Source organism: Oncorhynchus clarkii, chromosome 5 (assembly GCF_045791955.1).
Source record: "Oncorhynchus clarkii lewisi isolate Uvic-CL-2024 chromosome 5, UVic_Ocla_1.0, whole genome shotgun sequence".
NCBI classification, from domain to species: domain Eukaryota; kingdom Metazoa; phylum Chordata; class Actinopteri; order Salmoniformes; family Salmonidae; genus Oncorhynchus; species Oncorhynchus clarkii.
This window is the reverse complement of record NC_092151.1, coordinates 60,038,151-60,287,180: the sequence shown is the minus strand read 5'-3', so window position 1 is coordinate 60,287,180 and position 249,030 is coordinate 60,038,151. Positions and strand designations below refer to the sequence as shown.

Genomic DNA, 249,030 nt, shown 5'->3' with positions numbered 1-249,030 from the left:
GGCTAAATATGGCAACTCCTCTTGCTGCGAAAATAAATGTTTGGGTTAGTTTCAAGGTCTACCCTGGTGGTGGTGCTCGTGCTTCAAAGTTATGTAGCAATCAAAGGTGACAACAATGCATGCCATGGACGTTTCCCGATTGCTTTGAATGGTCAAAATTATAGTGTACGAACACTTTTAAAGCCTCAAAGGAAAATATCATAATCCAACCTTCAAAACGAGTCATTTTTGACGAGCCACAGAGTTCAAATAGCTACTGTAGGTAACTTTGCTATTTAGCTTTCTAGCACATTCAATAACTTATTTGTAAACAATTGACAAGCTAGCTAGTTAGCTACCACATGTTCTTGTCAAACTGTCAACAGAGTAGCTAGCAAGCAACACGATATGCCATATAACAGTCTAATAACTACTTGAGGGCAAATAAATCCGATTTGTTTCTAACTTCAAACCTCCAACACAGGTAGTTTGAAATATCTTGAAAGATTCCATGTGCTTTTTGGCTGTTCAAACTGCAGGAAAAGGAACAGATTCTAAAAGGATATACAGTTGAAGTCGGAGGTTTGCATACACCTTAGCCAAATACATTTAAACTCAGTTTTTCACAATTTCTGACATTTAATCCCAGTAAAAAATTCCCTGTGTTAGGTCAGTTAGGATCACCACTATTTTAAGAATGTGAAATGTCAGAATAATAGTAGAGAATGATTTATTTCAGCTTTATTTCTTTCATTACATTCCCAGTGGGTCAGAAGTTTAAATACACTCAATTAGTATTTGGTAGCATTGCCTTTAAATTGTTTTAACTTGGGTCAAACGTTTCGGGTAGTCTTCCACAAGTTTCCCACAATAAGTTGGGTGAATTTTTCCATTCTTCCTGACAGAGCTGGTGTAACTGAGTCAGGTTTGTAGGCCTCCTTGCTCGCCCACAATTTTCTATAGGATTGAGGTCAGGGCTTTGTGATGGCCACTCCAATACCTTGACTTTGTTGTCCTTAAGCCATTTTGCCACCACAACTTTGGAAGTATGCTTTGGGTCATTGTCCATTTAGAAGACCCATTTGCAACAAAGCTTTAACTTCCTGACTGATGTCATGAGATGTTGCTTCAATATATCCACATAATTTTCCTTCCTCGTGTAACAGTATAGCTTCCGTCCCTCTCCTCGCCCCTACCTGGGCTCGAACCAGGGACCCTCTGCACATATCTACAATAGCCACCCTCGAAGCATCGCGCCACAAAAGCCATGGCCCTTGCAGAGCAAGGGGAACCACTACTTCAAGGTCTCAGAGCGAGTGACGTCACCGATTGAAACGCTATTAACGAGCACCACCGCTAACTAGCTAGCCATTCCACTGGAATTGTGATAACGTGAATTAGAAGTGAAAAAATCTGTCTGTAAAAAATAATGCTTTTAGGTCTTAATTTAAGGTTAGGGTTAGGCATAAGGTCAGCAGTGTGGTTATGGATTGGTTGGTAGCTAGTGGGCAGGACAGGATGAAAAAAGGGGACACACTTTTTTCACAGCACTTTGATACAAACTTATTTTCCCTAACCTTAACCTCAGTCTCCTAATCTGCTATGTTAATTATCCTAACCTACTGCGAAAAAGTAACTTCGGTTTAAATATCACCTGCGTCCTGCTAACCCTCAACACGGGGGCCCCACAGGGGTGTATGCTTAGTCCCCTTCTGTACTCCCTGTTCACCCACGACTGCGTGGCCACGCACGACGGTGGTAGGCCGGATCACCGGCGACGATGAGACCAGAACCACAATCTCTCCCTCAACGTTAGAAAACGGGGGGCGAGCACGTCCCATGGACGGGCTGCAGTGGATTGGGTTAAGAGCTTCAAGTTCCTCCATGTCCACTAAGAATTTTAAATGGTCCACACACACGCGCATCGTCGTAAAGAAGTCGCAACAGCTCCTCTTCCCCCTCAGGAGGTTGAAAAGACCAAATCATGTCCCCCTGCCCCCAAAAATGTAAACTGTTTTTAGATTGACGTTGCTAACTACTGTACTTATTTACCTCACCATCTAGCTAGCCAGACAGCTAAATAAAACTAACATTAGCTAGATAGCTACTGTAACTGCTATTGTATGTAGATTGCACTTCAATGGCATTCCTTGAGGAGATTTTTTATTTTATCTTTCCAACTAGGTGAAGTACTATGAAGGCACCACTTCAAGAGGCGCAACATTCAGAGAAATTTGTTAAGCAGTTAACTACTATTACATACCTGGACAGATTTAGCTTTGTACAACTATTCTTCAACAACCATTTTCCATCTAGCTAGTTGGTCATCTACATGTTGCTAGCTATACATATAGTTCAGTGGAGGCTGCTGAGGGGAGGATGGCTCATAATAATGTCTGGAATGGAGTAAATGGCATGGTATCAAACACATGTGGTTGATACCATTCCATTGACTCCATTCCAGCCATTTTTATGAGCCATCCTCCCCTCAGCAGCCTCCACTGATATAGTTATGTCTGTCATATTGAGGTATCAATCTATAAGTTAAACCTGATAAATCAAATGGATAGGTGTAAGCAATTATGGTAATTCCAAATGTCACGGCCCCTCCTCTGCAGTGCAGGGGCGGTTTCTCCTGCAGGCAGAGGAGGGTCATTAGTGATTGGAGTCACCTGGGCTCAGGGTATTTAAACTGCTTCACTAATCTCTCTGCTCCTCCAGGTATGATCCTGTTTGTTTGTTCCTTTGTAGTTTTACTTACTTTTACTTAATATTTCATATTCACACACACAGATTCATGCATCCCTGCATCCCTGCACTTTACATTATGATACTTTCACACCTCATTCCCTTTTCTTTTTTTAAAGTTAATAGTTTTGGTTTACAATAAAGAACATTTTTGATTGGCCTATACCTGTTGTTCGTGTCCCCTCATTTTTGCCACAGGCTATGAGCCGGCCTGTGACACAAATGTACTTCGACTTGAGTGTTTCAACAACTCTTCTCTTCCAACTTGTTAGGCAATCATATAGGAGGGTGATTTTTACTAAGGAGGAGAAAGAGGCCGTGCTGACCGATGCATGGTGGCAATTTCGGAGTGAAGCGCATGATTGCCAAAATCAATCTACACTTCTTCTGATGGGGAATTGTCTTTAAAAAAAAAAAAGCCCTTTCTCCCCAATTTCGTGGTATCCAATTGTTAGTAGCTACTATCTTGTCTCATCGCTACAACTCCCGTACGGGCTCGGGAGAGACGAAGGTTGAAAGTCATGCGTCCTCCGATACACAACCCAACCAAGCAGCACTGCTTCTTAAAACAGCGCGCATCCAACCCAGCCGCACCAATGTGTCGGAGGAAACACCGTGCACCTGGCAACCTTGGTTAGCGTGCACTGCACCCAACCCGCCACAGGAGTCGCTGGTGCGCGATGAGACAAGGATATCCCTACCGGCCAAACCCTCCCTAATCCGGACGCCGCTAGGCCAATTGTGCGTCGCCCCATGGACCTCTCCAGTTACGACAGAGCCTGGGCGCGAACCCGGGGTCTCTGGTGGCACAGCTGGTGCTGCAGTACAGCGCCCTTAACCACTGCGCCACCCGGGAGGCCCCCTGATGGGGAATTGTCAAGGAGGTGGACAGCTGGGCAAGGGAAGTTACCTTTTGTTTATCAATCACATTCTATTATATCTGAAATGATTATGATTTCAATTAATGTCATTTCAGAGAGCACATAATGTTTCAATTTGTCACTTTTGCTTAAAGGTCAGTACCCTGTCTACTTGCCAGAAGTTTGAGAGGGCGAAGACTGTCGCGCCGGACTTGAAGCCCATCGAAGTTGTTACACCATGGCACATGATCGGTAAGTGTCCCAATTCAAAATTTGCACTGAAGTTTTTTAATGGTTGCTTTATTTGACCACAAGCAGAGTTAAATATTATATAATATGTGTGTGTCAGCATGCTTACAAATATGAAAATATGCATACTGTATGACACAGATATGGGTAAGAATAACGTAATCTTCTCTCTAACACTTTAAATGTTAGGGGTGGACCTTATCGGACCCTTCACTGAATCCAGCAATGGCAACAGCTGGTGTCTGACGGCGACCGATCACTTTGCCAAGTGGTTGGAGGCAATATCCATTAAGGTCAGTAAAGGAAGAGTATGTGCTTAAATCTAAATTCGCTTCTGTAACTCATTAAAAAGGGTTCTTGGAACCAAAAATAGATTTTTGTTCTGCATGATACCCATCAAGGACGAGACTGGCAAGGCCATCTCCAAGGCAATGATGGACATCTTCAACACCCACGGTTCTCCTGAGGTCATCTTGAGTGACCAAGGTTAGGAACGCTGGAACAAGGTACAGATGTTATATTCTGTCACCAATTGTTTGTTTTTATTTATTTTTTACAATTTGTTGTTTTTCTATGGACATATTTCACTATCTTACATTGTCAGTAGATATCGCTTTCCTACCCCCTCCAGGTTTGGTAAATGGACCAACCAGACCCTCAAGACTGCCATGGGCAAGTCCCTTGATTGGTAACAGGAAGGGTGGGCGAACAACCTGAATGTAATTCTCTTTGAACACAACAGCAGCATCCAGGCCTCCACTGACTACGGACTGGGGGCTGCAGCTGTTGACTGAGGTAAACAATGCAATTATATATACAATTATTGCATATACTGTAGTCTTTCAAATGTGATTGACTCAGTGTTGATGGTTGTCTATTGCTATTTTTGTATAACGTACTTTCAGATCACTGAAACTCCACCTGATGTGGTGGAAGTTGTCGAACCAGATCAGAATGCCTTCGAGGACCACCTTCAGGCACGGGCTGAGAAGGATGTGGAGGTTTCTGACAAGGTAAAAATTATTGTCCGTTATTTTATTTTCTGGCCCTCCAAGGCAAATGTAAGAAATGTCTTTGTAATATGAAATATAATTGCATTTATTCCTGTTATCAATCAAGGTGACTGAACATGGACAAGACGCAGGAGAAACAGAAGGAGAACTACAAGAGCAGAATCAAGAAAGGGAACCAAGTGCTACAACATCCGGGTAAATTACTTGGTTTGGAAGAAGTGCGACAGTTAGGTGAGACCTGGAAAACCTCGCTGCTCTTTCGCTCCTAGCTGGGGGTCAACATCTGTTAAAATGAATATTAAAAAAGCTCAGATAATAACTATATGCATTTGCACACAAAATAGCTTGAAGCTAGTTTTAGTTTCCCTAACACTGATATTTTCTTTATCTTTGTCTTCCTAGGGTTACCTCGGTGAAAGCCAACAATCTTCTTCAGTTGGACGGTCAAGCACTGAAGCCCAATAGACAAAGTATGTTAAGTTTTGGTTGACATTTGAGAAGGCAAGAAATGGTAGTTTTGCTGAAAGCACGCCCCCATTCACATCGACAGGGCTGCAGGGGAACGGGTCGAGTGCTTCAAGTACCTCTGTGTCCGAATCACTAAGGACTTAAAATGGTCTGGCATGTGCCCTCAAATCCTCAAGTTCTACAGCTGTACCATTGAGAGCATCTTGACTGGCTGTATCACTGCTTATGACAATAGCACCGCCCTCGATCGCATGGCGCTACAGAGGGTTGTCTGGACAGCCCAGTACATCACTGGGGCCAAGCTCCCTGCCATCCAGGACCTCTGTATCAGGCTGTGTGAAAGAAAGGCCCGGGAAATCGTTAAACTCCAACCACCCAAGCCATAGACTGTTTGCACAGCAAGCATCAAGTCTGACACCACCAGGATCATGAACAGCTTCTATCCCATACCATAAGATTGCTAACAAAATGGTTATGCTGACTGAGTTGACCTTTGAATTTTATTATTATTTTTGCACTCTCTATGCACATTCACAGGTCCCTACAAAGTACTCCCACTGATACTCCAACACACATATAAACACGTATCCATCATTTGCTCACGCACACATAATACACTTTTATACTGACTCCACTCAAACCCACTCACATACAATCATCATATATCCTGATGCCTAGTCACCTTACCCTGTAAATATCTACCTCTCGATCCAGTATCCCTGCCCATTGTAAATACGGTAATGGAACTGACCCTGTATTTAGTATGCTTACTATACTTACTTTATCATGTTCTTATTTTTATATATCGTGTGTTTTTGTTCTACCTTGTTATTTTTAGTGCTACGTTGTTAATCACTACATTGTTGGCGTTAGAGCTTGCAAGATAGACATTTAACAGTACTTTTGTACATACGACATTCAAAACCTGAAGTTCCGTGAAAAGTGTTTCCCGAAAAAAAAGACGGGCATTGACCTACTTCCTGAAAGTCACACAACGTGCGTGATGACGTCAAGATACTCACCTGCACGCTGTACCGCCAAATGGATAAACCCCTTTATGCTCTTCAGGTAGCTTTTTCAACGATTTCATTTATTTAATGCTAAATCTGACAGCGGCAAGTGTCTAAACCACGAACTATTATTTTGAGTTGGACTTTACTGGAGTTGCTTTGACGTTTTACAGGTAGGCAACGAAAACACATTTCGAACACTTTTTCTATCTCAACAACCAATAACATTTTCATTTGAGTTCTGTCGACATGTCATATGACCAGTGGTGTAAAAATACTTAAAGTACTACATACTTAATTCGTATTTTGGGGTATCTGTACTTTACTATTTATATTTTTGACAACTTTTACTCCACTACATTCCCAAAGAAAACAATGTACATTTCCCCTGACACCCTAAAGTACTCCAAACATTTCGAATGCTTTGCAGGACAGGAAAATAGTAAAATGCACGCACTTATCAAGAGAATATCCCTGGTCATGCCTAAAGCCTGTGATCTGACTTACTCACTAAACACAAATACTTTGTAAATGATGTCTGAGTCTTGGAGTATGCCCCTGGCTATCCATAAATTAAAATAAGAAAATTGTGCGTTTGGAATGTGAAATGATTTTTACTTTTTATTCTTAAGTATATTTTTGCAATTACATTTACCTTTGATAGTTAAGTATATATGAAACCAAATACTTTTACTCCAGTGGTATTTTACAAGGTGACTTTTATTTGAGTAATTTTAAGGTATCTTCACTTTTACTCAAATATGACAATTGGGTACTTTTTCCACCACTACATATGACACTCATAGCAGCATGATAACATTTTAGTCCACAAACCATTACTGAACTGTATCCTGAACATTGTACTGTTGGGAGTTTTTGCTAGGGAAATGTCAGCGCAATACTATTCTATGTTTCGTTAAGCAATTATTAGAAGGTCCCACTGAGTAAATTGTATAAACAGATTAGGGATTACAATGACATTGTATCTAACTGCTCTACAATTCTTTGATTATTTGCTGACTCTGGCTGTCAAAGTAATCAATACAATATCTCTCATAACGCTTGCTTAAGAAAATAGCTTGCTAGAAGGCCTCATTGGACTAGTGAATGGTGTTCAGTCTGAAAGGGGTGTAAATCTGTTCAGTTGATAACTCTAGTGGGTCAGCCTCGGTGATGATAACAGTACAGGGGGTCCTGTCTACTTTGGGGTGACTGGGTTGAGAGGTAGCTGGTCTGTTTGAGAGAGGGAGGCCAGGCTGTCAGCTGAACGTCCCACTCCCCCTCGCCCGCCTCCTCACCCTACCCTACTGGTTCTGCCACACATGCAGGTTTCTGCCTGCCGAGGACTTTCACAACAGTTTCGACGCTGCATTCCCAAATGCCTGTGTCTTCTCTTATCTGTTGATTCGTTCAAAGCTGGCTTCATAAATCTATTCTCTAATCTACTAGTTTCACCTAAATCCAAGGTTGCTTTTTGGCCAATTGACTTTCTCAGGAATTGTCTCATTCAAACTATCCAGTCATGGTGTAACTGAAGCTAATGTCACAGGATGCACACACATTAACAGCAATGAGCATATTATTGAGTTAACAATAAATGTTTGTTTACATACGCTGGTAATTTAATCTATGTAAGTGGTCAGTAATCCTCAGCTCTTTAAAGCAGTTAATCTAAGGTTGAAGGCCCATGGTAATTAATCACATTCCCTAAGATTATAGGCCTATTGTAGTTGTAAAGCATGTTGTGAATGGTTGTACAATGTACACTATACATATACAGAAGTATGTGGACACTCCTTCGAATTAGTGGATTCGGCTATTTCAGCCACACTCGTGGCTGACCTATGTATAAAATCGAGCACACCGCCATGCAATCTCCATAGACAAACATTGGCAATAGAATGACCTTATAGAAAGAGCTCTGTGACTTTCAATGTATCACCATCATAGGATGCCACCTTTCCAACAAGTCAGTTCGTCAAATTTCTACCATGCTGGAGCTGCCCCAGTCAGCTGTAAGTGTTGTTATTGTGAAGTGGAAACGTCTAGGACAAACAACGGCTTAGCCGCGAAGTGGTAGGCCACACGAACTCACAGAACGGGACTGCTGAAACGTGTAGAGTGTAAAAAATGTCTGTCCTCGGTTGCAACATTCACTACCAAGTTCCAAACTGCCTCTGGAAGCAACGTCAGCACATTAACTGTTCGTCGGGAGTTTTATGAAATGGGTTTCCAGGGCCGAGCAGCCGCACACAGGCCACTTAGTTCCAGTGAAAGGAAATCTTAAGGCTACAGCATGCAATGACATTCTTGACAATGCACGGGTGCTTCCAACTTTGGGGCAGCAGTTTGGGGAAGGCCCTTTCCTATTTCAGCATAACAATGCACCCTTGCACGAAGAAAGGTCCATACAGAAATGGTTTGTCGAGCTCTGTGTGGAAGAACTTGACTGGTCTGCACAGAGCCCTGACCTCAACCCCATCGAACACCTTTGGGATGAATTGGAACGGCGACTGCGAGCCAGGCCTAATCGCCCAACATCCGTGTCCAACCTCACTAATGCTCGTGGCTGAATGGAAGCAAGTTCCCGCAGCAATGTGGAAAGCCTTCCCAGAAGAGCGGAAGCTGTTATAGCAGCAATGAGGGGACCAACTCCATATTAATTCCCATGATATTTGAATGAGATGTTTGACCAGCAGGTGTCCACATACCTTTTGTTCATGTAGTGTATATATTCTGCAAACAATGTAATTGTCAGTGGTAGCCTACGTAATCGCTCTTCTGAGTAATTAAACTGAGACTGTAGGTGCACTGTAATCACAATGTGGCTTCTGGCTCTGCAAACCACCATTTTACATTTTTGGGCTTGCCTGTTTTGCATGTTATTTTGGCATTAATACGTGTCACATATCAGTTTACAAACAATGTAAAATATATATATATAAACAGTTGAAGTCAGAAGTTTACATGCATTTAGATTGGAGTCATTAAAACTTGTTTTTCAACCACTCAAAATGTCTTGTTAACAAACTATAGTTTTGTCAAGTCGGTTAGGACATCTACTTTCTGCATGACAAGTCATTTTTCCAACAATTGTTTACAGACAGATTATTTCACTTATAATTCACTGTCTCACAATTCCAGTGGGTCAGAAGTATACATACACTGATGTCATGTCTTTAGAAGCTTCTGACAGGCTAATTGACATAGTTTGAGTCAATTGGAAGTGTATCTGTGTATGTACTTCTGTGCGAAAAGTGCAAATCAATCCCAGAACAACAGCCTTGACCTTGTGAAGAAGCTGGTGGAAACAGGTACAAAAGTATCTATATCCACAGTAAAATGAGTCCTATATCGACATAACCTGAAAGGCCGCTCAGCATGGAAGAATCCACTGCTCCAAAACCGCCATAAAAAAGCCAGACTACGGTTTGCAACTGCACATGGGGACAAAGATCGCATTTTCTGTAGAAATGTCCTCTGGTCTGATGAAACAAAAATAGAACTGTTTGGCCATAATGAGGAAAAAGGGGGAAGCTTGCAAGCCGAAGAACACCATCCCAACCGTGAAGCACGGGGTGGCAGCATCATGTTGTGCGGGTGCTTTACTGCAGGAGGGACTGGTGCACTTCACAAAATAGATGGCATCATGAGGGAGGAAAATTATGTGGATATATTGAAGCAACATCTCAAGTCAGGAAGTTAAAGCTTGGTTGCAAATGGGTCTTCCAAATGCACAATGACCCCAAGCATACTTCCAAATTTGTGGCAAAATGGCTTTAGGACAACAAAGTCAAGGTATTGGAGTGGCCATCACAAAGCCCTGACCTCAATCCTATAGAAAATGTGTGGGTAGAACTGAAAAAGTGTGTGAGCAAGGAGGCCTACAAACCTGACTCAGTTATACCAGCTCTGTCAGGAGGAATGGGCCAAAATTCACCCAATTTACTGTGGGAAGCTTGTGGAAGGCAACCCAAAACTTTTGACCCAAGTTAAACAATTTAAAGGCAATGCTACCAAATACTAATTGAGTGTATGTAAACTTCTGACCCACTGGGGATGTGATGAAAGAAATAAAAGCTGAAATATCATTCTCTCTACTATTATTCTCTTAGACTTTTCACATTCTTAAAATAAAGTGGTGGCTCTAACTGACCTAATACAGGGAATTTTTACTAGGATTAAATGTCAGGAATTGTGAACCAGAGTTTTAATGTATTTGGCTAAGGTGTATGTAAACTTCTGACTTCAACTGTGTGTGTGTGTGTGTGTAAGTTAATAAAGCCACATACAAACATGGTCTCTTTTTTTTTGTTTTCTTGAGTAAGGCAGCTCTAAAATGCCGATGTTTTAGCCTAGCTCAGTGCTTTCTGTGGTGGTGGGGCAAGCCAGCAGAAAATACGTAAATTCAAGCCCCTTTGGTGCTGCCATAGAGTTACATTAGAAGTGCCCATCCAAGAAGGCTCATTGTCATTGGCCACAAATAAAATGACGATAAATCACATACAGTAACTTTTATTGGACTGATCATGTCAACATCATACTTTCAGGCCCTAACAATTTGTAGGCCCTAACAGTTTGTGGGCACCGTTTGTCACCGTTAAAGTGCAATTAATGTATTGTTTAGTGTTATGTACTGGCTTTGCTGGAATGCATCCCACATCGCTCCAGCGTTACCCATCGCTCCACAAAAGCCGCAGCCCTTGAAAGGGGAACTCTGGTTGTTCCCCTCTGCAAGGGGAACAACCACTCCAAGTCTCAGAGCGAGTGACGTTTGAAACGCTATTAGCGTGCACCCCGCTAACTAGCTAGCCAATTCACATCGGTTACACCAGCCTAATCTCGGGAGTTGATAGGCTTTAAATCATAAACAGCTGCTGGCAAACGCACGAAAGTGCTGTTTGAATGAATGCTTACAAGCCTGCTGCTGCCTACCACCGCTCAGTCAGACTGCTCTATCAAATCATAGACTTAGTTATAACATAATAACACACAGAAATACGAGCCTTAGGTCATTAATATAGTAGAATCTGGAAACTATCATCTCGAAAACAAGACGTTTATTCTTTCAGTGAAATACAGAACCGTTCCGTATTTTATCTAAGGGGTGGCATCCATTAGTCTAAATATTCCTGTTACTTTGCACAACCTTCAATGTTTTGTCATAATTACATACAATTCTGGCAAATTAGACGGCCCAAACTGTTGCATATACACTGACTCTGCGTGCAATGAACGCAAGAGAAGTGACACAATTTCACCTGGTTAATATTGCCTGCTAACCTGGATTTCTTTTAGCTAAATATGCAGGTTTAAAAATATATACTTTTGTGTATTGATTTTCAGAAAGGCATTGATGTTCATGGTTAAGTACACATTGGAGCAATGATGCGCACCGCATTGATTATATGCAACGCAGGTCACGCTAGATAAACTAGTAATATCATCAACCATGTGTAGTTAACTAGTGATTATGATTGATTGATTGTTTTTTCTAAGATAAGTTTAATGCTAGCTAGAAACGTACCTTGGCTTACTGCATTCGCGTGACAGGCAGTCTCCTCGTGGAGTGCAATGTAATCAGCTGGTTAGAGCGTTGGACTATTTAACTGTAAGGTTGCAAGATTGAATCCCTCGAGCTGACAAGGTGAAAATCTGTCGTTCTGCCCCTGAACGAGGCAGTTAACCCACCGTTCCTAGGCCATTGAAAATAGGAATGTGTTCTTAACTGACTTGCCTAGTTAAATAAAGGTGTAAAAACTAAATTAAAAATCGGACAAATCAGTGTCCAAAAATACCGATTTCCGATTGTTATGAAAACTTGAAATCGGCCCTAATTAATCAGCCATTCCGATTAATCGGTCGACCTCTAGTCTCAATCCGTGTTTTCTTTTACATTCCAAAATATCTGAAGATTGTTGGCATGCTTGGGCAGTGTACTGTGAAGATTTCCGACTATACATTGTGGTGGAACTATGCCTAATGTAGTAAAACATTAGCCATAGTTCAGCAACCCCCACTTGCACTGAAAGCAAGCTTCCCAGTAGTAGAGCAACACTGGTTTGCTAGGTTGATGTAAACTTGAAGTACAATATTTGCTCTGCTAGGAACATGACACGTATTTGCCCCTGCGTGCTATCCTAGTGCAGCTGGGGCCTACTGACTGAAGTGCGAGTGATTGTTTACCTGCTGTAGGAGCGCCTATTCTTAAGAGGTGTTTGCTTTTTTGCAGGCCTCTAGGAATACAATGTGTTTTTTTTTTTTTTAACTCTACCTCTATTTTCCTCAGGTCTATTAATAATTCATGATTCAGTATGGGTCTGTGTTGTGACTGTCCAAAGGCCAGTAGGTAAAGTAAGCGGAGTAAAAACAGGGAGGCTATGCAGCTGTTCTGATCCTACTTCCTTATTACTACCAAAGTCTCACAATAGAGAATGCCCCCTTGGTCCTGCAATTTACCTTTGAAGGCCTTCAAATTACAAATCTCTATTTAACCCCTCCCTCCTCTTCCCCAACCAAATAGGGGAGATGGGTAGAAATAAATATCATGCATTATTATGTGGAGATACAATCTAAACCTTGTACTTCCTCATCACAAAGCACAATGACAGTGGTCTATATAAAGAGACCTTTGCTAGGGCCTTTGGTGAAGTAAACACTCTTTTAATTATTAATAGCCCAGTGTACTCATACCCTCTGGTAACCATAGTACCAGGCATGACTAATCCAGTCCCATAACCTGGGCTTCCATGGGAAAGTAGTACCTGACTGAGCTCACGCCAGAATGGGAATATCCTTCCTCTCAGTGCATAGGCCAATACCATCAATATCGGATATATGATTATGAAATAGCTTTTGCAAACTGTAGAGGCTAGGTGTCATTTGGAGACTACCTCTGTCTCTTCTGTGTCTGGATAGTATGGACAGTATGGGGACTGGGGGGTATCAGAGACGGTGGCTTGCTTAGATAAGGTGTAAAGCTCGCAGGGACAGACAACCATGTGCTTAGTACAGCTTCAGTGTGTCAGCTGGACAGAGCAGAGGTGACTCGGTCATATTCTGTCAGCCGGTTGTTGTTGAAACCAAACAGGACGTTACTGATTTGTCATGAATCTGAAACAGGCGCTAAAACTGGTCAGTTATTCGGTGACACCATCGGTAAGTGGTCTCTCTTGCCGGGGGTTATATTGTATCTGGAAAATCAAGTCCTCTGTGAAATTGCTAAATCTAATTTTATAGTGTGGTGTAAAAATTGAATCAGTTTATCCATTTTGGGGTGGTTTTACCAGTCTTGTCTACCGTCCGTGTCACCACCATTTAAGCTAACCATTAGGTTAGGGAAGTGTTTAAAGGCTTATGTACTGTTATGATCAAACAATGTGAGTTTCCTGGCTGTAACGCCCCCTTAGTAATATGATAATGTGTCTAAATGAGTATGTTATTTCTCAAGTCTTGTTTAAGTTTCACATACAACTGTTTATCTGATGACTGGACTACAGTGACTCACATACTGTAATATTTTCCATCTGAACCTTTTTAATTAAGGTGTTTCATCTTTTCCACGTGGCACTATATAGAGTTTCACACTGGCAAAATTGGTTCCGCCTTAAATCCCTGGCAACAAAGGGGCAATAGAAAGTGCTGGAAGGGGAGGAGCCTCTCATTGATCCAGGTGGGATTTGTTTCTGCTAGGTGTTTTTACCCACAAAGCTATAGTGCTCAGGACCCTTAGCTATTGATAATCCACATTTATTTGATTTGAAGCACAGGGTCTTTAATTTCTTGGCCTCCAACATGGATTATGACATGGAATAAAAACCAGGGTGTTTTTGAGTAGAGGTAATGTGAGGAAGCCACAGGTGTGTGTGTTGCTAGGCTCAACTCCCAGTGGGGAATGGAAGTGAGGTTCAGAGAAGAAGTGGTGAGTAAAAAGGACACAGCTTTTATGGTCTTTTATGAAAGGCAGGAAAGTACCTGAAGATTTTGTTGCTTCCTTTTTAAGAAAGTGTGGCCTTTTTGATCTTGTCATGTAGGCTTTACTGTGTTATCTTTTTACTTTCACTCTCCAAGCTTATCTACTTCCTATGTCTGAAAGAGTTAGCCTTGTTATGGCTGGCTAGCCTCCCTTACTTAGTATCATGCAGCCTAGTAGGTAAGAACCTAACATAGCATGTGTAAATTAAACGCCTCTTCCTGTTCAAGACGAAGAAAAAAAAACTGTTGGGGAGGTTCTCTTCTGCACTGCTCAACCAATTAAGTAAATGTGAAGGAGGAGTTCAGGTGGAGTGTTGTGACGTCCAAAAGCTTGGTTTATTCCTCATGTTGGGGCCAAGGCCAGCACACTGGCTATAGGGTGGCATTAACTGGGGCTGCCCTTGCCAATTCTGTTACACAAAGTGTTTTCCTGTGCTGGTGACCTTTTCGGCTGTTAAAGTATACATATACCGTAGTAATTGTCAAGTAGGATTATGCAGAACGTTGGGCAATTCTGTGTAGATTTCTTGATAATGTAACCTATTTGTATTATTTTGGGCACAAGTGAGTTTCAGCAACCAAAGCCAAGATTGTCGATTTGTCAGAATCCCAAGCAAAAACACTCATGAATGCTTGTTCACTACCCTTCTTTGTTAATGTTGTAGTCATGGAGACAGACATGTTTTCAGGAATAGTGACACTGATTAGACTGTAGAATGATAGCGTCAATGATATTTGCATACTGGAAGTCGGTCCCAGTCGGCCCGCAGATGAAAGGTGTCCACCGGAGGATGCATGTCAACTATATCCTCTTTATTAATTTAATTATATTACAGTAATATACTTGACCCATGATTAAAACTATGTTGCTCTAGTGTCATTTTTAGAGATAAACCACCGTAATTTGGAGTCCTTACTTATCATGGGATGATCAAATAGTTGAAGAGCTGTGGGACTGCTGATATCTAGTCCTTCAGCCTAACGTTAATTAGACTGTTGTAAGAAATTATACTAGGTTAACCCTTAGCCCAAGTATTATTGATCATAAACATACCATCTATAGCATGTATTCCACCTGCTACTCCACCATTAGTAAAATACTAGTGATTTATTCAGCATGCTTGTCCTCCTCAGTGGCTACCTGGCCATGTCTGTCTCACCTTGTTGACTGTTCTCTGACCTGTATGTTTGTCCTGACCCTGTAGGACAGTTAACAAAAGGGCAATTCCATGGTAACGGAATTATGCTGAGACTCAGATTTTTCACTTTAAAATGGATACCTAACAAAAACAATTGATTTTTAAAAGTTTAGCAAACTGCTAAACTCTATGCACAAGGACTACTTTTAACAATTTCCACAGACTATTTTACAAAAGCCCATTTACAGGAAGAACTATGCAGATACAAAGTTTGGTAACAGAATAAAACTGAGAGAGATTTTAACATAATTATTTTACCTAACTTTGCATCTGCATAATATTTCCAGTAAATGTTTTTGTAATTGATTTACTGTGTAGGTTGTTCAAAGTAGTCATTGTGCATAGTGCTGTATGGTTTGTTAGACTTTGAAATCAATCATTTTTGTTTGGCATACATTTTAAATTGGAAAATAAGTCTCAGCATAATTCCGTTATGACAACTAACACTCATCTCAATGCAACAATGCCTGTTCGTGTAATTGAACCTATGTAGAGTAGTAGGAACATGCACAATATATTTCCAGTATGTATGTTATTGAGTCAGACAGATGGTCAAGCATACACAGAATTTCTGATTTGTAAAAGTCGTCTTCTGGTTACATTTAATTTCCGATGCTGTAAATGTGTATTCTGCTGTAGTGTACATTACAACTTTCTTTGTCCCAATACATTCATTTGAATAAAGTGTGTGTGTGGGGCAAGGTTTCACACATCTCTGCAATACTTCTCTTGTCCTTCAGGGTAGTCCATCTTGCTGTACCAGTTTAGGCAACTAGTACTGTAGTAGTAGGATACTTAAGCAATAAGGCCCGAGGGTGTGCGGTATATGCCCAACATGCCACGGCTAAGGGTTGTTCTTATACGCAACGCGGAGTGCCTGGATAAAGCCCTTAGCCGTGGTATATTGGCCAAATACCACCCAGTTTAAGAACCACCCAGTTTATAATATCAGAGATATGACCTGCAATGTTGTTTAGTTTTGAAATTAGATGTGGAATGTGTTCAGTATGTTAGTGTGGCACTGTCGTCGGTTCGTGAATGTCCTCTGTTTGTATCCGGAGGCGTGTTCAATTGGATGAGGCTCGAAAAACATTGCAGATAGAAATTCATTGTGTAGCACAGACATAATTCTCTATTCCATATGACTAGAGAGCCATGGAGAACAACTCTAGTCAGCTCTATACATTGAGTTTCTACCTGCAGCGTTCTATAACGTTGCACCCCATTGAACAATGCCCTGGTGTCGGATGTCACAGCAAGGGCGGCCAGATGCGTCTCTCACTTTGTGGCCCCTCCCCCGTACCTGTCAGAGGAATGGAATGAGACAGGTGAGAGCACGCTGCAGTCGGCTCATTTTGACTCCTCTCCTCAGTCTCACAAACAACACAGTGGGGCTTGGCAACTGTCAATGTAAGGACATGAAACAACTGCTGCTTCTGTTGTGATAAAGTTGCTGAAGTTTATTCATGTTATGGTTTGTTGATGGTAAATGGAGAATGTCTGTGCTTTGCGATTGGTTTTACATGTTGTAATAGGTTTGATGTTGTTTTTCAGAAACCAGAGATGGAAGAATTAATGATATGGGAGCAGCATACTATAACACTAAGCAAAGTAAGTGTATCTTTTGTTGTTTTGTCAGTCAGCATTTGATGATATACTTTGATGTGGACCTAAAACACAACAGCATGTAGTTACAGACACTACTTTGACATACTCAAGGTGTACCGATAGAAATACTGAACCACTTCAATTGGAATGGACTTCTAAGCGATCAACCTCTGTGGCTAACTGCAGAAAGTTTGAGTAACAAAGGCACGCCCTACTGCTCCCTGTAACTCTTGGTACAGGTCAGGTGACACACTTCAGTGCTGATGGAATGTGCTCTCCCTGCCTCTTTCCTACGTCCCTTGTTCTTTATCACCCTCTCTTTTTCTCTTGCTTTTTCCATCACTCGCTCTCCCTGCTTTCTCCATCTCTCTCACCTGCTCTTTCTTTCATTTTGTTCTCTCTCTCCCTCTTTCTCGCTTATCACCCACCCTCCTCCTCTTGCTATGGCAGGATTCCAAGATGGGGTTTGGCTTTGCGATATCAGGGGGCAGAGACAAGCCGAACCCAGACTCAGGGGGCACAGCTGTGATGGTTTCAGATGTGGTGCGGAACGGACCCGCTATGGGACGGCTGTTGTAAGTGGCCTACACCCTACAGCTATACCCTTCAGGCATACAGGCACATGCCTCTAAGGGTTTTACTTGAGGGTATATACAGTAAACTTACACACACAACCAAACACATCCAAACTTAAAATTGCATGTCTTTGATCCATAGGAGTGCTCTATTACCTTGTTTTACCTCTCGTTCCTCTCCAACAGCGTCAGAGATCAGATCGTCATGGTCAATGGAGTGTCCATGGACAATGTCTACTCTACCTTCACCATCCAGAACCTTAAGTCATGTGGCAAAACAGCCAACATAGTGAGTAGCCTTATGTACTGTACTGTTAAGCATGGTTGGCTCTTCCATCTTCGTGTGATTTGTGAGCAACTCCAACCCCAGCTTATTGCTGTGAGAACATAATTTCAGTCCACTTACCAGACAAAATATAGGTAATACAGGTCTCTCTCTCTCTCAGACAGTGAAGCGTCCTCGTAAGGTCCAGCTCCCAGCCAGCACCAGACCGTCGCGTGCCGCCTCCCACTCCAACCTGCTGGATCAGGACCCCCCACGGAGGATCCGACGCTACTCTGATGGCTCCGACCAGGCCCGCACCCCTGACCACTACAGCGCTCGTAGCACTACCTCCGATCGCAACGGGACCGCTCACGCCCTGCCACTTATGTCAGGGTACAAACGGCTGCCACACCAGGACTTCCTAGACAAGCCAATCAAAACCACCCTGCTGAAGAAGAAACTCACAGATGGTAAGGATGAATAACATCTGGGTTGTGTTCAGTAGGCCACGCCGCAGCAAAAGGTTTCAAATCGTAATCACAGATCGGACGTGATTGTATAGACAAGTGAATTCAAGGCCTCCGTTACAACGATTTCATGTTGCCTTTCTCTTCCTGTTCCAGAGTATGGACTGAAGTTGGGAAGCCAAATCTTCATCAAACACATGACTGAGACGGGTCTGGCTGCCAAGGAGGGCACTCTGCAGGAGGGAGACCTCATTCTCAAGGTCTATATGATATTTCATCACAAAACATTGCATCTTTGCTTTGTACATAGATATGATTCTATACTGGGACCATAAACCAGAATGCTTTTGATGACAGATTTTCCTGCTGTTTTAATTATGTCTGTTTTCGTCAATGTCATGGTATGAAGCCAAAGGACGATTTCCGCATTCTGTGAACTTTGAAGTTTTTCTACTTCCTGTCCAGATCAATGGGATGACAACAGAGAACCTGTCCCTGCTTGAGACCAAGCACCTGGTGGAGAAGTCCCGGGGGAAGCTGACCATGATGGTCCTGAGAGACGACCGCAAGTTCCTAGTCAGCATCCCCGAGGTGGATGACAGCGCCCCCAACAGCGAGGAGGACCGCCGTAGCCACAGCAGCTCTGAACTGGAGGGTGAGGGAGCAAGGGGAAAGACAATTGGGACAGTAGTGTATGAGTGAGAGAATGTAGCATCAGCACCTCAGGATTGGAAGGGGGATGGTGGCAAGATGGGGAAGGAGAAAAGGAGGAAAGTAGTAGATGAGAGATATGAATGTAGAGTCAGAAGCAGCTCCAGAAAAGCAAAGTAAACGTTGGTTCAGCTGCTCCAGTATGTGATTCCTCAGTGTTTTAATGGCTTTCCTCTGATCTCCTCAGACATTTCAGACCTGGATACAGACATCCCCACTCCTAGAAACAGAGTGTCACGCTCCGCCACTAGAGAACGACGCACACGCAGGTAACCTCACCTGAAACATGTTTATTTCAACTATTCTGATCTACTTCTAGTATCTTCGTATTGAGACGTCTGCACTTGATCCAACATTTCCTTAAGTGACAAGTCTCCTTTTTACCTACGGTTGAAGTCGGAAGTTTACATACACTTAGGTTGTAGTCATTAAAACTTGTTTTTCAACCACTCCACAAATTTCTTGTTAACAAACTATGGTTTTGGCAAGTCGGTTAGACATCTACTTTGTGCATGACACAAGTAATTTTTCCATCAATTGTTTACAGACAGATTATTTCACTTATAACTCACTGTATCACAATTCCAGAAGTTTACATACACTAAGTTGACTGTGCTTTTAAACAGCTTGGAAAATTCCAGAAAATTATGTCATGGCTTTAGAAGCTTCTGATAGGCTAATTGACATCATTTGAGTCAATTGTAGGTGTATCTGTGGATGTATTTCAAGGCATACCTTCAAACTCAGTGCCTCTTTGCTTGACGTCATGGGAAAATCAAAATAAATCAGCCAAGACCTCAGAAAAAACATTTGTAGATGTCCACAAGTCTGGTTAATCCTTGGGAGCAATTTCCAAACGCCTGAAGGTACCACGTTCATCTGTACAAACAATAGTACGCAAGTATAAACATCATGGGACCATGCAGCCGTCATATCGCTCAGGAAGGAGACACGTTCTGTCTCCTAGAGATGAACGTACTTTGATGCGAAAAGTGCAAATCAATCCCAGAAAAAAGGCAAAGGATCTTGTGAAGATGCTGGAGGAAACAGGGCCAAAAGTATCTATATCCACAGTAAAACGAGTCCTATATTGACATAACATGAGGTCGCTCAGCAAGGAAGAAGCCACTGCTCCAAAACCGCCATTAAAAAGCCAGACTACGGTTTACAACTGCATGGGGACAAAGATCATACTTTTTGGAGAAATGTCCTCTAGTCTGATGAAACAAAAAATAGAACTGTTTGGCCATAATGACCATTGTTATGTTTGGAGGAAAAAGGGCAAGGCTTGCAAGCCGAAGAACACCATCCCAACTGTGAAGCACGGGGTGGCAGCATCATGTTGTGAGGGTGCTTTGCTGCAGGAGGGACTGGTGCACTTCACAAAATAGATGCCATCATGAGGCAGGAAAATTGTGTGGATATATTGAAGCAACATCTCAAGACATCAGTCAGGAAGTTAAAGCTTGGTTGCAAATTGGTCTTCCAAATGGACAATGACCCCAAGCATACTTCCAAAGTTGTGGCAAAATGGCTTTAGGACAACAAAGTCAAGGTATTGGAGTGGCCATCACAAAGCCCTGACCTTGTGTGGGTAGAACTGAAAATGTGTGTGAGCAAGGAGGCCTACAAACCTGACTCAGTTACACCAGCTCTGTCAGGAGGAATGGGCCAAAATTCACCCAACTTATTGTGGGAAGCTTGTGGAAGGCTACCCAAAACGTTTGACCCAAGTTCAACAATTTTAAAGGCAATGCGACCAAATACTAATTGAGTGTATGAAAACTTATGACCCACTGGGAATGTGATGAAAGAAATAAAAGCTGAAATAAATCATTCGCCCTACTATTATTCTGACATTTCACATTCTTAAAATAAAGTGGTGACCCTAACTGACCTAATACAGGGAATTTTTACTAGGATGAAATGTCAGGAATTGTGAAAAACTGAGTTTAAATGTATTTGGCTAAGGTGTATGTAAACTTCTGACTGCAACTGTACGTATGATTAGGCTTTCTCTCTCGGTTCTGTTGTAGAAGAGCTGAGCAACCTCCTCTAGTAGCTAAGTCTCGTGACCAGTCCCCGGTGCGTTCGACACTGTCCCGGCCTGCTGCTAAAGCCTACCCCTCTCGCCGAGGTCAGTCCAGAGACGAGGGTCTCAACTCCTTCATAAACATTGGCCCATCCCACTCGTGTGTAATCTGTACCGTGTCGAGCTTGACCTGAACTGTGTGTTGTTTTTCTCCAGCCCCCTCAGAGTCCGAGTCTGACCGCAGTGCCTCACCCCCTCTTGTCAGGAAGGACAGCCCAGACATAGCCGACAAATACAGGTGGGTTCAACCTCAAACCAGACACTGTTGTTTCAATGTTTTGAGATCTGTGTTTCATTGAGGTGTTTTTCTTTCTTGCTGTAGAACTCTTTCAGGGGTGTCCATGCTCCCCAACCCCAAAGCCTTACCTGCCGTCCTCGACTGGGCCGCCCCACGTCCTTCCCGTCCCTCCTCCGCCCTGCGAACTCGTAAAGGTAAACGCACAACATAGGCAATAGGGAAATCTCATCAAATGGCACATTCTCGATGAGTGGATCATAATGATAATAACATGTTCTCTCTCTCCTCCCCTGTTTATCTCTCTGTGCAGTGGTGTCAGAGTCGGACTCGGACCGCAGTGCCTCGCCACCCCCTAGAAGAGGAGAGAGTTCCAGAGTCACAGAGGACCACTCCAGATACAGAGTGCTCCCTGACCTGCCCCACCCTGGGACACTGAGCGCCTCCCCCATCTCCATTCGTCAGGATCCCCCCCGACGGGTCTCCTCTCCTGTCAAAGCCCCACCTCCAGGTCAGTAACAATACACCCCTTGCCTCAACTTCCACAACAGGAATACCTTGACATAACATTATAAGTACATTCAAAGGAAGTAGAAAGGGCCACATAATTGGAGCATTACCCTTGCTCTCTCCCCAGACTCTGAGACTGAGTCGGACAGCAGCTCCGGGCCCCCCCAGAGACAGGGCACCACCCATAGGCAGGACACCCGGAGCAGATACAGGTACAGATGAGGCCTAACACCTAACTTGTGCTAACTCAAATCAAATTGTATTTGTCACATGCGCCGAATACAACAGGTGTAGTAGACCTTACCGTGAAATGCTTACTTACAAGCCCTTAACCAACAACTCAGTTTTAAGAAAAATAAGTGTTACGTAAAAAATATAAAACTAACATAGTTAAAGAGCGGCAGTAAAATAACAGTAGCGAGGCTATATACAGGGGGTACCGGTACAGAGTCAATGTGCGGGGGCACCAGTTAGTCGAGGTAATTGAGGTAATGTGTACACTACCGTTCAAAAGTTTGGGGTCACTTAGAAATGTCCTTGTTTTTGAAAGAGAAGCTCATTTTTGGTCCATTAAAATAACATCAAATTGATCAGAAAAACAGTGTAGACATTGTTCATGTTGTACATGACTATTGTTTTATTTTGAATTTAATTTAAATAGAAAAAAAAAAAAAGGAATATCTACATAGGCGTACAGAGGCCCATTATCAGCAACCATCACTCCTGTGTTCCAATGGCACGTTGTGTTAGCTAATCCAAGTTTATAAGGCTAATTGATCATTAGAAAACCCTTTTGCAATTATGTTAGCACAGCTGAAAACTGTTGTGCTGATTTAAAGAAGCAATAAAACTGGCCTTTTTTAGACTAGTTGAGTATCTGGAGCGTCAGCATTTGTGGGTTTGATTACAGGCTCAAAATGGCCAGAAACAAATAACTTTCTTCTGAAACTCGTCAGTCTTTTCTTGTTCTTAGAAATTAAGGCTATTCCATGCGAGAAATTGCAAAGAAACTGAAGATCTCGTACAACGCTGTGTACTACTCCCTTGACAGAACACCGCAAACGGGCTCTAACCAGAATAGAGGAGTGGGAAGCCCCGGTGCACAACTGAGCAAGAGGACAAGTACATTCGAGTGTCTAGTTTGAGAAACAGAAGTCCTCAACTGGCAGCTTCATTAAATAGTACACACAAAACACCAGTCTCAACGTCAACAGTGAAGAGGCGACTCCGGGATGCTGGCCTTTCTCTGAGTTCTATTGTCTTCCTCCTCCCTCACTCTTCTATTCCAGAGCCACTCCTTTAGTAGCTGTGGAGCCCCCCAAGTGGAAGGCCCCCAGTGTCACAATGAGCAAACATGCTAAGGGTGCGTTGTGTGCATATTGACAATTACTTACGTGTAACTTATGCCTATATTATTGCTCATGTTTGGTATGTTCATGATTTGTTTTTGTTTACCTACAGTACAAAACAAAAGTTTGGACTCCTATTTATTCAAGGGTTTTACTTTATTTTTACTATTTTCTACATTGTAGAATAATAGTGAAGACATCAAAACTATGAAATAACACATATGGAATCCTGTAGTAACCAAACAAAATGTTAAACAAATCAAAATATATTTATATTTAAGATTCTTCAAAGTATCCACCCTTTGCCTTGATGACAGCTTTTCCCACTCTTGGCATTCTCTCAACCAACAGTCTTGAAGGAGTTCCCACATATGCTGAGCCCTTGTTGGCTGATTTTCCTTCACTCTGCGGTCCAACTCATCCCAAACCATCTCAAGTGGCGCAGCAGTCTACGGCACTGCATTTTAGTGCTAGAGGCATTACTACAGAACCTGGTTCGATTCCAGGCTTTATCACAACCGGCCGTGATTGGGAATCCCATAGGGCGGCGCACAATCGGCCCAACATCGGGTTAGGGTTTGGTCAGGGCAGGCCGTCATTGTAAATAAGAATTTGTTCTTAACTGACTTGCCTAGTTAAATAAAAGGTTGGGTGATTGTAGAGGCCAGGTCATCTGATGCAGCACTCCATCACTCTTCCCCTTCGTCAAATAGTCCTTACACAGCCTAGAGGTGTGTTTTGGGTCATTGTTTTGTTGAAAAACAAATGATAGTCCCACTAAGTGCAAACCAGATTGGATTGCGTATCGCTGCAGAATGCTGTGATAACCATGCTGGTTAAGTGTGCCTTGAATTCTAAATAAATCACAGACAGTGTCACCAGCAAAGCACCATCACACCACCTCCTCCATGCTTCACGGTGGGAACCATACATGCAGAGATCATCCTTTCACCTACTCTGCGTCTCACATAGACACGGCGGTTGCAACCAAAAATGTCAAATTTGGACTCATCAGACCAAAGGACAGATTACCACCGGTCCGATGTCCATGTCTTGTGTTTCTTGGCCCAACCAAGTCTCTTCTTATTATTGGTGTCCTTTTAATAGTGGGTTCTTTGCAGCTATTTGACCATGAAGGCCTGATTTCATGCAGTGTTCTCTGAATAGTTGATGTTGAGATGTTTGTTACTTGAACTCTGAAGCATTTATTTTGGCTGCGATCTGAGGTGCAGTTAACTCTAATGAACTTATCCTCTGCAGCAGAGGTAACTCTGAGTCTTCCTTTCCTGTGGCGGTCCTCATAGCGCTTGATGGTTTTTGTGACTGCACTTGAAGAAACTTTCAAAGTTCTTAATTTTCCGTATTGACTGACCTCCATGTCTTAAAGTAATGATGGACTGTTTCTCTTTGCTTATTTGAGCTGTTCTTGTCATAATATGGACTTGATATTTTACCATATAGGGCTATCTTCTGTATACCACCCCTGTCTTGTCACAACACAACTGATTGGCTCAAACGCATTAAGAATGAAAGAAATTCCACAAATTAACTTTTAACATGGCACACCTGTTAATTGAAATGCATTCCAGGTGACTACCTCATGAAGCTGGTTAAGAGAATACCAAGAGTGTGCAAAGCTGTCATCAAGGCAACGGGTGGCTACTTTGATTCTATTTGTGTTATTTCATAGTTTTGATGTCTTCACTATTATTCTACAATGTAGAAAATAGTATAAAGAAAGAAAAACCCTTGAATGAGTAGGCGTGTCCAAACTTTTGATTGGTACTGTATGTGTGTGTGTCTTGCCATGTCCACAGGGCGCTCAGGATCAGAGTCGGAGGCAAGTTATGCAACCGTACCTCGACGGGAATTTGCAGACAGTGGAGGCTCCAGTTCCCAGGGATCCAAGGACAGTTACAGGTAATGCTGACAGACGAACACACCACCCCTTTAACAGGAGAATGTGATGAAACTGGCCAAGATAATACTGCGATGCGCAAACTTAGTTGAGGGCAAAATGGCAAGTTAAAGACGTTGGTACACATACATGTTGATTAAAAGCTGTTTCAATAGCTGACTGCTTCAGAACATCATATGTTCGGTGGATAAATCCAGGATGCTAGACTGGTTGGTCTATTTGGACAAGGAACTGAATCAACATTGACACATTTAACATGCATAGTTCTGCATGCTAAGAGCACACACTGTTTGAAGTCGGTCAATGTCACACTCTTGATAACCCCTTTCAGTCCAATTAGCTAGTATTTAACTACAGGATTTCTATAGTAGTTGACACGATAAGGGCATTGTATTGAGTATGATTGCGCTCTCTCGCTCTCCTCTCTCTCCCAGAGCTCTGCCTGAGATGCAGTCTTCTCCAGCTCCAGTAGTGAGACAGGACCCCCCTCAACGAGGCATGACCCCCTCCAGAACAGTCTCAGGTCAGTGTCCCTCCTATGAAAGATGGGCACTGTCTAGTAAGATGGAACTTGTGGTTGGAAGTCTGTATCCTCATCCTCTGTGTTTTTGCTCTCTTCAGATTCCTCTGAGTCAGACCGTGCACCGTCACCCCCTCGGAGGTCTGGGAGTACCGATGTGGAGAGCAACCACAGGTAAAACACTAGAAACCACTGTAGACAACCAGGTAAAGAACGGACAGTTTAATAAACCACCATAAACAAAAGGAATGCACACCTCCAAGAAACATCCTCTGTGACAAGTCATGTCAATCTGATCACAAGTGTGTGTCTACACTTCCACCTTCTGACCTCTAACTCACTTATTGTGGAAATGTCAGTGAATGGTATCTCTTCTCTTGTAGTATTCCACGCAGAGCCAATGGAACTGTCCGCTATGGGATATCAGTGAAGAGCAACCCTCCAGCCTACTGTAAGTACCAACTCTCTTGTATCAGCTCTCCAATGTCCTCTTTATAACGTATTAGTAACTCTGTGGATGGAAGGAAGGTCTTAACTGTTATTTCCATTTCAGCCAAGACCGAGGAACCCATCTACTCCTTACCCCCAGACTCCATCCCCACACCTAACTTGGGGTAAGTTGATTTATTTATACCCATACAGTATAGCCTTAGAAGAAATGTCAAAATATAAAACATGTACAACCCATTCACAATGCAGACCACCATAAGTGATTAATTTGTTTGGTTTTCTATAGTCTATTGAATATGACTGGACAATGCTCCTTTTAATAAATACTCCTTTTGATCTGTACTATCTTCTCTCAGATACAGCTCTGATCTGAACACAGTGTCGTTTGTGAAGGAGGGCAGCGTAGGCCTGAGGCTGGTGGGGGGTAATGACGTGGGCATCTTTGTTGGGGGGGTTCAGCCCAACAGTCCTGCCCATGAGCAAGGCATGAAGGAGGGGGACCAGATCATGCAGGTGAGACTCACTGTTGCGGTCACCACCGGTACATGGTGTGCAGGCTTTTGTTCCTGCCCAGCACTAACACATCTGATTCGATTAAGATCTATATTAGTTCATTCAGTTTTTTTCTATGCCGTGCTGAAGCAAAAGCCTGTGCACACTAGCTCTCTGGGACAAGTGTTAGTGTAAATCAGCACTTCAGTGGTCACTATCTACAGTACAAGTATATGCAACACATCTCTCACCCACTTATGGGCTATGGTCTTGTTCTAGGTAAATGGGGTGGACTTTGGTCATTTCAACCGTGAGGAAGCTGCTATGTTCCTGATCAACATAAAGAGAGGGGAGCCGGTGGACATCCGTACTCAGAACAAGATGGACAGTGAGTATAACGTCCTTAAAGGCAGAAGTAGGTGCAGGGGGGGAAGATTTGTGGTTGATTTCAGAGGACTTGCCCGTGTGATAATTACTATGTAATAACTCCACCCAGTAACAAATAAGGTACATACAAATTATTAAATGATTCCTAAATGATTCTTCCTCTCTTGTCAGTATACAAGAAGATACTGAAGTCCAACTTGGGGGACTCGTTCTATATCCGGACCCACTTTGACAACGAGGCAGAGGGCCACAACAGCCTAGCCTTCACCAGGGGAGAGGTGTTCAGGGTGGTGGACACCATGCACAGGGGCAAGCTGGGGAAGTGGCTGGCTATACGCATGGGCAACGACCTGCACGAGCTGGACAAGGGCACCATCCCCAACCAGGCCGGGTGAGTTGAGACTAGAATGAGTGAGGTTTTGATTATATGATTGGTTGGATTTGGATGTTAAAAGATAAACGTTAAAAGATACATTAGGTTACAAAGGATGACATCTGATGGCAACGTATTTCCAATTTGTATACTTATGCTGCATTTATACAGTCAGACCAATTCTTATATTTTACCCAATTATTGGCAAACGAGTGATCTGATTGGTCAAAAGAAAGAAAAGATCAGAATTGAGCTGCCTACGTAAACGCAGCCTCATACTGTCATTAGGGTAGCAGTAATTCTACAATCATTCTGTCTCTCACCCAGGGCTGAGACACTGGCCAGTATGGAGCAGGCTCAGAGGGCCAGTGGAGGAGGAGGGGATCGCCAGGTCTCAGGGCCCAGGGCAGAGTTCTGGAAACTACGGGGGCTTAGAGGGGCCAAGAAGAACGTCCGCCGGACCCGCGACGACCTGCTCCAACTCACTATCCAGGGCAAATTCCCAGCGTACGAGAGAGTTCTGCTCAGAGAAGGTTATATTACATAATAGTTCACATAATAGTCAAACACTTTTAAACATTTTGTATTGTGAATCAACACATGTACGTGGACCCATGTTTATCTCCAGCTAATTTCAAACGGCCAATCGTCATCTTGGGTCCTCTGAATGATGTGGCCATGGAGAAGCTGGCCAGAGAGATGCCTGATGAATATGAGGTGGCAGAGATGGTTCCTCGTAGTAGTGGAGCAGACAGCGCTTCTACGGTCATTAAGCTGGACACAGTCCGAAGGATTGCAGAGAAGGTGATGAAACAAACTGGGATGATGTGACCTGTTGTGGTGTGAGACAGATGTACAACTATATGCTTGTTTGAATCCAGGACCAGAATGGCGGACATGCATAAAGATGGCGGCTCCCATGTACTTACCACAAATGCTTAATTTTCTAAGTTCGCCGTATTATACTGTACTCTCCATTACTCTTTTTTTGTATCCGCATTAGAAGTTAACTCTAGCTCCAAGACGGCGACAAATCGAGAGAAAGAAAACAAGTAGATTGTGCTGGTTTATTGGCACATTGAACCATGTCGCGCACCGTAGATTAAAAACTCTGTGGGTATTGCTAAAACAATTACGTAATATCTGAATTCCTCCATTTATGCACCTCGCAATTGAAGACCAATGCCTAATTGTATGTTTCTTCTCGCCTCTGTGTACAGAACAAGCACCCTCTACTGGACATTACTCCTACTGCAGTGGAGCGTCTGAACTACATCCAATACCACCCCATGGTGCTGTTCCTGGACCCACACAGCAGGAAGGACGTCAAGGTCATGAGGCAGAGGATGTGCCCCAACTCCAACAAGAGCTCCAGACGCCTCTACGCACAGGCCCTCAAGATGAGGAGGCACTGCGGCCATCTGTTCGCAGGTAAACACACACACCTGTGTTATCAAAACACATACAGTTGAAGTCGGAGGTTTACATACACCTTAGCCAAATACATTTAAACTCAGTTTTTCACAATTCCTGACATTTAATCCTTGTAAACATTCCCTGATCTTAGGATCAACACTTTATTTTAAGAATGTGAAATGTCAGAATAATAGTAGAGAGAGTGATTGATTTATTTCAGCTTTTATTTCTTTCATCACATTCCCAGTGGGTCAGAAGTTTACATACACTCAATTAGTATTTGGTAGCATTGCCTTTAAATTATTTAACTTGGGTCAAATGTTCCGGGTAGCCTTCCACAAACTTCCCACAATAAGTTGGATGAATTTTGAGATGGTGTTCTTCGGCTTGCAAGCTTCCCCCTTTTTCCTCCAAACATAACGGTGGTCATTATGGCCAAACAGTTCTATTTTTGTTTCATCAGACCAGAGGACATTTCTCCATGTGCAGTTGCAAACCGTAGTCTGGCTTTTTTTATGGTGGTTTTGGAGCAGTGGCACCTTCCTTGCTGAGCGGCCTTTCAGATTATGTCGATATAGGACTCGTTTTACTGTGGATATAGATACTTCTGTACCTGTTTCCTCCAGCATCTTCACAAGGTCATTTGCTGTTGTTCTGGGATTGATTAGCTTTTTTCACACCAAAGTACGTTCATCTCTAGGAGACAGAATGCGTCTCTTTCCTGAGCGGTACGATGGCTGCGTGGTCCCATGGCGTTTATACTTGCGTACTATTGTTTGTAGAGATTAACGTGGTACCTTCAGGCATTTGGAAATTGCTCCCAAGGATGAACCAGACTTGTGGAGGTCTCTATTTTTTTTCTGACGTCTTGGCTGATTTCTTTAGATTTTCCCATGATGTCAAGTAAAGAGGCACTGAGTTTGAAGGTATGCCTTAAAATACATCCACAGGTACACCTCCAATTGACTCAAATGATGTCAATTAGTCTATCAGAAGCTTCTAAAGCCATGACATCATTTTCTGGAATTTTCCAAGCTGTTTAAAAGCACAGTCAACTTGGTGTATGTAAACTTCTGACTTACTTGAATTGTGATAAAGTGAATTTTAAGTGAAATCCTCTGTCTGTAAACAATTGCTGGAAAAAGTACTTGTCATGCACAAAGTAGATGTCCTAACCAACTTGCCAAAACTATAGTTTGTTAACAAGACATTTGTGGAGTGGTTGAAAAACAAGTTTTAATGACTCTAACCTAAGTGTATGTAAACTTCCGACTTCAACTGTACATGTTGTTTTTGCTCTTAAGTAGTTTATCTGTTAAAAAAGGTCAAGTGGTTTTATAGTTTTATTCATAACTATGTTCCATCATTCCCATATTTCCCAGCTCGTATTGCCCTCCAGCCCAGCTCTAATGTATGGTATGAGACTCTGAAAGACAAGATCAGACACCAGCAGGCCAAACCTGTCTGGGTCTCAGAAGTCACGGTAAGACAGACAGATCCCAGCTCACAGTCAAACTGGGAATTTGCTCTCAATGAATTACCTGGCAGAATAAAGACTAAAGTAAATACATGTCTGTGTGTTTAGTTGGAGGGAGGCGGAGAGGAGGAGCTGGATGCGTTGGACCGGACTCACTCGGACTACCTGAGTGCTGCCAGTGACCTAGAGGACACGGATGGAGAGGCGTTTACAGACGGAGAGGTCTACACTGACAATGAGGACCTGGAGGAACCATTTGACTCCAGCAACCAGCCCCGGATATCCAGGCCCACCGCTCTGGCCCGCTCCTCAGAGCCTGCTGCCGAGTACCACAGCCCCGATCCATCCCCCGAGCCTCTGGGAGAGGTCCCACCCCTGATGCATGTGCCTGAGCCCAGGTCGACCCGTCGTCCATCTGACAGCTCTCCTCACGATGTCGTCACTGATGACACCCCGTCCTATCATAGCTTTTCAGATTCGGACTTCAGCGCCATTGACCCTGCTGTTCCGACCACCCACTCGGATGAACACCCTGACTTCATAGCCCCTAACCCCAGAATCTTTGTCCCTGAGCCCCCGTCAGCCGAGCTGCTGCCAGAGAGCCCCCCATCCGTCACAATGTCAGTCATAGAGAAGAAACTCCAACAGGTACTGATGGGAATGTCTCAGTCCATCATATCACTAAACTCTTACAGATCTCCCATAAGCTCTTAGTTTACTTCCAAAGGCTCAAGTACTCTGTTAACTTATGTGTCTGGTGATTTTGACCCATGACTACGTTCCCTCTTTCAGACCCATATGGCAGAACCTCAGGAGAGGAAAGCTTCCCCATCATTCATTGTGTAAGTGAAGTAGGCCTATATCTGATCATATTAATATGTGTGACGGTGTTTGTTTAATTGGATAATCATCAAAATCCATGTCTATAAACCAACCTTAGCAACTCGAAAGTGAGAAACTACTTCTAGTCCAAATTGTTCTGTCCAAGTTGAGTAAGACTGACGAGACAGTAAATTATGTGTCTTTCTCTTCTATCTCCTCATAGGTTGGCTCACCACCAGGCTGTCCAGACGAGACGCACTCAGATCCGAGGCAGTGACAGCTCCGATGACAATGACGAGACTGAGGACTTCGAGTGGGGTCCAGCTACAGAACTTTAGATTAGAAAACACAGTTCCAGGACTACAAAACAAGAATGCTGGAGCACCATTCCAGAACTGCAACTCTAATGCACAAAGTTCCAGAACTGCAGAACTACAGTTGTAGCCCATACAGTTCCAGAACTGCAGAACTACAGTTGTAGCCCATACAGTTCCAGAACTGCAGAACTACAGTTGTAGCCCATACAGTTCCAGAACTGCAGAACTACAGTTGTAGCCCATACAGTTCCAGAACTGCAGAACTACAGTTGTAGCCCATACAGTTCCAGAGCACAGACTTTGCCTCTTAAATGGGAGATGTGAAATGCTCTCAACTTCAGCCTTTGAGGATAACTTTTGGAGAGGTAGGTTGGAGGGCAACTGTCAGACCTGCCTTCAGACATGGGAATTCAGGCAATGGCTTCTGTAAACCAGGGCTCACACCTTTCTAAATGCCGAATTCCAAGAGTGGAAGTTAATTTTAATGGAAATTCTAATAAAAACCGCAGGGTTTGGTACTTGCAGTAAAGCAAACATTTTATTTGTATTGCATGTAACTTTTTAATGAATGCTATTTTTGATCAAAACTTTTGAGATTTTACCAACACGGGCAACTTTGATGTCAAGGATGTCAATTGAACTAAAAGCTGGAATCATTAATTGAAACGATAACAAAGCAGTCACACTTCCTATGTTTTGGTAAAAAGCTGAGGGATGATGGGCCTGGAGAAATGTAACAACTCTCAAATTCAAAGGAAGCACTATGGACTGACCATCCATGATATCAGAATTATAGTTTTAACCCTGTTTTGAGGCTACACAGTGTTTGTTTACAAAAATGTGATGACAAGCTTAAATTTTGGGTTCTGATGGGGTACGACAGTTGAACTAAAGCTCATTAGGCATTTATAAGTTATTCTTCAAGAATCAATGCATATAGATAGCTACATCATTCATTTATAAGTCCAATTATGTAGCAACTAAGGATTCAAGCTTTCATGAGAACTGCTTCAAAAACGGTTATGGACATTCACAGAACACTAAATATATCAAAGCTCCATTTTCTAAATTATGATTCATTTGTAAAGAGAACACATTTTGTTCATTAAATATTACAGATCTGGTGAAAAAATATCTGCTCTTGTCATTGTTTTTCATCATGTCTAGAACATAGTAGAAAATCCTCACCTCGTCCACCACCCATTACTCTTGTAATTTTAACACCACTGTGTTACCAAACATCTTGGTTGAATGATCCAACATGTTTCTGGATAGTGGAATAATGAAACGCAGCTTAGCTGTGATTTATATAATGGCAGCCTGAGCTCATTAAATTCTTAAACCCCCAAAAATGAAATCCTCTTGTTTACTTTTTTATTAACGCAAACCAATTATAACGAGGGGGAACCATCTATAATCTTAAGTGCGAGGCGCTGAGGGTCATTGGGTGCGTTCCTCTCCTCAGACTTTACTGATGCCTGACAGATCTTACAGTGCCTGGATAGGTATTTTATTTATCAGCTTACCACATCATATGTTATAGCAATCTGGTATCCAACGGCACAGTCGATGACGTGGCACGCAACCATTGGCTGATGAATGCAACGTCTAAGCAGGGGAACACAACCAGGTTGCCTTAAAGCCTCATGCACACCAACTGCGGCCACCATATGCGTTGCGGAGGAAACCCATTCATTTCATTGGGAGGCAATATGCGCTGCCGCAACTCATCTCCCGGACTAGGTTGCGGTATGTGCAGTGTGTCGCATTCGTTGGATTTTTCCAAGTTGTGGGTTGCTTTGCCGTGCGGTATCATAAACAGAAGTAGATAAACCACTGAAGAAAGTGTGTATGTGTATTGTGATAATTTTAGTTGTGATGCGCCGCATGGATTGCGACGATAAACTGGGAGACATTGAATTACATTTGTTTTTTTGGTTAGAAAATGCCAATATTGGCCTCCCGGGTGGCGCAGTGGTCTAGGGCACTGCATCACAGCGCTAGCTGTGCCACCAGAGACTCTGGGTTCTCGCCCAGGCTCTCAACGCACAATTGGCCTAGCGTTGTCCGGGTTAGGGAGGGTTTGGCCGGAAGGGATATCCTTGTCTCATCGAGCACCAGCGACTCCTGTGGCGGGCCGGGCGTAGTGCGTGCTAGCCAAGGTGGCCAGGTGCACGGTGTTTCCTCTGACACATTGGTGCGGCTGGCTTCTGGGTTGGAGGCGTACTGTGTTAAGAAGCAGTGCAGCTTGGTTGGGTTGTGTTTCGGAAGATGCATGGCTTTCGACCTTCGTCTCTCCCGAGCCCATATGGGAGTTGTAGCGATGAGACAAGATAGTATTTACTAACAATTGGATACCACGAAAAGGGGGTACAATTTAAAAGAGAAAATGCCAATATTAACAATTGGTGATAGCGGCTAACCATATGATGAACTGCAGTCTCTTCTTGTCCATAAGAAACAAACATGTAAATATGTAATTCATTTGGGTGAACTAGACTATCCCTTTTAAAATAGGACCATAGAAAATCCTGCCTGGAGATGGCTCTCCAAGTGGTTTGGCCACCCCTGATCTATGTTAACAAATACTGGGGGTTTCAATATGTTCATGTGACATTTGATTTCTGCAAATTACTCCACATTCAAGATAAATCAAATGAATATCAATCTTCAGATGGTTGAGGCTGATTTGCAAAACCTTTCCGTCATACCTTTCACCTGACTCATCTCATTGAGGGCTTGATGATTAGTTGACAAGTTGAATCCAATGTGTTTGTCTGGGGCTGCAACAGAAATGTGTGCTATTGGGGGTACTTGAGGACTCATAGCCACTGTCCATAAATGCTTACAAAAATGCAGACACGAGTTGATGTATCAAATTTCAAATAGCCTAATTACACCAGCAACATTGGTAAGAAGTGAAAAAATTAAAGTCGAATGACTAATGTTCTTGCTGAGAAAAACACTAATTAGTCCATTGTAGGGGAATTGTTCTTTTTTTTAAAATGTATTTCACCTTTATTTAACCAGGTAGGCTAGTTGAGAACAAGTTCTCATTTACAACTGCGACCTGGCCAAGATAAAGCAAAGCAGTGCGACACAAACAACAACAACCGAGTTACACATGGAATAAACAAACATACAGTCAATAACACAATAGAAAGTCTATATACAGTGTGTGCAAATTAGGTAAGATAAGGGAGGTAAGGCAATAACTAGGCCATAAGTGGTGAAATAATTACAATTTTGCAATTAAACACTGGAGTGATAGATGTGCAGAAGATTTTTGCTTTTTTCATTTCACCTTTATTTAACCAAGTAAGCTAGTTGAGAACAAGTTCTCATTTACAACTGCGACCTGGCCAAGATAAAGCAAAGCAGTGTGACAGTAACAACAACACAGAGTTACACATGGAATAAACAAGCGTACAGTCAATAACACAATAGAAAAAAAGAGTCTATATGCAGTGTGTCTAAATAGCATGAGTAGGTAAGGCAATAAATAGGCCACAGTAGCAAAGTAATTTCAATTTAGCAGATGATGGTGTGTAAGTAGTGATACTGGTGTGCAAAAGAGCAGCAAAGTAAATAAAAATGATTTGGGGATGAGGTAGGTAGATTAGGTGGGCTATTTACAGATGGACTATGTACAGCTGCAGCGATCTGTTGGCTGTTCAGATAGCTGATATTTAAAGTTAGTGAGGGAAATGTAAGTCCAGCTTCAGCGATTTTTGCAATTCGTTCCAGTCACTGGAGGACTGGAAGGAAAGGCAGCCAAAGGAGGTGTTGGCTTTGGGAATGAGTGCTACGGGTGGGTGTTGTTATCGTGACCAGTGAGCTGAGATAAGGCGGAGCTTTACCTAGCATAGACTTATAGATGACTTGGAGCCAGTGGGTCTGGCGACGAATATGTAGTCAGGGCCAGCCGACTAGAGCATACAGGTCGCAGTGGTGGGTGGTATAAGGTGCTTTGGTAACAAAACGGATGGCACTGTGATAGACTGCATCCAATTTGCTGAGTAGAGTGTTGGAGGCTATTTTGTAAATGACATCACCGAAGTCAAGGATCGGCAGGATAGTCAGTTTAACGAGGATATGTTCGGCAGCATGAGTGAAGGATGCTTTGTTGTGAAATAGGAAGCGGATTCTAGATTTGATTTTGGATTGGAGATGCTTAATGTGAGTCTGGAAGGAGAGTTTACAGTCTAACCAGACACCTAGGTATTTGTAGTTGTCCACTTATTCTACGTCAGAACCGTCCAGAGTAGCTATTGCTGGACGGGCGGGCAGGTGCGGGCAGCAATCAGTTGAAGAGCATGCATTTAGTTTTACTTGCTCTTACTTGTTCTAATGTCTTTCATCAGCTATTGTGAAAGACCAAATAAATTAAACAGATATTAAAATCTCCCAAAGACAAAATGACAGCCTAAATCTGCCGTTACACCCAACACAAATTATATTTTAATGTATTGTCCTCCACTAAAATCAGTTACACATTTGGGTTCACAATCTGTTAGGGAAAAATACTGTTCATAATGCAGTGAGCCAAACCAAGTCGCTCTACCAGAATTCCGACTGAATGCTGCCTTTTCGATGTTACAGCCTAATGAATCTAACAAGGTAAACAATGACCAAACAAGGTAAATAATGTAGCCTATGGATCTGAGCTCATGAAAGTGGTGGATTCAATCACTAGTAATAGGCTATAATATTGTCATATGCTGTCAAAAGGAAGCGTTCTGCAACAGCAACAGGAGTGACAGCAAATTAATTAGTTGACAATTGTGCACAAAACAGCGCTACATGTTGCTGTGCTGCTCTTTTGACACTTGAGATCATAAACTTTCCTTATGAAAAAACATTGCAGTCAGAGTGCAGTATAACTGCAGTCCACTAGAATAACTGTAGGTAGACTGCAGCATAATTGCAGTATGCTGCAAATACTGCTTCTAAAATAACTATTTTTTTTTACTGCGGTAATTTTGCATTCTAACTGCAGTTAGTTACAGTGCAGTATTACTGCAGTACACTGTACACTGTAATTCTGAAATTACCGTCCAAAATACCACAGTCGACTGCATAATAATGTAGCCTATGTAGTTACTGCACTTTTACAGCAGCTATCTTTTTTTGTAAGGGTTTGTTCTTTTTTGTAAGGGTTTGTTATTTTTTGTAAGGGTTTGTTCTTTTTTGTAAGGGTTTGTTCTTTTTTGTAAGGGTTTGTTCTTTTTTGTAAGGGTTTGTTCTTTTTTGTAAGGGTTTGTTCTTTTTTGTAAGGGTTTGTTCTTTTTTGTAAGGGTTTGTTCCGTGGAGAACGAACATCCCTATCCAGTGTGCCGTGGCGGTCTGCTCCACTCTTATCATGAGGGGTGTTTCTTTACAAACGCGTATCCAATCGCCTTGGTCCCAGACCCTTACTAAACCAATCACAAGTTTCAAACTGCCGCTGTTAACAGTGCGGTGGCCGGGAAATGGAGGATTTCACGGGTGATGCTGCCGCAGTTACAATGCTGGTGATGGAGAATTGCAGGCGCATATAGTCTGATATAAAAAAATATTTGGTGGCACAATTGAAAAGTTAAAGCACTGAATATACACTGGATTATTTAGAAAATAGAATGCGTGAGAAATAAAAGGTGTGAGCTTGTGAAGAGGGTCAAATGCGTACACGTGACATCCCGGCAACTTTGAGAAAAAACACTTTATATCGGAGTTGTCTGGAGACTGCTATGCACATTCATGTCATAAGGCTTAGTAGCATAGCATCTCTCTCCATTAATACAGGCGGAAGTTGTCAACATCCCTCATTGAATATAAAACATTTAATAAACAAATTGAATATTCAAAAAATATTACAATAATGAGATGTATCAACCAATCCAAAGAAAGGATAGGCGAGAGCTAGACAGCCCGCTGTGCCGCTTTGTGGACAACGACTCCCATTAGGGCGTTTGTAGGGCGGAGGGACATGTACCTTGTCAGTATATCCATCATCTTTGGAGTTGGCAGCACTGGGTGTGGCGTGTGAGAATGTGAAGAAGGTCAAATGCGGAGCAGTGGGGATGATTGCACCAGAAGAGAGGAAGAGGATAAACGTTTTGGATTAGTTTAACCATTTTTTTATTGCTCATTTGCAAAGTGAGGCTTATTTTATCGAATATATGTTTTTTTTAATGTTTAGGTTGTTATGAATTTAGTGATATGTACATGTACAAATAACCTCAACTAACCTGTACCTCCGCACACTGACTCGGTACCGGCACCCCCTGTATATAGTCTCGTTATTTTTATGCTATTGTGTTACTTTTAATAATTTTTTACTTTAGTTTGTTTGGTAAATATTTTCGGAACTCTTCTTGAAATGCACTGTTGGTTAAGTGCTTGTAAGTAAGCATTTCACGGTAAGGTCTACACTTGTTGTATTGGGCACATGTGGCAAATAAAGTTTGATTTGATATACACAATATATACAAAAGTATGTCGACACCCCTTCAAATGAATTGATTTGGCTATTTCAGCCACACCCGTTGCTAACAGATGTATTAAATCGAGCACACAACCATGCAATCTCCATAGACAAACATTGGCATTAGAATGGATTTACTGAAGAGCTCAGTGACTTTCAACGTGGCACTGTCATCGGATGCCACCTTTCCAACAAGTCAGTTCAAATTTCTGCCCTGCCAGAGCTGCCACGGGCATCTGTAAGTGCTGTTATTGTAAAGTGGAAATGTCTAGGACACACAACGGCTCAGCCGCGATGTGGTAGTTTGTCGAGAGCTTCATGAAATGGATTTCCATGGCTGAGCAGCCGCTCACAAGCCTAAAATCACCATGCGCAATGCCAAGTATCCACTGGAGTGGTGTAAAGCATGCTTCACCGTCTGACAGGAGGAATCTGGGTTTGGCGGACACCAGGAGTATGCAACCTGCCCAACTGCATAGTGCCAGCTGTAAAGTTTGGTGGAGGAGGAATAATGGTCTGGGGCTGTTTTCATGGTTCGGGCTAGCCCCCTTAGTTCCAGTGAATAGAAATCTTAACACTACAACATACAACAGACGATTCTGTGCTTCCAACTTTGTGGCAACAGTTTGGGGAAGGCCCTTTCCTATTTCAGCATGACAATGCCCCGTGCACAAAGTGAGGTTCATACAGAAATGTTGTTTGTTGAGATCGGTGTGGAAGAACTTGACTGGCCTACACAGAGCCCTGACCTCAACCCCATCGAACACCTTTGGGATGAATTGGAACACCGACTGCGAGCCAGAACACCGACTGCGAGCCGACTGCGAGCCAGGCCTAATCGCTAATGCTCTTGTGGCTGAATGGAATCCAGCCCCCGCGGCAATGTTCTAACATCTAGTGGAAAGCCTTTCCAGAAGAGTGGATGCTGTTATAGGAGCAAAGGGAGGACCAAGTCCATATTAATGACCATAATTTTGGAATGAGATGGCAAGCAGGTGTCCACATACTTTCGGTCATGTAGTGTAACTGGACGCACGTGACATCTCATTGGCTAGAATGTTCCCACCTGATCTCGCCTCCTCCCACCTGCCTTTCCGCCTTTGCGACAAAGGGAGAATCTCAATTGTATACTCCTCACGTCCTCTTTCTGTCCTTGCCTCCTTCCCAAAACCCATTGGATGAGAAAGTCCGAGGTCCCCCTCGTTGCAGACGGTGCACTACTTTTGTGAGAGAGAAAATGTTTCCAGTGCAGCATAGGGCTATATTGATCCGCTAATACAGGCAAGACTGGCTCACTTATTAGGCAGGGTTAAAGACGGTCTATGGAGGAAGATTTAAGAGGGCGACATTTCCTGAGTGGTGCAGCGGTCTAAGGCACTACATCGCAGTGCTGAGGCGCCGCTTCAGCCTTGGGTTTGATCCCAGGCAGTGTCCCAGCCGGCAGTGACCAGGAGCTCCATGGCGTGGCATACAATTGGGCCAGCATCGTCCGGGTTAGGGGAGGGTTTGGCCGGGGGAATTTCCTTGGCTCATCATGCTCTAGCAACTCCTTGTGGCGGACCAGCCCTGAATGGCCAGGACCAGCCCTGAATACTGCCGTAGTAAAGGCCCAGTGCACTACTTTTGTGAGAAAGATACATGTTTCCTGCACTCCACACATAGGTCTACTAATACAGGAGTATAAAGGCCCAGTGCACTGCTTTTGTGAGAATAAAAATATATATACACAAAACAAAAATATAAATGCAACATGCAACAATTTCAAAGATTTTACTGAGTTACAGTTCATAAGGAAATCAGTCAATTGAAATAAATGCATTAGGTGCTAATATATGGATTTCCCCCTGACTGGGAATACAGATATGCTTCTGTTGGTCACAGATACCTTAAAAAAAAGGAAGAGGCGTAGATCAGAAAACCAGTCAGTATCTGGTATGACCACCATTTGCCTCATGCTGCGACACGTCTCCTTGGCATACAGTTGATCAGGCTCTTGATTGTGATCTGTGGAATGTTGTCCCACTCCTCTTCAATGGCTGTGCGAAGTTGCTGGATATTGGTGGAAACTGGAACATGCTGTCATACATGTCGATCAGAGCATATCACACATGCTCAATGGTTGATATGTCTGGTGGGTATGCAGACCATGTAACAACTGGGACATTTTCAGCTTCCAGGAATTGTATAAAGATCCTGCATGCTGAAACATGTGATGGCGGTGGATGAATGGCACAACAATGGGCCTCAGGATCTCGTCACGATATCTCCGATATCTCTGTGCATTCAAATTGCCATCGATAATATGCAATTGTCTTCATTGTCTGTAGTTTATGCCTGCCCATACCATAACCCCACCAACACCATGGGGCACTCTGTTCACAACGTTGACATCAGCAAACCGCTCGCCCACACGATGTCATACCAACTGCCCGATACAGTTGAAACTGGGAATCATCCATGAAGAGCACACTTCTACAGCATGACAGTGGCCACCGAAGGTGAGCATTTGCCGACTGAAGTCGAACTGTTGTCAGGTCAAGACCCTTGTGAGGAAGACGAGAACACATATAAGCTTTCCTGAAACGGTTTCTGACAGTTTGTGTAGAAATTCTTGGGTTGTACAAACCACAGTTTCATCAGCTGTCTGGGTGGCTGGTCTCAGACGATCCCACAGGTGAAGAAGCCATATGTGGATGTCCTGGGCTGGGGTGGTTACAAATGGTCTGAGGTTTTGAGGCCGGTTGGACTCTAAAACAACGTTGGAGGCGGTTTATGGTAGAGAAATAACATTCAATTCTCTGTCAACAGCTCTGGTGGACATTCCTGCAGTCAGCATGCCAATTGCACACTCACTCAAATCTTGAGACATCTGTGGCATTGCATTGTGTGACAAAGCTGCACATTTTAGAGTTTAAAAAAAAAATGTTCCCAGCACAAGGTGCACCTGTGTAGTGACCGTGCCGTTTATTCAGCTTCTTGATATGCCACACCTGTCAGGTGGATGGATTATTTTGGCAAGGAGAAATGCACACAAACAGGAACGTAAACACATTTGTGCACAACATTTGAGAGAAATAAGATTTTTGTGCTTATGGAACATTTCTGGGATCTTTTATTTGAGCTCATGAAACATGGGACTAACACTTTATATGTTGCATTTATATTTTTGTTCAGTATATATGTTTTATTTTATTCCGATTTTTCAAGGGGTGCTGCAGCCCCCTCAGAGGTAGAAAATGCCAACTCATTTCCGTTTTTTATGACTACATTGTGCTTGTTGAACATTGCAGGCGACTGCCGACTGACTGATCTACAAATCACCTTGCATCATAAATAACTACTCATTGTTATTTGTAAATCAGTCAGCCAGTCGCAATTTACCTAAGATACATTACGGTTTTGATTCTCTGGAACACGGCGATATAAGTGAGTTCCAGTCCGACTATAGGTGCATTCAGTTCGCTTGATTTGTACTGAATGGCACGTTTCCACACAACCTTCTTGAACGGACGTTGAGGTACGTTTGCTCCCGTTTAGTGGGTGCTGCAAGGCGTGTCTTGAGGCAATGAGTGGCGTATTTAAAGAGCAGTGGTCATGCTGACAGCGTTTTCCAACCCACAACCTCCTCGTTTCTCAATTGGTCGTTCAGTACAGTACCCTTTCCGTTCAATTGAACGTTACAGAACATAAATCGTACTGTACGCAGCCCAGGACTGCTGCCAGACCCTTCTGACAGTATCGGATAGTGAGGCATTCTCAATCGGTGTTGGAGCTATTTAACTCTTATTGGAGGCATCGAATGCGTTGTACTTTACTGGTTTACTATATAAATGTTCTGTAAACATGTTTTATAGACATTGTATTGCAAACCTCGAGCGCCCCAATCAAATGGAGCGCATTACATCACATGCGCTTTTCTTCCCTTGAGAAAAAAAACACTGGAGCGGATGTCGCGGCGGCACTGACTGTTTGTGGTGAGCTGTCAGTGAGCTTCTACGCTCAATGTGTGGTAGCGAGGCAGCAGAAAGCGTGGCTGAAGCTTGGGACCGATGGAACAGCAGCGCCTGTAAACTGGCAGAGCACCAAAGAAGTGTAGAATCGGGGGGTGGGTGGGGGGGTTGTATGTGAATTTCAAAGAAGTCGGGATGGACGGCAAAGGTACGTTGAAGATGTTCTCCCGAAAGAAAAGGGAATTGATAAAAACCCCTTCCATCTCGAAGAAGACTCGAGCAGGAAGCCCCGGGCCACAGAGCTCATCATCAGTAAGTAGCACATCATCTCTGATTTCCTCCTGTCACTCAGACAGATTTCCTATACTGTCTGTCCGCTGCTGAGAAGCTAGGGGAGTTGGGGGACAGCATGACAGATGTCAAACTTCAGTAGATTGTTTAGACCTGACCTTCAATTAAATTGACTTCACTTATCGTAAGTTATGGACCAGCAATTACATATTTAGTGGGGTGTTTTGAAGGCTACAGGTGAGCATTTTAGGTGATTTATATGGACAGTAGCCTATCATTTAATTCATTTAAAGTAGCCTAGTGGGGGAGAGATGTTATACTATTGGGATATTTGGTTGAATATTTGAGGACGTTGTTGATGAATACTTAAAACTAGTTGGATTAGTCAATTCAAAATAAACAGTTAGTCACTGATAACTTTGCAGAATGACTCATTTTTTTTCGTTTCTCACTCATTGGAAAATATTTTTGTGGGTTAGTAAGCCAGTATTGGTTCGTCACCTGCAAGATGAGTCTAGTTTAAAAAGTGACTCCTGCTAAAGATGATGGGAAAACAATAGGGACAGAGACCATGCTGAAACGTGGTAGCAAGAATAGTTACAACCCATACTCCACGGGCCAGAGAGTTAAGAGAGAGGAGGCTAAAGCCAAGAACAAATTGGACAAACAACCCAATAGACCCAACGTCTGGCTCAAACAGGTATGTCAAACACTACCAATTAGTTAGCCACCTAGGTTTTTATACATTTTCCTCATGAGAAGGAATGAGTGTTATTATTCTCACTGCTTTGAGACCATCTGTCCTTAAAATACTTATTTCCGTTTATAAAAACATGTATCTGCTTCATACAGTATGCTACACTTTCAAGTTTAGAATACAGTACCATAAAAGGTGTTCTTGGAATAACATGATGCAAGGTCTGCTCTAGTTGTCTTAGTTGCGCCTCCTACTGGCAGGGTGTGATGCTGCCGCTATTTTCTGTTTCATAACCACACCGTGCACCTGCCATTGATACTGTTTAGACTTTAAGATGTGTACGTTTCAGGCCTCTACACTACATCACTGCATCCACGACTTGTAACAGCTAGACTCTGATTTAGCTATTATTTAATAAACTCTGGCATTTATGTTAGGTGTGTTGTAGTCCATGGACAAGTTGGGACACTTGATGAGTTGATTTCATAACTTTTCCGTCATGTCTCATCAAACCGTACAACTTGATGTTGCTTAAAGTGGCCCGAGTTTCTGTTTTCGGTGAGCTGTTTCAGGGTGTGGCAAGAAGCTGAGTCAGGAAGTGTTACACAACACAGGCTCTTGTTGAAGTCTCTGTTTGTCTGTTTACCAACAGTCTGCCAAAAATATCAGTCACATTATTGTCCTGATGTTTTTGTGTTACCACAGATGTCACAAGTCCTTCTCCCTCTCCTCTCCCCCCTTCTCTCTCTTACCCAGCTGTCTATTCTCCAGGAGCAGCCTCGTCGTGATGCTATCGACACCACCCCTTCCTCAACCTCATCCTCCTCCACCCTCTTCCCCATTCCCGGTGCCCCATCGGACTCCTCCGTGTCCTGCCCTGGCACCCCAAGTGCCCAGCATAGCAAGCTGGTGGGGGTGGGCTGCCCGACCCCAGGGGCCACCATGAAGAGGCCCACCGGCCTCAGCCGTCATGCCAGCGCCGCGGGGTTCCCTATCCACTCATGGGTGTTCACCAAGGGCCAGGGAAAGGGGGCTATCACCCCCACCACCCCCCAAGACAGCTCAGAGAGCATGGCCATCGAGGTGGAGGACATCCCCTCTCTGTTAAGTAATGTGGCCCGCTTTGCTGAGGCCGTAGAGAAGTTGAAGGACGTTGTATTGGGGGAAGGTGAGTGGTAAAAGGTTCACATAGGTTTATGCACTTCTCCTTTGTCTGGCTAAGGTTTAGCTCTCAGGGAGGTAGAGGACACAAAGGCCATGTTTGAACATGGTTGGGGGGGGGGGGTGTGTGTACCTTTTCAAAATACAGTTAACCAACTGCTATGGTCAGTCTCTGGAGTCTTGATATTCATTTGTCTCCTCTAAGACTGTTAGAGAGGCATAAGAGCTTATAGATGGGACAACTTATCTTCAGAACTCTAGTCAGATATTTCATTGTGCACATGATTGAGTGGTCCTCTGTAGGTCCATTGGTAGAATGTGGAGCTTGCAGTGCCAGGATATAGTGGGTTTTGTGTGACTGTAAGTCGCTTTGGATAAAAGTCTGCTAGATGTATTACTATTATGATATGCCTTTGTTATTGGGATTGCTTTTGGCTGCATCGTGACCATCTGCTATTGTTTCCCAGTCTTATTGTTCTCTGTGTGGATGTCTAAATTCTCCACTACTCCTACCTGATGCGCCACATGTTAGCATGCGCTCAGAACAATGCTGTTTTGGTTCCCCTCCTCACCCCCCCTGTTCACCACGTGTTGCGTGTGGGAGGGGAAGGGCGGGCTGGCTGGCTTTGCACAAGCAACCCAGTTCTCTTGCTCGAGATGTAACAGCGACCACACTCCAGCAGGAAACCAGTCTCCTGTTTACTGCAATTTCTGTCTGTACTCAAGCAAAATGGCTGGTCCAACGGTTTTTCTGCAAAAATGACTTCAAAATGACTTCAGGGAATTCGGCCCAAAAACAGTCATAGTTACCTCAGGATTTTTTTATTTTCATGAGGCAGGCTGATAATGTATAATTTATTTTATTGATGCAATAAAATACAAGATGTGCAACAAGTGATGTAACAATTTCAACTTGAGAGAGTCAGGCCAACAATTGGTCTCACTTTGGAACATGGGTTGATTGCTCTAAAAGTGATGGAATGGTTAGGGTGTCTATACTTTAACTTATTACCCCCCCCCCCCCCCCCCGTGACTGTCGTATTAATCTAAACAGGAAGCAATGATGCATGGCAGAGCGACCTCGTTCAGACTTCCTCCTCACATAGTCCACTGCGTTAGTCTGACCTGTGACACCGTCAATACCACAAGACTGCTTCCAGTCCATCCTTGTGATGTTCTGAGATTAACCTCCCCGTTTGAACCTATCACATGGTCAATATCTGACATGATGTGCTCCCTTAAGTTATGAACCTATCTCTGAATTAAATTCTGACAAACCACAACCATCTAAAACTGAAATATATTTGATACGAGATTATCCAGGAACTAAATTGACATACAAGTCTATGCACACAGTCACATAATGCCACATGTTCATTTAGCTAGTTTCAGTTTCCATAGTAAGCGTCTTGGAGCCTTTTATACATCCTCCTTCTGACATGCCCTCTAACTAGTCCACCCTCTATGGCCTCCTGGTCCCATTCCATGGGCCAGCCACTTTGACAGACATGGACATTGAGATGGAGGGCCAAAGGGGAAAAGAGGAGGAAGGAGGGCTCTACCGGCCAAAGGATCTGCTGTCTGTGAGAGAGAGACAAGAGGAAGTGGCCTGCAGACGTCACTGCTGACATCAAAGCTGTCCCTGCCGTCCGTGTTACTATTCATGGTGTCCAGAGACTGGTCATGAATCACTCCCTCTCAACCTCTAATAACCTGTAATGACCTCTAATACTGTGACCAACCCTAATAGTCTGTCTATAAAGATGATCTCCATGTTATATGGATTCCGTGTTGTGACGGTGAGCCCCGTCACAGACCTCAGACACAGCCTTCTATCTCCCCAACACCAACCCTATCACTTCCGGTTGTAACTAGTACTCGATAGATGTACAAAATGGTAGGTTAGGCTCAGTCCTCTTTGTGTGTGGCTGTAGACAAGTGGAGTGCTGTGTATTAGGAATGGCACAGGATCCATGTCTCTCCTGTCTGTGTCTCTGACTGTCCCGTCTCTTTTTTGCTCTCTCTGTCTGTAGACAAGCAGGAGAACCGTCGCCCTCTGGCCCATGAGTGCCTGGGAGAGGTCCTGAGGGTCCTACGACAGGTCATCAGCACCTACCCTCTCCTCAACACTGTGGAGACCCTTACTGCTGCAGGCAAACTCATATCTAAGGTTAAAGGTAAGACTACTGGCTGGACCAATCAGTGGTCTACTACCTAGGGTCAAAAAGTCCATGTTTTTAGCACAAAGTCAATGAGTTAAAATGGCCTAGAATGAACACATTCATTATTTTGATTGCAGGATTTCACTATGAGACTTGTAATGACACAGAAAAGAAGGACTTTGAGAAGGCCATTGAAACCATTGCAGTTGCTTTTAGTAGCAGGTAAGTATTTGGTACATCCGTTTCTCAGTATGTATTGTCATGAGCTAGTAACAGTATTTCATGGATCCTGGAATAAACCAAAGGTGACACTGTGCGTCACAATGCTCTTTCTTTTGACTTTTTATTCTCTGGCACGGAGTAATGGGACATGACCATGTGTCCTCAGTGGTAAGGTCGGGGTGGTGGTGTATGACGACAGTAGAACTGTAGAAGTACAATGTACGTGTGTGTGTGCATTTGTGCGATAGAGAAGTGGAGCTTAGAGCAAAAAACACAGTGACACATTTGCATGTGGCTCAGTAGAAAACAGGAAGTGTAGTGGTGGTTTTCTTCTCTTCTGTAACCTAGGACACAAAACCAAAACGCAGCCATTTGGCGTCTGTTGTCTCAACAGATTATCTACAGACAGAGAATAGGTGCGTCTATCCTCGGATACAATGTGTAGGTGTGATAATGGTCGTTTGGATACAAACATATCACTCTCAAAAAAATACAAATACATTTGTGACCAACTGGCTCAAATAAGTCTTCTGTTGCAACATTTTGAAATTGTGTTTTTTTTTATTTTTACATTGGATAAAAATAGAGACTCGGTGCTACAAAATGGTATATCATACACTGCATTTTAGGAACAATGGGAAAGTAATTCTGCTTTGAAAGTTGATGAACTTGTAAACTCACTTTTTGAGAAAATGGCCTTTGAATTTTGGGTACCTACTGGAGAGCTCTCCTTTGTCTACAACCATTCAGCATTGTTCACACCCTCTTAAGCCAGCCCCACCTATCTTTTTAAGGATTCACATGTGAGGTCATGTGCTAAACAGTGAGTAGTGAAGTAAAGATTAAGACTAGAAGTGGTAAAAGTAGTAGCCTACAATAAGGAACAATTCCAGTTCAACAGGAAGTGTCCAGATAAAAATATTTAGTCAATATTAGATGACGCTTACCCAGACACATTTGTCAAAATGAATGGATCATGTGAAAAAAATGATTTAACCCCCAGCCACATACTGCCAAGCTAAAACATATGCTCTGATATGGCTATTTTATGTCTATTTTAAAATTGTAAATAGGAATATACATACATAATTCAAAATAACGTTTGTTCACTTCCTGGCCATGCACAGTACATACAACCCCAACAGGGCAAAGAAGACAGAGCGGAAGTTATATGGCCGGTGCGATTGCACAGAGCCTGGCATCAACCACTTCCTGATGTTTTTTTCTCTCTCCTTGTCTCCTTTCCTTGTCTCCTTTTCTTTCCATGACCACCGGTAGGGGAAAGAACCCGAACTTTACCCTTCACATTGCTTTAACCGATCAAATCCTATTTGATCTACACATTTTCCCTTTTTATTTTAGTCCTTCCTCTCTCTCCATCTCTGATGGAAGTACTGTCAGTGTAATGGCCTCTCTCTGTCCTCCTCAGTGTGTCAGAGCTGCTGATGGGGGAGGTGGACAGTAGTACCCTACTGTCCCTGCTGCCAACAGAGAAGAGCAGGGTGAGTGGGGGTTAATTTGGCTTTCTTGGTGTGCATGTGGCAGGAGGTGTCGGCTCTCAGAGCGGATGTTTGTGGGCAGCAAGGCCAGCTTCCTGGCAGTGATACAGTGTGTCTTTATCTCTGCCTGTTCCTCTCCCTCGCTCTCCTGTTATAACAACACACACAGGCCGCCTCTGAGACTCCACATAACACAGTTCCTTCAATCTCATTCATCAATGCAGCTCCAATACTGACACACTGAATTCAACAGGCCTGCACACACACACTGGGGGGTTATTGCCTACAGTCTATGTGCCAAATCCTATTTTCATTGGAACTTTCAAGTTTGTATTAGTCATATGTACAGGATACTTACTTGCAGGTTCCTTCTCAACATTGCAACAACAAATAATGAAAGATAAGAATATGAACATAAAGTAAATGGCTCAGTAGAATATAATAAATATTTTAGCAGAAGTATGAAACAGGAAGGTGAGATTTATAGTCCAATATTTACACGTGTTTTGGGGAAGGGGGGATGAGGGAGCAAGTGTTTTAAATTGTGCAGTATTTAATATCCATCATTCAATTGTACATGCCCATCCCTGAGATGCCACTTGGCATTGCTCTGTTCCATCATTATTTGTATTGGCTCTGGTAAACACGGTGTACCGAATAATTAAGCAATAAGGTCCGAGGAGGTGTGGTATTTGGGCAATATACCACGGCTAAAGGCTGCTCTTATGTGCAACGCAGAGTTGCTGGACACAGCCCTTAGCCGTGGTATATTGGCCGTATACCCCAAACCCTGATGTGCCTTATTGCTATTATAAACTGGTTACTAACGTAATTAGAGCAGTAAAAATGCATGTCTTGTCGTACCCGTGGTATACGGTCTGATATACCACGGCTGTCAGCCAATCAGCATTCAAGACTCGAAGCACCCAGTTTATAATATACTATATAGCAGAGTTGGGGTTAATTCCACAAATTCTCCCTGTAAATTCCATTTAATTTAAGGTCAGTCTTTGAATTCAGAAAATTAAATTCCTCTCAACTCCAATGTTAGGTCATTTCCAAGAATTCAATTCCTTATTAAGGCTTTCAGGCTGATCATGGAACTGTTCAGACATCCTAGCTTTATTGGAAATATAGAAATACATGTTGAAATGATTAAAAACAAATCCTGCAGCTAATTGTTTTTATACTAAGTGCATTCATTCCAATAACTGAGAAATGTAATAATATTGAATTCCAATTCAATTACAAAGATCAAATGTTTTCACAATGTCAATTAAAATAAACTAAATAAAATAAATAAGTCTCATTCCAATTCTATTCCCATTTCATAACTTGAAGATTGTTGAAATTAGAATTCAACGTAAGCTCTTCAATTCATGATTGAATTCAATAATTGAATTGGAATTTCTGCTACAGAGTACAGAATAAGGTACTGTTCCGCAGAATTCTTGAGTGGTCTGAAACTCTTTCTCTCTGTGTGTCCAGTCTATGGAGAACCTGTACGGGGTGTCGGGTCATGGGCTAGAGGGAGCTCAGATGAGGAGTGACCTGCAGGACTTTGGCCGGGCCGAGGAGGTGGACATCATGCTGCAGCGTAGTGAAGGGGGAGTGGACTCTGCTCTGGCCTACGCTAAGACCATCTCTAAATACATGAAGGACCTGATGAGCTACGTGGAGAAGAGGACCTCACTGGGTGGGTAGACACACACCGCAGACAGTTCCCTACACACAATAGTGGAGATTTAGGTTGACTCTTATAACCTGAATGTAACGTATTATTGATTTGTTGAATCACCCATGTATCTTTCCCCATCCAGAGGTGGAGTTTGCCAAGGGCTTACAAAGACTGTACCAGTCCAGCAAGCACAGCATCACACATGTAAGCCCTAGTGATATTGTATTTTGTAGTAGAAGGAGTTAAGGAAAGGAATACCCAATTCACTCTCGTCAAAATGATTACATCCAATTCAAGAGGCTCCTGTGATGACAATGCTATTTCCCCTCTCACCACTCCCTATCTCTCAGCCCCACATGCCCTTCTACTCCATCTACTCTCTGGCTCTGGAGCAGGACTTGGAGCAGAGCAGTGGGATGCAGCAGGCCGCCACCACACTGCACAACCAGACCTTCCTACAGCCTCTGATGCAGCGTAAACACGAGCATGAGAAGAAACGCAAGGAGGTCAAAGAACAGTGGTACCGTGCCAAGAGGAAACTGGTCAGTTCCTTGCTAGTGCTATTTATGCAGTATGTTATCTCTCTATTTATATTATCTCTCTCACATTGCCATGAAGTTTACAGGTATACATGTTTTACCGTTTTGAGAATGATTTGACAATATATCAACAAAGTATCTATTAAAGAAACAACTTTGTTTTCTCCTTCAAGATGTTGCCCAATTTGTACCCAAAGACTGATTCTGTGTACCTATGTGTTTGGGATCCAGATGGAATGTGAGTCTAACCTGCGAAAGGCCAAGCATGCCTACATGGCTCGCTGTGAGGAGCACGACAAGGCCAAAGCAGCTGCTAGCAGAGCCGCAGAGGAGGATGGAGGAGGCTCTACCACCAAGTCTCTGGGCAAAAAGTTACGAGTGGAGGAAGACGCTCGCAACAAGGTCCCCATCACTGCATATGTTGTTTTTCCTCCATTCTCTCTCATCTCCACTCTTCTACTCATCTCACCTCCCCCCATCTCTCCTCCCCATATCTCGCCTAGTCTCTTCTCTCCCTCGCCTCTTCAGTGAAATCTGCTAAAAAGCAGACTGCAAGTCGTTGTCAAAGCCTATGGCCATATTTCATTGAGTATTGTATGCCATTAGCCTAGCTGAGAATTGACCACCGTGTGTGTGTGTTCAGGCTGAAGAGGCAGAGGCCACCTACAGGACATGTATAGCAGACGCCACCACCCAGCAGCAGGAGCTGGAACACGTCAAGGTCAATGTGCTCCGACTGCTGCAGGAGGTCATCAAACAGAGTGACCAGACACTGCGCTCGGTCAGTACACACACACACAGACACGCAGACAATTTGTTCAGCGCGGCCAGTCTGTTTAGCTTACATTACACTCCTTGCACTCCCTGTGATGGAATGTAAGCTAAACCTTCTCCTCCACCACATGACTAAACCATTCCTCTCCTTCCCTCCAGGCCACCATCTCGTACTACCAGATAATGCACATGCAGACGGTGGTGTTGCCGGTCCACTACCAGACTCTGTGTGAGAGCAGTAAGCTGTATGACCCGGGACAGCAGTACGCTGCCCACGTCAGAGACCTGCAGCTCACTGAGGAGCCTGAGGTCACCTACCAGTTTGAGCCCTACACTGCCACTGCAGCCTCCACACAGTGAGTCACTCCTAGCCTCAAAGCTTTTGGTTTGTTAGGTGTCTATGGGCACTCGGTCACTTTACACCAAGTAATAAATAAGAGGTAATAGATTTACATGAGTATCATGTTTTTTGGCTGGTTTTATATCTGTTAATTCAGGCATCCAGCTCGACCCCTTAATGACAGCTTCAACACAGACCAGCAGAGCAGCTCTGAGGGTCAACCCAGCACCGGAGAGACCACAACAGGGGAGGACCTCAGCGCTGAAAACGCCAGAAAGAGTATGTCATTTTGTATGATATTGATGCGGTTCTTACTGTCTTGTGCCGTCTCACTATGCAAGACAAAACAATGTAGACCTACATGAGGTATTTGTGCTGTCCATGATAACCTTTTGTCCCCTTCCCAGGACAAGGCCACAAATCGTGGGGTTCTACAGTGAGTGATGCAGACAGTGTAGAAGGGGAAGGTGGCCTGGAATCTCCTACCACCAGTTCAGGTAAGGCTTTCTCTGTCTGTCTCTCTATCTCTATGTCTCCCTCCATCTCCTTCAGTGCTATAGCTGTGTGTTATTGTTTTGTACGTTTTAGGTGACATCAGTAAAATGGCACGCACCTCCTCCACCGGGACCATGTCGTCCAACGAGGATCCAGATGAGAAGGACGGGAACGTGGCCTCCTTCGAAGCACCAAGTAAGACCGGAGGTCTACCTCCTCTCTGTTTGCCAATTATTACATAATTCATGCATTTATCAATTTATCCATCAATCTTCATCTGCAGACATAAATGGCATGGAGCCTGAGATTGCGGTTCCAACCGGACCTTTCCGTAACATTGGGCTCTCCAAAGCCGCCCAGACTCATCGGCTGCGTAAACTCCGCACCCCGTCCAAGTGTCGGGAGTGCGACAGCTACGTGTACTTCCAGGGAGCAGAGTGTGAGGAGGTGAGAGATAAGACCATCTCATTCGTCACCTTTGAAAGCAATAGACTTTGGCTGCTTGATTAGCTGATTACGTCTGTTTTTCTGTGTGAATGACATCTCTGACTTTCATTGGTTATCATCCTGACCTCTAACCTCTTGACCGACTGTATGCCCCTTGTCCTCTATACCAGTGTTTCCTGGCATGTCATAAGCGGTGTCTGGAGACGTTAGCCATCCAGTGTGGCCATAAGAAACTGCAGGGTAGACTCCAGCTGTTCGGCCGAGACTTCTCCCAGGTGTCCAGCGGCAGCTCTGACAGCATCCCATTCATCATCACTAAGTGCATTTCGGAGATTGAGAGACGAGCCCTGAAGACGAAGGTGAGGGTACGCGGGATGAAGGGTCTGTTTCTTGAAAGGAGTGTAATGGTTGGCTGTATGAATGCATTATTTTCTTTCTCCTTCTCTATCCTTCTCTCAAAACATTTTCCCTCTCTTCCCCATTGGTCTCCATCTCTCTCTGCAGGGTATCTACAGAGTAAATGGGGTGAAGACTCGTGTAGAGAAGCTGTGTCAGGCCTTTGAGAATGGCAAGGAACTAGTGGAGCTCTCGCAGTGTTCCCCCCATGACATCAGCAACGTCCTCAAGCTCTACCTCCGACAGGTACCTTGTAGCTGTTTCAGCCTCCATATTTATTTGCGCTTATCATGGGTTGTCTTTGGATAAGATGGCTACAAACGAAGATAAAAAAATCGCTCTGTCCTCTACAGCTTCCAGAGCCCATCATGCCGTTCCGCCTGTACAACAGCCTCATGGGGTTAGCCAAGGAGAGCCTGCAAACTGAGGGAGGGGAGGCCGGGACGGGGAAGGGGCCAGAGCTGGTGGACCTAGGACCAGATACGGACCCAGCGGTCCTGGCTGTGGTGGATAGACTTAGGGAGCTGGTGAAAGAGCTGCCCAAGGCTAACATAGCCACGCTGCGCTACATCGTACGTCACCTGCGCAGGTGAGCAGCTCAGAAGAGCATACTACATTGCTTACTCATTTTTTTTTTAACCTGACACAGATCATTACAAAAGAGGATTCACAACTGTGATCATGTATTACTTGTTTAAACCTCCGTCATATCATCGTTCTACCCCATCTCTGACATCAGGATTGCGGAGTTGGAGCAGGACAATAAGATGAGTCCCAGTAACCTGGGCATCGTGTTTGGCCCCTCTCTGATAAGGCCCCGGCCCACAGGGGCCACAGTGTCTCTGTCCTCTCTAGTGGACTACCCCCACCAGGCCCGCATCATAGAGACTCTCATCGTCTTCTACACAGCCATCTTCCAGTCCAAATCGTCTAGCACCAGCAGTCGCCCATCCTCCATCCTCCAACAGGTGTATTTTTGTGTGTCTGCGTGACGGTTAATAATATTTGTAACATACAGGAAGAATGTGAATGCTTTCATTTCAGCCACACCCAATAGCTCAACCAATACCAGAGTTTGAACTCAAGTTCCTTGTTTTAACTCCTGTTTGTCTCCCACTGCTGGTGCAGAGTGTCAGTGTGGATGTTGAGGAGGGCAGCAGTGCCGTGGTAGCTGAAGGAGAGGAACAGGAAGCCAAAGAGGAACAGAGCAGAACAGACTCTGACAAGATGGAGGAGGGCTGTGGTAAGAGGTGTTTAGATGGATTTGAAGAAGAATTACTACACGTTTGCCTTTTGAGTTGAGTTACATCTTTATAACTTGTATTTATCCAGGTGACCAGTGCCATTTCATTACAGCCCTTTGCTTTTTCTCCATGCAGGAAGTTTTCCAGGTTCCCTGAGCTCCAGTGAGCAGATTGTGGACTCTGACTCAGAGCTGGATGAGACTGGGAGGGGGTCCACACACCACCCACACTGCCTGGTCAAACAGGAGAGCGAGGTCAGCACAGAGGATGACCAACTGAACTGCAGGGATAGTCTGGAACTCTCCAGCCAGTCTGTACCCCAGACCGACCCGGATCCAGACCAAGACCAGGAGAGTCCTGGTCCCGATGCCTCGGACCACGACCCCCCTGAGCCCCCAGACAGCGAGCCCCCGGACCTGGAGGTGTCTGAGCAAGAGCTGAGCATCTCCCTGGCTGAGCTCAACATGAATCAGTCCAACAACTATGTTCTGGGCCATGTGTGGAGCGAATCTCAGTTTGGTGCCGAGGGACAGGGAGCCAGAGTTTGTGTAAACACGACCTGTGCAATGTGTCGACCTCACTGAAAGTCTTTCCTGGAATTGCATGATATATGAAGTTAAAGTTTTATATGTACTTCAAGAGGATGGATCCTGGTTTTAGCTTTGGTATAGAATGTCAGCATTGAATATACTACATGGCACATCCCTCATAGACACTTAGTTATAACTGTTTTCTGCCATCATTCATTATAGTTCTAACCAGCTGTGACTTAATAATTTGGAAAGTAAATACCTTCTAGATTATCGCTGTGCCAGTTTGTATTTCAAATATTTCTTTAGGGACGTTGCTCTTTAAAGCTTGAATAATGTCCAGTAGTGAGGGATCTTTGTCTTGTATGTGTGATTTGTGTGCGTGATGCATTTCTACGATAATTATTCCAGGTATTTAAAGTGCTGCTGGTTTTATTTCAGCACTAAAATTAAAAAAAAATGAATTTTTACATTTTGTGTTTTTATAAATTGTATCATTTTGCCTTGCGTTGGATGGATTTGTCATTATCGGTTTAATCACTTTTTGTCAATGTTTTGTAATAAAGAGTATGCTATTATAAATGTTATGCCTTGTCCTTGTAGCTCTTTCATTGTAACTATAGCCCCGTTAATACCTGGCGCTAACCCTTTGTCCTGATCTTATCCACATTCTGATTGGGCACATTTTAAGAACAGGTGTAGATGATTAAGACAATGTGATCACATCTTCCTGACCACCACCTGAGGTAGTCAGGCATGTATTGTCTGGATCGTTCAAGCCTGGTGGTAGGGGCTATAGGACGGGCTCATTGTAATGACTGGACTGAAATTAATGGAACCAAGTCAAACGTGGTTTCCATATGTTTGATACCGCTCCATTGATTCCATTCCAACCATTACAATGAGCCTGTCCTATAGCCCCTACCACCAGCCTCCACTGGTCTGGATTTCAATCAAGTGTAAACAGATCTGAATGGTCAAAACATTTTAAATCATTATACCGGCTTCAACTCCACTGAGTGGTAGCAGCATTAACTTAAGGCAGTATTGTCATAAAATAAATTCATATTATTTTGAAATATCTGTCAAGTAATTTGCATACAGCGAGGCACCAGCTAATCTGATCACAATGCAGACACAGTGGAAGGATAGACATTCTAATTCAATGTGTAGATGTGACAAACCTTGATCAGATAGTTATTGGATCATATTGCTCAGATCATGAAACTCACATGTTAGCATAAGGTGTAAACGAGGCTTATGGGCACTAACCAAGTACAATATTAAGTGTGATCGCGGTATCACCGTTCAATGAGAGAATGGCATTATAAAGGGAAGAAGGAACCAGAAAGTTAACCAAGCCAGTTGACTAATGTCCATCTCATACCGTGACCTCCCCCCCACTAAACAAAGAATGAAGGCTGGTTTAGTAATCAGGAAACAGTCACTGGTTAGGCAAATGCTTTAATAATAGTCCTGTAGGGCCATTGACGTAAACATTATCCACAACATTTGAATTTTGTTCAAGCCCTTTGCCAAGCTCAGTCTGAGCTGCCCACACTACAGTACACACTACAGTACACACTACAGTAGATGGCTCACTTCAGGAAAAAGGTATGTGGACATGAACTTTTTACAGTTAATTTATCATGATTCAGTATATTGTACTTTTTTTGCTACGGTCATTAGATTAACACCTTCAACTTAATGGCCCCCATGGCTTATATTTCTACTTGCTAGTTTTAAAACTTGCTATGCACTCCACCAGTTGAGGTTATCTATTAACTGTGTTCCCCTTTATATTAGCCTAACAACAATTGTGATGTGAAATTTGACACAATCAATGTGAGCAACTTCCATTTGTGTGTTGTTCCAACGATGTCTGTTTAAAGATTTATTGTACAAAATTACAAACCTGTACTAACAAAAAAATCCCTCGCTTCATCCAAAGAAATGTGAGGCCAGCTGTAGAATAATCCATGAGTAAACAACTGTATTGGCTCAGTGTTGGCTCACCCACTGCTCTTTACAAACAGCGCAGTGTAGCTAAAGGGACAAGAGTAGAATCAGAAGGAACTTTCTCAAATGTACTACAATCCCCAATACATCTGAATAAACAATGTATTGTAGTCATAAGAAATGATTAACAATGCAGAGAAACCGGTTAGGAAACAGCCCTAAAAGTGCAATCAAGATATTCACACATTGAAATCCTCACTGGACCAGCCTGTTGGTGATATGTCTCACTGGGTCTGATGATCTTTACTACCTATCACAGCAAAGAGTCAAGAGCCCAGTTAAAACACTTAACGTCATGACCGGTGTTGAGTCATTTCATTAAAATGTTTAAGACATGCTCCGGCGACTACTAAGGCTTTATTTAACCTCCCGCTTTAGGCTGGATGTACCAATGTGTAGTTTATAGATATGCATAATCTATGAGCAGAATTACTCTCTAACCCCAATTAGCCCCGAAATCCCTCGTTTGAAAGAGTCTTTCTTGAAGATGTGCTGTGCCAAGTATGACTCTAAGTATTCAAATCCCACACATACAATTATCTGTAAAGTCCCTCAGTTGACCAGTGAATTTCAAACACAGATTCAACCACAAAGACCAGGGAGGTGATCCATTGCCTTGCAAAGAAGGGCACCTATTGGTAGATGGGTAAAAAAAAAAAAAGCAGACATTGAATATCCCTTTGAGCATGTGAAGATATTAATTACACTTTGGATGGTGTATCAATTCATCGTCACTACAAAGATACAGGCATCCAGCCTAAATCAGTTGCTGGAGAGGAAGGAAACCGCTCAGGGATTTCACAATAGTGACTTTGAAACAGTTACCGTGTTTAATGGCTGCGATAGGAGAATACTGAGGTTGGATCAACAACATTGTAGATACTCCACAATACTAACCTAATTGACAAAGTGAAAAGGAAGCCTGCACAGAATATAAATGTTCCAAAGCATGCATCCTGTTAGCAACAAGGCACTAAAGTAATACTGCAAAAAAGGTGGCAAAGCTATAAACTTATTGTCCTGAATGCAAAGTGTTATGTTTGGGGCAAATGCAAAACATTACTGAGTACCACTCTCCATTCAAACATAGTGGTGCCTGCATCATGTTATGGGTATGCTTGTAATCGTTAAGAACTGGAGATTGTATCAGGATAGAAAAGAAACGGAATGGAGCTAAGTACAGGCAAAATCCTAGAGGAAAACCTGGTTCAATCTGCTTTCCACCAGACACTGGGAGACAAATTCACCTTCCAGCAGGACAATAGCTTAAAACACAAGGCCAAATCTACACTGGAGTTGCTCACCAAGAAGACAGTGAATGTTCCTGAGTGGCCGAGTTACAGTTTTGACTTAAATCTACTTGGCAAGACCTGAAATGGTTGTAGCAATGATCAACAACCAATTTGACAGAGCTTGAAGAATTTTGAAAAGAATGGGCAAATGTTGCACAGTCCAGGTGTGGAAAGCTCTGAGAAACTTACCCAGGAAGACTCACAGCAGTAATCGCGGCCAAAGGTGCTTCTACAACATATTGACTCGAGGTGTGAATACTTACAGTACCAGGCAAAAGTTTGGACACACCTATTTATTCAAGGGTTTTACTTTATTTTTTACTATTTTCTACATTGTAGAATAATAGTGAAGACATCAACACTATAAAATAGCACTCATGTAGTTACCAAAAAAGTTAAACAAATCAAAACTTCTTCAAAGTAGCCCCCTTTGCCTTGAAGACAGCTTTGTACACTCTTGGCATTCTCTCAACCAGCTTCACCTGGAATGCTTTTCCAACAGTCTTGCTGAGCACTTGTAGGCTACTTTTCCTTCACTCTGCGGTCCAACTCATCCCAAACCATCTCATTTGGGTTTAGGTTGGGTGATTGTGGAGGCCAGGTCATCTGATGCAGCACCATAACTCTCCTTCTTGGTCAAATAGCCCATTCACCGCCTGGAGGTGTGTTTTGTGCCATTGTCCTGTTGAAAAACAAATGATAGTCCCACTAAGCGCAAACCAGATATGACGGCGTATCGCTGCAGAATGCTCTGGTAACCATGCTGGTTAAGGGTGCCTTGAATTCTATATAAATCACAGACAGTGTCACCAGCAAAGCACCATCACCACACATGTGGAGATCATCCGTTCACCTACTCTGCGTCTAACAAAGACATATATTTAATCCATTTTGAATTCAAGCTGTAACAACAAAATGTGGAATAAGTCAAGGCATATAAATACTTTCTGAAGGCACTGAACGTGACATAGTACACAATTTTCAGGGACTACTTTTGGCTGGTGAGTGCTACTTTCAGAACTACAGGCTAAAAAGTATACAAAACTAACAGAGAATCTCTTTAACCGCATTTTAGGCAATAGGTCAATGAGATTAATTTGTACCTGGCCTCTTTTCAATCCAAAGTACCGGGCCACAGGGTCTCCTTGTTGGAGCCTACTGTAGGCAGCTGGCTTTCTTCAGTTGACTGAGAGACCGGTGAAGGAATCCCAACACACAACTATCTACATAATGCGATCCAGTATTAGATGAATATTTAAAAAATATCACCAATTTGTAATTTATCGAAGTGAATATACATATTTTTTTAATTTAAAAGTTTGGGGTGGCTATGCATGTTAATACAGTCCATACAATAGAGGATTTATACTCCATCCAGATATGAGTTTGTATTCCATGCTGTGAAAGAATACTGTAGTAACAGCAATTCAGACAGTTCCTCTTTTGTCATGACTATGTGTTCAGGAACCAGCTGCAACAAAAGGAAGAAAAGCAAGACAATCATATTAGATTACTGTGATATTGTTTAATGACTATATCATATCAACAAAAATCTGAATTTTTCCATCTGCTTACCTGATGCTCAGTGATGTTTATTAGAAGATCCTGCTGTAGAAACTGTTCCAGGATGTACTTGGGGGGCCATGTCAACTAGTGACTAAAATATGATATGAAAAAATAGCCTTTAATGAGTCCTCTTGGGGCTAGGGGGCAGTGTTCGGAAGTTCCAATGAATGACGTGCCCAAAGTAAAATGCCTGTTACCTAGGCCCAGAAGCTAGGATATGCATATATAATTGGTAGCTTTGGATAGACAACACTCTGACGTTTCTAAAACTGTTAAAATAATGTCTGTGAGTATAACAGAACTATTATGGCAGGTGAAAATCTGAGGAAAATCCATCCGGAAAATGTTTTTCTGAGGTCACAGTCCATTTCAATTCTTGTCTATGGGATATACAAATAAATAGCTCCCAGATTACAGTTCCTATGGTTTCCACTAGATGTCAACAGTCTTTAGAAAGGGTCTCAGGCTTGTTTTTTGAAAAATGAGGACCCTTGGGATTGTAAACAGAGGAAGATCTTCAAAGGTAAGTGATTTATCTTATGTTACTTTTGTGAAGCCTGTGCTGGTTTGGAAAAGTATTTTGGTGTGGGGCGCTGTCCTCAGCATGTTATGCTTTCGCCGTAAAGCCTTTTTGAAATCTGACAACGTGGTTGGATTAAAAAGAAGTTAAGCTTAAAAAGTTAAGCTTAAGTTAAATGATGTAGGACACTTGTATGTTCATGAATGTTTAATATTACAATTTTGTCATTTGAATTTGCCACGCTCCAGCTTCAACTGATGTTGTCGATTTTGATCCCGTTAGCGAGAATCGTGCATCAGGAGGTTTTAAATGTACACAGATGTACATCAAAGTTGTTCATTTGAAAACCTCACCTGCTTAGCGGAAGGTGTCATTCCCATCTGAACTACAGTGCAGTACAGCACGTGTGATGTTCTCCTCCTGCATCCGCTGGCAGTACATCTTTACGGTCTTGATACCAACTTTATGCTTCTCTGCATGGGTGAAAATGAAGGAATTCAATATTGTTTTAACAATTACAGGACTAAAGCAAACTGACAGGTGCCGACTCATATTTCATTTGCCTGGTTAATATTAAGGCCTACATTGGGCGACTCCCAATGTTGTGGCTACACGGTCAATAACATTACCAGAAAAGAAAACAAACATCTGGTCCGTGGGGTCATCGTTATGTACTACCAGTACGATGGGGTCTGCCGTTGTGGATGACCCTTGCTGGGTTTGTCCTCGAACTGACTTTTAAACTCATACAAGGTCTGGTCCAAATCACCTTGGCTCACCAGGTAGCCTCCGTCATTAGGTTACCTGTTCAGGAGTCTTATGGCTTGGGCGTAAAAACTGTTGAAGCCTTTTTGTCTTAGACTTGGCACTCCGGTCCCGCTTGCCATGCAGTGGTAGAGAGAACAGTCTATGACTGGGGTGGCTGGGGTCTTTTTTTAGGGCCTTCCTTTGACACCGCCTGGTGTAGAGGTCCTGGATGGCAGGCAGCTTTGACCCAGTGATGTACTGGGCCGTACGCACCACCCTCTACGTGCCTTGCGGTCGGAGGCCGAGCAATTGCCGTACCAGGCAGTGATGCAACCGGTCAGGATGCTCTCAATGTTTCAGCTGTAGAACCTTTTGAGGATCTCAGGACCGATGCCAAATCTTTTTAGTTTCCTGAGGGGGAATAGGCTTTGTCGTGCCCTCTTCACGACTGTCTTGGTGTGTTTGGACCATTCTAGTTTGTTGTTGATGTGGACACCAAGGAACTTGAAGCTCTTAACCTGCTCCACTACAGCCCCGTCGATGAGAATGGGGGAGTGCTTGGTGCTCCTTTTCCTGTAGTCCACAATCATCTTCTTAGTCTTGGTTACGTTGAGGGATAGGTTTTTATTCTGGCACAACCCGGCCAGGTCTCTGACCTCCTCCCTATAGGCTGTCTCGTCGTTGTTGGTGATCAGGCCTACCACTGTTGTGTTGTCTGCAAACTTAATGATGGTGTTGGAGTTGTGCCTGGCCATGCAGTCGTGGGTGAACAGGGAGTACAGGAGGGAACTGAGCACGCACCCTTTGGGGAGCTCCAGTGTTGAGGATCAGCGTGGCAGATGTGTTGCTACCTACCCTCACCACCTGGGGGCGGCCCATCAGGAAGTCCAGGATCCAGTTGCAGAGGGAGGTGTTTAGTTCCAGGTTCCTTAGCTTAGTGATGAGCTTTGAGGGTACTATGGTGTTGAATGCTGAGCTGTAGTCAATGAATAGCATTCTCACATAGGTGTTCCTTTTGTCCTGGTGGGAAAGGGCAGTGTGGAGTGCAATAGAGATTGCATCATCTGTGGATCTGTTTGGGCGGAATGCAAATTGGAGCCTAGGCCTACTGATGAAATGCACTGAATCAATTGAGAAACATGATAACGCTCTAAATTTATGAACGGCCTGTTTCGCAAATCACAATGTCATTGGTGATCAAAGTTACTCTATCATTACTAAATATCAGTTTCACTTGCTGTGAAACCTTTACATAGTGGTGCAGAGAATGTTTGTTTTTATTTTGGGAGAACCCTGGGTGCGATTTTTTCAAAGGTATTTCTTGGGATAAATATGATTTATTCCCGGTATTGAAACTTGGTAGATGTTCTGGAAAATATGAACAAAGATTTGTATAACTAATCTGTGATATGAATCCCTAGTCTACATAAAAATGGTGGATGCCCTCAATGGCACAGCCAATGGTAATACCCACTATAGGCCTCTATCATTCTCTATGTTCACAACCAACAAACCCTTATGTATGTAGCCATGTATTGCTACATCAATCTAGTTACAAAATATGGCAAATTAATTGTGTCTTGATATTTGGGGCATTGGCAAGCTGTGGAGTCCTTCTTGTTAGTCGTATTCAGAATGAATTTGATATCATAACATATACCATTAGCTATCTAATAAAAAACACATGTAGATTATTAGTTTACTGATTTACAAGTGTGTCTAACATTGTTGATTGTAGCTATTGTATTATTTTTGCCTTTTCTTGTTTACAGGGGACTTTATTCCACCCCTGCTACATTAGATTAACTGCGGGCATCGGATGTGTCATGAAACCATTACTTCCACTGCCCTTCTGGTTTGTACTGATAACCTGATATCAGCAAAGTGGCCTAACCTACAGTGCATATTAGGACAATTTACAGTTTGTGTTTTAGTATGTCATTATACTCTGGATGATGCATTCATCATTTGATGTCTGTGAAAAAGCTATGGAAATACAGGGTGTTAAAGGATATTGTGTCTGTAAATTGGAAAATATATGGACAAGTATCATCTGTCTGGTTTTCAGTTTAGATATTTATTTGGTATGGGGGTATACAGAGGGTATGCTATATGACTGGCGGCCAGTTGGTGATTTTTATTTGGCCCCCCAAGCCTTCTAGAAATCTGTTCCAAAGAATTCCCACGCATATTAGAAATAGAAATGTATATATACACTGAGTGTACAAAACATTAGTAACACTTTCCTAATATTGAATTGCACCCCCTTTTGCCCTCAGAACAGGCTCAATTCGTCGCAGCATGGACTCTACAAGGTCTCAAAAGCGTTCCACAGGGATGCTGGCCCATATTGACTCCAATGCTTCCCATAGTTGTGTCAAGTTGGCTGGATGTCCTTTGGATGGTGGACCATTCTTGATACACACGGGAAACTGTTGAGAACCCAGCAGCGTTGCAGTTCTTGACACACTCAAACCGGTGCGCCTGGCACCTGTTACCATACCCCGTTCAATGTCACTTAAATATTTTGTCTTGCCCATTCACCCTCTGAATGGCACACATACACAATCCATGTCTCAAGGCTTAAAAAACATTATTTAACCTGTCTCCTCCACTTCATCTACACTGATTTGAAGTGGATTTAACAAGTGAAATCAATAAGGGATTATAGCTTTGACCTGCAATCTATGTCATGTAGAAATGTGTTCCTAATGTTTTGTACACTCAGTGTATCTGACCGTATACAAATGTAAGCAGGTTTTGAAATAATTGTTTTAGTCAAATATTGTATCTGTTTGGGCTTTGCCGTCTACAAATTATTTGTAATTATGTTCCAGCCGAATCTAGTTGACGATCCCTGCTGTATGGTGTCAGAACCTTCCTTTATATCCTTAATATGTGTGAGTAGGCTATATGATGTACCTTGTTTGTTAGATGACATCAGTGAGTGGTAAAGTTGAAACATTGTGAAGGGTTCATATTTTCCTCTGGCTTCACCTTATCAGAATGGTGAAATTACCTCTACTGAATCAATTCTGTTGCCTACCACTGTCAGGCATGTTATATAAGGCATTGCCTGGCACCACCACCCTCATATGAAAATACTGATTCTCAGATCCTCTCTTGCTTCGAAAATGCAAACATAAGCACATCTGTTGTTTCTATTCTATACCATATTGTTCTAAAGATGTTATGAAGTGATATTGAACAAAAATATAATTGCAACAATGTCAAATATTTTACTAAGTTACAATTAAGATAAGGAGATTAAGATAAGCCAATTTTTCTAAAACGACGTTGGAGGCAGCTTATAGTAGAGACATTAACAGTCAATTATCTGCTAACAGCTCTGGTGGACATTCCTGCAGTCAGCATGCCAATTGCATGCTCCCTTAACATGAGACATTTGTAGCATTGTGTTGTGTGACAACTGCACATTTTAAAGTGGCCTTTTATTGTCCCCAGCACAAGGTGCACCAGTTTAATGATCATGCTGTTTAATTAGTTTCTTGCTATGCCACACCTATCAGGTGGATGGATTATATTGGCAAAGGAGAAATTCTCACTAACATGGATGTAAACAAATTTGTGCACAAAATTTTGTGAAAAAAATCTTTCAGATGGAAAAAAAATTCAAATAAATCTTGTGCAGATGGAAAATTTCGAAGATTTTTTCTTTCAGCTCATGAAACATGGAACCAACACTTTACACTTTCTTTTTGTTCAGTGTAGTTTGGTGAAATAGTAGGGTTTTGTAGCATAGGGATACTATACTTATCATGACTCAGGGTGAGACCCAGATGCAGACAAGTGAGGCAGATGGTTCAAGTCTCAGAGATTTATTGAGTACACAGGGGCAGGCAAAAAGCAGGTCGATGACAGGGATGGGTTTGTAATCCTGGTAAATAGTTGGCGGATGTAGATGGCGGGCAGGGTCAGGACAGGCAAAATAATAATCACAGTAGTTGTCGAGGGTGCAGCAAGTCAGCACCTCAGGAGTAAATGTCAGTTGGCTTTTCATAGCCGATCGTTAAAAGTATCTCTACTGCTCCTGCTGTCTCTAGAGAGATGAAAACAGCAGGTCTATATCTCACGTCTAGGAAGAGAACACTTTGTTTTTATGAGCACCACTGACTGTAGGTGTTCTCATCCTTTGCCTGTCAGTGGTCAGCATAAAAGCATCCTATCAGAGAAGAATGTTGTATCTTCCAAGTTAATTATTTACAGTGTTTCATAAATTGGAGGATTAAAGTGGACGCTGCACCGAAAGGCTCACGGTCAACAGTGTGTGAGACATAAGCTTTCTGCATTTTCATTTACTGAAAGGTAGTCATGCATCTACTAGGGTCCGCTGTCCTTTTCTCTGTCATGCTCTCGACATTGGTAAGATTACTGAGGAATGGTGAATCAAAACAGCACTTTGATTAAAATGTTTTGGAGATATTGACTATGGAAGGTTTTCTGCTGTTGAATCTGTCTGTTTCTGGACGTATGCCAAGTGCATAGTGTTTTTTGCTGAAGGGGAAAATACACCCTTGTAACCAGTAACGTTAACACATATGAATTGCTGCTTTTCTGTCATTCAAACACCTTTTCCAAATGTGTTATTACATGGATTTCTATAAGGACACAAGGCGAGACCCAAATGCAGACACAGGAAGCAGTTGGTTGAGCTCCGATATTTATTCATCCAAGGGGTAGGCAAAAGGTAGGTTGGGGACAGGAGAGAGTTCATGAACCGGGTCAGAGTCCAAAACAGTACCAGACGAAGGGCAGTCTCGAGGTCAGGCCAGACAGTGGTTCAGAAAACTAGATCCGAGTCCAAACAGTACAAGGGGATAGGCAGACTTGAAGATAGAACAGGCAGAGTGGACAGGCAGGTGGGTTCGGCAAGGGTCGAAACCAGGAGGACTAGAACCAAAAGAGGCTGGGAAAAAAATAGGAGCAAGGAAAAACGCTGGTTGACTTGGCAAACAAGACGAACTGGTATAGAGAGACAGGAAACACAGGGATATATACACTGGGGAAAATAAGGACAGTTGAAACAGATCAGGGTGTGACAGATTTCGGTGTAGAATGGATGAGCACCAAGGCATTTTATTAGAATATTGACTTTTTAATATCACTTTTTAGTATCACTTTGAGAGAGATAGTGAGGTTCGCTGACATTCTGGCTCAGGCTTAGTTTGTCTTTACAGTGAGCGTGAGAGAACGCACGTATGTGCCTGCACGCACATCAGACAGGTATTCATGAGCTAGCACCAAACAGGACACACATTCATATTTTACTCACTCTTCTTTTATTCTCTTCCTTCCCAGTCTGCTCCGACAGAGGACTGGCAGACGGCCTCGTCTATTTATGACTTCTCTGCAAAGGATATTGATGGCAACGAGGTATCCCTCGAGAAATACAGGTGAGAAGGTGGAAGAAGTTACTCAGCATTCCAAAATACTATATAATAGGGCTGTGACGATACCAGTATTGCAATATTATTTTTCATGGCAAAAATGAAAACAACTCTTTGGTCCTTTAAAAACCTGCTGTATGTTAAATATTGTGTTGTTTGTTTCCAACATTAGGACTATTTTCCTCTAGAAGTGTTTCCTTGCAACCTATACTAACGAGTATCGCGATACTTTAGTTTCCGGCCCTGCTAAATAACCACAATCATGTTATACATCATTCACCATACCCCTTCCAAAAGCCCCGAACCTGTTATCTCCTGTGTTTTGTGTGTGTGTGTGTAGGGGCGACGTTGTTATCATCGTCAATGTTGCCTCTAAATGAAGTAAAACCCCAGTCAACTACTCTCAGTTTGCGGAGATGCATTCAAAGTACGCTGAGAAAGGTTTACGCATCCTGGCCTTCCCCTCCAACCAGTTCGGGAGACAGGTAGCTACATCTCATTTTTATTTATTTCAAGTCTCAAGTCTACACCTAAAGCATTTTTACAACATGATTATTATTATGTTATTACAATGGTATATTTTGTGTTAATTTTAGGAACCTGGCACTGAATCTCAGATCAAGAATTTTGCCAAGTCCTACAATGCTGATTTCCCAATGTTCAGTAAGATCAATGTGAACGGGCCCAACGCCCACCCCGTGTGGAAGTGGCTGAAGGAGCAGCCCAAGGGGAGAAGCTTCCTGGGAAAGTAAGTGGAGACGTATTGGAGAGACGTGTAACTAATGGAGTGGTTAGACTCATCACATATGACTATTTTTGACCATACATAGAAAATATGTTAAGACTTAAAACACATGATATCTAATTTTTTACAACTGCTTACTAATGCTCAGATAAGCATAATGGCTTATATGCAGTATATAAGTAGATGTTCTAATGTAACGTGTATGAGTTTGGTTATTGCCACTGTGTTAATGATTTCTTCATCTAATGATCTTGTTTTTTTGTCTCATCAGTGGCATCAAGTGGAATTTCACTAAGGTATATATTTATTTCTTATTAGTCATCGGATATTCCCATCAGAACAAGTTGACACAGCTGAGTTGGAGTAACCCAGAGTTTTGTGCCAAGATTATATCCCTCGTGAAAGAAAAGGTTGCTCAGTGCCATGCCCATGGAGTTCAACGTTATAGCCTATGTCAGGGTTCTTCCTCCTTTTCTTGCCCAGGGACCCCCTCCCAGGAAAACCCAGGGACGCGAATCATACGTTGACAAAACATACATTTTTTCGCATGTCTTATCATCAAGTTAATGATAACGGCAAGGAAAAGTAATCAACATTTTAAAATGAATAGATTTGTTAGATAGTTTTTCATTATTTTCACCTCCCCACATTATAATTGGAAGTGTAAACTCTAACATACCTTTCTAGCTAATAGGCTAACTCCAAACATACAGTTAATTCGGAAAATATTCAGACCCCTTCAGTTTTTCCACATTTTGGTTCTTTACGGCCTTATTGCAAAACATTTCAGAAAACATGTTTTAGCTTTTGTCATTATGGGGTATTGTGTGTAGATTGAGGAAAAAAAAAAGATTTAATCAATTTTAGAATAAGGCTGTAACGTAACAAAATGTGGAAAAAGTGAAGGGGTCTGAATACTTTCTGAATGCACTGTATTTTCACTAAGAGCAGCTGTTTAACTGGTTGAAAAAAAGGTTAGCCATGTGTTGGCAAAAATGAATGTCAAAGTCAAGAAATCTTACCAGCAGCCAGCAGCCTATTCACGGGGGCTTTTTCAAAGCCTATGTCGGGTACTCCAGTGGGAGTAATTGGCTCCAATGAGTGTAATTTGCTCAATATTAGGAGTAAAGAAATAAAGTTGATATCATTGGAAAGAAATGATCATATTCTCTACTCTATGTATGTAAATAAATGTGTTTATTCTGTTGATAGCAATATTCATAAAAAAAATATTTTAAAAAGCACATTTTCCAGACCCCCTACTGTACCTCCTTGGATCCCTGATTGAATACCCCTGGCCTATGTCTATTTTTGTTTACAAAAAAAATAATTAGGTAGTCGTATTATCGTGGTCTTTCTGGGCCTAGAGTAATACAAATACAAACTTAAAGCTAGATTGCTACATCCTTAATTGCTACATCCATTTTTTACTTTAAATGAACGCTATATGTACAGTACCATAAAAATAAAGAGCGTCACACACTCCATATATTAACTCACAGTAATTTATTGGTTAAATCAGCAACGTTTCGGCATCACCTGAAGAAGGCACAGTGATGCCGAAACGTTGGTGATTTATTCAATAAATTACTGGGAGTTTATACTGTATATGGAGTGTAGTCAGCACCTCCACACAAAATAATTTTTCTTGGTGTGCGCCAGCTCATGATTTTTATATGTACACTACCAGTGAAATGTTTGGACACACCTAATCAATCAAGGGTTTTTCTTTATTTTTACTATTTTCTAAATTGTATAATAATAATAGTGTAGGCATCAAAACTATGAAAGACATCAAGACATCAAAACTATGAAATAACACATATGGAATCATGTAGTAACCAACACAAAGTGTTAAACAAATCAAAATATATTTTATATTTGAGATTCTTCAAAGTAGCCACCCTTTGCCTTGATGAGAGCTTTGCACACACAGATCAAGCTGAGCCTAACTGTTATAGGTCTATTTCTATTTTGCCCTGTTTATCAAAAGTGTTGGAAAAACTTGTCAATAATTAACTGACTGGCTTTCTTGATGGAGATAGTATTCTCTCTGGTATTTTATCTGGTTTCCTCTCAGGTTATGGATGTGTCACTGCAACCTTAAAGGTCCTCAATGATGTCACCATTGCCCTTGATTCTCAAACAATGTTGTGCTGCTATTTTTATTGACTTGGCCAAAGCTTTTGATACGGTAGACCATTCCATTCTTGTGGGCCGCCTAAGGAGTATTGGTGTCTCTGAGGGGTCTTTGGCCTGGTTTGTTAACTACCTCTCTTAAAGAGTGCAGTGTATAAAGTCAGAAAAATCTGCTGTCTCAGCCACTGCCTGTCACACCAAGGGCGTACCCCAAGGCTTGGTTTCCTCTATTGTAATCGCTTCTATTTCACCCAAGCTGCCAAACTAACCCTAATTCAGATGACCATCCTAACCATGCAAGATTACGGAGACATAATTTATAGATTGGCGGGTAAGGGTGCTCTCGAGCGGCTAGATGTTCTTTACCATTCGGCCATCAGATTTGCCACCAATGCTCCTTATAGGACACATCACTGCACCCTATACTCCTCTGTAAACTGGTCATCTCTGTATACCCATCGCAAGACCCACTGGTTGATGCTTATTTTTAAAACCCTCTTAGGCCTCACTCCCCCCTATCTGAGATATCTACTGCAGCCCTCATTCTCCACATACAACACCCATTCTGCCAGTCACATTCTGTTAAAGGTCCCCCAAAGCACACACATGCCTGGGTCACTCCTCTTTTCAGTTCGCTGCAGCTAGTGCCTGGAACGAGCTGCAACAAACACTCAAACTGGACAGTTTTATCTCAATCTTTTCATTCAAAGACTCAGTCATGGATATATTTATTTTTAATTATTTTTAATCCCAGCCCCTTTTGGTATTTTTAATCCCAGCCCCAGGAGGCCTTTTGCCTTATGGTAGGCCGTCATTGTAAATAAGAATTTGTTCTTAACTGACTTCCCTGGTTAAATAAAGGATGAATAAAAATACAAATTCTCTCAATCCAGCTTCATGAAGTAGTCACCTGGAATGCATTTCAATTAACTGCTGTGCCTTGTTAAGTTAATTTGTGGAATTTCTTTCATTTTAGCTGATGAAATCATCTTAGCTGGCTCAAACGCATTGTGTTGTGACAAGGTACTGTAGGGGTGGTATACAGAAGATAGCCCTATTTGGTAAAAGACCAAATCCATATTATGGCAAGAACAGCTCAAATAAGCAAAGAGACACGACAGTCTATCATTACTTTAAGATTTGAAGGTCAGTCAATCCGGAAAATTTCAAGAACTTTTCAAGTTCCTTCAAGTGCAGTCGCAAAAACCATCAAGCGCTATGATGAAACTGGCTCTCATGAGGACCGCCACAGGAAAGGACGACCCAGAGTTACCTCTGCTGCAGAGGATAAGTTCATTAGAGTTAACTGCACCTCAGATTGCAGCCCAAATAAATGCTTCACAGAATTCAAGTAACAGACACATCTCAACATCAGCTGTTCAGAGGAGACTGTGTGAATCAGGCCTTCATGGTCGAATTGCTGCAAAGAAACCATTTCTAAATGACACCAATAAGAAGAAACTTGCTTGGGTCAAGAAACACTAGCAATGAACATTAGACCGGTGGAAATCTGTCCTTTTGTCTGATGAGTCCAAATTTGAGAATTTTGGTTCTAACCGCCGTATCTCTGCGAGACACAGAGTAGATGAACAGATGACACACCTCCAGACTGTGTAAGGGCTATTTGACCAAGAAGGAGCGTGATGGTACTGTATCAGATGACCTGGCCGCTACAATCACCCAACCTCAACCCAATTGAGAGGGTGTGGGATGAGTTGGACCGCAGAGTGACGGAAAAGCAGCCAACAAGGGCTCATATCCAACAAGACTGTTGGAAAAGCATTCCAGTTAAAGCTGGTTGAGAGAATGCCAAGAGTGTGCAAAGCTGTCATCAAGGCAAAGGGTTGAAGAATCTCAAATATAAAATATATTTTGATTTGTTTAACACTTGGTTACTACATGATTCCATATGTGTTATTTCATAGTTTTGATGTCTTCACTATTATTCTACAATGTAGAAAATAGTAAAAATAAAGAAAAACCCTTGAATGAGTAGGTGAGTCCAGACTTTTAACTGGTACTGTATATACCCATTGATTCTTGAAAAATACAACTTATAAATGCCTCATTAGCATAGTTCAACTGTCAAACCCCAAAATAGAAGCTTTAGTACGCCTTTGTTTGTAAACAATGTAAATGTAAACAAACACTGTATAGCCTCAAAACATGATTAAAACTATACATGTTGATGTCATGGATGGTCCATCTTTGCATCCATAGCACATCCCCTTACTTTTAAACCAAAACAGTGGCAGGGTGCCCACTTTGTCATTGTTTAAATGAAGGATTCTAGCTTTAATTATAGGTTTATTTTAAGATTCATGAATTGTTGGGTTAACAAATCAAGACCTTTTGATTATTACCAGTTTTTGCAGCTAGAAACGGGATGTTAAATGCAGAATTAGTTTAAATGTCCATCCCTCAGTTCCTTTTCTCTGGCTTTATAGTTCCTTATCAACAGAGAGGGCCAGGTTATGAAGAGATATGGACCGATGGGTGATCCCAGCGTAAGTCAATTACTTTTACTCTCACACATTGAATCTAATTACAGCATAGGCCTATGATGGACTAACTGACACATCCATGTAAGACAGTACTCAATCATAACCTCAGGCCCGGCCTGGAATCACCCTTCCTAACATTATACCTTGTTACTTTGCCTCTGAAAAGCATGCATTATTGACCATTTCATGAGCTCACAACACCATAAAATTGTTGTTAGTGATGAATTTGCTCAGTTGAACAGAGTGGGGTGTTGCTGTAGCGGGGGGTTGGAAGTTCATGTGAGGGTGATGATGAGCGGGGTGTTGGCATCGGGATCAGGCAGCAATCCTCTATCAAGCACGCAGACAATGTGAATATAGGGCAGACATCGTATCTCATAATGTCCCTACAGCAAGCTGCTACTGTCATGGCTCTTACCTGAACCAGTATGCAGTGGGGCAAAAAAGTATTTAGTCATGTGTTCGTCATGTTTTAATGAACAAAATCACTGAAAACGAAAAATACTAAATTACAAATTTAAAGACAGAAACCAAAACCAAAACAGTTCCGTGTGGAACACACAGACACAGAAAACAATCACCCACGGAACACTGGTGGGAAAAGGCTACCTAAGTATGATTCTCAATCAGAGACAACTAACGACACCTGCCTCTGATTGAGAACCATACCAGGCCAAACGCAAAATACAACATAGAAAAACAAACATAGACTGCCCACCCCAACTCACGCCCTGACCATACTAAAACAAAGACAAAACAAAGGAACTAAGGTCAGAACGTGACACATTTAGCTCGTTAGCTTGCTGTTATTTTTTTTTTGCTAGCTTGCTGTTGCTAGTTCATTTGTCCTGGGATATTAACATTGTGTTGTTATTTTACAGGAAAGGTATTTTTTTCCTGGATCTTTGTAGAATTTTGACCCATATTGAGTCACACACAATCGTGTGTTCTCTACTACGACAATTAATCCAAAGATAAAAGGGGAAACCTAGTTAGTTTATTGTAATCTCTCATCCTTCAGTCTTCTTCTGTGTTCTTTATATGGCGGTTGGCAACCAACTTTAAGGTGCATTACCACCAACAACTGGACTGGAGTGTGGACCTCAGTTGAGCATTCAATCACCCAAGTGGGTATATGCTCCTAAAAACCAATGAGGAGATGGGAGAGATGGCAGCACATCGCACGCCAAAAATAGAACTAAGTTCTATTATAACGCTGGGTTACGCGGATGCTTGCGAGCAGTTTGAGTAAAATTATTAAATGACTTACAGTATGTATAAAAGTATTTTGCAACACGGGCGGTGTGGTCAGCAAGTTATAATGTGAAAATACGTTTGTTGATCACCAAATATGGAGTTTCGCTGAGCAACAATCTTCATCTATCCCCTGTTACAGCCAGTATGTACTTCCAAAAAAGGTGTAAATAAAAATGTACAAGCAACCGAAAAAGTGCCTATTCGGCACCTTCAATCTCTCATTACTTCCACTCACAGGTTGGAAGTCTAGCCTACAACAGCTCGATACATTGGAGGTGTCGAAGAGGCATTTTTTAAGTTGCTTGTAAAAACTATTTTAGAACTTTTTTGGAAGTAAATATCAGCAGTTACGTGAGTAAATGAAAATCGTTGTTCAGCGAAACGTCATATTTGGTGATCAACAAACCTATTTTGACATGACGCTTGCAGACACCGCAAACTATTACGGACTACAAAGCGAAACCCAGCCGCGAGCTGCCCAGTGATGCGAGCCTACCAGATGGGCTAAATGCCTTTTATGCTCGCTTTGAGGCAGGCAACACTGAATAATGCATGAGAGCACCAGCTGTTAAGGACGACTGTGATCACACTCTCTGTAGACCTCGAAACAGGTTAACATTCACAAGGCCGCGGGGCCAGACGGATAGCCAGGACATGTACTCAGAGCATGAGCTGACCAACTGGCAAGTGTCTTCACTGACATTTTCAACCTCTCCCTGACCGAGTCTGTAATACCTACATGTTTCAAGCAGACTTAGTGTCCAAGAACACTAAGGTAACCTGCCTAAATGACTACCACCCCGTAGCACTCACGTCGGTAGCCATGACATGCTTTGAAAGGCTGGTCATGGCTCACATCAACACCATCATCCCAGAAATGTTAGACCCACTCCAATTCGCATACTGCCTCAACAGATCCACAGATGACGCAATCTCAATCGCACTCCACACTGCCCTTTTCCACCTGGACAAAAGGAACACCTATGTGAGAATTCTGTTCATTGACTACAGCTCAGCGTTCAACACCATTGTACCCCCAAAGCTCATCACTAAGCTAAGGATCCTGGGACTTGTTGTGTCTTTGGCTATGCCAGATTAAGTGATATGACATGCTATTCTATAAAATAATTTATCCGTAATTAATATTACCTGATTGAGCTAATCATGTAAATGTAATTAACTAGAGAGTCGGGCACCACAAAATAATATTTATAGAGCTGTTATCTTCCGAATAAACTCTTAGTAATATTTTACATCAATAGCAGTCAATATTAATCGTCATCTTAATTCAGTCTCATCTGAAAGTTGTAAATTCTTGGTTATCTGCACGAACCCTGGCACACAAGTTGAATCAGCAATACAAAATTGGGTTTAATTATGTATTTACTAAATACCTAACTAATTACACATACAAATAATTAAATAATAACTTGATTACAAATTACGTCATAAAGGAAAACGTCCCTATCGGGCGGAACAGATATGACAGCTGGTTACACAAAAGAAAATGGGCTGGGTTTGAGTGAAAGAGTGGGAAGACTGAGGAACAAAGGGCAAAGCTGTGCTATTGTAAATACAGTATCTTATGCATTCTAAATTACCGCCCATTTGGAAAAGGAAAATGCAATAAATATTTACTCCGAGCTGCGCTTCGGTAGGTTGGTGGTAGATGGAAGGCAGTGTTGCCCAACCGAGTCTTTTGAAGAATGTCTCTACTGGTAAATTGAATACGTTGTAGTAACGTCATTGTGTGGTAGACGGGATACTCTGTCTGTTCCTTCCTAACCCTCGTTTGCAGCCTCCTTAATAGCTTCTATCCCCAAAACATAAGACTGCTGAGCAATTAATCAAATGGCCACCTGGACTATTTGCATTGACACCCCTTTGTTTTTACACTGCTGCTACTCGCTGTTTATTATCTATGCATAGTCACTTTACGCCAACCTACATGCACAAATTACCTCGACTAACCTGTACTTCCACACATTGACTTGGTACCGGTACCCCCTGAATATAGCCTCATTATTGTTATTTTATTTTGTTGCTTTTTTAAACTATTTTACATTTTTTTAATTGTTTATTTAGTAAATATTTTCTTAACTCTATTTTCTTAACTGCATTGTTGGTTAAGGGCTTGTAAGTAAGCTTTTCATGGTAAGGTCTACCAACACCTGTTGTATTTGGTGCATGTGACAAATACAATTTCATTTGAATAGGAATTTGAATCTGAGCTTTCTTTGTGTTAGAGATGTCTAATGCACAGATAGGCCTACTGGTTCAGCTCTTACCTAACAAATGAAATGGAATTATATTAAATCCATATAAGGAGAGAAACTAAAAGGCATGGATGCAATTCATCACAACTATTTATTCTCCATTTCAGGCGGTGGAGAAGGATCTTCCCAAGTACCTGTAATTCTTCCATCACTGACTGTCTAATGCACTGATGCTGCATCTATCCCTCCCTCTCCGGTGAGCCAATGCCTGGGAGTGGGTCCATTCCCCAGACCAGTGACAGTCTGTCCGCAAACCAGCCTGGCTGGTAGGACAGACCTGATGAAAACGGCGTGCAACCAATCCCCTGGGAGGACCCGCTTTAGGCATAGCCAGCCCCCACCGGAGAAGAATCCTGACCCCCTGAAAATATGATCTTAGTGTCATATTCCATAATAAACATAACGCTTTTGTGCTAATTCTGTTGTCCAGTGTGTTTATGGGGAATTCTATCTTTCAACGTAAAAAACAAGTGTAAACGTGCTTCAGCCCAGCTATAACAAAAAAAGAATCAGGTGGTTGACTGACTGAGGGACTTAAATTCCCCAAAACATTATACTCAATTTACTCACACTTGTTTTTAATAGCCCATGTCTAGTTGCTATCATTTTGACATGTTTGATTGACATGGCGCGTGTGACACTCCCTTGAGAGGTTATGGTGCCTCTTACCTTTTCCTACACAAGGCTCGGATGAAGGTGTTAATGCCGAAACGTAAGCCTGTTTGTATTTCCCGTTAATAAATCATTCAGATTTATGCATAAGAGTGCTCATTTATTTCCGGGGTAGTCATCGGTTGAAGTGTCCTGGGGTAAGGAATGTTTTTAGTTATTTACGTCTTTCTGTTTTTGTATTGAATTCCCACTACACAAGTAGAACAGTACTAAAATCATGGTCGCTGTTAGTAACGAGTTTTGCTATGCTGATGTTTTGCCATGAGTTGATGTGGACAAGTTTGTCCCATGTGATGCAACAAGAACTAATTCAAGTTACTAATGACCTAAAAAGCAATACATGCATTTTCACCTGAGAGCATTCCTTCATATGATAGTGGATCAGATCGTAGTGTCTGAAATTTAATTTGTGAATCTATTCTGCTGAAATACATGTTACACTGCCCTCTACTGGATTTGAGAGCAAAAAATGTTATGGTACAACCATTGTCACTTACTTGCCTGTCGTCCGTTTGCTCTGTTGAGAGAGACTGTTGGCCACTGAGTTAATATTTTCAAATGAACACACATGATGAATCTGCATTTGGTACATCATTGAACCCTAATCAGATTGAAACAAATTAGATGGACTATGGATGGGTCAGGTTAGTTGTTAGAAATGCAGTTCACATTGTCATTCACAACCTGTCTTCACCGGTTGTATTCGGCGCACGTGACAAATACACTTTGATTTGATTAGCATGGACATAGACAGTTGTGAATCTGATGCAGCTGAAGAGCTACCGCCCCCTTACCCTGGAAAGGGACATTGGACCATTGAAAACGTGCAAATATGATGAGAACTATATTGATTTGGGGTTCACTTATATTGGGAGTAGTGCCTTTCCTCAGCCACAGTGTGTTATATGTGAAAAAGTACTCTCTCACAACTCGATGAAACCTCCACTCTTGCGCAGACATTTAGAAACAAAACATGCCAATTTGAAAAATGAGCCAGTTTTTTTTTTAGAGAGAATTAAGACGACTTTCCAGTATTAAAACCAGTATAAAAGCAACAGATACCAAGAAAGGGCTAGAAGCGTCTTATATGGTGAGCTACCGAGCGGCTAGGACAGACAAGCCCCATACTATTGTGGAGGACTTAATTATTCCTGCTGCCGCGGATATGGCTGGGACAATGCTGTGGTAAAGGCCAAAAAAACTATACAGACAACGAATTCTTCAAACACTGTTTCACGATGCTTCAGTGACATGACAGGAGATATTTTGAAACAATTACTGCTTTCGTGCAAGCCAGTGAATTATATGCATTACAGATGGATGAGTCAACAGACGTGGCGAGCATGGCACAGCTCCTGGTATATGTCCATCACGTTTTTCCGGGGTTCAATTAAGGAAGACATTCTCTTCTGCAAACCACTGAAAACCAGGACAACAGGAGAGGATATTTTTAAAGTACTGGACAGCTTTGTGACATCAAATTGACTTTGGTGGTCAAGATATGTTGGTATCTGTACTGATGGCGCAAAAGCCATGACAGGGAGACATAGTGGAGTGGTAACACACGTGCAAGCAGTTGCTCCCGAGGCCACTTGGGTACACTGCAGCATCCACCGAGAGGCTCTTGCTGCCAAGGGAATGCCTGACAGCTTGAAAGACGTTTTGGACACTACAGTGAAAATGGTTAACTTTGTTAAAGCAAGGCCCCTGAACTCTTGTGTATTTTCTGCATTATGTAATGATATGGGTAGCGACCATGTAACGCTTTTACAACATACAGAAGTGCGCTGGTTATCAAGGGGCAAAGTATTGACACTTTTTGGGAATTGAGAGACAAGCTTAGAGTTTTCTTTACTGACCATAATTTATGGTGAGTTTCTCACACGACTGGCTTATCTGGGTGATGTTTTTCCTCACCTGAATGATCTGAATCTAGCATTACGGGGACTCTCCGCAACTATATTCACTGTTCGGGACAAAATTGAGTCTATGATTAAGAAGTTGGAGCTCTTCTCTATCTGTATTAACAAGGACAACACAGGTTTTTCCATCATTGTATGATTTTGTGTGTGCAAATTAACTCCAGCTTATGGACAATGTCAAATGTGATATAGCTTAGCACCTGAGTGAGTTGGGTGAGCAATTACACAGGTACTTTCCAGAGATGGATGACACAAACAACTGGATTCGTTATCCCTTTCATGCCCTGCCTCCAGTCCACTTACCGATAACTAAACAAGAGAGCCTCGTCAAAATTGCAACAAGCGGTTCTGTGAAAATGTTATTTAATCAGAAGCCACTGCCATATTTCTGGATTGGGCTGCGCTCAGAGTATCCTGTTAAGACACTGATGCCCTTTGCAACCACGTACCTATGTGAAAGTGGATTCTCAGGCCCACACTAGCATGAAAACTAAATATAGGCACAGACTGTATGTGGAAAATGATTTAAGACTGAGACTCTCTCCAATACAACCCAACATTGCAGAGTTATGTGCATCCTTTCAAGCACACCCTTCTCACTAACATGTGGTGAGTTATTCTCAATTTTCAATGAACAAATAAAGTTTTATATGTAAGATGGCTAATTAAAGAGCAAAATTATTGATTATTATATTATTATTTGTACCCTGGTCCTATAGGAGCTCTTTGTCACTTCCAACAAGCCAGGTTGTGACAAAAACTCACACTCATTCTTATGTTTAATAAATTGATCGTATAGTGTGTGTGTGGCAGGCTTACAATGATGGCAAAAAACTATATTTGAGAGCGCACTGACCCTGGTGCTAGAGAGGGTACGCAGCGGGAGGTTGAATGTTTGAAGGGGTAGGGGACTATAAAATGTTTGGGAGCCACTGGCCCACAGCAAATTGAATATATTATGCCATTGTTAGCATTAGCATCAACATACATTGTTTCATTTAATTTCACCTATATATTTAGACACTTTCATTAAATGTTTTTGTTACATGTAATCTTTGGTTCAACCATAATGCATATTAAGCATCATCAACAGGGGGAACAATACTGGGTGTATGCAGATAAACTAGAAAGAATACATTCATTTACAAGACCTGTTCACAGAAAACATAATTGGTCATAAGAAGGGCCTGAGAGCAAAGTGAATACTCAAACCACTAGGGGTCAATGTTGTACCAGGGTCAACCTGATATATGACAAAATAACAAAGGTCAGGGTCTCTTTATCCCTTTAATGCCCAGCCAGTCTACAAAATTCCAAAAACCATTTTCCTTTTTACCGTCCTACCTGCAGGTGTTTGTCAGTCATTCTGCAACATGAACTTGTTCAATGATGAAAGAGGAGCAGCACCTTGTCACAATGCCAAGGATATCTGACCTATCCAAGGCAATCCCTGGCTTTTGTTTATGGGGTTCAATCAATATGTTAGTCTGAGAGTATTCCATATTTGTGTAAGATAGATGTACGTTCGGTCATCATTCATTTTGAAAGGTCATGGACAGGGGTCAGCTACCCTCAATGCACCCACCCTTTTTGTGGATAAAACTTGTTGACCTGTTTTTCTTCATTTAAAAGAATCAATCAATCAAAGTAGTTTGTTTTGTAGGCATTTTCATTTAGTGTCCAGCTAAGTCATTTTAAACCTACAGTTGAAGTCGGAAGTTTACATACACTTAGGTTGGAGTCATTAAAACTTGTTTTTCAACCACCCCACAAATTACTTGTTAACAAACTATAGTTTTGGCAAGTCAGTTAGGACATCTACTTTGTGCATGACAAGTCATTTTTCCAACAATTGTTTACAGACAGATTATTTCACTTATAATTCACTGTATCACAATTCCAGTGGGTCAGAAGTTTACATACACTAAGCTGACTGTGCCTTTAAACAGCTTGGAAAATTCCAGAAAATGATGTCATGGCTTTAGAAACTTCTGAATGGCTAATTTACATCCTTTGATGTAAATTATTTCTGAGGTGTACCTGTGGATGTATTTCAATGCCTACCTTCAAACTCAGTGCCTCTTTGCTTGACACCATGGGAAAATCAAAATAAATCAGCCAAGACCTCAGAAAAACAATTGTAGACCTCCACAAGGCTGGTTCATCCTTGGGAGCAATTTTCAAACACCTGAGGTACCATGTTCGTCTGTACAAACAATAGTACGCAAGTATAAACACCATGGGACCACGAAGCCGTCATACCGCTCAGGAATGAGACAGGCTCTGTCTCCTAGAGATGAACGTACTTTGGTGCGAAAAGTGCAAATAAATCCCAGAACAACAGCCAAGGACCTTGTGAAGATGCTGGAGGAAACAGGGCCAAAAGTATCTATATCCACAGTAAAATGAGTCCTATATCGGCATAACCTGAAAGGCCGCTCAGCAAGAAAGAAGCCACTGCTCCAAAACCGCCATAAAAAAGCCAGATTACGGTTTGCACCTGCACATTGGGTTGTGGCAAAATTTGTGGCAAAATGGCTTAAGGACAACGAAGTCAAGGTATTGGAGTGACTATCACAAAGACCTGACCTCAATCCTATAGAAAATGTGTGGGCAGAACTGAAAAGCGTCTGCGAGCAAGGAGGCCTACAAACCTGACTCAGTTACACCAGCTCTGTCAGGAGGAATGGGCCAAAGTTCACCCAACTTATTGTGGGAAGCTTGTGGACGGCTACCCAAAACGTTTGACCCAAGTTCAACAATTTAAAGGCAATGCTACCAAATACTAATTGAGTATATGTATACTTCTGACCCACTGGGAATGTGATGAAATAAACAAAAGCTGAAATAAATAATTATCTCTACTATTATTATGACATTTCACATTCTTAAAATAAAGTGGTGATCTTAATTTACCTAAAACGGAATTTTTACTTTGCTTAAACGTCAGGAATTGTGAAAAACTGAGTTTAAATGTATTTGGCTAAGGTGCATGTAAACTTCCGACTTCAACTGTAATCCTTATCACACTTATTAACCTTATGTCGATAACCGTAACCTTAAATTAAGACCAAAAACCCCTTTTTCATCCATTTTTATAGCTAATTTTGACTTTGCGGCTATGGTAACTAGTGACAACCCAAGCCAATGGAAAGCAGCAGTTCCTCAAAAATCAGTCTGAGGCAGACGGAAAAGGGTAAACACGTGTCTACAGCAGCAAGTGCAGTCGAACTGAGAGGATTTGTGCCGCCGACGCGCTGATAACCACCACACAGATGCCTGGCCCTAGGCCATAACGGATATCACACGACATTTATTTTTTCATATCATCGTATGGTTTAGCTGTAGGACGTCGAATAGCAACCGTTTGGTTTCGCCGAGTCGCGCCATCGCTGTTGGTCTTTCATTTGGAGGGCTCGCCCTTTCTCCGGGAGTCTGAATGGAAGCAGCAGCCGAGGGAGCAGTTGGGCTGACAGAGGCGAGACCGTTATCCGGGGCTACAGCATCAGACGATGCGGACACTGTCATTGGAATTAGCTACGGAAGGGACAGTGACATGGGTAAGCATTTATTTGTATTGATAATATCTATAACCGGCATTGTATTAGCTATATTGATGCAGTTACAGCCGTGGCGGTGTTTCATCTACTTTTAGCCAGGTAACGTTAACATAGCTAGCCAATAAACCATGCATGGAACGGAAGCTAACTGTTAGCCACACTGACTCAGCTAGCTATCAGATTAGGCCGGCTGTCATTGAGATTACAGTTAGCAACAAACTAACCCACTAAATAGCACGTTAGTTTAACTGCATACAGGGGGGAAATAAGTAATTTTTCAATGGTTTTAGCTTGGACATTTCACTGCTTGTATTGCTGCCAAACCGGGGGGCTCCGGGTCGTGGTTAGCGTGGACGGTTAGAGGAAGCAAGCCTCCATAGGCTTGATGGAGAAGCATGCCAGTGCTGCTGCCCTGTAGTGTGTAAAATAGGAGCGTCATTATTTAGCTAGCTACTATCTTGGAAATTAATCTTCAAAATTATATTTTATTTGCCCTTTCCCTCCTATTTGTCTTATCTAGTACAGGATGAAATAATTGTCTGCCTGATCCTGCTTTTCTTACTGCTCCACCTGAATCATTCGCACAAGATGTAGAGAGCTACTGAATCATGAGACATTTGATTTGTATGTTTTGTCATATAACTAATCAGGTCTGATAGTCCGGGGCAGCTCAAAAAGTGAAATACAGATGCTCTTTGCAATGTATTATTTGATATTAGAAGGGGTGCCCAAAAATGAGGGCATGGCAGCCCTAATATTTATTTACATAATCCAATTTGGCTGCCAATACAGACTTTGGCAAGGTGATATTGAATTATTGTTGCCATATATAATAAAACATTATTTGAGTAGTGGACCAGACTTCAACAATATGCCAGGCATTATATTTCATAAGCAACCAGCCTACAGTGGCAGAAATGGCATGGAAACACCAGAAATCAACCTGTAAGCCACTAGAATTTTGTTGAACTATTACATGAAACACCTCAACAAATGTCTTTAAAAGGTTAAAAACACCATGTTATTAAGTGTGCAGGGTTTTTCTGTCATTGAAGTTCAGTGTTAAAAAAAATCAGAACGGAAAACACTTTCAGTATAAACTTAAACAACTAAAACCAAATATAATGTATGTAGGAAAGATAATAGAGCAATGTAATTTTAAATAATATAATATTTGAGAACTAACAATCACCAAAATAAAAGCTAGATAGTCAGGGAGAATTTACCTCAGAACAAGCTAACTATTGAAATACAAGAACGCATTTTAAAGTCCCCCAGGGATACTTGCAACTGTGATTCTTGAAATGCAGAGTATTTTTTTTAAAATCTGAAATTATACTTTTGTTATATTATTTGCTAGTTCAGTTGGTTAGCTAGCTCTGTCTCATTGACCAAAATGTTGCTAACGCTAGTTAGCTAGCCACTTAATATAACTTGTTTTCCCGACATGGCTAAGTTAGCCATGTCATTAATATAACTCCCATCTGCTGTTGACCTCAGTATATCATTTGTGAGCACTAGTTAGCTCCAAAAGTGGTTGGTTATAGCTTTGACAGCATGTTGATAGTGATATGTTGATAGTGAATTCTGCGCCATTCATTGGCTAGCTACACTAAACATTTTTTTTACCAGGTTCCGGTGAAGCAATTGTAATGACAGTCCCCTAGGCTTGGGCGGTATACCATATATACTGGGTATTTGGAAATAGCCACGGGATGGTTTTTCAATACCGTTAACTATTTTTTTGAAGTTGTAGATACTTTTTGAGTAAATACCTGCAGTCAACCTGTGCAATACGTTAGGAGATAATGCAGAATGCGTTCTTCATTTCAACTGTCACATTATTTTACATTATGAACCTTACTGTTGTTCCCCAGAACAGTTGAGACAGTCATGTGTTTGTTTGTAAATAGCACAACAGGAGAAAGCTGGAGCAGGTGAGTCTGTGTATTGACAGTGGTTGTGTTTTATATTGAAAGTCGTGTTTTTTTTTTTGCTTCAATAGAGTGATCAGGGACGTGCAACTATAGTTTTCCTTCACAGAAAATACATTAGTGCAACAAATTCGGCAGAAAATAGCTTCATATTGACTTCCGGCGCCGACAGAGATGGCCGCTTCGCGTTCCTAGGAAACTATGCAGTTTTTTGTTTTTTTACGTGTTATTTCTTACATTAGTACCCCAGGTCATCTTAGGTTTCATTACATACAGTCGAGAAGAACTACTGAATATAAGATCAGCGTCAACTCACCATCAGTACGACCAAGAATATGTTTTTCGCGACGCGGATCCTGTGTTCTGCCTTACAAACAGGACAACGGAGTGGATCCTATGCAGCGACCCAAAAAAACGACTCCGAAAGAGAGGGAAACGAGGCGGTCTTTTGGTCAGACTCCGGAGACGGGCACATCGTGCACCACTCCCTAGCATTCTTCTTGCCAATGTCCAGTCTCTTGACAACAAGGTTGATGAAATCCGAGCAAGGGTATCATTCCAGAGGGACATCAGAGACTGTAACGTCCTTTGCTTCACTGAAACATGGCTCACTGGAGAGACTCTATCCGAAGCGGTGCAGCCAACGGGTTTCTCCACGCATCGCGCTGACAGAAACAAACATCTTTCTGGTAAGAAGAGGGGCGGGGGCGTATGCCTCATGGCCAACGTGACATGGTGTGATGAAAGAAACATACAGGAACTCAAATCCTTCTGTTCACCTGATTTAGAATTCCTCACAATCAAATGTAGACCGCATTATCTACCAAGAGAATTCTCTTCGATTATAATCACAGCCGTATATATCCCCCCCCAAGCAGACACATCGATGGCTCTGAACGAACTTTATTTAACTCTCTGCAAACTGGAAACGATTTATCCGGAGGCTGCATTCATTGTAGCTGGGGATTTTAACAAGGCTAATCTGAAAACAAGACTCCCTAAATTTTATCAGCATATCGATTGCGCAACCAGGGGTGGAAAGACCTTGGATCATTGTTACTCTAACTTCCGCGACGCATATAAGGCCCTGCCCCGCCCCCCTTTCGGAAAAGCTGACCACGACTCCATTTTGTTGATCCCTGCCTACAGACAGAAACTAAAACAAGAGGCTCCCACGCTGAGGTCTGTTCAACGCTGGTCCGACCAATCTGACTCCACACTCCAAGACTGCTTCCATCACGTGGACTGGGAGATGTTTCGTATTGCGTCAGATAACAACATTGACGAATATGCTGATTCGGTGTGCGAGTTCATTAGAACGTGCGTTGAAGATGTCGTTCCCATAGCCACGATTAAAACATTCCCTAACCAGAAACCGTGGATTGATGGCAGCATTCGTGTGAAACTGAAAGCCCGAACCACTGCTTTTAATCAGGGCAAGGTGTCTGGTAACATGACCGAATACAAACAGTGCAGCTATTCCCTCCGCAAGGCTATCAAACAAGCTAAGCGCCAGTACAGAGACAAAGTAGAATCTCAATTCAACGGCTCAGACACAAGAGGCATGTGGCAGGGTCTACAGTCAATCACGGACTACAGGAAGAAATCCAGCCCAGTCACGGACCAGGATGTCTTGCTCCCAGGCAGACTAAATAACTTTTTTGCCCGCTTTGAGGACAATACAGTGCCACTGACACGGCCTGCAACGAAAACATGCGGTCTCTCCTTCACTGCAGCCGAGGTGAGTAAGACATTTAAACGTGTTAACCCTCGCAAGGCTGCAGGCCCAGACGGCATCCCCAGCCGCGCCCTCAGAGCATGCGCAGACCAGCTGGCCGGTGTGTTTACGGACATATTCAATCAATCCCTATACCAGTCTGCTGTTCCCACATGCTTCAAGAGGGCCACCATTGTTCCTGTTCCCAAGAAAGCTAAGGTAACTGAGCTAAACGACTACCGCCCCGTAGCACTCACATCCGTCATCATGAAGTGCTTTGAGAGACTAGTCAAGGACCATATCACCTCCACCCTACCTGACACCCTAGACCCACTCCAATTTGCTTACCGCCCAAATAGGTCCACAGACGATGCAATCTCAACCACACTGCACACTGCCCTAACCCATCTGGACAAGAGGAATACCTATGTGAGAATGCTGTTCATCGACTACAGCTCGGCATTCAACACCATAGTACCCTCCAAGCTCGTCATCAAGCTCGAGACCCTGGGTCTCGACCCCGCCCTGTGCAACTGGGTACTGGACTTCCTGACGGGCCGCCCCCAGGTGGTGAGGGTAGGCAACAACATCTCCTCCCCGCTGATCCTCAACACTGGGGCCCCACAAGGGTGCGTTCTGAGCCCTCTCCTGTACTCCCTGTTCACCCACGACTGCGTGGCCACGCACGCCTCCAACTCAATCATCAAGTTTGCGGACGACACAACAGTGGTAGGCTTGATTACCAACAACGACGAGACGGCCTACAGGGAGGAGGTGAGGGCCCTCGGAGTGTGGTGTCAGGAAAATAACCTCACACTCAACGTCAACAAAACTAAGGAGATGATTGTGGACTTCAGGAAACAGCAGAGGGAACACCCCCCTATCCACATCGATGGAACAGTAGTGGAGAGGGTAGCAAGATTTAAGTTCCTCGGCATACACATCACAGACAAACTGAATTGGTCCACTCACACAGACAGCATCGTGAAGAAGGCGCAGCAGCGCCTCTTCAATCTCAGGAGGCTGAAGAAATTCGGCTTGTCACCAAAAGCACTCACAAACTTCTACAGATGCACAATCGAGAGCATCCTGGCGGGCTGTATCACCGCCTGGTATGGCAACTGCACCTCCCTCAACCGTAAGGCTCTCCAGAGGGTAGTGAGGTCTGCACAACGCATCACCGGGGGCAAACTACCTGCCCTCCAGGACACCTACACCACCCGATGTCACAGGAAGGCCATAGAGATCATCAAGGACAACAACCACCCGAGCCATTGCCTGTTCACCCCGCTATCATCCAGAAGGCGAGGTCAGTACAGGTGCATCAAAGCTGGGACCGAGAGACTGAAAAACAGCTTCTATCTCAAGGCCATCAGACTGTTAAACAGCCACCACTAACACTGAGTGGCTGCTGCCAACACACTGACACTGACTCAACTCCAGCCACTTTAATAATGGGAATTGATGGGAAATGATGTAAATATATCACTAGCCACTTTAAACAATGCTACCTTATATAATGTTACTTACCCTACATTATTCATCTCATATGCATACGTATATACTGTACTCTATATCATCGACTGTATCCTTATGTAATACATGTATCACTAGCCACTTTAACTATGCCACTTTGTTTACATACTCATCTCATTTGTACATACTGTTCTCGATACCATCTACTGTATCTTGCCTATGCTGCTCTGTACCATCACTCATTAATATATCCTTATGTACATATTCTTTATCCCCTTACACTGTGTACAAGACAGTAGTTTTGGAATTGTTAGTTAGATTACTTGTTATTACTGCATTGTCGGAACTAGAAGCACAAGCATTTCGCTACACTCGCATTAACATCTGCTAACCATGTGTATGTGACAAATAAAATTTGATTTGATTTCATTTTCATCAGATGACAACAGAAGTGAAACGCAATTTGGTTGGCAGCCACACAATTAAATTAGCTTACAATGAAAAAGCATGGCATTTTTGCAAACATGCATGGCCATCATATTTCTAATCTTTATCATATAAAGAATGCCAGCTACATTTCCTAATGTTTTGCTTAAAGTTAATCTTAAACTTTTACAAGAGAACAGTAGGCTGGCTACACAGAGAAAAGTAACTACACATCAGTCAGAGTACTGTCTCCTGAAAAAATGCCCTTTTGTGAATTCTCATCTGAGTGGAGAAGTGCAACTGAAGCACAAAATTCAGCTGTCTGATGCTGAGAAAAGCATTTTAGATCTACATTTACAAAATGCATCAAGATATTTTAAGTTATCTATTTTCCTGCATGAAAAACGCAGAATTGTTAACACGACCCCTAAGTTTAACTTGCTATGTAAGTGGCTTAATTAGTAAGGTGACGGGGCATCATATTGTGTTCGCTTTGAGTCGTGTTTGAGAAGTCATAGCCCTTTTGGGTGAGTTGTTTGTACAGCTGCAACTATCTTGATTTTCTTGCGTTTTTTTCTCCTCTCTGTTTTCGGCCCATCTGCTCCTTCCCCATCTTCCCTGAACATAGCAGGCAGGCCCATTGCCCTAGCGACTCCAGACTCCACCCAGAAACAGCATGTAGGCCTACACATGCTGCTCCAGAGCCAGTACTGTTCTTACTTCAGACAAGCATGCGTCCAAACTTTGCTCATTTGCATAATGCCTCTCATTCACATTAATTAGTAAAATGTCCAAACTCAACAAAAATGACATTTGGTAGCTCCTACCTATAACTTTATGAGCTGGATTGCCTGCCTTTACAATATTTATCTTGCTGATTTAATGGAAATTTGCTACTAATTGAGTTAATTTTGTTAGCATTCTGGTAAAGGTGTTTGGCGCCGACAGAGATGGACGCCTCGCTTCGCGTTCTTAGGAAACTATGCAGTATTTAGTTTTTTACATATTATTTCTTACACCGTTACCCCAGGAAATCTTAAGTCTTATTACATACAGCCTGGAGGAACTATTGGATATAAGAGCAATGTCAACTTACCAACATTACGACCAGGAATACGACTTTCCCGAAGCGGATCCTCTGTTTGGACCACCACCCAGGACAATGGATCGAATCCCAGTAGGCGACCCAAAACAACGGTGCCGCAGAAGGGGCAGACGGAGCGGTGTTCTGGTCAGGCTCCATAGGCGGGCACACCGCCCACCGCTCCCGAGTATACTACGCGCCAATGTCCAGTCTCCTGACAACAAGGTAGACGAAAATCAAGCAAGGGTTGCCTTCCAGGGAGACCTTCCCCAACCAGAAACCGTGGATTGATGGCAGCCTTCGCGAAAAACTGAAAGCGCGAACCACTGCTTTTAATCATGGCAAGGCGACCGGAAACATGACTGAATACAAACAGTGTAGCTATTCCCTCCGCAAGGCAATCAAACAAGCTAAGCGTCAGTATAGAGATAAAGTAGAGTCGCAACTCAACGGCTCAGACGCGAGACATATGTGGCAGGGTCTACAGTCAATCACAGACTACAAAAAGAAAACCAGCCCCGTCGCGGACACCCATGTCTTGCTCCCAGACAAACTAAACAACTTCTTTGTTCACTTTGAGGACAATACAGTGCCACTGACACGGCCCGCTGCCAAAACCTGCGGGCTCTCCATCACCGCAGCCAACGTGAGTAAAACATTTACACGTGTTAACCCTCACAAGGCTGCCGGCCCAGACGGCATCCCTAGCCGCGTCCTCAGAGCATGCGCAGACCAGCTGGCTGGTGTGTTTACGGACATATTCAATCAATCCCTATCCCAGTCTGCTGTTCCCACATGCTTCAAGAGGGCCACCATTGTTCCTGTTCCCATGAAAGCTACCACACTGCACACTGCCCTAAACCATCTGGACAAGAGGAATACCTATGTAAGAATGCTGTTCATCGATTACAGCTTAGCATTTAACACCATAGTACCCTCCAAACTCGTCATTAACCTCTTGAAACTCTAGGGGCAGTATTTCATTTTTGGATGAAAAACGTTCCCGTTTTAAACAAGACATTTTGTCACAAAGATGCTTGACTATGCATATAATTGACAGCTTTGGAAAGAAAACACTCTGACGTTTCCAAAACTGCAAAGATATTATCTGTGAGTGCCACAGAACTGATGCTACAGGCGAAACCAAGATGAAACTTCAAGCAACATTTTTGAGGCGCTGTTTTCCATTGTCTCCTTATATGGCTGTGAATGCGCAAGGAATGAGCCTACACTTTCTGTCGTTTCCCCAAGGTGTTTCAGCATTGTGACGTATTTGTAGGCATATCATTGGAAGATTTACCATAAGAGACCACATTTACCAGGTGCCTGGTGTCCTGCTTCGAAATTGGTGCGTAATCTCCAGCTGCAAGTATTCTTCCATGTGATTCAGAGGAGAAACCAGACTTCCACGAACGATATATCATCGAAGAGATATGTGAAAAACACCTTGAGGATTGAATCTAAACAACGTTTGCCATGTTTCAGTCAATAATATGGAGTTAATTTTGAAAAAAGTTTGGCGTTTTGATGACTGAATTTGTTTTTTTTTGGTAGCCAAACGCGATGAACAAAACGGAGCGATTTCTCCTACACACAAAATATTTTTGGAAAAACTGAACATTTGCTATCTAACTGAGAGTCTCCTCATTGAAAACATCCAAAGTTCTTCAAAGGTAAAGAATTTTATTTGAATGCTATTCTTGTTTTTGTGAAAATGTTGCCCGCTGAATGCTACGCTAAATGCTACGCTAGCTATAAATACTCTTACACAAATGCTTGTTTTGCTATGGTTGAAAAGCATATTTTGAAAATCTGAGATGACAGTGTTGTTAACAAAAGGCTAAGCTTGAGAGCTAGCATATTTATTTCATTTCATTTGCGATTTTCATGAATAGTTAACGCTGCGTTATGGTAATGGACTTGAGGCTGTATTTACGATCCCGGATCCGGGATGGCTAGTATCGAGACACTGGGTCTAGACTCCGCCCTGTGCAACTGGGTCCTGGACTTTCTGGCGGGCTGCCCGCAGGTGGTGAGGGTAGGAAACAACATCTCCAGCCCGCTGATCCTCAACACTGGGGCCCCACAAGGGTGTTCTCAGCCCTCTCCTGTAGTCCCTGTTCACCCATGACTGCGTGGCCATGCACGCCTCCAACTCAATCAAGTTTGCAGACGACACTACATTGGTAGACTTGATTACCAACAACGATGAGATAGCCTACAGGGAGGAGGTGAGAGCCCTCGGAGTGTGGTGTCAGGAATATAACCTCACACTCAACGTCAACAAAACTAAAGAGATGATCGTGGACTTCAGGAAACAGCAGAGGGAGCACCCCCATATCCACATGCACGGGACAGTAGTGGAGAAGGTGGTAAGTTTTAAGTTCCTCGGTGTACACATCACGGACAAACTGAATTGGTCCACCCACACAGACAGCATGGTGAAGAAGGCACAAGAGTACCTCTTCAACATCAGGAGGCTGTAGAAATTTGGCTTGTCACCAAAAACACTCACAAACTTTTACAGATGCACAATCGAGAGCATCCTGTCGGGCTGTATCACCGCCTGGTACGGCAACTGCGCCGCCCACAACTGTAAGGCTCTCCAGAGGGTAGTGAGGTCTGCACAACGCATCACCGGGGGCAAACTACCTGCCCTCCAGGACACCTACACCACCCGTCACAGGAAGGCCAAAACGATCATCAAGGACAACAACCATCCGAGCCACTGCCTGTTCACCCTGCTATCATCCAGAAGGCCAGTACATGTGCATCAAAGCTGGGACAGAGAGACTGAAAAACAGCTTATTTCTCAAGGCCACCAGACTGTTAAACAGTCATCACTAACATTGAGTGGCTTCTGCCAACATACAGACTCAATCTCTAGCCACTTTGATAATTAATAATTGGATGTAATAAATATCACTAGTCACTTAAACAATGCCACTTCATATAATGTTTACATACCCTACATTACTCATCTCATGTGTATATCTACTGCATCTTGCCTATGCCGTTCGGCAATCGCTCATCCATATATTTATATGTACATATTCTTAATCATTCCTTTACACTTGTGTGTGTATAAGGTAGTTGTTGTGGAATTGTTAGATTACTTGTTAGATATTACTGCATGGTCGGAACTAGAAGCACAAGCATTTCGCTACACTTGCATTAACATCTGCTAACCATGTGTATGTGACCAATAACGATTTGATTTTAATAGACGCCCAATGGGCTTTTTTTTGTGTGTTTTTGGTGCAATGTTGTGGACCAAGCCAATAATACTGTATATTCCGAGATGTGAGAAGGACGGTATGATGATATGAAAATCTGGATATCGCCCTATCCTACAGTCCTCCACAACATACCCAATAGTTTCCTGATTAGCAAGGGGTAGTCTGTGTTTAATTACTTTCATTGTGTATTAGAAACTGTTTGAGATCACTGCGAGGGGATTTCACCAGTGATTAAATGGGGAATTGGGCTTCCCAGCAAAATGTTGTCCGAGGTTACAACAATAACCGTAGTGAAATCTCAATTGAAATTTCATGTTTTTTCTGGATCAAAAAGGAGCTTAAGTGGTGCGTGTGACAGGGTGCGGAAATGGGCGCTGTCTGCACAGCATAATGTTAGAACATTTTAAAGGCCTCACATGTTTTGTTTTTTTGTAGCAATTTCATAATTTTTAAGCCAATTGTCTGCAATTGTCCATGGAGCCAAGATACACTTTTGCAGTTTTAATGTTAATTTCCTGCAATTCTACTCATTTTGCCATGGAGCTGAGAGAAAATGTTGGTCTAACAGAGAACCCCACTGCCTTCCAGAGATGGATGGTAGCGGGACCTGAGCTGGCCAAACTACTGGTTGATTTTGAATCCCAGCTTTTGAAGTCCATCACACCAGCAAGCATTCAAAAAATAAGTGGCCAGCTTGTGCAACACAATCTCAAGCATGGGGAATAGGCACTTCTCAATATAAAAAAAATAGCCCAAGGAAGTAATTGTGGATAGGAACAGCTCCATCTATCATAACAATAAGAGGATTAATTTACCACTGCTTAAAAATGCTAAAGCAAAGCCAGTCACAAAAGAGAGAAAGCAACTATCACAATTAAAAAGTGATTGTAGACTTGTCAGCTGACACTACATTGCGTGTAAGTTCCGAGATGGAAACCTGGACGAGTTTGTCTCATTAGAATACACCAATGTCCTCCAGCCCTTTCAAATAACAGAATGCTTAACCTGCCAACCCCAAAATCTGATCTTCTAGGTTTGATCGTTGTAGATTCCTACCCACCTGTGCCCTCTTATTTTGATGCCAAAATCACTGATGGAGCTTTTATTGTCCGTTCCTTGCCTACCCACCAAGTTTCCACATTTGGCAAATATGACAGTAGTGGGCAATTCCAGTGTTATGGATGTGTCACGAACCGGCTCGAAGCCCGTAACAAAAAAATGGGAGACAACGTGGAGATAAGGAATAAAAAATATATATTTAGTAACTGAAGTAACCTATATACAATAAACAATGGTGTAAGTACTCAGTAGTGTAAGCGAGTGGTTGTTTGCAGATATGTGATAATGAGGGGTGTTGAAGGGGGCCAAAGCCACAAAAATGCCACAACCAAAATCCAACAGCGTGTGCATGGAGAGAGTCTCCTCAATGAATGGGGAAAAGGTGTATTTTCTCCCGGGACACACCCGGGCCCAGGTGTGTCCCATTTCGCTGAGGACCCTCCCGGCTCCGCCCACCGACATCCAATTAAGGAATCAAAGGGCAAAGAGAAAGAATTCGGCAGACAGAGTAGGAGGGTCGTCACAGATGTGACATTTGCAGACAAAATGAGAAACAAAATGTCTCATAGAATTGACTTATCAAAGGGGCCTCCCGAGTGGCACAGCTGTCTAAGGCACTGCATCGCAGTGCTAGAGGCGTCACTACAGACCTGGGTTCAATCCCAGACTGTTTCGTAGCCATCCGCGACCGGGAGACCCGTGAGTCGGCGCACAATTGGCCCAGCGTTGTCCGGGTTAGGGGAGGGTTTGACCGGCCAGGATGTCCTTGTCCCATCATGCTCTAGCGCCTCCTTGTGGCGGGCTGGGCGCATGTGCGCTGACTCCGGACGCCAGCTGTACGGTGTTTCCTCTGACACATTGGTGCGGCTGGCAGGGTCATGTTTCAGAGGACGCATGGCTCTTGAACTATGCCTCAGCAACTCCTGAACTTCTTACAGGAGTTGCAGTGATGGGAAAAGACTAACTACTATTTGGACATAATGGAGTTGGGGAGAAAAAAGTACCAAAAAAATAGGAAAAATAGGAATATACAGTTGAAGTCGGAAGTTTACATACACCTTAGCCAAATACATTTAAACTCAGTTTTTCACAATTCCTGACATTTAGTCCTAGTAAAACATTCCCTGTCTTAGGTCAAGTAGGATCACCACTTTATTTTAAGAATGTGAAATGTCAGAATAATAGCAAAGAGAATGATTTATTTTAGCTTTCATTTCTTCCATCACATTCCCAGTGGGTCAGAAGTTTACATACACTCAATTAGTATTTGGTCGCATTGCCTTTAAATTGTTCAACTTGGGTCAAATGTTTCAGATAGCCAAGACAAGCTTTCCACAATAAGTTGGCTGAATTTTGGCCCATTCCTCCTGACAGAGCTGGTGTAACTGAGTCAGGTTTGTAGGCCTCCTTGCTCGCACACGCTTTTTCAGTTCTGCCCACACATTTTCTATAGGATTGAGGTCAGGGCTTTGTGATGGCCACTCCAATACCTTGACTTTGTTGTCCTAAAACCATTTTTTGTGTGTTTTTTGTTGTTGTTGAATCTTCCCCTTTTTTCTCCCCAATTTCGTGGTATCCAATTGTTTTTAGTAGCTACTATCTTCTCTCATCGCTACAACTCCCATACAGGCTCGGGAGAGACGAAGGTTGAAAGTTATGCATCCTCCGATACACAACCCAACCAAGCCGAACTGCTTCTTAACACAGTGCGCATCCAACCCGGAAGCCAGCCGCACCAATGTGTCGGAGGAAACACCGTGCACCTGGCAACCTTGGTTAGCGTGCACCTTGGTTAGTGTGCACACCAAGCTTTAAAACTTCTTGGAACTACCCATCCCTCATCCGGGAGAATTGTCATCAACTACACTAATTAGAATAGCTGAAATCACAAGTGAAATATAGTGAAACACAGCTTAGCCTTTTGTTAATCACCCTGTCATCTCAGATTTTGAAATTATGCTTTACAGCCAAAGCTAGAGAAGCGTTTGTGTAAGTTTATCAATAGCCTAGCATAGCATTAGGTCCAGCTAGCAGCAGGAAGCTTTGTCACGAAAATCAGAAAAGCAATCAAATGAACCGTTTACCTTTGATGATCTTAGGATGTTTTCACTGACGAGACTCCCAGTTAGACAGCAAATGTTCCTTTTGTTCCATAAATATAATTTTTATACCCAAAATTCCTCAGTTTGTTTGTCACGTTATGTTGAGAAATCCACCGGAAATAGCGGTCACGACAACACCGTAAAAAAATCTAATTATATCCATAATATCGACAGAAACATGGCAAACGTTTTTTATAATCAATCCTCGAGGTGTTTTTCAAATATCTATTCGATATCATCAACCGGGACAATTGGCTTTTCAGTAGGAGCGAGAGGAAAAATGACTACCGTAATTTCCGGACTATAAGCCGCTACTTTATTCCCACGCTTTGAACTTCGCGGTTTATACAATGACGCGGCTAATTTATGGATTTTTCCCGCTTTCACAAGATTCATGCCGCCAAAAAACTGAGCACCGTCACATAATGTGACGTAAATCGAGCGCGCTCAAACTTCCCATCATTCTGATTACGGTAGTAATTTTGTCACCCTCGTCATGGCAAAGACACGGAGAAATGCATATGATGCAGCTTTCAAGTTGAAGGCGATTGATCTGACTGTTGGAAAAGGAAATAGAGCTGCTGCACGGGAGCTTGGCCTTAATGAGTCGATGATAAGACGTTGGAAACAGCAGCGTGAGGAACTCAGTGCAAAAAGACAACAAAAGCTTTCAGAGGGAAGAAAAGCAGATGGCCCAAAGTATTTGCAGCCACTCGACATCAGTGTAAATCGTGCATTTAAGGTGGCGCTCCTTGTTCAGTGGGAGGCTTGGATGACAAGTGGGGAGAAATACTTCACTAAAACGGGCCGCATGCAAAGAGCAACTTATGGTCAAGTCTGCCAGTAGGTCCTGACAGCGTGGAGCATTGTCAAAAAATCCACTATCATCAACGGGTTTCGAAAGGCTGGACTGCTGCGTGTTGAAGGGGCAGCATGAGCTCAGCAGGGTATTTGCCTCCGGATGAAAGTGACGAGAGCGACAATGAAAACGATCCAACATCGGATGAAGCAATTCTGAGGCTATTCAACTCCGACACCGAAGGAGATGACTTCAGTGGTTTCAGTGCACAGGAGGAGGAAGATAGTGACCAAGTTCATTTGTTTCAATGTACCGGTAGGCACCTGCGGCTTATAGACATGTGCGGCTTATTTATGTACAAAATACATATTTTTTTATAATTCAGTGGGTGCGGTTTATATTCAGATGCGCTTAATAGTCCAGCAATTACGGTACCTCTGTCTTTTACGCAAGAATCACTCTGAGAGCCCTCAGCTGGCCACTTACGCAGTGTAGTCGTTTACGCTCATTCTTCAAAATAAAGGCCTGAAACTACATCTAAAGGCTGTAGACACCTTAGGGAAGCCACAGAAAAAGGAATCTGGTTGATATCCCTTTCAATGGGCAATAGGGATGCATAGAAAGACAGGGGTTTCAAAATAAGAGTCACTTCCTGATTTGATTTTTCTCAGGATTTCGCTTGCAATATCAGTTATGTTATACTCACAGACAATATTTTTCGCCTGAAATATCAGTTCTGTGTATTTGTAGAATTTGTATTTGTAGCATTTTTGGGAGAATAGACACATACACGGAACCCAAACCGGCGTGCGTCATCGTGCATAAATGTATTTTGTCCCCCTACACTCAACGTGATCATGACACTCAGCTTAAAATATCAAAACAAACTCTGAACCATTGACATTATTTGGGGACAGGTCGAAAACATTAAACATTTATGGCAATTTAGCTTGCACTTGCTAGCTAATTTGTCCTATTTAGCTAGCTTGCTGTTGCTAGCTAATTTGTCCTGGGGTATAAACATTAGGTTGTTATTTTACCTGAAATGCACAAGGTCCTCTACTCCGACAATTAATCCACACATAAAAACAGTCAACCCGAATCGTTTCTAGTCATCTCCTCCTTCATCTTTTAACTTATATGGTGATTGGCATCTAAACTTTCATAGTATTACCATGACAACCGGCAACAGTTCGTCTTTCATTCACCCACGTGGGTATAACCAATGAGGAGATGGCACGTGGGTACCTGCTTCTATAAACCAATGAGGAGATGGGAGAGGCAGGACTTGTAGTGCAATCTGCGTCAGAATTTAGGAATGACTTCTATTTTAGCCCTTGGCAACGCAGATGCTCGCGAGCAGTGTGGGTGCAATAATTGAATAACAGGTTCCTGAATTTATTTTGCAAAGTTTGCGCACGCGGCGCGAGAGGTGTAGTCAGGTATTAGGGTAAAATATGAATAGGCATTTTGAAAGTTAGGCTTGGCAACACACAGACAACAATGATGAAAATATAAAAATTGTCATATGTACTTCAGAGAGGAAGATTCTCCATTATGGATGTGACGCTGTGCAAAATGAGTGTTTATATATTAAATATTTCAAACTTCATCATAATACTTTTGTCGTCATCTGAAAATGCAGTGTACCTCAAAGAACCAAGAAATCACAAGTATCTTGAATATTTATTTCATTGGCCACACCTGCGTTGTCTTGGCTGTGTGCTTAGAGTCATTGTCCTGTTGGAAGGTGAACATTCGTCCCAGTCTGAAGTCCTGAGCGCCCTGGAGCAGGTTTTCATCAAGGATCTCTCTGTACTTTGCTCTGTTCATCTTTTACCTCAATCCTGACTAGTCTCCCAGTGCCTGCCGCTGAAAAACACCCCCACAGCATGATGCTGCCGCCACCATCCTTTACAGTGGAGATGGTGCCAGGTTTCCTCCAGACGTGACGATTGGCTTTCAGGCCAAAGAGTTCAATCTTGGTTTCATCAGACCAGAAAATCTTGTTCCTCATGTTCTGAGAGTCCTTTAGGTGCCTTTTGGCAAACTCCAAGCGGGCTGTGTTGTGCCTTTTACTGAGGAGTGGCTTCCATCTGGTCCGTCTGATTGTTGTCCTTCTGGAAGGTTCTCCCATCTCCACAGAGGAACTCTGGAGCTCTGGCAGAGTGACCATCGGGTTCTTGGTCACCTCCCTGACCAAGGCCCTTCTCCCCCGGGTGGCCAACTCTAGGAAGAGTCTTGGTGTTTCCAAATTTCTTCCATTTAAGAATGATAGAGGCCACTGTGTTCTTGGACCTTCAACGCTGCAGACATTTTTTGGTACTCTTCCCCAGATCTGTGCCTCTACACAATTCTGTCTCGGAGCTCTACGGACAATTTCTTCGACTTCATGGCTTGGTTTTTGCTCTGACATGCAATGTCAACTGTGGGACCTTGTGTAGACAGGTGATTGAGGGACATCAGAGACTGTAACGTTCTTTGCTTCACGGAAACATGGCTCACTGGAGAGACGCTATCAGAGTCGGTGCAGCCAGCTGGTTTCTCCACGCATCGCGCAGACAGAAACAAACATCTTTCTGGTAAGAAGAGGGGCGGGGGCGTATGCTTCATGGTTAACGTGACGTGGTGTGATCACAACAACATACAGGTACTCAAGTCCTTCTGTTCACCTGATTTAGAATTCCTCACAATCAAATGTCGACCGCATTATCTACCAAGGGAATTCTCTTCGATTTTAATCACAGCCCTATATATTCCCCCCCAAGCAGACACATCGATGGCTCTGAACAAACTTTATTTGACTCTTTGCAAACTGGAATCCATTTATCCGGAGGCTGCATTCATTGTAGCTGGGGATTTTAACAAGGCTAATCAAAAAACAAGACTCCCTAAATTTTATCAGCATATCGATTGCGCAACCAGGGCTGGAAAAACCTTGGATCACTGCTATTCTAACTTCTGCGACGCATATAAGGCCCTGCCCCGCCCTCCTTTCGGAAAAGCTGACCACGACTCCATTTTGTTGATCCCTGGCTACAGACAGAAACTAAAACAAGAAGCTCCCGCGCTGAGGTCTGTTCAACGCTGGTCCGACCAATCTGATTCCACACTCCAAGACTGCTTCCATCACGTGGACTGGGATATGTTTCGTATTGCGTCAGACAACAACATTGACGAATACGCTGATTCGGTGAGCGAGTTCATTAGAACGTGCGTTGAAGATGTCGTTCCCATAGCAACGATAAAAACATTCCCAAACCAGAAACCGTGGATTGATGGCAGCATTCGCGTGAAACTGAAAGCCCGAACCACTGCTTTTAATCAGGGCAAGGTGACCGGAAACATGACCGAATACAAACAGTGTAACTATTCCCTCCGCAAGGCAATCAAACAAGCTAAGCGTCAGTATAGAGACAAAGTAGAATCTCAATTCAACGGCTCAGACACAAGAGGTATGTGGCAGGGTCTACAGTCAATCACGGATTACAAAAAGAAAACCAGCCCCGTCATGGACCAGGATGTCTTGCTCCCAGGCAGACTAGATAACTTTTTTGCCCGCTTTGAGGACAATACAGTGCCACTGACACGGCCCGCAACTAAAACATGCGGACTCTCCTTCACTGCAGCCGACGTGAGGAAAACATTTAAACGTGTCAACCCTCGCAAGGCTGCAGGCCCAGACGGCATCCCCAGCCGCGCCCTCAGAGCATGCGCAGACCAGCTGGCTGGTGTGTTTACGGACATATTCAATCAATCCCTATCCCAGTCTGTTGTTCCCACATGCTTCAAGAGGGCCACCATTGTTCCTGTTCCCAAGAAAGCTAAGGTAACTGAGCTAAACGACTACTAAGTGAGTAGCACTCACTTCCGTCATCATGAAGTGCTTTGAGAGACTAGTCAAGGACCATATCACCTCCACCCTACCTGACACCCTAGACCCACTCCAATTTGCTTACCGCCCAAATAGGTCCACAGACGATGCAATCTCAACCACACTGCACACTGCCCTAACCCATCTGGACAAGAGGAATACCTATGTGAGAATGCTGTTCATCGACTACAGCTCGGCATTTAACACCATAGTGCCCTCCAAGCTCGTCATCAAGCTCGAGACCCTGGGTCTCGACCCCGCCCTCTGCAATTGGGTACTGGACTTCCTGACGGGCCGCCCCCAGGTGGTGAGGGTAGGCAACAACATCTCCACCCCGCTGATCCTCAACACTGGGGCCCCACAAGGGTGCGTTCTGAGCCCTCTCCTGTACTCCCTGTTCACCCACGACTGCGTGGCCACGCACGCCTCCAACTCAATCATCAAGTTTGCGGACGACACAACAGTGGTAGGCTTGATTATCAACAACGACGAGACGGCCTACAGGGAGGAGGTGAGGGCCCTCGGAGTGTGGTGTCAGGAAAATAACCTCACACTCAACGTCAACAAAACTAAAATGATGATTGTGGACTTCAGGAAACAGCAGAGGGAACACCCCCCTATCCACATCGATGGAACAGAAGTGGAGAGGGTAGTAAGTTTTAAGTTCCTCAGCGTACACATCACAGACAAACTGAATTGGTCCACCCACACAGACAGCATCGTGAAGAAGGCGCAGCAGCGCCTCTTTAACCTCAGGAGGCTGAAGAAATTCGGCTTGTCACCTAAAGCACTCACAAACTTCTACAGATGCACAATCGAGAGCATCCTGGCGGGCTGTATCACCGCCTGGTACGGCAACTGCTCCGCCCACAACCGTAAGGCTCTCCAGAGGGTAGTGAGGTCTGCACAACGCATCACCGGGGGCAAACTACCTGCCCTCCAGGACACCTACACCACCCGATGTCACAGGAAGGCCATAAAGATCATCAAGGACAACAACCACCCGAGCCATTGCCTGTTCACCCCGCTATCATCCAGAAGGCGAGGTCAGTACAGGTGCATCAAAGCTGGGACCAAGAGACTGAAAAACAGCTTCTATCTCAAGGCCATCAGACTGTTAAACAGCCACCACTAACATTGAGTGGCTTCTGCCAACACACTGACTCAACTCCAGCCACTTTAATAATGGGAATTGATGGGAAATGATGTAAATATATCACTAGCCACTTTAAACAATGCTACCGAATATAATGTTACATACCCTACATTATTCATCTCATATGTATATGTATATACTGTACTCTATATCATCTACTGCATCTTTATGTAATACATGTATCACTAGCCACTTTAACTATGCCACTTTGTTTACATACTCATCTCATATGTATATACTGCACTCAATACCATCTACTGTATCTTGCCTATGCCGCTCTGTACCATCACTCATTCATATATCTTTATGTACATATTCTTTATCCCCTTACACTTGTGTCTATAAGGTAGTAGTTTTGGAATTGTTAGCTAGATTACTTGTTGGTTATTACTGCATTGTCGGAACTAGAAGCACAAGCATTTCGCTACACTCGCATTAACATCTGCTAACCATGTGTATGTGACAAATAAAATTTGATTTGATTTGATTGTCTTTCCAAATCATGTCCAATCAATTGAATTTACCACAGGTGAATCAAGTTGACAAAACATCTCAAGGATGATTAATTGAAACAGGATGCACCTCCGCTCCATTTTCAAGTCTCATAGCAAAGGGTGTGAATACTTAATTTATAAAATATAAAAACCTTATTTACTTATCAAAAATTCCTAAAAACCTGTTTTTGCTTTGTCATGAGGTATTGTGTGTAGATTGAGTGACATTTTTTTATTGAATCCATTTTAGAATAAGGCTGTAACGTAACAAAATGTGGAAAAAGTGAAGGTCTGAATACTGTCCGAAATGCACTGTATGTCAGTCATGATGTCCTTCCTATGAAGGGTTAAACTTCTTAATTTTAGTTAGGTCAAATGGTTAAAAAAAAGTTATTGAATTATACCCTACCAGTGGCACAGGGTTTGCACTTTCATAGACATTTCTTGTCAGATTGTAAATCACCTCAGGCTTGACATTTGCAGTTCACTTTCACACACAGGGCAGACTACACAGATAAAGAGATTGTCACTGGGGCGGTACCCATACTTACTCAAGGAAGTAACAAACTAAGCATGATCAGTGAATGTTTCTTTATAGATTTTTAAGACCTTAATTCTGTTTATGAATGTAAGACCTTTATAATTCCATGTGATCATATGCAAAGGGGTGGCAGGTAGCCTAGTGGTTAGAGCGTTTGGCCAGTAACGGAAAGAGTTTATTGAAGTTCATGGCAGCTGAACCATTTCATCCCCTTGATTTGGATTTGTCCACTTTCACATTGCTTTAAAGATACACCTTGTCTATGACAAGACAACCATTGTGTCAATAATCTGAGGTAGGATTACTTCTCGAAGCTGTAAAATTCAAACCGAGCAGTGGACCAAACAAGCATTTGGTCAACAAGTCTGAAAGCCATCCAGTCGTCACCTTCACCAGTAAGATTTGGATGGTCTAAAACAGTTGATTCCTAGACACTTTTGTGGACACTCTTAAGAGGCTGACAAAGCTTGCAGAGAATCCATGATGTGATGCTGCAAAAGTGAGCTTTCTGTTCTCTGGAGTGTCAATGCCAGGATGCTCGATTGTCGTGCAATCTTTTATTTTCTTCACTAATCAGAATTTAAGGAATACATTTGGTGTATTATTACTTGATTTCATGTTTGTTTTTTGAAAATGTCACTTAATAAGCTGTTTTAAATAACTATGGCTTCATTACCATCTCCATTGGAGTCCATTTTGAATTCCACTTCTTGGTTAATTTTGAAATAAGCACCCCTTCTAGGATATTTTCATATCATATCAATGTTTTATATAAAAATGTCATGGTTGTATTCACTTCATAATGTTGTTTTTTTTCCGCTAATGCCCTGGACTGTGAACAACAAATACATTACTACCTATGGAAATTCTGAGCAAAACAGACAGTGACTGCAAAGATCCTCATAGTCTAGTTTCTCTATCAACCGAGGCCATGATCCCATACTTTGAGTTATAGAGTACCAGAGTATGCGTCATAATACCCATAAAACCTAGAGGTCAAACAAGGAAATGGTTCCAATCATTTTTCCACCATTCATTTTCCCATAGAGGATTTTAGAAACACTTAAAATAATGGCTGTTTTTCATGTAGGCTTACCCTGTTGTGACACTTTGGTAACTGTGTAAATCTCTAGGACAAGGTGACTTTTATTAGTATTTACCCCCCGAAAATAAAATGCAAAATATCTGCTGATGTGGCTATCATAAAGAACAAAAAATGCCACAATTATCTGGACGAAACTGACGAATTGAGTCAAAGGTAAGAATCTCTGGATTAACTATCTAATGTTAGCAAAATTTTGTAATTATTAAATAAGCAACATTTCTTTAAATTTACAATTCTATGAACTGTCTTGTGCACGTTTTAAATTGACACAATACCTGTTAGCAAAGGTGTCCGCTAGAAATGACGTGCAGGAGCTTGCAGGGATTTGTAGTTTTGGAATGCTAATTAGCATTTTCAAATCTGAGAGTTGATAGAGCCAAATATATTGATTAAAAGTCACCTTGTCCAAAAGATAGATTTACATGGTTATCAAAACGTCATGCCAGGGTAAGCCTACACGAAACACAGCCTGTCACGTTCGTCATAAGGAGTAGACCAAGATGCAGTGTGGTATGTTTCCATCCCCTATTTTGGAATAGAAAAGTTCAAAGAACAACCGAAACGTGACGCTATAATAATGCTCACAGGCAACTATACATAGACAAGATCCCACAAAGCACAATGGGGAAATGGCTACCTAAATATGATCCCCAATCAGAGACAATGATAAACAGCTGCCTCTGATTGGGAACTATACCAGGCCAACATAGATATACAATTCACCTAGATAACCCACCCGTAATCACACCCTGACCTAACCAACATGGAGAATAAACAGCTCTCTATGGTCAGGGCGTGACACAGCCCTTTATTTTACGTGTATCTAAAAGAAAAATAATGATTTTGCCGTGTGACCGCTTGATTTTATGGGTATTATGACACCTCCAATGTGGGGTTCATGGCACATGGTGAATGGGCAAGACAAAAGATTTGTGTGCCTTTGAAACAACGGGTATGGTAGGTGCACCGGCTTGTGTCAAGAACTGCATCACTGCTGGGTTTTTCACACTTAACAGTTTGTATCAAGAATGATCCACCACCCAAAGGACATCCAGCCAACTTGACACAACTGTTGGAAGCATTGGAGTCAGCATGGGCCAGCATCCCTGCGGAACGCTTTCGAAATCTTTCACACAAGCTGAATTTAAATACACAGTCTAGGTTTTTTCCTCTTTTTATTTTTCTCAGCTGTCAACACTGTGGACTGATTCCAAATCCCTTTACCCGACAGTGCTTGAAACCCCAATTTCTGCATGTGGCTTCTCTGTTAAGGGCTATGGAAATTAGGTTTGTGGAGGTTTGGCTCATCTCTTCAATGTTGGTGATAGTAGATTGGCTCTTTTTGAAATCACTTTCCTTATCACTGTATTTTTGGAAGCGGGACTGAAAATGACCTGCATGGTTCAGAAGAGGTATTTGCCTACCAGGCCATTGCAGTTTTATATTACAGATTCTTTATGATCACTTTCTCAAATACAACTATGTAGCCTAATACCACTCTTCCGTCTCATTTTGTACATTTGTTTTGAACTGTTGTTGATGCATTTAATCTGTTTTAGCCTGCTCAGGGAATACGGATGAAAAATAGCTTCATAGATAACTAGCAGTTTATTAACACTGACATGAGAACAGAATATGAATAATGTGTAGTGTCCATGTCAACTAAATGGGGTGAAGAAATTTATAATTTATTAATCCCATCCCAATTTCACTCTTTGGGGATATTTATTGATACATTAGAGATGTTTGCAAGCACAAGCTCGTATTTCACATTAAAACATAGGCCTAACTATTTACAGTGCAGTCAACATGTCATGTTACACAACATACTTTTAATGTCTGTTGCGTAATACATGTGCTAGGTCAGGAATCTGTACAATGGCTTGCCTCTTAAAGATGTGTGTGTGTGGAGGTGCTGAGACGGTGGTTGTCAGTCAAGTTATTTTAGCTGGTCCTCTAAACTGCACTGCAAGGCTAGGAGATTTGACCATGTCCTTTGTGGGGAAAAGTGCTGACTTTGACAAGAGGCAAGCCAATAATTCAGGACATAACTTCCATGAATCAGTCTGAGGGACTGCTGCTCAGCTATGGGTGAAAATGAAAGTTCAGTTTACTAGGGGGCCCCAGCCGGTGTCAGCTGCATCAGTGTGCACATTGCACTGAATATACATAAATGTACAGGAGTGCATGATCTTTATACATGTGTAGACTAAACAGAAGTCATGCTATTCTGTCATTGGGATTTGTACTTTTATAGCCTATTACATAAATAGGCTTACTGATGAAGTGTTAGTAATTTGACTAGTGATGTTTAATTTAGTCTCGATCCAACTAGCAAATAGGCAAACATCGCTTTCCACAGACATGCAGTCAAAGCTTTCCGTGTAGGAATGTCAACGGACATATGATGTATAATTGTCTTCTCACGCAGTCACAGAGAACCATTAGCATCTCTGGAGACCCACAGTCATTTTTGATATAGCTTGACAAAGTCTCTCAGGCAGATTGATATCGCTAGCTACATTCTGTCTGAATGAATCTGCAAGCCAGAATGTTCAGACTGTTGTCCATTCGGGCTCTTTGGAGAGCAAATCAGCATTATTTTTCAGGACCTAGACCATGTATACTTCACATTGACTTTAATGGTTGATAATGTAGGCTACTGGTGACAGAACAGTTCCCCAACATCTCCCCAAGCAGACGATGTAGCTACTGTTGTGGAAAAATTATACTGGAGATAATTCGGCTTCCCTGCTGACATTTCCTTGTTTATTGAAGCTAGCTTGTGTCAGGAAGGATTCTTCTAACATTACAGGTCCTTTCACTGTGCTATCTTGACTTCACAGTTGAGTCTAAATGTAGTATTTCACTCATACTTTCACCGCACGCACAATAAGGTCATGTGTGTTTCCTCTTCTGGTGTAGAGCTTCCGATTCAAAGGTTCAGCTGTTGTAGTTGATAAGCCATAATGGGGTGGTTGTAGGTTGCTCCACAGACCTCTTCAATATGCTGTTGCCTGCTCTAAAAAGGTCTTTATTTGGCCAATGTTTGGTCGGATAAGAGATCATAAAAGTGCATTCTGTCTTGACAGCTTTACTTTTGAAAATAAGTAGACTAGCCTAAGCCAGCCCACCAATAAGCCACGGCTATTAATTACATCAGCATCACTTATGGAAAGTGAAACCAAGATAATCAGATTGTAACTGCTGAATAAGGATAAAGTCAAAATGATTGGTTGATTGTGCCCATTGTTCTGTGAAAATGTCAGCTGTAACATATGGCCTCACCGTGTTGTTGAGTTTTAATTTTACACGAGATCATCATGTACTTAGTGAGAACATGGTGTGGGAGTCACTGTGGTTTGTTAAATAATCATCTCACCATTTTGTTCCATTCAGGCCTTCACACTCAAGCAACCATAATTTTTCTCTTTAGATCAATGAACAGTCAGGCTGACAGAATTAATCTCACTAAGGCCTATCTCCTCTCCTCGATCCCCTCGTCCGTCCCCCCCTCAGAGTCCACACTTCAGTACCTCCTCTCCATTGTGAGTCAGTGAATCCCTTGGCTTACCCACTCGTTCCTCAGCATCCATCCCTCTTTCCTTATCTCTCCCTCTGTTCTTTGCTGTAGGCAGCTGTTGTCAGAAATGCTGACAGAGGCACAATGGTGTGCTTCGCTGCGTAATTTGCCATTGATCCATTTGCCTTCCTCCCGTTCTCTCCTCTTTCTCCCTCCCAAGCGACGTGCTACTCTCAGGGTTTCCGTAAATCTCGCTGGACAGAGCTTTGACCAGAGTCCTCTCTGATCTTTTTGCGTCATCTTATAACAGGCTAATTGTGTGCTTTTGCGTGCATATACTGATGTTGGCATTGCCTAAATTGACTACATGGGTATGAATGTCTTTGTTTTTTGGCTGCTCTTTTGGCTACCCTTGTCTGTGTGTTTTCATGTAGGCCCAGTTTTCCAGTTTAATTATATTGAAGAACCATGGAGGCACCATCATCATCCCCTCTGCTCTGCATGTGTCGTTGCCAGTCTGCACGTGAGGGCAGAGCTCAGCTTCAGACTTTATTACACAGATGACATCACTATCACGCTGCCCTGTTGTGTACCCAAATCAAAGGTTGCTGCTGATTCTAATTACACAGCGCTGTGCACACTGCCAATTGGAGCGGTTATTATTTCACATCCTGGTACTAGAGTCTGAGATAATCCAGAGCTGTTTGAACCTAGCCCGTCCCCACTAAACCGTCTATCAAAACTGCTCCTCTGTCTCCCGCTCTAATTCCTCTGTATTTTATCTTCAAATACGTTACAACTTCAAGTTATTTAAAAATCCCCTCCAGAGTCTACATGACACAGTGAAATTCTTTGGACTGGGAGTTCTCTATATCAGTGCTTAAGTCAGGCTGGCGGAAGAACATTTTATATCCATACACAAAGGCATGAGGAGAGCTTATCTCACAGTCTTGACTGCTTTACTGGACTCTAAATATGAAAGTAGATGGAGCAACAGTTTCTCTTAAGCATGGGAGGGATTCAGGGGATATTAGAACACATATAGGGGTCATTTTTGAGAGTAGTAGCCATCTGTGCTAATGCTAAGGATGCTGCGGCACACTGGATTACTTATGCCAGTATCATTCAATCTCTCATCATTATTGGTTGGAATCCAGACATTATCTTAGAACTCCTCAGGGGTTAGTAATGTCAGCTATGAGCACAGTTACATGCACACAATAATATGATTGTGAATAGTCAGATTCATGTAATAGTTTGTTTAAAACGTTTACATGCTTTGCAAGAAGAACGATTTCCCTAATAATAATGTTTACATGGACACACCTGAAATCAGGCTACATGATGGGTAATTTTATAAATGCAGAAAATTGCCAATCATAATAAATGTTCTACCAGGCCTATTTGAATCTGAGTTCAGATGTACAGTATACATTTTGTATGTGAAAACTCTTTCTAAGATGCATACTTTCAGTTTTTCCCAAACTCACGAATAAGAGGGAGGCTTGCGCTACTGGTGCTGGCACATGTGCAGATCAAATACATAGCTGGAACTCTGATTTTAAGCTGTTTACATGTCCTAATTAGAAAGATTGCTCAGAAAACCAGGTGTTTTAATAGGCGTATGCTCACTTTTATTTTGACCTCAGGACGATTAAAGATGAGCAGAGTAATGCCAGGCGGACACTACACGACTTTTAAAATCCTAACATCGCTGAACATCTCACATTAAACAACAATATGTCCTGTATTTTTTTGTTGTTGTCTTGCCAAACGTAGTAGTGCGCACACTAAACAATGTGGCGCAGACGGTGGGGTCACACTACAAGGTTATTTACTTGGTTATGAGGCTCCTCGATACCACGCTGTCTCCTGAAAACAAGGATGTGATAGTTACAACGAGCTGTGGCTCACAGCTGGCGAACTTACTGAACCTTCTCTCCACTGTTTGCTATTCATTCAAAACCATCTCTATCATTCATGACTCTTAGGGCATGCAGTTGACTCTAGTCATTGATTGATTTTAAAGGCTACATTCGCATTGACAAACATTTAAGTAGAGGCAGCGCGACGAGATTTAAATTGACATATGTACAGAAACTTTTCAATTTACGTTACATCCTTGCCTAACCTTTTTGTTGAGGCTGGCAATGTGACATTGTGGCGCTGCAGCTCCACATTTACCATAAATATCAGTATCACAGTAGTCACTGACTAGCCAGGAAGCTTGCAAGCTATTCAACAATGCAAGAAACTTTTCCTCTAAAACATATTAGCTAGCAACGCTCTTGAATAATGCAACCAAACCATATCACTCTTGAGTAATTAAATAATTCACAAGCACGAGCAGACAATTTTAAATATTTTTTCCTCATTCGTACACACATTAGCTAAATGTAGGGTTATCATGTATTTTGCAAGACAATGACATAGCTAACTAGCTATTAGAAAATAAAATAAAATTTTATTGGTCCCATACACGTGGTTAGCAGATGTTATTGCGAGTGTAGCGAAATGGTAACAGGTCATATCTAACAAATTCCACAACAAAACGTAATACACACAATCTAGTAAAGGAATGGGTTGAGAATATATACAGTGGGGCAAAAAAGTATTTAGTCAGCCACCAATTGTGCAAGTTCTCCCATTTAAAAAGATGAGAGGCCTGTAATTTTCATCATAGGTACACTTCAACTATGACAGACAAAATGAGAAAATAAATCCAGAAAATCACATTGTAGTATTTTTTATGAATTTATTTGCAAATTATGGTGGAAAACTTTTGTTATTGACCAAATACTGATTTATCTCAATAGTTTGTTATATACCCTTTGTTGGCAATGACAGAGGTCAAACGTTTTCGGTAAGTCTTCCCAAGGTTTTCACACACTGTTGCTGGTATTTTGGCCCATTCCTCCATGCAGATCTCCTCTAGAGCAGTGATGTTTTGGGGCTGTTGCTGGGCAACACGAACTTTCAACTCCCTCCAAAGATTTTCTATGGGGTTGAGATCTAGAGACTGGCTAGGCCACTCCAGGACCTTGAAATGCTTCTTACGAAGCCACTCCTTTGTTGCCCGGGCGGTGTGTTTGGGATCATTGTCATGCTGAAAGACCCAGCCACGTTTCATCTTCAATGCCCTTGCTGATGGTAGGCTTTGTTACTTTGGTCCCAGCTCTCTGCAGGTCATTCACTAGGTCCCCCCGTGTGGTTCTGGGATTTTTGCTCACCGTTCTTGTGATCACAGACAGGTGTCTTTTATACTGATAACAAGTGCCATTAATACAGGTAACAAGTGGAGGACAGAGGAGCCTCTTAAAAAAGTTGTTACAGGTCTGTGAGAGCCAGAAATCTTGCTTGTTTGTAGGTGACCAAATACTTATTTTCCACCATAATTTGCAAATAAATTCATTAAAAATCCTACAATGTGATTTTCTGGATTTATTTTCTCATTTTGTCTGTCATAGTGGAAGTGTACCTATGATGAAAATTACAGGCCTCTCTCATCTTTTTAAGTGGGAGAACTTGCACAATTGGTGGCTGACTAAATACTTTTTTGCCCCACTGTATATACTGTATTCTATTCTACTGTATCTTAGTCTATGCCGCTCTGACATTGCTCGTCCAAATATTTATATATCCTTAATTCCATTCCTTTAGATTTGTGTGTATTGTTGTGAAATTTTTCGTTTTTACTAGTTAGATATTACTGAACTGTTGGAGCTAGAAACACAAGAATTTCACTACACCCGCAAAAACATCTGCTAAACACGTGTATGTGACAAATAACATTTGATTTGATTTAACATTATGTCCACCCTGTGCAACAGCTTGAGGTCTGACTCGGTTTGACTCATACGTCCAAGATGTGATGTGAGTCTCATGCAATTCTCTCTAAAGCCTCCTATACCTAGTCTGTGTGTAAAGGTGTCCTGCTTGTGCTCTCAGACAGAAATCATTGAACTAGAGGTCGACAGATTAATCAGAATGGCCGATTTAATTAGGGCCGATTTCAAGTCGGTATTTTTGGGCGCCGATTTCCCCGATTTAAAAACAAACAAAAAACATTTTTACACCTTTATTTAACTAGGCAAGTCAGTTAAGAACACATTCTCATTTTCAATGACGGCCTAGGAACAGGCCGGGACAGATTTTTACCTTGCCTGCCTGTTACGCGAATGCAATCGATCAAATTGTAGACGCGGCAATCTGTATTCAATACAGGAACAAAAAGAAACCAGCACTGCTTTTCACGTCTTGCGCAACTCACAAAAGTGTCCCCAGTTCCAAGTTGGCCTACTTCTTCATAGCACAAAGGAATAACCTCAACCATATTCCAAAGACTGGCGACATCGTGTGGAAGCGGAAGGAACTGAAAATAGGTTCCTATTAAATATCCAATGGCAAAGACAATATAGTGAACAGAGAGGGGGGAAAAATACATTCTGAACAGTTAGTCCTCAGGGTTTTGCCTGCTACATAAGTCCTGTTATACTCACAGACATGATTCAAACAGTTTTAGAAACTTCAGTGTTTTCTATCCAAATCTGAATAATATGAATAATATGCATATGTTATATTCTTATATTCTTGGCATGAGTAGCAGGAAGTTGAAATTGGGCATTTATTTATTCAAAAGTGAAAATTCTGCCCCCTAGCTTTGAGGTTATTGAGAGACAATTGCATCGGTCCGCGGACCCCAAACCGATCCAAATGTAGCATGCATCGGTCAGAAAATCGATTAAAACGTTATGAATTGCTGGTTCACCGAATTTATTTATTTTATTTTAATTTTTTACATTCTTTCTACCTTCCAAAAATACCTCTCATCTTTTGTGACAACAGATGTGTCCTCCCCTTCAGTATTGAACTGCATGTAGAGGCTGCAAAATCTGGACCCCTACAAATCAGCCGGGATAGACAATCTGGACCCTTTCTTTCTAAAATTATCTGCCGAAATTGTAACGCAACGGACATAAATACCCCTATAAACTTTTTACAAATGAAATTAAATAAATATATTCAAACACAAGCTTAGCCTTTTGTTAACAACACTGTCATCTCAGATTTTCAAAATATGCGTTACAGCCAACGCTAGACAAGCATTTGTGTAAGTTTATCATGGCATAATGCTATGCTAGGCTCTGCTGGCAGCAGGCAACATTTTCACAAAAATAAGAAAAGCAACCAAATTAAATAATTTACCTTTGAAGAACTTTGGATGCTTTCACTCAGGAGACTCCCAGTTAGATAGCAAATGTTCCTTTTTTCCCAAAATATTATTTTTGTAGGCGAAAAAGCTCTCGTTTCTTCACCATGCTTGGCTGAGAAATCCAATATCGACAGAAACACGGCAAACGTTGTTTAGGATCCATCCTCAAGGTGTTTTTAACAAATATATTCGATAATATATCCATCGAGGCAGTTGGTTTCTCATAAGAAGCGATTGGAAAATGGCTACCTCAGTATTTTACGCAAGGTTTTCTGCGGGAGACACCATGTGACCACATGTCATATATGGTCCCTTACGGCCATTCTTCAAGGGAAATGACTAAAAAGACGTCACAATGCTGTAGACACCTTGGGGAAAACGTAAGCTCATTCGTAGCTCATTCACAGCCATATAAGGAGTCATTGGCATGAGGCGGTTTCAGAAAATGCGGCACTTCCTGGTTGGATTTTTATCTGGGTTTCGCCTGTAACATCAGTTCTGTGGCACTCACAGACAATATCTTTGCAATTTTGGAAACGTCAGAGTGTCTTCTTTCCAAAGCTGTCAATTATATGCATAGTCAAGCATCTTTTCGTGACAAAATATCTTGTTTAAAACAGGAACGTTTTTCATCCAAAAATTAAAATAGCGCCCCCTAAATCCAACTGGTTAACAACCCTCCAGGCAAGCTTCAATGCCATACAACTCTCCTTCCGTGGCCTCCAATTGCTCTTAAATACAAGTAAAACTAAATGCATGCTCTTCAACCGATCGCTACCTGCACCTGCCCGCTTGTCCAACATCACTACTCTGGACGGCTCTGACTTAGAATACGTGGACAACTACAAATACTTAGGTGTCTGGTTAGACTGTAAACTCTCCTTCCAGACCCATATCAAACATCTCCAATCCAAAGTTATGTCTAGAATTGGCTTCCTATTTCGCAACAAAGCATCCTTCACTCATGCTGCCAAACATACCCTTGTAAAACTGACCATCCTACCAATCCTCGACTTCGGCGATGTAATTTACAAAATAGCCTCCAATACCCTACTCAACAAATTGGATGCAGTCTATCACAGTGCAATCCATTTTGTCACCAAAGCCCCATATACTACCCACCATTGCGACCTGTACGCTCTCGTTGGCTGGCCTTCGCTTCATACTCGTCCCAAAACCCACTGGCTCCATGTCATCTACAAGACCCTGCTAGGTAAAGTTCCCCCTTATCTCAGCTCGCTGGTCACCATAGCATCTCCCACCTGTAGCACACGCTTCAGCAGGTATGTCTCTCTAGTCACCCCCAAAACCAATTATTTATTTGGCCGCCTCTCCTTCCAGTTCTCTGCTGCCAATGACTGGAACGAACTACAAAAATCTCTGAAACTGGAAACACTTATCTCCCGCACTAGCTTTAAGCACCAACTGACAGAGCAGCTCACAGATTACTGCACCTGTACATAGCCCACCTATAATTTAGCCCAAACAACTACCTCTTTCCCTACTGTATTTATTTTATTTATTTATTTATTTTGCTCCTTTGCACCCCATTATTTTTATTTCTACTTTGCACATTCTTCCACTGCAAATCTACCATTCCAGTGTTTTACTTGCTATATTGTATTTACTTTGCCACCATGGCCTTTTTTTAGCCTTTACCTCCCTTATCTCACCTCATTTGCTCACATCGTATATAGACTTGTTTATACTGTATTATTGACTGTATGTTTGTTTTACTCCATGTGTAACTCTGTGTCGTTGTATGTGTCAAACTGCTTTGCTTTATCTTGGCCAGGTCGCAATTGTAAATGAGAACTTGTTCTCAACTTGCCTACCTGGTTAAATAAAGGTGAAATTAAAATAAATAAAAAAAAATGTAACTGTGTTGACAGTCACTGATCTGCAAGTCATTAAGCAGCCCCAGGCAATAACATCCTAGTCAAACTGTGCCCAGTTTCGCACGCTTACCAACGCCAGGTAGGCGGCCTGTTCCTGATCTTGCACATCTGCACGTCACCTTCAGTATTCAAATGCTAAAATGTCTTTATGTGATGTTAGGCTTTATTAGTTGAATGAAAACCTGTGTCATTTGCTAGGTTATTGTTATCAATGCACTGTTAACATTTTTATCAAAGTAAGGGGTGGTGAAATCCAAAGTTGTGCTATATAATTCATTGGTTATGGCATAGCTCATTTGTAAATGATAAATATTGATACATTAATAGTTTTTAAACATTTAATCTGCAAAAATGGCAAGTTCATTATTGGGAGATGGTGATTTCAGAACCAACGTGGGGGGACAAAGAACATCGGCTACATTGCCCCCCCAATCTGATAATGTTAGTGAGGTGGTTCTCTAATCAAACCGAATTGCACCGAAACTGAAACTTACCTTTCCTGTATTGTATCCAAGCCCAAATCATCTGGCCACCTATTTCACAAGTTTGTTTCCGACTTTGTAAGGGCACATTTTAGCTCCTTATTCAACCCTAGTACCTCCATAGGAAGCTGTGGTTGAGCCACATATGGTCAGCCTCTTGCTGAGTCCAGATGTTATGTCTAGCCTAACCCAGGAGTTTGGGAAGGTGTGCACTGCTACGGTCGCACCCATATAGCAGACTCTAGGTAAACAAGAGCATTAGCTCTTAGTCACCAGAGCAAGATGTGCTTCTCTCAGCAACCAACACCATGATTATTTATGGTCTACTGAGTGAAACAGAACCTAGCTACTACTCATGTTTTTAAACTGTCATGGTCCCCTATGTTCACCCTAAAAGGACTTTCATGCCGCTCACAAATTCTCTTGACAGTTTCGGGGATCAGCGAGAGATAATTGCTCAGCTCTGATCCAAGGCCCCAGTAAGTGATGAAAACAAGGTAGGGGGAAGAGCGAGGGAGAGAAATCCCCTTCCCCATCTTCTCTCAGGATGAAGCTACTGCCCAGTAGTCTTACAGGAGCATACATCTCCAGGGAGGATATGCTGACACACACACACACACACACACACACACACACACACACAGGACACCCCAAGAATTGGTGTGCATAGGACTTGGTAAACATTCCGCTGTCTACTAGACTGTGTGGGGAAGTAAACCAAAGTCCTTTAAAAGAGAGAGGTGTATTTTTATAACATGGTCTAGATGTGTTCTTAGTACACCCATCCTCCTGACAGATTCACATAATTAGTCGGCCCAGTATTGACACATCATGCTCTGCAGATGGTCGTATCCTGTCTACTGTAGGTCTTGGAACGAATGAGTCCTATTCATCAGCATACCACACCCTGTTATGTCACAACATTTGGTTAGAGAAACTGGCTATGATTAAGCACGCCAATCCATGTTAATGTGTGTTGACATCTGTGTGTGCTGGAGCATGTTGTTTATCAGACCACGGTCTTTGTCTGTCCCAGCCAAGCAGGGTTTCTGGGTGAATGACAGAGTCATGCTGGGTCCATCTCCAGCATACTGTCCATCATTCCCATTGAGACAGATAGGAGACTGAGCATTGAGTCAGAGGGCAGCCAGTGTCAGAGACAGCAGAGGCTCCACTCAGGCAGGCAGTGTTAAGCCCTAAGGAGTTAATGTTAGAGCCCTGTGAAGCAGTGCATTGTGGACTTGGAGAGACTGGCTTGCCTTTACTGCTGCATTTTATAAGGGTCAAGCCCTTACATGTACATCAATGCATCATTTTTGAGAAAGTTCAAATTGCCAATGTGTATTTTGCAGTAGCCTAAAATTAGGATTTGGCTGTAAGTGACCGCATTCCAGGCCATGACCGGACACAGGAGGTCTGTGGAGGTTTTGAGTCTATAAGTCTACAGTCATTGAGACCCAAGCAGTCGGCAGAGCGGACTAGGTATTAATAAAGATACAATGTATTAATTTGCTTTGAATTTCCATCTCAATGGCTGAGTTCAGTTTGGGTTGTGGTGTTGAAAGAAAATGTACTAAGCACTTTTGCCATCTGGTCTCAATGGATCAGTCTTTTAAAAATGTCAAAAGTTAGAGAAGCAGTATTGACCATGTAGCCTAGCCATTGTCTTTCATGGAGAGGAAAGGCCACAAAAATGTTGTTTTTGGCAATGGTAGTCAGTGTGCCAATACACCAGGTTCCATCTTGAGTTTCACTATATTGTTATTGTCCTGCTTTCAAAGGAAACAACACCTACTTGTCCTGAGAAGCCTCTATGTCCTGTCCTTCATGTCAGCTGGGTGAGTTAGGGGATTACAGTACTACTCATTGAGTGACTTTGACTTGGACACGATGTTGCTTAGACTAGTGTTTGTCTATTCTGAAGCTCCATTATGGAACAAAGAGACCACATAACCCAATATATTTTAGAGGGCTGAACATGATTACTTATTCAGGTCACTTTAGCAGTTTCACCCCTGGGCAGTTATCTCCATTGCTGCACCATCGAACGTTCTACATTCCAATTTGGATGTCAGAGTCTATTTTTTTATTTTTATGAATCAGTCAATCCAGGAAGTGAATTGAAATTACATTCATATTAGTTATTTCTTTCAATCCCTAAACTGACTGAATTAAAAAGGAATTGACCTCAACCCTTTGTATGTTTTGGTGTCCCAAACATACAATGGCCCAAACATACAGTATAATGCTAGTGTCTTTAGAAGACACCATTGAGATGACTGTGCTGGCAGACTCCATTGAGCAGCAGCTCAGCCCACCCATAGGTCTCAATGACTGTTGCTTTTTATTAACTCAGAGCTGCTATTGATCAAAATGGAGCCTCAGTTGGCTTCATGAAAAGCTATAAATCTCCCCCAGGCACAGGCTGTATCTACTGTCAGCTATATACTGACTGCATATTACATGTCACTAAGTGGTTATGTTGACTAGACTATCATTTCAATGCAAGAATGAATTGTGTTTTAAGTTGTGGTATGGTTTGCCCATTTAAGATGTGTTTTGGAGTGCTAGTCCAGCCATTCTCTATCTGTGGGTTACTGGTATGCCATCTGTTGGCGTGTGGGTAATATAGGGTAATACTGCCGGTTACTGTAATTGCAAGGAATGTGTTAAGCCTAAACGGTTTAGCATTAGTAAAGTTGATGGTTTCTTAATTATGAGTGTGGTCACTCAATAGTCTCCATTTTGGAATGGGTGAAATCCGACAATTTAGTGACGTCTTGGTCACACTGGAGCAGACAGAGTCAATTACCTCACTACCGCAACTTTCCATCCCGACTTGGACCAAAAACAGAGGAGGAGGGAAGGAGAGAGCAACTTGTGATCTAGAGAGAGACAAAGGTGTTGTCCACCATCAGGGTTTTGTGGTGGCCCGTCTACTTCTGTGGATTCAATACTCAACAACATACAGGCCTTGCTCTTTTTCAAACCTAATTTTGTTGCCCTGCTTTTGTTTTGGCCTAACTTTAATTGCAGCGGAATGAGTAAAATGAATAAAATATAGGCCTACAGCAAATATAATTGTTGTGTGTGACTAGGGCTGTGACGGTCTTGGAATTTCAGGTGACGGTAATTGGCCAGGCCAATGTACACATTGACCGACATAACCGTTCAGGGGGAGGTAAAAAAAAAAGGGGGGGGGGGGGTCACAATTCTGTTTGTAACTTGTTTACATGGATATGCTTCTTAATTAAAATGTATTTTAAACAAGTAATTACAATTCATTATTATCATGGCATTTCATTATTATTGTTCAGGTTATTACTTCTAAATATGAATCAACCAATGAATAAATGCCGGGTTGGAGAGGATCTTGTAACTGCTGCTGCAGTCATTCGATGGCAGTGGTATTGACATATTGAGATAAATAATGTAGCTTAAACCTCTGAAAATAGGACTTTTACAAGATTAAATCATGACAGGAACGTTTTGATTCTTATTAAAGAGTCCAGACAGGCTACTTTATTAACTTTTTGAATCGACATATACACTTACCATGAGTATATAAAACATTAGGATTGAAACAATACCTATTGATGACTTGGCAAATACTACTGTATACACTGAGTATACTAAACATTAAGAACACCTGCTCTTTCCATGACAGACTGACCAGGTGAATCCAGGTGAAAGCTATGATTCCGTATTGATTTCACTTGTTAAATTAACTTCAATCAGTGTAGATAAAGGGGAGGAGACAGCCTAAATAAGGATTTTTAAGCCTTGAGACATGGATTGTGTATGTGTGCCATTCAGAGTGTGAATGCTGATTTTCATCTTTTGTCTTGCCCGAACACACACCCCCATAAAAGCACCCGTCAGTCAAAGCCACCAGCGTCAGACACAAGCAAATATTTCTCCATTATTTAAAAAAATGTTTAAATCTAGGCTTACCTTAACGCTTTCCGAAATTAGGCTATAAGATAAATGATGGGGACAGCTATGCTAAAGTATGAAGATGAAACTGACAATCATTAACATAGAAACAAATACACATGTCCATAGCCTAGCATATTCATCAACGGCACTGATTATCAAGGGTTTTAGAAAGATTTTTCAGACACTGTGAGGAACTTTATAATGCGTGAGGTGAAGAACAAATGACTGAGAAGCCTAGCAGGGCTCTGTCAACAGGACAGAGAAACAAGACACACGCTCATTAACACATGGATGCCGAAAATGATGGTATGAAATACACCAAAAACTTTTTTCTCACAAGTGTAGCAGGTTGTGAACTCTGTAAACAACTATTCCACTCCGAGAATGAGAATGGTAAATTGCTGTAATTAATACATGCATTAACAAATGTATGTAACCAAATTACAGGGATTACCAGTAAATGGCCTGTTTTACAAACAGTAGGCTACCAAATGGGCAATCATAAAAGTGCATTGTGGGCTGACACGTTCTATTTGCAGGAATAGGAGGGCGGTAATTTTTTTTGTCCCGCCTAGGGCAGCTTATTGGCAAGGACCGGGCCTGATCAGCGTTTATTAGTCTATAAATTAAGAAAAGATTCAGTATCAAATTATGCCAGGTTGGAGAGGATTGGTGCATTGCCCATTTGACACAACATTAGTGCATTATAGGCCTCAGAGCCGGAACGACCTCGTCGACTGCTGAGGAATAATTAATATATAGTCAGACACTTCCAACCTTTTTTAAAAGAAGACAGATGTATTTATTTACTAACAAGCAATAAAAACGTGTGTTTAAAAAATATAGCCTATAGCGCTCTACACCCTTGTGTAGCTAATCTACGCTGAACAAAAATATAAACACAACATGTACATTTAGTGTGTGGAATGAAGGCAGAATGTGTCTGATTCCAGGTATATGTGCATACTCATAAAATCCAGTTGACCTCAATTGGGGAGCCATGGAAACCAGGGAATGGGGAGTGGACGGGGAGTGTGTGCAGTTGCATCTAGGAGGATTTGGCTTTGTTTGTGATAGGGCTGACCCCATTTAGTCGACTGGTCGATTTGTTTTGTCGATAGGCTGTTGGTCGACAGATGTTTTTAGTCGAGCAGTAACAAATATATATATATATATATATATATATATTTTTTTTTTTTAAATTGCACACAAGATACCGGTCTGATTTGCTCCTCTCTCTGTGGACTAATCCATTAAGGAGGCCACGGTCCAAGAAAAAGAGGAGTGTGTCTCAGCTGCACAAGGCACGTCTCTCCAGAATGCGCCCTCTCCCACCATTTTGTGCATAGTCATTGTTTCATAACTTGTGTGCATTGTTTGCTGTGTCTGTCAATTCCCCATTACATATATCACTAGTAGTAGCCTACATTTTAACATTAATTCCCATAATTTCTAATCTGCAATGTATTTTTGTTTAGTTATGGTATTTCGGTTAAGACATTTATTATTATTATTTATTATTATTATTATTATTATTATTATAGTAATTTACTGTTCTCATTGTTGGGGTGGACACGTTGTTTGCAGAACTCACAACCTATGCTAGACTTGTGAGAAACACATTTTTGTTTATTTCATTCCATTTACGAGTTTTGTCAATTTATCGTCTTTTGTTTGAAACGCTCCTGTCGATGTTGACTAAGGATGAGCACTTGTTCACCCGTATATAAGTAGGACTAGTCTACATGGTCTGCACGCAAATGTAGGCCTATAATGTAGGGACGTTTTGATTTAGTATTTCTGATTGTCTTAACTACCACTAATGAGCTGTGGAGCATTACCCCCAAAAATGTCACCTCAAACAGCAAGTAAACAGTGCCTGTTTTTAGAATCAATTGAGAATGACAATAGTTCCTAAAAAGTATTTGAAAAATATTTTCAGCTCGCTCTTTTTCAATAACCACTCGGCATGAAAACGAAAAATATAATGCTCTGATCCAGTGGAAACGTCATAAAATACTTAAAATTCTTATCCCTTGCACAAATAGCCTACAGCTGTGTCTGTCCCGAGCTCACTGGTGCAGGAAACTCTGAGACCCAGAATATTTTATACAATGTTGCAAGTTTGCTAGCACAAGATTCCAGCCAACCCAGTTGATAGTTGATACGATGTTACAAGTTCGTTTCAGACAGGCCAAGCATAGCCAATGTGATTTTATAGGATATTTATTTTTTCAGGATATTTTGTACCAGCAGGCTGCAATGTTTTTATTAGTTGGCTTAATGTAGGCTATTTTTACATAGTTGACTATTTTAATAAAAGTTATTTTTAGATTTGTATAATTTTCATTTATACTGAACAAAAATATAAACGCAACATGTAAAGGGTTGGTCCCATGTTTCATGAGATGAAATAAAAGATCCCACAAAAAGCATATTTATTTATTTGTTTACATCCCTATTAGTGAGGATTAATCCATCCACCTGATGTGTGGCATATCAAGAATCTGATTAAACAGCATGATCATTACACAGGTGCACCTTGTGTTGGGGACAGTAAAAGGCCACTCTAAAATGTAAGTTTTGTCACACAACACAATGCCACAGATGTCTCAAGTTTTGATGGAGCGTGCAATTGGCATGTTGACTGCAGTAATGTCCATCAGAGCTGTTGCCAGAAAATGTAATGTTAATTTCTCTACCATAAGCCGCCTCCAATGTTGTTTTAAAGAATTTGGCAGAACATCCAACCGGCCTCACAACCACAGACCATGTGTAACCACGCCAGCCCAGGACCTCCACATCAGGCTTCTTCACTATCGGGATTGTCTGAGACCAGCCAACTGGACAGCTAATGAAACTGAGGAGTATTTTTGTGGGGAAGCCCTTTTGTGGAGAAAAAAACATTCCTATTGGGTGGGCCTGTTCAGTGTAGATTTAGATAGAATGTAGATTAACCTCAGACAATGATGTTGTGATACAAAGACTTGGCACTCCACATGAAAAGTTTGCTGACCCAGCGGTTGCAAATTACTGGCAACTTCAGGATTGTAACCCCAGAATCTGCGAAGACCATCAGTAGCGGAAGGAGGAGGGTCGGAACAGTTAAAAAAAATTCTGGTTAGGTTATATTGATATCTTGCTCCCTCTTAAGTCATTTGTGTGTTATTTAATCAAACAGCATGCTTAAAGCATAAGACAAGTTGATTTTATTAAAACACAAATGCTATGTCATATATGGAAAAATACATGTTTTAGAATTTCGACCACTCAATTGGTTGAAAGAAGGTCGACCAATGTTTTTTTTTGTCGCCTAATTTGTTAGGATGATTGCATGAGAAAGTCAACCGTACAACATAGACCATAATACAGCCATCTCCCGAGTGGCACAGCGGTCTAAGGCACTGTATCTCAGTGCAAGAGGCGTCACTACAGTCCCTGGTTCGTATCCAGGCTGTATCACATCCGGCCGTGATTGGGAGTCCCATAGGGCGGCGCACAATTGGCCCAGCATCGTCCAAGTTTGGCTGGGCCACATATTTACTATATATCAAATCAAATCAAATGTTTTTATATAGCCCTTCGTACATCAGCGGATATCTCAAAGTGCTGTACAGAAACCCAGCCTCAAACAGCAAGCAGTGCAGGTGTAGAAGCACCTTGTAGAATATACATTCTACAAACTGCAAACCCAGAGCAAGAATAGGTAAATAAACTATCAGTTTAAGCGTGTGATAGGGAGAGGTACGGTGAGGCTGAACTATCACACACAGTAGGCTTGTTCATTCTCCCCTGGTCTGTTAAGTTCGACACTTGGGCTCATTTAGCTGATGGCCAGGAGGCACTTAGCGAGTGACCTTGAGGGAGGTGACTGATGCACGTGGAAATTAGCGAGAGGACAGGACACCTCCAGAATGCCTTTGTCCCATGACTCCCTCCGTCCCTCCCTGTCATCCACTACTAATGGACTCGCTGCTAATGGCTTTATGTGGCAAAAAAGCTAACAGATTACCTGGTCTGCTTAGTACTTCCCAGGACTGGTTGGTTTTTATTGTGATGAGTAGGCTATATTTGTTTATCCCCCTGCACAGCTTTGTAATACATGGGGATGGTCTTCACTGGTTCTGCCATGTAATCGACATGGTTCATTGACTAGACCTCAATCCCTCCCTAGGTCAGGAGCACATGGGAGTGACCGATCCCATTGGAAACCTCACCAGCGCCATATCTGCCTTGTAGGTTTCAAGGTCTTCTTCACACAATGACGCAATCAGTACTCTCAAAGAACTGGAAAATGGACCGAAGAAGTGCTCCAGTCACCACCATGCGATTTGAAGGCAACAAAATGGAAAAGAAACCAGTGAAGCTTGTAGCAAATCCATATAGATTACAACCAGTCAGTCAGACCTTTATGGTGGTGAAGATCTGAGGAAGGGTTCACAAAAAAAAAATGCCTGGAAACCTGTGGCGTAATAATAACACCTGGCTGGCTGTCTGAACGGCTGTAGGCATGCAGAAGCAAAATGGCTCTAGTCTAGTAAGATACAAGGGGAAACGAGCTCACTGTTCACAGGGCAAAATGACAGGGGGGCTTTTATAAAGAAAACAGGAACGGAGGAAAGACTTAGGGTCTGCCCGGTAACAAGGAGGATAGGCACCTCTCTCCTCTCATTCTAACCATCTGCATTGTCAACATTCTCAGTCTCAACGTGGTTGGATGTAATGTTTTTCTTTTTTCTTTATGCAATGTTCCAGCCTGCCTGCAGAAGCATTGCATTGGCACGTTTTGGCTTGATCATCCCTCAGCAAAGCTGTGTGTGACAGAGGGAGCGAGTGAGTTACAGAGAGCTGGAGGGGAGGAGAGGGAGGAGGGCTGGCTAAGTCACATGGGCAACCAGAGGAAGCAGGCAGGCAGACTTTAGCACTGCAGCTTAAAGGAGAAAAACATATTCAGAGAACATGCAGATTCTCCTCTTTGCGGCCCTCTGTCATCACATCGCCTACTCCCGTTGCCTTTCGCACCTGGTGTAGCCTATAACGCATTCTTATTCTAAATGAATGTATTTATATAGGCCATTCAAATTGCACTATTACTGTCTGCGTGTTACTCATGTTAAATAGATAAGCCTAATTTTAACAATGTCGGTGTGAACCACTGTCAGCTTTAAATGCCTCAGTCAGTCAGTGTATTGACTCTTGATGTAATCAGCCCACTGGCGTCTAGTGTTAATACTCCTAAGAGTGAACTGAATCAATCAAGCCAGTAGTGTGTTGTGTTGTGTTGTGCTATCTGAGCTCCCCTCTCAGTCCTTCATTATGCTAAGTGGTGAAATTGGCTACAATTATGGATCTATTTCAGGCCAGCTGGGGAGAACAGAACAGCAGAGCTCACTGATTACTTCCTTTGTTGTTTACGTCTTCACATCGCTTGGTTTTATGGAATGGTAGAAATGCTGGAGTGGGACTGGGGATGGGTGGATGGTACGGATTACCAGGAGGAATGGGCATGGTTTAGTGATTTGGTAACCATCCCCTCCACTACCTGCCCCCCACTGTTTTTTTACACTTAACATTCTGTTTGTTCCTTCTAACACTAATGATGTGAAGTAATGGAGCCCCTCGTAGGACTCACGCTCTCTCTCTCTCCCTCTCTCTCCTATCTCTCTCTCTCGATCTCTCTCTCTCTCTCACACAGACTATTCTGCTAGAAAAGCACACATCACAGAGGTAATGTACTTGCTTATTTTACTTTTATTTAGCCCATATGACCGTGAAATACATTTGACTCTTCCTCCCTGACATGCCCTTTACGTTAACCCCCCTCTCCTCACTGTGATCCTACACACACCATTTCCCTATACTCTGTATGTGTTCTGACTGCTACACACACCATTTCCCTATACTCTGTATGTTTTCTGACTGCTACACACACCATTTCCCTATACTCTGTATGTGTTCTGACTGCTACACACACCATTTCCCTATACTCTGTATGTGTTCTGACTGCTACACACACCATTTCCCTATACTCTGTATGTGTTCTGACTGCTACACACACCGTCTCCATCTACTTTGATCCCCCTGCACGTCAATCCTCATAGTGTGTGATCTCTGTTTGCTACACTTTATATAAAGACTTCAGCATCAGTATGCTCAGGGGTAGTGAGGGAATCTCCATAGGGACTTGGTTATAAGCCCCTTCCATGTTCCACTCTGCCCTGCGATGAGAAGCACCCACTCTCAATTTGAAAGAGGAGCTTGAAGGGACACTCAGTCCACTCAGACGGCTTAGTGACACATTTACAAAGCGTTCACACCTGTGTCAAGTTTGCACTTGTGATTTTCAAAGGGGAATGCAGGACAAAAGAAATCAAAGCTGAAAAACGTGAAACTGTCCTTGTACCTCTTGATATTCAGGAAAAACTCTAGATCACCTTGACTCCACACACAATCAATACATTTTGAGTTCAGGCTATAACACTCTACAATGTGGAAAAAGTCAAGGGGTCTGAATACTTTCTGAAGGCGCTCACTTTCACATACTCTGCTGCTACGCTGTTTGTCTATCCTGATTGCCTAGTCACTTTTACCCCAATCTATATGTACATATTACCTACATTACCTCAACTGCCTCGTACCCCTGCACATTGACTCGGCACCGGTGCTCCTTGTACTGTATATAGCCTCGTTATTGTTATTTTATTGTGTTACTATTTCCTTTTAAGTAAGTAAGCATTTCACGGTAAAGTCTACACCTGGCGCATGTGAATACATTTGATTCGATTGACCTTTTGTTCCTCATTTGATGTGTTTATTATTGCAAAGAACAGGTGGAAACTTCACACTGGTGCTGCAAACGCTTGATAAACACTAACCTCAGGTGTTCGTGTTGTTAGTGTTGTCAGCCCATAGAAGTGAGTATCGGTCTAAATATGTGTCTTAACCACTCTGCTCCATCCTCTGGCCAACAGCTGCCTGGTGTCTCGGGTCTACCAGGCCAGGGGAAGAGGATGGGCCACAGGGGAGTGGACGCGTCCGGAGAGACCACCTACAAGAAGGTAGGCAGTCGGCACCATCTCCCCGGATTTTAGCCAGTCAATCAATTAATTAATCAAGCAAATAGGGATCACATATAGTGCCTGCGCCTTTTACAAATGCCTCACAGCAAAGCAGCCAAACCCCCAATAGAACAAGCCAAGACATTGGCAAGGAAAAACACCCTTGGTAGGCACTTGGCAATGGTCCTTTATGCACAGTTAGGCTACAGCTGTGTGCAGGCATAGCAGAGAAGGGACATAGCTCTGTAAGCCTGCACACTGTACTCTCCACTTATACTATATGTTTTATGGTCACATACACTTGATAGGTGCAGTGAAGTGTGTTGTTTTACAGGGTCAGTCATAGTAGTACGGCACCCCTGGAGCAAATCAGGGTTAAGTGCCTTGCTCAAGGGCACATTGACAGATTTTTGGGGTATTTTTTATATATGTGAGAAGGCATAAAGAAAAGACACTGCAGAGCAATCCGAGTGTGTCTCACAGATAACCACTACTCCGACCCGATTCATCCACCCTGTCTGTCTTTAGCACGTTACACTATAGGTATTCTGGTTTGCGTGTCTGAGTGAGTCAATTTTTGCCTCTTTAGTGTAGAATTCAGTCCCGTCTGAGAGCTGAGCTAATGGAGCTTGTAAATCGTAAGATTTCTCAATGAATACAAATGAGTGGTAGTCCACCAAGCTCAGAAATGTCTTAAGTATTTCCCTAATCCCCACCATCTCTCTCCTCTCCCCCAGACCACGTCCTCCGCCCTGAAAGGTGCCATCCAGCTGGGCATCGGCTACACGGTGGGCAACCTGAGCTCCAAGCCTGAGAGAGACGTCCTCATGCAGGACTTCTATGTGGTGGAGAGCATCTTCTTCCCAAGGTAACCACACCATCGGGGCAGCACACAGCTTTGTGACATTATTAGAATGAGGCCTTTCAAATATATCTGATATTTCTGACCGATCACAAAACTGATCCTAGAGATGTTCTTTTGATGGTAAGTCGTTCGTTATTTACACTAGAATGATTCCTTCATAGTGGTGCAGCGGTCTAAGGCATTGCATCTCAGTGCAAGAGGCCTCACTACAGTCCCTGATTCAATTCCAGGCTGTGTCACATCCGGCCGTGATTGGGAGTCCCACAGGGCAGCGCACAATTGGCCCAGCGTTGTCCGGGTTTGGCCGTGATATGCCGTAGTTGTAAATAAGAATTTGTTCTTAACTGACTCACCTAGTTAAATAAAGGTTCAATTGAAAATATATTTTTTTAACCTTTATTTAACTAGGCAAGTCAATTAAACAAATTCTTATTTACAATGACAGCCTACCAAAAGGCCTCCTGCAGGGACGGGGGCTGGGATTAAAAATATAGGACAAAACACACATCACAACAAGAGAGACACCACAACACTAGATAAAGAGAAACCTAAGTTGATAACATAGCATGGCAGAAACACATGACAACACAGCATAATTAATAGCAACACCACATGACAACGACATGGTAGCAGCACAAAACATGGTACAAACATTATTGGCCAGCACAAAGGCAAGAAGGTAGAGAACAATACATCACGCGAAGCAGCCACAACTGTCGGTAAGAGTGTCCATGATTGAGTCTTTGAATGAAGAGATTGAGATAAAAATGTCCAGTTTGAGTGTTTTTGCAGCTCATTCCAGTCGCTAGCTGCAGAAAACTGAAAAGAGGTGGGACCCAGGCATGTGTGCGCTTTGGGGACCTTTAACAGAATGTGATTGGCAGAACGGGTGTTGTATGTGGAGGATGAGGGCTGCAGTAGATATCTTCGATAGGGGGGAGTGAGGCCTAAGAGGGGTTTATAAATAATCGTCAACTTGCGACCCACTAGTTATACAGAGATGACCAGTTTACCAGGAGTGTAGAGTGCAGTGATGTGTCCTATGTGGCGCAATGGTAGCAAATCTGATGGCCAAATGTTTAAGAACATCTAGCCGATCTATAAATTACGTCTCCGTAGTAGAGGTCGACCGATTAATCGGAACGGCTGATTAATTAGTGCCGATTTCAAGTTTTCATAACAATCGGAAATCGTATTTTTGGGCACCGATTTAATCTATTTTTTTATATACCTTTATTTAACTAGGCAAGTCAGTTAAGAACACATTCTTACTTTCAATGACGGCCTAGGAACTGTGGGTTAACTACCTCGACAGATTTTCACCTTGTCAGCCCGGGGGAGCCAATCTTGCAACCTTATAGTTAACTAGTCCAATGCAATAACGACTTGCCTCTCTCTCGTTGCACTCCACAAGGAGACTGCCTGTTACGTGAATGCAGTAAGCCAAGGTAAGTTGCTAGCTAGCATTAAACGTATCTTATAAAAAACAATCAATCATAATCACTAGTTAACTACACATGGTTGATGATATTACTAGATATTATCTAGCGTGTCCTGCTTTGCATATAATCTGACTGAGCATACAAGTATCTAAGTATCTGACTGAGCGGTGGTAGGCAGAAGCAGGCGCGTAAACATTCATTCAAACAGCACTTTTATGCGTTTTGCTAGCAGGTCTTTGTTGTGCGTCAAGCATTGAGCTGTTTATGCTATCAACTCCCGAGATTAGGCTGGTGTAACCGAAGTGAAATGGCTAGCTAGTTAGCGCGCACTAATAGCGTTTCAAACGTCACTCGCTCTGAGCCTTCTAGTAGTTGTTCCCCTTGCTCTGCATGGGTAACGCTGCTTTGATGGTGGCTGTTGTCGTTGTGTTGCTGGTTCGAGCCCAGGGAGGAGCGAGGAGAGGGGCCGAAGCTATACTGTTACACTGGCAATACTAAAGTGCCTATAAGAACATCTAATAGTCAAAGGTTAATGAAATACAAATGATATAGAGGGAATTAGTCCTATAATTCCTATAATAACTACAACCTAAAACTTCTTACCTGGGAATATTGAAGACTCATGTACCTCTGTTTTGGAGGTGTTCAGAACAAGGTTAAGGGCAGAGAAAGCTTGTTGGACACTAAGAAAGCTTTGTTGTAGAGCATTTAACACAAAATCCCATATCTAAAAGCCTTTCTCCTTCTCTCCTGGTCCCAGTGAAGGCAGCAACCTGACTCCAGCCCACCACTTCCCAGACTTCCGCTTCAAGACGTATGCTCCCGTGGCCTTCCGCTACTTCAGGGAGCTCTTTGGGATCAGGCCTGATGACTACCTGGTAAGAACATGTAACTCTATCCTTTTTCAACCATGACAACAGACATGAACACATAGCATGGTGTCACCATACATTAGATATCCAGAATGAACAGAGGAGCATTCATTTTCTATTTTTTACTTAACACTTATTGTTCTTAACTTCTTAAAGCATTGTTGGTTAAGGGCTTGTAAGTAAGCATTTCACTGTAAGGTGCAAGGTGCACTGTTGTATTCAGTGCATTATAAATACAATTTGATTTAATAGGTCAGTGTTGAGGAATGGTTTTAGGGTAGCTAGTGCACCAATTCCTGATCCCACTTTTTATTTTGTTTTATTTATTTAACCTTTATTTAACTAGGCAAGTTAGTTAAGAACAAATTCTTATTTACACTGACGATCTACCAAAAGGCAGAAGGCCTCCTGTGGGGGCTGGGATTATTATGATTATTTTTTAAATAATAACAAATAGGACATAACACACATCAGGACAAGAAAGAAAAAAACTACATAAAGAGAGACCTAAGACGACAACATAGCATGGCAGCAACACAACATGGCAGCACAAAACATAGTACAAACATTATTGGGCACAGACAACAGCGCAAAAGGCAAGAAGGTAGAGACAACAATACATCACGTGAAGCAGCCACAACTGTCAGTAAGTGGAGAGACCAGTTTACCAGGAGTGTAGAGTGCAGTGACGTGTCCTATAAGGAGCATTGGTGGCAAATCTGAATCCTGAATAGTAAAGAACATCTAGCCGCTCGAGAGCACCCTTACCTACCGATCTATAAATTATGTCTCCGTAGTCTAGCATGGGTAGGATGGTCATCTGAATCAGCTTTGATATGTGCTTAGAGAAGGACAGTGTACCTTCTAGCCATACTCCCAAGTACTTGTATGAGGTGACTACCTCAAGCTCTAAACCCTCAGAGGTAGTAATCACACCTGTGGGGAGAGGGGCATTCTTCTTACCAATCCACATGATCTTTGTTTTGGAGGTGTTCAGAACAAGGTTAAGGGCAGAGTAAGCTTGTTGGACACTAAGAAAGCTTTGTTGTAGAACAGAACACAAAATACGGGGAGGGGCCAGCTGAGTATAAGACTGTATCGTCTGCATGTAATTGGATGAGAGAGCTTCCTACTGCTTAAGATATGTTGTTGATGTAAATTGAGAAGAGCGTGGGACCTAGGATCGAGCCTTGGAGTACTCTCTTGGTGACAGAAGCAGGTCTCTGTACAAAAGCTGTTCAGAGGCTCCCTGTATAGAGAGACTGAGGTAACCAGTCCACCTGCTGTGTCCTGGTCTTAGCCAACACTCCCACAGCCTGCTGCCCTCTCCCTCCCTCTCGGTCCAGCCTGCTGCCAGCAGCACAGCAGGCAATGTAGCACCATGACTGGGAGCGTGGTTTCTCCCACTAGACAGGCAGGCACGAGTCACTGCTGGAGAGAGGTTGGGAAGAATATCAGGAGAGACGGGGGAGGGACAGGCAGGGTTGGAGAGTTTGGGAGAGCGGAAGAAATGGGCTAAGAAATACTGTGTGGATGAATAGGGATATTAGGCAGGGAGAAGCAGAGATGGGGACGGCGAAGGGAGAAATGGTGAGTAGAGAGGATGAAGGCTGGGGAGGGCCAGAGAAGGGTTGGGGGGTGCTATAAGAAGTCTGGGCAGAGAGATGGTTAGGCCCAGAGGAGGTCTGGGGAAGTGGTTAGTGTGGTGGCAGAGTGAGTCACTGCTCCTCCGTGAGTGGTCAGCAGTCTGGGCATGTGTCTGTGTACATGACAAATAGGATGCACACATGTCCTTGTGTGTTTCGCTATGACTGTCATGGAATTTTGGATGATGGTTAATTGTCAACCATAAAATAAAAACGTGCATTTTCTCCTGTCCTGTGCTGCTCCCGACTGCATAGGACTCAAATCATGTTTACTGTCAACCCAGGCTGACAGCTAATTGAGGGTATATAGCATGCTGCTGTTAACTATACGCTCTGTAGTCAAGTCAGTGTTCCCTATTTTTAATTTTTTAATTTACCCCCTTTTTTTCCCCAATTTCGTGGTATCCAATTGTTTAGTAGCTACTTATTATCTTGTCTCATCGCTACAACTCCCGTACGGGCTCGGGAGAGACGAAGGTTGAAAGTCATGCGTCCTCCGATACACAACCCAACCAAGCCGCACTGCTTCTTAACACAGCGCACATCCAACCCGGAAGCCAGCCGCACCAATGTGTCGGAGGAAACACCGTGCACCTGGCAACCTTGGTTAGCGTGCACTGCGCCCGGCCCGCCACAGGAGTCGCTGGTGCGCGATGAGACAAGGATATCCCTACCGGCCAAGCCCTCCCTAACCCGGACGACGCTGGGCTGTGCGTCGCCCCCACGGACCTCCCGGTCACGGCAGAGCCTGGGCGCAAACCCAGAGTCTCTGGTGGCACAGCTGGCGCTGCAATACAGCGCCCTTAACCACTGCGCCACCCGGGAGGCCCAGTGTTCCCTTTTTTTGGTAAGCCTTTTTTTTGCATGCATTTCCTCATACTCGTTTGCAACAACACTTTGCTGAAACAAGGAGCAACAAAGTTTCAGCACGCTGTAAAGAGTCCATGTTACCGTGGAAACGGACTCAACTGCACGCAGGTCTTGTATTTTTTTAATGTCCTGCAGTCCCGTCTTCAGTCAGTTTAAAGCACTATAATTGTTCTACAACACAATTCTAAAACTGTCTGTTAGGTGTGGACCAGGCTTACTTTTACTTTACTGCTTTTGGGTAAAGTTTGTCGACTTAAATGAAGTTAATCAACAATAAACGGTTATACAATTACCCTGCCAACCCTAGCTATGACATAATAATGCGTGCGTGCGATAGACATAGTGTCAGACCTCATAGCCTCATTGTCTCATTGTATCTGTGCTGGCTGACTGGCATTGTGTTTGGCTGTGTATCAACATGTACAGACACAATGCAAGAATTTGGTCTTAGTTATTCCTTTGTTCCATTTCGGACAACAATGTACAGAACTACAGTAGAGTATATGGGCAAATTCTGTTTGTATTGATTTTCTGAATAGCAAATAGCAGTGTACAGTCGTGGCCAAAAGTTTTGAGAATGACACACATATACATTTTCACAGTGTCTGCTGCCTCAGTTTGTATGATTGCAATTTGAATATACTCCAGAATGTTATTTGCCATGCGAATGAACTGAATCCCCCAAAAACATTTCCACTGCATTTCAGCTCTGCCACAAAAGGACCAGCCAGTGATGTCAGTGATGTCAGTGATTCTCTCGTTAAAGCAGGTGTGAGTGTTGACGAGGACAAGGCTGGAGATCACTCTGTCATGCCGATTGAGTTCGAATAACAGACTGGAAGCTTCAAAAGGAGGGTGGTGCTTGGAATAATTGTTCTTCCTCTGTCAACTATGGTTACCTGCAAGGAAACACATGCCGTCATCATTGCTTTGCACGAAAAGGGCTTCACAGGCAAGGATATTGCTGCCAGTAAGATTGCACCTAAATCAACCATTTATCGGATCATCAAGAACTTCAAGGAGAGCAGTTCAATTGTTGTGAAGAAGGCTTCAGGGCGCCCAAGAAAGTCCAGCAAGAGCCAGGACTGTCTCCTAAAGTTGATTCAGCTGCGTGATCGGGGCACCACCAGTACAGAGCTTGCTCAGGAATGGCAGCAAACCAGGTGTGAGTTCATCTGCACGCACAGTGAGCCGAAGACTTTTGGAGGATGGCCTGGTGTCAAGAAGGGCAGCAAAGAAGCCACTCCTCTCCAGGAAAAACATCAGGGACAGACTGATATTCTGCAAAAGGTACAGGGATTGGACTGCTGAGGACTGGGGTAAAGTCATTTTCTCTGATGAATCCCCAATCTGATTGTTTGGGGCATTCGGAAAAAAGCTTGTCCGGAGAAAACAAGGTGAGCGCTACCATCAGTCCTGTGTCATGCCAACAGTAAAGCATCCTGAGTCCATTCATGTGTGGGGTTGCTTCTCTGCCAAGGGAGTGGGCTCACTCACAATTTTGCCGAACAACATAGCCACGAATAAAGAATGGTACCAACACATCCTCCGAGAGCAACTTCTCTTGACCATCCAGGAACAGTTTGGTGACGGACAATGCCTTTTCCAGCATGATGGAGCACCTTGCCATAAGGCAAAAGTGATAACTAAGTGGCTCGGGGAACAAAACATCAATATTTTGGGTCCATGGCCAGGAAACTCCCCAGACCTTAATCCCATTGAGAACTTGTGGTCAATCCTCAAGAGGCGTAGTGGACAAAGAAAAACCCACAAATTCTGACAAACTCCAAGCATTGATTATGCAAGAATGGGCTGCCATCAGTCAGGATGTGGCCCAGAAGTTAATTGACAGCATGCCAGGGTGGATTGCAGAGGTCTTGAAAAATAAGGGTTAACACTGCAAATATTGACCCTTTGCATCAACTTCATGTAATTGTCAATAAAAGCCTTTGACACTTATGAAATGCTGGTAATGATACTTCAGTATTCCATAGTAACATCTGACAAAAATATCTAAAGACACTGAAGCAGCAAACTTTGTGAAAATTAATAATTGTGTCATTCTCAAAACTTTTGGCCACGACTGTACTGTACAGAAAATACACCAGTGTGCCTATTCCACAAACACAAACACCATAATCCCCAAAATAACCCAGTCCACAGCTCCTTCCCTCCTCTCCAGAGCTGAATGGGAGTAATTAATTGATTTTATTTGTATTTTATTAGGATCCCCATTAGCCATCGCCAATGGCTACAGCTAGTCTTACTGAGGTCCGACATTATAGACGACTTTACAATTTACATGCATTTAAAACGTGTGTGTGTGTGTGTGTGTGTGTGTGTGTGTGTGTGTGTGTGTGCGCACAATCAGTTACACATACATGGCAGTACATAGACACAACAAGTAGGTCACATGGGGTAGAGGTGTTGCTTTATTTGTTTTTTAAAACCAGGTTTGCTGTTCACTTGCGCTATGTGAGATGGAAGGGAGTTCCATGCACTCATGGCTCTGTATAATACTGTATGTTTCTTTAAATCTGTTCTGGACCTGGGGACTGTGAAAAGACGTCTGGTGGAGTAAGTGTGTTCTGGACCTGGGGACTGTGAAAAGACCTCTGGCGGCATGTCTGGTGGAGTAAGTGTGTGTCAGAGCTATACGTTGACCATGCAAACAATTTGGAATATCTAACGCATTAATGTTTCTTATAAAAACAAGAAGTGATACAGTCAGCCTTTCCTCAAGAGACTGGCATGCATAGTATTGATATTAGCCCTCAGATTACAATGAAGAGCAAAACGTGCCGCTTTGTTCTGGGCCGGCTGCAGCTTAACTAGGTCTTTCTTTGCAGCACTTGACCCATATGACTGGACAATAATCAAGATGAGATCAAACTAGAGCCTGCAGGACTTGCTTTGTGGAGTGTGGTGTAAAAAAATCTGAGCATCTCTATCATGGACAGACCTCTCCCCATCTTTATAACGATTGAATCTATATGTTTTGACCATGACAGTTTACAATCTAAGGTAACACCAAGTAATTTAGCCTCCTCAACTTGCTCAACAGCCACACCATTCATTACCAGATTCAGCTGAGGTTTAGAACTTAGGGAATTATTTATTTACCAAATTCAATGCTCTTAGTTTAAGAGATGTTCAGGACCAGTTTATTACTGGCCACCTATTCTAAAACTGACTGCAACTCTTTGTTTAAGGTTGCAGCGACTTCACTAGTTGCTTACGCGTATAGGGTTGAATCATCAAGATAAATGAACACACAGGCTTTGTTTAATGCCAGTGGCAGGTCATTGGTAAAAATAGAAAAGAATAGAGTGCCAAGAGAAGCTTCCATTAAAGTGTTAAACTGTCCATTAAACTGTTGTGTATGCTATTGCCCCCACGTTGACCAGGCTATATATGAAATATAGTCTGCCTTCATTGTATTACAAAGCAACTTTATTGACCTGAAATTAGTACTGAATGCAGGTGAAACTAAATATGTATTGTTCTCTAGAGCGTATAAAAATAACGTTGATGATTTAAGCATGTGTACTTTGTCCATATTGATAGTGTCCCTGCTTACAAATATCTGGGCATCTGGATAGATGAAAAAGCTGTCTCTTAAAAAGCATATTGATGAGTTAGTTAAGAAGTTGAGAATAAAAATGGGCTTCTTCTCTGTGTTCTATTAGATACAGTGGCTTGCAAAAGTATTCACCCACTTGGCATTTCCCTATTTTGTTGCCTTACAACCTGGAATTTAAATGGGTTTTGGGGGCTTGTATCATTTGATTTACACAACATGCCTACCACTTTGAAGGTGCAAAGCTTGGCACATCTAGCCACTGGGATTTTTGCCCATTCTTTAAGGCAAAACTGCTCCAGCTCCTTCAAGTTGGTTGGGTTCCGCTGGTGTACAGCAATATGTAAGTCATACCACAGATTCTCAATTGGATTGAAGTCTAGGCTTTGACTAGGCCATTCTAAGACATTTAACTGTTTCCCCTTAAACCACTCAAGTGTAGCTTCAGCAGTGTCCTTAGGGTCATTGTCCTGCTAGAAGGTGAACCTCTGTCCCAGTCTCAAATCTCTGGAAGACTGAAACAGGTTTCCCTCAAGAATTTCCCTGTATTTAGCGCCATCCATAATTCCTTTAATTCTGTCCAGTTTCCCAGTCCCTGCAGATGAAAAAAATTGTGTTCTCGGGGTGATGAGAGGTGTTGGGTTTGCACCAGACATAGCATTTTCCTTGATGGCCAAAAAGCTAAATTTTAGTCTCATCTGACCAGAGTACCTTCTTCCATATGTTTGGGGAGTCTCCCACATGCCTTCTGGCGAACAACAAATGTTTGCTTATTTTTTTTCTTTAAGCAATGGCTTTTTTCTGACCACTCTTCCGTAAAGCACAGCTCTGTGGCGTGTACGGCTTAAAATAGTCCTTTTACTTTTGCAAGTTCTGAATCCACGATATGGCAGAGTTTGAAAAGACATAACACATACATTTTTTTCAACAACATGTTATGACAAATAATATCAAAGGCTGCACTGAAAATGTATTTCAGCCAATCATCAGTCATTTGCAGGGGCACAACTTTGGTTTTTGAAGTGGGGGTGGGGGGCATAACTTGGTGGGGGGTATGGGGGTCCTCTGCATCTGAAGCTAATTCCTGCATTTCTACACAATCTAATATGACCCATGGCCCTTCTAGCCGTCTCTATTTAGAACAACATAAAGTAAGCACAAATACCCAGCCATCAAGCTAGGTAAGAAATCATTATTAAATATGTTTAAGAGATTGATAACACTGAACTAGATCAATGATAATTCAATAATCAATACTGTGTTGCGATTTTAACCAATAGCCTACAAGGCTTTTGATTGTCTTTTATTAAGACAGCTATATCAAATTTCTGCCACCTGAACGCCCAACCCCCACCAGTCTAGTTAATAGCTCACTCCCCAACTTCCTTCCCATCTTTTTTTGTATGTCTCAAGGAAAGGTTTGGAAAACAAACATTTTATTTAAAAAACACACACACCTACACATTAACACACAGCAACAGTACACCCTCCATATAATTCATATCATAGGCCTAATAGTACTGTAGATCTCTTTCTAATTGCACACAATATAGCTGGGTCACCCTGTCCTGCCCCTAGGGGTCTAAGGCCCTGCAGCACCCAACCCAACCCACCCCACTCAGCTTTAGGATCTTAGTGAAACATTCATTATTGACATTAGTTGTGTTAGGCCAAGGCCAGAGTGTCAGCCAACAGTATGGCAGAACCCTAGGGCCAGGACTGCGCAGCCCAGCAACTAGTGATTGCTTAAATAGGTATCTCCCCAGACGTGGGCATGATTTAAATACAGACTCCTTTTGTCGTGCTGTATTCCATATAAGGAATCCAGACCTTGTGAGAATTGCTGTGAATGGCAATGCATTTCCTAGGCGCTATAAATGCTAGGTTTCACAGTTTCTTCTGATAAGTCTCCAGTATCAACATTTCCAAGCAAACAAAAACAGGGATAAGGGAGAATCTGTAGACATGTTGAGATAAAATAACATACTCTTTGTCATAATTCAGCCAGCCTTCACAAGACCATAACATATGCAAATATGTTCCCTTTTGTGTTTTACTTCCAGCAGAGGAATTACATTTCTGTGTGCATGATATTCAGTTTCACTTGCATATAGGATGTTCTATGGATGGTCTTAAACTGCAGTCATTACATGAACATGACTGGGCATTCTAACATATCTGTATTCATTCATCATCATCATCATCAATAGCGTATCCCAGGTCTTCCTCACATTTTTGTTTGACATGTTTTGTGTCATCGTGAAAAGCCTCTATCAACCCTCTATCAACCCAACCGTTTGGAAATTAACTTCATGATTATCATCATTAGTCATTTAGGTTAGAGGTTTCCCATAATGCCTTAAAATACTTTCAATCTTTGAAGCTTCTTGTATTTCCAATGTTTGCTGCAAAGAGAAAATAAAGCGTTGTATCTGCAAAAATTCTCCTCCGCTCCGTCACAGACTGGTCTTCCCTGGCTGCCTGACCTCCGCTCCGTCACAGACTGGTCTTCCCTGGCTGCCTGACCTCCGCTCCGTCACAGACTGGTCTTCCCTGGCTGCCTGACCTCCGCTCCGTCACAGACTGGTCTTCCCTGGCTGCCTGACCTCCGCTCCGTCACAGACTGGTCTTCCCTGGCTGCCTGACCTCCGCTCCGTCACAGACTGGTCTTCCCTGGCTGCCTGACCTCCGCTCCGTCACAGACTGGTCTTCCCTGGCTGCCTGACCTCCGCTCCGTCACAGACTGGTCTTCCCTGGCTGCCTGACCTCCGCTCCGTCACAGACTGGTCTTCCCTGGCTGCCTGACCTCCGCTCCGTCACAGACTGGTCTTCCCTGGCTGCCTGACCTCCGCTCCGTCACAGACTGGTCTTCCCTGGCTGCCTGACCTCCGCTCCGTCACAGACTGGTCTTCCCTGGCTGCCTGACCTCCGCTCCGTCACAGACTGGTCTTCCCTGGCTGCCTGACCTCCGCTCCGTCACAGACTGGTCTTCCCTGGCTGCCTGACCTCCGCTCCGTCACAGACTGGTCTTCCCTGGCTGCCTGACCCTGATGAGACCCCTGTCACCATCTGACACTGCTCAGATGAGGCACGACAAAGAATTACTTTGGTGTACATTTATACATTGATTCCATCCATGAACAGAATCAATGGTTCATCAATTGAGATGACCATTATTCCCTGATCCCAGAATGTAACCTACCCATCAACTCAAGATGGAACTTTGTATCCATTCACTGATTGTTATAATATACTGCAAAATTCACGTGAGCTCTGTAGACTGGTCTTCCCTGTCTGTCTGACCTTGCTGGGACACCTGTCACCATCTGATCCCACTAAGACATGATGAGCATAGTGTTGTGTACTGACTGTGAACCATGACAGGGATGCCTGTAGAGCTGTTTATACCATGTCAGTGTGAAAAGTAGGGAATTCGCTAGGGAAACTGATAGATCAATAATGTTACATTGCTATACTGACTAATAAAAACTCACATTGCGCTGAAAAAATATATTGGTTTGCAATTGTTTAGCCCCTGGTTTCAATCGTTTGATTCAAGTCTGTGACTGTGATTGAGGCAAAAAATAATAGCTATATTTTTCTGCCAAACAGCAGTTACCGTCCCAACTAGAACAGTCAACTAAAGAGTATCCAGTTTCTGCTCTGCTTGTTTTTACAACTCTGAGAAAAAGCACAACACAGACAGCAGCTTCCTCTGTTCATAGAAAAAGAAGATGATTGTGGATTACAGGAAAAAGAGGACCGAGCACACCCCCATTCTCATCGACTGGGCTGCAGCGGAGCAGGTTGAGAGCTTCAAGTTCCTTGGTGTCCACATCACCAACAAACTAACATGGTCCAAGCAAACCAAGACAGTCATGAAGAGCCTACAACAAAACCTATTTCCCCGAGGAGACTGAAAATATTTGGCATGGGTCCTCAGATCCTCAAAAGTTTCTACAGCTGCACCATCGAGAGCATCCTGACTGGCAAATCTGACCACGACTCCAAAGTTTTAAGTTCCTCGGCATACACATCACGGACAAACTGAAATGATCCACCCACCCTCAGGAGGTTGAAGAAATTTGGCTTGTCACCAAAAACACTCACAAACTTTTACAGATGCACAATCGAGAGCATCCTGTCGGGCTGTATCTCCGCCTGGTACGGCAACTGCTCGACCCACAACCGTAAGGCTCTCCAGAGGGTAGTGAGGTCTGCACAACGCATCACCAGGGGCAAACTACCTGCCCTCTAGGACACCTACACCACCCGATGTCACAGGAAGGCCAAAAAAATCATCAGGGACAACAACCACCCAAGCCACTGCCTGTTCACCCTGCTATCACCCAGAAGGTCAGTGCAGGTGCATCAAAGCTGGGAGCGAGAGAGTGTTAAACAGCTTCTATTTCAAGGTCATCAGACTGTTAAACAGCCATCACTTACATTGAGTGACTGCTGCCAACATACTGACTCAAATCTCTAGCCACTTTAATAATTTAAAATTGGATGTAATAAATGTTTCACTGGTCACTTTAAACAATGCCACTTTATATAATATACTGTATTCTATACCATCTACTGCATCTTGCCTATGCCGTTCAGCCATCGCTCATCCATATATTTATATGTACATATTCTTATTCATTCCTTTACACTTTTATGTGTATAAGGTAGTTGTTGTGCAATTGTTAGATATTACTGCACGATCAGAACTAGAAGCACAAGCATTTCACTACACTCGCATTAACATCTGCTAACCATGTGTATGTGACCAATACAATTTTATTTGATTTCTGGTTGCATCACTGCCGGGTGTGGCAACTGCTCGGCCTCCGACCGCAAGGCACTACAGAGGGTAGTGCGAATGGCCCAGTACATCACTGGGGCCAAGCTTCCTGCTGTCCAGGACCTCTATACCAGGCGGTGTCAGAGGAAGGCCCTTAAAATTGTCAAAGACTCCAGCCACCCTAGTTCATAGACTGTTCTCTCTGCTACCACACGGCAAGCGGTACTGGAGCGCCAAGTCTAGTTCCAAGAGGCTTCTAAACAGCTTCTACCCCCAAGCCATAAAAGTCCTGAACATCTAATCAAATGGCTACCCAGACTATTTGCATTGCCCCCCACTCTTTTTCACAGCTGCTACTCTCTTTCGTCTATGCATAGTCACTTTAATAACTCTACCTATATGTACATATTACCTAAACTAACCAGTGCCCCCGCACATTGATTCTGTACCGCTACCCCCCTGTATACAGTATCACAATTGTTATTTTACTGCTGCTCTTTAATTACTTTTTACTTTTTTATTTCTTATTCTTATCCATATTTTTTTAAACTGCATTGTTGGTTAGGGGCTCGTAAGTAAGCATTTCACTGTAAGGTCTACTACACCTGTTGTATTCGGCACATGTGACTAATCAAATTGGATTTGGTTCATATCTCTCGTGCTGGTTCTATACGCCAGCCTATCCGAAGTTTTGCCTTCACACAGCCTGTCCGTGCATGCTCTGTGGTGTCTGTACGGTCCTAAATCCAGCCGGCTGAAACCGGAAAACAGACTACCCTACCGCTCTGAGGTGTCCGCACACCCAAATCACGTGGGAGGGTCATGTCCCCAGTGAAAGTTGCAACACTGGTCATTTGTGTGAGTAGAGTACATGTTGAGTGCCCTTCTCTAAAGGCATACCGAAAGTCTTTTAATTTGTTTACAGAGACATTTTCTAACAGTTTGCTAAAAGCTGGCAGCAAGCTGATCGGTCGGCTGTTAGAACCAGTAAAGGCCGCTTTACCATTCTTGGTTAGCGGAATGACTTTGCCTTCCCTCCAGGGCGGAGGGCAAACAATTTTCTCAAGGCTCAGATTAAAGATATGACAGATAGAAGTGGTTATATATAGCCAGCTACTATCCTCAATAGGTTTCCACCTAAGTTGTCAATGCCAGGAGGTTTGCCATTATTGAGCAATAACAATTTTTCCACCTCTCCAACACAAACTTTACAAAATTCAAACTTTCAATGCTTTTCTTTCATGATTTGTTTTTTTAGGCATGAATAAGATGGCTCATCGTTCGTTGTTGGCATTTCCTGCCTAAGTTTGCCCATTTTGCCAATGAAGTAATCATAAAAATAATTGCCAATATCAAATGGTTTTGTGATGAATAAGCCATCTGATTTGATGAAAGATGGATTTGAATTTGTATTTTAATTTAAAGTACTCATTTATCATTGATCTTGGCTTCATAATACAGTTTCATCTTCTTTTTGTTGAGTTTAGTGACATATTTGTTACATCATCCACATAAGAGTAACATCTCTTATACACTATTTTAGGCCCGGCTTTTGGAACTTTGGCTTTCCTGGAATTAGCCACTATATTGTGATCACTGCATCTAATGGGTATGGATACAGCTTTAGAACAAAGTTCTACAGTATTAGTAAAAATGTGATCTAGTTCCTGTAGTGTTTGTAAACGCCCTGCTAGGTTGATTAATAACCTGAACCAGATTATAGGCACTGGTTTACAGTGAGAAACTTCCTCTTGAGCGGACAGCTTTATGAAAACCAGTCAATATTTAGGTCCCCAAGAAAGTAGACCTGTTTACATCACATACACTATCAAGCATATCTAGATACTGACTGTTAGCACTTGAAAATAATTTGTGATATGCAGTTCACGAACAAGTTATTATTTTTGAACAACTCTTTTTACTGACTCGTGAGCCACAATTTGTTTTTACAAGTGATTATATTAGTCGTTCGCTTGACCTGCTGGCCGCAATTGATTTTACAGCAGGATTAATACACGCTCTGAAATGTTTGTTTTTTTTCACTGAATGAGTCGAAAAGATCTGAGTCAGTGAAAAGAGGCGAACTTCCCAAAACAAAATATAATAGTCTTTTGTGCTTACAGCCTAACACCGTGCAGGACGTTTGGCATTTGCCAGAGAACACCAAGATTGGCAAATTCGCCACTGGCGCCCTGTGCTCTTCACAGATGAAAGCAGGTTCACACTGAGCACGTGACAGACGTGACAGAGTCTGGAGATGCCGTGGAGAACGTTCTGCTGCCTGCAACATCCTCCAGCATGACCGGTTTGGCGGTGCGTCAGTCATGGTGTGGGGTGGCATTTCTTTGGGGGGCCGCACAGCCCTCCATGTGCTCGCCAGAGGTAGCCTGACTGCCATTAGGTACCGAGATGAGATCCTCAGACCCCTTGTGAGACCATATGCTGGTGCGGTTGGCCCTGGGTTCGTCCTGGGTTCCTCCTAATGCAAGACAATGCTAGACCTCATGTGGCTGGAGTGTGTCAGCAGTTCCTGCAAGAGGAAGGCATTGATGCTATGGACTGGCCCGCCCGTTCCCCAGACCTGAATCCAATTGAGCACATCTGGGACATCATGTCTCGCTCCATCCACCAACACCACGTTGCACCACAGACTGTCCAGGAGTTGGCGGATGCTTTAGTCCAGGTCTGGGAGGAGATCCCTCAGGAGACCATCCGCCACCTCATCAGGAGCATGCCCAGGCGTTGTAGGGAGGTCATACAGGCACGTGGAGGCCACACACACTACTGAGCCTCATTTTGACTTGTTTTAAGGACATTACATCAAAGTTGGATCAGCCTGTAGTGTGGTTTTCCACTTTAATTTTGAGTGTGACTCCAAATCCAGACCTCCATGGGTTGATACATTTGATTTCCATTGATCATTTTTGTGTGATTTTGTGATTTTCAGCACATCCAACTATGTAAAGAAAAAAGTATTTAATAAGAATATTTCATTCATTCAGATCTAGGATGTGTTATTTTTGTGTTCCCTTTATTTCTTTGAGCAGTGTGTATATATGTAAGTATATATATGTGTGTGTATGTGTGTGTGTGTGTGTGTATGTGTGTATATATATATATATATAATCTCAATACCTCCTCTATAAGCATTCCTGTCTCTTTTGTAAATGTTATCTCCTTATATTGCTACTGCTGTATAATCAAAGGAATTATCTAAGTGTGTCTCAGAAATTACTAGAAGATGTACGTCCCTTTGAAGTGTTTGTCTCTTTCCAGAACAGCTAGCTTGTCCTTGAACCTCAGGAACTTGACCACTATCGGCCTGGGCCCGTCATCTGGGCCGGTGGTGGGTTTTCCAGTCCTGTGGGCGCGCTCTATCTCAATCTTCCTGTTGTCCATCTTCAGTTTCTCAATGAAAATTTCCCTCACTTTGTCTTCAAACTCCGTCCAGGTCTCGTGGAGAATCTGCATTTCCGTCCACAACAATGTTGTTCTATCTTTATTTTCTCTTGAGATATGCTAATTTCTCCATTGTTATCATGGATTCACATACAGAACTGATATCCTCTCTCAATCACTTATGGATTGCTGTCATCTTGGTGTTCTCCTGTTTAGACTCATTGAGCTGACCCTGCAAACTGTTCTTCAGGTCCTGGACCTCTCTGGTCAGGTCATCCATTATTTTAGTAGTTGACTCCACTGATATTTGGACACAACACTTGAAGCAATTTTCTTGTTGTTGTAACAACTGCTTGTAGAACTATTTTTGTTTGTTTAAAAGATCCTTCACCTGTGATCTATCAGTACTCTCACCAGCTTTGGTCTTTGTCATGGTAGCAATGTAGGCTATGCTGTTACCCTCACGGTTGCAGAGATTTCGCCAACGAGAACAATGAGCTACTTCTCTGGAGCAAAATAGACCTGGTGTTGTTGCAGGGCAGCAACAAGCCCAGGACAATCCATGGTCCAAGCCACAAGGGCTAACCGCTCCGGGGGGCTGCGTTCACAATTCATTGGGGCAGTGAATCGTTAAGCGTCTCTCTGTCTGTCATTAACCTAGGTTTGGTTATGTGTTAAGCACACTGGGGTTCTGGTCTAGACACACACAGCGGAACACAGCAGAGATGAGATGTCAGCCCAACCTGAGCAGCTCGTTACAGAAGCCCCTGAAGGAACAGACCGTCTCATGTATAAACATATGGACCTGGGCTATTTTAAGATCCTTTGTGTATTAGATGCATCTGTCTCTCTGAGGGTCTGCATTCAGGGCTCCTGAGTGGTGCAGTGGTCTAAGGCACTGCATCTCAACGCTTGAGGCGTCACTACAGCCACCCTGGTTTGTATCCAGGCTGTATCACAACTAGAGGTCGACTGATTATGATTTTTCCACGCCGATACCGATTTATTGGAGGACCAAAAAAATCTCATCCCGATGAATCTGACAATTTTTTTTGATATATATATATATATATATATAGTGTAATGACAATTACAACAATACTGAATGAACACTTATTTCAACTTAATATAATACATCAATAAAATCAATTTAGTCTCAAATAAATAATGAAACATGTTTAAATAATGCAAAAACAAAGTGTTGGGGAAGAAAGTAAAAGTGCAATATGTGCCATGTAAAAAAGCTAACGTTGAAGTTCCTTGCTCAGAACATGAGAACATATGAAAGCTGGTGGTTCCTTTTAACACGAATCTTCAATATTCCCAGGTAAGAAGTTTTAGGTTGTAGTTATTATAGGACTATTTCTCTCTATACTATTTCTATTTCATATACCTTTGACTATTGGCTGTTCTAATAGGCACTTTAGTATTGCCAGCCTAATCTCGGGAGTTGATTGGCTTGAAGTCATAAACAGTGCAATGCTTGAAGCACAGCGAAGAGCTGCTGGCAAATGCAGGAAAGTGCTGTTTGAATGAATGCTTACGAGCCTGCTGCTGCCTACCACCGCTCAGTCAGACGGCTCTATCAAATCATAGACTTAATTATTGTAACGGTTTTTGTCTGGTGAAGGAGAAGAGGACCAAGGTGCAGCGTGATAAGTGTTAATTTTAATAAACAAAATAAACTGAACACTGAAATGACAAAAATAATAAAGAGCGAGAACGAAAACCAAACAGTTCTGTAAGGAATACGCACAAAACAGAAAACAATCACCCACAACCAAAATGGGGAAAACAGGCTAGCTAAGTATGATTCTCAGAGACAACGATCGCCAGCTGCCTCTGATTGAGAACCATACCAGGCCAAACACAGAAATGGAAAACATAGAAAAACAACATACACTGCCCACCCCAACTCACGCCCTGACCAAACTAAAACAGAAACATAAAAAAGGAACTAAGGTCAGGACGTGACAATTATAATATAATAACGCACAGAAATACGAGCCATAGGTCATTAATATGATCAAATCCGGCAACTATCATTTCGAAAACAAAACGTTTATTATTTCAGTGAAATACAGAACCGTTCCGTATTTTATCGAACGGGTGACATCCCTAAGTTTAATTATTGCTGTTACATTGCACAACCGTCAATGTTATGTCATAATTATGTACAGTTCTGGCAAATGAATTACGGTCTTTGTTAGGAAGAAATGGTCTTCACACAGTTCGCAACGAGCCAGGCGGCCCAAACTGCTGCATATACCCTGACTCTGCTTGAACAGAACGCAAGAGAAGTGACACAATTTCCCTAGAAATTCATGTTAGCAGGCAATATTAACTAAATATGCAGGTTTAAAAATATTTCTGCATTGATTTTAAGAAAGGCATTGATGTTTATGGTTAGGTACACATTGGTGCAACGACAGTGCTTTTTTCACGAATTTGCTTGTTAAATCCCCCGTTTGGTGAAGTAGGCTGTGATTCAATGATAAATTAACAGGCACCGCATTGATTATATGCAACGCAGGACAAGCTAGATAAACTAATAATATCATCAACCATGTGTAGTTAACTATTGATTATGTGAAGATTGATTGTTTTTTATAAGATAAGTTTAATGCTAGCTAGCACCTTACCTTGGCTCCTTGCTGCACTCGCATAACAGGTAGTCAGCCTGCTACTCAGTCTCCTCGTGAAGTGCAATGTAATCGGCGTACAAAAATTCAGATTACCGATTGTTATGAGAACTTGAAATCGGCCCTAATTATTCGGCCATTCCGATTAATCGGTCGACCTCTAATCACAACCGGCCGTGATTGGGAGTCCCATAGGGCGGCGCACAAATGGCCCAGCGTCATCTGGGTTTGGCAAGTGTAAGCCGTGATCGTAAATAAGAATTTGTTCTTAACTGGCTTGTCCAGATAAATAAAATGTAGTGTGTGTGTGTGAGACTGGCCACGTGTGTGTGTGCGAGGTGTTCCTGCCTCAGTGATTCATCACAGTGCCTGGGGCCAGTGCTCGTGCTCTCTGCACTCACGGTCCCTTCTCTTACTCTCGTGTCCTCTCTCTACCTCTGTCTCCCTCACTCCTCTCTCTTCCTCTCTTTTCCCCTTTCTCATTTCTCTCTCCCATTTGGGTCTCACTCTCTCAACCGTTCTCTCCATCCATCCCGTCCTCCCCTCCCGACCGTCCTTCCATCCCTCATTCCCAATACTGTCTGATTGGGATGTTTATGCATCAGTCTCCTGCTGGGCGTGTTTCAACAGGGTGTTGTTTCTAGCTTGTCCTCGTTTCATCTCACTTTATTAGAGCATCTCATTTCCACTACCACATAGACAGGGTTTTCAGATATCGTTTTGCTGTCTCTAAAGAAAATAATGGAGCGCAACAAGGCGTAGGTAATGGATTATGGAGAAACTATTGTCTTGATTCACTGCTTTTCTAAGGAGGATTAATATCTAACCCCCAAAAGTGATATTTGTTTTCAAACAGAAATGTTATTTTATTTCAGTTTTTCAGTGCTTTTACCCAATCTGACCAGTGTCCCTCTGTGTCTGTGGCTGTGTGTATGTGTTCTTTTATCTCTGTGTCTCTAGTACTCCCTGTGTAACGAGCCCCTGATTGAGTTGTCCAACCCCGGGGCCAGTGGCTCTGTGTTCTACCTGACCAAGGACGATGAGTTCATCATCAAGACCGTCATGCACAAGGAGGCAGAGTTTCTGCAGAAGCTGCTGCCTGGATACTACATGGTGAGATGTGACCCCACACACACACAATACGCACTCACAATACACACTCACAATACGCACTCACAATACGCACACACAATACGCACACACAATACACACTCACAATATGCACACACAATACACACTCACAATACGCACACACAATACACACTCACAATACGCACACACAATACACACTCACAATACGCACACACAATACACACTCACAATACGCACTCACAATACGCACTCACAATACGCACACACAATACACACACACAATACACACACACAATACGCACTCACAATACGCACACACAATACGCACTCACAATACGCACACACAATACGCACTCGCAATACACACTCACAATACGCACTCACAATACGCACTCACAGTACGCACACACAATACGCACTCACAATACGCACATACAATACGCACATACAATACGCACTCGCAATACACACTCACAATACACACTCACAATATGCACACATGCACGCACTTACACATACACAAACGCACGTGTTCACGCATATACAGAAACACACACACAAGCATGCACGTACAGATACCCGTGCATGCACGTGCGCACACACCCTGCATAATTATTTCACATACTACACTCTTCATTGTAATCCCACTCACTAACATACTACACTCACTCTACAAGCAGAGACGCAATCTTTCCTGAAGAATCTGAAATTCCTTTTGACACAAAGGGTGATGAAGCCCATGTTTTTACTGATCCCATCCCTACACACTTCATTGCTCCAATCCCAAACTCTGCCTACCTGCTTTACACCTTGGTACATTCATTGTCTCGACCAGGGATTGGCGACTTTGATGGGGGTGGAGGGCCACAACATCTGAACTCCATGTGTTTTAGAGTTAATTTCGTGCAATTCTACACATTTTGCCATGTGCTGTAGAGAAAATGTTGCTGTTTTAAAAGCTAGTTTCCTGCAAATCTACACATTTTGCCATAGGATGGGCCATAGGACTAACTTACCAATCTAAAAAAATATTATCTGACATGGGCTAATTGAGTAACAATCAGAGACCGACATAAGAGATGCACAACCAAATTTCAAAATTGCACCGTGTGTATTCTACTATTCTACCTCGCAGCAGTAAGTTGAGACCCTGACTAAATTGATCAGAGGGCCTGGGTGGCCAGTTGCCTATTCCTGGTCTAGACTGCAGATAACTGGAGGTCATCAAGCCTTGTAAGGCCCTTGTCACTGTGTAACAGAAGCAGGATGTTGTTGAGCCTTTGTTAGCCATGCTGGTCACACTTCAGTAGAACTCTGTTTAAATAGCAACAGCTCCATGTATGTCCATCTTTCTATTTTAGGTTCCCGGTGGGGCTAAGCTTGTGGACATTCATGTACCAACAGAGCATTATTACATGAGAACAGGAAGACTCACACATTTACACGGACCTTTTCCACAATGTGGGATCCAGACCATTGCAGTTGCACGATTCTTATGGGTGTTTTAGGAATACGAGTTAAGCAGCCCAGAGAGATTCTGAGCCATGCAGGTTGTCTATAGCCTGAAGCCATAACAGACTGACTGACTGAGACACAGTGGGGAGACACACACACATACACAGGCAGTAGAGCAACTCTACACGTCTGCAGCACCTGACAGGACTGGGTTGGGCTGGGGGCAAAATGCAAAGCATGGTGATGTAACAGACGTCCGTGCCACCCTCTCACTTTTACCCCTCACACTTGTTTTGCACACTCATGCTATTATTTTCCTTGCATGTTTTCTCCCCCATTTAATATGTTTCCATGCCAAGCTCTATTCTCTGTTACGCTTTCACTTGTTTTCATCCTCTCACATCTCTCTTTCTCTATCCCTGTTGTTCCTCCCCCGCTCTCTCTCTCTCTCTCTCACGTGTCTGTTGTTGACTTGTCAGCGCTGTGCCCTCCACTCATGGACAGATGGGTCGTCTGTGGCTGGAGGATATGGGTTCCCTCCCTCTCTCCCTCTGTTTCTCTCCATTCCTCTCTTCCTCCTACTCTCTATCATGCCTCAGTCGGTCTCTCCTTTGAAGGTCACTGGCTGTGGCCTAAAAGCCTGAAGGCACCATCAGCAGGCTGCTGTTGGAGTCCTGCGGCCCCTCTGGCCCCCTCCGACCCCTTTCTGTCGCCCCTCTTTCCCTCTCTATCTCTCTCTCTCTCTCTCTCTCTCTCTATCTCTCTCTCCCCCACTTGCTCTCTGTCTGCCTGTCTGTCTGCCAGCCAGCCAGCCAGCCAGCCAGCCAGCCAGCCAGCAGTTGTTTTTGAGTGGATAAGGAGCAGGCTCCTCTGTCATTACTTTAATGGGATTCAGGAGGTTACGGTCAATGTTTTTGCAACGTGTCGCTTGGTTAACCTAATTTAAAGGGGAAGATTGATGATAAGGAGATATTTTTACTGAAGGGTGAATTAGATGTGTTTAAACGGCTCGTGCTTTGGGTTACTGCTTTCGGCCTTTTTTTTTGCCTATTCATGTGTTTTGAATATTTTGAAGGTTAGTTTGGTCTTGAAGAATCAGGTGGTACCAAATCATGCACTGTTTGTTCCAATACTGCCCTGTGCTCTTGGTCTGGCCTTGGTGCCATCAGCCTTTTTCTCACACTGTCTCTCTCGCTATCCAGAACCTCAACCAGAACCCTCGCACCCTGCTTCCCAAGTTCTTCGGCCTGTACTGCATCCAATCTGGCGGTAAGAACATCCGCATGGTGGTCATGAACAATGTTCTACCGCGCGCCGTCCGCATGCACCTCAAGTTTGACCTGAAGGGCTCCACGTATAAACGCTGTGCCTCCAAGAAGGAGAGACAGAAAGCCAAGCCCACCTTCAAAGACCTGGACTTCATGCAGGACCTGCAGGATGGCCTGATGCTGGACCAGGATATGTACAGCGCTCTGGTCAAGACCCTGCAGAGAGACTGTTTGGTGAGGAAAACCAGCCGGGTTTTCGGACCCATTGCTATAAGGGTTTAAATTATACATTGACCTGGTTTGAAACCTACAGTTGAGGGCAAATGTAATATGACAAACTCTCTTTGACGCCAAGCAGCAAGTTCATAATTAAATACATTTATGAAATATGCCCCTGACTGTGCGATTACATCATCCACTGTGTTGCAAATGTTTTATATGGCACTGCAGTACAGGTTAACTTTTTAATGCCCTGAACTGTAATATAAAAGATCATTAAGAAGGACTCCATTGACCTGTGGACCTGTTCATAGGGTTGAAACGCCTGGCTCAGTCCCATAACCGGGACCCATGTCTCTGTGTATGTTCCCAGGTGCTGGAGAGCTTTAAGATTATGGACTACAGCTTGCTGCTGGGGGTCCATAACATCGACCAGGCAGAGCGGGAGCAGCAGATGGAGGGAGGAGAGAAGGATGAGAAGAGGCCCGTGGCCCAGAAGGCCCTCTACTCCACCGCCATGGAGTCTATCCAGGGAGGGGCTGCCTGCGGGGAGTCTATCGAAACAGACGACACGTGAGTGACTGAGACGTGTGACAGGCTGGGTGTGTGTGTGTCTATGAGTGTTGCTTGTTGTCTCCTTGTATATCTCTGTTTGTCAGTGTCACCTTTTGTATCTCACTTCATCTCTTCATGTTTGTCTCTGTAGGATGGGAGGCATCCCAGCAGTCAATGGGAAAGGAGAGCGTCTACTCCTCTACATCGGACTCATAGACATCCTGCAATCCTACAGGTAATAATCATTCAGTCATACACGTACCCATACATCATATCAATCATACAGAGTCGTGTTCATTAGGGCACACTGTAGCAAAACGTTTTGGAACGGAAATGAAAACGTACAATTCTTATTGGAGAAGTTCAGATAAGTCCCTATTTTCTTCAGTATGGGTCCTAATGAATATGACCCAGGTAACTACACTGTACAAAAATATAAACACAACATGTGAAGTGTTTGTCCCATGTTGCGTTAGCGGAAATAAAAGATGCCAGAAATGTTTCATTTACACAAAAAGCTTATTTCTCAACAAAAAAATTGCACAAATTTGTTTACATCCCTGTTAGTGATCATTGAACAGGTGCACCTTGTGCTGGGGGCAATAAAAGGCCACTCTAAAATGTGCAGTTTTGTCACACAGCACAATGCTGTAGATGTCTTTGCTGTTTTGAGGGAGCAAGCAATTGAAATGCTTACTGCAGGAATGTCCACCAGAGTTGTTGCCAGATAACTGAATGGTCATTTTCTCTACCATAAGCCGCCTCGTAGTTTTAGAAAATTTTGGCAGTGCGTCCAGCCAGCTTCCCAACCGCAGACCACGTGTATGGTGTTGTGTGGGCGAGCAGTTTGCTGATGTCAATGGTGGCGGTGGGGTTATGATATGGGCAAGCATAAGCTACAGAAAACGAACACAATTGCATTTTATCGATGGCAATTTGAATGCACCGAGATACCGTGACGAGATCCATTGTCGTATCATTCATCCACCCGCCATCACCTCATGTTTCAGCATGATAATGTACAGCCCCATTTCTCAAGGATCTGTACACAATTCCTGGAAGCTGAAAATGTCCCAGTTCAACCATGTCCTGCATACTCATCACACATGTCACCCATTGAGCATGTTTGGGATGCTCTGGATCAACGTGTATGACAGCGTGTTCCAGTTCCCGCCAATATCCAGCAACATCGCACCGCCATTGAAGAGGAGTGGGACAACATTCCACAGGCCCCAATCAACAGCCTGATCAACTCTATGCGAAAGAGGCATGAGGCAGATGGTGGCCACACCAGATACGGACATGTTTTCTGATAAACGCCCTTACCTTTTCTTTTTAAGGTATCTGTGATCAACAGATGCATATCTGTATTCCCAGTCATGTAAAATCCATAGATCAGGGCCTAATGAATACATTTCAATTGACTGATTTCCTTATATGAACTGTAATTCAGTAAAATCTTTTAAATTGTTGCGTGTTGCATTTTATGTTTTTGCTCAGTATATATTATAACTCATTCAGTCACTCTCTGTCATGTAGAACCAGCCTCCCAGCTTCATAAGAGTAACAAAATATTCAGCCTCCATCAGTGTAGAAAACAGCCTGTAGCCGTGGATGGCTGCCGCTGTTTATACTGTATTTGTCTCTGTGGCCTTAATGCATTTTGAATATCAAAAGTTTGACTGTTATTTCTTTCCGGTTCCAGGCTAATAAAGAAGCTGGAGCACACATGGAAGGCTATGGTTCATGATGGGGTGAGTTTCACATTCGTCATAATCCCTCTTCATTTGTATTTCTTATTACAGTGGACTCTGTAATCATATCTGAGCTCTTTATGAACATAATCATTTCCAATATCCCTTTCTTCTCTGGCTTATGGGTTATGTAATGCTATTCTATGGCCAAGTCTTGTGACTGGTCGAGGTTTTCTTTGGTCATGCTTAGATGCCAAGACTTTCCTGATCATGTGACCTATGAGTAGAGCCCAGAGTTTTTCCCGCTCAGGTCATGTGTTTTGGAAAAACTCCTGGTCCCTAGTCCTTCTTATGGACAAGACAGTCTGTCTTACCTCAGCCCCTCCCAGACAAACAGCTGTGACCAGCTGTGTGGTTTTAATCATTGAACAGCAAGCTAGCGTCTGTCTGCCCCCGCCTCTGTCTGGGTGTGCGCTATACCCTGCCATTCTTTTCCATCATGCATTTATTGATGAAGTCACAGCTATACAGACAGGTTGAGCTATTGAGGATAAGCAGGGTAGCCTTTTGTGTGTGTTTGGTCTTGTGTATCAGTGCAACAGTACAGGTCCTTCAGGCCACTTGTCTAAGTAGTGTGTGTGTGTGTAGCCTCCTTATTGAATCTGTCCAATACACATGTACTCAGTGACCCAGTAAGAGCTTCCTCCGCCTCCTCCTCATCTCTAACAGATCCTCTGGCTCTGACCTCAAGCACCTCAGACTCCCCTCTTTCCTCTCAGACATCATCTCCAGGATGCTCCTAGTATAGAACCACAGTCTCTCGCTCTCTCTCTTTTTTGCTCTTTCTTTCTTTCTTTCTTTCTTATTTTTCCCTCCCCCTCTTGTCTAACAAGCCTGGTGTACATCACATTATTTTCTCACCCTGTCTCTGTGACGTGTTGTGAAACCAGCATAATGAGTGAATGATTAAGGGCTATATATTGTCAGAGTTAACACAACCAACACATACACAGATCGGGATTTATTCAGCTGCAGTGATGCTTACCTCTGAATAATAGGATGGGATGAGGAAGTGTTATTTTCTTCTGGCCCCCTGTAGAGAGAGAGGATTCATACACTAGGCCATGCAGGGAGACGTACAGCATATGGGGAGACGCTGTATTTAAACGTGTTTTTGTTCTCTCTCCCTCTACCGCTCTCTCGTTCACTTTGTCTTTCTCTCCTCATACCATTTCTCTGCCTCTCTCCATCTTTCTTTCTTTCACGCTCTTGTGCTCTCTCTCTCTCTCTCTCTCTCTCGCTCTCGCTCTCGCTCTCGCTCTCGCTCTCGCTCTCTCAGGACACCGTATCAGTCCACCGTCCTGGCTTCTATGCAGACAGGTTCTTCAAATTTATGAGCAGCACTGTGTTTAAGAAGAGCTCATGTGAGTAGACCTGATCAGACTAGATTACCAGTCAGTCAGACTGACAGACACACCGCTTCCACTGCTTAATTCACTTATTGTTATGCTTGAAGGTTGCTGTTGGCTATTAACTTGATGTCTTATGAATGGATGTATTTTTTCACTTGAACTGCAAATACTCCGTTATGTATTTTGTACTGGGAGGTATTAGAAAAGATTGAACACTCAAGCACACACACTTAGTCAAATCAAATCAAACTTTATTTGTCACATGCGCCGAATACAACAAGTGTAGACCTTAGCGTGAAATGCTTACTTACAAGCCTTTAATCAACAGTGCAGTTCAAGAAGAGTTAAGAAAATATTTACCAAAGAAACTAAAGTAAAAAACACAATAACATAACAACAATGAGGCTATATACAGAGGGTACCGGTACCAAGTCAGTGTGCGGGGGTACAGGTTAGAGGTCATTTGTACATGTAGGTAGGGGTGAAGTGACTATGAATAGATAATAAATAGAGTAGCAGCAGTGTACAAAACAAATGGAGGGGGTCAATGTAATAGCTGTTCCCTTTGGGAATAAGAAGACAAGTGTTCCCTTAGTGATGTTATTCCTCTTGTGTGTGTTCTGCAGCCTTGAAGTCTTCTCCCATTAAGAAGGGCCGTGTGGGCCTGACGGTGACTAAGTACACTGGCCCCGGGGCCGCCTGGTCAGCCAGCCAGCTGCCCTCTGAGAGAGACGACAACATCTACGACCTGAGAGGAGCACGCAGCTTCCCCACGCTGGAGGACGAGGGTAGGGGGTACTAGACCATGCAGACCCCCCCCCCATCACATACTCCACCTTCTTCACACTGCGCTATCATTTTAACCTAGCTGTTAACGGAGACTGGATGCAGGTGTTTTGACAACCCGTTCTGATTCTCTCTCCCCCTTCTGTCTTTCTCTCAGGGCGACCAGACCTCCTCCCCTGCACCCCTCCGTCATTTGAGGAGGCGACCACAGCCTCCATCGCCACCACGCTCTCCTCCACCACCTCTCTGTCCATCCCAGAGAGGTCTCCCTCAGACGCTGGAGCAGAGCACCCCCGCTACAGGTACCAGAACAACAGCTCTGAGAGAAGGTACCACAATGTCCTATTTCTGGAGCATGTTTTCATGACGCATGTGGAGCATGTCCTTTTCATGAGAATAAAATAAAAAACAAGAAGAAGAAAATAAGTCAAGATGTATAATTAAGCGATAAGGCACGCGGAGGTGTGGTATATGGCCAATATACCACTGCTAAGGGGAGTGCCTGCATACAGCCGTTGGCCGTGGTATATTGGCCATATACCACAAACCCCCAAGTTGCCTTATTGCTATTATAAACTGGTTACTAATGTAATTAGAGCAGTAAAAATAAATGTTTTGTCATACCCGTGGTATACGATCTGATATACCATGGCTTTCAGCCAATCAGCATTCAGGGCTCGAACCACCCAGTTCATAATATAATGACCGAATAACCAACAATAACTGATTGTGTTGAACAGTCAAAGCTATAGAGCCTATTTTATGTACCCCTCCCTGGCTTATAACACCATTAACTTACAGTGGTCTCTCTGTCCGTCTGTTTCTCTGCAGGAGGCACACCCAGTCTGTCAGCCATGACGGGAGGTAAGAGCACTACTCTGCATGGCCTGTATGAAATGTACAACTTATCCCGTTGTATAAAGGACTTGGTAGTTTAGTGTTATTACAGCGCTAGTCATTCTGTCTCTGACCAGTGAGGAAGGCTACTACACTAGGGTGTGTCAGGTATGCCTGTTGGTCTGTGTTTTTATGGATGTGACCACCCTTCCTGTCGCTCAGTTGCATTTCGTGTGTGTGTGTGTGTGTGTTAAAGCTGACAGTTTGAACTATATCCTCATAGTCATAGTATCATTTCAAATCCAAAGTGCTGGAGTAAAGAAAACGATACACGATTTGTCACTGTCCCAATACTTTTGGAGCTGTATGTGTGTGTGCGTGTGTACTTACGTTACGCATGTTTGTGTGTAGGACTCAGGAGGAGGTGCATGAGGAGGAGCAGCAGACCATCACGGTGGAGGTGGAGGTGAAGAGACACGACAGCGAGCCCACCATCACGGCCCCACAGCCCTCTCCAGAGACCAGGTACACAGCTTCAGCCTTACTCTACATAGACCAAGATGTATCACACAAAGCCCTGAAAAGCCAGGCTCAACTCTACTGAGCAGCACACCTAGCATCCAACACACTCGCTGAAACCAGGTTAACCTTTCAACGGGCACCATCTTGGTACCTAACATGCTCGCTGGTTCATATAAGCGCTCCCTGTAACACATGGCGTCATGGGTATAAAGTGTCCCAGATTGCTACCTTTCTGAAGGGTTTGTCAGGTTACAGACCTGTTACGACTGCTCTGACCCCAATAAGAACTGTGCCGCAGTTGCTTCTGCACTTTTCACTAAAAATACACTGAAAATGTCTCCCCTGCGACAGGATAACACCTTGGTTAGCCAACACTCCACTCTGGGAAGTGGGGGAGCCATGCTCCCATTTGGTTGATAGGGCGGCGATGATATTAAGTCCCCACATTACTCTAAGTCCCATTTGGTTATTTGAGTAGTTGCGGGCTGTTGCTATAAATCCATAATTATGGACAGATAAGCGCTGCCTGTGGATGTTCTCTGGAGCAGCCATCTAATTAGGTTAAGAGAGGGGAGTAGGGTGAGAGACAGGGTAAAAGGGTGAGACAGGCAGACAGGAGTGCATTGGGAAAGTCGTGGAGCTGCCGGGGCAGTGGAACTAGGTCAGAGGGTCTGGGGCTTGGGCTGAGATGCTGAGACAGGGCCAAACATATGGCCTCAGGGGGGCTGGGTGGGGTAGAAGGGCGAAGCGGGCAGGCAGGCCAACGGGGTACTGGGGAATTAGCCATCTGGAGACCCGGCTCCTCAAAGCAGCCTCAGAGACTCCCCTGCTGGGGGAGAGAGAGTGAGGTGAGGGCAAGAGAGAATAAAAGAGAGAGCGAGTGCAAGGTCCATGGCTGCATGGCAACATCAAGTCCACCCATTTTAAAGACTTCTTCTCAACCAATCAGGTCTGTCTCTGAGTCCGAGATGCTGTCATTACTCTTTAGGAACGCCAAGCTCCAGGTTTTTCAGCGTAAGCTCTAAACACACAAGGCTGAGAAAGCAATCTGGGATCAGCTTAAGTCGTTCCTAATAGGCAATGATCTGGGCCTGGACAATAGAGGGATTGTGGTGGCGTGGCACCACGCCATCTGGTACTGTAAGTCTGGGTTAGTGCCGTCATCATAAACCATCCTTCTGATCATACGGGTCAGTCTCAGCTCTGCCTGGCTGGGATGGTTCTTGTTCATTGGAAGGGCTTAATAGGAAGTGGCCCTGATCATTTGTCTGTACAGCTATTATATCCTGTGCGTGAGAGAGCGAGAGCAGGTGTGTGTGTTAGAGAACAGGTATGTACAGTATGTCTTATCACATCTGTGGTTGTGTATGAGCAGGTGTGTCTGACCCCCCCCCCTGTCTCTTCTCTCAGTGAGTTACCAGAATTAGCCTCTGCTGCTGCCTCTCCCCCAGCCCCTGGGGCCCCTGCTGAAGCCTCTGCTGAGACCCCTGGCCCAGGGGCCACTGTCAGTCCCAAGGTTGTGGTTGTGGAGGCTGAGCGGGACCGCCGGGGCAGCACAGTGTCTGGGTCCGGATGCACCAGCCAAGCCTCACAGGATGACGAGGATGACGTGCCAATCACAGACATCTACTTTGTAAGCTGTGCTTTCATTGGCTCAGCACACACACACACACACACACACACACACACACACACACAGGTCGTGTTCCTTAGGGCATGCAGCAGAAAACATTTTGTAACGGAAATCAATGTCCAGGTAGTCCCTGCCTGTTTCAGTCTGTTGTCTTACGTTTGGTGCCTAATGAATACGACCCTGGACACACACACACAAGGCACAATTATGATGGACGCTAAATACCCCTAGCCCTACGTCTATAGGCTTACAGCCCACTTACAGCATGGTAAATAGCTAAATACTACAGTATCCTAGCTACTAAATAGATTCTTGGTTTGTCAGTCAGCAGGCATACTGCACTAAAATGATAGAGACAACAGCAGATGGTAAACTAGACACAGATAGCTTACATCTCCATTGGCCATCATTTCCATTTTTGCTTTGTCAAATATTGTTTGTCCATGTGTGTAAACTCATCATTGCCACCCATAATGCAAATGGTCAGAGTGTGTGTTGTTAGCGTTGGGTCATGGGATGCTATATGTGTGAGTCTGAGTTGGATGCCTTTCTACAGAAGCTTTGACAGTTGGACCCCAGAGGGAGCAGAGAGGGTGAGTCTGTAGAGGGTTAAGGGTTAACCGTAGAGTCGATGTCCCCGTGGAAGTCTAACTAGCATAATAACAAAATCCCCATCAAAATCCATCAGTTTAAGCTAGAGATGTGGGTTTTTTCTGCATTGGATGCGTCTAAATCCACCGCATTTCCCGACGTCGCCCTTCCGTATCTGCGGTGAAAGGTGACACAGCTAGAGAGGGGGTTGTCAGACCATGAGACATCCAGAAAATCAGTCTTCTCACAAAAACATCTGTAGCGTTTGAGCGGTTGGTCCTACACACTAATATGACCCCTCCATGGAAAGGTGAGTCTCTAGGAGGGCCACAAGACTAGTCTGAAGGTAGCTGGGTAACGTTACTAAACTCCCTTTTGATTCTTTTTTTTGACTGTCTGTTTATCCATGTATGAAGCTGTTATTCAATGCGTTTCTATGGGCTAAAAGCAGCAAGGCCAAATTCAATGTTTCATCAAATTATTTTTTATATATTTTTATACATCGGGGTCCTAAAATTCTGAATCAAATAGCTAAATGATCCTTGGTATGACCATCTTAAAACAATTCCATATGCTAGGTTCTACGACAGATTTCAGAGCCAGAGCCATGCATTAATGGATGAGTCTCTGGTGATAAGGGATGAGAAGGCCGGATAGGGAAGTCTCCTCTGATATTTCTCTGACTGGTGGACAGTCTCTCCTGCAATCAAAACGCCTCACACTGTGGCCCAGTAGGTCTGCCTGTGGCCCTGAGCGTCAGTAGGTCTGTCTGTCTGTCTGTCTGTCTGTTTAGCAGCTCTCTGTTGTCTTTATGACCATTTCATCTGCTCTGCTTCTCTCTTCGTGTGCAGTTGCTCAGGCCAGGAGACATAGAAAATAGAGACGCGGAGACACACAAAGAGAAGCTCTGTAGCAAACAGCAAGGCAACACTCCTAGACAACCACAATATCACCTCTGTCTCTGTATGCAGTATGCACCTGTGGTCATTTACATTTTAGCCAACAGACACAGATGAGGTCATTTCGTATTTTAATGGAACATTATTTTATTTGTAGAGTGCTTCTAAATGGCTGTAGTCTAGTACGCTATGAGGTTGTACAATATGGCCATGTCGTATGAATATACGAAGCAAGCAAATACTAGTAGACAGCATAAACAGAGGATTGTCTTCTGGGTAGCATAAACATTATTTGACTGGTAAAAACAGAGATGACTCTTCATCAAAACATTTCATGGGATATTACACCAGTCCTAAGAGACAGAGTGGACATTACTCTGAGAGCCCTTGGAGAGAGGGCTTAAGTGATTGTTCTGGTCAGAGCAGGCATTGGGAAGATTCACACGCCCCACAAGCCCCTGTTGAGTGGCTACAGCCTGAATTATTAATTTATCATCAACAGTCACTGGGCTTTGGTCGGTATACTGTATACTGAGGCATTTGGAAATAGCCACAGGATGGTTTTTCAATACCGTCAATATCATTTGAAACTATTTATTTTAAGTTTTTCAATAAATGTTCATATTTGTAGCTACTTTAAGTAAATACCTGCAGTCAACTTGTGCAGTACGTTAGGAGATTAAGCCGATCTCATTCTTTATTTCACTTGTCACATTATTTTACATTATGAAGCTTACCATAGTTCCCCAGAACAGTTGCGCAAGTGTGGTGGAAATATTGTAATCGAAAGGAGAAACTCTTACATTTCTTCAAAACAATCAAACTTTATTATTTCATTACTGCAGTAATGAAGCTGGTCGGTAATCACCTCTGGAGGTGATCACTGAGAACAAATTTTTACAGGCAAGTCCATCCTCCTAGATGTTCATGACAACCAACAGATGTATAGAATGGGTCACAAGGTTAAGATTAGTATGAAAGATACTTATAATTCACAGCAGACAGTATGGCATTGTGTAGAGACCAGGGTCTGGCCCTGGGGTCATCTCTCCCTGGTACCTTATAGAACAGAAACATTAACTCATGCTCTGAAATGCGGTATCACCCAAAGACATCGTAAATCTCCTGTCAGGCCCATTTTCAGTTCACACAGACACAATAGAGTTATAACAACCCTCTTCTGTTGCATAAAACAACCATTTGATGCAATGAACGTATTATAACATAATCTTGCAATTTTGCTCTCTCACCAGTCACGTGTTTGTTTGTAAATAACACAATGGGAGAAAGCAGGAGTACGGCTGTTTATTGACAGGGGTTGCGTTTTATATTGAAAGTCAAGTGGTTTTTTTTGCTTCAATAGAGTGATCAGGGACGTGTAACTATATACAGTTTAAGTCGCAAGTTTACATACACCTTAGGCAAATACATTTCAACTCTGTTTTCACAATTCCTGACACTTAATCCTAGTAAAAATGTCCTGTCTTAGGCCACTCCAATACCTTGACTTTGTTGTCCTTAAGCCATTTTCACACAACCTTTGAAGTATGCCTGGGGTCATTGTCCATTTGGAAGACCCATTTGCGATCAAGCTTTAACTTCCTCACTGATGTCTTGAGATGTTGCTTCAATATATCCACATAATTTTCCTCCCTCATGAGGCCATCTATTTTGTGAAGTGCACCAGTCCCTCCTGCAGCAAAGCACCCCCACAACATGATGCTGCCACCCCGTGCTTCACGGTTGGGATGGTGTTCTTTGGCTTGCAAGCATCTCCCTTTTTCCTCCAAACATAACGGTGGTCATTATGGCCAAACAATTATATTTTTGTTTCATCAGACCAGAAGACATTTCTCCAAAAAGTACGATCTTTGTCCCCATATGCAGCTGCAAACCGTAGTCTGGCTTTTTTTATGGCGGTTTTGGAGCAGTGGCTTCTTCCTTGCTGAGCGACCTTTCAGGTTATGTCGATATAGGACTCGTTTTACTGTGGATATAAATACTTTTGTATCTGTTTCCTCCAGCATCTTCCCAAGGTCCTTTGCTGTTGTTCTGGGATTGATTTGCACTTTTCGCACCAAAGTACGTTCATCTCTTGGAGACAGAACTCGTCTCCTTCCTGAGCGGTATGACGGCTGCGTGGTCCCATGGTGTTTATACTTGCGTACTATTGTTTGTACAGATGAACGTGGTACCTTCAGGCATTTGGAAATTGCTCCCAAGGATGAACCAGACTTGTGGAAGTCTACAATTTTTTTCTGAGGTCTTGGCCGATTTATTTTGATTTTCCCATGATGTCAAGCAAAGAGGCACTGAGTTTGAAGGTAGGCCTTGAAATACATCCACAGGTACACCTCCAATTGACTCAAATGATGTAAATTAGCCTATCAGAAGCTTCTAAAGCCATGACATCATTTTCTGTAATTTTCCAAGCTGTTTAAAGGCACAGTCAACTCAGTGTTTGTAAACTTCTCACCCAGTGGGATTGTGATAGTGAAATAATCTGTCTGTAAACAATTGTTGGAAAAATTACTTGTGTCATGCACAAAGTAGATGTCCTAACTGACTTGCCAAGACTATAGTTTGTTAACAAGAAATTTGTGGAGTGGTTGAAAAACGAGTTTTAATGACTCCAACATAAGTGTATGTAAACTTCCGACTTCAACTGTAGTTTCCTTCACAGAAAATACATTAGTGCAACACATTTGGCAGAGAATAGCTTAATTTTCATCAGATGACAACAGAAGTTCAATGCTATTTGACTTTCAGCCACACAAGTAAATGAGCTTACAATGAAAAAGCAAGGTCTTTTTTTTTTAAATGTCTGTTTATCATAGATAGAATGTAGCCAGCTATATTTCTTAATGTTTTTCTTAGTGAATTGTGTAAGCTTTCTGTTTGAGAAGTCAAAGCCCTTTGGTTGAGTTATCTGTACAGCTGCCACTTCTATCTTTTGATTTCCTTGCATTTTTTTATCCTTTCTGTTCTCGGCCCTTCTGCTCCTTCCCATCTTCTCAGAGCAGAGCAGACAAGCCCTTTGCCCTAGCGACTCCAGACTCCACACAGAGCATTTAGGCCTACACATGCTGCTTCAGAGCCAGTACTGTTCTTCCTTCAGACAAGCATGCGTCAATGTTTTTCATTGGCACAATGTCTCTCGTTCACATTCGCTTGTAAATGTCCAAACTCACAAAAAATGACATTCGGTAGCTCCTACCTATATATGTATAACTTTTTGAGCTGGATTGACTGTCTTTGCAATTAGTTTATTTTGGTTTGCACATGTTAGCATATTTAGCCTCCATGGAGATTCATTATTACTGGTAACAGTAATAAATCAGTTCGGTAGAGTTTGTGCATATATTCTGATGTTTTTGTTCGTTTTGGACTTCGGTGAGGCTTTTCTCGGCTGTTCACACAAGTCTAAGTTCGGAGTCAAAGTCTACGACCCTTGTCGGTGATTGGTCAACAGTAGGGAAGTCTTTTGTCATTCTATGAAAGACGACTAGTTTTCATGCACATTTTCGCATTGAAAAATACTGCACCAAACATCTTAGTTAGATGTAGAATTGCGCGACTAATATCTCTTCGGCAAAAACGTAAACATTTGACAGATTTCTTGAGATATTTTAGATTAATTCGGACTATTTTGAGATGAGCTGTCTTCTAATACCCATACTAACATACTGTATACTACATACCTAAAGAGTAATTACTCAAGTAAAAGTGAGAGTTACCTAGTAAAAGTCAAAGTATTTGGTTTTAAATAAACTTAAGTATCAAAAGTAAAAGTATAAATCATTTCAATTCCTTATATTAAGCAAACCAGACACCACCATATTATTGTTTTATTTATGGATAGCCAGGGGCACGCTCCAACACTCAGACATCATTTACAAACGACGAATGTGTTTAGTGAGTCCGCCAGATCAGATGTAGTAGGGATGACGAGGGATGTCCTCTTGATAAGTGTGAATTAGACAATTTTCCTGTCCTGCTAAGCATTCAAAATGTAACAAGTACTTTTGGGTGTCAGGGAAAATGTATGGAGTAAAAAGTACATAATTTTATTTAGGAATATAGTGAAGTAATAGTTGTCAAAAATAGTAAAGAACAGACACTACTTAAGTAGTACTTTAGTAGTATTTTACACCACTGCTATTAGTTAATTTTAGTATACTGTAAGCGAAAGGTATCGTTTCAGTTGAGAGTACTAGAGCTTCGCCTGTCTACCGGATGTTGATGCTGTTGCTATGCAACCTCTTGCTAGCTTGTTAGCATAACAAATGACTAACACCTCACTCTGATCATTACTCGCCCTAGCAGAGCTGGTTAGGCTGTTTTCATGTTATCCAGAGCGTTGGTGACTGTAACTGTGCTGCTGGCACCAATTTAATGACAATTTTTTTTGCCAACGTTTACTGACAACGGCCACATTCAACAGGTGTTGAGTTATTCTGTGCGAGAGTGCTCTGAAATCGGAGTAGATAGCCAGAATTAACAATGTCCATTGAAACGCACAACGACTATACCACTTAGCTAAGAATGATGTGAATAATCAAGTCAATAAACGTTGGGTAGTTAGTTAAATAGCAGATTAGTTAATATACTGCCTGACAATTTTGATGTATTAGTAGCCAACAAACGTTAAGTAACTAGCAAACATACTGGTACATACTGCTGTAATGCTATGCGTTTCGTAAGGATAGCATAGCTAACAAATTGTCAGCCAACATAATGTAACTTATTTGAAAAGTCATTACTTTATAACCTTGCTCAACATGTTTGATGATTAGTTAAAGCAATGAATTTGTATCCACTCTCGTCGGACTTCGGCTGCATATTTTCCTCCATTGTCTTCAAATCTGAAAACTTGTGAAGCCCATTTTCTGAGGAATTGCATTATGGGCCCTAAAGCACGGATATAGTGTCCACTGCATGTATACTTCGTATTTTGGGCATAGTACTATTGGTGCTTTTCCCCCCTAGTTTTTCAAGCAAAGGTGTTTTAAGGGAGTATGTGAGCACACTTGTTCGGCTAGGCGCCAGCCGAACTGAGGCATGCTGACGCCTTCAAGGTGGAGAGAGGAGAGTGAGAGAGTGAAAGAAAGCACCTGACTTATTCATCATCATGGCTGATCATGGCTGATTGACATTTAATTTTGTCACCCTTCACCGTAACACAGTCAAACCAGCAATCATCTCTTCTATCACCTCTATACTTAACCTTTTTAATTTCTCTCCATGTTCCAGCTTTGTCTCATTTGTCTGTCCCTCCATCCTTTTCACCCCTCTCCTCTGCCCTCTCTGGTGTCTCCCATCTATCTGTGGGGATGCTGTCAGCTTGCAGGGAGAACCTGGGTGTTCTCTCCTGTCCTGCGGAGGAGAAAGCTCCAGACCAGCTCTCAGATGCAGTGTAAGTCTGTGGGACATGCTGGTAGCTATGCTAACTGCTTAGTCAATGCTTCAGTTAGTTGCACCTTTTTATACAAATATCAATGGCTTATAGCTGTGACTGGAGTTGTTGTAGCTTAGTCCCCCAGTCTCCTTACTTTGAGTCTTAGTGCTGTAACTGTACTGATTCCTCAGTTGATCGTCTCAATGTTTTCCAAAGATGTCAGTGAAAATTAGACAAGATCCATTATGGACTGATATTCCTTTTCTCAAGGGATACTTGATTTGTAAGAGGGCATGACACATTATATGCTCTACGTATTGTTCTAGACCTTTCTTATTTCATCATGTCATGTGTTTCCTCTCATAACAAAAGGGTCATGGTCTTTTTTTTGTTCTGCCTTCATATCACGTCTTTGTTAATATTATTTATATACCTCCTCCTCCCCTTGGGGTTTGTTCCTCTTCATGTTGAATCAAATCATGGCCGGCTGTATAGAGAGAGAGGGAAAGAAGGGAGGAGGCGGCTGAGTGACAGGAGGGGGCTCTGGCTTCTCATTTGAGGCCATCTGTCTCTCGTTCACTCCCTATATTCCCACCTCTCTCACTTTCTCTCTCCACCTGAGGGGTCTCCCTGTGGATGGTGTGTTAGCTCTTGCGCTGTGAGTGTGGCGTGTGTGTGAGTGTGGCGTGTGTGTGTGTGTGTGTGTGTGTATGTGTGTGAGCGACAAGTGTGTATGTGACGTCAAACCTCAGTGCCGCTTCCAACTACGTCATCACAGGCAGTGTGTGGCAGCTGCTGCTCTTTCTGAAAGGAAAAGTACCGTACGGGGCCACGGTCACTGCCGCAGCGCTGAGGCTCTGACAGGGCTAAACACTTAATGCGCATAATAAGAAAGGGGGGGGGGGGGATGCTTTGGGAGAATATGTCCTTTTGGCTGTTGGCAGTGATGGCACGCTCGCTTTCCACCCACCGCTAACCACCCACTCCCACCCTGTTTTCTGGCTGATACATACTGCAGATTCCAAATGTTTCCTCTCCACTTCACCATGGCTTTTTTGAAATAGCATAGTCATAGAAAGCAATTCTTAGTCACATGCATAGGCCTCCCAGCCAGCATTACAAATGAAGAGTTTTGAAAGTGATAGCAGGAAAGAACTAACATTCTTTTGAATGCAATGTGGATGTTCGTACATGTTAGTAGTCTACCTCTAGGCCAGGGGTCTCCAACAGGTAGATCGCAAGCTCACAGCCCACTTATGAGTAGCTCGCCAATCTATTCTGTGTTCCATTGCATACTGTCATAAACATAAAGCTCCCGGCTACAATCCAATCAAAGCCACATTGACATTATCCCACCCTTGGTTAGTCACTATTGGCTTAAAAACCCACAAAACACAATATCTGCCAATTAATTTTCTGTTTGGTGCCAGCGTTTGTCTATCACTCTGAATGCAGTCAGTTAGCAACGCTAATGATAACTGTCTTATGGGTAGACAGAAGACTTAAAAAAAAAAAAAAAACTATTAAATGTTAACTGCAAAGTAGTATTACCTGACAGAACTATATCATGATTATTTGTATCAATTGGGTGGTGATTGTTTCGCAAACTCTGCCATGACATGTGCTGCAGCAGAAACATCCTAGACCTACAAATGCCTCTCTTGCTAGATGCGCAATTAAAGGTGAATTACTCTCAAAAATCTAAATGTTATTTATTTATTTTTTTTCAGACTGAAAAAATTGTCTTCTGATGTGATTTACAGGCCCAGTGCAGTCAAAATGTAGTTTTGCCTGTGCTTTATATCATATTGTACAACATCTGATTAAACTTGTACCAGTGTTATTTCCTCATAGTTGCTGGTTGAAAATACAATCTACACATGACTTTCCAATCAGCAGGTTTGCATGGGCACAAACATCGGCTTCCTATGGTGACATCACCATGCAGTAAACTGGTTAATAGAGTTCCAAACCTCTCTGCCAATAAGCTCGTTTTTAGTCGTCGCCCCCCCCCCCCACATTTTCAATGTTTCTCTATGAATAATTGTAAAACTAATAAAAAAAATCCCAAACCTGGAAGAAATGTACTGACAAAATATAATTTAGGAAAATACTAAATATAACTTTATGGGTCCCACTTAGTTATTTATTAAGCATTATTTTACCTGGTATATTGACAGAAAAAAATATATATTGTACACCAAGGACCTGGGAAGAGTTGCAGGGTAGAGTAGAAGAAAATAATATGCCTATTTTTTTATTTTATTTAGCTGTCATGCTAGAAAAGATTTGAGACCCCTGCTCTAGGCTGTATTCCAATAGGATTTCACTGCTAGTATTTCACTTTCACATTTCTATGGTTAGGCTCATCTATATTCCAAGCTCACACTTTCTGTAATGGCATTTCCTCCTTTTGCATTTCTAATTTTATTTTCCTGCCTGTCTTGTGTTTTCCTGTCCTGTCTCTCTCTTGCCTGCCTTTGCTTCTCTCTGTGCTGCATCCAATGGCCCCCTCTTTCTGGCGCCCTCTGCTGTGTCATTTGTGCAGCCCCCTGAGGACAAGACCTGGGTGTACTCCCCTCTGCACTACGGCAGTGAGTCTCAGACCTTGCCGGATGGGGAAGGGGAGGAGAGCGAGACAGTAAGTAGTATGAATTACACCTCCAGTACCAGTGTGTATTGGCCGGCCCAACCGTCATGCCCACTCAGTATGGCCGTGCCAGTTATGACCATTTGGTTCCCCCTCCTTTCACCATGCAACACCCAGCATGCTGTTCAGTTTCTTCACAACCCTGGGTCTGTCTGGCTGCATGTGGTTTGGCAACTTGGTACATGTCTCCTCCGCTAGGGTTGCAAAATTCCGGTAGCTTTCCTAAAAGTCCCAGGTTTTCCCGAAATCCCGATTGGAAGATTCCCGGAATCAGAAGGGAATAAGCAGGAATAAGCGCCTCCCTACCAGGATTTCTGGAGAACCAGGGATTTTTGGGAAAGTAAGCAGAATTTTGCAACCTACCACCTCCTGGCTCATGCATCACCATTGCCTGATCCCAAACCCACACAGCTACAGTTGTCAATGTCATTTGTTTTTTCTGAAACAACTGACCAACATATAATCGCTTTGACACATACAGTACAAAGCAGATGGTCAGATGAATATAGGCAAGTATGGCAATAAATTTATTTGATTTGTACAGTTCCTCTATGAAACCCAATAACTGTGTTTTCTTTGTTCTTGAGTCCATATAATATGACAGTATTGCTTCCAGATGATCCTCTTTCATCCACTCTGCACAAATGATCAGAAACGACTGTGTTATGAGACACCATAATTGATCCCTTGGTACAAACTCCGTTATATTACTGATGACTTCTATTTCACTGGGTATTTTCAGGGTGCCAAATCCCATGAATGTTCTGTAATTGAGATTTTAGATAAATTATAAATTAAACTCTTATTACTAAAGCTACTATTACGGCTTTGGAAAGTTGAGCAGACATATCCCATTACGGGCTTCTAGTTTCCGGCAAGGGTTGGGTGGAGATGGATAAGCAATCACTAATTTTCTTCTTAAAGAAACATATATGAATCCATTGACAAATGTCATGATTGAAGTCCAGGTCACATTTTTATTTGGATAGTCCCATATAGATGATCTACAGATGGTTATACTATCAACAAACTATCTGTTGATAAGCAACTGCATGCTAAGGTTAGGGTTATTGTTAGCCTAGGTTAAAATAAGGGTAAAGGTTACATTTAGGGTTAGGATAATGGTTAAGGTTAATGTTATGGCTAGGGTTAGTGGATAGTTAGTTGAAATGCTGTTGACAGTAATTGAACAGCTACTGAACATCTACAAACCATCTACTTGAAACTATCCAAATAGTTAGTGTTACTAATAGTGTTACTAAAGGCCATTCCACTCATCTTGTTGGGAAGATGAAATGACCCTATTACACATTTTTTGTGCGGGGTATTTTAACAATCCTAAGCTGCAGTAGTTGTAGAAGCTCAGAGCTGTAGCAGGCTGGCTAACCCCTGGTCAAAGCCCACTGCACTCGTATGTGGCAAGGAGGAAGTGGATTGAACAATCACTCCTCCCCCGTCCCATTATTCTCCATAGAGAAGACACACAGAGAATCGTCACTTCCACGTCCCCCAGGGACAGGAGCTCCCAGAGGAATAAGTGGAATCAGAGCCGTGGGACATGGCATTACAGTGCCTAGTGGAAGTAGATTGTCTCCTGGGGTTTGTCTATGCATAGATGAATACAAATGTAAAAGCAGTCATGGAAAAATGCATTATTTAGTTGTGTTGAGGGGATGTTCATTTGAGAGGAAAATACTAAATTTTTCTACCCTCTTATTTTCACTATGTCCTCTGACTTTCCCTTTAAATTATTGATATACCTTTGATCAATAGATGTGCTTTGATAAGAGTTATACCTCAGTTATATCGCGCTGTGGGGGAAGAATAGATTTTCTTTTACACTCGACAGGATTATGTACCAAAGATTTAACTTCTTTCTTTCTTTTTTCTCCCTCTCTCCTTCCACCAACCTTAAACACTCCTCCGTAGAGCTGAGAGGATGATTCCGTGGAGAGAGAAGCCATCAGACTGATCCCCGGGCCTCTGATTGGCAGGCAGCGGAAGCATTCCAATCCAGAACTGTATTTTAAACCATGGATACAAAAACAAAACAGACTAAATACTGTGAGGAAACCCCCTCGACATCCCGTAGTCACAGTGGTGATGATACTGTATGATCGATTCCCCTCCTTTCAACCCACCCCAACCCCAAATTGCCATACCAGAAGAAATGCAGGAACTCAAATTGCTAGGCTACACATCTAGCATGCCCCATAAAAACATGGGCATTGAGGCAACTCTGCTAATCCTCTCACATTCCCAAATGTCGATACAGTCAAATGGTCACATGTATTTCATTGACATCATGTTAATTTATATTGTGATTTTTCTTAGTTTATTATTGTTTTTTAAATCTTTTTTATTTGTGCACTTTTTTCAGACATGTTTTAGTACTGTGAATATATTTAATTATGTTGTGTGCTTCAAATGTAGCTCTAGCAGCAATATTAACGTTGTTTTGTAGCTCTAGCAGCAATCTTAACGTCGTTATCGAAGTGGTACTTTACCACTATGTTGAATGGTATTTTACCACTATGTTGAATGGTATTTTACCACTATGTTGAATGGTATTTTACCACTATGTTGAATGGTATTTTACCACTATGTTGAATGGTACTTTACCACTATGTTGAATGGTATTTTACCACTATGTTGAATGGTACTTTACCATTGGAGAGGGAACACTTTATTTCCAATAGATGAAAAATGATCTATAGAATGTGTTTCAGAAAACATGACTTGGTAAATCTCATAAGCCTAATGTATTATTTTACAGGTTTGTTTATTCGTTGTTATGTATTTATTTTGTCATTTCTATCACAGTATTGCTACAGGCTTCTAGCCTCAAAACCAGATCATTGCAACACTAAATAAGGTTGGGTATTGTCAATCATTTCAAAATCCTACATCATTACAATGTCTTCCAGAACCGCCCAACTTTCAGAGAAATGCAAACAAAACATTTTCTAAGCATAATGATTCATTGAGCTGTGTTAATGTCATGAAATACCAATATTTCAGCAGTCAAAACTTGACTCTGAATGTTAGCTCTGCTGGAGGGGATGTAGGGTAATGGATTTGATTACTTAGGCCAAAACACTCACAGTATCACGTATGTCCAGAATTAATTAATACTTCTGTTATTTAGTAATAGTTCATCTAAGAGGGATTTCACGCTGCTCTTAGACAGCACTTTTATGGATCAACCATCATCCGATGTGAAAGTGAGGTCTTCATCACAATCATCTGGTATAGGATTAGTGTTATAGTATTTATGTGAATTCCATGTTTTAAGGTTTAAGTTGTGTTTCAATATGTTTTTATTCCTTTTCTGTTTCACACTTGGCTGTTTAAGTTAGTTGGTGTGTTTGTATGTCTGTGCGGGACGGAAGGCGTCAATGTCAAAACTTGTAAAATACTGATCATTCTATCATAATGTGCAGTGGCCAGTTGTAATCAGTTGCTGTTGTCCATGTCATCAAGAGACCATAGCAGCAGTACGTTGTACAGTACAGGTGTAGTCTTAGTTTTAATTGCCTTATTGAGAAATTAAAACGTATCATATTGATGTTTTTTTCATAGTAGTGATGTTGTATTTATTATTTTCAAGTCCTTTTTTTCAATACTGTAGTTGTGAGCCAGAAAATGTGTATATACAATTATAAATACATATATAAAGATTATAAATATATTTTCCATTTGAATTGGAGAATATTATTTTTATTTGATTACATTTTTTGCTGCTGGCAAGAAATGATTAAGAGCTACACATGATTTACTGTACCATGTTCTTCAAGGTGTTGACACGATGCAGCTCGATTTATGGTTTATAAATCACAGCTGTTTTCTTTTTTTTTTTGTATGATATCCGTTACTGAAGAGTTGTCAGTTTTACTGTACCAGTTTAGTGTACATGTTTTCAAATCACAGTGTGCCCTCTACAGAGACATAGCATGGTTTAAAAATGAATATGCATATCAGAAATATGTATTTATGTATATCTGTGTATATTCATCTATTTATACATGAGGATAAATAGATGGCTGTATGTCTGTGTGTGTTTGGACTCTTACGATGAGAATTAATATAAAATAAAGCAGTTCTATGTCTATGATATAGTGTATTTGTCCATGCTTCCAAAGTTGTCTGGTGACTTCCATGTCTATATTGCTGATGTTTGCAAGCAAGGGAATTCCCTCCATGTGTCTCTCGTGCTACTGTTCAGCGCATGCTGTGAAAAACATAATTGTGCAGTGCTTGATTTTTGTGTGGCCTTTTCCCCCCTATTCTGTAAGAAGGGTTACAGAAGATACATTTTAAGAGAAGCATATTGACCAGCCTAGTATAGAATTCAGTATTTTCAACTGGTGAGAATAGCAACATGATGTTCAAGGCACGCTACCCAAGAATATCTTTCTTTTGATTTATGCCATCTTATCTGAAGCAATACTGGTGAATGAGGAAGGTATAAAGAAAATGTTTCATAACACTACACTATGATTGGTCCTCATCAAAACAGAAATGCTTGAGTCTACCAGTCAGTTGTCATCTGAGCTAATTTATTATGGTGGGCGTGGCCCACAAGGAGATCATACTTACTGGACTGTTTACACTTTACAGCTTTTTGAAAAGTAGTACTGCTATAACAATACAATACAACAGAGGGAAACTGTTCAAATGTGTTATGCAATCAATCATGTCTTTTTATTATATCAAATATGAGGTCCTTAGGAAATATTTTGACATTGGTCCATAATTTCCCTGTTCTAACAAAATGTCATGCATGCTCTCAAACGCTATTTGCACTGTTACCTGCCCATATATTGTTACAGCTACGACCGGAAGTGACTTTCGTAGCGGGTTAGGATAACTTACACAGCAGGTTAGGAGAATTAACATAGCAGGATGGGAGAATTAGGCTAACGTTATTAAGGGTTAGGGCTTTGGAAAATGCTCTCCTAACCTGCTACGAAAATCACTTGCGGGTGTAGCTGTATCAAAGTGCCGTGAAAAGGGTGTCTCTCATATTGTGGCTACATGATCTTGGTTTTGATTGTTTTTGTATTTTTGTTAGTATTTTGCTTGAATGTTTTACATAGAGAAAATATGCCCTGTGAAAGAGCCCTCTCATTAAATCATTGAGCTATATCAGAGTGAAGTGACATTAAAATGTATTGTCAACCGAATTCAAATGTCAAAGAGCAGGGATGAAATTCAATTGTACAACCTTCTCTTAATTTATGTCAATCAAAAGGTGGGTGAAAAAAATAAAGTTCCAAAATGAATGCCAACATAAATGTTGTCTTTCTGTCGGTGACGTGTTTTCAATATGGTGCTTTAAATGCCGCATTCACGTGCTACTAGGAAATTTAAAACTTGTTAATCGGTTGTAGTTATACATGTGCACCGTTCAACCAGTTAGAAAGTCGAAAAATGTCTATGTTTCCTAGTTCCGACTAGCATGTGAACGCGGCACAACATAACTGGGAACTCGGGTAAAAAACTAGGTCAAATCATAACGTCAGTGATCTTCAGGTAAAAAAGTTGGAGCTCTAAAAAGATGCCTGAGTTTCCGACTTCAAATTTCGAGTTGGAAGACCGTTCAAAAGGTTTTTCCCAGTTGGAGCTTGTTTTCTTCCGAGATCCCAGTTGTTTTGAACTTGGTATTAGTCTTGCTAACACCAGGGGGTATTCATTAGGCCTACCCCTTGCAACGTAAACAGCTTTCCGTTTAAATCAAATTGTATTTGTCACATGCTTCGTAAACAACAGGACTAGATTAACAGTGAAATGCTTACTTATGGGCCCTTTCCAACAATGCAAAGAGAAATAATAACAAGGAATAAATACACAATGAGTAATGGTAACTTGGCTATATACATAGGGTACCAGTACCGAGGCAATGTGTAGGGAGGGGTAAGAGGGAATTGAGGTAGATATGTACAGTGCATTCGGAAAGTATTCAAACCCCTTCACTTTTCCACATTGTTACGTTACAGCCTTATTCTAAAATGTATTCAATTGTTTTTCCCCCCTCAAATCTACACACAACACCCCATAATGGAAAAGCAAAAACAGGTTTTTATACATTTTTGCAAATGTATGAAAAATGAAACTGAAATATCACAATAAAATAAGTATGCAGAGCCTTAACTCAGTACTTTGTTGAAGCACCTTTGGCAGCGATTACAGCCTCGAGTCTTCTTGGGTATGACGCTACAAGCTTGGCACACCGGTATTTGGGGAGTTTCTTCCATTCTTCTCTGCAGATCCTCTCAAGCTCTGTCAGGTTGGATGGGATTGTCACTGCACTGGTATTTTCAGGCCTCTCCAGAGATGTTAGATCGGGTTCAAGTCCGGGTTCTGGCTGGGACACTCGAGGACATTCAGAGACTTGTCCTGAAGCCACTCCTGCTTAGGATTGTTGTCTTGTTGAACGGTGAACCTTCGCCCCAGTCTGAGGTCCTGATAGTTCTGGAGCAGGTTTTCATCAAGGATCTCTGTACTTTGCTCCGTTAATCTTTCCCTCGATCCTGACTAGTCTCCCAGTCCCTGCAGCTGAAAAACATCCCCACAGCATGATGCTACCACCACCATGCTTCAACGTAGGGATGGTATTGGCCAGGTGATGAGATGTGCCTGGTTTCCTCCAGATGTGATGCTTGGAATCCAGGCCAAAGAGTTCATCTTGGTTTCATCAGACCAGAGAACCTTGTTTCTCATGGTCTGAGAGTCCTTTAGGTGCCTTTTGGCAAACTCCAAGCGGGCTGTCATGTGCCTTTTACTGAGGAGTGTCTTTTGTCTGGACACTTTACCATAAATGCCTGATTGGTGGAGTGCTGCAGAGATGGGGACAACTTTCCAGAAGGACAACCATTTCCTCTGGAGCTCTGTCAGAGTGACCATTGGGTTCTTGGTCACCTCCCTGACAAAGGCCCTTCTCCCCCGGGTGGCCAGCTCTAGGATGAGTCTTGGTGGTTCCAAACTTCTTCCATTTAAGAATGATGGAGGCCACTGTGTTCTTGGGGACCTTCAATGCTGCACACATTTTTTGGTACCCTTCCCCAGATCTGTCCCTCGACACAACCCTGTCTCGGAGCTCTACGGACAATTCCTTTGACTTCATGGCTTGGTTTTTGATCTGACATGCACTGTCAACTGTGTGACCTTATATAGACAGGTGTGTGCCTTTCTAAATCATGTCCAATGAATTAAATTTACCACAGGTGGACTCCAAGTTGTAAAAACATCTCAAGGATGATCGATTGAAACAGGATACACATGAGCTCAATTTCGAGTCTCATAGTAAAGGGTCTGAATACTTAAGTAAATAAGGTATTTTTGTTTTTTATTTTTAATACATTTGCAACATTTTCTAAAAACCTGTTTTTACTTTTTCATTATGGGGTATTGTGTGTATATTGATGAGCTAATATATATATTTATTTAATTTTTGAATAAGGCCATAACTGTGCGGGCCTGGGCAACTCCAGTCCTCGGGGCCTGATTGGTGTCAGACTTTTGCCCCAGTCACAGCTAATGATCTTCAGTTTAGAATGCAATTAGTTTAAATCAGATGTGTTTGCTAGGGATGGGGGAAAAGTCTATCAGGCCCTCGAGGACTGGAATTACCCGGGTCTGCGTAACGTAACAAAATGTGGAAAAAGTGAAGGAGCCTGAATACTTTCCGAACGCACTGTACATATAGAACCAAACGGAAGTAAACTGATTAAACGGAATCAAACTGGGAGCGACGTACCTGAATTTGTTCAATAGAAACTCTCGTTTTCCGTTTGGAATTAACTGTTTATGTTGCAAAACGTTTAGCAACAGACCCCAGCAGCCCTGCGTTCCTGAAGGGCGCTGTGTAAATCACGTGGGTCGCGCGTCAGCCATTCTACGTTTTCATTCCACTACATTCGGATCTACAAGAGGGCGGGAATGGTCGAATGGAATTATAGAATCATACGTCACGTTTCCTTGGAGAACAACATACATTTTGAAAAGTAGTGAAATTTTAGGAGCGGTATCACTAGCGCATTTTGGAACTTTTTTTATTTTGTAAAAATGTGGCTAATGTAATCTAGCTAGCACATAATTTGTCTAACAATGACAATTGGAAGTATTCTATTTTAATCAAGCTATAGGGTTATTCACCCATTTTTGGCATGATGATGGACAACGGAGACTTCACTAACACGCTCCACACATTTGAGGACCTGCCTTGCAAGGTTTGTTGTCCTCTCATCAAAACTTTGTTCATTAGCAAATATGTTTATTTGATATGTATCTTACTTAGTAACTGTATCTGGTTTGTTCCAGGGTCTTGGAGGCAAAATGTCAAATGCAAGCAATAGTAGATGCTCAAGTCCGGCATATGGAGTTCCTAGTGATGAGGGAAATCAACCCAGTGGTAAAACTAACATTGTATTATATTTGGGCCTTTTGGATACAATTCTACAAATGCATATAACAAATATTTAAAAAATCTAATGTTAAAGTTGTCTGCTAATTCACTCTTTTATTTACTAGAATCCCATTCCGATATAATAAGACAGCTTCATGATGAAATAGACCGGTCCAAAATGTCATACAAAGAAGTAGAGGCTATGGTCCAAGCCCACATGAAGGTATGATGATGATGATGCATAGTAGCAAATTACTGTTTGACTTCTTTTTTTTTTTAATGGTTTTCTTTAGTATCCAGTAATATTTTGTGTTCTTAGCCTATTTTGGATCAAATTCGTTCAGATGCGTGTAAATTGGTGATTAAGTCATCAGCATTGGAGGATGGCTGTCACAGGAAAGACCAGCAGGACAGACACATTCTCTTACACATCCCCTCCCTCCAAGAGCTCCTTTTGAAATTAGCCTTTACAAAAAACTCGGTAGGTACTCTGGATATGTTTCCCTCTTGATTTAGGACTGGGTTTTTAATGTGAGGCTATAGGATCATTTCCATAGTCATATATGACCATCATGCATGTAACCTCTGTGCTTTGTTTGACTGAAGGATGACGTGCAGAGTTACCTGATCTCGTCCGACCGAACATTCCTACTCTCTGAGAACGATGCCCTGAAAATGGAGCTCAGAGATGCCAAGTCTCGACATGAGACTGTGATGAAGAGCCTGCACCTTTCCCTTCACTCTGCTGAACAAGAAAATAAGAGCTCCAAGCTCACACTCCAGCAGAACCTCAGACTTTCTGAGGACAAGGTAAACTCCATGGAGCAGAAACTCAAGGAGTTTGAAGGACAGGTCCTGTCCTTGCAGCACAATCTCATGGCCTCTAATGAAAGGACTCAGAGTCTGCAGAAAACCCTCCGGTTCTCTGACAAAAGGCTCCAGTCCCTTCAGCAGGACCTGGACGAGTCTGAGAAGAGAGGCCAAAGCCTGCAGAAAATCCTTGGGGACTCCCAAGAGAGGAACCATACTCTGCAACATAACCTGGCTTCCTTTGAGAAGAACAACCAGTGCCTTAGCCAGAACCTTAGCGCTTCAGAGAAAAAGGTTGACTTCCTTCAGCACAGTAACTGGAAGTCTGAGGAGAGGGTCAAGTCTCTGCAGCAGACCCTCGGCTCTTCTGAGGGAAAGGTCTCTCTCCTGCAGCAGAGTCTGAAGTCTTCAGAGGAGAAGGTCTTATCCCTCCAACATGACCATTGGGCCTTGGATGAGAGAGCCCAGTCCCTGCAGCAGAGCCTCAACTCCTCAGAGGAAAAGCTCCAGTCGACACAACATTGGCTCAAGGCTACAGATGAGAAAGCCAAAGCCCTGAAGGAAGCTCTTAGATCTTCAGAGGAGAAGACCCAGTCCTTACAGGAGGCCCTGGGGGTCAGTGAGAGCTGGATCAGGGCAACCAAGGCCCAGCAGCAGTCTCTGGAGAAATGCAAAGAGGAGCTGGAGGAGAGGATCAAGAGTTTGATGCATACTCTCCGGGTCACTGAGGGGGAGCACCACAGCACAGTGCAGGACCTGCAGGTGGGTCTTCAGAGTGCCAGGGAGAAGGTGGAGATTCTGCAGGATGCACTGAACAGGACTGAGTCTGGGCATGTGAAGGAGGTGGGGCAGCTTCAAGAGAAACTGAACAGAGCTGCAAAAAAATTGTCTTCAAGAGAGCAGGCGCTGCACAGCCAGAGTGAGTGAAATTAATAATTTTGCTTCGTCAATGTGAAAATCCACCAAATGAATGTTTAAGATTATATCGGATGTTTCCCTTTAACTGTGTAAACCTGATTTTATATTGGTTCTGTTAGTTGCTGCCTTGAACACTAAATTGCTGGAGGAGCAGTCAAAGGCAAGCAAGGACCTTGAAAGATCCATTAGATATGAGAAAGAGCTGCAAGACACTGTCAAGATTCTCAGGTAAACACCAGCATACACACTTTCCTTTATTGACACAAATCGTCACCCTAGCCAATGGTTGGACATTACTCACTCCCTTATGTCCCCTTTCTCCACTCTGACAGGAAGAAGCTGAGAACTCAAACTGAGGAGAAGGGGTTTGCTCTGAATAGCCTGAGAATGCGTCAGAAGGACCTGGCGGATGTACAGCGCCACCTACAGGCAGACCTGCTGAGGTGCAGCCAGGTCTGTGGCAAGGAGAAGGGACCGCAGTACTTAGCCCCCCGCAAGGGTGGCCTGAAGGAGGAGTTCTTCCACCTGAGAACCAGCCTGCACTCCGTCCTGGAGAAGGAGGCTGGGAGAGACGACCCAGGGAGGCAAGACTGGGTGCAGGTGTTAGACGAGATCAAGGACTGGGAGAAAAGGGCAGAAAAACAGGTGAGACTCCATGTAAATAATGGACAATCGATACACATTGGTATATTTTGCTCACGGCACGGTTGCTCAGACTAAAGAATCACTTTCAGTGTATTGCTACTATACTTGTTACATTACCTTAGTAGCATAATTTAATGAAGAAGCGCAGCTGAGATTTCATAGTCCACAGAAAACTTAGAATTTCTGCATCAGTAATGCAATTTGACAAAGTTGTTGGCTTTATGTACCTTTTTTTCTGCAGGTGGACAGTTTAGATTCTCTGCAGAGTTCCCAGCTGCTGGAAGAAGGAGGGGATGAAAGGTACCAATATAGAGCAGGAGCATGGAAAAGTGGAGCACCACCCTCCATCCGTTCCCCTTCTGCTGTGACGATTTCCCAGAGGAACCTCTCTACGAGGCCTGCTTCTCCATATCCCTATGGGTAATCTAATCCGCATCTCTGCATAGATTTCATAGTTTAGCCCAGATCTTTTCTTTTCATGCTCAATTTGTTGTCTCCCAAATTGCTGTCTCCTGGGAGAGTGGATAGAAGGTTCTGGGGTTTTATGCTTTTAGTTTGTTTAGTCATTTTTTCTTCACAGGCAATATCTAGGGCAGGAGAAGAGGCTTGGGTCTAGCTCCCTCCGTGGGTTGAATGATTCTGAAGGCATGCAGCATTTACTAACAATCCAAAAAAGACTGAAGAACCTCCAGTCAGGTAAAAAGCAATCACGTTAAGCTATCACAAAGAGAATATGTAGATGACATACATCCATTGACCTCTTCGTAGACAGGCTCCACCCCGTCGTCAATTCCAGGTCAGTCATAACAATGGAACTTTTTGATAGGAAAAAAGGATTCACAGAATTAAGAGACCATTGAATTACAGAAAAGCATATTTTACTAATTATATGGCCTGATATCCCATTGTTTTACTTTCGTTTACACAACAAAAGCTTAGAGGCCTTCATTATGACAGAAGTAGGCCAATGTTTGCCCTTGTTCTGGCATTTGTTCCACCAAATTATTTGGTTAATAATTTTAGACTATGAATTGAACTTGTAAGTTATGAATGCAGTATGAATTTGTTTTGTCTTAGTTGAATTCCAGAGGAATATCAAGGGTTTACTCCGGACGTCATAGCACCAGCAGCGAGACCCTTTTGGACCATTGAATTACTTTACAACTGAAAGAAACTCCATTTTAAAATACCAATTTGAGAATTGTTAAAATAATCTGAATGAATTCATGGCAAATAAATCATTGGTTCTTGTCCATTTTTGTTTGTTGTCTTTTATTTTCAATAATAAGATCACATTCCTAAGCCATCAAATTCATGTATGAACTGAAATACTGACATTGTGGAAAAAATGATTGCTCAATCCACATTCCCTAGAATGTAGATTTGCAGAGGTTTTTTTCTCCATCTGATCACGCCCCTACCTATGGCCATTGGTCAATATTACATGGTGAAGGGTATTATTTGTTAATGTATCTATCAATTAACAGAGATGTTCCTCTAATTGGTCAAAGCAGTTGTCCCTCAGCTCACGTGCGTATTCCTTCCCGAGACTACTTTACTGCATTTATGAGTCCGGAGACTTTCCTTGGCAGTCTAATATTTTCATAAAGTGGGAATCGTCAAAATGGGAACCCGAGACGACGAATACGACTATCTATTCAAAGGTAAGAGGCGCTCCAGAAGTTTAGTAGTTAGGGGACCATTTACTTGTTTTCTCAGTAGTTGAAGTTCAAAGCAGATGATGACGTCTCCACTGCCTTCATTTACTGCTCAGCCAGCTAACGTTAGCCAAACTAGCTTGCTAACCTGTTAGCAGGCTAGCTAACAAGCGGTTATCTGGCCTAATAAGCATCTCATCACCATTTTTAGTTTGCTAGCTAACGTAAGCTACATATAGACAATGTGGAGAAAAATAGCTATTAGTTATAAACGTTTATAAGATTTAGCTAGTTATCCTTTATTCTACTGGAGTGGATAGCAAACAGCTAACGTTAACTAGCAAACTATATATGATGTATGACAATCAGTTGGTATGAGCACAGATATAAATATTTGGTTTTATGTTAGCCAAAGCCACTGGCGATGTGCTAGACTAGCCATAACAGACTGCAGTATATTGGTACCTACGATGTTAGTTTAGCTTGGTCACCACTTGTCTGAAATATGAAGAACCATTATGACTGAACGTCTGTATCCAAGATATGAAATGTTTTCTCTCACAAGTAACTTTGCCCAAAGGGAGTGAACATTATTTATAATAAGGGTTACATGAAGAAAAACGGACCTTTTTGTCAAATTAAAATGAATTTGCTTATCTAAACAAGTGACCATCCCCTATACCCAAAATAATAATTAAAATAAAGTGGATACCAGAGAACATGTTAACCCCTCACTTCTTGGACAGGCCAGAGCCATAGATATGCACTTTTAGCAACTGTTCGTCATCCGGTAAGCATCACATGGCAACGCAGGAATTTTGATAGCGCACAGGGCTGTGGACCAGGTTGGGGGTTCGCCTACCACCGTGGACAAGAGTAGGGGTGGAAATATGTATTTTACAGTAAAACATTGCATGAACCTGTCATTGTATTTGCAGGTCAGAGAAAAAAATATGCCTTCTATAAACATTTCATGCGGTTCTACGTCATTTTAAATATTAGCAGAATATTTTTATTATGAACTGGGTGGTTCGAGCCCTGAATGCTTTTCAGAATCAAAGTTTATTTGTCACGTGCGCTGAATACAACAGGTGTAGTAGACCTTACAGTGAAACGCTTACTTACAGGCTCTAACCAATAGTGCAAAAAATGTATTAATTAGGTGAACAATAGGTAAGTAAAGAAATAAAACAACAGTGAAAAAAACCATAGGGAGGCTATATACAGTGGCGAGGCTACACACAGGCAGGCACTGGTTAGTCTGATTGAGGTAGTATGTAGATATGGTTAAAGTGACTATGCATATGATAAACAGAGAGTAACAATAGTGTAAAAGAGGGGGTGGCTGGACACAATGCAGATAGCCCTGTTAGCCAATGTGGTTGATCGGGCCAATTGTGGTAGTATGTACAGTGAATGTATAGTTTTAGTGACTGTGCATAAATGATAAACGGAGAGTAGCATCAGCGTAAAAGAGAGAGGGGGGGGCACACTGCAAATTGTCCGGGTAGACATTTGTTTACCTGTTCGGGAATTTTATGGCTTGGGGGTAAAAACAGTTGAAGCCTTGTTGTCTTAGACTCGGCACTTCGGTACTGCTTGCCATGCAGTGGTGGAGAGAACAGTCTATGACTAGGGTGGCTGGGGTCTTTGACAATTTTTAGGGCCTTCCTCTGACACCGCCTGGTGTAGAGGTCCTGGATGGCAGGCAGCTTAGCCCCAGTGATGTACTGGGCCATGTGCACTACCCTCTGTAGAGCCTTGCTGTCGGAGGCGGAGCAATTGCGTACCAGGCAGTAATGCAACAGTAATGCTCTCGATGTTGCAGCTGTAGAACCTTTTGAGGATCTGAGGACCCAGAGGGGTAATAGGCTTTGTTGTGCCCTCTTCACGACTATCTTGGTATGTTTGGACCATTCTAGATTGTTCGTGATGTGGACACCAAGGAACTTGACCTGCTCCACTACAACCCTGTCCTCCTTTTCCTGTAATCCACAATCATCTCCTTCTCCACCATCTCCTGATTGGCTGACAGCCGTGGTATATCCGACCGTATACCACGGGTATGACAAAGCATTTCTTTTTACGGCTCTAATTACCTTGGTAACCAGTTTATAATAGCAATAAGGCACCTCAGGATTTGTGATATATGGCCAATATACCAAGGCTAAGGGCTGTGTCCAGGAACTCCCGTGTTGCGTCGTGGATAAGAACAGCCCTTAGCCATGGTATATTGGCCATATACAACACCCCTTCGGGCCTTATTGCTTAAATACTTCAGAAATTACAGGCTAAGAATGGTCAGAGAGGCCTATTAGTTCATCTTATCATATTTCTCCAATGCCAAATCTGTGTTTTGTTTGCAACAAATAATTTTGCAAATAATTACATCTGAGAAATCATTAGGAATCTGAGCATGTTACTTTCAAAAGTTATGTCTACCTTTTCACCCCAGACAATAGGTCTACCGACTCAGAAGAATGTAAGCTTTAACTGCTGGCTACTGTTCTTCCGTGGCATAACCCAACGAGAGAAGGTCACAAGTGTTTCCCTAAAAGCTGTCTGGGTTTAAGAATCTACTATTGTACAGAAAGTGAATAGCTTAATCAGTTGATAGTGACAGAATTAGATTACTTCCCAAGCAAAGTCTGTTTTTTTTGTCTCCTCGGCTATAGAAGGTTGTAGCTCAGACCCTCAATGTCAACGAAATGACACAATGATATTTCCATATAAATCGGAGTCACATCTTTCCCTGTATTTTACAGCTTGTTTCTAGCATAAAGCATCAGGGACCAAAGCGCTCTTATAGATCACTTTATATACAGTGCATTCGGAAAGTATTCAGACCTCTTGACTTTTTCCACATTTTGTTACGTTACAGCAGGTTTTTTATTTTTTATTCTGTGTTTTCCTGGGACCCAAGCTTATGAAAACATGCAACTATTTGTACATTTTGGTACATTTCATTGCCCTTATGCCTAAAACAAATGCAGTATTGACAAATTACAATAAAATGAAATACGCATATAAATAGCTATTCATGTTTATTTTTCCCCAATAGAAACACTCTCATATATCTGTCTAGGTTGGAACTGTTGCAGTTAAAATACAATAAATCATTTTCATTCTGACCCAGAAAAAACTGACTGATCACATCTCACAGATGTATAACAGGACACACACAGGCTCAGTTTTTGATAGTGCAACCCTAAGTAACAGTACAGATTAAAAATTGTCAGGCCGATTGTACATCTTGCTGTAGAAATGTGATCCAGACCGGATCAGAACATCTACTGCTTTCTCAGTCAGACAGGAGAACGCTTCCTGCTGTAGATGAGCAACCCAGAACTATGAGTGTTTGCCTCAGAATGCATCTTGCTTCAAATCAAATTTTATTGGTCACATACACGTGTTTAGCAGATGTTATTACGGGTGTAGCGAAATACCTGTTTCTAGCTCCGACAGTGCAGTAATATCTAACAGTTTCACAACATATACCCAATAAACACAAATCTAAGTAAAGGAATGAAATTAAGAATATATGGACGAGCAATGAGCGGCAAAGACTTAAGATACAGTAGAATGGAATACAGTATATACATGAGATGAGTAATGCAAAATATGTAAACATTATTAAAGTGACTAGTGTAACTTTTATTAAAGTGGCCAATGATTTCAAGTCTATGTATATAGGCAGCAGCCTCTATGTGCTAGTGATGGCTATTTAAAAGTCGGATGGCCTTGAGATAAAAGCTGTTTTTCAGTCTCTTGGACCCAGCATTGATGCACTTAAACTGACCTCGCCTTCTGGCTGATAGCGGGGTGAACAGGCAGTGGCTCAGATGGTTGTTGTCCTTGATAATCTTTTTTTGCCTGTGACATCGAGTGCTGTAGGTGTCCTGGAGGGCAGGTAGTTTGCCCGCGGTGATGCGTTGGGCAGACCGCACTACACTCTGGAGAGCCCTGCGGTTGCGGGCGGTGCAGTTGCTGTACCAGGCAGTGATACAGCTCGACAGGATGCTCTCAATTGTGCATCTGTAAAAGTTTGAGGGTTTTAGTTATTTTATTCAGCCTCCTGAGGTTGAAGAGGTGGTGTTGTGCCTTCTTCACCACACTGTCTGTGTGGGTGGACCGTTTCAGTGATGTGTACGCCGAGGAACTTGAAGCTTTCCACCTTCTCCACTGCGGTCCTGTCGATGTGGATAGGGGGGTGCTCCCTCTGCTGTTTCCTGAAGTCCATGATCATCTCCTTTGTTTTGTTGACATTGGGTGAGAGGTTATTTTCCTCCTCCCTGTAGGCTGTCTCATTGTTGGTAATCAAGCCTACTGCTGTTGTGTCGTCTGCAAACTTGATGATTGAGTTGGAGGCGTGTGTGGCCACACAGTCATGGGTGAACAGAGAGTACAGGAGAGGACTGAGCACACACCCTTGTGGGGCCCCAGTGTTGAGGATCAGCGAAGTGGAGGTGTTGTTTCCTACCTTCACCACCTGGGGGGCGGCCCGTCAGGAAGTCCAGGACCCAGTTGCACAGGGCGGGGTTCAGACCTGGCAGTGCCTCGAGCTTAATGATGAACTTGGAGGGTACTATGGTGTTGCATGCTGAGCTATAATCAATGAACAGCATTCTTACCATCACTTTATTCCAGTTCAGAATAAAAATTATTCATTGTACAGTTGAATACACCTTAGCCAAATACATTTAAACTTAGTTTTTCACATTCCTGACATTTAATCCTAGTAAAAATTCACTGTCTTAGGTCAGTTAGGATCACCACTTTATTTTAAGAATGTGAAATGTCATAATAATAGAGTGATTTATTTCAGCTTTTATTTCTTTCATCACATTCCTAGTGGGTCAGAAGTGTACATATACTCAATTAGTATTTGGTAGCATTGCCTTTAAATTATTTAACTTGGGTCAAATGTTTTGGGTAGCCTTCCACAAGCTTCCCACAATAAGTTGGGTGAACTTTGGCCCATTCCTCCTGACAGAGCTGGTATAACTGAGTCAGGTTTGTAGGCCTCCTTGCTTGCACATGCTTTTTCAGTTCTGCCCACACATTTTCTATAAGATTGAGGTCAGGGCATTGTGATAGCCACTCCAATACCTTGACTTTGTTGTCCTTAAGCCATTTTGCCACAACTTTGGAAGTATGCTTGGGGTCATTGTCCATTTGGAAGACCCATTTGCGACCAAGCTTTAACTTCCTGACTGACTGTCTTAAGATGTTGCTTCAATATATCCACTTAATTTTCCATCCTCATGATGCCATCTATTTTGTGAAGTGCACCAGTCCCTCCTGCAGCAAAGCACCCCCACAACATGATGCTGCCACCCCCGTGCTTCACAGTTGCAAGCCTCCCCCTTTTTCCTCCAAACGTAATGGTGGTCATTATGGCCAAACAGTTCAATTTTTGTTTCATCAGACCAGAGGACATTTCTCCAAAAAGTACGATCTTTGTCCCCATGTGCAGTTGCAAACTGTAGTCTGGCTTCTTTATGGCGGTTTTGGAGCAGTGGCTTCTTCCTTGCTGAGCGGCCTTTCAGGTTATGTTGATATAGTACTCATTTTACTCTGGCTATAGTTAGTTTTCCTCCAGCATCTTCACAAGGTCCTTTGCTGCTGTTCTGGGATTGATTTGCACATTCTCTTGGAGACAGAACGCGTCTCCTACCTGAGCGGCTGCGTGTTTCGCGTCTCCTACCTGAGCGGCTGCGTGGTTCCATGGTGTTTATACTTGCGTACTATTGGTAATTGCTCCCAAGGATGAACCAGACTTGTGGAGGTCTACAATTTTTTTCTGAGGTCTTGGCTGATTTATTTTTGATTTTCCCATGATGTCAAGCAAAAAGGCACTGAGTTTGAAGGTAGGCCTTGAAATACATCCACAGGTACACCTCCAATTGACTCAAATTATGTCAATTAGCTTATCAGAAGCTTCTAAAGCCATGACATAATTTTCTGGAATTTTCCAAGTTGTTTGAAGGCACAGTCAGCTTAGTGTATGTAAACTTCTGACCCACTGGAATTGTGATACACTGAAATAATCTAAAGTCTAGTCTAAACAATTGTTGGAAAAATTACTTGTTATGCACAAAGTAGTCCTAACCGACTTGCCAGAACTATAGTTTGTTAACAATAAATGTGTAGAGTGGTTGAAAAACTAGTTTAAATGACTCCAACCTAAGTCTATTTAAACTTCCAAATTCAACTGTATATCTCTCAGCAAAAAAAGAAATGTCCTCACACTGTTTATTTTAAGCAAACTTAACCTCTCTAGGATAGGGGACTCTTGCGTCCCACTTGGCCAAAAGCCAGGGAAAATGCAGCGCAGCAAATTCAAATAAAATTATATAAAAAATCAAACTTTCATTAACCTCTAGCGACGAGCAATCCCGTATCCGGGAGTGTAATCATAGCCTCAAGTGCATTACCATAACGCAACGTTTCCTATTCATGAAAATCGCAAATGAAATAAATATATTGAAACACAAGCTTAGCCTTTTTTTAACAACACTGTCATCTCAGATTTTCAAAATATGCTTTTCAACCAAAGCTACACAAGCATTTGTGTAAGAGTATTGATGGCCTAGCATAGCATTAGGCCTAGCATTCAGCAGGCAGCATTTTCACAAAAACAAGAAAAGCATTCAAAGAAAATCATTTACCTTTGAAGAACTTCGGATGATTTCAATGATGAGACACTCAGTTAGATAGCAAATGTTTTTTTAATATTTTTTTCAAAAATATTATTTGTGTTGGCGAAATAGCTCCGTTTTGTTCATCACGTTTGGCTAAGAAAAAGACCGGAAAATGCAGTCACTACAACGCCAAACTTTTTTTCCAAATTAGCTCCATAATATCGACAGAAACATGGCAAACGTTGTTTAGAATCAATCCTCAGGATGTTTTTCACATATCTATTCGATAATATATCAGTCCTGACAGTTGGTTTCTCATCAGAAGCGAACGGAAAAACACTGCAGCTGGAGATTACGCAATAATTGCAACGGAGGACACCAAGCGACCACCTGGTAGATGTAGTCTCTTATGGTCAATCTTCCAATGATATGCCTACAAATACGTCACAATGCTGTCGACACCTTGGGGAAGCGACAGAAAGCCTAAGCTCATTCGTGGCCCATTCACAGCCATATAAGGAGTCATTGGCATGAGGCGTTTCAAAAAATGCGGAAATTCCTGATTCGATTTTTAACTGGGTTTTGCCTGTAACATCAGTTCTGTGGCACTCACAGACTATCTTTGCAGTTTTGGAAACGTCAGTGTTTTTTTTCCAAAGCTGTCAATTATATGCATAGTCGCATCTTTTCGTGACAAAATATCTTGTTTAAAACGGGAACGTTTTTCATCCAAAAATTAAAATAGTGCCCCCTATATCCAAGAAGTTAAATCACACATGTAAGATACTAAATTAAAGCTACACTCGTTGTGAATCCAGCCAACATGTCAGATTTTAAAAAGGCTTTTCGGCAAAAGCATAAGAAGCTATTATCTGATGATAGCACAACAGTAAACAAAGAGTAGCATATTTCAACCCTGCATGCGCTACACAAAACGCAGAAATATAAAAAATGCCTTACCTTTGACGAGCTTCTTTTGTTGGCACTCCAATGTGTCCCATAAACATCACAATTGGTCATTTTGTTCGATGAATTCCGTCCATATATATCCAAAATGTCCATTTATTTGGCGTGTTTGATCCAGAAAAAAAACGGCTTCCAATTTGCGCAACGTCACTACAAAATATCTCAAAAGTTTCCTGTTAACTTTGCCAAAGCATTTCAAACGACTTTTGTAATACAACTTTAGGTATTTTTAAACGTTAATAAATCGATCAAATTGAAGACGGGTCTATCTGTTTTCAATACAGGAAGACAACAAACCAACGCTACTTTTCAAGTCTTGCGCAACTCTCAACAGTGTTACCCAGTTCCTAGATGGCCGTACTTCTTCATTGCACAAAGGAATAACCTCAACCAAATTCCAAAGACTGGTGACATCCAGTGGAAGTGGTAGGAACTGCAAACAAGTGCCTAAGGAATATCGTTTCCCAATGAGAACTCACTGAACAGACAGAGACCTCAAAAAAAAATTCTGAATGGTTAGTCCTCGGGGTTTTGCCCGCTACATAAGTTCTGTTATACTCACAGACATGATTCAAACAGTTTTATAGACGTCAGAGTGTTTTCTATCCAAATCTACTAATGATATGCATATCTTATATTCTTGGCATGATTAGCAGGAAGTTGAAATTGGGCACGCTATTTATCCAAAAGTGAAAATGCTGCCCCCTATACCTTAAGAAGTTGTATGAACATAAGATTCAACAACTGAGACGTAAACTGAACAAGTTCCACAGACATGTTACTAACATAAATGGAATAATGTGTCCCTGAACAAAGGGGAGGTCAAAATGTAAAACATTTAAAGTCAGCGTCTGTTGTGGCCACCAGCTGCATTAAGTACTGCAGTATAAGCAACCCTCCTCCTCATGGACTGCACCATATTTGCCAGTTCTTGCTGTGAGATCTTACCCCACTCTTCCACCAAGGCACCTGCAAGTTCCTGGACATTTCTGGTGGGAATGGCCCTAGCCCTCACCCTCCGATCCAACAGGTCCCAGACGTGTTCAATGAGATTGAGATCCGGGCTCCTCGTTGGCCATGGCAGAACATTGACATTCCTGTCTTGCAGGAAATTACGCACAGAATGAGCAGTATGGCTGGTAGCATTGTCATGCTGGAGGGTCATGTCAGGATGAGCCTGCAGGAAGGGTACCACATGAGGGAGGAGGATGTCTTCCCTGTAACGCACAACGTTGAGATTGCCTGCAATGACAACAAGCTCAGTCCGATGATGCCCCAGACCATGACGGACCCTCCACATCGATCCCGCTCCAGAGTACAGGCCTTGGTGTAACGATCATTCCTTCAACGATAAACGCGAATCCAACCATCACCCCTGGTGAGACAAAACCGTTACGCGTCATTGAAGAGCACTTTTTGCCAGTCCTGTCTGGTCCAGCGGCGGTGGGTTTGTGCCCATAGGTGATGTTGTTGCCGGTGATGTCTGTTGAGGACTTACCTTACAACAGGCCTACAAGCCCACAATCCAGCTTCTCTCAGCCTATTGTGGACAGTCTGAGCACTGAAGCAGTGTGTTCCTGGTGTAACTCGGGCAGTTGCTGTTGCCATCCTGTACCTGTCCCGCAGGTGTGATGTTCGGATGTACCAACCCTGTGCAGGTGGGGTTACACGTGGTCTGCCACTGCGAGGACGATCAGCTGTCCGTCCAGTCTCCCTGTATGTGTCTCACAGTACAGACATTGCAATTTATTGCCCTGCCACATCTGCAGTGTGTGCCTCCTAGCAGCATGCCTACGGCATGTTCAGGCAGATGAGCAGGGAGCCTGGGTCTCTTTCTTTTTGTGTTTTTCAGAGTCAGTAGAAAGGCCTCTTTAGTGTCCTAAGTTTTCATAACTGTGACTTGAATTGCCTACCGTCTGTATGCTGTTAGTGTCTTAATAACCATTCCACAGTTGCATGTTCATTTAATTGTTTATGGTTCATTGAACAAGCATGGGAAACGGTGTTTAAACCCTTTACAATGAAGATCTGTGAAGTGATTTGGATTTTTATTAATTACCTTTGAAAGACAGGGTCCTGAAAAGGGGACATTTCTTTTTTTGCTGAGTTATATAATCCTAATAAGCAACTAATTCCAAAACATTGAGAAATATTGGAATTTAATCATTTGCAAATTACATGACCCTCCCCTGGACTGAAATTGAAAAAGCATGACCCTCTCCCATTTTCCTCCCAGGTAATCATTCTGTAAATGTTGACCCTTCTAAGTATCTGCACCAGTCATTATGACTGTATCTATCATGATAGTGGTTAAATGACTAGCTACCAGGAAAAACATGCTCAGTAGATTTGAGCTTCCATTTAGTCATTGTTGAACAAATATAGCTCTGTACTAGTCATCTCTCAACCCCAATAGTTTCCACTGACATAGTAGCTTGAAATTGCAGTTCCAATATTTTATCATTCTTTTGCCAGTGGTGCTGATCGGAGACTCTGGTGTGGGGAAGAGTAACCTACTGTCCCGTTTCACACGGAATGAGTTCAACCTGGAGAGCAAAAGCACCATCGGTGTGGAATTCGCCACCCGCAGCATCCAGGTGGACGGCAAGATGATAAAAGCCCAGATCTGGGATACAGCTGGACAGGAGCGCTACAGAGCCATCACCTCAGCGTGAGTGGAGGAAGGAGCTCACTGCTCAATAATATTAAGGACGCTTGTCTTGCTGTAACCTGCCCTTTATGGAACTAGCATATTTTGATAGTACTGAAACCATTCTGTGAAATATTTCTCTATCCGAGTATCACAACCTATGACCTCCTATCCTCCCTGCTCTGTTCCAATCAGGTACTACCGGGGGGCGGTGGGGGCTCTCCTAGTGTACGACATTGCCAAGCATCTAACCTATGAAAATGTGGAGCGCTGGCTGAAGGAGCTGAGGGATCATGCTGATAACAACAACGTCATCATGCTGGTGGGCAACAAGAGTGACCTGCGCCACCTCAGGGCAGTGCCCACAGACGAGGCTCGCGCCTTCGCAGGTAAACTACAAAAACACTAGAGTAGATGACAGCTCACTCTGGGGACAAAGATGGTTAAGAAGACACCCCTGTTTGTCTCAACTCAATCTTTTCTCTTTTTCTCCCTCAGAAAAGAATACGCTATCATTTATTGAGACCTCAGCTTTGGACTCCACTAATGTAGAAGAGGCGTTCAAGAACATCCTCACAGGTAATGGGCAGGGGCCACTACACAAGGCTATTTACATTAGTTAGTTTCAAGTCAAATTGTTTGATTTCTTACACATGAATGGAATGGCATATTTAATAATGAGTAACTGATTTATTTGTATTTTCTCCACAGAAATCCACCGAATCGTATCACAGAAGCAGATAGCTGACAGATCAGCACATGACGAGTCTCCAGGCAACAATGTAGTGGACATCAGTGTCCCCCCCACCACTGATGGGCAGAAAAACAAACTACCGTGCTGCCAAAGCCTGTGACCCGCAATACCACCTTCCAACCCCCACCCCTCACTCATCTTTCTTTTGTCCTGGTTGTTGAACTGCTGCGGTCTCTATTCCTCCATGTGTTTTAGAAGTCTCCTAGAAAATCAGACTTTCTAGATAAGTCCTTTCTCCCTTTTTTGTCTGTATGCTATCTTTTTATAACCTCAAAGCTCATGTCTTTTACCAAGTGATAGGATTTTTGTCTATTTTGAATTCAGGCTCTGATCGTGTGACCCAATCCTGTAGAAGGAATGGTGAGAGATCAGTTTGTCCTGTGCTTCTGGTTGCCTTGCTGCTGTCCTCAGTCCCTGTCCTGAGTGTGGCATGAAAGGAGCAAGAACAGAGACCTGGGGTAGTGACTGACTTGGGATGATATTAAGTGGGGGGCTTTGTTACGCCTATGGTTCAAAGAGATGCCAAAGTGTGTCTGTGATCATTTTCAATCTAAAATAATCTAATCTAAATAGTAAATTTGCAGAGACACTTTTGTCAAAATTTGACTTTTTCCAATTGTATCATGCACTTTGTTTCACTATTGTTAGATGCAGTCACTGTGTTCTCTCTGTAATTAGATCATACTATGAATTGATCCAGTAGTCCGACTACAGTTGAAAGCAAACGTAAATATGCATCTTGTGTCCTGCCAATCATTTCAATGGAACTCACCATGTAAAATCAACAACTAATTCCAAAGGACTAACATATTTTAAATGACAACACTTAGCTTGCTTGGTTTGAGAGGGGCCCCCCTGATATACAGTAACACTCAATATCTAGGGTGGAGGATGTTTTCATTGCTTCACTCTACTCAAACCATTTTGCCTCTAAAATGTAGTTGACAGTGGAATTTTTAAGAAAGGAAGGTTGCTTTTGTATGGTTGGCTATAATGCCTTATGTCTCTCCTTTCTAGTAGATTTGCCTGTATGTAATTTTCTGTCACAGGTCAAACTTTTAAATCAATAAACACGTGTTAATTTGCCTTTTCATCAGGTAGCATTGAAATGGAAATAAACCAAATGAATGTCACTTGTTGACAGACATTTTCTTTGAACATCAAGAGTTTTCCTCTCAAGTCTTATAATGCTGAAACATATCCTGCAGAACTTCTAGTGGTGTAGTTAGTTATAACGTTGAATGTGTGATACAGAAATACATGTTCACATAACTGCTATAAGTAGGACCAATATCTCAATTGCAACTTTAAATTTACACATTTTGAAGAATTGAATGCAGAAAAATTTAGAGTGCACTGAAATGTTATGGTAGACTTAGTTGAATAAGTTCCAACACGTAACTTCAAAATACTGTACATGCTCACCAGAAGTGTGTTCATTAGATATTAAGTGAATTGCAACTACTTTGATATATTGTCAGAATTGTTCTTTTACTTTATGCCTGATTACCTTTAGTCATTAATTTCAGTCATTCTGAATAGTTGATTTTATTTTAGAAAAAAAAAACGTATTTTCTTAATCAGATATTTCATTTATTTTAAGTGCAATCCACTATGTAAATATAAATCGCTTAATTTGTGAACGATTAAACGTGGATAAATACATTGACAAACAAAATGTGTGCTTGCTTCTGGTGTTAATTTGCATTATACAAAATAAAGGTGATTTTCTTCCATATGGAAAAATACCTAACTTAATCTGTTTTATTTCACATTCAAATGGGTGAGATATTGAATTTCTATCAGGTTTCTATGTTTAAAATGTTTATATCCTAACAATCGGGAGCTGAATGCCAGCCAACAATACAAAAAAAATAACGTGGACATCCAGTTGGTGAGAAAGATGACTAGCTATGCTGATCGGAAACGCCGTCCGTATGTGGAGGAGGCTACTGTCAAAGACCGTACAGTATGAAGATCACTGACCAATAATGAAGTGAGGCATAAACTGCTTCTCCAATAGAAATCCCGGATCACACTTGAGGTCGATGTCATGGCGACTTTGGCTAGCTAAGCGCATGCGCAGATACACGTCATCGGGTCTGACCGCCGTCTCGCGCCGAACTGCGCATGTGCATGCCGTCAAATCAAAGGCACTCCTTCAATATAAAGTTGTGTTTGACGAAAATGAAAACGTGTCAGTTTGTCACTTTCACGAGATTGGAGTAATAACATGTTCAATAACTTTTAAGAAATTGGCTCGAATCTAGGTTGTGCCTTTAGATTTCTAGAAAATGAACTAAAGGAATACATTTTAACTTCTCTCACTGATCCCAGATCGCATGGACATATTGTCCTTGTTGGAGAGCATCAAATCCATGATGCATTGTGGGTAAATTGTGATTGACTGGATAATCTACAAATGTTAATGAGTAGTTATTTTTGATGCAAAGTGATTTGTAGATCAGTCAGTCAGCTGTCGCTTGCAATGTCGAACAAGCTCATTGACTTCTCCAATCCCAAACCCCAGCATGTGTCTGCTTGGTCTGTTTCGCAAGCGTTCCCGGTAGTCTCGCGATGTTGCGCCTCTGGGTTTAGAAACTCTGTGCTACTGTTGTCTGACAGCTAGACGAGAACTGGCATAGCTAGCTAGATATCTGAAAGGAAATAAAGCAATTCTCAACATTGATAGTTTCTATAGAGGACTATTTTATACATTGACAACCCCACATATCAGCTGTTAAAATGAAAAAAGAAGGAACGCGGTGAGTATTTTTTTCTACGGTCTCTGTCGGCTGGCTAGCTAGTAACGTTAAAGTAGCTAAGTTAGCGGCTAACAAATAGCTACTATAGTTAGCTAAAATAAAGTTAGCTGGCTCACTAGACCGTTTTCCTAGCAGAAGTCATTAGCTTAATAAATGAACGATACTGTGAACACAATTAAGCCATAATCCATTGTCATGTAGCAATCAGTATGGTTGCTATTATTTCCTGCACTAGCTACTGTAGCTAGAGCTAAACACAGCTGGCTGACCAAATTATCCAGCTGTGTCCTTCGGTCGGGTTTTTGTGTCTGTATTTGAGTGTGTGTTCTCGTCGGGATTCGACACTTCAAGCATGATGTAGCTAGCTAGCGTTCTAACTATGTGTGTTTGCAGTAACCACATTGATTAATCACCATCAAATCAAGATTATATGTTTTCCTGATATCTAACGTTACAACACATAATGATTGGTAGACTTGATGATACTCTGTCATTTTGGAGAGACCAGGGAATGTCTAGCCGCTCCCTGATATTTCGATATTCTGCTATCTGAGGGCTCCGGAGTGTGCGCAGCGATCTAAGGCACTGCATTTCTGTGCTAGAGGCGTCACTACAGACCCTTGTTCGATCCCGGGCTGTATCACTATCGGGAGTCTCAGAGGGTGGCGCACAATTGGCCCAGCGTCCTCCAGGTTAGGGGAGGGTTTGTCCGGGTTAGGCCGTCATTGTAAAATAAGAATTTGTTCTTAACTGACTCACCTAGTTAAATAAAATTCAATAAAAGCATATCTGAATAGATAATGGTGTCTATATTGTATTTTGAGGGTCAAATAAGAATGCTTTGGCTTTGATCAAAGGTTTTCATTTAAATGGTTATCTTTCTAAAGTTATAATTTGGTCATGTCAGTATATTTCCTAGAAGCTGTAAGATGCTGACATCCCATACAGACAGATATATGAATTCAGTGTCTGAGTAGCCAGTTATCTGGGTGAGGATGTCTAGAAGACAGCTTGGCCGGGATAGGCCGTCACTCCCTTGTGCTCATACAGAGATAGCATTTTAGAAGTAGCTGTATTGTGTTTTGCCAAATTAGCTCAACTGGACTCTGCATTTTGGGGGCAAATAGGCCTACAGTTCAGACAAGAAGATCATTATTTTATTCCCTAATATTTACTACAATATAAATTCTCAGTGTTGTGAAAACATTTGAAGAGGCTTTTTCATGTTGTCATCATTTAGGCCTCATACAGCTCAGTGTTCTAATAATGTTGGTCAAAGAAAATGATATTATATTTTAAATCTCACTATTTGTCTCATAATAAGCTCTGTGAAGTAACTAGTACTAGAAGTGTATTGTATGAAGTGAATGAGGTTCTAACTCCTTCTCATCACTCTCCAGCTGTTGGGCCTAACTGCTCTGAGCTGAGTCTGTTCCTCATCAGTCCCTTGACACCTGACCCCCTGGACGGTGTAACCATGACGACAGGGGAGTGTTGCCACCTCCCGGGCTCTCTGTGTGACTGCACTGGCAACGCTGCCCTGTCTAAAAGCGTGGAGGAGTCGGATAACTGCAGATCACAGTATGTCACCCAGGTCACAGCTAAAGATGGACGGCTGCTCTCCACTGTCATCAAACCCGTGAGCACACAGAGGTACTGTGGCTGATAACTCACTTTCAGAGCTGAGCATTTATGAGATGTTTAGGGCTTTTATAACAGGCTGTTATAGTAGTAATCCTAGTCATATCTGGAACTCGTGAGAGTGTTTGCGAGTATGTGTCTGGAAAGATGTCTCACAGTTAGCCTCAGAATTTATGAGAATTTGCTTAGCTGTTAAGCCTGAAATGTTATGTTAGCCCAAGTAATATTCGGCAGGCTGTAGTAAGTAAATCCAGTCTAAGTATCCTGTTCAGGACCTTTCTGTTTCCTCCAGCGATGGGCCAATCTGCCGGATCTGCCATGAGGGGGCCAACAGCGAGGGCCTCCTGTCCCCCTGCGACTGCACAGGGACTCTGGGCACAGTGCACAAGAGCTGCCTGGAGAAGTGGCTCTCCTCCTCCAACACCAGTTACTGTGAGCTGTGCCACACAGAGTTCACAATTGAGCGGAAGCCCAGGTCCCTCACAGAGGTAACAAAGGTCAATGCCTTTAGCTTGTGTGTGTGTGTGTGGCTGCTTCTTGCTTTTGCCTTTGTCAGCATTCCTCTGCCTGCAGTGTGTGTGTGGTTCTGCTTATGCTGTGTCAAAACACATGAGCATGATTCACTCTTCTTTGTCTCTTTCTGCTTGCATAGATTACTCAATGGAAACATTGTGCTTGTAGCTGCAATACTTCTGTGTTGATATAGAATTTTGGGCCTTGCTCATGGGTCAACAACATGAAGCAATGTTGGCTTAGTTTGACTTAGTTGTGTATTACTCATGCGTATTAAATCCTGAATATGTCAACGGAAATCAAGTTAGGGAGGGATTAGGGATTGTTGTTATTTATTTATTGTAATGTATCATCATGTGTTTGTGTAATGAATGATGTTTGAACCCAGGAAGTTTAGCCATTCATCTACTAATGGGTATCTCAATAAACCAAACCCTGAAGAAGAAGAAAAAGCAGCGTGGGTCCTCCAGTGACCATGTTGGGCCTGCGAATAGTCCCCGCGATATGCAACTGTTCAGGGAAGTCAGGAACCAATACACACAGTCAGTCAGGAAAGCTAAAGCCAACTTCTTCAGGCAGAAGTTTGCATCCTGTAGCTCCAACTCCAAAAAGTTCTGGGACACTGTGAAGTCCATGGAGAACAAGAGCACCTCCTCCCAGCTGCCCACTGCACTGAGGCTAGGTAACACGGTCACCACCGATAAATCCATGATTATCGAAAACTTCAACAAGCATTTCTCAACGGCTGGCCATGCCTTCCGCCTGGCTACTCCAACCTCGGCCAACAGCTCCCCCCCCCTCGCAGCTACTCGCCCAAGCCTCTCCAGGTTCTCCTTTACCCAAATCCAGATAGCAGATGTTCTGAAAGAGCTGCAAAACCTGGACCCGTACAAATCAGCTGGGCTTGACAATCTGGACCCTCTATTCCTGAAACTATCCGCCGCCATTGTCGCAACCCCTATTACCAGCCTGTTCAACCTCTCTTTCATATCGTCTGAGATCCCCAAGGATTGGAAAGCTGCCGCAGTCATCCCCCTCTTCAAAGGGGGCGACACCCTGGACCCAAACTGTTACAGACCTATATCCATCCTGCCCTGCCTATCTAAGGTCTTCGAAAGCCAAGTCAACAAACAGGTCACTGACCATCTTGAATCCCACCGTACCTTCTCCGCTGTGCAATCTGGTTTCCGAGCCGGTCACGGGTGTACCTCAGCCACGCTCAAGGTACTAAACGATATCATAACCGCCATCGATAAAAGACAGTACTGTGCAGCCGTCTTCATAGACCTTGCCAAGGCTTTCGACTCTGTCAATCACCGTATTCTTATCGGCAGACTCAGTAGCCTCGGTTTTTCGGATGACTGCCTTGCCTGGTTCACCAATTTCTTTGCAGACAGAGTTCAGTGTGTCAAATCGTAGGGCATGCTGTCCGGTCCTCTGGCAGTCTCTATGGGGGTGCCACAGGGTTCAATTCTCGGGCCGACTCTTTTCTCTGTATATATCAATGATGTTTCTCATGCTGCGGGCAATTCCCTGATCCACCTCTACGCAGACGACACCATTCTATATACTTCTGGCCCGTCCTTGGACACTGTGCTATCTAACCTCCAAACGAGCTTCAATGCCATACAGCACTCCTTCCGTGGCCTCCAACTGCTCTTAAACGCTAGTAAAACCAAATGCATGCTTTTCAACCGTTCGCTGCCTGCACCCGCACGCCTGACCAGCATCACCACCCTGGATGGTTCCGACCTTGAATATGTGGACATCTATAAGTACCTAGGTGTCTGGCTAGACTCTAAACTCTCCTTCCAGACCCATATCAAACATCTCCAATCGAAAATCAAATCAAGAGTCGGCTTTCTATTCCGCAACAAAGCCTCCTTCACTCACGCCGCCAAACTTACCCTAGTAAAACTGACTATCCTACCGATCCTCGACTTCGGCGATGTCATCTACAAAATTGCTTCCAACACTCTACTCAGCAAACTGGATGCAGTTTATCACAGTGCCATCCGTTTTGTCACTAAAGCACCTTATACCACCCACCACTGCGACTTGTATGCTCTAGTCGGCTGGCCCTCGCTACATATTCGTCGCCAGACCCACTGGCTCCAGGTCATCTACAAGTCCATGCTAGGTAAAGCTCCGCCTTATCTCAGTTCACTGGTTACGATGGCAACACCCATCCGTAGCACGCGCTCCAGCAGGTGTATCTCACTGATCATCCCTAAAGCCAACACCTCATTTGGCCGCCTTTCGTTCCAGTTCTCTGCTGCCTGTGACTGGAACGAATTGCAAAAATCGCTGAAGTTGGAGACTTTTATCTCCCTCACCAACTTCAAACATCTGCTATCTGAGCAGCTAACCGATCGCTGCAGCTGTACATAGTCTATTGGTAAATAGCCCACCCATTTTCACCTACCTCATCCCCATACTGTTTTTATTTATTTATTTTTCTGCTCTTTTGCACACCAATATCTCTACCTGTACATAACCATCTGATCATTTATCACTCCAGTGTTAATCTGCATAATTGTAATTATTTGCCTACCTTCTCATGCCTTTTGCACACAATGTATATATAGACTCCCCTTTTTTCTACTGTGTTATTGACTTGTTAATTGTTTACTCCATGTGTAACTCTGTGTTGTCTGTTCACACTGCTATGCCTTATCTTGGCCAGGTCGCAGTTGCAAATGAGAACTTGTTCTCAACTAGCCTACCTGGTTAAATAAAGGTGAAATAAATAAAAAAATAATAAAAAAAAGTAGTGCATGCTCAGTACACTTTATTTCTTTCTCTTTCTTCTCTCCCCTCTCTTCTGTCTTCACAGTGGATGCGGGACCCGGGCCCTCGGAACGAGAAGCGCACGTTGTTCTGTGACATGCTGTGCTTCCTGTTCATCACGCCCCTGGCAGCCATCTCTGGCTGGCTGTGTCTGAGGGGAGCTCAGGACCACCTGCACTTCAACAGCAGACTGGAGGCCGTGGGCCTCATCGCCCTCACCATCGCCCTCTTCACCATTTACGTCCTCTGGACTCTGGTAAGTAGGCCCACATCTAGGACCAGCTAGAACTGACCTTAGATCAGCGTCTCAGCATGCTATATCATGGTTGGGAAACTAGTCAAAGACAGGGGACTAATCACACTTTAAATACTTAGTGGGACAACAAGACCGTCCAAGACAGTCCCACTTAAATTTGATGCGGAATGATTTGTTTTTATGAGTCTTTTGTCATGCCTGTTGCTTCTTAAAATACTTTGCTTTACAAGACAGAAATGGACTTTGATCGAGTCTGTTTTGTATTTACCAGTTAGTTGTAATGTGTTTCAACTCATGAATGTGCTTGGGCAGCAGTTCTCAAACCTTTAGCCTGCCAGTTTGTTTGTTTTTAGTTTTGGAGGAGCATCAATATTCTCTCCCCCTCAACCCCCTTCTCTCCTCCTCAACCCCCTTCTCTCCTCCTCAACCCCCTTCTCTCCTCCTCAACCCCCTTCTCTCCTCCTCAACCCCCTTCTCTCCTCCTCAACCCCCTTCTCTCCTCCTCAACCCCCTTCTCTCCTCCTCAAACCCCCTTCTCTCCTCCTCAAACCCCCTTCTCTCCTCCTCAAACCCCCTTCTCTCCTCCTCAAACCCCCTTCTCTCCTCCTCAAACCCCCTTCTCTCCTCCTCAACCCCCTTCTCCCCTGCAGGTATCATTCCGCTACCACTGTCAGCTCTACTCTGAGTGGAGACGAACCAACCAGAAAGTACGCCTGCTCCTTCCAGACGCGAAGGGTGGGCATTCTAGCCAGCATTCCTTGCTCTCCACGAAGCTGCTGAAAAAGACAGCTGACGAGACCATAGTATGAGGTCAAAAGGTGGGAAAATTGATGTTGGGGTTCTTCTTCGTGTGCTGGAGGTTTGTGGCAACAAAAAAAAACAAGTCTCCAACCAGAGCCCAAGCACTTGTGGATGCAGATTTTTTTTATTTTTCTGTTTAAATCCTTTTTTATCTACGTGTATCATCATCAGCACTTCATTTTACACCTCTCTTTTTAACTTAGTCGTGTTATAGCCTCTACTGGCGTTTTTTTTAAATATTGATCAGGTAAAGAAAGCAGTATGATAGAGGTCATTGAGTACCGTGCAGTATAGTGTTTTGTGAAGGTTTGGAAATGGGCAGTTGATTGGAGGGTACTCCACTGGGCCCTGCAAGAAGATGAGAAAGGATTGGACTGATGCTCAGTGGAGATGGCTGCTGAAGCTTTAAAACCAAACCCTAGCGTTTAAGTGAACATTTACTCTCTTTATTTTCAGTTCTCCACCTCCGACTATAAAAGTGAGGCACGGATCGTTGATGCTGATCTAAGGCGATTCATCCGGCAGTTGATTCCCTAACCACTGAGTGCAGAAGTGAGAAGTTTTGACTCCGGTTCACCAGCCACAGGCTATTCCACTGGGGGATTATATATGCTCATGCCATTTTAATACGCAATTCAGTTGACTCCCTTCAATTTACCTCCCATCTGTTTTCCCCTTGGTGTGAGCAGGAATGTTGTTCGTGAAGATGGAGATTGTGCAATAAAACACAGTGGATGCGGTTGTTCTCGCAGTATGTGAGGAGACTGCTCCCAACACGCACAGTTTTGCATGCATGTGATGCACTGTTTATTTTTTTATTTTTTGTTGGGGGGGGGGGTTATTGTTTTGTTTTTTTACATTGGGGGATTGAAAGATCGGTTGGTCGAGCTTCCTTTGATTTAGTGTTGCTAGTTTGTATGTTGGTCAAGGTTTCCTCCCTGGGAGTATAGAGGTCTCATACTATCAGCACTTAATCGAAAAAACTGTGCAAATAGAGTGAGCTAGATGCCACTGATGATGAAAACCCTTTATGGAAATGTGTATTCCACAAACATGAAGTTCAAACTTTTTGTGGTTTAGGGAAAGTAAGGCTTACCTTTCCAGTATCGCATGGTCAAGGTCAGACTTACAGGAAATCAACAGTACATTGCTCTCCTATGACGAGATTCCAATGAAAAGCTTTTAGTTAGTGTTTTTTTGTGTTGGTGTGTTTTCTTTTTGTGTAGTCACGTAACAATAGCTAGTAATCGCATCCAGAAAGAGCGTAGATTGGTTGGTTGATGTTACTTCGGGTTTTGTGGAAGTTGTATTCACTCCGATATGCAGTTGACCAGACTCTGACGCCTACACTCATACGTACCTACAGACTGTACCTTGACAGTAGAACCCAGTGTCTGGTTCTAGACTGTTATGGGTTTTGTTGTTCTCCATCTACCACAGCTTTAAAACATATGAGGTGACCTCTGGATGAGAGGGAGATGTGCAAAAACAGCATAGGTCTTTGTGTGGGTTTTGTGCATTTGATTTCTTCCCTGTACACTGTATGGTTCTTTCCTCTGTCTTAGCGACGCTTCATTTCCACATATTTCTATATGTATTTGTATGTATTGTTAATCATAGTGTCCTTGGTTGACCATACAAGTATTGACCCTGAATCTTAAAAGCTGTTAACAGGCCTAAAGAGAGGAGGATTAATGCAAATATCCTCCTCAGTAGGGGAAGCTCACGTTATGGTGCACAGAAGCCAAAAACCTAGGCCTAGATCTGTCACTCTTTTGTATTTTCTATGATAGTTGAATTTGTTTCAACCCCTTCATAGCAATCATGCTCCTATCTATTGCTCATCTGTAGGGGCAGGTTCAACTCTTCCGGTACCTGAGGGTTGATCACCTGAAGGGCTTTGCGGTGGAACAGCTATGCACTGGAAAGGTTTATTTATGCAGCTGTAAGAACCCTGGTTGTGGGAGTGGCATTCTGAAAATCAGATTAAACTTGGGGGGAAAAATGGTGATCTACAGTAAACAAAGTAGGAAGTCATCCTCGGCATAGACGGACACTAGTCAGCCCAGTTCCGTGTAGTGTTCTGTTGGGAGACCCATTCTGAAAATAGAAATGTTTTTGTTGTTGTGAAGTGGCGATTGTCACTCTGAAGGAATCCTCATCTGGTGTTAAAGGGTAGATAACGTTGTGCAATAGTAATACTAGAGCTTAGTATGAGGTTATTTTCCTGCGTGTGTGGTGGGGTGGAACCGTGTTGAAGATCTTTCAGGGTGGAGAGAGTTCTTATCTGTGTCGTCAGCGATGGGCCACTTCCCGTGTCACATGCTGTCTCTGATTGGTGAGTTCGCCTCCAGCTGACGTGTTGGGAGCTATGGAGACTTTGCAATGTAGGGTGTAGTTACAGCAAGTGTGCAATTTGATCACTTTACAATGCAATTCTTACCTATAACCTTAACAATACGTAATGAAAGCAGAAATATAATGCAGAAGTAAGTGCATGTGAAGGATCATAGCAGTTGGCTTACTTGTGCAGGCTGAGAAGGTCACGATAGGATGTTGGATTTTTCTATGCGAGTCTTGAGTTGCCTACAATATGCTCAGAGACATTAAACTCCAGTGTTATAACCGCTAATTCAAACAGTTCCTTCTCTCCAAAGAAGCATTGAGTCTTGTGTTTTTATACCAGTATATCAAACTGCACTTTCACAAAACTATAATGGAAATGAATACAGTGTGGTTGTTTATATCATCTCCCAATACAGACTTTGAAAGGGATTTAAAAGTGTTACTGATATTGTACAATTTTCCCAGTTTCTGGTGTTTGGATATTGCTCCTCTGATTTCGTTTTTGATTGGAAGATGAAACCAAGGGTCCAGGGCATTGTCATGCTCGTTTGTAAAAGGAGCAACATACCAGCTTTGTAGACTTGTTTTTGTTAATGTTTTAATCTCGTGTTTATTTTACCACAGTTTTTAATATATTCATGTGTATCATTTGTAATTTTGTTTCAATTATTCATTAAGCACAGGATTTGTATCAATCTTACACTATAGTATTTCAAAACATGTTTATGTTGTGCAATGTAAAAAAGAAAGATGTCTTCACCAATATATGTTGGTGCTTGCAATCAGCCAAGAAAAGTGTGCAAAGCAAATTTAAAAATGAAGCAACAGAATGGATAAACATCAATGACTCCTTTTGTCTTCTTAATGATGTGGACACTTGCATGTACTACACAGGCCTCTTATTTGATGTTATTTCCGACTTTACGGGTATCTGCATCAGTTAACACATTCAGTCCAAAATGGAATTGTTTGCAAAATGTTGGTTGAACTGTCATCTTCCTTGATCACATTCATGCAAATATTGTGTGGACTATCCTAGGTCACAATACTCTTGATAGGGGTTTTGCACTTTTTGTTCACATGGAAAATGTAGAATTTGTTTGGGATCCAGTGCTCTGGTTTCCAGTCACTCTCAGTTCAACAAGAGGGTCAACATATCAACAAAATGTCCCATGTCATGTGTTAAAGTTTGTTCACTTACTAGTTACAGTCTAAACTTACACTGAACAGAAATATAAACATGTAAAGTGTTGGTTTCATGAACTGAAATACAAAATCCCTGAAATGTTCCAAATGCACAAAAAGCATTTCTCCTTTGCCAAGATAATTGATCCACCTGACAGGTGCTGATTAAACAGCATCATTACGCAGGTGCAACTTGTGCTGGGAATAATAAACGGCCACTCTAAAATGTGCAGTTTTGTCACACAACACAGATGTCTCAAGTTTTGAAGGGGCATGCAATTGGCATGCGGACTGCAGGAATGTCCACCAGAGCTGTTGTCAGAATTTAATGTTAATTTCTCTACCATAAGCCGCCTCCAACGTCATTTTAGAGAATTTGGCAGTATGTCCAACCGGCCTTACAATCGTAGACCACGTTCAGCTACGTCAGCCAAGGACAACCACATCCGGCTTCTTCACCTGCGGGATCATCTGAGACCAGCCACCCAGACAGCTAATGAAACAGGAGTATTTCTGTCTGTAATAAGGCACTTTTGTGGGGGAAAACCAATTCTGATTGGCTTGGCTTGGGCCTATGCCCTCCCAGGCCCATCCATGGCTGCTCTCATGCCCAGTCATGTGAAAACCATAGATTAGGGCCTAATGAATTTATTTCAATTGACTGATTTCCTTATATGATATGTAACATAGTGAAATTGTTGCACGTTGCATTTATATTTTTGTTCAGTATATTAAACTAATCTCCATCTAAGGCTCTTTTCTAATCCATCCTCCTAAAATAGACCGCCAACGATGAGAGGGTCATGTCATTCAATAATTCAATTCTGTTTTCCACTACTGGCGTACACAGAGGTCAACAACTGATGAAATGTTGAATTGAATCCCTGTGAACAGTTAGTTCCTGGATCTCACTCCCATGCAATGCCTGGCAGATAGGCCTATAAGGGGCTTAGAATAGACACGGGTCTAAAATGTTTCATATGCTGCTGTAGCATCATGCTTGACACCACTGGGATAGCTCTAATGGGGTGTGGAGCTGTCCTAGATCAGAGGAACAGGACTGGGCCTGGAGGAAACAGAAACAACCTCCTGTAGACCCCTGCCTCTACAACAGCAAGCCTCCATAAGGACAGACAGACACACAGGACAAGACCGCTCACATAGTCTACCCACATACATCTGAAGTTGAGCATTTTGAATTCCAGTACTGTACAGCGCACTGATAAGGGTTGCAACATGTTACAGATAAATGAATGACTTACGTACTACTTTGTCATTGAGTTTATTGTAAAGTCTTACAGTGCTTATTGAAAAGAAAACAATGAAAAGGTGAGACAAATAAATTTGAATAAATATACAATGAAGGTCTTTTCTGGACGAAATGCATATACCAATGTAATAATACTGCCTTATTCAAGAGAAACTGTGAGTGGCTATATACACAGCACCATCTAGTGGTCATTGTTCAAATCTCAAGAGTCCAAAACACTACAGCACTTCAAATCCAGCTCATCCCATTTCACAGACAACTGTCCTGTTGCTACACTGCAGGAACCTCAATGTTGAACCCATGAATAACTGAACAAGTGACAGGAAGGCTTTTTAAAGTTTCACAATAATGGCAGAAGAGCATATGTGAGTTCATAAGTAATAAAAAGTAAGTTTTGTATACAGGGAGGGGAGAGTAGGGCGTCGCCACATATGGTAACAAAGACAGAATGGGCGGTACAGGATAAGACAGTGTGATGGTGGAAATGGAGGGGGGTTGGGGAAAGGGGGTCAGAGGAGTGCTGAGGGTCACAGGCTTTGGCAGCACGGTAGTTTGTTTTTCTGCCCATCGGTGGTGGGGGGGACACTGATGTCCACTACATTGTTGCCTGGAGACTCGTCATGTGCTGATCTGTCAGCTATCTGCTTCTGTGATACGATTCGGTGGATTTCTGTGGAGAAAATACAAATAAATCAGTTACTCATTATTAAATATGCCATTCCATTCATGTGTAAGAAATCAAACAATTTGACTTGAAACTAACTCATGTAAATAGCCTTGTGTAGTGGCCCCTGCCCATTACCTGTGAGGATGTTCTTGAACGCCTCTTCTACATTAGTGGAGTCCAAAGCTGAGGTCTCAATAAATGATAGCGTATTCTTTTCTGAGGGAGAAAAAGAGAAAAGATTGAGTTGAGACAAACAGGGGTGTCTTCTTAACCATCTTTGTCCCCAGAGTGAGCTGTCATCTACTCTAGTGTTTTTGTAGTTTACCTGCGAAGGCGCGAGCCTCGTCTGTGGGCACTGCCCTGAGGTGGCGCAGGTCACTCTTGTTGCCCACCAGCATGATGACGATGTTGTTATCAGCATGATCCCTCAGCTCCTTCAGCCAGCGCTCCACGTTTTCATAGGTTAGATGCTTGGCAATGTCGTACACTAGGAGAGCCCCCACCGCCCCCCGGTAGTACCTGATTGGAACAGAGCAGGGAGGATAGGAGGTCATAGGTTGTGATACTCGGATAGAGAAATATTTCACAGAATGGTTTCAGTACTATCAAAATATGCTAGTTCCATAAAGGGCAGGTTACAGCAAGACAAGCGTCCTTAATATTATTGAGCAGTGAGCTCTTTCCTCCACTCACGCTGAGGTGATGGCTCTGTAGCGCTCCTGTCCAGCTGTATCCCAGATCTGGGCTTTTATCATCTTGCCGTCCACCTGGATGCTGCGGGTGGCGAATTCCACACCGATGGTGCTTTTGCTCTCCAGGTTGAACTCATTCCGTGTGAAACGGGACAGTAGGTTACTCTTCCCCACACCAGAGTCTCCGATCAGCACCACTGGCAACAAAACACACATTTAATACCGAAATGACAGGCTGCTGCTGTATGTTCAGTACAGTGGAAAATGTTAGACCACATAATAGATCATATACAGTAAACCAATTACCAAAACCAAGTAGACCAAGTGGATTACTTAGGAAAATGGTCATAATCAAATGGATCTGTGCATGTCTGACTTCTTTGAATGCGTTGGAAAGACAATATGTTCATTGATTGAATACTGCTGTTTGCATGGCCTTGCCAAGATGACGAAAACAACAGAAAAGCATTCTTAACAGAAATAAAGTGGTTAAATGAGTATAAAGCGCTGCTCTGTCTCTTTAGTGGAGGAAAACGTTGTGAACTTTGTCCTTCTGAAGTCATGCTGCAGGAAGCTGAGAACCTGTTCCTACTGGGAAACCTGAGTTGACACTTTCAGAGGGCCTCTCTTCCTTTCCTGTCTTCTCCAGTGATTCGCCCACTGAATCCGTTGGAAATCCTCTGTTCTCACTCTGTCCCTTTTATATCACATTTTATATTATCATGTTTTATGTGTCATTTGGAATGTATCATTTTGAATATTGCTGTATACTACACTAGATTGATAACAGATGTGGTGTGCTTCTGTGGGATTGAAACATCTAACAGTAACTCATCAGTAGAGTAATAAATGGGTATCTGTAAGATTTTGACAAATGTGGTTTCTTGTGCCGGGGACTTCCTTCCTGCTCATTATCCCATTCTTGTCTGATACAATTAAATGGGCAGTCTGTTATCAGGGATGGTCATGTTCAGCTTCATCGCATACTGTCAGTCACATTATAATGTAAGCAAACTGTTTATGGGATGAACAAATATAACAGTATTTCTATTAGGCATATTCTGTATGGGTATTACCTATAAGTTACATATACAACGAATAAAAAATTACAATGACTTAATGAATCACCCATTTCAGGTTTGACCTTTGGTACACTTTGTGAAAAGAATCCTAGCTATGATTTGTATTTTTAGAAATCTGCATGTTGCTGGCCAGCACCTTTTGAGTATGATGATGGTGTTATAAAGGAACGAGACCTGAGAAAACCTCTGTCGTTAGACAAGTTAGAGCTGTGCATTTGTCAACACAATGCGACAAACTAAGAATTAGCAAGCCACCAGATCAGATGGAGGCTTGCTAAATCTATCTGGACATTCTAAAACAATCTGTTATAATAAAATACATTGTGGGTGCTACCTCTAACGGCACCTACGTAATTGACAAAATCAGACAAATTATATTTGTTGTAGCTACCACAAAAGGCAGCTAGCTACAGCTAGGTGGGTAGAAATGGATGACAGTTAGTTTACCTTTGAACAAGAAATCGTACTCATCATCTCTGTTACCCATGTCTTTAGAATCGTATTGACTCCAATTTAATTGCGATATATTCCTGGTCTAGCGTTTCAGCTGTTGGTTGTAGTGTTTGCTCGTCCCTTTTTTTCCCTGTATCCCAATGAGCGAGACAATGCCTTGGCTGTCAGTCTCCAACCGAACGCAGGAAGAGGGGATCTTCCTGGCTCTGCAGAAGGGGAGGAGTTCACTGGCGCCAATGTAAACTGTACTACTATGTTCATGGCATTCCATTACAGTAGTAATAGGCCTACATAGCTAGGCTATATCAGTGATAATATATACAGTTGGTGGTTAAGAATGAGGCTTCTTTTTTATTCTGATGACTCCTGCCAAATTATACTTTATCAAGGGTCTACTCAAATCCTTAAGAAGTTCTACAGCTGCACCATTGAGACCATCTTGACTGGCTGCAGCATTACTTATTATGGCAACTGCACCGGTCTCGATCGCATGGCGCTACAGAGGGTGGTGCGGACAGCCTAGTACATCACTGGGGCCGAGCTCCCTGCCATCCAGGACCTCTATATCAGGCTGTGTGAAAGATTGGCCCAGAAAATTGTTAAAGATTTCAGCCACTCAAGCCATCGACTGTTCACCGTCGCTTATGAACGGCAAGCTGTACCGGAGCATCAAGTCTGACACCAACAGCCATCTGAACAGCTTCTATCCCAAAGCCATAAGACTGCTAAATAGCTAACACAATGGCTTCAATGACTATCTGCATTGACCCTTCTATGCACACTCACTCTATGCACTCACTCACACACACACACACACTCACGTATAACTAACCTTGTGGGGACACACTATTCCCCTTAACCCTATTTTTTAAATATAATGTTTTATTTAACTAGGCAAGTCAGATAAGAACAAATTCTTATTTACAATAACGGCCTACCAAAAGGCAAAAGGATACCTGCGGGACGGGCCTTGGATTGAAAAAAAAAATAGAATAGAAATTTAGGACAAAACACACATCACAACAAGAGAGACACAACAATACATAAAGAAAGACCTAAGATAACAACATAACAAGGCAGCAACACAGCATGGTAGCAACACAACATGGTAGCAGCACAAAAACATGGTACAAACATTATTGGGCAATGTTTTGGAGGTGTTCATAACAAGGTTAAGGGTAGAGAAAGCTTGTTGGACACTAAGAAAGCTTTGTTGTAGAAGAGAATTTAACACAAAATCCATGGAGGGGCCAGCTGAGTATAAGACTGTATCATCTGCATATAAATGGATGAGAGAGCTTCCTACTGCCTGAGCTGTGTTGTTAATGTAAATTGAGAAGAGCGTGTGGCCTAGGATTGAGCAGTGGCTGAGACAGGAGATTTTCTAACTTCATACACTGCACTCTTTGAAAGAGGTAGTTCCTTAGGCGGCCCACAAGAATGGAATGGTCTGAGTGTGCGTGTGCCGAGCCTTTCGTCAAATGCAATTCTTGAGGTGGATTAACTCTGCAAGGTCACGGTCGAACCAGGGGCGGAACCTGTTTTTAATTCTCATTGTCTTTATGGGGGTTGTATTTGTTAACAATACCACTGAACATTTCAAAAAAGAAGGTCCAAGCTTCTTCGACAGAGGAATCAAGCTGATTCTAAACCATTTTACAGAGGCCAGTTCATGAAGGAAGGCTTGCTCATCTATGACAAATCAGGACAGGTCGTTTCACTGAGCAGCCATTATGAACACAGGCTGTAAAACAGTGATCACTAAGGTCTTTTGCTTTTACTTCACTGCATTCCTAAAGAAAATAATGTACTTTTTATGACATACATTTTCCCTGACACCCAAAAGTACTTCTTACATTTTGAATGCTTAGCCGGGCAGAAAAATTGTCCAATTCACACACTTATCAGGAGACCATCCCTGGTCATCCCTACTGCCTCCAATCTGACTCATGAAACACAAATGCTTCCTTTGTACAGTGCCTTGCGAAAGTATTCGGCCCCCTTGAACTTTGCGACCTTTTGCCACATTTCAGGCTTCAAACATAAAGATATAAAACTGTATTTTTTTGTGAAGAATCAACAACAAGTGGGACACAATCATGAAGTGGAATGACATTTATTGGATATTTCAAACTTTTTTAACAAATCAAAAAACTGAAAGATTGGGCGTGCAAAATTATTCAGCCCCTTTACTTTCAGTGCAGCAAACTCTCTCCAGAAGTTCAGTGAGGATCTCTGAATGATCCAATGTTGACCTAAATGACTAATGATGATAAATACAATCCACCTGTGTGTAATCAAGTCTCCGTATAAATGCACCTGCACTGTGATAGTCTCAGAGGTCCGTTAAAAGCGCAGAGAGCATCATTAAGAACAAGGAACACACCAGGCAGGTCCGAGATACTGTTGTGAAGAAGTTTAAAGCCGGATTTGGATACAAAAAGATTTCCCAAGCTTTAAACATCCCAAGGAGCACTGTGCAAGCGATAATATTGAAATGGAAGGAGTATCAGACCACTGCAAATCTACCAAGACCTGGCCGTCCCTCTAAACTTTCAGCTCATACAAGGAGAAGACTGATCAGAGATGCAGCCTAGAGGCCCATGATCACTGTGGATGAACTGCAGAGATCTACAGCTGAGGTGGGAGACTCTGTCCATAGGACAACAATCAGTCGTATATTGCACAAATCTGGCCTTTATGGAAGAGTGGCAAGAAAGCCATTTCTTAAAGATATCCATAAAAAGTGTTGTTTTAAAGTTTGCCACAAGCCACCTGGGAGACACACAACATGTGGAAGAAGGTGCTCTGGTCAGATGAAACCAAAATGGAACTTTTTGGCAACAATGCAAAACGTTATGTTTGGCGTAAAAGCAACACAGCTGAACACACCATCCCCACTGTCAAACATGGTGGTGGCAGCATCACTTTCAGCAGGGACAGGGAAGATGGTTAAAATTGATGGGAAGATGGCTGGAGCCAAATACAGGACCAGGCTACAAAGTATTAACTTAAGGGGGCTGAATAATTTTGCACGCCCAATCTTTCAGTTTTTGATTTGTTAAAAAAGTTTGAAATATCCAATAAATGTTGTTCCACTTCATGATTGTGTCCCACTTGTTGTTGATTCTTCACAAAAAAATACAGTTTTATATCTTTATGTTTGAAGCCTGAAATGTGGCAAAAGGTCGCAAAGTTCAAGGGGGCCGAATACTTTCGCAAGGCACTGTATATATTATATATATTAGCATGGGTATTGAACGATACCAGAGGGTGGATTAAAAAAATCACTAATATAAGAAGTAGACGGTACATGTTTGGTCTTTGGGCTAAATGTATACATTATGATTTGCCTCTGAACTGTATGTGAACCCCTCTGCAATCTACTGGCACTAAAAACTAGGACTTCAACCAGGCTGTCCCTACACTATTTTTCTCTCTCTCTCTCTCGTGAAAATTTGGTTCTTCACAAAAGATCATGAAAACTGGCCCAAATCAGCTCCTCATAATTCAGCAGGGAGGTGTGCAACTACCACACATTATACCAGTGTAGAAACTACGTCACCTACATAGATATTACCAAATCCCTTTCAATTCACATTCCTTGCGGAAATAATTATTTGCAAACCTTTTAAAACGTCCAGAAAGACAGTGGTCTTAGAAGGGTATTTGTACTTTAAAAGACATATTTGATATGAGTGGATGAAAGAATTCTGCCAGTGTTTAAATGTCCTAGTTTCATGTTTTTTTCTTTACCTAAAACTCTATATACCAAAGTGAGTCTGAGGACCTTGGTGATCAGATGTACTATTATATCCATTGATCAAACGTATAACAGACAGAAACTGCTCAAAAGGACTTGTTTGTAATATCTACACTCAGTTGCCACTTTATTAGGTTCACCACCCTATTCACAAAAATAAATTGCTCCTACATACACCAAGTCCCGTGGTCTTGGCTTGCTGGACACTTGAGCATGCAGAGAAATATTCAGGTATTCTGTTACTGTTTGTTTGAACTTTAGAAAGTGCAAAATGACAGCACAGTCTGTGATGGTCTTTTGTAACTCAGAAAAGTTACAAAACTGTTTTTTTAAATAATTCCAACACTCAGCTTGTACTGACTGTAATAAACTCCAACTGGACTTGAACAGTCTATCTCCTTTCCCAGTTTCATCAACTGTTTTGAATTCACGCTGTTCCAGATGCATAGGGGGTTGTACCTAATAAAGTGACCACTGAATCTATAGACTTTCCACAATGTGTTCTGGGAATACCCTGGGTATTAAACATTTGGCTGTAAGTGTTGAACAGTTGAATCTATTACCTCAGGAAAAAAGCCTGAAAAGGGAAATACTGATACTTGAAAATACATTTTGGGAGGTTTAATGTACTTTGATGTAGGTTTGATGTACCAACTATAATTATTGTAATTCATGTTATATATATTTCTAAATCCCACATGGTGATCTCATGGAACCTTGCTGTTTTTATGTCTTAGCCATTAGGGGAGGTGTTATTTTTATTCTGCTTTAGGCTAACAGGAAATACAGAAAAAAGGAGGGGAATTCTCAGACTTACAGTAGCTTACAACAAAGTTGACTAGGTGTTTTCGAGGTAAACTTTTGGCTCCAATGGGTCGTGTAAAGCAGAAAGACGATCTTTGGGGTACCCTTTGCTACAGGGTGTGGGAAGGGGACAAAGCACAGAGAGTGAGAGAACAATGTAGTATGCAACTGTGAGGGACAGATTTTGTAATTGAAGCACAGCCTTTAGAACTATGGGTTCCAGAAAGCATCTTTAAATGTCTCAACAATGCATACAAATGCCGTCCTCTTTTTTTCCAGTCTTCAATGCGAAGCAAGACCAATCAATGTGTGCTTTGCATCATCCAGAGAAAACCTATGATCATGTGACTAACTGGGTTTGTCTTTGTGTAATATAGCAGTAGGCTATGAAAACTCATGTAGTTTCATCCTTCAAGACATTTAGAAGTATGAATTTTTATCAGGGTTATCCTTGTGTTATTGTTTGGGTTGCACATTTTGGGGAATATTCAGAGGTGGAAATTTTCCGTGGGAATTAACGGGCATATATGCAATTTAATATTAATACCATTTATATGTAGATGTTTTTTACATTGAATATATTTACCATATCATATGGAGACAGAAACATAAATATTTTACCTTATCATAAGTAGACAAAATGCAAATGATTAAATCTTTCCAATATAATGTTTTTAAATAAAATTGTTACGAATTGAACTTTAATTAAATAAATTGACTCTTCACATGGGATGATTTCACAGAACATGAAGGAAAAGGAGATATTGAATGATCCCCAATGATTCATCACATCTCCCAAAAACGTTTTCAACATACATCTGTAAAATTATAGTCTAGAAACTAAAGCTTTGGTTGTCTTCCTCTAAGGCTTCCATGTCTTCTCCCGGGACCTCCTCAATGTCCACCTCTTGAACATCAGACTCTGAGGCCTCATCTTTACTGTCACTTTCCAACCTTGTTGAGGATGGCTCATTGTCAGGCTCAAAAAGCCTCAAATTTGCCTGGATGGCCACCAATTTTTCAACTATTGTATTGGTCAGCCTGTTGCGTGCTTTGGTGTGTGTGTTCCCAAACAAGGACCAGTTGCGCTCTGAGGCGGCTGATGTTGGTGGGATTTGGAGGATGATGGAGGCAACAGCAGAAAGAGCCTCAGATCCACAAAGTCTCTTCCAACAGGGGGCTGATGAGATATGTTTGGAACGACTGCCATATTGCATCTCCATCCCAAAGCCCTTGCTTGGAAGTGTACTTCGTCAGACTACCTAGAACCTTGCGCTCATCCAGGCCAAAGTGGAGAGACACGGTAGTGATGACACTATAGGCCTTGTTGATCTCTGCATCAGACAGGATACTCTTGCCAGCATACTTGGGGTCCAACATGTACACTGCGGCGTGTATGGGCTTCAGGCAGAAGTCTTCATGCTTTTTGATGTATTTTAGAACTGCAGTTTCCTCTGCTTGGAGCAACAGTGAAGTGGGCAGGGCAGTATAGAGTCTGAACATCAGACAGGATGGCATTGTCTCCCTCAATCTGTGCAATGGCTACTGCTATTGGTTTCAGGAGTTTCAGGTTGCTTACCACTCCCAAAATACATAATCCAGGAAGATCCTCTTGATGGGGCTGTCCATGTCAGCAGACTGTGATATGGTCATTTCTTGGAGAGACTCCTTCCCCTCCAGGAGACTGTCAACCATGATGACAACACCTCCCCAACGACTGTTGCTGGGCAGCTTACATGCGGTGCTCTTATTCGTTTCACTTTGCTTGGTGAGGTAGATTGCTGCTATAACTGGATGACCCTTCACATACCTAACCATTTCCTTGGCTCTCTTGTAGAGTGTGTCCATTGTTTTCAGTGCCATGATGTCCTTGAGCAGATTCAATGCATGAGCAGCACAGCCAGTGGGTGTGATGTGAGGGTAAGACTCCTCCACTTTAGACCAAGCAGCCTTCATGTTCGCAGCATTGTCTGTCACCAGTGCAAATACCTTCTGTGGTCCAAGGTCATTGATGACTGCCTTCAGCTCATCTGCAATGTAGAGACCGGTGTGTCTGTTGTCCCCGGTGTCTGTGCTCTTGTAGAATACTGGTTGAGGGGTGGAGATGATGTAGTTAATTATTCCTTGCCCATGAACATTCGACCACACATCAGAGATGATTGCAATACAGTCTGCTTTCTCTATGATTTGCTTGACCTTCACTTGAATGTTGAACATCCAGCAAATTAGTAGATAAAGCATGTCTGGTTGGAGGGGTGTATGCTGGAAAAAGAACATTCAGAAATCTCTTCCAATACACATTGCCTTTGAGCATCAGAGGTGAACCAGTTGCATACACATCTCGAGCAAGACATTCATCAGCATGTCTCTGACTACGTTCCTCCATTGAGTCAAAAAACTTCTGATTCCAGGAGGACCATGAGCTGTTGCTATCGATAAGGTGTCTTATTTGACCTTGAATAGAAGTATACAGACTTTTGTCAGAGGTTGCTTGTTGTGACCGCTGAGGGAACTTTATGCACTTGGCCAGATGATTCAGCATCTTTGTTGCATTCTTCACAAATGATTTAGCACAGTATTTGCAAATGTACACAGCTTTTCCTTCTACATTAGCTGCAGTGAAATGTCTCCACACATCAGATAGTGTCTGTGGCATTTTCCTGTAAAGATTAGAAAAACATATGTAACAAAAAGAAAACAAATACAATTCCATGTAAAGATAGATAGTTAAGCAGTTAGATTAAACAACTCCTTTGTAAGATAAATGTTTTAAAATGAAACATGTATGGAAACAGGTGAATTAACACTCCTCAGTTAGCAGGCTCAAGCAAGCTAAACCCCACATGGTAGCAAAAACTAACCAGCAGAAATGGTTAACAAGTTAGAAATTATTTAACACACTTTGCTGTAGGCTACTAGTTACTAGTTAACAAAAAATAATGTATGTCATATACAATATATTCACCCCACCCAGTATTGTAATCAAAAGTTACCAGAAAACATGTAGTCCTTGTGTAGTAGTGTGGGCTCAAAAGAATCTCATTCGTGTGAAAGTCAAATAAATGCGAGTCCTTGTGTAGTAGTGTGGGCTCAAAAGCATCTCATTCGTGTGAAAGTCAAATAAATGCGTGTCATTTAAAGTCATAAATTCAATTACATTTGAAAATGTTCCTAATTGCAAAAGCATGTAACAGAATGAGGGTATTCCATAACTGTAATTTACATGTAAATAAACATAACCCTGTTTTATGTTTTTAATACTGCAGATAGAATGCTCTGTATGCCAGAGATGGTACCATTCAGCTTGTCTGGGGATGACAAAGAAGGACTTCAACAAAGCCAAAATAGAAAATGATTGGAAGGGGCCCCTTTGCTGTTAAATTAGAGACCTATTAATAAATGACTGTTGTGCCTTGTAACTACTTTAAAATGTGGAGCTGTTGCACTAAAAATGCGAACATTGATTTGGCATACAATTTAAGATTGTAAACATTGTACAACTTTATGCAAACAGTGTCTAACTTCATATAGAACAAATTGCACTTGAAATGAACATTTCTTTAAAGTTATTGCAAATAAATGCACATTTTCATTTTTTTCTGAGACAATCACTGAATTAGATTTGTTCATCTTTAAATGCAATATTTGAGATGTTATGTATTTATATCAAGTCAAAACTTAATGTTTTTTGGCGAATGTCTGTTGAATGTATTTCTATCAAATCAAAACTGTAATTTTTTTTTAAGTATGCCATACATTTATAGAATAAATTATATCTAATTTGAAGATTCTGTGACAAACGGTGAATTAGCTATTGATTTTTACATTTTTTTAATGGCATTTGGCGAATGTCTGATGATTGTCTGTTAAATGTCCGAATGTGTGAATATAAAACGATATTTACCTCGGTGCAACCTTGCTTATTCATGGTACGTCGAAGTCGATCGATGCCACGCCTTCTTAATCACATCCACTCGGAGTTTGTGCTGTAGTACAAATAAACACAACTGCTATTTGACAGTGAAAAAGCGAGGTAAATTATCTAGTATTTTCTGTATTTCTTCCCGCATAATTCTAAACAATTTTATTTTAAACAGTTACGTGTATTGCTTTATCATCTTGTAGACAGGAAGTAATCTGTATTCGCTCTGGCAAACAGTGTTGTATGCTAAGGTTAACGTTAGCTGGCCTTTTAGCTTGCTGTTTAAAAATCTAATAGCTTTTATAATTTATGTTTAAAAAAAAGACAATAATACAAGTTGTGTAAGCAGCGATCTATTTATTTCAGACTCATATTATGACTTAAAAGTGGCGCGCTGTCAGTGACGGGACTGGGAAACTCAATCTCCCATGTTTCTGTAGTCCCGGAACTGACCCTGTTGTTGATTTTTTTTATTTTTGTTTATGTATTTATTTATTTTTTACATGGATTTTTGAAAGATGTGTTTTTCTCCGTGTTGTCATTTGCGTGGGCATCGTTTTCGTGAAGTTCTCAGCTAATCCGTCTATAACCTCTCCCAAACGGATGCATTTCTCCGGCCAGTTGGTGGCGGCAACAATTTAACATTACCTTTTGAGTGTAGTTAGCCATAAAACCCAAAGAAGAATTCATCCGCCATTTCACTAGCTTGCAGCCGGCCAGTCTCTCCAAAGTCATACACTAAACCCTATATTTATTCAATACTGCGTAAGTGAAAGTCCACTGCCAAACTTAGGCAATATTTTAATAACTTTGTTGAAGTACTCTACTGACCGCAAATTCATTCAGCAACAAAACAGCGGAAACAGGTTAAGCTGCGAAGATGTCGACCGAGGCCGCTGCTACGGAGAAACCAGGCCAGGGGTAACGTTTCATTAATTTATTCTTTTGTTAGCTAGTTGGCTAACTAAACTTGTTAATTCACTTACCTTCCTGTTCGCTAAGGTTTGGCTACGTGTACATTATGTCTCAAACTGCCTAGTAGCAGCTAGCTTAATGGTTATCTAACTGGCTAATCACCACTAACTAACGTTAGCTAATCAATTGATTCTGCTAACGTTAGCCACAAATGTGCGTGCTTGCACAAAATTAACTAGCTAACTGACCAAATTTGTTTTTTTTTACGGTGGGGGGGTTATTAACGCAACTTGTAGTGTTGGTCTTTCATGAGCTGAAATAAAATATCCCAGAAATTGTGCATTAAAAAAAAGCTTATTTCTCTCAAATGTTTTGCACAAATGTAACCCTGTTAGTGAGCATTTCTCATTTGCCAAGATAATCCATCCATCTGACAGGTGTGGTATATCAAGAAGCTGATTAAACAGCACCTTGTGCTGGGGACAATAAAATGCCATTCTTAAATGTGCAGTTGTCACACAAAACAATGCCACAGATGTCTCAAGTTTTGGGACCATGCAATTGGCATGCTTACTGCCAATTGTCCACCAGAGCTGTTGCCAGATAATTTAATATTACATTCTCTACCATAAACTGCCTCAAGTCATTTTTGGAGAATTTGGCTGTATGTCCAACCGACCTCACAAACGCAGACCACGTGTAACCACGCCAGCCCAAGACTTCCACATCCGGCTTCTTAACCTGCTGAATCTTCTGAGACCAGCCGCCCTGACAGCTGATGAAACTGGATTTGCACAACTGAAGAATTTCTGTACAAACTGTCAAAACTTCTCAGGGAAGCTCATCTGCGTGCGTGTTGCCCTCACCAGGGTCTTGACCTGATTGCAGTTCGGCCTTGCTGGAGAAGTGTGCTCTTCACAGATGAATCCCGGTATCAACTGTACTGGGAAGATGGCAGACAGCGTGTATGGTGTTGTGTGGGAGAGCAGTTTGCTAATCTCAAAGTTGTGAACAGAGTGCCCCATGGTGGCGCTATGGTATGGGTAGGCATAAGCTACGGACAACAAACACAATTGCATTTTATCGATGGCAATTTGAATGCACAGAGATACCGTGACGAGTTCCAGTTACCTCCAATATCCAGCAAGTTTGCACAGCCATTGAAGAGGGGGACAACATTCCACAGGCCACAATCAACAGCCTGATCAACTCTGAAGATGTCGCACTGAGGTAAATGGTGTTTACACCAGATACTGACTGGTTTTCTGATCACGCCCCTACCATTCTTTTTAGGGTATCTGTGATCAACATATGCATATCTGTATTCAGTTATATTAAGGCCTAATATATTTCAATTGACTCATTTCCTTATGATGTGTAACTCAGTAAAAATCGTATGTTTCGTTTAATATTTTTGTTCTGTGTATTTGGTCTTGCGGAGTAGCCAACTAGCTAGTTATTCAAACACGAGATGGGTTGGTTGTTTAGCAACAACTGAGCCGTGCGCAACTATGGGGCAAAACAGACAGGGTTGGTTTAGGTTGTTCACAACATGTAAGCTAAATTTCATCTTCAATATTTACACACACAAAAAAAAAGTGTATGTGTGTATATATATATGTGTATATGTGTATATATGTATATATGTGTGTATATATATATATGTGTATATGTATGTATGCACATTCAGCACTTCTCTCAAATACATTATTGACATGAAATTAGTCACCTCAAAATAAGACATGGTATCAATGACAAGAAACTAGCTTGTTTCATCTTGTTATTCTTTCTTTCTAGTGATCTGGCCATTCAGAATCATAGCAACACACAGACTTCTGCTCCATGCACATAGTTTTTGTCAGCTAACCCATCTATGGAATATATTGCATATCTGGTGAAGGGGTGACTAAACTCCTCCAGAATTTAGGATGGAGCTGAGCGGTGACTAGTGTGGGCAGACTGGAGCTTCGACATCACATACAATGAAAGGTTTTATCAATCTTCTGATTAGCACCCAAAGAAAAGCCCGCAACTACAACGTGTAATTTATGGCTATTCTTTGGTTGCTGAAATGAGTAGTTTTTGATAAGCTCCAATGTCACAAATTGTAGTTCAGTACACCCACACTAGTCCCTGCTCCACTCCATCGTAAATCTTGGAGTTGAATTTAATTGGCTAGGGCGAAAGGGAAGCTAAGCTCTTTTCAGACAGCCAGCGGAATATTGCAGAGTTCCCCGCCGAGTACACTACTTACCCCTCTAGTCAAAGCGGCTAGTGCCTTCAAACACAAGGGTGACAGCTGCCAGTGACCATAGCAGCTAAATACATATTAGCGTGTGAAAAATGTGCGCTTTGACACCATAAGCATGCATTTAAAATGAATTTGCATTCAACAGAAATTATTAATAAAAAAAAAAATAGCTAGCTCGAGTGGGCAAGCTGTTGGACATATACACTGACGTTTAACCACGCAGGCTGTTTTTCTACTGTGACTGGTCAACAACTGCATCGCTTGGAAAAAATAGAGCAGAATCCTATTTTCTCCGCCTCTGCTGAGCGGCTTCCGTGAGCACCGCCTGATTTTTTTGGTAATTGGACGTTTCAACTCTTGTTCACCATCAGACCGACTCCATCAATCAATAGCTACAGATTGTAACACCAGATGTGATTTTAAATCAAAAATATTTGGACCATTATACTGGTAGCTACAGGTGTGGCTAAACAAAACGTCACCAGAGATTTAACTAAGTATCATCCATACCAGCTATCTTCATCGATTCGTGGAGACGGGTCTCATAAAATGTCCAGGGGGTCTGTTTAGAAAATGCTGCGCTATTAAAATACATTTTTGTTGGTCATTTAAGTCATCCAAAAATGTCTACTCCGCCATCTTGTCTATTTCAAGTCTTCTCTCATTGATCGAGAGATTAGATAAATACATGGAAACTGGAGACTTTTACATCACTGGTTAGAGGACAGTCGGCTACATTTTGGAATGTTGCGTTTTGGTACTGGGTCACCAAAACAAAGAGAAAAGCAACATTTGTCATCAATGTTCCCTCAAATTTTCTGGGGCACTGAGGGCATTTTAGGTCTTGTGAGAGGAAACTAGAACGTTGTGAGAACTTTATGGAACTTCAGGTGCACGTTTACTGTGAGGCTGTACCAGTACAGTTGTAGCCACAATGGCCTATTGGCTACTGTCTATTTGAGTATAATATAGGTCTACCAACAAAACCAATGGAGGAAATCCCATAACATTTCCAAAACCAATGGAGGAAATCCCATAACATTTCCACTTGGAAATAGTTTTTGATTTCTGAGCCTGCAGTAGCCTGTATGTGGCGTTCAATGCAGGCCTACATTGCATGACTTTATTATTATTATTTAAATTTACGTTATGAAGGGCTTGCCATTAAATATTTTTACTTGACTGTAAATTGCATTGTATGATGACAGAAACCACAAAAATGTCATTACCATGCAGAGAACTGGACAATATAGGCTACCCCTCTGCCTATTGGCTTATTTGCATATTCAAGCCTGTCTCAAAATACAACACGGCCCCTTAAATTAAGATACGCTTTTTACCTGAATTTTCTAAAAAGTAGCCTACATGTTTGGTGCTCTTCTAGGAAGCAGTAACTACCCATTGCTGACCTAAACTTATCTGTAACTGGGTTATAACTCGCAAAGAATATCAACAAATGTGCACACGTGAGGCTCTGATCTGAAAAGCGCATTCGTTTGTGGGTAAATGAAAGAGATCCCTGCCAATATAATTCTTCTTTGCACTCTGGCTCTGCCTACAACAAAGTCAGACTCAATATTGCACCGTTAGATTTGTTTTGGTTTGCATTGAAAAGGGGCTGATTGTGATGTTAATTTGATCAAACTTTTATCTATATAGTGCAAACTCAGTGAAGTTCAATCTCATCTCTGCGTGGCTTGGCATTTCTTCTGCGCTGCAGGAGGTGCAAGGCTGTGCACTTGCGTAGCTTAGAGGGGACATTGCTTGTCAGTCATTCCTCGATTTATCACGTTGAAATCGATTGCACAAAAGGGGGGAGATGAGGTTACACCTCCGGGTTGGATGTGCGCTGTGTTAAGAAGCAGTGCGGCTTGGTTGGGTTGTGTATTGGAGGACGCATGACTTTCTACCTTCGTCTCTCCCGAGCCCGTACGGGAGTTGTAGCGATGAGACAAGATTAGTAGCTACTAACAATTGGATACAACGAAATTGGGGAGAGAAAAAAAAGTTTCGTTTTTGCAGGTTTTGTTCACCAGCCGAAAATATATTTTTGGTTATGGAAAAGATATTTCACAACTGTTTCAATGGTACAATGATTCTCTACACTAGTTTTGTTGCAAACCGAAATTAGACAAAATATTAGAATTTTAGAAAGCAGGAAATGGCGGTGTGATTTTCTGCATATTGCACTTTATTATTAGTTGGTCATATTTTTTTATGTATATCGTGAATCGCTCATAAGTTACACAAAATCAATATGCTTTTTAGGCCATATCGAAGAGTCCAAATTCAAAGGCCACAAGTGATTTTGGAATAACCTACACATGGTTAGTTAAATGAGAACTTGTAGAAGGCTTACATCTATATTTTGGAATGTTGGTTTTTGGGAGGCTGCCATCACAAAAAAGGGAACAAACACTTACTGTCAACTTCAATTAATCACGACCCGCCATAGGTTATCGACAGTGACAATGGTTGGCTGCTATTTAAGTGATAGTTTGACTGTCAAATCAGTGTGTTGGTGTGTGGCCAGCGACTTTTAGAGGCTTGGGCGGTATACCGTTTATACTGCAAGCCGGAGTATTTTATTTTTAATACATTTGAGTCTTTAGCTACATTTTAAGTAAATATCTCCTGTGAACTTGTGCAATACTTTATGCGATTAAAGAAGATTGCGTACTTAATTTCATCAGTCACATTTTTCATTGTGAAGCTTACCGGTCATGTGGTGTTAGTTTACAAGCACAACGATGAGAGCGGAACCTTGAGTCACTGTGTTGTGCAGCACGCACTCAGTGATCGAGTTACTGTGTGGTATTCACAATTAAATGTTTGCCAGCTAGATATCTTATAACTATTAAGTTAACTGTCTAAACTTGTGCTGAATGCGCTGTAGTTGTACATTTGGTTTTCTAATTTAGTAGCTATCTAGCTAAATGGTTAGCTTCCAAAATCAAGCTTGGCTTTGAAACAGCAGAGAATCCCCTCCTGGATCTAGAGACTTGCCATCTAATATTTGTTTTGTGCGTGCGGCAAACTGTGAGTAGCTTTTTTTATTTTTTTTATTTGTAAAAATGGGGTGTCTGTCCTGCAAGTAGTTTAGGTCAGAGACTGTATAAAATGTTTCCAATGCACTCGTTAGCATTTAGTTAGCTTTCTCAATGGGCTTTTACATATACTTGTTAGCATTGTTAATCTTCTGTATTAGAGGCTCAGTATTACCAAATATCCCGTGATGGCACATGGTCGGTATGACAATCTGGACACTGCCCCAAGCCTAAGACCGCCCGAATTATCCGTGCCATTTGAAGGGGGAAAATGATAGCTTTCTAAGTCTTGCAACCCGCAGTGTGTGCGTATGTGTAAAAAAAAGATAAAGATCTCTTTTTAAGCAATTGATCTTGTCATTGTGTTTATAGTAAACTTTTATACTAACATCACTAGTCTGAGGTAAAAAGGATGTGTAATTCCCCCCAATTTGGATGTGGTCAAAACGTCAGCTTGTGTAATGTACTAACGCATACTGTCCGAATCATGGATAGTAAATGACGCAAGCTCAGATTTCATCAATACTTTTCTCATAGGTTTAGCCATTTAGAAATGTAAAAAATGCTCTTATGCACAATTTAGCCAGCAGCATACCCCCCTGCATTCTACTGCTGGCTTGCTTCTGAAGCTAAGCAGGGTTGGTCCTGTACAGTTCCTGGATGGGAGACCAGATGTTGCTGGAAGTGGTGTTGGAGGGCCAGTAGGAGGCACTCTTTCCTCTGGTCTAAAAAAAAATATCCCAATGCCCCAGGGCAGTGACTGGGGGCACTGCCCTGTGTAGGGTGCCGTCTTTCGGATGGGACGTTAAACGGGTGTCCTGACTCTGAGTAGGGGTGATCCCATGGCACTGACCGTAAGAGTAGGGGTGTTAACCCTGGTGTCCTGGCTAAATTCCCAATCTGGCCCTCAAACCATCACGGTCACCTAATAATCCCCAGTTTACAATTGGCTCATTCATCCCCCTCCTCTCCCCTGTAACTATTCCCCAGATCGTTGCTGCAAATGAGAACTTGTTCTCAGTCAACTTACTTGGTAAAATAACAGATACATTTAAAAAAAAAAATAATAAAATAACCGAGCGCTCCCCAGAATGACTGCAGCAGCCCATTAATTTGACATCCCTACCATGATCGTGAGTGCGATATCAGGCTCCACTCCAGGTAGCTAGGCTTATCGTTCGGGTAGCTAACAAAAGCGGTCTGATTTTGTTGCAGCCAAGTTAGCTAGTCGGCTAACTAAAGTCTTAATGAGTTCATCTATTCTTATGTATGTATTAGGTAACTATCTAGCTAATGTGTTTTTTCTTTACAAAGGGAAATGAACGGCAAGGCCAAGCATGAACCCAATACCAGGAAGGAGAGGCCCCAGAAGCGTGGAGGTGGTCGCTTTGAGCCCTATGGAAACCCATCAAAGAGATACCGTGTGTTTGTCAGCAACATCCCTTACGATGTGAAATGGCAGGCACTCAAAGATCTAATGAAAGAAAAAGGTAAGGTGTTAAGAGTAGTGTTGGATCCGCTGTAGCTATGAAGACCCGTAAGGCTAATGAAGCCTTCCATAACTGGTCATTTGTGTTGAACCACTTCACCATGTTGACTGGAAGGCCTCTGGCCTGTAAAGTTGCAATTATTAGCTATGAGGTTCTTGGTATGTGGACTAGGTGGCAAAACGTCAAATGGGAGCGGCTTTTCCATGGATTGGCCTGTGTTCTGCTAACTCTCCGGGATGTTTCAGATTTCAGAACCGTTCTGTGATTTCTGCCTTTGGCTAGTCATTTTTATAGTGCTGCGAATAGCATTATACATTTGTGCTCAACTTTGGAGTGCTTGATCTCTTCAGCTACACTTGATTGAACAGTGGGAATCTACCAACTAAAGGGGGCTCTTCTTCAAATGAAGTACAGCGCTTATAGTATATGGGCAATCAACTCCTGTGTTGGGTCTTGAATGGTATATAGCAAATTGTGTTTCTCACAAATGCCGAAAAATAGATAAACATACTTATTACCTTGAGACATAATGAATTGCTCTCAGGTGCTCACGCAACAATTGTTAAAGCGGTTCTTGCTGCTTATGTTCTGCGTGATACTTTTCTTGGAGATTGTCAAATGTAAGAATATAATGTTTGATAAATGGGTCTGTAATCATCTTAATTTGCAGCATGGATCAGTTGTCCTCAACTTATCTTCAATTTGAATCCTGCAACAAAAGCAACTGTGTACTGTTTATCTAACAGTTTAAACAGACGTTTACATGTTTTTGGCAAAGCTATAGATAGATATGTTAGAACGAATGTAGTAAGTAGCACCTGCTTTTAATCACAAAAAAGCATAGGTGTTCTGAGAGGTTACCAATGCTTTTCAGAAACAGAATTTAGTGTTTGGATATAATTGAATGTGGCGTTAAATTGCATTCTCTTTTTTAGGTTTGTTGTTTCCGCAGATCTCCATGTTGTACCGATCACGGATGTGTGTTTGCGATTTCTTGGGGTACAGGTCTACAAAATGAAGCATCTTCTTACGCCTGTTCTTGTTTCAGCTGAGGATTGGTTTATGTCCATTTATGGTGCTGACACATTTGCTGGAATTAGCAATGGTTGTCCCTCTGTTAGTTACAAAGTTGGACACTGTTGTGCCTCCAGGTCCAATGTATGTACAACTTTCCAAAAATGCCATTCCATAGCTGAGTTGGTACAATTTAGTTTTTTGTGTGTATTCATTCAAAGGTGCGGTAGAACCGTTCTATCAGTCAGTGGTTCTAAATACATTTAACAAGGAACATGGATTTTGAAAGGGTGGACTCGTGGTTTCAAAAGGCTTCGCAAACTTTAATTCTGTCAAGTTTATATTTAGAAAAGGGTTCCAATCCTTCCGATAACAGGGCTGGTAGCTATTTGACTATTGTTCTTTTCATTCTATTGGTCTTTGTGTTTCGGGACTCGGCAAGGACAGGCTAAGAAGCCATTTTAGAGATCACGTAAGAGCTTTTTGTAGATCTGTACCAGAATTGTGCTACTGAGGTGCTTGGGGGGAGGCTCTGGAGTAGCAGGCTGAGCTCATGGTCACCAACCGCTTGTGTGTCTGCTCTAAACCCCCATTGTTCTCTCGGCTTCTCTCCCTTGGTGTGTGTCGTCTGGAATCTGATTTGTAGTGGGTGAGGTAACGTACGTGGAACACTTAATGGACGGAGAAGGCAAATCAAGGGTAAGTGCAATAGACAAACCTGTGTTTGTCAGCTTGAGTTACCTTTTCTTTAATTGTGGGGATTTTCAGACATGGCGTTTTGATGAAAGCGTGTCAAGTGGGTGACGCTGAACAGAACATGTTGCAGTCTGGCACTGAATGATGTCATCTCATGGGTTGGCGTCGTATTGGGAATTCAGGTTCCAGTAGTTTGGAAAGTTCATTTTGCTGCAGATTTGTTCATCTGGGACTAAAGTGGGGCCCAGTCCCCAAGAGGTTGTAACATGCAATAGATTTGAGTCCATTGAATTGTTTTTGTGGAACAGATATTTCCTTCAAGAGTCCATTTTGTCTGTGGGACTTCTGCTTTTGATGTGGACAATGTTTTAAGGGTTTAGATTCACCAGACTTCTGCATTTGTTATATTGTCTGGTGACCAGCTTTTAAGCTGTCAACTCAATTTGAAAGAGTAGCTGACTGTTCTAGGCTAAGGCCATACAAGTGAGTAGACTGTGTTTAACCTTGTCATTGAATATGCATGAAGTCATTGTTCTCTACATTGCCACGACTGATTACTAACTCAAATGTTTTTTCTTTTTCAATGATGTTGTTGTGTGGTCTTCAATCAATAAAGGGTTGTGCGTAAGTATTTTCTTCATTCAGTCTTTATTCTTATAGATGTCTCAAAGTTTTAAGTTCCTGATATTCATCATGGTTTTTGTCGCAACAGGATTGTTGAGTTCAGGACTGAGGAGCTGATGAAGAAGGCTGTGGAGAAGGTCAACAAGCACAACCTGAATGGTCGGCCCCTGAAGGTTAAAGAGGTAAGCAATATTTTTTTTAACCTACTGACACTTAACACCAGAATAAAATAAATCTTATCAATAGGCTTGTATTTCCTGTTTGGTAATGTTGCCAATGTTTTTCTAATCCTATTTCCCCAGGACCCAGATGGTGTGATTGCCCAGAGGGATTCACACAGGGCCCAGGGTGGTGGTGGTGGCCACCCAGGCGGCCATGGTGGAATGAACATGGGGATGGGGATGGATCACATGAATATGGAGCGGATGAACATGGACTGCATGGGCCCAGGACCGGGCGGCCCACCCATGGTCAACATTCCCCCCAGCCTCATGAACAACTCTAACATCCCCAATGAGATTATTCACGGGCTGCAGGCTGGCAAGATCGGAAGCACGGTCTTCGTAGCTAACGTAAGTCGCAGATTGTAGTCCAGTATGCCAATATACATAGTTTAAAATATCAGATTAAGTCATATATTGCAGTATATGTTATTGCAAGTATTTTAACCTTGTCAATTAGGGATGCACCGGTATTACAATTTTGGCCGATATCGATATCCTATATTTTCCTTGCCAAAAAAAGATACCGATATTTGTGCGCACTGTCACTGTGTCTGTTTCCGTCTTGTCCAGCTGTTTAACAGTCTCGCGTATACCCTGTTTCTTGTCTGCATAGAAGTAGCGGTCCTTGTACCTAGCATCGCTTGTTCACAGCCTATAGTAGAGTACTTTTCCAAGTTAACCCGACGGTCTGTTGGCATTTTTGTTAAGCAGGTGTTTCAATGCCATGACAGAGGGTATCACGTCTGCTGCAGACGCAGTTGATGAGTTTATTTCTCCAGTCAGTAGTTCGAATGGCGCTAGGAGTGTGTTCATGTTTAAAACATGTTCTCAAATGCCAATGAAGTGGCATTCTTGAGCATGCAATACGGCTTTCCTCAGTACGAAGTCCTTGTCAAATTCCACATGCTGTCACGGGGGTGACATCGCTGGTCCAAATGTCAGTCGTGACTCTAATAGCAGTGACGCCCATAGCAAGTAGCTCAGGGATGTGCATTTCAACAATACTGTAACTCCGGTAGGGAAACATCTGAAAAATAGCGCCTACTTGGTACAGCCGGGGCTCGAGGTGTTCGACCAGTCGGAAAAAGCCAACATCTACGACAGAGAACGGTTGATTGTCAAGTCAAGGGCAATGAATTCCATTATCTTGCCGTTAATTGATTTCACCATGAAGTTGTCTTGCAGAAATGTTCTTACTCTTTCAAATGACTGCTCGGCTTGAACTTGTTTAGTTGTTGGAAGTGTGCGCTTAGTCTGTTTCTGCTTTTCTTCTGTGTAGTGCTGTATTTTTCGTGGCGCCATTACGTAATCTACCTATGTTGTATGTATGCACGTCAGCTTTGACATCGGCGTTAAACTAGACATCGGGCTGAGGTTGGCATTTTTAGCTAATATCGTCTGATTCCGATATGCTTACCGATATATCGTGCATCCCTATTGTCAATTTAATGTTTCCAGCTGGACTACAAGGTTGGCTGGAAGAAGCTGAAGGAGGTGTTTGGCATGGCAGGAGTGGTGGTGCGTACTGACATCTTGGAGGACAAGGATGGGAATAGCAGGGGCATGGGAACTGTCACCTTTGACATGCCTATTGAAGCTGTCCAAGCCGTCAGCATGTTCAACGGTCAACTACTGTTCAACCGGGTCATGCATGTCAAACTGGTAATCAACATTCTGGAGACTAACATTTGTTAATTTTAGTAAGTGTCAAACTGTACACATTTTAAGCAATGCTTGCATTGGATATTTCAGGATGAGAAGTCCTTACCAAAAGGAGACTTTGCACCACAGGAGAGACCCCCAGCACTACCCCGTAAGTACAATGTGTTACCTCTCCCCCCCCAAAGTAAACTGAAGTCAATGAAAAACAGAAAACTAATCTGTCCAAAATGTTGAGTATCTTCAAGGCTAGCTTCCATAGGATCTTCAATAGAAGGGCTCGTAGTAATTGTTTTTTCTGTCATCCATTGCTTTTCCCTCAGGTGGCCTGAGTGGCATTGGGCAGGGACTGGGGCCTGGTGGCCAACCCATTGACGCCACCGCACTGAACAGAGGTGGTGGTGGAGGAATGGGCAACATGGGACCTGGGGGTAAGGGGCTGTCTTTGCGATCCTCCTTCACATTGAACTTTCATTTGACTTCATTCAGTCACTCACCAATTGTTTGGTTTATAGGCATGGATGGCATGGGCTTCGGTGGTGGCATGGGTAGAATGGGAGGTATGTATGTTTTGTGCTGCGTTGAATGACTGCAGTTCATCAAATCATTTGCATCGTGTTTTTTCTAATACATTTGAGTGTTAAAGATTACATTTTGTTCTGATTTTTATTTTTTTCAAGGCATGGATAACTTTGGTGGAGGAATGAATAACATGGAGCGCTATGGACCATCAGGAATGGGACGTATGAATGGTAAGGAAATTAATTTCATTCTGACGTGGAACATTCTCGTTTGGCTGGTCTTCTAATAGTTTCATCTCTTGTGTTGTCAGAGATGGACCGTGGGATTGGTGGTGCTTTTGACCGGGAGTGTGGTCGAAATGAAATGGGCATGTCTCGCAATAATTTTGGAGAGTCCTTTGATAGAGGAATGGGTTAGTACTTTTAAGGATTTGCTCAATTTCTTGCTGATGTGTTGAACACACCTGAAGCTGATTTCTAACTGCACATAAACCTCACTAGTCGTTGTTTTTTCTTTTCTATGTTTTCCCTTGACTTACAGGTAGCTCACTGGGCATGGACCGCATGAGCTCTGGCATGGATCGCCTGGGTGGTGGAATGGACCGTCTGGGTGGGATGGAGAGGATGGACCGCGTGTCTGATCTGGACAGGCTGGGGGGCTCTGGCTTTGACCGTATGGGCTCTGGGCTGGACCGGCTGGGTCCCAGTATGGACAGACTTGGTTCTGGCCTGGATCGTATGAGCTCCAGCATGGACCGCCTGGGCCCAGCTGGGTTTGACTGCCTAGGCCCATCCAGTTTAGACCGCATGTCCGCCGGCCTGGACTTCACCTCCCCCATGGGCATGGCGGACCGCATGAACACCGGCATGGAGAGGATGGGAACCAACTTTGACCGCATGGGGTCTGCTGGCATGGACCGCTTCCCGACCACCGGGCTGGACCGCATGGGCTCCACCATGGACCACATGGGCGCTGCAAGTGTTGGAGGCCAGTATGACCGGCCTGCTGAGATGGAACGTGGGGGCTTTGGAGGAAATGGCTTTGGAGGTCCTGGGGCCAATGCCAGGAAGGGCTGTCAGATCTTTGTCCGGAATGTAAGTGTCTCTAGAGAAATAAGTGTCCCCGTTGTTGTGGTTAAAGCGTATTCAGCATATTGAACTAGTATTCAACAGTCACCATTGTAAACTTCAACTGATCGATTTGACTCTTCTCTTGTAGCTGCCATATGACTTCACCTGGAAGGTGCTGAAGGATACTTTCAATACATGCGGTAAGAACATAATCTAAAAACTTTTCTCCTCAATTTTGTGGTATCCAATTGTCTCATCGCTGCAACTCCTGTATGGACTCGGCGAGGCTAAGGTCGAGAGCCGTGCGTCTTCCGAAACCCAACCAAGCCGCACTGGTTCTTGAGACAATGCCCACTTAACCCGGAAGCCAACCACACCAATTGTGCGTCTCCCGGTCACGACTGGCTTTGACCGATCCTGGACTCTAACCCAGAATCTCTTGTGGCACAGCTAGCACTGCGATGCAGTGCCTTAGACCACTGCGCCACTCAGGAGGCCTTTTTACTATTTTCTACATTGTACAATAATAGTGAAGACATGTAGTAACCAAGTGTTAAGTCAATATATTTTAGAATCTTCAAAGTAGCCACCCTTTGTACACTCTTGGCATTGTCTCAACCAGCTTCACCTGGAATGACAACACGGTAGAAACACGTGGCAGCAGCACATGGTAGCATTACAAAACATTATTGGCACAAAGGACAAAGTAGAGACAACCATACATCACTCAAAGCAGCCACAACTGTCAGTAACAGTGTCCATGACTGAGATAAAATGGTCAAGTTTAAGTTGGACTGCCGAGTGAAGGAAAAGCCGCCAACAAGTGCTCAGCATATGTGGAAACTCCTTCAAGACTGTTGGAAAAGCATTTCAGGTGATGCTGTTTGAGAGTGCCAAGCATGTGCAAAGCTGTCAAGGCAAAGGGTGGCTACTTTGAAGAATCTAAAATATATTTTGATTTGCCACTTTTTGGGTTACTACTTGATTCCATGTGTTTTCATAGATTTGATGTCTTCTATTCTACAATGTAGAAAAGAGTCAACAAAATAATAATTAAGACCTTGAATGAGTTGGTGTCAATTTGACTGGTACTGTCCGTAAGGACTTTCTTGCCCCCAAGAGACCAGTGCTGTAGTCAAGTCACTAAACATCTTTAGTCCCTAGTGTTAGTCCTTTAAACTAGAGTCAGAAGTCCCTAAAAGCTGTGGTCCAACCATTTAAAAAAAATCTGAATTGTTACTTTAAGGGTAACTATTACAGCTCTTGCAACATTTGCTGTTGTAGTTAGTATGTTAAATATGCAACCAAGAGATTTTCTGACGCATCCCCCTCTGGTTGAGTTCTAGAGTCAAGTCTCTTGTGATGTTGAAGTAATTGTCTTAAATGTAATTTAACAGAATTGAAAAACATGTAAATGGAATGTTTTAAGTTAATAACCCCGCAACATTTCACAATTACACCATGGTGAGTCTGACCAAGATTCAATTGGAACTTCAGCCAAATGCTTTTAACCGATTATGTGATTTCTTCTGCAGGTATCGTCCAATATGCTGACATCAAGACGGAGAATGGCAAGTCCAAGGGCTGTGGCGTGGTTCGCTTCGACAACCCGGAGACTGCCGAGAGAGCCTGTCACACCATGAATGGCTACAGGCTGAATGGAAGAGAGATTGACGTCAGAATTGACAGAAATGCCTAATTGTCCCAGATTGTCATTTTGACCCTGATATTTGCATATTTCTTGGTTTGTTGGACATTTGTAACAGTGCAAATGTGTACTTTTAGTTATTGCTCATCTGTGCATTTTTCTTTTTAGTAACCAAATTGTATTTCTTCATTTTACTTAAAGCTTCACTTCATTGCCTTTTTGTTCTATGAGGTGTTTTGATAATAAATAACATTGGAATTTTGTTTTCCATCTCTTCCTTGCCACTCAAATGTACTATCGTAGCTTGGAATCTCACTGGATTAGAGGTTTGTTTCACTATTCTAGTTAGTCAACATGTGTACTGTATGTATGAAATGAAACGCTGGTATTTAAACCTATTTCAAGACTCTGCCACTGGGTGATAAACAAGCATGTCACCATAGAGGTTTTTGCCAGTGGTATTAGTAAGGTAGTTGAAACATTTGGGGACCTCAGACAGGGTAACCGGGGGAAAACAAAAAGCAGGTGCCAGCTGATCAATGTAGTCACCTGCCGCTTATTTGTACAAAACAAATATGCAAACGCAACTTGTCACTGGGTATAAAGAATTACATATATCAATTAGAAGCCCGGTAACACGAAACAACTGTTTACACTGGAAGGTCTGACTATTTTTCCAAGCTTCTAAGGCGAAATGTGGCATGAACTGCAGAACGTTGAACCTGCACGTCAAGCTCATTACGGTTGACCCCACTGTTACACTAGGCCTGAGGTAGTTCTCTGCAATAGGTGAGGGGATGTCATCTGATGCAGCCATATCATTCAACACATAAACAACCATTAATAACTGGCTAGCTATCTGAAGAACGTTTATCTAGCTAAGCAAGAAGTTACTTAACTTGTGTGAGTGTAAAATATGGAATAGAATGGAGAAGCCATTTGTTTATCATAGCAACATGTGATGGCAGCTAACTCTACTTTCCTCAATGAATGTCAGTTCAAATGCCCTTGGGGGTCAGGAGATTAGACATGGTATCCTTCGTGTGAGGCTCTAAATGTAGTCTGCCGGTTCTTTTTGTACAATAGCTTCTCGAAGAGGGAAGCTTTGTGAGTTCGGGGGAATCCCATAATTTCTTTCCCTGAAAGTAAAAGCAATGGTATTGCGGAAATGTTTGCTAGTTGGCTTGCTAATGTTGGATATCTATCTAACTTGACCTCGAGCCTGTCGCTGCAGTGTCCACATTTTCAGCATATGGACCAGAGCCAAAAGCGGCAGTGATACAGTATTATCAGGCATTACTTATTTGTATGTGTTGCTGTCGGCATCGGTTTACTTTAATACAAAGCCAAAGATTCTTATAACTAACACATTGTTCTATCCTTGTGCGAGCAATAGTTGGCGCTACTGCTAACACCTCTCCTGGTCTGGATCTTTGCTGTTGAAAATAATATATTTTTAATCATGATGCATGCATCTGCCTATGTGACAAAGTTGGCGCTTTCATCCGAACCGAACTAGTTATTTTTCGCCTTGTCCAACCTTCAGGCTCCTCCACTAATACGTCAGAAGGTCATCAGCGGAAAAGGTCACAGGCAATGCAACCAAGATGGCGGCCTCCTTGTGTCAGTGTTACCAGGTTAGTTGTCATTAAAACAGATTTTTCCACGTTGTCTTTTAACCGTAAATAATTAACGTAATCTATTATTGAAAATAGTGATGGAATGCCTATATACTCGAACCGTCTTCTCCATTGCAATATGTTTTAACGCCGAATCAGACTAACTTAGTAACAAGACTTCTCTGAATTGAATCTTGTGTCATGCCGGTGTTTGGCCCTTGATTCATAACCGTATAAAATGTGTACCAAGCAGTAGTTTGTTGCTCTCTGTATGCACATTTCGAATATGCATCATTTACACTTTTGCACACTTATTTCAATAGCATAGACAGATGACATGGACATCGTTTACATGTGCAACAATTGAGTGTGACAAGGCTATGAAGGTTTTTTTAATAGTCTTGAAAGTAATTTTTAAAAATCAAATAAAACAATGCATAGGCCAAATATAACAATTGTAACTAGTAGGTTGGAATCTGTTAATTTCATAAGCAATAAAGGCAATGTTGTCTGGGTAGCCTAGTGGTTAGAGCGTTGGACTAGTAAGCGAAAGGTTGCAAGTTCAAACCCCGAGCCGACAAGGTACACATCTGTCGTTCTGCCCCTGAACAACCGACTGTTCCTAGGCCATCATTGAAAATAAGAATTTGTTCTTAACTGACTTGACTAGTTAAATAAAGGTGTATAAAAAAAAAATGCAATCATAATCTCTGAGGTGGCAATATCAATTATCTTGGGCACTTAAATTGTAGGTTTAACAAAGCTTCTCTGCCAATCATAATGTTGCCAGAACATAATTTTATAATGATTATTTCTAATTGTGTATTTCTCTCTCCAGCTGTGTGTCAGAAGAAGTTTGCTTGTCTCCAGTCCTTCATATTTGCTCCTACACAACAGACCTCATGTATACAGGATATGTGGGTCTCTCACAAGTTCTTCACAGGTAACAGTGACTGTTCCGCTTGTGATAATCATTCATTTCGTACTAGTAGACAATTTTAATTGTACCCTACTTCCCTTCAGTTTTTTATTTCAGAGTTCTTATTTTTTACATTCAGCCTATGTGTAAATCCCATTTCTGCTTTAGCCAACCCATTTCTGCTTTAGCCAACAATGTACTGTTGTTGAATGCAGAAGTAGTCAGATAACCAAAATTCTTTGATTCCTATGCAGAAATACACAACCAAAAGTATGTGTACACCTGCTCGTCATACATCACATTACAAAATCATGGTCATTAATATGGAGTTGGTCCCCCCTTTGCTGCTATAACAGCCTCCACTCTTCTGGGAAGGCTTTCCACTAGATGTTGGAACATTGCTGCGGGGACTTGCTTCCATTCAGCCACAAGAGCATTAGTGTGGTCGGGCACTGATATTGGGCGATTAGGCCTGGTTTGCAGTCGGTGTTCCAATTTATCCCAAAGGTGTTCGATAGGGTTGAGGTCAGGGCTGTGTACAGGCCAGTCAAGTTCTTCCACACCGATCTCAACAAACCATTTCAGTACTCAACTGTCCCGTTCTGTGCGCTTGTGTGGGCTACCACTTCGCGGCTGAGCCGTTGTTGTTCCTAGACGTTTCCACTTCACAATAACAGCACTTATAGTTGACCAGACCAGGAATATGACAAACAGACTTGTTGGAGTCACTGAGCTCTTCAGTAAGGACCTTCTACTGGCAATGTTTTTCTATGGAGATTGCATGGCTGTGTGCTTGATTGTATACACCTGTCAGCATCAGGTGTGACTGAAATAGCTGCATCCATAAATTTAAATGGGGTCTCCAGTGGAGGTCGACCGATTAATTAGGGCCGATTTCAAGTTTTCATAACAATCAGAAATCGGTATTTTTGGACACCGATTTTGCAGATAAAAATACAACTATATATATATATATTTTTTTTTTTTTAAATTTCACCTTTATTTCATCTTTATTTAACTTGGCAAGTCAGTTAAGAACATATTCTTATTTCCAATGAAGGCCTAGGAACGGTGGGTTAACTGCCTCGTTCGGGGGCAGAACGACAGATTTTCACCTTGTCAGCTTGGGAGATTCAATCTTGCAACCTTACAGTTAACTAGTCTAACGCTCTAACCACCTGCCTCTCATTGCACTCCACGAGGAGACTGCCTGTTATGCGAGTGCAGTAAGCCAAGGTAAGTTTCTAGCTAGCATTAAACTTATCTTATAAAAATCAATCAATCATGATCACTAGTTAACTACACATGGTTGATGATATTACTAGTTTATCTAGCGTGTCCTGCGTTGCATACAATTGATGCGGTGCGTATCATTGCTCCAATGTGTACCTAACCATAAACATCAATGCCTTTCTTAAAATCAATACACAGAAGTATATATTTTTAAACCTGCATATTTAGCTAAAATAAATCCAGGTTAGCAGGCAATATTAACCAGGTGAAATTGTGTCACTTCTATTGCGTTCATTGCACTTAGAGTCAGTGTATATGCAACAGTTTGGGCCTCCTAATTCGCCAGAATTTTACGTAATTATGACATAACATTGAAGGTTGTGCACAGGAATATTTAGACTAATGGATGCCACCCCTTAGATAAAATACAAAACGGTTCCGTATTTCACTGAAAGAATAAACATCTTGTTTTCGAGAGTTTTCGGATTCGACCATATTAATGACCTATGGCTCGTATTTCTGTGTGTTATGTTATAACTAAGTCTATGATTTGATAGAGCATTCTGATTGAGCGATGGTAGGCAGGAGCAGGCTCATAAGCATTCATTCAAACAGCACTTTCATGCGTTTTGCCAGCAGCTCTTCGCTGTGCGTCAAACATTGAGCTGTTTATGACTTCAAGCCTATCAACTCCCGAGATTAGGCTGGTGTAACCAATGTGAAATGGCTAGTTAGTGGGGTGCGCGCTAATAGCGTTTCAAACGTCACTCGCGCTGAGACTTGATGTAGTTGTTCCCTTTGCTCTGCATGGGTAACGCTGCTTCGCGGGTGGCTGTTGTCGTTGTGTTCCTGGTTCGAGCCCAGGGAGGAGCGAGGAGAGGGACTGAAGCTATACTGTTACACTGGCAATACTAAAGTGCCTATAAGAACATCCAATAGTCAAAGGTTAATGAAATACAAATGGTATAGAGAGAAATAGTCCTATAATTCCTATAATAACTACAACCTAAAACTTCTTACCAGGGAATATTGAAGACTCATGTTAAAAGGAACCACCAGCTTTCATATGTTCTCATGTTCTGAGCAAGGAACTTAAACGTTAGCTTTCTTACATGGCACATATTGCACTTTTACTTTCTTCTCCAACACTTTGTTTTTGCATTATTTAAGCCAAATTGAACATGTTTCATTATTTATTTGAGGCTGAATTGATTTTATTGATGTATTACATTAAGTTATTCAGTATTCAGTTCATTCAGTATTGTTGTAATTTTTATTATTACAAATAAATGTAAAAAATCGTCCGATTAATCGGTATCAGCTTTTTTTGATCCTCCAATAATCGGAATCGGTATCGGTGTTGAAAAATCATCTGTCGACCTCTAGTCTCCACATACTTTTGTGTATATAGTGTATGTTCCCCTTTCTCCAACTCATACAATGCCCATATCTCTCTCTAGGTACGGCATGCATCAGACAGGGGAGGTAGCCGAAAAGGCTTCTTTGGGGGGTTCTTGGACAACCTCAAACAGGAGCTCAGCAAGAACAAGGAAATGAAGGAGAACATCAAGAAGTTTCGCGAGGAGGCCAAAAAGTTGGAGGAATCAGAAGCTCTGAAGCAAGCTCGGAGGAAATATGTGAGTGCTCCCATCCATTGAACAGCTTTATTCCTTTATCTTCAGGTGGACAATTGTGGCCCAGCAAATAATTTGAAGCGCATGTCACACGTTGTTTCATTGTTACATTGGACAAAGGATGTTGTTAGGCAGGTTGGATTCAATAATTAATTGATTTCTTTCCTTCACTATTTTACTTTATTCCTTAGCAAACCATAGAGTCTGAAACTGTGAAGACGTCTGAAGTTCTGAAGAAGAAGTTAGGGACCTTCTCAGAGACTGTGAAAGAGGTACATGGATTGCTGTTTAGTTACTCATCAGCCTTGATGACTAAACTTGAGCATGGTAAATGTAGAGCTGTATGTTGTCAATTAAATGGAAACATTGACATGAATTACATAGTGCCATTGGAAAGTATTCAGACCCCTTGACTCTTTCCACATTTTGTTACGTTACAGCCTTATTCTAAAATTGATGAAATCATTTTTTTCCTCTTGTTTTACCCAATAATGACAAAGCGAAAATAGGTTTCTAGAAATGTTTGCAAATGTATTAAAAATAAAAACATACCTTATTTACACAAGTATTCAGACCCTTTGCTATGAGACTCGAAATTGAGCTCAGGTGCATTTGTTTCCATTGATCATACTTGAGATGTTTCTACAACTTAATTGGAGTCCACCTGTGGTAAACTAAATAGATTGATTTGGAAAGGCACACACCTGTCTATATCAAAGGTCCCACCGTTGACAGTGCATGTCAGAGCAAAAACCAAGCCATGAGGTTGAAGGAATTATCCGTAGAGCTCCGAGACAGGATTGTGTCGAAGGCACAGATCTGGGGAAGATTACCAGAAAATGTCTGCAGCATTGAAGGTCCCCAAGAAAACAGTGGCCTCCATCATTCTTACGTGGAAGAATTTTGGAACCACCAAGACTCTTCCTAGAGCTGGCCGCCTGTCAGTAAAATGCACATGACAGCCCACTTTGAGTTTTGCCAAAAGGTACTTAAAGACTCTGACCATGAGAAACAAAGTTATCTGGTCTGATGAAACCAAGATTGAACTCTTTGGCCTGAATGCCAAGCATCACATGAACTATGGGGGTGGCAGCATCATGCTGTGGGGTTTGTTTTTCAGCGGCAGGGACTGCGAGACTAGTCAGGATCAAGGGAAAGATGAACCGAGTAAAGTACAGAGTGCTCAGGACCTCAGACTGGGGTGAAGATTCATCTTCCAACAGGACAATGACCCTAAGCACACAGCCAAGACAATGCAGAAGAGTCTTCTGAAAAAGTCTCTGAATGTCCTTGAGTGGCCCAGCCAGAGCCCGGACTTGAACCCGATCGAACGCCTCTGGAAAGACCTGAAATACCTGCGCAGCGACACTCCCCATCCAACCTGACAGCGCTTGAGAGGATCTACAGAGAATAATGGGAGAAACTCCCCAAATACAGGTTGCCAAGCTTGTATCGTCATACCCAAGGAGACTCGAGGCTGATTTTGCTGCCAAAGGTGCTTCAAAGTACTGAGTAAAGGGTCTGAATACTTATGTAAATGTGATATTGCAGTTTGTAGTTTTTTTATACATATGCAAAAATGTCTAAAAACCTGGTTTTGCTTTGTCATTATGGGGTATTGTGTGTAGATTGATTGAGGGGGAAACTATTTAATCCATTTTAGAATAAGGCTGTAATGTGGAAAAAGTTGAGAGGTCTGAATACTTTCAGAATGCACTGTATGTAGGTCTAGGCCTTCGGCATGTCAACAGAAATGGTGTGTGAGTGTCTCAGACAAGAAGTTAGTATCTGTTTTGTTTTTAGGGTCTGGAAGAGGTCAGTCGTACAGATATAGGGAGGAAGATCAAGGAGGGCGTGGAGGAAGCAGCGAAGACAGCCAAGACGTCTGCGGAGTCTGTGTCCAAGAGTGGAGAGAAACTGGGAAAGACCGGTGCCTTCAGGGCAATATCTCAGGTGAGAACTGGATAGGTTCTCCAAGGTCCAAAAGGACCATTTCAGCACTTAAAGTCAAATACCGGGTTTGGTCATGTTCACTGCATTATAGCAATCAATTGCTCAATTTTTTTGTGTTGTCACTGCATAAACTAAGCAAGTCAAATGATCAGGAGGGAATGTACCCATTGCTTAGGGAGCTCATCACAACAGCCCATGCATTTCCCTAAAGCCTGCTGTGCACATACAGGGTATAAAGAGTGTGAAGAAGGAGATTGATGATCTTAATCAGAGTGGGCCCTACCGGGCCCCCAAGAGACTACGGAAGAGGAGTGACTTTTCATCCAAGGCTGCAGAAAATGAGAACAAGGTCTTCGAGGCCAATGAGTACGTGCTGCCAGTCTCCCACCCTCATTCTGTTTCGGTAGAGCTCTAGATTTTTATTTGAGCAGAATTATCTTTAGAACTCAAAATGTGTGTCTGATAAGAGAATTTTGTTCTCCAGGTTCATAACCCAATTTAATTATATTACTCAGTCTGCAAACCAGAATTTGTAAGATCCCGGTCGAATGAAACAGACGGAGGCCCAGCTAAATAGTCAAAAAGGTTTATTCACGGGAACGTTCCAAAGTCAAGAATACAAAACAATTCATTTTATACTGACTTCTCACGCCCACACATTCACACAACCGCACGCACGCACACACATTCACACAACCGCACGCACACACACACACACACACACACACACACACACACACACATGTCCTGCTACCCAGCCGACAGGGATTAGTGACCTTGTTCTTGACATGTACTCCCTGTTCTCTCCCAATCTCTAGTCAAGTCGGCACCAGGCTCAGACAGTCTGTGTTTATAATACCATAAAGACAATGTCTTTACCCTAATTCTGACTAGGACTACACATTTATTGATTATGATTTTATACATTCTAATCACTTCCATACAATTATATGTTTCAGGGCGGAATATTGTAATCATTCAAATAACAGATAATTCTCACCTAAGTGTCTCTGACAAGCTCAATATCACACCATATTTATCAGTGCAAGTATAATTTGGATTCACAGTAAGGGTGAAAATCAGTTCTAGTCTAGATAAGTGTGTGTGTGTGTGTAGTGGCATGGCCGTGAGCACTGAGCAGTGATCTGTTTTCTAGGGAGGCCATGGGGGTGGTGCTGCACAAGGACTCCAAATGGTACGCACAGTGGAAGGACTTCAAGGATAACAACATGGTTTTTAACAGTAAGGACAGCCTGTCTCACTACCAGTTTGTTAATCTTTCTGATGTCTGCCGTAGTCATTGCAGTCTAAGTATCACCCTTTCCGAATCATAATGTAGGAAGATGACATGTTATTTATATGATGAAGACTGAGTAATTCCTCTAAAATATGACATTATTGCGACATCAAAGAATGGTATGAATGTCTGCCGCTGTAAAACGTTTGTCCAGTAGATGGGGCTAAGTGTATAAACTACCCATCAGTGGCTTAGTGCTTGTTACTCTGCTGGGCGTGGTGCGTTTATCTTTACCAAGTGCCCTTTGTCCTTAACTTTTGACTTTACCTTGAACATTTCCAAATTCGAACTGTCGTCATGGTTGGCGGTCAGAAACGTTCCGGTCTCCAAAATCCTAGTCTTGAGGGTGCACATTGTAAGGGATCCAAACCTAGTGTAGATGGGGATCCCTCTGCTAGCTGATTGACTGCTGTATCAGACTGGTGAACAGTGTCCTGTTCCTATTAAAATCTTGGCGCTAATGGGCCCTCACTAACGAGCAGCTGGTAATGGGAGCCCAGGGACTTCCTAGGGGTCGGGTATGAGAGACTGGGGAGCAGTGTCTTCTTTTTTACTAGGCGCCTTGAAAATGACTGTTCCTGTTTTCACCGTAGCCGTATACAGGGAGCGAGCAATTAAGCATTACCTACCAGCACCGACTATAAATCATGTTTCTGACTTGTGAAAAGGAGCTATGATTAACAGTAAGGACATTGTGCAAAGTCAATAGAAATAAATTGTATCAAGTTTCTTATTGTCACATCACAACTTGCCTGACACTGTAAATACATAATGGAATCCAATCTGGGTATGTTGGTACTGCGTGTGTTATCAGAGAATGTGCCAGCGAAGTACAGTAAGCAATCAATCACACAGCAGAGCGATACTGTACAACGACCCACAGCTCAGTCCCTGTGTTTGATCCATACGATACAACTCAATGCCCTGACCTTGGGGTAACACTACTGGTGCTGAGTCCAAACGACGTCTTCCCCCAAGCCTGTTACTCTTTGTTTGACTTTGATGCACTGCAATTAAATGAGACGACTCACCTTTTGCGCTCTCTTCCCAGGGTTCTTCGAAATGAAGATGAAGTATGATGAGAGCGAGAATGCCCTCGTCAGAGCGTCTCGTGCTGTCACAGATAAAATGACCGACATCCTAGGTAACCTACTAACTTCTCCATGCCACCAACACTAACCCCAATCACGTATTTGGTAGTTGGGCTCGGTCTTTGTTCTTGTTTTAAAGTTGTGTGTATGTCTGGTCAGGTGGGCTCTTCTCCAAGACCGAGATGTCAGAGGTGCTGACAGAGATTCTGAAGGTGGATCCGTCATTCGACAAAGATGTCTTCCTCAAGCAGTGTGAATTTGACATCATACCCAACGTCCTGGAGGTAAAGAAATATCTTTCCTCCCTTGACATTGGTGCGGTACAGATTGTGTTGAAGGCATACAATAGGAAAACGGGTTTCTCGTTTTGAGCTGAAGATAATTGGGGGGCAAAAACCTTCCATGTAACCGTTATATGTCACTGCAGTTAATGGAGACACTATACACATTTTTCTATCTGCGATCTTGAACATTACTTGAAACATTAGTCTCAGTCTCACTTAAATCTGATGAATATCCAGACAAATTGTAAAATCAATGGAGCACTTCTTTCTGTGCAGATACATTTTATTGTTTCGTTTTTTGTCTATGTCTGCAGTGCCTCTTGAGGTGTGGGTATCACCCTACTCTGACCTCTCTGTCTGCATTACCTCTCTGTCTTTCTGTCTGCAGGCCATGATCCGAGGGGAGCTGGAGGTTCTGAAGGACTGGTGTTATGAAGCGGTAAGCACTTTTTTTATTGACCGGTTTATCGACTATTCATTTGGACACCGGCTGAAGATGAATTGATTCTTTTTCAAGTACTGTAAATGTAGACCTGCAATAGTGATGTTGAGATTTTCAGTCATTTTTTCCCCCCTGCCCTTGCTGTTCTTAACCCACACCTCTCTGTCTTATGTGTAGACTTACAGCCAGCTGGCCCACCCCATTCAACAGGCCAAGGCTATGGGCCTGCAGTTCCACTCTAAGATCCTGGACATAGACAACATTGATGTGAGTTACCCGAGGCCTTTTACGACAGTCTCATCGTAATATTTATTTGTGGGATCTGCTTTTCTAATAGTGTGTTTTAATTGTGTGTGTTCAGCTGGCCATGGGGAAGATGATGGAGCAGGGTCCGGTGCTGATCATCACCTTCCAGGCCCAGCTGGTCATGGTGATCCGCAACACTAAAGGAGACGTCATAGAGGGAGACCCTGTGAGTAGAATACACCCTCCATCTCTACTCTGGAAATGAGGATCAATTGTAAAAGTATTTAAACTGGGCTCTGTTTGTCTCTGAGCTTGGCTAATCAGACATGGCAATGTTTCAGACCTGGGGGTGCATCTCTTATAGTCTAAAGTGGCTTCCTCCCTTTGTCTTTCGAAGGAGCGAAAGAGAGGGAGCCAGACTAGTCTATTGAGGCCCTGCCGACTGTCAGCCAGACTCCACATGAAAGCCTCCTGAGCTGTAAATCTGTCTGATAGGCCAGTGAGTGCACCTCAGGGAGTCTTTGGATTGGAGGAGGAGGAGGAGGGGGGGGGCTGGGCATAATGGGAGGGCATCCACTCAGCCGCAGGAAACTGGCACTCCCTCAGTCTAGCGCAAGGCACTACCAGGGGATTTAGGGAGGCTGTTTTATTTGTTATTTTGTTGATGACACAACTTTTTCCCCCCTTGTCTCTCACTGAGAGGATAAGCTGGACAGGCTAGCAGGGAGGGTTGTACACTTTGGACACCTGCTCAAAAGCATTGAAAAGTGACTTAATTTTCATCTTGCCAATACCTTTGTCTGTTTGAACCACAGGACAAGGTGCTGAGGATGATGTACGTGTGGGCCCTGTGTCGAGACCAAGAGGAGCTGAACCCCTACGCAGCCTGGAGACTCCTGGATATCTCTGCCTCCAGCACTGAACAGATCCTCTGAGACCAACACACACATACACCCAGGGCTGGAAGACTGAGGAGAAGAGGAGGCGGGCTGGACGGGAGAACATGGAATTACCACAGGGACATGAACAAGCAGTGCTGACCATTTCAGCAACCCAGCTAACTCCTCCTCCAGCATGGTTTTGGGTGGCCCACTGTGGACTGCTTCTTATGGCTGCCCCTCATGTACCAGACTGGCAGTGTTCACAGACCAGGATAGAGGAGACCCAGACTGGATAGACCTGTGTTCCCACTGGGTGACTCTAGGGGCAGTAGTCCACTCAGAGCAGTCGCTCTGTCCTTCTGTCTGTCACACCATGGTCAGATAAGTTGATACTGTCCTCCTCCTCTCCCAGACATAATTATGTTAACTGGAGGATTGAGGATAAAGTGAAGGGTGTCTTTAATGCTTCTCTGTCGATCCCTTCCTAGTTTGGGGAGGACATTTTGGATGCCATGTGGTCCACCAGTGCCCTATACACACATTTGTATGATAGCCCAGTCTAATTATTGAATTGAGAAAATCTATATTTATTATATTTAAAAAAAAAAGCCCCTGCTTCACCTTCAGACATTTTGTTTGAGGAGTTATTTTGTACCCATTTGCTGTAAAATGTTTAGGCTTGCCTAAAATAAACTTGGAAATATCTGCTGATATTTTTGACGGCAAGCTGTTTATTATTAAAAACTCAATGAATTGGGACTTCAATGTAAGGCATGAGCTTTTTTTTTTTTTTTTTGAGGACACAAATCCTAAAAGGTTTTCTGTTGCACCAAATATTAACACTATTGTTTTAGTGTCACTAATTAGCATTCAGCCATTTAGCATCTGTGAACTTGGTGGTATGGCACACAGTAGATTTGGAATTCCATTGTTTTTATTAAGGCCTCCAAACAACGCCATGCTACTAAACGGTCCTAAAACAATGGTGCCACACTAGGGGCTAGTCAGACCTCATTATTAATAGAGACAAATGTTTATGTACATGTGGATCCACCACTCTTCTGACAACTCATTGTATTGTGATTTGCTGGTATGTCAGTGTTTGTTTTTATATCAAGCCCACTTGGCATAGACCGAAGGCTCCACATACTGGTGATTTTTATGATGGTAGTTTCTCATTACCTCATGGCCAAAATGAGTCAACTTAATAAACTTTTCTGAATTCCAACCATGTTATTTGTTTATGATTTGTTTTTAATACCAAACTTGTTTTGGTTTATGTAACTTGTTGAACTTCAGCCCGTTAGTGTCATAACAGGTAACATAAAACTTCACAAGAACCCAAACTAGTTTAGCAGTGAGAGAAACAAGATCATGCTTTCAGGGAGTTTGTGGCATTCTAACCATTTTTACAGGGGGGTGGGGGTCTAGTAAAATACTATGCATATGGCAGATGGCTGCCATTTTGAAACCTGAGAATGAGCACACTTGCAAAGTTTCCCAACTGAGGATGTGAACGCTTTTTATTCTCTGACTGAAGAACAAAATATATTTCAAAACAGAGAGACAATATGCTCTATAGACTCCCTGTAAACCAGTGTCCTTACTTGTCCTTTCCTGCATGTGAAAGTCTGACTGTAGAGTATGCTACAATACATGGAAAGTGGGCCTTATCATGACTGATGTCACCCATTACCCCTGTGAGGCGTCCAGCACAGCTAGAATGCAGAGGTGCGGGGCTTGCTGACGATAGTGGGTGGATGTGGATGCTACCAGATCTGATGCACCAGGATTGATTACCTGGGCCTTGGGAAAATTGATGAACAAGCTCACCTCCTGCCTATTGATTCATACATGGTAGTAAGTAGCCAACCTATTTCAGTGCTGTCTGTGATGATGGATCCCCCTAACTGGTGTGCTACACAATTGAGATGGTTTGGGATGAGTTGGACTGCAGAGTGAAGGAAAAGCAGCCAACAAGTGCTCAGCATATGTGGGAACTCCTTCAAGACTTGGAGAAGCATTCCTCATGAAACTGGTTGAGAGAATGTCAAGAGTGTGCAAAGCTATCATGGCAAAGGGTGGCTAGTATGAAGAATCTCAAATGTATATATTTTTGAGTTACTACATGATTCCAAATGTTATTTCATAGTTTTGATGTCTTCACTATTATTCTACATTGTAGAAAATAGTACAAAATAAAAACTCTTGAATGTCTAGGTGTGTCCAAACTTTTGAATTGGACACATGGCAGGGACTGGGAGACTAGTCAGGATCGATGAATGGAGCAAAGTACAGAGAGCTCCTTGATGAAAACCTACTCAGTACCTCAGACTGGGGCGAAGGTTCACCTTCCAACAGGACAACACAGGAGTGGCTTCGGGACAAGTCTCTTAATGAACTTGATTGGCCCAGCCAGAGCCCGGACTCCCAAAATACAGGTGTGCCAAGCTTGTAGCATCATACCCAAGAAGACTCGAGGCTGTAATTGCTTCCAAAGATGCTTCAACAAAGTACTGAGTAAAGGGACTGAATACTTGCCTGAGTAAGGTATTTTTTTAATATATTTTTTTATACAATTTCAAAAAATTCTAAAAACCTGGTTTCGCTTTGTAATAATGGGGTATTGTGTGTAGATTGATGAGGAACATTTATTTAATCCAATTTAGAATAAGGCTGTAAGGTAACAACATGTGGAAAAAGCCAAGGGGTCTGAATACTTTCCGGATGCATTGTATACAAAGGTATGTGGACACGCCTTCAAACTAGTGGATTCGGATATTTCAGCCACACACGTTGCTGATAGGTGTATAAAATCGAGCACACAGCCATGCAAACTCCATATACAAACATCGGCAGTAGAATGGCCTTACTAAAGAGCTAAGCAACCTTCAATGTGGCACCATCATAGGTTGCCACTTTTCCAACAAGTCAGTTTGTAAATTTTCTGCCCTGCTAGAGCTGCCCCGGTCAGCTGTAAGTGCTGTTAATGTGAAGTGTAAACATCTAGGACCAACAACAGCTCACCAGAAAAGTGGTAGGCCACACAAGCTCACAGAATGGGACTGCCGAGTGCTGTTGCGCGTAAAATTAGTCTGTCCTCGGTTGCAACACTCTCAACCGACTTCCAAACTGACTCTGGAAGCAACGTCAGCACAATAACTGTTTGTCGGGAGCTTCATAAAATGGGTTTCCATGGCTGAGCAGTCGCACACAAGTCTAAGATCACCATGCCCAATGCCAAGCGTCGTCTGCAGTGGAGTAAAGCTCACCGCCATTGGACTTTGGAGCAGTGGAAATGTGTTCTCTGGAGTGATGAACCACTCTTCACCATCTTGCAGTCTGACGGACGAATCTGGGTTTGGCGGATGCCAGGAGAATGCTACCTGCCCCAATGACTAGTGCCAACTGTTAAGTTCGGTGGAGAAGGAATAATGGTCTGGGGCTGTTTTTCATGGTTCGGGCTAGGTCCCTTAGTTCCAGTGAAGGGAAATCTTAATGCTACAGCATACAATTACATTCTAGACAATTCTGTGCTTCCAACTTTGTGGCAACAGTTTGGGGAAGGCCCTTTTCTGTTTCAGCATGACAATGCCCCCATGCACAAATCGAGGTCCAAACAGAAATGGTTTGTTGAGATCGGTGTGGAAGAACTTGACTGGCCTGCAAGTTGGCTGGATGTCCTACGGGTGGTGGACCATTGTTGATACACAAGGGAAACTGTTGAGCGTGAAACCCAGCAGCGTTGCAGTTCTTGACACAAACCGGTGCGCATGGCACGTACTACCATTCCCCGTTCAAAGGTACTTACATTTTTGTTTTCTTGCCCATTCACCTTCTGAATAACACAAACACAATCCATGTCTCAATTGTCTCAAGGCTTAAAAAATCATTATTCATTTTCACTGATTGAAGTGGATTTATCAAGTGACATCAATAAGGGATCATAGCTTTCACCTGGATTCACCTGGTCAGTCTATGTCATGGAAAGAGCAGGTGTCCTTAATGTCTTGTACACTCAGTGTACTTTCGATATCCACTCTTCATCAGTTATCTTCCTTAGTTGAGGGACACCAAACCAATTGGAATGCATTTCATGGAAGATGACTGGAAAGTAATTCCTCAAGTCAGTTGACTATAGTATTCAATTCACTACCACTTGTCAGCAAAGCTATATTATATTACGTGATATATTCAGTATTCATGGTTATAGCCATCTCTGACACTTGCCCAGCTGTGAAGTTTAAGTTTTTCTTGCCTGTCATTCTTAAATAAAGGTTAAATATATTTTTCTTATAAAAATACAATTATTCTATTAATTTAATCTCCCTCTCTTCCTCCTTTTCTGATGCTCTATTAAGCTGGCTGTAATTGAGTTCCCCCAGCACCCTTCTCCCTATCCAGCAACACCCTCTCCTTTATCCCTCTGTTTGTAATAGACGAAGTGCCAGAGGTGAGCAAGCCAGTGAGGAGAAACCTCAATCCCTCAGGTAAAAACCAGGAGTATGTTTCTCAGTTGTCATCATGTTGTTGAAATGTTCGCTCTGGAAAAGAGCCTCCGAATCATTAAGCTTTTGGAGACCACACAACTAAAGATCCGTCTATTTGTCTCGAGTGGACCATACTTCTCTGAATGGTCTAGAGGCCAGGGAGAGAGAGAAAGAGAGAGAGAGCGTGTGTGTGTGTGACAGCTGCCGTGTGCGGTGGTGGCTGTGTCCGTGACTGTGTATGGTCGGAGCACAGTAACAAGGCAGTGTGCTGTACACCAGAGAGTAGGCACAGTGGGACTGGTAGTTGATTTGTCTGTCTGGGCTTGTGAGACTAACACAGTCATTCTTCATCCCTCTCACTGGGTTTCTCATTATCCCGAGTCTCCAGATTCAGTCTCATTAAGCCCATGGTCTTATAGGTATTCTGTAATACACTTTCAAGGTTAAATCACATTAATCTTTTAATACTTCAACTTGCAGGACAGTAGTGGCATTATCTTGGTCTAAAAATGCTGATAATGGATGTTCCTCTGCAACTTCCTCAGTTTTTTGAGGGGATATTGCTTTTTATTACAATGACTTGTTCTTTAAAGTTATCTTCCTCATCTCCTCATTCTCATCTTTTCATAAAGACAATCTTGTTATTGCTTGAGTGATGCTCTCCAGGACTTTCCAGCTTAGCTACTTTTTGTCCTCATCAAATCCCCTGTCCAATAATAACATCTCATTTTCATACCTCTCCTCTCCTATAAGATAAGCCAGCGATATCAGATGGGTGGGAAAACCATCTGTCATTAATATATCTATCACTAATCGAATAGAGAGGCCATTTTAGATTCTGATTCTTTGTTTTGCATTGGAGATCAGGGTCTAGGATAGTGTGTGACATCGGCACGCCTGCTCAGCACTAATGTGTTAGGACTGTGCACTGACCAGTCTCCTCTCTGTCCCTGTCATCTCGGCGGAGAGACGAAGAGGACAGGGGGGAGGGTGGACGTGCCGTAACTCACAGCCCGCACATTAGCATCTCTCTCGCCCGTGCATTCACACACACACACACACACACACACACACACACACACACACACACACACACACACACACACACACACACACACACACACACACACACACACACACACACACACACACACACACACACACACACACACACACACACACACACAGTTCTTCAATTGTGAGGGTGGATTCTTTACGAGAATCCATGATTCTGCTGTGAGAAAGGAGAACAGATCCTGTTTTCATCCATCTGAGTGTCTCCTTCCCCTTGAGCCTCTGTTGGTGCTGTTTAGGGCGGCCATTTGTCAGAAGATTTAGTGGCCAGTCATATCTGCCTTTGTCAGGAGGGAGGCAGAGAGGATTTCTGTTAAAGTACAAAAGGAGCCGGGCTGTAAATACAACTTCCTGTCTTAACCAGACACAAATGGCTTCATAAGTTGTCTGGGAGAGTCAGCCACGGGCATTATCTTTTGGCAGAGGCCCCAGACAGTGTACCTGGGATGCAGTATTGCACACCGCTTACTGTCTGCATAAGCTGGGGCATGAATATCAAAGGGGTGGGTTCGTAATTGAAATAATTTACCCAGGTGAGAGGATGTTGTGCCAAATACAGTTAGACTGTATTTCTCTTTCAGTATGAACATTCAGTGACCAGGCATCATTCCATCATGATGGAAATAATGGAACAGATGGCTTTGAGGTTGAGTGAAAGGAGAGAGAAGAGAAGGAGAGAAGAGAAGCCTTGTCTGTGTTGGGGGGTTGCCATACACCAGCCATCTGTATCTTTGTGAGTAATATGTGTGGGGGCTCCCCTTCCCTCAAGCTATTGTTTGCTCTGGTTCAACGACAGTAAGAGTAAATCAGTGTGTGGAGCAGTGGGGTGGGCTACAGGGTAACCCTCGTCCCTGCTCTCAGTGCTCTATCAATAACCCTAATAGTGATGGAGGTGCTATTGGATTAAGTTTCCACTCCGCTCAGCCCCAGGTACTATTATCAGTTATTACAGAGACCCACTAAATCACGACAGGGCAGACCCTCAACACCACCAGGCATTCATTAACGTGTAGAAGCAGCTGGGAGGTAACTCAAGTCAGGAGGATCCCCTCCATAGAGAAACCATGGGGAGAACCAGATGGAGCGACAGCCCAAAGAGCAATTACTTGAAGCAGTGGGCTATTGAGCTGGGCTAGAACAAAACCTGCAGCTCGCCAGTGCAAGGGGGTGGTGACCACTGTTTTAAAGACACAAGTAACTAGAAACGTTGTGATACATTTTTCTACTCTGAGATGGGAGGATAAGAGGAAAGATAGGATTAAATATAGACCAGGAGTTCAAATGACACTGAGAAGGTAGTTAAGAGGCTGTATGCTAGCCAGGTGTTCTGACAGGAGAAATGGACTAGGTCAAGTGCAGATGTGCATTCAAAAAGTACAGTGGTTTCCCCTTAGTCTGGTTGGTTTGCTGTACTTTACTATTAGCATGACTGTGAAATGACAGGAGGGATAAAACATGGCGCTCCCATCATCAATAGTAATGGAGGTCAGGGTTATATAGTGAGCAGCGGGTGAGATCCATTTGACAGCTGAAGGATGTGCGTGAGAATGAGTATGAGGGGGAAAGCGTTGAAGAAAGTTTAACTGCTGACGGTCAGGTCTTTAGTCAGACTTAAAGACCAGTTGAGTGGCTTTACAATAACTAGCAAGGCAACCATGTCACCACAGTTAGCTACAGCTGGCTTTGCTCAGCACGATTTACTGTATTTCATTAAGGATTCGTTGAGAGATTGAGAGAGTGTTGGGGTTATAGTGAAACTACACACAATTCTTTCATTATAGGGAAGTATAGAATGAGTTTAAAGAACTGAACCCATAGTTGTATTTATTGTATTCATTGTACTGTAATTATATGGTATAGTATTTATCAGTCATAATAGTGTCTTTCATTTATTAAAAATGGCTAATTAGCACTGTGACTTACATAACTATGCATGCTAATTCCAGATGTTGAAATCTATGATTTAGCACTTTTAGGTAATAGTGACTTATTATTCCTGGAATATTGAGGTCCCATAGTGTCATACTGCTAAAAAACCCTATAGGTGAGTCCAGCCCTGATTTGCCTTAAGGAGTAAAGATGGTAAAACCTTGAGGGGTTTCATTTTTAAATCTGTAGTACTTCCTGTACTTTGTAAGTAACTACTGTATCTCTGTATCTATTCACAAAGAGCACCTTGACTTACAGACATACTCTCTGTCTGTGTCGGTCCGTTTTTTTCTCTCTCTCTCTCTCTACTCTCTCCCTCTACCCCTCGCCCTATCCTCTCCCCTTTCTTCCATACAAAAGGCCAATCAAGAGACAAAATTATGTTTACTAAGGAGCGGCTCATGGCTCCATAAAAGGCGTGGCCGGGGGTGTCTGGTGAGACAGCTGGGAGTGACGGATGTATCCGGCTCTGCCTGACGGAATAAATGGCAGTATTAGAGGCGCTACAGCTGGCCTCCGCCGCCTCTTACTGGCCTATGAAATGTGCCGCATGGCAGTGCCTGGGCCTCGCCAGCGTGATGAATGGCTTATATTCCTCGCTAAAGCATATTAAAGTCAGATCGCATGATGGATAGCAGGCGCAGGGGAGCAGGGAGATAGGAGGGGAGAAGGAGGGAGGAGATTTAGGAAGCAGGGAAAGCTTTTGATAAAATATGAAAAGGGAGGAAATTAAATCCCAGATAAAAATATCAAAATCAACCCGATGTCCACACCACCTCCCTGTGCTGGTTGACTGATGAAGACAGCAGAGCCAATTAGAAATGTTAATGTCCCCACTCCCCCCCCCCCCCTCTCTCTCTCTCTCTCTCTCTCTCTCTCTCTCTCTCTCTCTCTCTCTCTCTCTCTCTCTCTCTCTCTCTCTTGTTTAATCAGTGGTTGGATGGACCTGGTGGTTGGATGGACCTGAACATGCAATTTCCTGCCTGGTTGGTCACTCCTCGGCTAGGGAAGCCTGAACTCCTTCCTCCCTGGGCCACTGAAGATCCAGACTGATTGGACTGAAGACCTCAATCACTCTGCTGATATCTGAGGGACACTCCCTGTCAGTCCTTTCTGATGACTCCAGATAAGCCTGTGATT

At 42.5% G+C, this 249,030-nt stretch overlaps 8 protein-coding genes, 1 long non-coding RNA gene and 2 pseudogenes across 16 annotated transcripts; 9 read left to right on the top strand and 2 right to left on the bottom strand.

The window, feature by feature from the left end:
• Positions 1–3,677: 3,677 nt before the first annotated feature.
• Positions 3,678–5,081, top strand: LOC139410134 (uncharacterized). Its single transcript, XR_011634456.1, has 6 exons — positions 3,678–3,839; positions 4,026–4,129; positions 4,238–4,342; positions 4,444–4,631; positions 4,742–4,849; positions 4,956–5,081. It is a non-coding gene; the product is annotated as an uncharacterized lncRNA (long non-coding RNA).
• An 11,622-nt stretch (positions 5,082–16,703) lies between these two features.
• On the top strand, positions 16,704–31,868 carry LOC139409137 (tight junction protein ZO-3-like). Its single transcript, XM_071153887.1, has 30 exons — positions 16,704–16,828; positions 17,055–17,111; positions 17,559–17,683; positions 17,870–17,972; positions 18,130–18,418; positions 18,572–18,675; positions 18,881–19,070; positions 19,314–19,395; positions 21,163–21,263; positions 21,375–21,456; positions 21,541–21,650; positions 21,767–21,964; positions 22,091–22,175; positions 23,253–23,326; positions 25,130–25,232; positions 25,665–25,753; positions 25,852–25,924; positions 26,134–26,201; positions 26,304–26,364; positions 26,557–26,713; positions 26,972–27,080; positions 27,251–27,470; positions 27,780–27,985; positions 28,081–28,256; positions 28,673–28,883; positions 30,251–30,351; positions 30,454–30,993; positions 31,138–31,187; positions 31,391–31,627; positions 31,776–31,868. The coding sequence occupies exons 1-29, from the start codon at positions 16,733–16,735 to the stop codon at positions 31,503–31,505; spliced, it is 3,975 nt and encodes a 1,324-aa protein (XP_071009988.1). The 5' UTR covers positions 16,704–16,732; the 3' UTR covers positions 31,506–31,627; positions 31,776–31,868.
• A 10,199-nt stretch (positions 31,869–42,067) lies between these two features.
• Positions 42,068–54,604, top strand: LOC139409136 (rho GTPase-activating protein 45-like). Its single transcript, XM_071153886.1, is given in 22 exon segments — positions 42,068–42,212; positions 43,645–44,056; positions 46,083–46,226; positions 46,349–46,433; positions 47,863–47,935; positions 49,421–49,628; positions 49,753–49,814; positions 49,961–50,152; positions 50,381–50,551; positions 50,793–50,930; positions 51,083–51,279; positions 51,421–51,542; positions 51,671–51,760; positions 51,852–51,953; positions 52,042–52,205; positions 52,376–52,564; positions 52,710–52,847; positions 52,955–53,190; positions 53,341–53,569; positions 53,730–53,844; positions 53,981–54,338; positions 54,340–54,604. Coding segments are annotated over 22 exon segments (3,600 nt in total). The 5' UTR covers positions 42,068–42,095; the 3' UTR covers positions 54,398–54,604.
• Positions 54,605–55,955: 1,351 nt separating this feature from the next.
• LOC139410132 (phospholipid hydroperoxide glutathione peroxidase-like) lies at positions 55,956–75,324 on the top strand (annotated as a pseudogene).
• Positions 56,388–63,578, bottom strand: LOC139409615 (DNA-directed RNA polymerases I, II, and III subunit RPABC1-like; annotated as a pseudogene).
• A 5,339-nt stretch (positions 75,325–80,663) lies between the features above and the next one.
• LOC139409135 (phosphatidylinositol 4-phosphate 5-kinase type-1 gamma-like) lies at positions 80,664–170,520 on the top strand. Of its 6 annotated transcripts, none has more exons than XM_071153881.1 (19): positions 80,664–81,002; positions 122,758–122,789; positions 124,034–124,120; positions 124,858–124,988; positions 127,188–127,305; positions 145,186–145,338; positions 147,975–148,274; positions 148,633–148,832; positions 148,966–149,049; positions 150,520–150,568; positions 151,848–151,932; positions 152,547–152,708; positions 152,864–153,008; positions 153,538–153,570; positions 153,955–154,068; positions 155,476–155,698; positions 162,539–162,604; positions 165,135–165,227; positions 167,166–170,520. In XM_071153881.1, exons 1-19 carry the CDS (start codon positions 80,882–80,884, stop codon positions 167,169–167,171), a joined length of 2,202 nt encoding a protein of 733 aa, XP_071009982.1. In that variant the 5' UTR covers positions 80,664–80,881; the 3' UTR covers positions 167,172–170,520. The 6 variants fall into 6 exon arrangements, with proteins under 6 accessions (XP_071009982.1, XP_071009981.1, XP_071009984.1 ...); XM_071153880.1 differs by having other exon boundaries at positions 152,864–153,035; XM_071153883.1 differs by lacking the exon at positions 122,758–122,789 and having other exon boundaries at positions 152,864–153,035.
• A 6,984-nt stretch (positions 170,521–177,504) lies between these two features.
• Positions 177,505–189,852, top strand: LOC139409134 (ras-related protein Rab-11B-like). The gene is made up of 5 exons (XM_071153879.1): positions 177,505–177,680; positions 187,760–187,955; positions 188,130–188,323; positions 188,433–188,513; positions 188,646–189,852. Exons 1-5 carry the CDS (start codon positions 177,641–177,643, stop codon positions 188,786–188,788), a joined length of 654 nt encoding a protein of 217 aa, XP_071009980.1. The 5' UTR covers positions 177,505–177,640; the 3' UTR covers positions 188,789–189,852.
• A 1,426-nt stretch (positions 189,853–191,278) lies between these two features.
• LOC139409133 (E3 ubiquitin-protein ligase MARCHF2) lies at positions 191,279–200,640 on the top strand. Of its 3 annotated transcripts, none has more exons than XM_071153877.1 (6): positions 191,279–191,453; positions 192,854–193,106; positions 193,387–193,582; positions 196,444–196,653; positions 197,304–197,388; positions 197,911–200,640. In XM_071153877.1, the coding sequence occupies exons 2-6, from the start codon at positions 192,931–192,933 to the stop codon at positions 197,928–197,930; spliced, it is 687 nt and encodes a 228-aa protein (XP_071009978.1). In that variant the 5' UTR covers positions 191,279–191,453; positions 192,854–192,930; the 3' UTR covers positions 197,931–200,640. The 3 variants fall into 3 exon arrangements, with proteins under 3 accessions (XP_071009978.1, XP_071009977.1, XP_071009976.1); XM_071153876.1 differs by having other exon boundaries at positions 191,286–191,453; positions 197,304–197,469; positions 197,910–198,113; XM_071153875.1 differs by lacking the exon at positions 197,911–200,640 and having other exon boundaries at positions 191,286–191,453; positions 197,304–197,680.
• A 1,611-nt stretch (positions 200,641–202,251) lies between these two features.
• LOC139409132 (ras-related protein Rab-11B-like) lies at positions 202,252–205,359 on the bottom strand. The gene is made up of 5 exons (XM_071153874.1): positions 205,144–205,359; positions 203,616–203,811; positions 203,248–203,441; positions 203,058–203,138; positions 202,252–202,925 (listed from the first exon to the last, which is right to left on the bottom strand). Exons 1-5 carry the CDS (start codon positions 205,181–205,183, stop codon positions 202,783–202,785), a joined length of 654 nt encoding a protein of 217 aa, XP_071009975.1. The 5' UTR covers positions 205,184–205,359; the 3' UTR covers positions 202,252–202,782.
• Positions 205,360–214,318: 8,959 nt separating this feature from the next.
• On the top strand, positions 214,319–229,061 carry LOC139409131 (heterogeneous nuclear ribonucleoprotein M-like). Its single transcript, XM_071153873.1, has 15 exons — positions 214,319–214,559; positions 221,166–221,341; positions 223,002–223,054; positions 223,668–223,675; positions 223,764–223,857; positions 223,978–224,247; positions 225,358–225,561; positions 225,652–225,712; positions 225,882–225,989; positions 226,074–226,118; positions 226,239–226,310; positions 226,391–226,492; positions 226,621–227,174; positions 227,299–227,350; positions 228,686–229,061. The coding sequence occupies exons 1-15, from the start codon at positions 214,519–214,521 to the stop codon at positions 228,847–228,849; spliced, it is 2,004 nt and encodes a 667-aa protein (XP_071009974.1). The 5' UTR covers positions 214,319–214,518; the 3' UTR covers positions 228,850–229,061.
• A 757-nt stretch (positions 229,062–229,818) lies between these two features.
• On the top strand, positions 229,819–241,629 carry LOC139409130 (translocase of inner mitochondrial membrane 44 homolog (yeast)). The gene is made up of 13 exons (XM_071153872.1): positions 229,819–230,435; positions 231,256–231,360; positions 234,030–234,206; positions 234,395–234,475; positions 236,007–236,156; positions 236,386–236,522; positions 237,313–237,398; positions 238,505–238,597; positions 238,704–238,828; positions 239,217–239,267; positions 239,448–239,537; positions 239,632–239,742; positions 240,332–241,629. Exons 1-13 carry the CDS (start codon positions 230,406–230,408, stop codon positions 240,449–240,451), a joined length of 1,356 nt encoding a protein of 451 aa, XP_071009973.1. The 5' UTR covers positions 229,819–230,405; the 3' UTR covers positions 240,452–241,629.
• Positions 241,630–249,030: the final 7,401 nt, after the last annotated feature.

Excerpts from the sequence above, each read along its gene's own strand:
- LOC139409137 (XM_071153887.1), top strand. The coding sequence starts at position 16,733 with ATGCCCTGGTGTCGGATGTCACAGCAAGGGCGGCCAGATGCGTCTCTC. Across the intron at positions 21,651-21,766 it reads CGCCCTGCGAACTCGTAAAG|TGGTGTCAGAGTCGGACTCG; the intron begins GTAAACGCACAA and ends CTCTCTGTGCAG. Across the intron at positions 26,202-26,303 it reads GAGCAACCCTCCAGCCTACT|CCAAGACCGAGGAACCCATC; the intron begins GTAAGTACCAAC and ends TTTCCATTTCAG.
- LOC139409135 (XM_071153880.1), top strand. The coding sequence starts at position 80,882 with ATGGAAGCAGCAGCCGAGGGAGCAGTTGGGCTGACAGAGGCGAGACCG. Across the intron at positions 145,339-147,974 it reads TGCTGCCTGGATACTACATG|AACCTCAACCAGAACCCTCG; the intron begins GTGAGATGTGAC and ends CTCGCTATCCAG. Across the intron at positions 149,050-150,519 it reads GACATCCTGCAATCCTACAG|GCTAATAAAGAAGCTGGAGC; the intron begins GTAATAATCATT and ends TTCCGGTTCCAG.
- LOC139409134 (XM_071153879.1), top strand. The coding sequence starts at position 177,641 with ATGGGAACCCGAGACGACGAATACGACTATCTATTCAAAG. Across the intron at positions 187,956-188,129 it reads TACAGAGCCATCACCTCAGC|GTACTACCGGGGGGCGGTGG; the intron begins GTGAGTGGAGGA and ends TGTTCCAATCAG. Across the intron at positions 188,514-188,645 it reads GTTCAAGAACATCCTCACAG|AAATCCACCGAATCGTATCA; the intron begins GTAATGGGCAGG and ends TTTTCTCCACAG.
- LOC139409133 (XM_071153876.1), top strand. The coding sequence starts at position 192,931 with ATGACGACAGGGGAGTGTTGCCACCTCCCGGGCTCTCTGTGTGACTGC. Across the intron at positions 193,107-193,386 it reads AAACCCGTGAGCACACAGAG|CGATGGGCCAATCTGCCGGA; the intron begins GTACTGTGGCTG and ends TGTTTCCTCCAG. Across the intron at positions 196,654-197,303 it reads TTTACGTCCTCTGGACTCTG|GTATCATTCCGCTACCACTG; the intron begins GTAAGTAGGCCC and ends TCTCCCCTGCAG.
- LOC139409132 (XM_071153874.1), bottom strand. The coding sequence starts at position 205,183 with ATGGGTAACAGAGATGATGAGTACGATTTCTTGTTCAAAG. Across the intron at positions 203,812-205,143 it reads GTACGATTTCTTGTTCAAAG|TGGTGCTGATCGGAGACTCT; the intron begins GTAAACTAACTG and ends TTTTGTTGCCAG. Across the intron at positions 202,926-203,057 it reads GTTCAAGAACATCCTCACAG|AAATCCACCGAATCGTATCA; the intron begins GTAATGGGCAGG and ends TTTTCTCCACAG.
- LOC139409131 (XM_071153873.1), top strand. The coding sequence starts at position 214,519 with ATGTCGACCGAGGCCGCTGCTACGGAGAAACCAGGCCAGGG. Across the intron at positions 225,562-225,651 it reads GGGTCATGCATGTCAAACTG|GATGAGAAGTCCTTACCAAA; the intron begins GTAATCAACATT and ends TGGATATTTCAG. Across the intron at positions 227,351-228,685 it reads GGATACTTTCAATACATGCG|GTATCGTCCAATATGCTGAC; the intron begins GTAAGAACATAA and ends TTTCTTCTGCAG.
- LOC139409130 (XM_071153872.1), top strand. The coding sequence starts at position 230,406 with ATGGCGGCCTCCTTGTGTCAGTGTTACCAG. Across the intron at positions 237,399-238,504 it reads TAACAACATGGTTTTTAACA|GGTTCTTCGAAATGAAGATG; the intron begins GTAAGGACAGCC and ends CTCTCTTCCCAG. Across the intron at positions 238,829-239,216 it reads TCATACCCAACGTCCTGGAG|GCCATGATCCGAGGGGAGCT; the intron begins GTAAAGAAATAT and ends TTCTGTCTGCAG.